Source organism: Bos mutus, chromosome 21 (genome assembly GCF_027580195.1).
Source record: "Bos mutus isolate GX-2022 chromosome 21, NWIPB_WYAK_1.1, whole genome shotgun sequence".
NCBI classification, from domain to species: Eukaryota; Metazoa; Chordata; class Mammalia; order Artiodactyla; family Bovidae; genus Bos; species Bos mutus.
The window spans coordinates 19,744,510-19,988,821 of record NC_091637.1 but is presented as its reverse complement, the minus strand read 5'-3'; the positions used below and the strand labels follow the sequence as shown (position 1 = coordinate 19,988,821).

The window sequence follows — 244,312 nt, the reverse complement described above, 5'->3', positions numbered from 1 at the left end:
AAAGTAGCCAGTGAAAGCATGAAAGAGTATAAGAACTGGAAGGTCCTCCACATGCCTGCAGTGACCTGATGAGGAAACCGAAGCCCAGGGTGTCATGTTGAGGGTCACAAAGCTAGAACCAAGTCTCTTCTCCTTTTTAGAATTTTTACTGGAGTATAGGTGATTTACAGTGTTGTGTTAGCTTCAGGTGTGAATCAGCCGTGTGTACACTCACCAAGTTGTTTTTCTTGTTTGCTTTATGGCCCATTGCATTGCTACGGCACAGCCACATGTCCTGGATTTCCTGGGATACTCTGAATGTCTTGCCTGCCAGAAACCAGTGATTTCCCCCAAACCATTGACTGGTCTGGAGACTCCAGCAGTGGAAATTCCAGCCTCATCCCTTGCACTGCCTCTAAAAAATGACATAGAACTTGAGCCTGGTCTGTGGTGTGGAACACTTGATCCCTTTGGATGAGCCACAGTAATTGTTCATTAGCTACTTGAGGTTGCCTGTAAATCAACCTTTCTGGCCTGGTATCAGCAAAGCCATAAACTTTAATAATAAGGAAATCCTTATTGGCCTTTTTTCGGAGAGGGACACAGATATTGCTGCTGAGAGACGTCAGTTGTGTAAAGGGGCTAGGTTTGAATTTGGGGGTCCTTGGCCCTGCGTGTCTCACACTGAGGATTTCCTAAAGTGGTATAGAACACTGGGTTTTCAGTGCTCACGCCACTAATAAAACTCATATTCTTCCATCATTCAATTTCTAAGTGCCAGGCCAGTTCTAGGCCCCCAAAGATAGAGAGAAAAGAGGCTCTGGCCCCTGCAGCTGTCTCTGCTGTGTCTAATGCTCAGGTTGCATCTGGCAGCCTGAATGTGGAGACTGGAGTCAGTGACTTTGTGTTGCATGGAGTATTTAGCAGACAGTAACTCGTCTCCCAAGCCCAGCTGACTCTACTGTGCCCTGCTGTCCCTGCTCCAAACAGCCTGTCTTCAAGCTTCTATCTCAAAAATACCATAGGCCGGGTAGCTTAAAGAACGATGTCTCACAGTTCCACAGGCTAGTCATGGTCAAGGTGCTGGCAGATTTGGTGCCTAGTGTGGACCAACTTCTTGTTTCCCAGAAGGCCATATCCTTGCTCTGTCCTCACATGTTGAAGAGAAAGCCCTGGGCTCCATCCCCGTATAAAGGCACCATACTGACCGTCGGGGTGCCCCCTCATGATGTCACCCAAACCTAATTACCTCTCAAAGGCTCTGTCTCCAGATACTTGCACATAGAGAACTGAATGTCAGCATATGAATCTGGGGGAGGACAGTGAGATGGATGGCATCACCAACTCGATGGACATGAGTTTGAGCAAACTCCAGGAGACGAAGGACAGGGAAGCCTGGCGTGCTGCAGTCCATGGGGTCACAAAGAGACATGACTCAGCGGCCGAACACCACCACCAAGCATTCAGTCCACGCAGCGTACCTAATGACCCCCTGTTCTGCTACGCCTGGTCATGGCCCTGTGCTTGTCACATTGAGAACTGTTAGGATATCTTGAATCTTCTCAAGTCCTTGTTACTCAGGCCTCTGCCACTTACAGAGCCAGCCTTTTGTCCCCACCACCTCCAGCTCCATGGAGCCAGTCCAGGGAAGCCCTCTAGGGCCCCAGCTTCACCAGAGAAGAAAGCAAGAGAGTTAGGCTGAAACCAGGGTGCTGGCTAAATCCTGTCTTGTGGACCAGTATTTTGTAGGGGATGTCAGTGTGGTCTGTGGGTTTCCAGATAGGATGCAGCAGTGATTGGTGACCTAAGATAAAAATCAGGAGAGATTGATAGCCAGGAGACAGCCTCTTAGGGATGGGCAAGACCCTGGGAAGAGGATGTTGGCTGCTAGCAAACATCCTGGCCGTCAGCTTCCCAAGTCTCCTCCCTGCCACCAGAAGGGTGTCCATCTCACTGTGGTCATTGTGAGCCTGGTGCCACAGGCTAACAAACAGCTGACCTTGAGATTAAGTTGATGCCGGCCGGGGAGCACTGGGGATCCTACATCTGCGGTGCTGGCAGCAGTTAGCAGATGGACAGGCCTCCTTTAAGAAACAGTTCATGGAAGTGATTACTGTTTCCGAAAAGATTCTTTCCTATTTCAGTACATTCATGTGGTCCAAAAAATAAGGAAAGGCTTTGAGCCAAACTCCCACTCAGTTCCCCCAAACCACTGAGCACCTCCCACCCCAATCCCTGGTAGCGACAAGTGTTTCCAATTTAAAAGATGAGGAAACAAAAGCCCCTGCAGTTTTATTACCAAAACAGAGTGTACTTTCCTGAGTTCTGTTCCCTTTGACCTTGGTGGTTGACCCCAGCCCTCTACCCCCAGCCATCCTCTGTAGTGAGGCAGGGCCTCCTAGCCCACCCCGTTTTCCACGGGACTCTGATGTCCTGTGTGTTAGAGCTGTTCGTTTTCACCTCCCCTACTAGAATGTACGCCCCTCAAAGGTGGGCTCTTGTCTCTCCTGCTGAGTTCTGTGTCCCAGCTGCTATGAACAGTGTGCGTGGTATGTATCAGTAAATAACTATGGAATGAGTGAGCGGTTGAGACCAATGGTCATCATTCTACCAGTCGTTCATAGCTTCTGCTCCCGAGGGCCCCATGCTCAGTCAGCGTTTTGGGTAATGGCATTGGGAACCGCCGGTAGAGAGGGACCAGGTAATGGAGAGGAGAGTTGAGATAGGAGCTGCTTCAAGTCAAGGGAGGACTCTCGGTGGGAAGGACCCTTGCGAGACGCCAAGGAGTGGAGACTGAGAAGAGATGGCCTCTCTTGGTCCTGCCGTTGCCCCCACCAGGTTCCCTCAGGGAAGTGAATGAGGGAACTGGAAGGGGTGGTTAGCCTGGTGGGGCGGGTCTAGACCACAAGGTGGTCCTGACAGCGTGGGTCACAATCCATCTCTGTGACGTACAGAGCCTTCTTTGGAAGGTCAGCATCTGCATCCATAAAGGGATGCCGATAACTCCTGCCTCTGGAGGTGTTTGAGGGTTAACTGAGGATTGATGAAGACTACGGAAGAGTCGGTAAACACAGGCTGCTGTCACCGCTGGGGCTTTTGCAGAGGGAATGGGAACTGAAGTAGATGCAGTTAGCTAGGAGAGGTTTGGTGGTGCTGGGATGCAGAGACCAAAGTCCATGGTGCTCGAGTCCTGGCAGAAGCTCTCAAAGGTGGGGCCACAGATGGCTGCTGGGGACAGAACCTGATGGCCTGTCCCCCCTGCCCTCGCAGTGCCCCCCATGGACTGTAGCACGCCAGGCTCCTCTGTCCATGGGATTCTCCAGGCAGGAATACAGGTGTAGGTTGCTTTTCCCTTCATCAGGGGATTGTCCCAACCCAGGGATTGAACCCAGGTCTCCTGCACTGCAGGCAAATTCTTTACCGTCTGTGCCACCAGGAAAACCCACATCTAGAGGCCACCACTGGATAAAGTAGGGGTAGGGGAAGCAGTGGAATCTGGAAAGTGAAGCTTCCCTTACAATGAGGGGTTTGAAGGCACCAGAGAACAAATGTGTGATTGGTGGGACCAGAAGTGCGGGGGACACAGCCTGGAACTCACGCCCCCCCAGAGTCAGGGCCATGGAGAGACCCCGAAGGCACAGTGGCAGGAGTTGGCACTTGGCCAGGACTGGGATGAGGCCCTCTGACCGTTCGGGCCTGGCCAAGAGTTGGGGTCCTAGAGGAACTTCATGCTTCCCATGAGACATGGGAGCTTTGGCCTTTCTCAGGAGCTAACCTGAGAAGGCAATGGCAACCCACTCCAGTATTCTTGCTTGGCAAATCCCATGGACAGAGGAGCCTGGTAGGCTGCAGTCCATGGGGTTGCTAAGAGTCGGACACGACTGAGTGTCTTTACTTTCATTTTTCACTTTCACGTATTGGAGAAGGCAATGGCAACCCACTCCAGTGTTCTTGCCTGGAGAATCCCAGGGACGGGGGAGCCTGATGGGCTGTCATCTCTGGGGTTGCACAGAGTCGGACACTACTGAAGTCACTTAGCAGCAGCAGCAACCTGACTTTTTTTTTCAACACTGATATCAGCCTGGCCTCCTGAGAGCACCTAGGATGGGGCCACACCTCTAAGAGGGCAGATTGAAGGTTATCTCCTGTATTGGTGATAACAAATGCCTTTGACAGACCCAGGGAGTAAAGGCACAGCTGACATAATCTGGAGAAGGAAATGGCAACCCACTCCAGTATTCTTGCCTGGAAAATCCATGGATGGAGGAGCCTGGTAGGCTACAGTCCATGGGGTCACAAACAGTCGGACACGACTGAGTGACTTCACTGGCATAAGAAGAGGAGGTACTGGTCAATTTGTATTTTATTCATTTTTTTGGTAAGAGTTCGGCTTTTTATATCAAACATGTTACAAAAGAGGTTTAGTCAAAAGCCCAAAGCCCATGTCATGATCAGACTCCTCAGGCCCCTCTTTCTCAGCTGTCTTCTCAGATGTTGGGGGCAGCAGGAACTCCTGCAGCTGCAGCCCCAGGGACTGGGCAAGCTCACCAACCCCTGCCCTGCACATGAGGTTCAGAGTGTCGACACTGGCCAGAGCCTTGGCAAACCATCCTGGCCAGAAAGGGTCAATGTTTACACCAGCCGCTTAATGAGGGCATTGCTCCTCCATGACCATCACCTCATTGTGCAGGGTGAGGGCCGAGTTAGATACAGGCGAGCTTCAAGATGGAGGCCACGATACAAGCAAACGTGAGGCAGGCACTGCTGGGCAGGTGCTGGGTACTGGGTGAAGTGAGGGCCTCACTGCAGCATGACCCAAGCTTCCTCCGAGGGACTCCGCACCTTAGTGGCAGCTGAGAAAGGGAGCCAGGTAAGTTTCTCAAGGACGGGATCCACGGACTCTTCAGGCTCAGATGATATTCAAAATATCTACCAACTATTTAGAAATATGGTAACAATAACCCTGTGTACAAGACAGCAAAAGAGACACTGATGTATAGAACAGTCTTATGGACTCTGTGGGAGAGGGAGAGGGTGGGAAGATTTGGGAGAATGGCATTGAAACATGTAAAACATCATGTATGAAACGAGTTGCCAGTCCAGGTTCGATGCACAATACTGGATGCTTGGGGCTGGTGCACTGGGACGACCCAGAGGGATGGTATGGGGAGGGAGGAGGGAGGAGGGTTCAGGATGGGGAACACATGTATACCTGTGGTGGATTCATTTTGATATTTAGCAAAACTAATACAATTATGTAAAGTTTAAAAATAAAATAAAAATTTTAAAAAAAAGTTAAAACTAGAGGAAAAAAGAAATAATTCATGACATATTCATATTAATGGCACACTACAGAAAAGTTTAATGAATGTATTCCATTATTATATATATAATTATACACAATTCATAAATACGAGTCACATATATACTCATAATTATATGTAATTATGGATAAATTTCCAAAACATAATATGAGTGTTGAATGAAATGAAAATTGCAAGACATGTATGTTATTATATCATGTATATAAATAAAACATCTAACATAAAAAAAAAAAATATCTACCAACTAGGCCTGGCTCAGGCACTGACAAGTGGAGCTACCAGACCAGGGCTTGGCGATGCTACTGGTGGTCCATGATGCTTCTGCCTCTCCTGTGGCAACAGAGAGGAGCAGCTCCATCCTCTGCTGGCCTGCGTGGGGCCTGGTTGTTGCAGTTGTGGCTTGGTGACTCAGTGTGCCTCTTCCTGCTTGGGTCCTGAGGTGGGAGGGACAAAGAACCTTCTCATACCCCATCCCTCAACCCTTATGAACTGGCAGTGAAACTGGAGGTCAGGAGATAGCTGCAAGCCAGAGCACCCATTGCAGAAGGTCACTGCCTTGGCCCTGGGCAACCTGGGAGTGAAGTTTTCCTCTAGCCACCCAGACCCGAGCACTTGACATTGGGCCCCCTTTCCAAGCCTCCAAGTGGCTCCTCAGCTGGCCATAGACCTCACTAATCTCACTCTGGCTGGCAGGCAGAGGGTAGCTGCACACCATAGATGGCAACATGCGTGGCCTGGGAGGTAAGCCTTTCTTGCTAGGAAAGAGCTTATTCAAACTGAGGCAAGGTAGGATTTGATCCGCTGAGTGCTGAGCCAGCTTTTCTGGAACTTCTTTTGTGTGTCCAGCAGGTACAGCTGCTCCACCGGGAAGTGGCTCCCACTCAGATGCTGGCCCGGGCACTTCTGGGTGTTTTCTGTTGAAATTCCCTCTTTTTTTCTTTTTTTGCTGAGTTCCCCCAGCCTCTACCTGCCTCTTTTCCACCAACTGGCCCCCTGCCTGGACTCTAGGAAGTGTCAACCAACCCATCCATTGTTTAAAGTACACGATGACATTACAAGATTAGAAGGAATCCCTGGGGCCAAGGTCTGTGCCAAACTAGCAAGTGATACGGTAATACCACCTGGCATTGCAAGTTACTTGGCACAGGTTGGCAGCCCATGGCAGCAGACTCTCCCTGTCAGGCCCCTCCCTGAGCCACAGTGCTCAGGGTGACAATCGTTTCCTTTCAAGTCACCCATTCCAGCCCAGCCCCACCCCGTTGAGCTGCTCTGGGTTCCTGTGGTCCCAGAGGCCTCAGAGTCCAGGCCAGGGCAGGCTTTGGTCCTGGCCATCCCCTCTGCCTGTCTTCAGGCCTTCCTCACTCCCTCACTTCAGGAGAGTCTTTGCACAAATGTTGCTCTCAGACCTTCCCTGCTCTCCTTCCCTGTTTCTCACGGTGCTTGTCAAACTGACATCATCATGTCTGTAACGTCAAACTCTTTTTTTTTGAACTGTTTTTTCCTGCTATTTTTGCTGTGCCTACCACAGCACCTGACCCACTTTTGCTGCCAGTTAAATGATTGTTCGTGAGTGAATGAATGAACACCTCTGTTTCTCTCTCAACATGCATGGAGAGAGAGAGCTCCACACTCACTCCAGGCTTGGGGGCTCTGTGGGAGGGAGTCTTGGGGCCTGGTTTCTTGATTCCCCATGTGAGCCTGAATGTGTCATTTAGTGCCTGCTTCTTCCCTGATAGTTGGTAAAGAATCTACCTGCAATGCAGGAGACCCCGGTTCGATTCCTAGGTCGGGAAGATCCACTGGAGAAGGAATAGGCTACCCACTCCAGTGTTCTTGGACTTCCCTTGTGGCTCAACTGGTAAAGAATCCGCTTGCAATGCGGGAGACCTGGGTTCAGTCCCTGGGTTGGAAAGACCCCCTGGAGAAGGGAAAGACTACCCACTCCAGTATTCTAGCCTGGAGAATTCAGGGTCACAAAGAGTCGGACACAACTTGAGCAACTTTCACTTTCTTCCTAGTTGTAAGAATAGTGTATGAGAACACCCTTATCATGGAGATGTAAAGAAAGCCCCGAATGGAAGGTAAACTGGGTTTGAATCCTGGATTCACCACTTGCCAGCTGTGGCCTTGGGCAACATACCTAACCTCTCTCTGCTTCAGTTTCCTCATCTGTGAAACAGGATTAAAACAGCTTCCTTGAATCAGTCAAAGTTCTTGATTGCAAACAATAGAACTGACCCAGAAGCTTACTAAAGGGTTATTGAGGAGGCTCAGCAGGAGGATGGAAAGCCTAAAACAGCTGACCAGGTCACAAGGAAGACTATGCTCGGGAGTATGCCACCAGCATCGCCAGCACTGGCCCTGGGGCTGCAGACCCTGCTGGCCTTCCTTGAAGAGACAGACTCCTAGCAGTACCTTTGATTGGTGGATCAGAGGCACTGCTCTGCTCCACCACTCTGCTCCACCTGGTCAGCAAGTAGAGGGGCTGGCCCAGCATCACACAGTGGGGAGCTCGCTGAGCTATCGGGGAAGAGACGCCACTGCCCACCACATTACATGCAGAGGGTTGTCCTAGGGATTAGCAGTTAATCCAGAACCCTGTACACAGCTGGTGGGAAACTGGTGGAGTCCACTGGAATTAGTGCATGCTTATCCTATGACTCACTGATGCCAAGCGAGTGTGCATGTCCTCTGGAAGACAGGGACAAAAAACATTAATAGCAGTGCTATGCATAATCACCAAAAACTGGGTATAGCCAGATGCCCATCAAAAAGGGAATACATGGGCCCTTCCTGGCAGTCCAGTGGTTAAGACTCCACACTTCCAACACAGGGAGCACAAGTTCCATCCCTTGTCAAGGAATTAAGATCACACATGCATCATGGCCAAAAAACCAAAACATAAAAAAACGGAAGCAGTATTGCAACAAATTCAATAGAGATTTAAAAAGTGGTCCACATTAAAAAAAAAAAATTTAAAAAGGGAATACATGAATAAATAAGTACCCTGGAATACTACAAAACCACAAGAAAGAACTACAACTACGTATAACAATGTGGAGATATCTAAGAAACACAACGCCAGGCATAAAAAGCCAGGCCGAAAACCATGTAGGTTGTATGGGTTCATTTATTGCCACTTCAAACACAGGCAAAATGGTTTTAGAAGCTAGGACAGTGGGTGTCGGTCTAGAAAGACAGAGAAGAAGGGGCTGGGGTGGGGTTCCTGATGCTGAGAATGCTCATTTTCTTCAACTGGGTGCTGGTTTCACAGTGTATTCTTTGTGAAGCTTCACTGAAGTTCCTCATTTATGATTTTTTTTTTTTTCTCTAGGCTTGATATACTTCTGTTTAAAAAATAACATACAGGGCTTCCCTGGTGGCTCAGTGGTAGAGTCCACATGCTAATGCAGGAGATATGGGTTAGATCCCCAATGCAGGAGGATTCCACATGCTGAAGAGCAACTAAACCCATGTGCAACTACTGAGGCTGTGCTCTAGAGCCTGGGATCTGTAACTACTGAACTCACACACCCTAGAGCCCATGGTATGAAGAGAAGCCATGGCAATGAGAAATCAGTGCACTGCAATTAGAGTAGACCCTGATCCCTGAAATGAGAGGGGAAAAAAGTCCACACTGCAACAAAGACCCAACACAACCAAAAAATAATATTATTAAAAATGGTGTTAGAAAGTGTTCTGGTTTCATTCTTTTACAAGTGGTTGACCAGTTTTCCCAGCACCACTTGTTAAAGAGATTGTCTTTTTTCCATTGTACATTCTTGCCTCCTTTGTCAAAGATAAGGTGTCCATAGGTGTGTGGATTTGTGGATTTATCTCTGGATTTATCCATTGATCTATATTTCTTTCTTTGTGCCAGTACCATACTGTCTTGATGACTGCAGCTTTGTAGTATAGCCTGAAGTCAGGCAGGTTGATTCCTCCAGGTCCATTCTTCTTTCTCAAGATTGCTTATCTATTCGAGGTTTTTTGTATTTTCATACAAATTGTGAAATTGTTTGTTCTAGTTCTGTGAAAAATACTGTTGGTAGCTTGATAGGGATTGCATTAAATCTATAGATTGCTTTAAGTAGTATACTCATTTTCACTATATTGATTCTTCAAATCCATGAACATGGTATATTTCTCCATCTATTTGTGTCCTCTTTGATTTCTTTCATCAGTGTTTTATAGTTTTCTACATATAGGTCTTTTGTTTCTTTAGGCAGATTTATTCCTAAGTATTTTATTCTTTTCGTTGCAGTGGTGAATGGGATTGTTACCTTAATTTCTCTTTCTATTTTCTCATTGTTAGTGTATAGGAATGCAAGGGATTTCTGTGTGTTAATTTTGTATCCTGCAACTTTACTATATTCATTGATTAGCTCTAGTAATTTTCTGGTGGAGTCTTTAGGGTTTTCTATGTAGAGGATCATGTCATCTGCAAACAGTGAGAGTTTTACTTCTTCTTTTCCAATCTCTAACACCATACACAAAAATAAACTCAAAATGGATTAAAGATCTAAATGTAAGACCAGAAACTATAAAACTCCTAGAGGAAAACATAGATAAAACACTCTCTGACATAAATCACAGCAGGATCCTCTATGACCCACCTCCCAGAGTAATGGAAATAAAAGCAAAAATAAACAAATGGGACCTAATTAAACTTAAAAGCTTTTGCACAATGAAGGAAACTATAAGCAAGGTGAAAAGACAGCCTTCAGAATGGGAGAAAATAATAGCAAATGAAGCAACTGACAAAGAATTAATTTCAAAAATATACAAGCAACTCCTGCAGCTCAATTCCAGAAAAATAAATGACCCAATCATAAAATGGGCCAAAGAACTAAACAGACATTTATCCAAAGAAGACATACAGATGGCTAACAAACACATGAAAAGATGCTCAACATCACTCATTATCAGAGAAATGCAAATCAAAACCACTATGAGGTACCATTTCACGCCACTCAGCTCAGAATGGCTGCTACCCAAAAGTCTACAAACAGTAAATGCTGGAGAGGGTGTGGAGAAAAGGGAACCCTCTTACACTGTTGGTGGGAATGCAAACTAGTACAGCCACTATGGAGAACAGTGTGGAGATTCCTTAAAAAACTGGAAATAGAACTGCCATATGACCCAGCAATCCCACTGCTGGGCATACACACTGAGGAAACCAGAAGGGAAAGAGACACGTGTACCCCAATGTTCATCGCAGCACTGTTTATAATAGCCAGGACATGGAAGCAACCTAGATGTCCATCAGCAGACAAATGGATAAGAAAGCTGTGATACATATACACAATGGAGTATCACTCAACCATTAAAAAGAATGCATTTGAATTAGTTCTAGTGAGGTGGATCAAACTGGAGCCTATTATACAGAGTGAAGTAAGCCAGAAAGAAAAACACCAATGCAGTATACTAATGCATATATATGGAATTTAGAAAGATGGTGTAACGATGACCCTATATGCGAGATAACAAAAGAGACACAAATGTAAAGAACAGTGTTTTGGACTCTGTGGGAGAAGGCAAGGGTGGGATGATTTGAGAGAATAGCATTGAAACATGTATATTATCATATGTGAAACAGATCACCAGTCCAGGTTTGATGCATGAGACAAGGTGCTCAGGCCTGGTGCGCTGGGATGACCCTGAGGAATGGGATGGGGAAGGAGGTGGGAGGGGTGTTCAGGATGGGGAACACATGTACACCCATGGCTGATTCATGTGAATGTTTGGAAAAACCCACTACAATATTGTAATTAGCCTCCAATTAAAATAAATAAAATTTTTAAAATGGTAACATACAGGTTTAAAAAAAAAAGAATTTGTCCCCAGGAAGCACTGAGGATAGTGCCCATGGTATGAGCTGAATAAATGTTAGGTCATTGTTGTTAGCATCGTCCTAGTCACCAGTTGGTCTTTCTCCCACCTACCACACCGTCCTCTAGACTAGAAGAGACCCCTGTGTTTTCAACTCTCAAATCCATCTGTAGACAGAGCTGGTGCCACAAGTTTAGGGGTTTTGAGCTCATTTGTAGGTGGTGGGTAAAGACCTCCTGGATCAGTGCCACCCAGTCACTCATCGGGGAATCAGCCACTTCGTGCAGAGGCCGGGAGGCCAGAGAGAGTGAGAACTGGGCACACCAAGGGCCTGCAGGTAGCTGAGGACAGGAGTGGAGCTGAGATCTGGGTGGTGATGGAGAGCTGGGGCCTCAGAGGCGGGGAATAGGTTGGAGGTCATCCTGAGGACAGCAGGAAACCTGGGAGGGAGTGGGTGCGTGTGTGCGCATGTGTGTGTGTGCGTGTGTTGGGCACGGGGGAGGTTTATGTGTCCCGTTTTGCTCTGGCTTCAGTGAGGAGAATGAATAAATGAAAAAGGAGACCTGATCACAAAGAGCAGAGGGCAAGAGGGAGGGATTATGAAAGGGCATGAGAAAACTCTTGAAGTGACAGATATGTTTATTATATTAATTGTGGAGATGGTTACATGAAAGTACATGTGTTGCAACTTATGGACTTCTGTTATTATTATTATTGACTGGGCCACGTGGCATGTGGGATCTTAGTTCCCTGTTCAGTTCAGTTCAGTCTCTCAGTCGTGTCCTACTCTTTGCGACCCATGAATTTCAGCACACCAGGCCTCCCTGTCCATCACCAACTCCCGGAGTTCACTCAGACTCACGTCCATCGAGTCAGTGATGCCATCCAGCCATCTCATCCTCTGTCATCCCCTTCTCCTCCTGCCCCCAGTCCCTCCCAGCATCAGAGTCTTTTCCAATGAGTCAACTCTTCGCATGAGGTGGCCAAAGTACTGGAGTTTCAGCTTTAGCATCATTTCTTCCAAAGAAATCCCAGGGCTGATCTCCTTCAGAATGGACTGGTTGGATCTCCTTGCAGTCCAAAGGACTCTCAAGAGTCTTCTCCAACACCACAGTTCAAAAGCATCAATTCTTCGGTGCTCAGCCTCCTTCACAGTCCAACCCTCACATCCATACATGACCACTGGAAAAACCATAGCCTTGACTAGACAGACCTTTGTTGACAGTAATGTCTCTGCTTTTTAATATGCTATCTAGGTTGGTCATAACTTTCCTTCCAAGGAGTAAGCGTCTTTTAATTTCATGGCTGCAGTCACCATCTGCAGTGATTTTGGAACCCCCCAAAATAAAGTCTGACACTGTTTCCACTGTTTCCCCATCTAATTCCCATGAAGTGATGGGACCGGATGCCATGATCTTAGTTTTCTGAATGTTAAGCTTTCAGCCAGCTTTTTCACTCTCCTCTTTCACTTTCATCAAGAGACTTTTTAGTTCCTCTTCACTTTTTGCCATAAGGGTGGTGTCATCTGCATATCTGAGGTTATTGATATTTCTCCTGGCAATCTTGATTCCAGCTTGTGCTTCCTCTGGCCCAGCGTTTCTCATGATGTACTCTGCATATAAGTTAAATAAGCAGGCTGACAATATCCTGCCTTGATGTACTCCTTTTCCTATTTGGAACCAGTTCTGTTATTCCATGTCCAGTTCTAACTGTTGCTTCCTGACCTGTATACAGGTTTCTCAAGAGGCAGGTCAGGTGGTCTGGGATTCCCATCTCTTTCAGAATTTTCCACAGTTTATTGTGATCCACACAGTCAAAGGCTTTGGTGTAGTCAATAAAGCAGAAATAGATGTTTTTCTGGAACTCTCTTGCTTTTTCGATGATCCAGCAGATCTTGGCAATTTGATCTCTGGTTCCTCTGCCTTTTCTAAAACCAGCTTGAACATCTGGTAGTTCACGGTTCGCATATTGCTGAAGCCTGGCTTGGAGAATTTTGAGCATAACTTTACTAGTGTGTGAGATGAGTGCAATTGTGCGGTAGTTTGAGCATTGTTTGGCATTGCCTTCCTTTGGGATTGGAATGAAAACTGACCTTTTCCAGTCCTGTGGTCACTACTGAGTTTTCCAAATGTGCTGGCATGTTGAGTGCAGCACTTTCACAGCATCATCTTTCAGGATTTGAAATAGCTCAACTGGAATTCCATCACCTCCACTAGCTTTGTTCGTAGCGATGCTTTCTAAGGCCCACTTGACTTCACATTCCAAGATGTCTGGCTCTAGGTGAGTGATCACACTATTGTGATTATCTGGGTCGTGAAGATCTTTTTTTGTACAGTTCTTCTGTGTATTCTTGCCACCTCTTCTTAATACCTTCTGCTTCTGGTAGGTCCATACCATTTCTGTCCTTTATTGAGCCCATCTTTGCATGAAATGTCAGAGATCTCTAGTCTTTCCCATTCTGTTGCTTTCCTCTATTTCTTTGCACTGATCACTGAGGAAGGCTTTCTTATCTCTCCTTGCTATTCTTTCGGCCTCTGCATTCAGATGCTTATATCTTTCCTTTTCTCCTTTGCTTTTTGCTTCTCTTCTTTTCACAGCTATTTGTAAGGCCTCCTCAGACAGCCATTTTGCTTTTTTGCATTACTTTTTCTTGGGAATGGTCTTGATCCCTGTCTCCTGTACAATGTCATGAACCTCCGTCCATAGTTCATCAGGCACTCTATCTATCAGATCTAGTCCCTTAAATCTATTTGTCACTTCCACTGTATAATTGTAAGGGATTTGATTTAGGTCATACCTGAATGGTCTAGTGGTTTTCCCTACTTTCTTCAACTTATCTGAATTTGGCAATAAGGAGTTCATGATCTAAGCCACAGTCGGCTCCCAGTCTTGTTTTTGCTGACTGTATAGAGCTTCTCCATCTTTGGCTGCAAAGAATATAATCAGTCTGATTTTGGTGTTGACCACCTGGTGATATCATGTGTAGAGTCTTCTCTTGCTTTGTTGGAAGAGGGTGTTTGCTATAACCAGTGCATTTTCTTGGCAAAACTCTATTAGCCTTTGCCCTGCTTCATTCCATATTCCAAGGCCAAATTTGCCTGTTACCCCTGTTTCCCCCTATAATGAAAAGGACATCTTTTTTGGGTGTTAGTTCTAAAAGGTCTTGTAGGTCTTCAGAGAACCGTTCAGCTTCTTCAGCATTACTGGTTGGGGCATAGATTTGGATTACTGTGGTATTGAATGGTTTTAGTTCCCTGTAGGGATCAAATCCACACTCTGCACTGGAAGAGTGGACTCTTAAGCACCGGCCCACCAGGGAAGTCCAGAACCTGCAGATTTTATACATAGTTTGTTGTATGGCAGGTATACCTCAATGAACTGTTTTTAAGGAAAATCCAACTCTGCTAGACTAGAATTCTAATAAAATTCTTATCCTTATTTTACAGATGAGGAAAATGAGCCTCTTTGGGATTAAATTACTTGCTGAGGGTCGCTCAGCTCTTAAAGGCTGGATCCAGAGTGTGAATAGACCAGGTGTGCCCGAATTCAAAACCTGTGCCTTTTAATCCCAAAGGAGTCTGAGTGGCAGGCCAAGGGGCCAGGAGTGAGAGCCCCCAGGTCTGAATACAGCCCACCTATGGAACCCCAGAGCCAGCCCCTGCTTAAATAGAGTTCCCCAAGAGCCCCCCTCAGTGGGGAGGTAGGCAGACGCCCAGCCCCACAGTTTTCAGAGCAGCCTCACGTCTCCTGGGAGAGTGGGCACAACATGGCAATGGCGGGTTCTGGAGCTGACTGGTACCCCTTGGGAGGGCTGACTTAAAATTTCAGGAATTTCACAAATCAGTTGCTAAGCATAGCCATTATTTTTTCCCCATAAATCAGAATGTAAACCAGACATACAGAACAATCCACATAACCCCAAACAAGTTTTAATTTTCCTCTGCTAAAAGTTATTACCCAGGAGGTATTTAATAAGCATTTGTTGAATTGAAAAATAGAGAAATTTTAAAACTCTGAATTTTAGTAATTTTTGACTTACTCACTTACTGGACCAAAAAAAAAAAAAAAAAAGGAGAAGGAAAAAAGGCTAGTAGAGAAGAGTATCTTCAGATAGGCCTCTATCATTTCCACTTTGATGCTCTCTGGTTATCATCAAGACAACCAGAGTAACCTAGGGCTGCTTCAGCAGAAATGTCAGCTCCCAGTGACTACTTGATACTTTGGTGACCTAATGGTCCTCAGTCCATTCAACACGGGAATTCTGCCATAGAATTCCCACAGTCTGAAGAGAGAAAGAATATTAGAAGTTTGCTACAGAGTTAAAGTAAATTAAAGGAAAGCAAAGAAGTGTTTGTGCGACCAAACAGCCAAAGGAATTCTTTAGAGTCAGTATTTCCAGATAGCAGGAAAACATAGCCATGATCAAAAATTAAATTATATATGTTTACGATTAACTCAAATATGTAAAATACAAAGGTCATAATACTCAAAACTCGTGACCTCCTAATTATGTTCCCAGTTCTTTTTTTTTTTTTTTCCCCATAGTTTGGAAATCTGTAGTAAAGATGGAAGGGTCTGGGTTGTAACAGATGATAAATATGGCTGTAGAGGGAGTGACTGGATGAAATACTTGCCCAGGTTGGAGTCCCTAGACATGACAGCAGCAGTGATGGGAAGCCAGTATTAGCTGCCAGTATTAGCTGCCTGTGTTCCCACTTCTGTGTGTGATTGGCTACGTGGTGGCTCACCCTGCCTGTGCCCCCCGGTTCATATCCCCCAGCATGCCCAGCGTCTTGGATCAGCTGAACATCATCAATGGCATCCTCTTCATTCTTCTCCAGTGAGGCCCCACTTGGACATCAGCCTGTACTTTCTTGGACTTTTTAAACTATACTAGTTGGCATGGCTCGGATTGAGAAGTATATCCTGTGGGAAGGAGTTTCTCGTGAATCCTTCCAGAAATACTCTGCATAATTGGGCAAACACAGATCTGTAATCTTTTTCCCCTTAAGGCACAAAATTGTAGCAAACCATGCATGTAGATATTATTCTCCTGCACTGAATCTGCCTTGGCGATCATTTCATGTCAGTATGTAAAGAGCTAGTGTAAAGAACTCGCCTGCCAATGCAGGAGATGTAAGAGACATGGGTTCGATCCCTGGGTGAGGAAGATCCCCGGAAGAAGGGAATGGCAACCCACTCCAACATTCTTGCCTGGAGAATTCCATGGACAGAGGAGGCTGGCGGGCTACAGTCCATGGGGTTGCAAAGAGTTAGACACAACTGAAGTGACTTAGCACACATGTGTGTGATTAGCTACATTTTATTTAGCACTTCTCTGTTATGTTCCCACTTCTGACCAGTATTCATGCTCTTTCAGTTCTGTGCACCATCATGTCTATTAGGTAGAGACCATCTCTTCCCAACTCCTCTTCCTGTGGTAGCTTGAATTTGGACAGGAGGGATTAGTTACACCCTAGAGATGGGAAGGGGCTTCCCTTGTGGCTCAGCTGGTAAAGAATCTGCCTGCAATGCAAGAGACCTGGGTTCAGTCCCTGGGTTGGCAAGATCCCCTGGAGAAGGAAAAGGCTACACACTCCAGTATTCTGGCCTGGAGAATTCCATGGACTGTGTAGAGATGGGAAGAAGCTGCTGCTGCTGCTGCTAAGTCACTTCAGTCGTGTCTGACTCTGTGCAACCCCGTAGACAGCAGCCCACCAGGCTCCCCTGTCCCTGGGATTCTCCAGGCAAGAACACTGGAGTGGGTTGCCATTTCCTTCTCCAATGCATGAAAGTGAAAAGTGAAAGTGAAGTTGCTCAGTTGTATCCGACTCTTAGCGACCCCATGGACTGCAGCCTACCAGGCTCCTCCATCCACGGGATTTTCCAGGCAAGAGTACTGGGGAAGAAGCTAAATCAACACAAACCCTTCAAGCTCCCCACATCCCCCTCACCTGTGGAATGTTAAACATTTAATCATCACATCACTAAGCCCTAGGGTCTTGGGCAGGAGGCTCAGGTCTGGGGTTGAAGGGAGAGGCAAGCCCAGACAGAGGCTGGAAGCCCTGGGCTGCCTGTAAAGAGAGCCCAGCCGCCTGACCTTTCGTGTATTTCCTCACTTAATCTCACCACAACCCCAAGAGGTAAAGTGCTATTACTGCCTGCAGAGAAGTTTCTTGCCCAACTAATAAGTGTCATGTCTAGTCAAAACTACAGTTTTTCCAGTAGTCATGTACGGATGTGAGAGTTGGACCATAAGGAGAGTTGAATGCTGAAGAATTGATGCTTTCGAACTATGGTGCTGGAGAAGACTCTTAAGAGTCCCTTGGACTGCAAGGAGATCAAACCAGTCAATCCTAAAGGAAAGTAGTCCTGACTATTCATTTGAAGGACTGATGCTGAAGCTGAAGCTCTAATACTTTGGCCACCTGATATGAAGAGCTGATTCATTGGTGCTGGAAAAGATTGAGAGCAGGAGGAGAAGGGGGCAACAGAGGATGAGATGGTTGGGTGGCATCATAAACTCAATGGACATGAGTTTAAGCAAACTCTGGGAGACAGAAAAGGACAGGGAAGCCTGGCATGCTGCATCCGTGGGGTTGCAAAGATTCAGAAATGATTGAGTGACTGAACAACAATAAGTGTCACAGCCCAGTTACAAAGCCTAATCCTCAGCTGTCGCTGTCCACACAGCCCACCCCCTGCAAGCATCAGTGCTGGACGCAGGGTCTGGGCTGACCCTTTCCTGAAACCTCCAGCTAGGTGTAGGCAGGAGCCTGGTGGAGGCTCCTGTGACCTCTAAGCCCATGGCCCACTTCTCCTGTGGATAGCCTGTCTTGGGGGCCGTGTTTTGTGCAGATCTAAGTACCAGGGAGAGGACAGACCCGTTTCCCATGACTAAGGCCAAGGTCAGGTTGACTTCTTTCAGAAACAGCTTGGGCCTCGATGTGGGGGTGGGTGGGGCAGGGCCTTGTGGTGGAGGCCCCACAGCCTCCTGAGGGCGCTGAAGAGGAGAAATTCCAGAATGCTGAAGCCTGAGGGGCCTCTCAGATCCTCCTCTTCACGTGTGAGGAAAGTGAAGACTTGGGACTGGAAAGGTCCCTGGGGCTGAGAAGGGGCTGACTGTCCAGTGTCTGGGGCTTCAGAGAAGGAAGTTCAAGAGAAGGTCTCAGGCTGCCAGAGCAAGAGGAGGAAGCCCTGGGTGGCTAGACAGGTTGGAGCAGGTCTCCCAGGGGCCGTGAAGGTTATGGGTGGGAAGGATGCCTGCGACTTTCCCTCTCGTGCTGGGTGTGTGTGGGAGTGGGGAGGGAGGCTGTGGTGCAGGGCTGGGGGTGAGCAGTGGGTGAGCCTCAGGTGAACTGCGTGGGGAGTGGACGGGGGCTGGACTGGAAGAGGCTGGGGGCAGGGCTGAGGGAGGCCTCAGGACACTGCTGAGTCTACTGGGTTCAAAGATGTCCCCGCAAGAGATATGTCCAAGCTCCAATGTCTGGAACCTGTTCAGATCAGATCAGATCAGTTGCTCAGTCGTGTCCGACTCTTTGCGAACCCATGAATCGCAGAACGCCAGGCCTCCCTGTCCATCACCAACCCCCGGAGTTCACTCAGACTCATGTCCACCGAGTCAGTGATGCCATCCAGCCATCTCATCCTCTGGCGTCCCCTTCTCCTCCCGCCCCCAATCCCTCCCAGCATCAGAGTCTTTTCCAATGAGTCAAGTCTTCGCGTGAGGTGGCCAAAGTACTGGGAACCTGTTAATGTGACCTTATTTGGAAAAAAGGGGATGTGATGTAATTATATGGGCTTCCCTCATGGTTCAGATGGTAAAGAATCTGTCTGCAGTACAGGAGATGCCGGTTCGATCCCTGGGTCAGGAAGATCCCTTGGAGTAGGAAATGGCAACCCACTCCAGTATTCCTGCCTGGAGAATTCCGTGGACAGAGGAGCCTGGCGGGCTGTGTTCCATAGGGTCGAGAAGAGGCAGACTTGACTGAAGCAACTTAGTACACATGACGTAATTAAGTTAGTTATTTACATGAGATTATTTTGGATTATTCAGATGAGCCCTAAATCCAATGACAAGTGTCCTTATAGGAGATAAGCAGAGTTGAGGGCCTTGTGAGCCCAGGCAGAGACTGGAGTGAGGCAACCACAGGCCATAGACCGCCTGGAAGCACCAGAGGCTGGACAAGCCACTGAAGCACCCCTCCCGAGCCTTCGGAGGGGGCACTGCTGCCGCTGCGATTTCAGGCTGGTTGCTCTCCAGATCTGTGAGTAATACATTACTGTTGTTTCCAGCCACCCAGTTTGTGGAGATTTGTTACAGAAGCCCTAGGAAACCATCAGTGCAGGGTGAAAACGGGCAGTTCCAGAGGTTCACCCACTGCACAGGGAAAGGAGACTCACAGATCGGCAGGTGGAAGGCGGTGGGTTCAGGCTGGGGGCGAGGAAGGGAGGCCTGCAGAAGGGGACGGATGGAAAAGACTGAGGGTGGGAAGCGGGCAGAAGCTTGGTGCTCTCAGAGTGGACGGGAGAGGAGGGAACTCAGGAAAAAGGCACTTTCAGGAGATGGAAGGGCCTGAAAAGAGATGCGAGCGGGCTGGCCGAGAGGGCAGAAGGGGAAACCCCCCTGGAGCTGAGCGTCTCTAGAGGAGGAGGCTGACGTGCCCAAAGGAGAGGCACGGCCAGAGGAGGCATGGGCCACGCCAAGTGGGCCAAAGACGAGCCCTGCACAGACATCACCACGGGGTGAGTCGTTACTGAGGCCTCCCGTGGGCCGGACGTCAGTAAACACCACGCACAGCTTTCCTTGAGTAACTCTCACAACAGCTCTACGAGAGGCTTTTCCCATTTTACAGACAAGGAAGGTAAAGGTCAGGGTTAAGTAAGCACCCAAGATAGTTGCCCAGCTTATGTCAGACCCTGACTGGAAGCCATGTATCTGCCCGTAAAGCTGACCTCCTTGGGAGCACTCTGCCCTGCCCTGGGGTGGCTTCTGGGGGCAGCCTGTGGCCAGGATGTGGAGGATGGGGATGCAGAGGGAGCCCTAAGCTGGGAGCCTGCCTCCCTGCCCTCCTGGGCCTCCCTCCCTCTCATCCCTGCCTCAGGGACCTCTGTGCCTCCCCCTAGGTTCCCAGTCCATCCTGTCCCTTCCACGCCTGGGACCCCGCTGGGCTCCACAACAACAACAGGCTCTTTTCCACTTCCGGTCTTGCCCAGACAGTCTGCTCCAAAAGCTGCTCTTTGTCCCCCCGCCTCTTTTTTTCCAAAAAATGTGTTTTTAATCAATTTTATAATAAAACCCAAACTGAATTCTTGCAAACAACAGAAACAAGAAATAATAAAAGAAAAAAAATTCTCAGCTCCAAGAAGTGCTGACTCCAGCACCATTCTCCCCAGCCCAAGCTACACTCTGGTTCCCTTCCCTCTCACCCCCAAAACCCAACCTCCTCCAACCCCAGCCTCCAACCTATCCATAGTTGGAAAAACCCAAAGGAACTTTTTGGCCAACCCAATACTTTGTTTAAATGGCACTCTATGGACACTCTGGCCTTTTTTTTTTGTAACAATGAATTCTGCAATAAACTTCCTCCTCCACATCTTTTACGTTCTGGTTGTTTTTCCCCTGGGTTTGAGATAAATTCTGCCAAAGCAGAGTCACTGGGTCAAAGGGGATATGCATGTGAATTGTTAGTTTGATTCTTTGCCACCTCCATGTACTGAAGCACACCAGGCTCCTCTGTCCTCTATCTCCCAGAGGTTGCACAAATTCATGTCTGTTAAGTTGGTGATGCTATCTAACCATCTCATCTTCTGCTACCCATTTCTCCTTTTGCTATCAATCTTCCCCGGCATCAGGGTCTTTTCCAATGAGTTTTTTTTTTTTTGCATTAGGTGGCCAAATTGTGAATAGGTCTTGGCCATTTTGCTCTCTCAGATGGTCAGAGCATTTCCGAAGAGCTCCAGAAGGGTATGAAAATGTGAGTTCCCCACACCCTGGCCAACTCTAGATGCTATCGATAATCTAAACCTTCGCCAGTATCATGGGCAAAAAATGACATCTCACTGTTTTGAAATTGTATTTCCTGGATACAACTAAGGTAGATCAGCTTTTCATATGACAGCTGGCCTTTTTTATTTCCTCTTCAGTGAGTTTTGCCAGTTTTCAACTGTGGTGTCTTTGTTTTTAAAGATCAACTTGTAGGAACTTTTTTGAACATTATTGACATGAATTCTTTGTTGTATTTGTTGCAAATATTATAGTCCAGTGTAACAATTGTCTTTTACCATACAAGTTTGTATATACTTGAATTATTTTTAACTCTATTACAAGATATAATGATGATATAATGAACTCTCAGTGTAGCTACTTTTAAGCTCCAGTAGTGATTAAGATAAAGGTAATAGATTTTCCCCAGTATGAAGTTTTCCTGTTGACATTGCTTGTGGTGGTTTTTGCATTGCAGAGATTTTTTTTGCTTCTGTGGAGTCAAATTCCTGTCTTTCCTTTTGTGGCTTCTAAGCTTTATATAATATATACTTAGAAAAGTCTTCTACTCCACAATTATTAATAAAACAGCTTCTTCTAGTTCTTCTAAAACATGATTTATTATTTTGTAAAAGGTGGCATAGTATTTTTTTTCACATGGAGAACCATAATTTATTTAATCAATCCTCAACTACTGAACATTATTTCTGTTTTCCCCCTCTTCTTTTTTCCTGGCTGCACCTCTCCTGGGTCGGTGGGGTGGGAATCTTTCCCAAACCGGAATTAAACCTGCGCCCCCTGTGGTGGAAGTGTGGAGTTTTAACCACTGGACAGCCAGGGAAGTCCTCGCCTATTTTATATTTTTACTTATTTTTGCCTGCCTCAGGTCTTAAGTTGCTGTGCACAGGCTCTCAAGTTGTGGCACGAAAGCTTAGTTGCCCCAAGGCATGTGGGATCTAGTTCCCAGACCAGGGATGGAACCGGAGTTGTCCCCTGCATTGGAAGGTGGATTCTTAATCACTAGACCACTAGGGAAGTGAGTGAGTGAGTGGTTGCTCAGTCGTGTCTGACTCTTTGCAACCCCGTGGACTGTGGCCCACCAGACTCCTCCGTCCATGGGATTCTCCAGGTAAGAATACTGGCGTGGGTTGCCATTTCCTTCTCCAGGGGATCTTCCCAACCCAGGGATTGAACCCAGGTCTCCCTCATTGCAGTCAGACGCTTTAACCTCTGAGCCACCAGGGAAGACCACTGCGGAAGTCCCACCCCTATTTTAAATCATGTTGTATTGAGCCACCAGCCCTGACTTTCCTCACCTCACCTGGATTATTTCAAAGCAAACCCCAAACATCAAATCATTTCATTCATAAACATAAAAGTTGAAACATTTCTATATCATAAAATCTATTAATCCTCTGCTCTTCCTGTCTTATACTTCTAATTTTCTTTATATTTTGAATAGCCAGCTTATTCATGTGGTTCAACATTGAAAAGGACCCAAGGACATATTGAAACCTTTGTTCCCACCCTGTCCTTTAGGGGCTCAGGGCCCACCTGCAAGACAATCTAAAGAGCCATCGTATACATTATGTGAAAATGAATCATGTGCTGTTCCCCTTTTAGGATACAATTGATAAACTACTTGAACAATAGTCTGCACCCAGCTTTCATTAGTTAACAACACGTCTTTTTGTTTTCTTTTTAAAGATGGCATGCCATATTTAATTGGTAGCATTGTTACTTTCATCAGAGAAGGCAATGGCACCCCACTCCAGTACTTTTGCCTGGAGAATCCCATGGACGGAGGAGCCTGGTAGGCTGCAGTCCATGGGGTCGAGAAGAGTCGGACACGACTGAGCGACTTCACTTTCACTTTTCACTTTCATGCATTGGAGAAGGAAATGGCAACCCACTCCAGTGTTCTTGCCTGGAGAATCCCAGGGACAGGGAAGCCTGGTGGGCTGCCGTCTCTGGGGTCCCACAGAGTCGGACACGACTGAAGTGACTTAGCAGCAGCAGCAGCACTGTTACTTTCATAAGGGAGAGACATAATGTTACATAAAATAATTGTGTGTCTTACAATCTAGACTATCTTAGAATCAATTGAATAGCATATATTTCTTCCCTCCTTCCCTTTTATTTTTCTTCATATATATATATATACACACTCAAGCAGTAGCCACAGGACTGGAAAAGGTCAGTTTTCATTCCAATCCCAAAGAAAGGCAATACCAAAGAATGCTCAAACTACTGCACAATTGCACTCATCTCATATGCTAGTAAAGTAATGCTCAAAATTCTCCAAGCCAGGCTTCAGCAATATGCGAACCGTGAACTTCCTGATGTTCAAGCTGTTTTTAGAAAAGGAAGAGAAACCAGAGATCAAATTGCCAACATCCGCTGGATCATTGAAAAAGCAAGAGAGTTCCAGAAAAACATCTATTTCTGCTTTATTGACTATGCCAAAGCCTTTGACTGTGTGGATCACAATAAACTGTGGAAAATTCTGAAAGAGATGGAAATACCAGACCACCTGACCTGCCTCTTGAGAAACCTATATGCAGGTCAGGAAGCAACAGTTAGAACTGGACATGGAACAACAGACTGGTTCCAAATAGGAAAAGGAGTACGTCAAGGCTGTATATTGTCACCCTGCTTATTTAACTTACATGCAGAGTACATCATGAGAAATGCTGGACTGGAAGAAACACAAGCTGGAATCAAGATTGCCAGGAGAAATACCAATAACCTCAGATATGCAAATGACACCACCCTTATGGCAGAAAGTGAAGAGGAATTCAAAAGCCTCTTGATGAAAGTGAAAGTGGAGAGTGAAAAAGTTGGCTTAAAGCTCAACATTCAGAAAACGAAGTTCATGGCATCCGGTCCCACCACTTCATGGGAAATAGATGGGGAAACAGTGGAAACAGTGTCAGACTTTATTTTTCTGGGTTCCAAAATCACTACAGATGGTGACTGCAGCCATGAAATTAAAAGACTCTTACTCCCTGGAAGGAAAGTTATGACCAACCTGGACAGCATATTCAAAAGCAGAGACATTACTTTGCCAACAAAGGTTTGTCTAGTCAAGGCTATGGTTTTTCCTGTGGTCACGTATGGATGTGAGAGTTGGACTGTGAAGGAGGCTGAGCGCCGAAGAATTGATGCTTTTGAACTGTGGTATTGGAGAAGACTCTTGAGAGTCCCTTGGACTGCAAGGAGATCCAACCAGTCCATTCTGAAGGAGATCAGCCCTGGGATTTCTTTGGAAGGAATGATGCTAAAGCTGAAACTCCAGTACTTTGGCCACCTCATGCGAAGAGTTGACTCATTGGAAAAGACTCTGATGCTGGGAGGGATTGGGGGCAGGAGGAGAAGGGGACGAGAGAGGATGAGATGGCTGGATGGCATCACTGACTCAATAGACATGAGTTTGGTGAACTCGGGGAGTTGGTGATGGACAGGGAGGCCTGGCGTGCTGCGATTCATAGGGTCGCAAAGAGTCGGACATGACTGAGCGACTGATCTGATCTAATCTGATATATATGTATATGTATATTTTATTGAGTTGCTTCCCTGATGGCTCAGACAGTACAAGCTGCCTGCCTTGCAGGAGACCCAGGTTCAATCCCTGGGTCAGGAAGATCCCCTGGAGAAAGGAATGGCAAAACTCTAATATTCTTGCCTAGAGAATTCCATGGACAGAGGAGCCTAGCAGGCTACAGTTAATGGGGTCACAAAGAGTCAGACGTGACTGAGCAATTAATACTCACACACTCACAGTTGACTTACAACGTTTCAGGTGCACAGCAAGGTAATTCAGTTATACATACACACATATACTATTTGTGAGATTATTTTCCATTATAGGTGATTACAAGATGTTGACTACAGTTCCCTGTGCTATACAGTAAACCTCTGTTGCTCTTAACAACATGCCTTGAATTTGGTTCTGTAGATAGCATCCTAGTTCTTTCTTATATGTAGGTATTACTTTCTGTTACATATAGCTACATATTACATTTCATTACATATAGCTATATAGTACATTTCATTGCAAGGACTTACAAGAAGAATTCAATTAGCCCATCTCTACTGGTGGAGTTGAGGTCCTTCCCAGCTACAGTCACTGCTGCAGTGAAAAGCCTTATACAGTCCCCATGTTGCTTGTGTGTGAGCATATCTGTAGGATTCGTTTCCAGGAGTGGAAGTGCTGAGTCAAAGGGGACCTGTGTTTAGATGTTGAATAAATATTACCAAATTGCCTCTATCGAGTTGAGTCAGTTTACACATAAGCCAGCAGTGCCGAGGTGTGGCTGTGTCTGTGTGTGGGTGCTTGTTCTCTTCCTACTCTTGCCAATATATGGTGTTTCCAAGCTTTATGCTTGCTGTTCTGATAAGTGTAGAATAGTATCTTTGGAGGTAATCTTTACTTTTTATTTAGTTATTTATTTTTTTAACCATGCCACAAGATATGTGGGATCTTAGTTCCCTGACCAGGGATTGAACCCTTGCTCCCTGCAGTGGAAGCCCTGGAGGCCTAACCACTGGACCACCACTGAATTCCCCTGGAGATACTCTTTTTAATGAGTTATTGAGCATCTCTTTACATCTTTAAGGGCCCATTGAAATTTTCCCCTTTCCATTACCATTAACTGTTTCTTTATATTCTTTGCCTATTTTCCTCCATTTGAGTCATTGATGGTTCATTTAAAAAGGATTTGTGGGAGACTTCTCTGGTGTTCCGGTGACTAAGACTCCTTGTTCCAAATGCAGGGGGCTGGGGCTCCATCCCTGGTCAGGGAATTAGATCTTGTATGCAACAACTAAGAGATCCCAGGTGTCACATAAGATCCAGCACAGCCAGATAAATTCATTAAATAATTTTTTTTAACCACTAAAAAAATTATTTGTGGGGGCTCTTCACATATTAGAGAAATCTACCCTTTGCCTATGTTATGAGTTGCAGTTTTCCCCTCAGGTTTCAAGTTTTCCTTGGACTTTGCTTGTGGTGGTTTTTTGCAGAAAAAAAATTTTTTTGGTAGTCAAATTTATCAATCTTTTCTTTTGAGGCTTCAGGTTTTGCATAATATTATAAAGGACTTCCCTACTCCAGGATTAAAAAAAAATTCTCCCATGGTTTCATTCAGTAGTTATAAAATATGATTTGTTTTTCATGATGGGATAATATTTCATCATATGGGAAGACCATAATTTACTCAACTGATCACCAATAGCTGAATATTTGGGCTATTTCTGATTTTTTCTGAACTATAAATAAAGCTGCAGTAAAATACTTTTCCATAAATATTCTATTACACTAGGCTAAATTCCTGAAAGTGACCTTCATTTCCATCCCCAAACTGCCCTCCAGAAAGTCAGGCTGCCCTTCTGCCATAGTGGCTTCTGTACTGCTCTCAAAATGCTCACAGAGCCTTCAGTCAGAGAGGCAAGGACCCAGGATGGAAGATGCTCTCCATATGGCCTCATTGAGTCTTTCTTTGGCTTGTCAGCCACAGAGAAGATTATGTCAAACATGCTAGAGGAGGAGCTCAGGCATCATTAGACTGGAAGGAGAGGAGGAAACCCCAGAGTAGCAGCAAGAAGGACTTCCCTTGTGATCCAGGCGCTAAGACTCCACGCTTCCAATGTAGTGGGCCCACGGTTCAATCCCTGGTCAGGTAACTAGATCCCACATGCTGCAACTATAAAGATCTGATCTCTTTGACTTCCCTGGTGGCTCAGTGGTAAAGATTCTGCCCGCCAGTGCAGGAGACATGGGTTCAATCCCTGATCCAAGAGGATCCCACAAGCCTTGGAGCAACTAAGTCCGTGTAACCACAATTACTGAGCCTGTGCTCTAGAGCCTGGGAGCCACAGCTACTGAGCCCATCCATTGCAACTACTGAAGCATGCACGCCCTAGAGCTTTTGCTCTGCAATGAAGAGAAGCCACAGCAATGAGAAGCCCGAGCACCACAACTATAGAGTAGCCCCCGCTTGCTGCAACAGGAGAAAAGCCCATGCAGCAACAAAGACCCAGCACAACCAAAACTAAAGATAAATAAATAAAATTAAATATATAAAAAATATATTTATATATAAATATGTATATAATTATATACACACACACACACACACACACACAAAAGATCTGATCCCACATGCTGCAACTAAGATGTGGTACAGCCAAAAAAAAAAAAAAAAGCTGCTAGAGTCTTACTCAGAGCAGACTTATTATTTTACATACAATTCTATTCTCCAATAAACCTGTGATTCTGTTTTAAGACCACAGAAACAAATTAGAAAGGGGAAGCGAGGCTGCTACTTACAGCATCCTAGCCCACTGTGCCGTTTCTAAAGGAAGAGCAAGTGCAAGTGAGTCAAAAAGCAACCACTTTGGGCCATGCGGTGCAGGGCTAAACTCCCACAGATTCAGGTAATGGATGAGGAAGTCGATTAGATTGGGCGGTCTCTAAATCTGCTTGTAAATCTGAGATTCTGGAAGGTGTCTTGAACTTTGTGGTTGCCCCCTCCGCAAAAACGCCCTGGTCCTAATTCCTGTATTTTCTGAATATGCTTTGCTATGTGGCAAAGAGGAATTAAAACCGCAGATGAAATTAAAATGGGGTAATCAGCTAACCTTAAAATAGGGAGAAACCTTGGATTATTGGAGTGGACAAAATGTAATCACAAGGAGCCTCTAGAGTAGATGCAGGAGGGGAAAAAAAGGATTGATGTCAGAGTGATACAACGACAGAAAGACTGGATGGGCCACTGCTGACTTTGAAAATGGTAGGGGGCCACAAGCCAAGGAATGCAGATACCCAGAAGAGGTTCTGTAGAACATCCAGAAGGAAACCCTGTGGACACCCTTGAATATACATAGCCTGATGAGATCCATTTTGGACTTCACTTACAAAACTAAAATAAGAAGCGCGTTGTTTTAAATTTGTGTTAATTTGTTACAACACCCATAAAGAAAAAGTGCAAATATCATCTGATACTGCCCAGTAAAAAGATGCCCAGGGAAGAGGAGTGCCTTGGCCCTGGACGCTCAGCCTCTAAGGAAGCAGCATACCCTGACTCTGGTCTGGCTTTTTTCTTTTTTGCTAGGTCCTGCAGCTTCTCTTCCTTCCTAATGATGAGCCCCCGGTATCACGAATGTTAAATTGTGTGCTGCAGAGATTCAGTTATCTGGAACGGCCATCTCCATGGGGATGCCCGGTTTGTTTTTTCAATGAGTGGGGCTCCCCCTCCCCTCGCCCCAATTCGAAGGGTGGGCCTCTGTGCCCTTCCCCCAGGGGCAGATGCTGTCCAGATGTGGGCGGGGGCGGGGCCCTGGGGCTGCGGCCACGGCGGGACTGTTTGGGGAGCAGGGGAGGGGCAGTGGTTGTGGAAGCTGGAGACCTGGGGAACCAAAGAGCAATTCCAGGGCCGGCGGGCGGGCCGTCGCTGGAGCAGCTCCCCTCGGGGTGCTTCGAGGAGGCTGCGGGCAGGCAGGGGAGGAGTCCCGGCGGAGCTGCGGGCCGGCAGGGGTTAACCCGGGAGTAGTGGTCGGGTCAGGTTACTTCCCTTTAAAAAGAAGGGGAAAGGAGGAGTCAGGCCCTGGTGGGCAGTGTCTGTGGCTGGTCCGGGTCGTCCATCGGGGGAGGAGGCTCGCAGCCGGCCAGGGTCGGGCGCCTGGCAGCCTCAGGCAAGTCGAGCGGGGTGCAGAGGGGACCGGGTGCGCGGAGGGGCCGCGGGGCGCAGCCGGGCTGAGGCAGGGACCTCGATGCAAGCGCGCTCAAGACTCCGACGTCCCTGCCGACAACCCCTTCCCAGACCGGCACACTGAGGTCCAAGGCGAGCGAAGGAGAGAGACCCCTCTAGGATCGCGCCGCCAGGATGGTCCCGCAGCGGGCCTGTCAACCGGTCGGGGAGCGGGAGGTCCCACCCTGGAGAGGTGGCTCCCAGGGTGGCGAGCGCGGCTGCTGGCGCCTCTGGGGGTGGACCGACGGAGAGACACCACTGGTGCAGCGGACTCAGCCCTGCTGGGGTCCCGGGCCAGGTGGGGTGGGGACAAAGCGTGGTGGCGAGCGTGGTGACTGGTGGTGACTGTGAGACTCAACCGCTCAGACTCGCAGTGGCTGGGGCGGAGCCAAAGATGCGCGAGGTCCTGGCTAAGGCTTGGGGGTCTGTCTACAGAGCCCCCAGAGCGGGAGCGGGGCCGGGGTCAAGACTCCAGCAGGAGATCCCCTTAGCTAGCCTTGGACGTCTTGCTTCCCTCCAGAGCCCTCCACCCGACTACTATTTTAAAGGGAATTCCTATTTTTAGTGAAAGTTGCTCAGTCGATGTCCGACTCTTTGCGACCTCATGGACTATACAGTCTGTGGAATTCTCCAGGCCAGAATATACTGGAGCAGGTAGACTTTCCCTTGTCCAGGGGGTCTTCCAAACCCTGGGATCGAACCCAGGTCTCCTGCATTGCAGGCAGATTCTTTATCAGCTAACCCACTCCCCTGCTCCTTACAACACCACCACTGGGATGAGGGTTTTCCTGATGTGGGAACAGAGTGCTTGCTCCAGCCCTACCCCGAAGCCGAGATGATCAGTGTTCCTACTGCTATAGGCATTTGCTCTGGTGAGGGGCTTCCAAGTAGAGCCAGTAGGGTCCTAACCCTGCACCTCCCCACCCCTCCAGCAGTGCGGTGAGTGGGGGTGCCCAGGTGGGTCATGCCTTGGGTTTTGTGACTTGAATCCTCCTCCTCCTCCCTTCATCCCAGCTCAGGGCAAAGTGCTAGTTACTGGAATCAGTGGGACAGTCAGGCAGTGTGGCTGGCTGGTCAGAGTGCAGTTCTCAGTCAGACCTGAGGTCTGAAGCTGGCTTAGTCCCTGAGTCTCTCAATGACCTGGACATCTCTGGGCCCTGCTTTGCTGCTGCTGCTGCTGCTGCTAAATCATTTTAGTTGTGTCCGACTCTGCGCGACCCCATAGACGGCAGCCCACCAGGCTCCCCCATCCCTGGGATTCTCTAGGCAAGAATACTGGAGTGGGTTGCCATTTCCTTCTCCAATGCATGAAAGTGAAAAGTCAAAGTGAAGCCACTCAGTCGTTTCAGTCGTGTCCGACTCTGTGCGACCCCATGGCCTGCAGCCTACCAGGCTCCTCCATCCATGGGATTTCCCAGGCAAGAGTACTGGAGTGGGGTGCCATTGCCTTCTCCAGAGCCCTGCTTTATTCACCTGTAAAAGAGGAGTGTGGGCTTTCCCAGGTGGAGCTAGTGATAAAGAATCTGTCTGCCAATGCAGGAGACAGCAAGAGACAAGAGTTTGATCCCTGGGTCAGGAAGATCCCCTGGAGTAGGTAATGGTAACCCACTCCAGTATTCTTGCCTGGAGAATTCCACAAAGGAGCCTGGAGGGCTACAGAACATGGAGTCGCAAAGACTCGGACACTACTGAATGACGCAGCACACACAGGCACACACACATACAAACACACACAGTGTGTCTGAAAGAGGAGTCTTGGAGCAGATGGGCCTTCCAGTTGACTGTGATTGAAGAGTTGGCTGCAGACATGTGAGGTGGGGGAGGGGAACAATGGGGGTGCAGCCAAGAGGAAGTGGGAATGGGCCTCGGATCTGCCAAAGACCCCCTCCCCACACACTGGGGGCAGGGGAGGTGGGGAAAGCAGGGTGACTTGCCCAACTCTGGCAGAAGGCTGGCATCCTCCCCTAGCCCACCTCCCTAAAGAGCCCTAGAGTCTAAGCCTAGACTATGAGTGAAAGGAAGCTTAACCCAGAGAGCTGCTGCCACTTCACAGATGGAGAAACAGGCTCAGCTGTGTGAGGCAGCCCAGCGCCTGCCCCGTGATTCCCCCCCAGAGTCTGCTAGAGAGTGGGGCATCAGCTCCCAACTTCCACCACCCTTAGGCCAAGTTTTCCAGCCCCTTTGCTTCAGGAGTTTTATTGCTAAGCTTTCTTTCTGAGAAGAAAGGTTGGGGTCCCCAAGTGGGAAGGCAGCAGTCTCCCCAGTATTGGAGTTGGGCCTAGTTCCTGGGCCTCTGCCTTTGATGGAAGACCAGGACCCCACGCTGGGGACTCTTTCAGAATCTGGGAAGGACGGTATGGATGGCGCGCCAGCCGCTCACATGGAGCCCCCTGAGAGCCTTCCTTCACACAGGCCACCAGCCATCACCTCCAGCCTGGGCCCAGGCCTAGGTGTCTGTCATCAGAGGCGCGGCCGTGTTTCTCAGCTGCACCTGGAGGCTTACCAGGGTCCCCCACAGCGGCCTGAGTCTGGGAGCACTGCCCTCCCCTTCTGATAAGAAGTTCCACTTCCTAGAGCCCCCGCAGCTCCCGGTCCTGGTCTAGGGCCAGGGAGTTGCTGGCCCCCTTGTAGAGCCCCCAAGCTGACTTCACCAGATTCCCAGTCTCCTTGCAGCAGCCACTCCCGCCATGTCCCTTAGAGTCCCTATAAAATTCAGAAGAAGGGACACACAGTTCCCCTAAAAGATGATCAGATCTTTCTTCCTGCCTGGCCTTCTTTAAATTGCTGTCCTGTGCTGTTACCTCCTGAGGTCTCTTGAAAGATGTATGTCTCCTCCTGAGGTCTTTTAACCCTCTGGGGCACTGCACAGTAGGAAATGTAGGGGCTGTATGAGAGGATGCTTTCGGGAGGCGTGTATAATCCAGCAATAGAATCTGCCACAACTGTCTGTGTGACCTTGGGCAAGTCACTTAACTTTGTGCTGTGGTTTCCTCAAGAGCCAGTGGTGGTGATTATCCTGATGGTGATTGTCTGAGTTCGGTCACACAGAAGGCAATTTTCCAGGCAGGATCTGCAGCCCAGAAAGGCCCTTCCAAGGCTGGTGTCCTTCCACCCACTCCCCACAGTCCCCATCTCTCCTTTGCTCCTGAGTGCCTTGGATTGGCTTCCAGAGGTCAAAACAGGAGCTGACTTCCTATGGGGGCTTTCTGCGGTTCTCACAGGATGGACAAGGTCCAAAGCTCCCAGAGGAAGCACCCTGGGGGGCTGGCCTGGGCCCAGGCTCCTGCAGCTGTGGGTGGAGACCTCAGAAGCCTGGGAGAAAGCCAGGAGCCTCAGGGGCCAGAAAGTGCCGGCCCTGGGGCCCCAGCCTCATTCCCGCTCTTCACTGTCTGCTCCTTCAGAGCAGACAGATGCCTTCGGTTTTTCCATTGCTCCCAGCCTGCCCAGCCCTGCAGCTAAAGGCGGGGGAGGTGCTGAGTAAGCCTGAGCAGCAGCTTACCCCCAGGGCCTGGTAGTCTGGGAGGGAGCCTGGGCTGCATAGTTGCCAGACTTCTGGTCCTGGGTTTCCCCACCACAGTCCCTCCCAGGCTCCTGGTGTTTTCATGTTTGAATAGAAAGTAACTTGCACTCCCAAACCTGAGATAAAGCTTTTCTCCTATATGAGTGGCTATGCCTCAAATATTCTCTAACATGAGCATTGTTAGCCTTTTTTTTTTTTTTTTTTTAATTTATAACTTTTGTTCTCTGGACCAAAGCATAATCAGGTTAGAAATATATAAACCCACAGGTATAAAGGCAGCTTTGGTTGAGACAGGGGCTGGGGACTCAGCTTCTTCCCCATCCAGAGATAAATAGTAAAAGGAATGCACACATCTGCTCATTGGCAGAAAGCTTCCATTCCAAAGACCCTTTGCACATGTCGCCTCCCCAGAATCCTACGGGGTGGAGCAGTGATTCCCAAAGTGAGCGCAGCCGAACAAGATGATTTTGTTGGCTATCTAGATGAAAAATTTTCATTTATTTATTCATTTTTAATAATTCTATTTATCTTTGGCTGTGCTGGGTCTTCGTTGCTGTGTGGACTTTTCTCTAGTTGCAGCAAGTGGGGGCTACTCTCTAGTCGCAGTTTGTGAGCTTCTCATTGCGGTGGCTCCTCTTGTTGTGGAGAACCGGCTCTAGGACACAAGGGCTTCAGGAGCTGCAGCGCCTGGGCCCTAGAGCACAGCTCAGTAGTTGTGGCATGGGGGCTTAGATGCTCTGTGGCATGTGGGAGTCTTCCCAGATCAGGGATCAAACCTGTGTTTCTTGCATTTGGCAAGTGGATTCTTTACCACTGACCCACCGGGAAAGCCCCTTTATTTATTTTTTAATTTTTATTTTATAATTCATTTTCCTTTTTCAAAGCAACCTCATCCGTGGTACTTTGTTACGATGGCCTGAGCTGACTAGTACATCAACTTTATTTTTATTTATTTCTTTTAGTATTTATTTGGCTTTGCCGGGTCCCAGCTGTGGCACACGGATCTTCAGTCTTTGTTGCGCCATGTGAGGTCTTCAGTTATGGCCTGCGAACTCTTAGTTGCAGCATACGGGCTCTAGTTCCCCGACCAGGAATGCAATCCAGGCGCCCTACACTGGGAGCATGGAGTCTTAGCCACTAGACCAGCAGGGAAGTCCCGAATTGTCTTATTGTTGCATCTGTTCCATGAGCATGTGTTACCTGTCTGCTGTGTACCAGGTGCTTGCCTGGTGTAGAGGATTCTACCCTCATGGCACTGAGTCTTGGGGGTGCTGCGAGGGCTTCCCTGGAGTAGCATCACTGAAGTGAGCTTCCTGGATGAGTGGGTGGCAGGTGAGGGAAAGACACAAGCTTTCCAGGCCCAAAGAGCAGCTTGGGGTGGGAGTGAAGGGTGGAGGAGGGAAGAGATGATGGGCTCGAGAAACCAAAAGAGGCCAGTGGGGCAGAACAACAGGGGGCAAAGGCTTGAGATGAGACCAGAGACTCACTGGAGGCTAGATCATACTGGACCTATAGGCCATTGCAAGGAGTGTGGACCTTGTCATTCATTCAGCCAACACTGGGCTTCTCCCCTGTGCTAGGCATGGCGCAGTCTACAAGTCATGGCTCCCTTGAGGTGCCTCGGTCTAGTGAGAAGCTTTTGAACAACATAGATGGCCTTTTCTTAAGTTCTGTGACAGAAGTGTGAGCCAGAGGCCAGGGAAACATCAGGGGAGAGGAGCTGCCTCTGCTTGAGAAGGCAGTGACATTTGACCTGGGTTTTGAAGGATGAATAGGAGTTTGACAGGAAAGAGAGGAAAGGCATTCTCAGCAGTGAAAGCAGGCACAGAGATATGAAAAAGTCCAGGGAGTTTGGGAGAAATGCCAACAACTGCAGTCATGCTGGGCACCGGAAAGAGGAGACGCCAGAAGGTCAAGTCCACAGATTTTCAGGCTTGAGCCAGAGGTGAGCTTTCGTCCTCTAAGCAGTGAGGGGAGGGACACCAGGTGCAAGCAGGAGAGGAAGATCTCTCTGCCAGGTTGTGTGGGCAGGTTGGGTGACAGGAGAGGAGAGCGAGGTTATTGCTACCCAGTGGGCTGTGGCCGTGGCCATGCGTGGGCTGTGGTGGGGGCTGGGAGAGAGATCTCTTTTTAATATCAAAGAAGGTGGGGGCTGTGGAGCTTGCCCCTCTCTGTGTCCCCAGACCGGGCCGGCACAATGCCCAGAAAAGGGACCTCTCATTCCAGGGCAATAGGCTGCCTGCTGCGCCAACTTTGAAGACCAGAGGCCCTTTCCAAAACAGTAAGGATTCCAGCCAGCTGGGCCCATGGGCTGTGTCCAAAGCAAACAGGAAAAGGCCATGGTGGGCCAGGCAGGGCCTCTTTCTTTGTTTGGAGTCGGGAACAGGCCAAGCAGGCTTGTGTGTCTCTCTGCTGCAAAGGTGGGAGCAAGCTGCAGGCCCTACAGAGTAAAACTTGTTGTGAGGGGAATACATGGCCCCTGGGTGCCAGCCTTCAAGGGCACAAGAAAGATGGATTTTCTTGGCAAATTCTAGCCCTGATGGAGTGAGACGGGGAGCACACACTTCTCTCTCTCGATCATCCTTAGGGGCCTCTGTTCCCTTGGTCACAGTGACCAAGCTGGAGCCCTCCCCCGGGGACTTGGTTTCCCCACTCTTGCTCCTTGGTCATCAGCCCAGGCCTAATAGGGGTGGCTGCAGGTCACTGCAATGGAAAGTCCACACTGCCCAGACCAGGGCCCCGGGGGCATGTCTCCAGAGAGAAGGAGGGAAGTGCTGACTGCTCAGAGCACCTCGAGCCCAAACATGGGCACCCGGGATTCCCCTGAAGACTCTATCCTGTACTCAGACCCAGGCCAAATGACAGGTGGCAGTCATTCAGTCTCCCAGGGATGCCTGGATGAATTAACCTATGAATATATTCAATCCACTCACACATTTGTTTACCAAGTCTCCAGGCAAGCTCAGGGATGGCCAGCCCAAGCCAGGGCAGGGAGTGGCAGAGGAGCAAGGTCCTCAAGGAGCTGATGAAGAAGGCAGACTCAAGCCCTGAGATGCATCTGGCCCGAGCAAGAGTCTTGCCTGTATGCCATGGTTGGAGAAGGGCTCAGAGAAGGAGCAGACCATTCTCCCAGGGCAAGGTGGGAGTGGAGGCAGGGGTGGAGATGGGCTACAGAGACTCCAATAAGGAGTGACTCCTGAGTAGAATCACTCATTCATCCATGCACCAGTCCCTGCCTGTGTGCATTCACTTCAGTTCAGTTTAGTTGAGTCGGTGATGCCATCCAGCCGTCTCATCCTCTACAGTCCCCTTCTCCTCCCGCCTAAAATCTTTCCCAGCATCAGGGTCTTTTCCAATGAGTCAGTTCTTTACATCAGGTGGCCAACGTATTGGAGTTTCAGTTTCAGCATCAGTCCTTCCAGTGAACACCCAGGACTGATCTCCTTCAGAATGGACTGGTTGGATCTCCTTGCAGTCCAAGGGACTCTCAGGAGTCTTCTCCAACACCACAGTTCAAAAGCAACAATTCTTTGGTGCTCAGCTTTCTTTATAGTCCAACTCTCACATCCATACATGACTACTGGAAAAACCATAGCCTTGACTGGACGGACCTTTGTTGGCAAAGTAATGTCTCTGCTTTTTAATATACTGTCTAGGTTGGTCATAACTTTTCTTCCAAGGAATAAGCGTCTTTTAAGTTCACGGCTGCAGTCACGATCTACAGTGATTTTGGAGGCCCCCCCAAAATAAAGTCTGTCACGGTTTCCACTGTTTCCCCATCTATTTGCCATGAAGTGATGGGACCAGATGCCATGATCTTAGTTTTCTGAATGCTGAGCTTTAAGCCAACTTTTTCACTCTCTTCTTTCACTTTCATTAAGAGGCTCTTAAGTTATTCTTTGCTTTCTGCCATAAGGGTGGTGTCATCTGCATATCTGAGGTTATTGATATTTCTCCCGGCAATCTTGATTCCAGCTTGTGTTTCTTCCAGTCCAGCGTGTCTCATGATGTACTCTGCATAAAAGTTAAATAAGCAGGGTGACAATATGTAGCCTTGACATACTCCTTTCCTGATTTGGAACCAGTCTGTTCCATGTTCAGTTCTAACTGTTGCTTACTGACCTGCACACAAATTTCTCAAGAGTCAGGTCAGGTGGTCTGGTATTCCCATCTCTTTCAGAATTTTCCATAGTTTGTGGTGATCCACCCAGTCAAAGGCTTTGGCATAGTCGATAAAGCAGAAATAGATGTTTTTCTGGAACTCTCTTGCTTTTTCCATGATCCAACAGATGTTGGCAATTTGATCTCTGGTTGCTCTGCCTTTTCTAAAACCAGCTTGAACATCTGGAAGTTCACGGTTCACATACTGTTGAAGCCTGGCTTGGAGAATTTTGAGTATTACTTTGCTAGTGTGTGAGATGAGTGCAATTGTGTGGTAGTTTGAACATTCTTTTGCATTGCCTTTCTTTGGGATTGGAATGAAACTGACCTTTTCCAGTCCTGTGGCCACTGCTGAGTTTTCCAAATTTGCTGGCATGTTGAGTGCAGCACTTTCACAGCATCATCTTTCAGGATTTGAAATAGCTCAACTGGAATTCCATCACCTCCACTAGCTTTGTTTGTAGTGATGCTTCCTAAGGCCCACTCGACTTCACATTCCAGGATGTCTGGCTCTAGGTGAGTGATCATACCATCGTGATTATCTTTGTCATGAAGATCTTTTTTATACGGTTCTTCTGTGTATTCTTGCTACCTCTTCTTAATATCTTTTGCTTCTGTTAGGTCCATACCATTTCTGTCCTTTATTGAGCCCATCTTTGCATGAAATGTCCCCTTGGTATCTCTAATTTTCTTGAAGAAATATCTAGTCTTTCCTATTTTATTGTTTTCCTCTATTTCTTTGCACTGATCACTGAGGAAGGCTTTCTTATCTCTCCTTGCTATTCTTTGGAACTCTGAATTCAAATGGGTTTATCTTCCCTTTTCTCCTTTGCTTTTCTCTTTTCTTTTCACAGCTATTTGTAAGGCCTTCTCAGACAGCCATTTTGCTTTTTTGCATTTCTTTTTCTTGTGGATGGTCTTGATCCCTGTCTCCTGTACAATGTCACGAACCTCCGTCCATAGTTCTTTAGGCACTCTGTCTATCATATCTAATCCCTTGAATCTATTTCTCACTTCTACTGTATAATCGTAAGGGATTTGATTTAGGTTATACCTGAATGGTCTAGTGGTTTTCCCTACTTTCTTCAGTTTAAGTCTGAATTTGGCAATAAGGAGTTCATGATCTGGGCCACAGTCAGCTCTCAGTCTTGTTTTTGCTGACTGAATAAACCTTCTCCATCTTTGGATGCAAAGAATGTAATCAATCTGACTTTGGTATTGACCATCTGGTGATGTCCATGTGTAGAGTCTTCTCTGGTGTTGTTGGAAGAGGGTGTTTGCTATGACCAGTACGTTCCCTTGGCAAAACTCCGTTAGCCTGTGATCTGCTTTGTTTTGTACTCCAGGGCCAAATTTGCCTGTTACCCCAGGTGTTTCTTGACTTCCCACTTTTGCATTCTCTAGTCCCCTATAATGAAAAGGATATCTTTTGGGGGTGTTAATTCTAGAAGGTCTTGTAGGTCTTCATAGAACCATTCAACTTCAGCTTCTTCAGCATTACTGGTCAGGGCATAGACTTGGATTACCGTGATATTGAATGGTTTACCTTGGAAACAAAGAGAGATCATTCTGTCATTTTTGAGATTGCATCCAAGTATTGCATTTTGGACTTTTTTGTTGACTATGATGGCTACTCTATTTCTTCTAAGGGATTCTTGCCCACAGTAGTAGATATCATCTGAGTTAAATGGTCATCTAGTAGTAGATGGTCATCTGAGTTAAATTTGCCCATTTCAGTCTATTTTAGTTTGCTGATTCCTAAAATGTTGACATTCACCCTTGCCATCTCCTGTTTGACCACTTCCAATTTGCTTTGATTCATGGCCCTAACATTCCAGATTCCTATGCAATATTGCTCTTTGCAGCATCGGACTTTGCTTCTATCACCAGTCACATCCACAACTGGGTGTTGTCTTTGCTTTGGCTTTGTCTCTTCATTCTTTCTGGAGTTATTTCTCCACTGATTTCCAGTAGCATATTGGGCACCTACCGACCTGGGGAGTTCATCTTTAAGTGTTCTATCTTTTTGCCTTTTCATACCATTCAGGGGGTTCTTAAGGCATTCACTTAACAAATATTTATTGAAGACATCCCTGGTGGTCCAGTGGTGAAGAATCCACCTGCCAATGCAGGGTACATGGGTTTGGTCCCTGGTTTGGAAATATCCCACATGCCATGGAGCAACTAAGCCCATGTGCTGTGACTACTTAGCCCACGGTCTAGAGCCCGTGCTCCACAATGAGAGAAGCCAACTAGAGAGCAGCTCCTTCTCCCTGCAGCTAGAGAAAGCCTGCCTGCAGCAATGAAGACCCAGGGCAGCCAAAAATAAATAAATAAAAAATTAAAACTATACATTAAAAAAAAACCCCAAATATGTGTTGAGTGACTACTACATGCCTGATACCATCAGTGAGCAGAAGCAGCCATGGACTGCTCTCATGGGGGTCTGTTGGTGGTGGGGGTAGGGGAAGCACTCAGGTCATCACCACACAGATCAAATGGAAAACTATGCCAAATTATAGGGCTTTGAAGAGAGGTTTGTGGTTCTCAGGAGCTTGACCTGGTCAGGGAGGCCAGGACATCTTCTCTGAGAAAGACTTGAAGAATAAATAAGGAGTAACCAGAGCAAGAGTAGGAGGAAGATGATCCAAGCAGAGAGAGTTTCACGTGCAAAGGTCCTGTGGTAGATGGCCTGGATGAAGGCCAGACTGGCTAGAGTTCCACAGCAGAGAGGAGTGTGGTAAGAATGAGGTCAGGCAGTCAGCCAGCTGACAGCACTTGACTTGCCGGTATCAGAAGATTTGGTCTGAATTCCGAGAGCAAAAGGTTACTTGTAAGCAATGGTGCAAAATGATTCAACTTATGTAGCAAACTGGTTTTATTCTTGTTGTTGTTGAGTCAACAAGTCGTGTCTGACTCTTGGCAACCCCATGGACTGCAGCACACGAGGCTTCCCTGTCCTTCACTATCTCCCAGAGCTTACTCAAACTCATGTGCATTGAGTCAGGGATGCCATCCAATCATCTTATCCTTTGTCATTCCCTTCTCCTTCTGCTTTCAATCTTTCCTGGCATTAGGGTCTTTTCCAGTGAGCTGGCTCTTTGCATCAGGTGGCCAAAGTACTGGAGCTTCAGCTTCAGCATCAGTCCTTCCAATGAATATTCAGGGTTTGAGGAGCCCAAATGTTAGCAAGGAGTCCATGAGGGTCTAGAAGTGCCCACATAAACAGTGAGAATGGCTTTGACTCAGGACATGGTGAGACTGGGGGGCAGGGTGAGTTGAATGTTGGGGTGAGGATCAGGCAGTGTTGAAGTCTGAGAAACTGGGCTGGTGGATGGGAGGGGTGACAATGAACTTCGTATTCCTGTAAGAACATATTATATTGAGTATGATAAGTAATATCTTCATTTTTCCCAGGGATAGAATGGTTGACTTCTGGGGAAAAAGAACAAAGGACTTTCAGGTTCTACTATAATGCGTGTGCTCAGTCACTCAGTTATGTCCGAGTGACTCCTCAGACTTTGTGACTCCTCAGACTGCAGCCCGCCAGGCTCCTCTGTCCATGGGATTTCCCAGGCAGGAATACTGGAGTGGGTTGCCATTTCCTCCTCCAAGGGGTCTTCCTGACCCAGGGTTTGAACTCATGTCTCTTGCATCTCCTGCATTGGCAGGAGGATTCTTTACCACTGAGCCACCTGGGAAGCCCTCTACTATAGTAGATGGTGTTTAATATGTTTTCTCATTAAATCTGTTCAACAAACCTGAGAAATAAATTCTAACATGTGTGTATGAAGAAAGGGGTCTCAGAAAGGTAAAATTACCTGCCCAAGGTCATGGCTGGGAAAAGGTTAAGCCTCCACCAGCCTCCTCTCTTTAAAAAAAAAAAAAAAAAGGCAAAACAACTTCATTTCATTCCACTCAGTGTGCTGATAATTGAGGGGAAAGTTTTTGGCAAGAAGGGAAAGGGAGGGGACCTGGAAGAACTCCTTGCTCTGGAACAATGCAAGGGAGGCTGGGGCCATGGCTCTGGGGTGCCCCGGGCCCCCGTCCAACCACAGGGGTGACTAACTTGCTCTTGACCCGAGCCGGAAGCCGATTCTCCCTTTCTCTCTACCTCCCACCTCCTGCCCCGGGGAAGTCCTCCTAATCTCCTGGATCTAACCTCCATCCTCTTGTTTCTGTGCTACTGTCTCAGCTCACAGGTGCATCCAAGCCACCTGGCTGCTACCTCTCCCCGCTGGCTGCCTGCCTGCCCTTCAGCCCTTGGTGGGGCTCCCAGGCGGCCTGTAACTGGATACCAGACACTGCTTCGTCCCTTCAGGCACCCCCCCCCGCCTCTGAGCCGCACTCCACGCACCCTGTTTCTGGATCTGCTCTTGGAAACCTGGATAGAGCGTGTTTCCACTCAGCCCAGTGACCTTCGCCTGTCTGAGCCCTGGTTAATTTTTGCCCAGTCTTTGCAGGCTCTGGGGCCCCACCCCTTCGGGGATATAAGCCTGGTCTGAGGCTGCCCTGTTCCCTGCCCGTTCCTGAGCCTCCCCGAGCTCCCTCCCCATTCTCACCATGGCCAAAGGATTCTACATTTCCAAGGCCCTGGGCATCCTGGCCATTCTCCTGGGTGTGGCGGCCGTGGCCACCATCATCGCTCTGTCTGTGGTGTACGCCCAGGAGAAGAACAAGAATGCCGAGCGTGGCACCGCGGCCCCCACGAGCCCCACAGGCCCGACAACCACCTCGGCCACCACCTTGGACCAGAGCAAGCCATGGAACCGATACCGCCTCCCCACGACCCTCTTGCCCGACTCCTATAGGGTGACGCTGAGGCCCTACCTCACTCCCAACAATAACGGCCTGTATATCTTCACGGGCTCAAGCACTGTCCGCTTCACCTGCAAGGAGCCCACGGACGTCATCATCATCCACAGCAAGAAGCTCAACTACACCCAGCACAGTGGGCACTTGGCGGTCCTGAGGGGTGTGGGGGACACCCAGGCCCCCGAAATCGACAGGACTGAGCTGGTGTTGCTCACAGAGTACCTGGTGGTCCACCTCAAGAGCTCCCTGGAAGCAGGCAAGACGTATGAGATGGAGACCACCTTTCAGGGGGAGCTGGCGGACGACCTGGCGGGCTTCTACCGCAGCGAGTACATGGACGGCAACGTCAAAAAGTGAGTCAGGTGGGCCTGCCGGGTGGGGGCAGGTCCTAGACGCCGAGGCAGAGTGGGATCCTGGGGGCCAAGGAAGGGCTTGGATTCGGGGCCTTTGAATGTTCCAAAGCCCTTGGCTGGCCCGTTGCTCCATCCAAAGTTCCCAAGACAATCCGCCGTTTCCCTGAGCCCCACCCCACTCAATCGGCAGTCAGGGATAAACAATGAAAGCCACCTTGGACAGATAAGAGAATAGGCTCTGAGGAGAGAAATGTGCCAGTGTCTCCCGGCTAATACAGGATGGGGGCAGCCAGGACTTTGACCCTGAGTCCAGAAGGAGCTCTGATCGCCCATGTCAGCTGGCCTGTCGGCCTCGAGGTGGCCTGGGAGAGGAAAGGGGGGGTGGGGGTAAGGGAACAGGGATGAGGCCTGGCAGCATCTGTGAGCCCGCCCCCCTGCACATCCAGCCACAGTCTGCAGCCCCCACCCTGCACACCCTGCGGGCACAGACACTCTGTGGGCACACCCTCTAACCCCCTGCTCTGGGCAGGGTCCTGGCCACCACACAGATGCAGTCAACAGATGCCCGGAAGTCCTTCCCCTGCTTTGACGAGCCCGCCATGAAGGCCACATTTAACATCACCCTCATCCACCCCAAGGAACTCACAGCCCTGTCCAACATGCCACCCAAAGGTGAGCAGGTCTGGCTGAGGCCTCACAGCCTGGGCCTGGGAAAGCAGACCCTCCCCGCCAGGGCTGGGGCGCAGGGGAAGGGGAGGAGGCACACCTCCACAAGCCTGCATGCTCCCTGCCCAGGTCCCAGTGTCCCGTTTGATGGAGATTCCAACTGGAGTGTCACTGAGTTTGAAACCACGCCGGTAATGTCCACGTACCTCCTGGCCTACATCGTGAGCGAGTTCACGAGTGTGGAGTCAGTGGCTCCCAATGATGTCCAGGTATGAGGCCCAAGCTCACCTCACCTTCCCCAGGGTTGGTCCTGGCCTGGGAGACATTCCTGTTTATCCTCATCCTGGTCCCAGCCCCTAGGCAGTGTGTGAACCCCAGCTCTGAGTCATCTTGGGCAGCTGTCTTTAGTTCTCTGAGCCTCAGTCTCTGCATCTGAAAAGTGGGATCCTCCTCATTAACGGGGGCTTCCCCAGTGGCTCAGCGGTAAAGAATCTGCCTGCACTGCAGGAGCCACAGGAGGCACAGGTTCAGTCCCTAGGTAAGGAAGATCCCCTGGAGAAGGAAATGGCAACCCGATCCAGTACTCTTGCCTGGAGAATCCCCATGGACAGAGGAGCCTGGCGGGCTACAGTCCATGGGGTTGCAGAGAGTCAGACATGACGGAAGCAAATTAGCATGCACGCACCCCTCATGAAGGGAGTTCCCGATTCCTGGGTGCCAGACAGAGAGTGGCCATGGCTCATTCCCCGCAGGCCCCTCCCTACGACTCCAAGAGAGACACCTCCCAGTCCACACACTCCGGGCTGACCAAGCTTCCCAGTTTAACCTGGTTGGTCACCAGCCTGCCAGACTCTGGGACTGGCCCACCTGCACGGGACCCAGGAAGAACCCCTGACCTCTCCTATCCTCTTTGCAGATCCGGATCTGGGCTCGGCCAAAAGCAACTGCAGACAACCATGGCCTTTACGCCCTGAATGTGACAGGTCCCATCCTGAACTTCTTTGCCAATCATTACAATACAGCCTACCCACTCCCCAAATCTGGTGAGTGAGGGGCCTCATGTTGGGGGAAAGTGAATGGGTCTCCCTCCTCATTCCCGGAGGCCATCCTGCCAACTGCCTGGCCTCCCCAGACCAGATTGCCCTGCCCGACTTCAACGCCGGTGCCATGGAGAACTGGGGGCTGGTGACCTACCGGGAGAACGCGCTGCTCTATGACCCTCAGTCTTCCTCCAGCAGCAACAAAGAGCGAGTAGTCACTGTGATTGCTCATGAGCTGGCCCACCAGGTATCCTCCCATCATGGGGAGTGCAGACCAAGAACATGGGGGGCTCCGGGAGGAGATGGCACAAGTCATGGCTCTGTCCTCAGAAGCTGAGAAGGGAGGGGGGATTCCACCTGGCCAGGGGGTTTGGGGAGGAGTCAGGATGAAGTCGGTAAAGCCTCCAGCTCAAGCTGGCATGTGGGGAGCACTCGGCGAAGGGTAGCCCTGAACATCGTTAGTGACCGCGAGGTCCGAGTGATTTGCTGGGCTGACCCCTCTCCCCTACAGTGGTTTGGGAACCTGGTGACCCTGGCCTGGTGGAATGACCTGTGGCTGAACGAGGGCTTTGCCTCCTATGTGGAGTACCTGGGAGCTGACTATGCAGAGCCCACCTGGAATCTGGTGAGCCCCCTGCCTGGGGACCACTGGGGTCTGGGATGGGGGATGACCTGGGTCACCCCCTCCGAGGCCAGTCCCCTGATTGGCTGTTGGGGGTTTGCAGAAAGACCTCATGGTGCCGAATGACGTGTACCGTGTGATGGCCGTGGACGCGCTGGTCACCTCTCACCCACTGACCACCCCTGCCGACGAGGTCAACACCCCTGCCCAGATCAGCGAGATGTTCGATACCATCTCCTACAGCAAGGTGCTGCCCAGTCCCCATGCTGGTCCTTAGACAGTCGGAGGGTGGGTGGGGAGGGCAGTGGGAGTTCAGCCCCCCAGGGCTCGGGGAGCACCCACCCAGCCCGATGGGAACACAGGGTCCCTCAGCTGGGTCAACACAGCCTCCTGAGCTCCCTCCCCTCCACAGGGAGCCTCGGTCATCCGGATGCTCTCGAATTTCCTGACTGAGGACCTGTTCAAGAAGGGCCTGGCGGTGAGGATCCTTGGCCAGTCACGGGTGGGGGGTGTCTCCTCTGAGCCCTGGCCTCACGGAGGCTGTGGCGAGCCTGGGGCCACAGCTCAGCCCTCACCGAGCTCTGTCTTTCTGCAGTCCTACTTGCAGACCTTTGCCTATCAGAACACCACCTACCTGAACCTGTGGGAGCACCTGCAGATGGTCAGTACCAACCAGCCCTCCTGAAGATGTTCTGTGGGGGTCCTGAGATGCTGAAAGCCCCAGGGCCGGCAGCACCCCCGTGGGAGCGAAGGTGCCCAGCTCCCCTGCTTACCCCACACCCCAGGCAGGACATCTGGAGCCTGGCCTGCTTACTGGCTGCTCCTCTCTAAAGTGGGTGCAGCGATGACTCCTTGAAGGAGGTGTAGCCAGAGCTTGGGTCATGAGCCTGGCAGGTGGCCCCCCACTGGCACCTTGCACTATAGTGAAGTCTATGAGGGGAGCCGGGGAGCACCCTCCTCTGAGTGTTGAGGAAACGGGCTCTCACGTTTCCCAAGACCAAGCCGTCATCTCCCTGGAATTTTGGAGCCAGTCATTCACCAGCTCAGCGCTCCTGGCTGCCCTGTGCCCCACCCAGCCCCTCTCAGGCACCACTTTGCACACACTAGCACCCTCAGCACGCTCTCTGACCCTCCCATCCAGCCCCACCTCACATTCCTGTCCACTTAGACCCCGAGGGGCCCTGTCTGGGGCAGACCCTCTGACCACTCCCACCCTCCCGCCTGGCCCTCCCCGCCTCTCCTGAGGCTGGCGTCTGCACCCTCTCCATCACCCTCCATCATCTCCCACCCCTTCTCTGTGGCCCTGGTCAGCCTGGCTGACCCCTCCATGTGCCCACACGCCATGACCAGCCTGACCTGGGAGGGAAGACACCAGGCCTTGTCACAGCATCACAGGTGGGCTCCTGGGTCCTCCTGGCTGATCTCCAGCCCAACATCCCTCTGTTGTGAGCCTGGTCCCCACCCCCACCGCCCCCAGCCTCAGTCCCTCTCCTCTGCTTCCACTGTCTGCCTTGCCCGACCTCAGCTTCCCATTCCTTTCCTCCTCCACACCAACACCCCTTCAAGCTGCATCTCCCCCTCCCTCTCCCCCAAACCCCCTCTCTCTGCATCCCCCAGAGATCCTCTCTCTCTCAGCTTGCACCTTCTGATAGCATCTTCTGCCCTCTATCTATGCTCTTCTTAGTTTTTTATTTTCTCCGTTATTAACAAATGTGGTTGTTTTTTTTGTTATTATGAAAGCAATAGGCACATGTGAGAAAAGATTTAAGACAATAACAACCATCCTAAGCCCATCCCCAGACCCCCATCCGCATGTGTTTCCTTCACATCGCCCACAGCCCTCTGCTTCTCTCTGCCTGTGACTTGGGGACACTGGTTTTCCTTTATCTCTGTCTCCTCCTCTTGCCTGTCTTCCCAGATTTGTTCAGGCTGAGCCATGGGGCATCCTGGGTGCCCCGCCCTGACACACACCCACCTCAGGCTTGATCACAGAATGTGGGGTTTGGGGGGAGCATGCAGATTTCCTTAACACAGAATGAACCAGAGGCTGGAAAGCTCTTGGCTCGTCCAGCGCTGGGCAGCTGAGAGGAGGGCGAGGCAGTCTGGGAGCCCAGCCACAACCTCACGGCCCAGTGCTCCTCCACTACCTCCCAGCAAAGTGGCACCCTAAGAAGAGGGCAGGGGTGCAGGGGAGAATGGGGGGGGGAGGGTGGCCATCCACTCATGGCTGCACCATCGCCCTCTGCCCAAGGCTGTGGACAATCAGTCGTCCATCAGGCTGTCAGACACCGTGAGTGCCATCATGGACCGCTGGACCCTACAGATGGGCTTCCCTGTCATCACCGTGGATACTAACACAGGGACCATCTCCCAGAAGCACTTCCTCCTTGATCCCAACTCCACCGTCACCCGCCCCTCACAGTTCAAGTGAGCAGATGGGGTCCCAGAGACAGGCGTCCCAGGGAGGTTCTTAGGGGTGGTTGCCATGAGGTCCTCTGACCATAGCAGGGCCTGGCCCACTGTGGCCCCTGCCAGAGTGGTGGGTGTCAGTCCAGCTCCTGGGCCAGGAGGAGGGAGGCGTTTAGTGCCAGAGTCAGGCAGAAACTGGGAGCCTGGGCAGGACTGTTTTTCACTGGCAGTGGCCAAGAGCTGCCATTTCTCAGCCCTGGCCTCTGGGATTTCTTGTTGCAGCTATCTGTGGATTGTTCCCATCTCATCCATCAGAAATGGCCAGCCGCAAGAACACTACTGGCTTCGGGGCGAAGAGAGAAGTAATCCGGCCCTCCCCTAGGGGACAGTAACCCCCAGGCCATCCTGCCAGCTCCTGGCCCTGTTCTGGGGTTTTGGCAGCCCTCATCCTTGGGGGTGTCTGTCATCCTTTCATTCAACAAATGGAGCCAGCTTCTTTGGTTCTAATTTCTACTCGGTTGCTGCCCAGCTGTGTGACCCCAGTCAAGTTACCATCTGTCATTGGTCTCCATTTCCCCATCTGTAAAATGGGGACAACATCTACCCCCATTGAGTTGTATGACAATTAAGGGAGAGGATTCCCATGAAATGTTCACAACAGTGCCTGGCGCGCAGAATGTGCGGTCCTGCTCAGCCAGGCACCGAGGGAACCAAGGTCAGGGCAGGCCATCCCCTGCCTAAGCCAAGGCTGCAGATGAGGGAAGGGAGACAAGCCATTCGCACTTTCTGGAGCTGTGCTGAGTGCTCTATCAGAGGCGTTTATGGCCTCTGGGGCAGGTGGGCAGAGGTCAGAGAATAAGGAGGCTTTCACTTCATGGAGAGGTGAAGAAAGGCTTCCTGGAGGAGGTGAATTGAGTCAGAGGACTAGCAGGTGTTCACCGGGCTGATGGCAGCAGAGAGACGCCGTCCAGGCAGAGTCAATAGCAAGTGCGAGGCTTGAGGTAGGAGAGAACATGGGGACTGAGCTTGGCTGAGACAGAGGAGCAGTCCCTGCCAGCTGCAGGAGACAATGTCCTCGGGCCAGGAGGAGCCAAAGTGATTGAGTCTGATCTGCAGGTATGGAAGGAGCCCCTCCGGCTGCCTGCCGGGAGGAAGGCTGGAGGTAGACCTGAGAGGAGGGGGCGTGGAGCCCCCAGGAAGAGATAAGCAGCGCTGGGAGGCTAACTGTATGGGAGGCGCTTCCTGGGTGTGATGGAAAGATGGGAGGAGGAGGGTCTGGAGACTGAGCAGCGGCCTGGGAAGCTGAGTCTGAGCTGGAGGGGGTGTTGCTGATGGAGTTGTCCCAGTGGGTGTCACTGGCCTGGCCACTGAGGTTCACAGATGGCAATTGGTCTGTCCAAGGTCACCCGCCTGAGTTTGTCCGGGCAGTCCCACCCTTCTTCTCCGCCCCTCACCTTGGTGTGGGCCCAGCGGCCTGAGGGCCAGCTGCTGCCAGGCTGCTCAGGAGGCGGTTCTGCCAAGGCCTGGGGACGGGAGGACCCAGGTCAGGTCAGCCCAGGGCCTTCTGAGCAGCCTCTCCCAGCTCTGGTCTCTCCCCACAGACCAGAATGAACTCTTCAAAGCCGCAGCAGACGACTGGGTCCTGCTGAACATCAACGTGACGGGCTATTACCAGGTGAACTACGACGAGAACAACTGGAAGAAGGTTCAGAATCAGCTGATGTCAAGGCGGGAGGTGGGTGCCTGCCGGCCCATGCTGTCCCCTGCCCAAGGCCCAGTCCCAGGATGGCAGCCCAGACTGCAGGGCCTGCCCCATGGCCCGCCCAAGGTCACATGCTCTGTTGCCCCTTCTAGAACATCCCTGTCATCAACCGGGCACAGGTCATCTACGACAGCTTCAACCTGGCCAGGTGAGTGCCCGCCCTTCTCCCTCGGGCCCCTCAGCTCAGCCACAGAAGCCCGGTGACTTGGCAAGTGTGACTCCATAGTGAGAGCCCTGCTCCCTCATGTGGTCCTCATCGTGTGCCAGGAATGGGGTGCGGGCTTCCTGTGCTTCGGGACGCCCCTCCCTTGGCCCCAGACAGTATCACCATTCAGCCCAGAGTTTCCAGAGAAGAATCAGAGTCTCAGAGTTTAAGCATCTTACCTGAGGTCACACAGTAACTCATGACAGCCAGATACAGATCTGTCCAACTCTGGAACTCCAGTGTGCTCCACCACACCCAGATTTTTCAGAGGGCTACCTATGGGTCAGGCTTCTGAGGTGGTGCTAGTAGTAAAGAACCCACCTGCCATGCAGGAAACTTAAGAGACTTGGGTTCGATACCTGGCTCAGGAATATCCCCGGGAGGAGGGCATTGCCTAGGGAATCCCATGGACAGAGGAGCCTGGCAGGCTACAGTCCATTGGCTCGCACAGAGTTGAACACAACTGAAGCGACTAAGCACGCATGCGTGCCCCTGTCTCTCTCTTTAGTCACTCAGTCGTGTCCGACTCTTGTAACCCCATGGGCTATAGCCCGCCGGACTCCTCTGTCCATGGGATTCTCCAGGCAAGAATACTGGAGTGGATTGCTGTTTACTTCTCCAGGGGATCTTCCCAACCCAGGGATCGAACCAATGTCTCCTGCACTGCAGGCAGATTCTTTACCCTTTACCGACTGAGCTAGGGGAGTCAGGCTAAAAAACCTGGGAAGGACATGACAGGAGAGAGGCAGGCATAGATAAACAGAGATTTATTGAGCAGCTGCTGTGTGTGTAAGCACCGGCAGATGCTAAGTTCTGTGATGTCACCCATAGACATGGACATTTATGAACAGATGGCCTGAGAAGGTGGAGGGAGGAAATCTCAGAGGGCCAAGCAAATGAGAAAAGAGGTGGGCAGAGCAGAGAGCAAAGGCCTCTTGTCTTTTTGAATCTCAGATCTGTCTCTTAAGGTCTGTGTGGTCTTCGGCAAGGCATGTCACCTCTCTGAGCCTCAGTTTCCTCATCTGTAAGATGGGGATAATGAGCAAGGGAATGTGACTGGCAGTGGGTGCGCATCTCCTCCCTCTCCCCCCAGTTCCACTCCACCCGAGGTGAAGGCTACAGCTGGTCCATTTGGGCCTCTGGGACCTCAGGCTCTAGGAGGGGGCTGGGACTCCCACAGAGAGCCCGGGCTGGGTGGGGGTGCTTACTTGAGCCCCTCTATCTGTCCCCAGTGCCCACATGGTCCCTGTCACCCTGGCGCTGAACAACACCCTCTTCCTGAAAAATGAGAGGGAGTACATGCCCTGGCAAGCTGCCGTGAGCAGCCTGAACTACTTCAAGCTCATGTTCGACCGCACAGAGGTCTATGGCCCCATGCAGGTACGTCTCGAGGGGCATGCCAGCGTCCAGTTCCCCAGTGCCTAAAATGACGCCACGAGGCAGTGAGTAGAAATATTGCCTGGAGTGGTGAAGCGCCGCACCCGGTCCTTGGTGGTGGTGAGAGAGCAGGAGGGATGGAAGGGTGAAGGGAGCAGGGACTGAGAAGGTGAGCAAGTTGGGCATGGCAAGAAACGGAAAGACTTCTAGCAAAGTTTGCTAAATCTGGAAGTTAGCACTATCAGAAGGCAACAGAAAAAGCCACAGTACAGGAAGGGGATGGGATTGGGGGCAAAGCCTTCAGCCTGTTGTGTGGCCTCTGGCAATCCTCTTCAGCCCAAAAGAATCCTCTGTGAAAAGAGCGGGCCTCTGCTTGCCTAGCAGATGTTAACAGTTTGGAAGCTTGAGGGGGAGGTAGAGGGAGGGGATGGGGGGTTGGGGGTGGGATCAGAGGCAGAGGCGAACTGCTTGCTCTGTATCCATAACTGAATGCAGAGGGATGTTCACTGCAGTGTGGTTTATAAAAGACAAGAAAACCAAAAACACTTAAATGTCCAACAGTTGGGGATTGGTTAAGTAAGCTAGAATATCCATTTGATGGAATATTATGTAGTCATTGGGCTTCCCTGGTGGCTCAGTGATAAAGAATGCTCCTATAATGCGAGAGATGCAGGTTCCATCCCTGGGTCAGGAAGATCCCCAGGAAAGGGAATGGCAATCCACTTCTGTATTCTTTTTTTTCCATTTATTTATTTATTTATTTTAATTGGAGGATAATTTTCTTTACAATATTGTGATGTTTTTTGCCATACATCAATATGAGTCGGCCTTAGGCATACACCAAAGGATTCTCCAGTATTCTTGCTTGGAGAATTCCATGGACAGAGGAGCCTGGCGGGCTACAGTCCACGGGGTCTCAAAGAATAGGACAAGACTGAGCAACTAACACTTTCTTAACACTTTGGGGTGGTTAGTATTTTCTGCTTATGCTTTACGGAGTTTTCTAAGTTCCCCACAGTAAAGGCAGAATACTTACAATCGGGCGGTGGGGGATGGTAGGCCCTAAAACAATATTAGGAAATAGTGACTCTTGGACATGGACCGTCAGAACTGGTGGAGGCTTTGAGGAGAAAGAACCTCAGATCAGTCATCTGAGACCTGGGTTAGTGCCACCCCTTGGAGTGCTATCTGGCCTTGGGTTACTCCCTTAGCCTCTGGCCTCTTGCTTCTGTAACCATTAACCCTTGCTACGCTTGCTCACTCACGTCAGAGGCTCCGTGGGGCTCCAGGTGGGTCAGTCTTGAGTCTCCTCTTTGATTTTTTTTTTAATATTTATTCACTTACTTACTTACTTGGTTGTGCCAGGTCTTAGTTTTTAGTATATATTTACTTACTTACTCACTTATTTGGCTGTGTTGGGTCTTGGCTGCAGCACACGGGATCTTCGTTGCACCATGGTGGATTTTCCCTTGTGGCACTGGGCTTAATTGCCCCAAGGCATGCAGGATCTTAATTCCCTGGCCAGGGATCCAACCCGAGCCCCCTGCATTGTGAGGCAAATTCTTAATCACTGGATCAGGGAAGCCCCATGAGTCTCCTCTTTGAAGCTGTTCATGTTCTCTTTCCCTAGAATTACCTCAAGAACCAGGTTGAACCCATCTTCCTATATTTTGAAAATCTCACCAAAAACTGGACTGAGATCCCGGAAAACCTGATGGACCAGTGAGTATGACCTGTCTTGGGTCTTGGCCCAGACACCCTGACCTGGGAAGTCCAGAGCAAGTTCCCACAGCATCCTCCTCCGAACTTCCCAATTCCTGGCTAGACCAGGGCCACCAGTCAGGGAGGAAACCGCCCCCTCCCTGACCCCACCCAGGAGTGGGGGGCCCTGCCCCAAGGCTCCATGTGGCCTGTGAACCCGTCTGGCCTCTTTGTGTGAAGGACCAAACTGAACCTCCCTAGTCCCTTCACTGGCATGGTCATGCAGATTCTAGGTGTTAAAGGTGGGGCTGGGGTCTGTGCCAGCCCTCCCTGGGCTGCACAAGGCAAGAAGCAAAGCACCCAAAGGGTAGGTGGGCTGTGGCCTTAGAGCCCCACACCTGCTGCCCTACCTGGAGTTACATGCCAGCAGGTGGGCTACAGTCCACAGGATCGCTAAGAGTCAGACACAAAGAGTCAGACACGACTGAAGTGACTGAGCGTAAGTACGAGCACAGGGAGAGTCTTTGCTGGAGCCAGGGCCAGGCATGCTGACAGAATGTCATCACCCCTGGTGCAGATACAGCGAGATTAACGCCATCAGCACCGCCTGCTCCAATGGGTTGCCTAAGTGTGAGGAGCTGGCCAAAACACTTTTCAACCAGTGGATGAACAACCCTAACGTTAACCCGTGAGTGTGTCCCCTGCTTGTTCCCTGATCTTTATCTGTCCCTCAAGCTCACAGCCCTGTCCTCATCGGACCCTCGTCCCCCACCCTCTTGCTGCTTCTCCACCTCTGACACCCCCAACTCCATGCCAGGATCGACCCCAACCTGCGGTCCACCATCTACTGCAACGCCATCGCCCAGGGTGGCCAGGCAGAGTGGGACTTTGCTTGGGATCAGTTACAACAAGCAGAGCTGGTTAATGAAGCTGACAAACTCCGCTCAGCGCTGGCCTGCACCAACCACGTCTGGCTCCTGAACAGGTGAGGACCAGAGCTGGATGGGGCTGGATGAGTTCCCCTCCCACCAGAGACCAGGGTCCCAACGTGGGGGATAAAGAACCAGCCAGCCATCCACACTATCCTTCGTGGGATCCTTCCTAGCCCGTGCAGTAGGCCAGTGTGTTTCCCATTTTACAGATGAGGACACAGAGGCTCAGAGAAGCAAAACAACTCACCCGAAGTCCAGAAGCTTTACTAAGTAAAAAAAAAAAAGCAACAACCAAGATTTGAGTCTGGATCTGGGTCCACATCCTGTGCTTTTAACTGCTGCATTTCTCCTGGCCTTTACCTCTCTCTCAAGGGTCTTGGCACTGGCTTCCCTGGTGGCTCAGTGGTAAAGAATCCACCTGTGATGCAGGACACCTGGATTCAATCCCTGGATCAGGAAGATCCCCTGGAGGAGGAAATGGCAAACCACTCCAGTATTCTTGCCTGGGAAATCCCATGGACAGAGGAGCCTGGTGGGCTACAGTCCATGGGGTCGCAAAAGAGTCAGACACGACTTAGCGACTAAACAACAACAAGAGTCCTGCTGCAGATGGACTTGAGTCCTGGACATCCAGCTGGGCACCCCCAAACCCTTGGATGAGGGCTCCTGGCTCCCACTGTGTGCCTCATTGCCATCTCCTGGACTTCAGTAAAGAAGAGCCACCCTCAATGTCAAAGACAGGAGTGGCCACTCTACCTGATATAGGAATCACCCCTTCCTTCCTTCATTCATCACTAGATATTTATCAGACACCTGGTCTATGCCAAGTATGACACCTGGCATAGCCAGTGACCCTGCTTAGGGGACTCAGGGTCCCATCTATAAGAGGGAGGTAGGACCAAGGAGGCTTCAGCCCGCAGCATTCTGAAGGGATGTTGAGAAGATGCAGGAGAGGAATGCAGGAAAGGACGAAGGATGAGTGTGTGGGGGGTGGGGGCAAGCAGGGTCCTTTTACTCACTGCACAGCATGCTGAAGGGATATTGAGAGGATGCAGGGGAGGATGCAGGATGAGTGTGTGTGGGGGTGGGGGGTGGATAGGCTCCTTTCACTCACCGCACATCATGCTGACCTCACAGGTACCTGAGTTACACCCTGAACCCCGACCTCATCCGGAAGCAGGACGCCACCTCCACCATTACCAGCATTGCCAGCAATGTCATCGGGCAGTCTCTGGCCTGGGACTTCATCCGGAGCAACTGGAAGAAACTCTTTGAGGAGTGAGTCTGCCAAGAGTGTGTTAGGGGAAGCGCCCACCAAGGCTGGGTCCCCTAGGGGTAGGAGTGGGTCCCCTGTGTGCACCAGACCCCGCAGGCTCAGGAGTAGAGAGCAGACACTGCATTGGAGTGGTCCAAAGAGAACCCAGGGGCTTCCCCGGTGGTCCAGGGTTCAGACTCTGTGCTTCCAATGAAGGGGGCTCAGGTTCAATCCCTGGTCAGGGAACTAAGGTTCCACATGCCTCGCAGTGCACCCCCCCCGCAAAAAAAAATGCCACGAAAAACAGACAAAACAGAAAACCAGATGAATCCAGCTTGAGGTCTGTAGGGGCAGGAATTGAAAGACAAGGCGGTGGGGTACGGCTGTGCCTTTTCCCACTTGGGGGAAGAAAGTCTACCTGGAGGGAGTGTTCTCTGAAGAGATGGGAACAAGGACATGCGGCCAAGCCTGGGTTTAGGTCCCTGGTGGTGTCTCCTTGGGCGTGTCACTGCCTTGCATCTATGAGACGGGGATGGTCACAGTGTGTCGCCTGCCAGTCACTGGACATTGCTTCCCCGCCCTGCTCATGGCTCCTCTCTCTCCTCCCGTCCTGCAGTTATGGTGGTGGTTCCTTTTCCTTCTCCAACCTCATCCAGGGTGTGACCCGAAGATTCTCCACTGAGTTTGAGCTCCAGCAGGTAAGAAGCCTGGGACCCTGGGGCTCATGCCCCAGAGGCCCACCCCCAGTCTCAGGGGGCAGCCGCCACTCAGCTCCCACCGAAAGGCAGGGGGTGTTCATAAGGCAGTGGGGCTCCATGTGGTCAGGCCTTCTTCATGTACAGAGGAAGCTGGGTATCCAGACTTCTTAAATGTCACAGTTCAATCGCAGTTATTCATCTTGGAATTTTTTATTAGCAAAAGGTAAAGAGAGTAATATAATGAACCTCCAGGTACCCATTATTCAGATTGAATAATTATCAACTTTTGCCGACACTTTTTTTTTAGGGGAAGACAGTTTTCAAGCAAATCACTGATATTATATAATTTCACTTATAAACACTTTAGTCATATCTAAAATAAAGAAAAATTTTAAAACATAATCCATCATTAGCAAACCCAAGAAAACGAACAATTCCTTACTATCATCCTATACCCAGGCCATTTTCAAATTCTCTCTTTTTTTTTTTTTGGCCATGCCTTGGCAGCTGGCAGGATCTTAGTTCTCCAACCAGGGATTGAACCCATGGCCCCTGCTTTAATTAAGAGCGCAGAGTCTTAACCATTGGACTGTCAGGGAAGTCCCTTTTACACATTTTTGAGTCAATCTCTGTTTTCACTTCTCTTGAATGTATTCCTAGGAGTGGAATTGCTAGGTCATTTGATAACTATGTTTTTTGAGAAAACACCAAAATGTTTTCTAAAGCAACTGCATCAGTTTACATTCCCATCAGCAATGTATGAAGGTTCCAATTTCTTTATGTTTTGGGGAAAATTGTTATTTTCCTTTTTTGTTTTAAAAAAAGTTTTACATCCCGTAAAGTGTATCTCATGGTTCTGAGTTTCATTTCTCTGATGACTCATGATGTTGAGCATCTTTTCATGTGCTTTTTGGCCATTTGTATATCTTCTTTGGAGAAATATATTCAAATCCTTCATTCAGTTTTTCATTAGTGTATTTGCCTTTTTATTGTGAGTTATAAAAGCTCTTTATATATTCTAGATACCAGGCCCTTATTAGACACATGATTTGCAAGTATTTTCTCCGATTTTGTGAAATTGTCCTTTCGCTCTCTTTACAATGTCTTTGACACACAGGAGTTTTTTATTTTGATGAAGTCTAACTTACTACTTTTCTTCTGTTGCTTGTGCTTTATGCGTCATATATAAGAAACAATTACCAACCTGAAGTTCCATCTATGCTTCTTACTAAGATTCTTCTCATCTTAGCTCTTACATTTAGGAGTGATCAGTTTGACTTGATTTTTGTGTATGGTGTAAGGCAGAGGTCCAACTTCACTCTTTTGCATGTGGCTATCCAGTTGTCCCAGTCCCATTTATTTAAAGGACTATTCTTTTTTGTAATATTAGTCATTAAAAAAAATTGTCATTGGAGTACAGTTGACTTACAATGTTGTCTTAGTTTCAGGTGTACAGCAGAGTGAATCAGTTATACATTTACATATATTCATTCTTTTTCAGATTCTTTTCTCATACAGGTTATCACAGAATATTGAGTGGTGTTCTCTGTGTTATATAGTACTGGTTATCTAGCTTATATATAGTGGTAAATTCTAAGTTCCTGATTTATCTCTCTCCACCCCCCATGTTTCCCCTTTGGTAACCATACATTTGTTTTCCATATCTGTAAGTCTTTTTCTGTTTTATAAATAAGTTCCTTTATATCATTTTAAAAATTAGATTCCACATATAAGTGATAATATATATTTGTCTTTGTTTGTCTGATTTACTTCACTTATTATGATAATCCCTAGGTCCATCCATATTGCTGCAAATGGCATTATTTTGTTCTTTTTTATGGCTGAGTAATATTCCATTATATACATGGACCATGTCTTCTTTAACCATTCCTCTGTTGATAAAATGACTGTTCTTTCACCTATTGAATGATCTTGACACCAGAAAATCAATTGACTATAAACGTTAGGGTCTATTTCTGGACTCTCAATTTTATTTCACTAATCTGTTTATATTTAGGTTAACACAGTGTTGTCTTAATTATCATAGATTTGTAGTGAGTTTTGAAATTTGGGTTGTAAGCCCTCCAACTTTGTTCTTTTTCAAAGTCATTTCACTATTCTGAGTCTTTGCATTTCTTTATGAATTTCTTTACGAATCAGCTTGCCAATTTCTGCAAAAAAAGGATAGTTGAAATTTAGATAGGGATTGCACTGAATCTGTGGATCAATTTGGGGAGCATTTCCATGTTAGTAATATTAAATCTACCAATTCATTAACACAGATTTATTTAAGTCTTTTTTCCCCTTTTATTTAGGTCTTAATTTTTCTCAACAATATTTTGTAGTTTTCCACATACCAGTCTTGCACTTCTTTTGTCAAATTTATTCCTAAGTATTTTATTCTTTTTGATGCTATGGTTAATGGAACTGTTTTCTTAATTTCATTTTCAGATTTTTCACAGCTAGTGTATAGAAATACAATTAATTTTTGTATATTGATCTTGTATCCTGCAAACTTGTTGAACTCAAGTTTTAATAGTTTTAAAAAAAAATAGTTTTTTCCCTTTCAATTCCTTGGGGTTTTCTGCGTATAAAATTGGGTCATCTGTAAATAGAGATAGTTTACTTCTTCCTTTCTGGATGCTTTTAATTTCATTTTTCTTGCCTAATTGCCATTGCTACAACCTCCAGTACTAATACATATTTTAATCTTTAAAAAAAAAAAAACAACACTTATTTGCTCAAGCAGTCAGGTCATGTGTGCTATAGAAATGGCCACATTTTGAATTTGGCTGCTTGCTCCCTTTTGGTGCCTGTTTAATTTGTCCTTCTCTCCTCCCTTGATTGGATTAAGATTGTATTTCAATTAAAAAGAGAGGATCAGCTCAATGAAGAACCTCACAATGAAGTCCACATACACATAGGAGCCTGGTTGGCCCTTGGGGCTGTCATTTTTGGCCTCTGCCAGTGAGAGGGAAGGACTCCCTACGCCCGGGGGCTCTAACATGGCCGGGAGGGGTAGAGGACCTGGTAGCCCTCTCGGGGATGTTAGAGACTCAGCCTGAGGCTCAAAAGCATCCTTTTCCTGGCAGCTGGAGGAGTTCAAGGAGAACAACATGGACGTCGGCTTCGGCTCAGGAACACGGGCTCTGGAGCAAGCCCTGGAGAAGACTAAAGCCAACATCAACTGGGTGAAGGAGAACAAGGAGGTGGTGCTAAACTGGTTCAAAGACCACAGCTAAACAGTCTCTGGTCCTTACATTCACCTGGTCCCTATGTGAGACGCCCACGTGCCTCTGTCCCAGGGACCCATGGCAGGGCCCTTGTTTCTGAAGCCTGAGGCACCAGCGTCCTCCCCTTGGGGACAGAGTCTCTGGCCCATGTTCACTCCACTCTTCCCAGGGGACCACTCCAGTTTCTGATGCCCAGACTGTCCAAGTGCCTCCCAGCTCCTGCCCCTCATGCCAATGGCACCCCAGGCTTGGCATGGCTCCTGTCACCCAAGGCTCTGGGTCTGATCTCAGGGAGTCCAGCTCCAGGGTCAGATGAGAAGCCCTCAGTGGATGATGGATGGCCTTGGGGGGCTGCCCTGTGCCGTCTCCTATCCTCCCCTAAAGACCCTGGAACTGAAAAGTCTACAGAGCACCAGATCTGTATATTTTTTTCTAAGATAAAATGTAAATAAAAGATTTCTAGATGAGCTTCCAGACTCATTACTGAACTTGAGCAGAATGGGTCTGCACACAGGCCAAGGGCATGTCCGGCCACCTTGCCAGGATCCCAGGGTGACATATCAGTTTTTTTAAATTAATTTTTACAATTTTGGCTGCACTGGGTCTTTGTTGTGGCACACGGGCTTTCTCTAGTGGTAGCATGCAGGCTCTCTAGTTGCTCTGTATGTAGGATCTTAGTTCCCCAAGCAGAGATCAACCCTGTGTTCCCTGCATTGGAAAGTGGATTTTTAACCACTGGACTATCAGGGAAATCCTTCAATTTTTAAACTGGTTGTTTTCAAGAGTAGCCTACAGAATAAGACAGGTGCCCACCAGATCACCTAGGGCAGCCAATGATCAGGGCCAACTCCGAGGAGAAGGTCTGGGATCAAGAGGGCTCCTCGGACCACACTGGCCTTGGTGGAAATGTCTTGCCAAAGGAGGTCCAGCTGAGTGCCCAAGGCTGCTGAGGGCAGGGGGGGGGGGGGCCAGGGAGGCATAGAGGGTAGGAACATACAGCCCAGGCACCTCAGGGGTCACCTTCAGTTGCCATCACCTGTGAGCTGCTCCAGGCAGTGTTTCTCCACCCCTAGGCTTTGGTTTCCTCATCTGCGTATAAAGACATTTTATATCATAGGGTTGGCTTCCCAGGTGGCGCAGTGGTAAAGAATCCGCCTGTCAATGCAGGAGATACGGATTCAATCTCTGGGTTGGGCAGATGCCCTGGAGAAGGAAATGGCAACCCACTCCAGTATTCTTGCCTGGAGAATTTCATGGATAGAGGATCCTGGTGGGCTACAGTCCATGGGGTCACAAAGAATCAGAATGATTGAGAGACTGAGCATGCATTCATGCATGTCATACGGTTGGTGTGTGGATCTAAGGAAAGTCACGTACTTAGGGCACAGTCTGACACTTAAGAAGAGCTGTCTCCTGCTCAAGGCCCCGTTGGTCCTTTTCCCTCCTAGCCTCTTATAAGAAGCTCGTGCCAGCAGGCCCGGGTCCACGAAGGCTCCCCTGAGCTCCGTTGCCTTCCGCATATCAAAGGGTGGGGTGGGGCCAGGGGGCGGGGCCAGCCTTGGTTGTGGGTCCCTCCACCAACCAGGAGGCTCCCCTCAGCCCAGCCCCTCTGGACCAGCCCTTCCTGTCGCCAGGGCTCAGTGGCTGCGGCTGGCACTTGACCTTCTGGGGTCCCCGCTGGAGAAGGGACCAGACCTGCCATCTAGGGTCCCTGGGGGAGAGCTGGCCCCCGGGTAGAATAGTCAGCAGGGACTGTAGTCTCCGAGCCTGGCACTCGGCTAAGCGTTTATGCGCATTATCTCATTTGGTTCTCAACAGGGAGATAAGGACCATCTTTATCTCGGTTTTGAGATAAGGAAACTGTGGAGCAGGAATATTAAAGACTCAGGCTCTAATGCGGAGGCTGTTTGCTATGATCAGTGCGTTCTCTTGATAAAACTCTATTAGCCTTTGCCCTGCTTCATTCCGTACTCCAAGGCCTAATTTGCCTGTTACCCCAGGTGTTTCTTGACTTCCTACTTTTGCATTCCAGTCCCCTATAATGAAAAGGACATCTTTTTTGGGTGTTAGTTCTAAAAGGTCTTGTAGGTCTTCATAGAACCTTTCAACTTCAGCTTCTTCAGCATTACTGGTTGGGGCATAGACTTGGATTACTGTGATATTGAATGGCTTGCCTTGGAAACGAACAGAGATCATTCTGTTGTTTTTGAGATTGCATCCAAGTACTGCATTTCAGACTCTTTTGTTGACCATGATGGCTACTCTAGTTCTTCTAAGAGATTCCTGCCCACAGTAGTAGATATAATGGTCATCTGAGTTAAATTCACCCATTCCAGTCCATTTTAGTTCGCTGATTCCTAGAATGTCGACGTGCACTGTTGCCATCTCCTGTTTGACCACTTCCATTTGCCTTGATTCATGGACCTGACATTCCAGGTTCCTATCCAATACTGCTCATTACAGCATCGGACCTTGCTTCTATCACCAGTCACATCCACAACTGGGTATTGTTTTTGCTTTGGCTCCATCCCTTCATTCTTTCTGGAGTTATTTCTCCACTGATCTCCAGTAGCATATTGGGCACCTACTGACCTGGGGAGTTCCTCTTTCACTATCCTATCATTTTGCCTTTTCATACTGTTCATGGGGTTCTCAAGGCAAGAGTACTGAAGTGGTTTGCCATTTCCTTCTCCAGTGACCACATTCTGTCAGACCGCTCCACCATGACCCGCCCGTCTTGGGTGGCCCCACATGGCATGGCTTAGTTTCATTGAGTTAGACAAGGCTGTGGTCCTTGTGATTAGATTGACGAGTTTTCTGTGATTATGGTTTCAGCGTGTCTGCCCTCTGATACCCTCTTGCAACACCTACCATCTTGCTTGGGTTTCTTACCTTGGACATGGGGTATCTCTTCACAGCTGCTCCAGCAAAACACAGCTGCTGCTCCTTAACTTGGACGAGGGGTATCTAATGTGGAAGCGATCCTCCATTTGGGGATGTGGTAGTTACCTGCTCGTCACCTGACCGCTCACAGCACTGGCGTTCACAACACCTGTGTGGCTGGAGGAACTATGTCCGGAGGGACAGGCAGAGCCAGAGACCTGTTTGCAGGTGGTAGGCAGAACAGGAGGTGACTAGAAGTCCAGTTGCTGTCTCAGTCCAGAGCTTTGTCTACAGGTGGATCCACCTCTCCTAGCCAGTGGGTGATGGCAAGTCCTTAAGATGAGCCAGAAGCAGCAGGGGGTGGTGCCCTCTCTCAACTCCCCACTCTCCAGGAGACTCCTCAGGAGGCATGTCCTCTGCACTGCAGGGTCACTGAAAGGCCTAGGAGAGGTACTCAGCAAATGTTCTGTCTCCTGTGGATGGTGCCTGGGTCCCCAGGAAGGTATGGGTAGGCCAGTCATCCCAGAGAGGAGACCAGCCTCCCCTGCAAGGCACTTCGTAGAGGTGCAGCCAAGAACAGCCCTGCCTGGGATGGAGCCATAAATGGAGGCAAGGGGCTGATGATCCTAAGAGGCAGGGCTGAGCCTGCACTCCCAAAGGGTAAGGACAGGGGTGGAGGGTTGACCTAACCCCCCTGGACCCTGCTTCCCCAACTCCAGCAGCAACTAGGAAGTGTCCCAGGCAATTCCAGCTGGGGTGACAGCAGACTTTTGCCTCTGTCTTTGTATCTCCCACAGGAACATCTCTTGAGGGGAGTTGGGAGAACAGGGTTACCAACTTCTAGAAGACACTCAGCTCTGGCTGCTGCTGGTGGGAGCTCCACTCCAGCCCCTGACAATGTCATTAGTGACTGGGCCAGGAAGTACTTCTCTCTGTCCCTATAAAGACTATGCCCAGATAGGTGGGAGCCAAAGGAAGGAGACGGGCAGTTATTCAGCTCCACCTTCTGTGCAGGTGCTGTGAGACTGTGTAGCCAAGACCTTGGGTCTTCTCAAGAAGGAAAGAGCACTGGACAGGGAGTCAGGGGCTTGAAGTTCCAACCCAGCTGAAGGGCTGGATAGAGTTCTCCTCTCTCTGGACCTGTTTTCATAAAAATGAAAGAGCAAAAAATATCCATTGCTCCTGGACCTGCGTGGGCCTCAGCCCCAGGTTCCGGCTTGATGCACTGAATCACACTCTCAGGGTGGGACCCTGGAACCAGATGACTCAACCTGTTATCAGGTGAGGGGACCACTGGACTGGAGCATCTCTGGGGTCACGTAACCCTATTCAGGTATTCCGTATTGAGCTTTTGTTGTTGTTCAGTTGCTAAGTTGTGTCCAACTCTTTGTGACCCCATGGACTGTAGCTCGCCAGGCTCCTCTGTCCATGGGATTCTCTAGGTAAGAATACTAGAGTGCGTTGCCATTTACTTTTCTAAGGGATATTCCCAACCCAGGGACCACAGCTTCTGCATTGATAAGCAGATTCTTTCCCACTGAGCCACCTGGGAAGCACTGAGCAATTACCATGCGCCAAGCCTAAGAACCCTGAGGGGTAGGGTTTATAACTGTCTCCACAGCTGAGGAGGCAGAGGCTCAGGGAGGTTTTGGAGCTTGCCCACGGTTAAACAGTTAAGAGTTGAATGAATGTGCACCCAGGGCAGTGGCATCCTGTGTCCATCTCCTTGCTGTATGCAACCTCGGCTGAGGTTTCCTCCTCCTCTGAGGGGGCTGGCAGCTCCTACAGAGGGCCCTGGGGTAAGAAACAGAACCCACTGCTGAAAGGTTGGGGGACTGGTCACCTAAACCAGTTCCTCTTTTGAGATGGGAAAGCTGAGGCACAGAGGAGTGACTTGCCTGGGGTCAAAGGGCGTATCAGCAGACAGCGGGTCAGATGGGAGGCCCTGCGTGTGGGAACCCACGCTCTGGTCTTCCTCCTGCCCCCTCTCTCGCACTGCACCATTAGAACGGCCCCCAGCCTGGCTCCATTACCATGAGGCTGCCACAAAGACCAAGGGAGGCTCTGATTAGGCTGTCTCATGGCAGCCCCAGTGAAATAATACACGATGCTGAGAAAGATTTAAGGCAAAAGGAGAAGGGGGTGGCAGAGCATGGGATGGTTGGATGGCAACATTCAGTGGACATGAATCTGAGCAAATTCCGGGAGACGGCGAAGGACAGGGAACCTGGCATGCTGTAGCCCATGGAGCTGCAAAGAGCTGGACACAACTGAGCGACTGAACAACAGCACATGGAGCCACGCACAAGCACCTTTTGGGAAACAATGTCACTAACTGTGAAAGAGCCCTGGGGGTCAGCAGGAATGCACCCAGGAGAATGGGAAAGGGCCGCGGTAGTGGGGTTGAGGCAAAGGGACAGGCCCAAGCGTTAACCCAGCTTGCCCTGCGGGCCAGGTGGAGCCCCTGCAGGATAATAACTGTCAAATTGGCAATTGAGGGCCTACATCAACCTCAGTAGGCCTGGATTCCCGGTGGGGAAAAGCAGCATGACTTACTTGTTCCTTGCCCTACGGAAATATTTCTCCTTTTCCAGAAGCAATAAAAACCCAGTGGACAGAGGAAAAACAGACCAAACCAATTTTTTTTTTTTTTATGAAGTACAAAATCTAAGCATATAGATTTCTTCTCACTCCCACCCCACCCACCCCCCACCCCCAGTCCACTCCCCTACCAGTCCCAGCCTGGCCAGCCACTGTGGTCAAGTAACCACCATCTTACTGCCACTCAGGCTGTGCCCTGCAGAGCACTGGACATTCTAGGGGATGTCGAGGAGTGGAGGGACTGCCCCAGCCCCGACTTCAGCCAGGGAGGTGACCTGGCTTTAAACACTGCTTCTATGAAAGACATCACTTGGAAAAGGGATCCTTGATAAAAGAAAGCCTGAATACTACTGAAGTAGCCGATGAGGTGGGCAGCCTACACTACAGACCTGATTCCTGGCTGAAAAGGGGGGTGGCCTTTACTATTGGCAGCCAAGGCCATTAGTAGAACATGCCCAGGTGCGTCTCCGCCAAATCTTCTTGCCAAAATTCAGGGCAGCCGCTGAGCGGAAGGCCTGAGTTCTGGGGAGGGCTTTCATCACTGAGCTGGAGGGCAGGGCCTGGTCCCTGGTCCTCCGAGTTGGGCAGCACCTCTGCAGTGTGGCTCCAGCATCCCCACTGGGTCTGAGGCTGGAGTTGCTGGCAGGCTGGGCGGGGCAAGAGAGGAGGGGTTTCTGGCAACAGACAGGACTCCGGAGACACAGAGATACCCTGAGGGAGAGAAGAGCAGCAGGTTAGTGGGCCACTGCCTCAGGCCCTGAAATCCCGAACCTGAAGGTTGCCCATAGTGTGGCTGGCAGCTGCTGAACGGCCCCCGGGCCATAGATGCACTGAAGCAGTGGTTAAGGGTACAGGCTCTGGAGATACACTGCTGCTGCTAAGTCACTTCAGTCGGCTCCGACTCTGTGCGACCCCACAGACGGCAGCCCACCAGGCTCCCCCGTCCCTGGGATTCTCCAGGCAAGAACACTGGAGTGGGTTGCCATTTCCTTCTCCAATGCATGAAAGTGAAAAGTGAAAGTGAAGTCGCTCAGTCGTGTCCAACTCTTAGCGACCCCATGGACTGCAGCCTACCAGGCTCCTCCGTCCATGGGATTTTCCAGGGAAGAGTACTGGAGTGGGGTGCCATTGCATTCTCCAGGAGATACACTGTCAGGGTTCAAATCCCAGCTCAGCTTCTCACTAGCTGTGAGAACTCGTGCATAACCTCTTTTAGTCTCAGTTTTTTCCTCTAAAAAAAGGTGATGATGACAACAAAACCCACTTCATAGGGTTGCTGGAGGGCTGATGAGTTAATACACATTAAGTACTAAGAATGGGGTTGGGCACACAGTAAGCATTCAGTAAATCTCCTTTATCAATATGCTCTTTTATGAAAGCTTGAGGAAAACATGAAGGTCATCAGTTCCAAGCCCATCTACTTAGGAAGCCCCTCCCCCTGGGGCAGCCAGGCCTCCCCTCCATTCTCACTGCCCCCCACCTCCCGGCAATACGGAGCACCAGGAGGGAATTTCCTGAAGGCCCCTGCTACCTTCCACCCTGTAGTCTGAAAGCAAGTCTTAAGATTCCCGCCTCGTCCACATGGCTGTGAAGGCGTTTAGGTAGAGGTGGGGGTGGACTTAACTTTCCAGGGCCCCACCCGTCTCCCCAAGGAGGTTAGGGTCCTCTTCATCCCTCCGCTTCAGCTTCTCTCCATCCCTAATCAGGATTAGGTAATCCGGGATCTAAAAGGCATGAGATTCTCGGGAGACCAGAGTTTACTCACCCCCTCCGTTTCCAATCGAAGCCTGGGGACCACTCCGAGGGAAGTGGCAAGAGCCTGAGCGCGCACCTGGTACACTGCAGCCAGCTCCAGAGACGCGGGGGGCGATGTCCAGGGGGTGGGCTGGTTCCGGGGCTCTGGGGGTGTCTGCATTCCACAACAGGCTTGAGGAGACGTCCAAAGGGCCGCATCAGGGGCTCTTCCTTGAGAGAGCTGCGGGGGAGACTGCATCCCGGGGCAGTAAGGGGGTGTCAGCCAGGGTCCCATGTCGGGGACCCTGCTCCCCAGGCGCTCGGGGGCCGCTAGGGCCTCGGGGCAAACGGGCGGGGACCTGCAGGACACCGCGGCACCGGCAGCCGAGCCGGAGCAGCAGCATCCTTGCCTCTGCGCCTCCGCGGGGCCGCCGTCGGGGCACAGCGCGCAGCCCCGAGGGGGCGCCGCGTCACTGCGCTGCAGGCGCCGGCGCTGCAGGCTGTCCTCGCTGAGGCCCAGCACGGCCGACAGGTGTCCGATATAGCGGATGGCCAAGCGCAGCGTCTCGATCTTGGTCAGGCTCTGGCCGGCGGGCGCCACGGATGGAGGCAGAAAGCGGCGCAGCTCTTGGAGGGCGCGGGCGAGCGTGCGCATGCGCAGCTTCTCGCGCTCGCTGGCGCTCTGCCGCTGCCCGCCTGCAGGCCGGGTGCGCGCTCGGCTGGGCGCCGTCGAGGCGGCTTCTGCGGCGCCGCGGGCTGCGGGCGCGGGCTGCGAGGGCCTGCGGGCGCGGTCGCAGGGGCATGAGCCCGACGAGTCCGAGGAGGAGGAGGCCGGGGACGTGGAATCCGAGTGGCCAACCCAGCCCCAGCCCTGAGGGAAGATCCAGTGGTCTTGGCCGAGGAGGCTCTGCAGAGGAGGGGACTGGGCCATGGCCGGGGCTGACTGCGGGCTCCTCGAGGCAGGCCGGGCCGGCCACCTCCAGGACTGAGCTTTTATTCAGACCGAAGGTGCGAGGTGGACCCCCGCCAGGTTGCGGAGAGGTGTCAAAACCCACAGAGCCCAGGGAAGGTCTGGGCAGGGGGGCCCTGGGAAAGCGGGCCCATTTGCGGAGGTGTGGATTCTGACTCCTCTGGGGGGTTCTAATGGAGGTCCCTGCTGCCGGGGGAAGTGTGGGAGGAACAATTCGCATCTGGATGGAGCCGCGAAGCTTCTCACCGTGTTCCCACCCACCCCGCCTCGTCCACTGCTCCGGTGTGTGCCCGGACCCTGACAGTGGTGGGCAGTGGCACCGTCTGGGGGCGGCCAGGCAGTCCCTCAATGACTCATGGACCCCTGCAAAGAGTGGCCGCCTCCCTCATCACCACCCTCCGGGAGGCTGTGCCCAGTAACTCCTACCCAAGTGCCTAAAATTGTGCGGGGTAAGGCGTCAAGACAAACGCTGCGGGACTTGCTCACAGTGATGGCGGGAGAGGGGGTTAAGGAGAGGAGCCGAGGTACAGGCGGACCCTAGGGTTCCCATAACCTGCACTTGCTACTTCGCCGAGTGATACCGAGGTCATCTCACTGTCCACAGTTTCTTTCCCTGAAAAATAGGACAGAGCCAGCAGCCCGGAGAAGAGACATGGAGTGTAGTGGGTGATGAAAATGAGGGAGGGTGGGCCCCCAGGCAGGCCTGAATCAGATCCTCCTTATTTGCTGTGTGACCTTGGGGAGTTCATTTAACTCCTCTGAGGCTCATCCTCATGACAATAATAACATAAAATACCTACCACCTAGGATGATTGCTGGTGCTAAATGGAACCGTCTATGGGACCACTTAGTAGAAGCCTGGCAAGTGGGCTAAATGTTTGCTACCATCATTTTCTAAAGAAAGTATCAATATTTATGTCTCAAGATGCTTGTGGGCATTAATCATTTAATTCATATTTGTTTAGCAACTAGTGAATGTCAGGCATGCCAGAGTGAACAAGATAGTTGTCTCTGCTCTCGTGGAATTTCAGTCTTACGGGGAGATATGTCAACATATAATTAGCAGCTCCACTGCTAGCTCGCTGTGTGTCCTTGGGCAGCTCTGAGCCTGAGCTCTTAAAACGGGAGTAATAATTATAGTATCTGCTCACAGGACTATTTTTACAGTCTTATAGTATAACCTTTGACCCAGTAAAGTTTAAAAGTGCCCACTCCTCAGCAATAATTGCAGTTTAAAGGAGGCGTCAGTGTTCTTCATATCTTCAGAGAAAAGGCTGAAATCCAAAGCTAAAGGCCAAGTGAGGAGCAGGAATGGTTGAGGTCTGGCCACAGAGGCAGAGAGGTCACAGCTGGGCCTTGAACCATGATTAGAACCTGCGTAGGGAGAGAGGCAGACAGGTAGAGAGCATTCTGAATATGGAAGCTGCATAAGCAGAGGCCTGGCAGGGGGACTTCCCAACGTGCTTCCGTGTGCCAAGATGATGTGAAGAGCACAAGCCTACCTTGACTGGGGCTAGGCTAAGAAGGTGGATTTTACTCCTAAGGCAAGGGCAGAAGTGTGAGCAGAAGTGTGACAAAAAAAAAACAAAACTCAGCATTCAGTAACTAAAAGTTAACGATGTTTCAAGAGTAGGTTAACCCGCACCAGCCTAAAGTTATAAATGGCCTTGTGGTATTTTTGAGACTGTTTAAAAATTAACTTTTAGTTACACTAATTATATAACAGTACGTTCTCTTTATAAGAAATGGAAACATAGAGCTGGAGTTCCTGTAATGGCTCCCCAGGGGTCATGTGTCCTTCCAGGCTTGGTCCCTGTGCTCTCCCAGAAACATTTGTATCCTTAGAAAGCACGTGGTATAAATGAGATAACATTATGGCAAGTTGTCTGTAATTTGCTTTTTCTCATTCAGCAGTGTATCTGAGAGCCTTCCATGTCAGGACCTGTTTAGCTGATGCATAGTCATCTGTTTAAATCTTACTGTGTAATTTTAACTGGAAAAAAAAAATAATGGTAGGAGGTGCAGATGAACCTTCAATGATGAAATTATATCACTTTCTCCTCAGAACTTAATTCTTTAAATATTGGAGAAAATATGTCCAAGTTACTACTCTATGATGAAATAATAACTGACATCGAATAAGACTGGTCAGGGCACCTGTTTTTAGTTTACTATAAATAATAAGGGCACATATTTAATTTGTCCATCACACAAAAAGAAGGTGGAATCAATCAACAATGGCCTTGATTTCAAACAGGAAAGAAGCAATTATGTAATATTTAATGATTTAAAAGGGTTTAAACCAAGGTTAAAAAAAATAATAATCCTGGGTACCTCCCTGGTGGTCCAGTGGTTATGACCCCTTGTTTCCAAGGCAGGGGGCATGAGTTCAATCCCTGGTTGAGGAGCTAAGATCTCACATGCTGCATGGCACAGCCAAATAATTTTAAAAATAATAATCCTTTTTTCTAAGGGGAGGGAGACTTAGAAAATAGTCAATCCTACCTACACTTTTAAGGATTGTGGATGTCCTGGAATGTGAAGTCAAGTGGGCCTTAGAAAGCATCACTAGGAACAAAGCTAGTGGAGGTGATAGAATTCCAGTTGAGCTTTTCCAAATCCTGAAAGATGATGCTGTGAAAGTGCTGCACTTAATATGCCAGCAAATTTGGAAAACTCAGCAGTGGCAAAGGTCAGTGGAAAAGGTCAGTTTTCATTCCAATCTCAAAGAAAGGCAATGCCAAAGAATGCTCAAACTACCGCACAGTTGCACTCATCTCACACACTAGTAAAGTAATGCTCAAAATTCTCCAAGCCAGGCCTCAGCAATATGTGAACTGTGAACTTGCTGATGTTCAAGCTGGTTTTAGAAAAGGCAGAGGAACCAGAGATCAAATTGCCAAGATCTGCTGGATCATCGAAAAAGCAAGAGAGTTCCAGAAAAACATCTATTTCTGCTTTATTGACTATACCAAAGCCTTTGACTGTGTGGATCACAATAAACTGTGGAAAATTCTGAAAGAGATGGGAATACCAGACCACCTGACCGCCTCTTGAGAAACCTATATGCAGGTCAGGAAGCAACAGTTAGAACTGGACACGGAACAACAGACTGGTTCCAAATAGGAAAAGGAGTCTGTCAAGGTTGTATATTGTCAGCCTGCTTATTTAACTTACATGCAGAGTACATCATGAGAAACGCTGGACTGGAAGAAACACGAGCTGGAATCAAGACTGCCGGGAGAAATATCAATAACCTCAGATATGCAGATGACACCACCCTTATGGCAGAAAGTGAAGAGCAACTCAAAAGCCTCTTGATGAAAGTGAAAGTGGAGAGTGAAAAAGTTGGCTTAAAGCTCAACATTCAGAAAACAAAGATCATGGCATCCGGTCCCATCACTTCATGGGAAATAGATGGGGAAACAGGGGAAACAGTGTCACACTTTATTTTTGGGGGCTCCAAAATCACTGCAGATGGTGACTGCAGCCATGAAATTAAAAGACGCTTACTCCTTGGAAGGAAAGTTATGTCCAACCTAGATAGCATATTGGAAAGCAGAGATATTACTTTGCCAACAAAGGTCCGTCTAGTCAAGGCTATGGTTTTTCCTGTGGTCGTGTATGGATGTGAGAATTGGACTGTGAAGAAGGCTGAGCACCGAAGAATTGATGCTTTTGAACTGTGGTGTTGGAGAAGACTCTTGAGAGTCCCTTGGACTGCAAGGAGATCCAACCAGTCCATTCTGAAGGAGATCAGCCCTGGGATTTCTTTGGAAGGAATGATGCTAAAGCTGAAACTCCAGTACTTCGGCCACCTCATGCAAAGAGTTGACTCGTTGGAAAAGACTCTGATGCTGGGAGGGATTGGGGGCAGGAGGAGAAGGGGACGAGAGAGAATGAGATAGCTGGATGGCATCACTGACTCAATGGATGTGAGTCTGAGTGAACTCCGGGAGTTAGTGATGGACAGGGAAGCCTGGCGTTGCTGCAATTCATGTGGTCACAGAGTCGGACGCGACTGAACGACTGAATTGAACTGACACTTTTAAGGATTAAAATAATGGCAAATCATTATTTATCCAAGGCTGCACAATACTTTAAAGATCTTGACATATACTATAGGAAATTTATGTAGATGTAACTCACAGTTATAAACAGGATTCATCAGGTTTCATGTATATTGATCTGGATTCTGGAGTGTCAAATTGAGGTGCTGTTGGTATTGAGTGCTCCAACTCACCTCTTTTCACTGCAATATAGTATTCATAGCATGCTCACACCATAGTCAGTCTCTCTTTAATGCACCTTTGGCGTGTTTTTAGTTTTTGCCAAAGAGTGCTGCTTTGTGCACAGGCAACTAGGTATGGAGTAGTGGAGTGGCCTTGTGATTCCCAGGAGGGAACAAGCCGGAGAGATCTCCTGTGAAAGCACTTGGTGAATTAGGGGAATTCACCATTGGCGGAGCCCTGCGTACTGTCCTTTCCTCTCTAGGATAGCCTGGCTTCCTTCTGTCTTAGTTTGGGTTAGTCCTAGAGCCCAGGCCTCAGGCTGACTGTGGGATGGCAGAGCACAAGTTCTGGGAGGTGAGGCCCTGGAGCTGGTCTGTTGTGGCCCCTGGCTCTTCGCTGGGCCCCTCAGCCAGGCTCCGGGAGCCCAGGGGCACACTGCTGGCCCCACTCAGCATTGGGAGGCAGTGTGGTTTAATGATTAGGAGCCTGGACTATAGAATCAGATAGACCTGGGTTTAGAGTCCAGGCTTCATCCTTTCTCAGCAGTCAGAACTTGAGCAACTTAACCTCAGTTTTCTTGTCTATTAAGTGGGGATTCTCATTTCCAGGGCAATTGTTAGTGCAAAAGCAAGATAACGCATGTCTGGGGACTTTCCTAGAGATCCAGTGGTTAGGACACTGTGCTTCCAACATCACAGGCATGGGTTCAGTCCCTGGTCGGGGAAGTAGGATCCAGCATGCCACCCGGTGTGGCCAAAAAATAAATAAAAAATAATAAACTTGTTTAAAAAATAAATCTATTCAGTCACTCAGTCGTGTCTGACTCTTTGTGATCCCCTGGACTGCAGGGTACCAGGCTTTCCTGTCCTTCACCATCTCCCAGAGTTTGCTCAAATTCATATCCTTTGAGTCAGCAAGGCCGTCCAACCATCTCATCCTCTGCCGTCCCCTTCTCCTCTTGCCCTCAATCTTTCCCAGCATCAGGGTCTTTTCCAATGAGTCAGCTCTTCGCATGGGGTAGCCAGAGTATTGAAGCTTCAGCTTAAGCATCAGTCCTTCCAATGAATACTCAGGACTGTTTTCCTTTAGGATTGACTGGTTTGATCTCCTTGCAGTCCAAGAGACTCTCAAGAGTCTTCTCCAACACTACACTTCAAAAGCATCAATTCTTCGACACTCAGCCTTCTTTATGGTCCAACTCACGTCTGTAAATGACTACTGGGAAAACCATAGCTTCGGTTATACGGACCTTTGTGGGCAAAGCGATGCCTCTGCTTTTTAATATGCTGTCCAGTACTCTTGCCTGGAAAATCCCATGGACGGAGGAGCCTGCTAGGCTACAGTCCATGGGGTCGCAAAGAGTCAGACACGACTGAGCAACTTCACTTCCCTTCACTAGGTTTGTCATAGCTTTTCTTCCAAGGAATCACTGTCTTTTAATTCCATGGCTGCAATCACTGTCTGCAGTGATTTTGGAGCCCAAGAAAATAGTCTCTCACTGTTTTCATTTTTTCCCCATCTATTTGCCGTGAAGTGACGGGACTCCTTAAAAGGAAAAGATAATGTATGTCATCACCACCATGTCATAGAGCCTTTGTTTATAAGTCTTTCTTATAGCAAGTTCGGGGCAGCAGAATGAAGTGGGTTAAGGACAAGATTGCATTGTGGTAAGACGGCTGACAGCTTCATCCGTGACCCCAGAAGATGGTTCCTTCCTCCCTCACTCTAGCACCAGGCCTTGGGCATCCTGCCCTAACCCCGTCCTCCAACTTCAGCCTGTCTCCATGGACCCAGCATGGGGTTTGTCCTCAGCAGGGCACTCCAGCTCCTGGCCCGTGGCAGGGCTCACCAGTGCTCCAGGGCGGAGGCAATGGAAGAGTTCTAGCTGTTGGAGCTGGAGTTGGAGCTTGGTTGGAGCCAACCAAGGCCAGAAAGCGGAGAATCTGAATCAGCTTCTCCTGGTGGACTGGGTCCTGGCCCAGGTGCTTTTCCCACTTGCTCTCTGGCCCCGAGACTCAAGCATTCCTCCTCGTGTGCTTGAAGCAGCCCCAGGTGCTGCATGAACAAGTGAGGTCTGGCCCCCATCCCCCAGGGGCTTCCAGCTGGGCAGTCTCCATTTCTCATTCATTTGACTTGCCTGGTGAAAGGAGGGACATCTATGGCTGTGTGCTGTTAGATAAGGTGATTAACTTTTGAGCCTCAGCATGATAGTGACACCAGTTTCACCCCCTTCCTTCCTGTGATAGGAGGAGGTGGTCTCTAGATCAGGGAACCATGGTCAGTAGAATGTTCACTAGTGTGGCAGACTCTTCTGGTTGTCCACACAGTGTCTGTTATTGCCTCTATTCTTCTTTCTTCTTTAATAACAGGGCTCTGTATTACGGAACGTGATGTGCCCAACTGAAAACTACATTTCCTAGCCTCACTCGCAGATGGAATCATCAATGAAATGTTAGGAGAAATATTGTATGGGGTTTCTAGGAAAGCTTTTTAAAGCAGAGAGGTACACTCCTCTGACTCTTACTCTCTTATATTGTCATCCTGGAAAACTTAAGTGATGGCTGGAGCTTCAGCAGCTTTTTTGTGACCCTCAAGCAATCTCAAGGACAAAAGTCACATCTAAGGAAAGCCTTCCTCAGTGATCAGTGCAAAGAAATAGAGGAAAACAATAGAATGGGGAAAGCTAGAGATGTCTTCAAGAAAATTAGAGCTACCAAGGGAACATTTCATGCAAAGATGGACACAATAAAGGACAGAAATCGTATGGACCTAACAGAAGCAGAAGATATTAAGAGGAGGTGGCAAGAATACACAGAAGAATTATATAAAAAAGATTGTCATGACCCAGATAACCACGATGGTGTGATCACTCACCTAGAGTCAGACATCCTGGAATTCGAAATCAAGTGGGCCTTAGGAAACATCACCATGAGCAAAGCTAGTGGAGGTGATGGAATTCCAGTTGAGCTATTTCAAATCCTAAAAGATGATGCTGTGGAAGTGCTGCACCCAATATGCCAGCAAATTTGGAAAACTCAGCAGTGGCAAAGGTCAGTGGAAAAGGTCAGTTTTCATTCCAATCCCAAAGAAAGGCAATGCCAAAGAATGCTCAAACTACTGCACAATTGCACTCATCTTACACGCTAAAGTAATGCTCAAAATTCTCCAAGCCAGGCTTCAGCAATATGTGAACTGTGAACTTCCAGATATTCAAGCTGGTTTTAGAAAAGGCAGAGGAACCAGAGATCAAATTGCCAACATCTGTTGGATCATCAAAAAAGCAAGAGAGTTCCAGAAAAACATCTACTTCTGCTTTACTGACTACACCAAAGCCTTTAACTGTGTGGATCACAACAAACTGTGGGAAATTCTTCATGAGATGGGAATACCAGACCACCTGACTTGCCTCCTAAGAAATCTGTATGCAGGTCAAGAAGCAACAATTAGAACTGGACATGGAACAACAGACTGGTTCCAAATCAAGAAAGGAGTAAGTCAAGGCTACATATTGTCACCCTGCTTATTTAACATATGCAGAGTGCATCATGCAAAATGCTGGGCTGGATGAAGCACAAGCTGGAATCAAGATTGCTAGGAAAAATATCAGTAACCTTAGATATGCAGATGACACCATCATGTCTAGAAGAAGAACTAAAGAGCCTCTTGATGAAAGTGAAAGAGGAGAGTGAAAAAGTTAGCTCAAAACTCAACATTCAGAAAACTAAGATCATGGTATCCAGTCCCATCACTTCATGGCAAATACATAGGGAAACAATGGAAACAGTGACAGACTTTTTTTTTTTTTTTTGGCTCCAAAATCACTGCAGATGGTGACTGCAGCTATGAAATTAAAAGACATTTGCTCCTTGGAAGGAAAGTTATGACCAACCTAGATAGCATATTCAAAAGCAGAGACATTACTTTGCCAACAAAGGTCCATCTAGTCCAGGCTATGGTTTTTCCAGTAGTCATGTATGGATGTGAGAGTTGGACTATAAAGAAAGCTGAGAGTCAAAGAATTGATGCTTTTGGAGTGTGGTGTTGAAGACCCTTGAGATTCCCTTGGACTGCAAGGAGATCCAACCAGTCCATCCTAAAGGAAATCTGTCCCGAATATTCATTGGAAGGACTGATGCTGAAGCTGAAACTCTAATACTTGGGCCACCTGATGCAAAGAACTGAGTCATTTGAAGAGACCTTGATGCTGGGAAAGATAAAGGTAGGAGGGGATGACAATTCAAAGATTGAAGAAGGGGATGACAGAGGATGAGATGGTTGGATGGCATCACCGACTCAATGGACGTGAGTTTGAGTAAGCTCTGGGAGTTGGTGATGGACAGGGAAGCCTGGCGTGCTGCAGTCCATGGGGGTCACAAAGAGTCGGAGACGCCTGAGCGACTGAAACTGAACTGAAAGAGATTCTGTTAGGCTGGAATGACTCATGAGATCTAATTACTAATAAGGTAGAATCAACAGAGCCCTGTGTACCCTCCTTCTAAGTTCAGGGTCAGGAGGCATCGTGTAACCAGCAGCAACTGTGGAACAGGCATGGTGGTCATTGCCTTCCAGGCACCAAGGGTATGAAAAATGTGATTCCGTTCCCGTTTTCAAGAAAAAGGGGATCTTTAATCAAGGAGACTTAGATGGTTAGATAGCATCGCGAACTCAATGGACATGAATCTGAGCAAACTCTGGGAGATAGTGAAGGAAAGGGAAGGGAAGGGAAGCCTGGCATGCGGCTGTCCATAGGGTCACAAAGGTCAGATATGACTTAGTGACTGAACAACGACAACAGATCAAGGAGGCAGTGGGCTCTTATTGCCTGTGTGGGGTAAGTGGCCAAACCTGGGGGCCACAGTTTATGAGGGCATGGGACAAACCTGGCTTAGGGGAGGGGGTTAGTGAGGGGACATGACGCTGGCTCACCAGAGAAATAGCTGAAGGACTCAGGAATGTTTCATGCAAAAAGGAAAAGACACAGGAATGTGAGCGTCGTCTCCAGGTGCTGGGGAAATACTCCAGGGAGAGTCTGAAGGAGATCACAGGGGCTGTCTTGTGGGGGAGTGAGTGGCCTATTCCTGGAGGTAATCAAGAAGAGGCCAGATGAAGGCACTTCCCTGGTGGTCCAGTGGCTAAAACTCTATGCTCCCAAAGCAGGGGGCGCAGGTTCAATCTCTGGTCGGGGAAGTAGATCCCATATGATGCAACTAAGAGTTCACATACCACAGCTGAAGACCCTGTGTGCCGCAACTAAGACCTGGTGCAGCCAAATAAGTAAATTATATATGTGTGTGCGTGTGCGTGTGTGTATTCTTAAAGAGGCTGGAAGAGTACACATAGGAGCTGGAGGGGATGGCTGCTGCTGCTTCTGCCAACACTGACCTAAAGTACCATAAAACGAGGTGCTTGGACCTGATGATCCCTGAGGACCTTTGAGAGCTGAGGGCAAGAATCAGCAGCTGTCCCCTCAGGACCCTGGGCAGTCTCGGCCTGGGAGCCACGGGAGACCTGGCTTCAGGACACCTTGGGCGGGGGGAGGGCAGAATGAGGCCTCACAAGCGTTTCAGCACTTGTGACACTCCTGCCCCTGCGCTTCTCTGTGCCTGCGGCTTGGGCTCAGCTGGGCCTGCTCTCGGGCCGGAACCACAAGGCCCTGAGTCAGCTTCGCTCACTTGTGTAGCACCAGTCAGCTGGGCACAGAGGGGCGGGCCACGCCCCGTCAATACTCAGATTATGAGTGTTAGTCGTTCAGTCGTGTCTGACTCTTTGTGACCCCACTGACTGCAGCCTGCCAGGCTCCTCCGTGCAGGCGATTCTCCAGGCAAGAATACTGGAGTGGGTTCCCATGCCCTCCTCCAGGTGATCTTCCTGACCCAGGGATCGAACCTGCGTCTCTTATGTCTGCTGCATTGGCAGGCGGGTTCCTTACCACTAGCGGCACCTGAGGCCCCTGTCCATCATCCCCTGATTGATGCCCCAGACCCCGGTCAGAGGAGAAGTGCAGAGAGGCCCAGGTTGGAGTCAGAGTGTGCTTTTAGCTCCGGTCCTGCGAGGGAGGGCAGGCCGTTCCTCTGGTCAGCCTGTGCTCGCTCAGTGGCTCAGCGCAGACCTCAGCGTTTCTTTAACCCCAGCCCTGCTCCCAGAAGTTCTCCACCTGCTCCTTCCTCCTGGGCAGGCGGTGCAGGGCCCTGGGGAACAGGCCTGGGTCCTGGAGCTGGTTGCAGGGCTGGCCTCTGCCCCACAGGTCTTCTTTCCTCCTGCGTCCCTTCCCGGCCCCGGGGTGGTTGGGTGGTGGGAACGTGGGGGTGTGGGGCAGGGAGACGGGCCACTGGGGGCTGCAGGGCCGCCGTGTGGTATTCTCATTACCAGCCAGCGCGAGGGCCAGCCCAGCCTCCCCCTTGGCCACGGTGGCTGCCTTCACACCTCCTGTTGCCTGTTGACACAAGGCCGCCTCCTCCAGGGCAGAAGGTGTCGACTTGGGAACCAGGGTGTGCAGGGGCCTCCAAAACAGCCCGGCAGCAGGTCCCCTTAGAAACCCCAGAAAGCACTTCAGGGTAGGGGCGGGAGGCTGCAGGCCCCCCTTGTGGGAGGCTCAGGGTAAAGGCAGAGCCTGTGTCCCTGTGTTGGTGGGGGTGGTGCGGTGATACCCACGGGCCTGCATGTGCCCCTTGCTCACTCCAGGAGCCCTGAGTATCCAGCCCAGAACCCTGGACACTCTCCTCCCGTGGCTCCAGGGATGGGCGTGTGACTCTGGGCATAGCCAGGGAAGCCCAATGACCAGGCCCTGCCAGGCAGAGCACCATCAGTGTCACTGGGGGTGCCCAGAGGCTGACAGCCATCTGGGAAGGGCATGGAGCAGCCCTGGGCACTGTACTCACCCTGACTGGGCCTCAGACGGGCCCGGCTCTGAGCACTTCCACACCCCACGGTGCCCAGCATTGCCCACATAAGTCTGTTCAGCGCTCAAACCCCAGGCCTGACAGCCTGCTATTCCCTGTCTTGCTGAGTGGGGAAATTGGGCCCAGAGAGGCCCCTTCCTTTGCTTTAGGGCCCCCCAGAACCAGAATTCAAACCCATAAAGGCCATGCACACCCCCATGAGGAAACATCATTTCTGACCAGGGGGCTGAGACTCGGGGTGGCGGGGGTTGGGGGAGGTGGTGGAGTCTCTGCTGCTCTCTGGGAGCTGAGAGTTGGAGGAGGAGAAAGACAAGTTGGCTCCAAGAGTCTGTGGGGGCCTGATGTGCTGGGAGGCCATGGGCGACAGAGAGGTGCTACCTGGCCAGGTGATCAGGGCAGGTCCTGGGAGGAAGGGAGGGCCCTGAAATTGTGGATTTTCTCCAAGTTGGGGTGGGGTCTTCCTGGCTGAGGGGAAAGGTGTGAGCCTGTCTGGAAGCAGGGACTCAGGGGTAATTGGGGCGATGCCAAGCCGTCTGGAGCCCTGGGACAGAGGTGGGGAGGGTGGGAGGGTGTGGACAAGAAAGTGGGAGCCGGGTGGGGTTGGAAAGTCCTGCTGAGTGAGGAGTTTGGACTCTTGAGGAGGCAGTGAGATCCCACAGAAATTCTGAGGAGGGGGAGGTGTTGGAAGGTAAAGAGATGGAGGTAGGAAACAGGAGACTGCGGTCACATCAGGGCAAAGGCTGTCTAAATAGGGTACAGGCAGGGGCCCTGGGAGTGGGCCAAGGATACCATAGGAGGTAATGTGGGAAAAGATGGATGGGGGTGCATGGGAGAGGCTGGGGCCACAGGCATCCAGGGAGTGCCCAGCAGGCTGAGGGCAGGGAGGTGCACGCCATGTTCTTCCTCCAACAAGAAGGGTAGGCCAAGGAGGCTGGTGTGGGAGGGCCTGCAGAGGCCCCAGGGTGGCCTGGTCCAGCTCCTGGGGCAACAAGTCTCAGCAGAGACAGCTCAAGCCTAGGGCCAGCCACGCCTGGGCTCAGTGCCCACCTTTTAGCCTCAGTCTCCTCATCTATGAAGTGGGTGTCCTTGCTGGGAGGAGTAGATATAGCATCATATGTTCATCATGGGGGACTCCAAGAGTATTGCCTGCCTGTCCTGCTGGAGAGGAGAGGCCATCTGTGGTCTTACAGCTCTTGGGAGGGACAAAGCGGGAGAAGGAGAGGCACTAACTTCTTCAGGCTCTGCAAGGGGAGAGCCAGCCGCCCCAGCCTGATTACCGAAAGCCTTAGGGGGGCCCGGGTCCACCATCTCTGCTACCGGAGTGCAAACAACAGAGGCAAGCGGGTTGCAAAGTCTTTTCTTCCTTCCCTCCCTTCCTTTTCTTTCTTTTCTAATTTATCAAACCAATAATAATCATTACACAGAAGTAAGACTTGGGCTTCTCTGGTGGCTCAGTGGTAAAGAACTTGCCTGCCAATTCAGGAGGCGAGGGTTCAATCCCTGGGTCAGGAAGGTCCCCTGGAGAAGGAAATGGCAACCCAGTCCAGTATTCTTGCCTGGAGAATCCCATGGAAAGAGGAGCCTGGTGGGCTACAGTCCATGGGGTCTCAAAGAGTCAGACATGACTTAGCTACTAAACATCAAGAAAGTATAGACAATCAAAATGAAGGGAATTTTAAAGCCCCCACTTCCATCCACCCAGAGAGGACCAGGGTCACACTTAGTCTATATCTCTGCATCCTAACCTTTTCTAAGCAACCCTACAAACACAGAACATGGAGATGGAAGCATTAAGGGAGCATACTGAGTTCTTTGGGCTTCCCAAGTAGCACAGTGGTAAAGAACCCACCTGCCAATGCAGGAGACCCAAGAGATGTGGGTTCAATCCCTGGGTGGGAAGATCCCCTGGAGTAGGAAATGGCAACTCACTCCAGGATTCTTGCCTGGAGAATTCCATGGACAGAGGAGCCTGGCAGCCTATAGTCCATGGGGTCACATAGAGTTGGACACAACTGAGCACATACACGTACTGAGTTCTTTTGCCCATTGTTTTTGAAGCTTCTGGTAATAGATATTCTCTCTTTTAAAACAGCTTTATTGAGATGTAATTCACATGCCATACATTCACCTGTTTAAACTGGTAGAATTCAGTAGTTTCTGTATATTACATTTAAAATTCCTTTAAATTGCAGTAAATATATTTGGTATAACATAAGATTTGCCATCTTAACCATTGTTAAGTATGCAGTTTGGTGGCATTAATTGCGCTCAGTGGCATTAATTGCATTTGCAATGTTGTTCAACCATCACCATTTCTATTTCCAAAACTTTTTCATCATCTCAAGCAGAAACTGAACCCATTAAGCAAAAACTCCCCTTTCCCACCAGCCCCTCAGCCCCTGGTCACCTCTCATCTGCTTCCTGTCTCTATAAATTTATCTGTTTTAGGTATCTCGTGTAAGTATAACCATACAGTATTGTCCTTTGGTGTGTCTGGCTTATTTCACAATGTCATCAAGGTTCATCCGCAGGGTAGCACGTGCCCAAGCTTCATTCCTTCTTACGGTCAAATAACAGCCCATTTTACGTTCATACCACATTTTGTTCACTCATCACTTGATAGACATTTGGGCTATTTCCACCTTTCAGGTGTTATGAACAATGCTGTTATGAACGTTGGCAGACAAACATCTATTTTAGCCTCTGCTTTCAGTTCCTTTGGCTGTATAAAGTGTATGTTGTTTTGTGACCAACTTCTCTCGCTAATGTATTCATAACTCTCAAAAAAATTGGAGTATAATTGCTTTACTATGTTGTGTTAGTTTCTGCGGTACAACGAAGTGAGTAGGCACATATATACAGATACCCCTCCCTCGTGGGCCGCCCTCCCGCCCCCTCATCCCACCCATCCAGGCCATCACAGAGCACTGAGCTGGGCTTCCTGTGCTACACAGTGTATGAATAACCTTTTCCAGATCACTAGATTTCTTTCTGCAATGAGATTTTAAAGTACTCCCTGGTGTGACAGTAACTGTTTAGGTGACACATTTTCTAGTATATACGGAGATGCCTCGAAATTTTGCACATAGGTATATATCCGTATACCTATGCTTTTAAACTATGGAGAAGGCGATGGCACCCCGCTCCAGTACTCTTGCCTGGAAAATCCCATGAATGAAGGAGCCTAGGGGCTGCAGTCCATGGGGTCTCGAAGAGTCAGACACGACTGAGCGACTTCACTTTCACTTTTCACTTGCATGCATCGGAGAAGGAAATGGCAACCCACTCCAGTGTTCTTGCCTGGAGAATCCCAGGGACGGGGGAGCCTGGTGGGCTGCCGTCTATGGGGTGGCACAGAGTCGGACACAACTGAAGTGACTTAGCAGCAGCATACTTTTAAACTGCACATGTCACCTGTGAATGCAAACTCCTTGTAAAAATTTTAAACCTTGTAGATATGATTAACATCTCTTTATATCAGCCCTCAGAACCCAGCCCTGCCCCACCCGCACACCAGATAAGTCCTAGATCTTAGCCTTGGTGAGTATGCATTTATGCACACACATGCTGTGGATCCTTACAAAATGCACAGCAGGGGTTTGGTTTTTAGATTTTTGTTCTTTTTTGCTTTTGCTTATATCAATCAAGTCACACGGAAGGGGTTTTTCTGAGGTTTGGATCTGTCAGGAGCAAGGCTTCACTTGCACCTTTAATCTTTTCTTATCAGGATGAATTCCCCATCAGGGAAATCGCTGGGCAAAGGGCATGCTGAGGCTGTTCTGAAGCCTGAGGCTAGCCTTGGGGAGGGCCAGCGGGGTGGGGGCAGAGGCGGGGGTTGTCAAGGCCAACCTGGTTGTGGGAGGCAAGCAGCAGGTGTCAGCACTCCTGGGGGCCTCCGCCAGATGGGCCGCCCATGCTGGGTGCTGACTGTGCACTCCCAGGGCCTGGGGTGAGGCATGATCTCCAAGGGTGAAGAAACTTCCTGGGCTCTGCCGAGGGCTAGACTTGGCTTTCTCTTGGTGGGTTTATCCTACCCTCAGTAGGCCCATAATCAGTACTGACCATGTAAGACCCTTCTTCTGTTTATAATCTGGTCAATTTAAGCCCTGGATTCCCACGTGGTGCTAGCAGTAGAGATGCAAGGGCTATCCCTGGGTTGGGAAGATCCCCTGGAGGAGGGCCTGGCAACCCACTCCAGTATTCTTGCCTTAAAAATCCCATGGATTGAGGAGTTTGGAGGGCTACAGTCCATAGGGTTGCAAAGAGACCTGACTGAAGCGACTTGGCATGCATGCATGCAACTTAAGCTTTATCCTTGCCCCCTACATGTTTTCCACTCTGTTCAGGGCTGTTTCCCAGTCTCTGACAAAGGATCCTATGCTCAGAAGCTCTTCACTTCCCCAGACCCTACCCAGACATTCCAGCCCACTCCCAGGAGCCCCCATTCTGCTCTATATTAGGTCTGAAGTTAGATACCCCAGGAGAAGGGAGGTGATGTGCTCCTTCCCCAGCCCTTGGGAAGGACAGCCTGGAGCTGACTGAGGCCCGGAGCCACCCAGTGACTTGGCTGGAGCCTCGCCATTGTCCTGGCTCCTCACTGTTCTGTTCAGTCAGCCAGGGCAGGCATGGGGTTAGAAGAAGCCAGAAACCTGTGTATCCTGCCCGGAGGAAGCACCATCCTGTGCCTTCTGCAGATACTGGTGCTGGATGTGCCCAAAGTTGGCCGCTGAGTTCGGCCTGTAAATCCTTAGGGGGAGCTGGCGAGCCTAGAGTTTTGGTCAGCTCATGGTCTGATTGCTTTCAACCTCTGCTTCCAGGGGTATGTAGGGAAGGGAGGGAGACCTGAGCCCGTCTGCCTTCTTTTCATTCCTCTGGGTTCCATCTTGCTTTACCTTTCTGCACACAGGTGTATGTTTTTCCCAGTGGACAGATAAGCTAATTGGGGTCCAGAGAGAACAAATGGACTGTCTGGGGTCACATAGCCCATCACACTGGCACGAAGTCAGCCTCACCCATTTCTTAAGCCAGCCTCAGCGTCTCTGACATATCTGCTTAGCTTCCAGTGCCCACCACCTCCACCCAGCACTGGCCCTGGCCCCAGAAAAATAAATAAAGTCCTCTGACAATGGCAGGAGGTCCGCCCAGCCCAGATCCCAAGATCCCAGGTAGCTAGGCAGCGCCCTCTGCTGTCTGTGGCTGGGAATGCAAGGACACTGGACACCCAGGGGCAGCTCTCTGGCCTGAGACCATGTTTTGCAACCAAGGCATGCAGTCTCCCAGGACATCTCAGCAGGTAGTTGGGAGTCCTTGCTCCATTTTACAGCTATACTGACTGAGGGGCCGTGTGACAAGTTTCCCTGTATTCACATGTCTGCATCTTTGCTTTGGGCTGGTTCAGCTACTTATGTCACCCTTTTCATGCCTGATTTCCCCATGTTTCACTATAAGGCTCAGACCCTTCTCCACTTACCCAGATGAAGTGAAGAAGCATAGATGTGACACCTCTAAGGGGAGAGACACGATCTACTTTCCCTGCCTTCTCGGCCTGGCCCGGCTCCCAGAACTGGCACTTCCTCCCCAGCCTTACCAGGAATCTGACAGATCTCTCTCCTTTCTTCCCACCCCCTCCCTCCTCATCACCCCTCTGCCTCCTTCCTGTGACTTTCACTGGCTGTGCATTCCAGCTGATCCATGACCAAGATAATCAGATTATCATGGGTCCAGAATAATCTATTCCATATGGCTTGCCAAGCCAGTGGCTCCGGGAGCTAAAGGTGTGAGGGGAGGGTGGTGATCTCAGTTGGAAGGGGCTTCCTGGGAGCCTTGGGGGCCTTCACTGGGAGCTGATGGGGAAGGAGGGAGGTGGAGGGGAAGCTGGGAGCCTTCCTGCTGGGCCCTCTGATGGCTCTGGGCTCCAGGAGGCTGCAGCCCCACCTCCAACACAAGCACGGCCTCATCTGTCCATGACACAGTGGAGTGTAGGCTCCATGGTGGAGGCTGGGCACTCCCCATGCCTCTTCCACTCTCCGGATTGGAAGGGGCTCACTGTAGCGCACGGCTTCTCAAAAGTGGCTGAGCTTCACCATTCTCAGGACATTTCACTTTACATACCCGGAATCTCCTCCAGGGATTCTGGCTCAAACAGGTCCAGGGTGGATCTGGAAATGCTTTACATTTTTAACATGTCAACAGATCCAGGTGACTTGTAGTGAGGTTTCAGGGGGCCTTGAGGACGAGGGGGCATCGCCCCCTCTTCCTGCACCCTCACTCTTGAGGCAGCCCTGCAGGAGGAAAGGAGCCACTGGAGGTTTCCAGAGGAGACGGGGGAGCTGGTGGGAGGACAGGACACTCGCTTTGGTCCCAAACAGCACCAGACGGACCCCCGCTCTGCGCCTCCTGGCCATGTGACATAGGACCACCCCCTGCGCCTCCATTTCCTTAACTACCAGGTGAAGCAGTGACATCCACATCACAGCACGCTTGTGAGCTGGGATCCGGCGGAGGCCAGGCCCCAAGTGACAGCAGGGACACGCATGAGGCGCTGCTGGAAGTATGGTCTGTGCAGGATGATTTGATACCCTTGCAACATCAGCACAGCAGGTATGATTCATGGGAGAGGTGGAGACTGAGTTATCCAAGTGACACAGGTGGTACGTGGCAGAAGAGGGATTCGATTCTAAGCGAGGGGTGTCCTAAGCTGCCTGAAGATGGGGCTTCATGAACAACAATCACTCTCCTTGAAAGGGCCTTTCTCTCAGACCGGTGCCGAGGTGTGGCGGGAAGATCCCCGGCAGCAGGGAACACCCAAATTAGGAGCCTCCCAGGAGGTGTCCCTGCTGATGCTAAACAGGCTGGCGGTAAGAGAGCCGCTTCCTTCTCCTGGGGCCTCTGGCTCCGGCGGGGTCGGGATTAGGGGCTGCGAGGGGAAGACTGACATTGCACCTTTGATTAGCACTCTCCTGTCAGTGGGGCTGGCTGGGGAAATGAGGGCACTGAGGCTGGGAGGTGGGAGGGGGCAGCGCCCAGGATCCAGGGTCGACCTGAGGCAGCCGGCTGGCTCCTAGAAGGAAGGCTGAGACCCAGGCCCCAGCCCAAGGGGGTGCTGCCCTCTCCTGCCTGCCCCCACCCTGGCCGAGGACCCCCTGAACTCTCACCTCCGCTCAGTGGGGCTGCCCCAAGGCCTCATTTCCCAGCCTTACACGTTGGCAGGCGAAGGCAGGCTCGGGCCGGGGGAGCAGGAGCCACTGGTTCTGGCACTTGTCAAAACACAGGCCCCAGAGGTGTGAAGGCCTTAGCCCAGCGGGAGGGCGTGTGGGCCCTGCTGCCCGGAGAACTCATTAACTGGGGCAGCTCCCTAATGAACCCACCGGAGGGGCTGGCAATAAGAAGATCAAAGGTGCGAGAGGCATGGGGGCCCCGGGGAAGAGGGAGGCTAGCTGATGGGAGCCCGGAGAGCCCAGGCTCCAGCTTGGGGGTCCCTCCTTCGTCCCTGCTTGGCTTCGTCAGGCCCATAGCCTTGCACACACTGGGCCTTGAGGGGTCACAGGAGAGGGAGGGATTCCAGCTGGCACCTCCAATTTGTCAGCCTTGGAGCTGAAGATGGAAAGACTGGAGTTGGGGGCAGAACCCTCCCAACCACCCCGCCTCTCTCATGCCGTTTTATTGTGAGTTCTTGGCCTCCATGGACACCCATGAATCCTTTTAACCCTCTCTCAACCCTGACACCAGAGATCTTCCCATCACATGCCATGCATGGTGTCCGTCTCTTGCTCCATAGCTTTCAGTGGTTCCCACGTAAGTGAGCAATTAACGTTAACTGTTGGCTCTCAGATTTGAGCATCCTCAGGGGCCAGAGCTGTGTTTTTAGGATCAACAGCCTACCTCCCATGCACATATGGCCCTTTGTTTAAAGAATGTCTAGTTGATTTTGTACTTAACAAAAATTTACTTTAAGAGCATTGTTGCCCACAAACCAGTCATGGTGGTTTCCCCTGAACTAGGAATTGGAGACCTCAGAGGCATAAGAGTAAAGAAATTTGATATGCCCTCTGTACTCATTCAACTTTTAATCACGTGCATATATTAGATTTTCAAATAAATAATAATATAACAATACAAGAAAAGGGTGGCTGATTTTCTAGGAGCTTTTGGTCATTCTGAAAGTGAAAGTATTAGGCACTCAATCGTGTCTGATTCTGTGTGACCCCATGGACTATAGCCCACTTGGCTCCTATATCCATGGGATCTCCAGGCAAGAATACTGGATCGGGTAGCCATTCCCTTTTCTAGGATATCTTCCCAACCCAGGGATCAAACCCTGGGTCTCCTGCATTGCAAGTGGATTCTTTACCGTCTGAGCCACCAGGGAAGCCTGGTCATTCTTAGTTTTCTCAGTTATCAGCTACAAAGTGGAAATCAGAATTGTATGGGAATTGGAGGAATTTGTTGACATTCAAAGGTTGGCAACAGCATGCCCAGAGCCCCCTGGAATCCCATCCCTCCTGCCTGACCAGCTTTGACTTTGCACCTCCTCGTACTTGAATGTACAACCTGTTTCCACTGTTCGTTAGCTCCAGTCAAGTGTGATTAAAGGGGGGTCTAATGCCAGATTCTTGGCTTGGATCTAGAACTCCATCCATTGTCCAGGATCCAGACAGGGCAGACCATATTGACAGCTGCATGCCTGGGAGGGTCCTTGTAGGCCAGGCTCTCCTAGGGAGCCAATGGGCCCTGAGGCATGTGTCCATGGGATGGACTCTAGCCCTTCTCTCCAGGGGTGGGTTGGCACTGTCTCTCCTATATGTGATCATGGGCATAAGCATCTGGGGCTGCTGAGACAGACTGCAGAGTAGGGGGTAAAGAGAGGCCAAGGGCAGTAGACGAGAAAGGAGACAAGGGGAGAGGGGTGGTAGTGAGCAAAGATGCTCAGGAAGAAGGTACCAAGTCACTTGGCTTTCTTTGCTACAAACCAGCTCACCCATGAGTCTCACAGAACTGGAAGCCTGGGGGACGCAAGACAGCAGACCTCTGAAAGAAACCCTAGACACCACTTCTTTGGAAGACATGAGACCAAACTCCAAACACTTTACAGTTCAGCTGGAGAGCAGACCTCCATGCATGAAGGAGCTATTGTGACAACACGTAAACTCAGACCCAAAGGGTCAGGCAGGCGATTGCAGACACTCTGAGCTTTTCCATGTGGACAATCATGTTGTCCATAAATGGAGACAGTTTTATTTCTTCCTTTCCAATCCATATGCCTTTTATTTCTCTTTCCTTATTCCAAAGGTGAGACCCCCACCTCCCAACATTGACAAGGTGTGGGTAGAAGCCAACATCCTCGCCTTGCTCTGAGTATTGAAGGAAATCTTTCAGTCTTTCCCTATTTAGTATGCTGTGAGCTGTAGGTTCCCTGAGGATGCCTTTCATCAGACTGAGAAAGTTCTCCTTTAGCCTAAATTTGCTGAGAATTTTTATCATGATGGGGTGTTTGTTTGTTGTTGTTGTTGTTTTTTGCCATGCTGTGGCTTGTGGGATCTTATTTCCTGACCAGGGATAGAACCTGGGGCCCCTGCAAGAGCGCTGAGTCCTAACCACTGGACCACCAGGGAATTACTCTGAATTTTCTGAAGTGCTTTTTCTGTGTCATTGTCACTCACATTTCATTAGCAAAGCCCGTTATTCCTGCCCCAAAGTGGTGGGATACCAGCTAAAGGCCAGAGGTGGCAGCTGTGGCAACAGGCCAATCCCTTGACCCTGCCAGGCTGAGGGTGTCCTGGAGGGCAGCAGGGCTCCTCTCCTCCAGCTCAGATGGTTCACCAGCCTGCCCAGATTCTGCCAGCTTTCTGGATTTACCCCGGATAGCTTCGTCTCTCCCACTCACCACCACCAGGGAAGGGTACCCCCAGGACCAGTCTGCCCTGGAGGAGGAACATGGAGTCAGGGCCCCACGCCCTCCTGGCCTCTACAGGAGTCCAGGGACCTGCTGCCACAGCATGCCTGTGTTAGTCACTCAGTCGTGTCCGACTCTTTGCGACCCCGTGGACTGTATGAACCTGCCAGGCTCCTCTGTCCATGGACTTCTCCAGGAAAGAATACTGGAGTGGGTTGCCGTTTCCTTCTCCCCCATTATACAAACTGGAAACGAAGGTTCAAGAAAACTTTTTTTTTAAGCATTTATTTAATTCTGGCTTGCTGCATCTTGGTTGCTGCGTGGGCTCTTCTCTAGTTGCGGGTAAGCGAGGGCTACTCTTTGGTTGTGGTGCATGGGCTTCTCATTGCGGTGGCTTCTCTTGTTGCAGAGCTCCGGCTCTAGGGTGCGCGGGGGCTTCAGAAGTTGCCGCTCCTGGGCTCTATCTAGGGCACAGGCTCAATAAATGTGGTGCACTGAGCTTAGTTACTCCGAGGTGTGTGGGATCTTCCTGGACCAGGGATCGAATCCATGTCTCCTGCATTGGCAGGAAGATTCTTTACCACTGAGCCACCAGGAAAACCCTCAATAAAACAAGAATTTGCATAAGGTTTCCGACAGGTGAAGGCAGCCCCAAACCTAAGTACCAGAATTTGCAGTTCCCTGACCTGGCTTCCCTTAGCCTGCTGAGCTGGTCCAACACCCTGGACAGCGCCTGCCACTGGCACAAGCAGAAGGCCGGAGTGTCCGGGTCAGGTGTCCATGCGAGGGCCCAGGTGGGGCCAACCTGGCGCAGCCAACAGGCCGACACCTTCGTCCCCCGCAACCCCCACCCCGACGTTGGTTCAAAGGGTCAAGCCCCGCCCCCGATAGGCCCCCGAGCCCCCTTTGAAGTGCTGATGCGGCCTGGAAGAGGCCACTTCACACTTCGGGGCTCGGGGATAAAGCGGTCGCCGGCCGCCAGCCCCCAGACACGCCGCCGCTGCCATGGCCCAGCCCCTGTGCCCTCCGCTCTCTGAGTCCTGGATGCTCACGGCAGGCTGGGGCCCAGCTCAGCCGCCGCCGGCCGCCGACGCGGACTGCGGTTGCTCCCCCGCTTCGTCCCCGGACTCCTGGGGCAGCGTCCCGGCCTGCAGCCCCGTGCCGAGCCCCGGGAGCCCGGCCACCCGCGTCGCCCTCCGCGCCCGGGCAGCTGGGAGGCGAGGCGCGCGGGTAGGCCGCCTGGGCGCCGGGCAGCGGCAGAGCGCCAGCGAGCGCGAGAAGCTGCGCATGCGCACGCTCGCCCGCGCCCTCCACGAGCTGCGCCGCTTCCTGCCTCCGTCTGTGGCGCCCGCCGGCCAGAGCCTGACCAAGATCGAGACGCTGCGCCTGGCCATCCGCTACATCGGACACCTGTCGGCCGTGCTGGGCCTCAGCGAGGATAGCCTGCAGCACCGGCGCCGGCAACGCGGCGACGCGGCGCCCCCTCGGGGCTGCGCGCTGTGCCCCGACGGCGGCCCCGCGGAGGCGCAGACGCGAGGCTGCTGCTCCGGCTCGGCCGCCGGCGCCGCGGTGTCCTGGGGGTCCCCGCCCGCCTGCTCCGGAGCCCTGGCAGCTCCCGAGCTGCGCGACCCTCCGGTGCTATACGACCGCGGGGCGGCGTGCCCGCAAGGACCGGCGATGGAGCCGAGCCCCTCATCCCCGGTTAGTATCGCCCTCCTTCGCGCGGAACTCCCTCCCGGCTCAGCGCCGTCGTGGGGTGGCACTACCTGCCGTCTCATATCCCCACCTCACACTCCGGGGATCAGCCCCCCGTGGGGCTCCCCCACCGGCGGCCCGGCCTCGCCTGCTCGCTCTCTGGAGCGACACGGTTGGCGTGCGCAGGGCGCCTGAGCGGCGAGGGAAGGGAGGGGGACACTGGGGACCCCCCTGAGAGCGGAGCTCGCGAGCGCTGACACCCAGGCTCGGCGGCCTCACGCTGAGGACCACGCTGTCCCCTGTCTCCTCCAGCTCTTTCCCGGCGACGTACTGGCCTTGCTGGAGACCTCGATGCCCCTCTTGCCCCTGGAGTGGCCGCCGGCCTGAGAAGTTGAAGTGACGGCGGACATCTGGCGCCCAGTTCTGTGAGCACCGACGCCTTTTTGGCCTCCGCGCCTTCGAAGCGGTCCCTCTCCAGACTCCCTTTCCTGAAAGAGGGCACCGAAGATACCGGCATGGGCATCGCTGGAAGTGAGAGCCGGTCCCCACCTAGGACGGACTTCCGCAACCCCTCCCGCGATGGAGGGGCTCAGAGGGTAGACACTTGGGAGACAGGCAGGAGCTCTGCCTAGTATGTATTTATTTATTTGTGAATAAACTCTGTGCTGGTGTCAGTTGGCAAGTTCTTCCTCCACAGGGTCACAAAGCTTCCCTCCCCTCCTCCAAAGGACGTCAGGGATTTGGGAGTCCCCGAAGCACACAGCCTCAGACCCCTTCCTCCTTGCCCCCAGCCCAGTCTTAGCACCCGGTTATTCCCGATGGGCCCACCTGAAGGGGGCGGGGCTTCATTTGAGGAAAGCGGCCGCAAGCTGAGTCTCTCCACCTTTTCTTTGAACCTGGATAAAACCAAGTATCTCTGTAGAAAATGCGTTTCCATTAGTGCATACTTACTGTGCACCGGGTCTTTACACATTTTATTCCTAAGTAGTTATTTTGCAGAAGGATAAACCAAGGATCAGCACTCAAACCCAGGTATGACTTCCAGAATCTGAGCTCTCGGCCCTGGTTGGGTTTTGCCTGCTCCGCTCTTTCTAGGGTCTGACAGGAAGCCAGCTCCGAGGGCTCACTGCATGTGTCTACTGCCCTTGTGCTGGAGCATCAAGGCCTGGACCCTGGCATTCTCCCATCTCCCTTCACTCTGGTTTCTCTCCCATGTTTAGGGACATAACACAGGTGGATCAGTCCCAGTTTTAAATAGCTGTGACCTCCCAGAGGCCTGGCTCAGGCAAGATGAGAGGTCCATCGATTGTATCCAGATCCACAGAACTGACCTGGACCTAGGCTTGGATTCAGATTAGGGAAATGCTGTATGCGGGAAGGGGAAACCTGGGTTCAGTCAGGGGGTCTGGTGAGCAGTCAAGCCTGGGGGTTGGTGAGGTGCGGTAAGGGGTCTCTCAGCCATCTATGAATGCTTCCCCCCTGCCCCCCTCAAGCATCTTTGAAATACTAACCTTGGCATTTTAAAAAATACCTTTATTGAGATATAATTTATACCATGAAATGCATTCTTTTCAAGTACATAATTCAATGGTTTTAGTATATTCATAGTTAGGTAACCATCACCACTGTCTTATTTTGGGTCATTTTTACTACCCCTCAAAAGAGACCCTGTAACCATTTAGCAGTGATTCCCTGTTACTCCACCCCCTTTTCTCCACCCCAGCCCACTCATCTGCTTTCTTCTAGCTCTACAGATTTGCCTATTCTGGACTTTCATATGAATGAAAGCGTATTTTCTCGTGTATCAGTACTTCATTTATATTTATTGCTCAGTAATATTCCATTGCATGGGTGTAGCACAGTTTATGTATTTATAGGTTGATATTGATTTGTTTTGAAACTACTTCAGAGATCATTCCCAATGCTCTGGCCCAGGCCAGGAGGGGCAGTAACTCGGAGTGGGCTGGGGGTCACAGTGTGTAATTCAGGAGTCCTGGCGCACCCTGGCCAGCATTTGGTTGTAGAAAGTGGGATCCAAAAGCGGAGGCCCCGCAGGGGGCGGGACCTCACACCTTCACTGATCCGCCCCTTGCCCGCGCCTCCGCCCCAACTCTCTCTTCCCTCCCAGGGCCCTAAGGAGCTGAGCGGGAAGTCTTCTCCAGGACCCTGCCCAGTTTAGAAAAATCTATTTGCATGGTAAAGGCCCCGTGGTTTAGGACGGGGAATTAAAGTTATTAGCAAGTCTTTTCATAGATAAGTGGGGCTCATCGGCCAGCCCCCTCCCCTGGGGTGCGCCTCCCCTCGCTCTCCGAGCCTAGGAGCGGCCCACTGTTTATTAGCACCTGGGTGTGAATTTCCATTAACACGTCCCCGCTAATAAGAGGGCTGGAGATGGGAAGGGGCGCCTCCCACCCCTCCCGCGCCTCACCCCCTTCCTGGGGGGCACCCACCGGGAGGAGGGCCGAAAGCGGCTCCCAGGTAGGTGAGCCCTGGGCGAGGGCGCGCTGTCAGTTCTCTGCTAACCTGTTGAGCTAAGCCGTTAGCGGGGCCGTGTGGAGGATGGGAAGTTGAGGACGATCAGGGGCCGCGTTGAGACTGGGCCCCGGGTGTGACTCTGGGGCCGGTGTGCTTCACCGCGGGCGCATCGCCTTTGCGACAGCTGAGCAGGGACAGAGGGTGCTGGGTGGCACGTCCCCTCACCGTGGGGGGCTGGTCCGGAGCGGGCTGCGCGCAGGCCTGCTGGAAGTGGGGTGGGGGTGGGCGTGGGCGTGGTGGGGAGGGCGGAGGATGGCATCAGCGGCTGATCCTGCCCGGCTCTGGTCGCTGCTGGCCGCCTTCGCAGCCCCCAGGGGTCAGAACCGTCATGGTGGAGAAGCACATATATACGGAGCAACCGGACGAGCCGGGGCTGTGTTTAAGGCTTTACATTCACCAACTGGGGGCGCTTCCCTGGCTGGCCAGTAGTTAAGACTCCAGGCTTCCAATGCGGGTCCCATCCGGGGTCAGGAACCAAGATAGAATTCCACATGCCCTGAGGAAAGGTCAAAAGGTTAAAGGAGAATGCTATTTATATATATATTGCTAAAAAATAAAATGTTAAAGAAAATAAATTCAACAACTAATTTCAAGTCATTTAAACCTCAGATGCACAGGTGAGGTGGGCAGGTGGTGGGGCACCTGTAGCTCTTTTACAGATGAGGACACTGGAGCTCAGAAAAAGAACAAGGAGATTTTCACAAAGCTAGTATACCTGGTTCAAGAAGGTGATGGCACCCCACTCCAGTACTCTTGCCTGGAAAATCCCATGGATGGAGGAGCCTGGTAGGCTGCAGTCCATGTGTTTGCTAGAGTTGGACACGACTGAGCGACTTCACTTTCACTTTTCACTTTCATGCATTGGAGAAGGAAATGGCAACCCACTCCAGTGTTCTTGCCTGGAGAATCCCAGGGACGGGGCAGCCTGGTGGGCTGCCGTCTGTGGGGTCGCACAGAGTCGGACACGACTGAAGCGACTTAGCAGCAGCAGCAGCAGTATACCTGGTTGGGGCTTCCCAGGTGGTGCAGTGATGAATCCACCGGCCAAGGCAGGAGATGCAAGAGACACGGGCCGGGAAAAATCCCCTGGAGAAGGACATGGCAACCCACTCCAGTATCTTTGCCTGGAGAATCCCATGGACAGAGGAGCCTGGCAGGGTATAGTCCATGGGGTCTCAAAAAGTCGGACACGACTGAACGACTAAACAACGACAAAGTATACCTGTTTATTGGGTGGCGACATTGGTGAGCGGTACTCAACAGTTCTGGTCTTTGCTGTAGCCCGTCAAGCAAGTAGTATGTGTGTGTGTTGAGGGGTCTGAAATACAGCTCCTAAAGCACATGGGCCACCGGTGCCATCACCGGCAGGGACCTGCCGCTGCCTGCTGACCACATGTATTGCTCCTGTGAGAGAGGCGTATTTTGTAGATGCTGATGCTGGACGGGTCAGTGTTTTCAGGAGGGGCAGCTAAGCGATCAGTTGACACTGAAGACATTGCTTCAAGGACACACCACATGGGTCACCAGATGAACCCAGGGCTGGAGGGGAGGGCTGGTGGTCTGTATCAGCAGAGGGCAGACTGTCCCAGGAGCCGGGCTGGAAAGCTGGGCTCAAACTTGGTCAAGTGGGTGGTGTGCCTGGTTGGAGGGCCATGCTGTGCTAAATGAACCAGCCCATCTGAGGGGCAGGGCACATGGATGCCCCAGGATTCTGAAACACCCCCGCTTGGAAAACCAGGCTGGCCCAGGGCTCAGGAGGGAAGCCAATCCTAACTGCAAGGCCCGGATTGTCCCAGGGTGAGGCCAGGCCCACTTTGTCCACCCTCCTCCTCCCCCCCCTCCCCATCCAGGTACAAACCCTGCCTTTGCACAACCCTGAGGGTGAGTGCCTCCTAAACTCTGTGCCCTGGACACTCACCTGCGTCCTAATGCTCCCCAAGAAAACCCAGTGTTCTTGGTGCTTCTCAGGGGCCCTCTCTCCCAGAGGGCAGGGACCTCTTTGGGGGCCACTGGCACAGCCCCAGTAGGGCACCAGCTCCATGGGAGTGGGGCTAGAGCCCTGGATTCCCCAGCCTTGTGCCACCTGAGCCTCTTCTGCCCACCTTCTGGTACTTTGCCAGCCCTGGTTCCCTCTCCCTTATCCCTCTGTGGGTCCAGTATGTAAGGTTCCCTGTGAATGCCCCAACCCCCATTGCTCTCCCCACCCACACTAGGAAGTGAAGAGGTGCCTGGTGTTGGCAGCATGTGACTTTGGAAAGGGTGGACAGGGCACCTCCATTGTCTTGGCCTGCTCAGCACCCCTCCTACTCTTGTCCCTTGCAGCCTGTCATTTTCTTTTCTCCAGACAGCTCTCCCTTCCTTAGTTTGGGTAGCCGTGACCTCCATGCCCCTCTAGGGATGGGCACGTGTGCAAGTTTAAATGGTCATCACAGTGAGTGGTTCAGGGACGTGACCACATACAGGTCAGTGAGGAGCAGGCTCAGGACTTTGCTGGAACCACTGAAAAAGGGACAGTCACCGTGGGTGCTGTTAGTGGTCTTTTTGCCACCCAAGCAGAAGGGCCTACCTAAAAAGGGAATCAAAACTGGGGGGTGGGGACTTCCCTGGAGGTCCAGTAGCTAAGACGCTATGCTCCCAATGCAGAGGACCCAGGTTCAATCCCTGGTCAGGGAACTAGATCCTGCATGCTGAAACTAAGACCTGGTGTAGCCAAATAAGTAAATAAAGAAAAATAGATACTAAAACAAAACAAAAATAAACAACTTGACCTGGGGCCAACCACATGGAAAGCATTATGTCTAGACTTTTACACTCCATGAGCCAACAAATTCTCCTTGTGGCTGAAGTTAGTTTGAGTTGGGTTTCTGACTTTTGCTACTGAAAAAGTCCACCAGCATTTGATAAGGTTGTTCCAAGTCTTGACTGCAGTCTCAATTTCCCTCTTTGTTAGATGGGGATAATCATACTTATATTTCACAAAGTGACTTAAGGTTTTTATCTAAAATACAGAGACCCTGGTAGATGCCCTGTAAATGTCAGTTCCCCGTCACATTTAGGTGGCATGTAAAGCCGAGACGATCATCCTAAATTTTCCTTCCTCATCCCAGAGAGACCTGCCAGCCACCATGCCTACTGTGTAGAGGAAAAGGATACTGTAGAGCATTCTGTTTTTGTTTTTGTTTTTCCTGCTGTGTTTTCATTCTCATGGTGAGGACGGCGAGGGGCAGAGTGTCTTGGGTGGGGATCTCTTCATCCAGGGGGCATTCAACTAGTCAGGTGTCATGTAACCTGCCATGAGGCAGGTGTCATGCCAACAAAGACTGTGTATGACTCGGGGGAGAAAGTGGATAGGGACACAGAAACAGTTCAGTTCGGTCACTTAGTTGTGTCCGACTCTGCGACTACAGCACGCCAGGCCTCCCTGTCCATCACCAACTCCCCGAGTTTGCTCAAACTCATGTCCATTGAGTCAGTGATGCCATCCAACCATGTCATCCTCTGTTGTCCCCTTCCCCTCCCATCTTCAAACTTTTCCAGCATCAGGGGCTTTTCAAATGAGTTCTTCACATCAGGTGGCCAAAGTATTGGAGTTTCAGCTTCAACACCAGTCCTTCCAATGAATATTCAGGACTGATTTCCTTTAGGATTGACTGGTTAGATCTCCTTGCAGTCCAAGGGACTCTAAGAGTCTTCTCCAACCCCACAGTTAAAAAGCATCAATTCTTTGGCGCTCAACTTTTTTTATACTCCAACTCTCACATCCATACATGAATACTGGAAAAACCATAGCCTTGACTAGACAGACCTTTGTTGACAAAGTAATGTCTCTGCTTTTTAATATGCTGTCTAGGTATGGTCACAAACCATGCAAGCATTCAGTCTTGGGAGAGGCTGGGCGCACTAACCACCTGCAGTTCTCAAAGGCACCACACGGTGTCCTCAGAGAGGCAGGCGTAAGCTTTGAGCGGCAGGGGACTGACTCCACCCAATTTTCCTGGGAAGGGCAGTTTCTAGAAAAGAAAAAGGTACCTCTGTGCCTCCCTCCTGGGCCCCCAGCCCCAAGTCTCCTCTAGGGTTCCCAGGCAGCAGTGGCAAAATTCCTGCATGCCCCCACTTTGCCTCTCACACCTGTGTGACCTCAGGCAGGCAGTCAACCTACTCTGAGCCCCAGCCTCTCCAGAGTGATTCCACAACAAGTGGGCCAAGAGAAAAGGGGGCCACACAGAGCCCGGTGGACTGGGTGTCTTGCTTATTTGAGCAGAGTGGCTCCTGCTCTGTTTGTGGGCCTATGAGGCAAACGGTCCTCACCAGGCCTGGGACTCTGGCTGACCTCATTGCCTGGGCCCTGCTGGGGGTCTGGACTGAGTGGGAATGAAGGATACATACCACAGCAGCTTTGGAGCCTGGAAACAATATCTCTGTTTATTCAGGTGACATCTGCTCTCCTGAGCATTCTGACAAGTGGCTTACAGGTTGAAGGCCCCCCCACCCCCAAATCATGTGTCTCCCCTTGCTGGCTTGCAGAGGTCCCAGACTTCAAGCCAGGCCCCTGAAGCCTACTGAGCTTCAGCCCTTTGTCTTGTCTCTTGATCTCAGAGCGTTCCGGGGCAAAGCCTGCCTGCTGCCAAGCTCTTCAGAGCCTAGGGCCGCAGCCCGGTCACTTCTTAAGGTCCTCTTTTTGGAGAAGCAAGGAATACCTCCGAAGCCGGGTCCAGTGCTCTTCCTCTTTCACCTTGTACTTTGCCAGGTTCTGAATACTGTGGGACAGGCCATTGATGAGGGGAACTTGCTTTGTACCACATCCCCCCCATTCTCTATTCCCCCCACCCAACCCCCCACCCAGGGCTCCTAGGTCCCCAGGGCAGACCCTGACCACCCTGGGCTGATATGAGAAACTCCCCAAATGACACATCTGCTTCCTGTCTGTGTTCTCAGGACTCAGCCTGGTGCACAGAAGGTACCTGAATCAGCTTTGCAGAAGGAATAATACGCGTGATGGAAGGTGAATTTATGAACTAAAAGTCTATTTGCAGGACCAACATTAAATACATCCGAATGCCACTAGTTACGTGGAACATCTCATGAGCACGTACTAGTGACCAGCACTGGGGGAAGCGTTGGCAAGATCAAAGTGACTAAAACAGTTGCCCTCTCCCCCACCACAGTTTAGTGAGGTGATCAGTCACTAAGTCATATCCGACTCTTTGCGACCCCATGGACTGTAGCCCGCCAGACTCGTCTGTCCATGGAATTTCCCAGGCAAGAATATTGGAATGGGTTGCCATTTCCTATTCCAGGGGATCTTCCTGATCCAGGGATCAAACTCTTGTCTCTTGCTGTCTCCTGCATTGGCAGGCAGATTCTTTACCACTAGCACCACCTGGGAAGCCCAGTTTAGTGAGGTGACAAGAGGAAAAGAACATTTGTAACAGGAGGCATTTAAAAGCAATAGAATAAAACTAGAGAAGAGCACTTCCTGCCTGGGGAATGCCCCCAGAGAATAGGATTTCTGAGTTGAGTCTTTAAAAAAAAAAATAAATGCACAGTCAGTGTGGCAGAATCAGAGAAGCCCAGGGTCACCCTTCAGGCTGCATGCAGACCTGGCCATGGGGAGCAGGCAGAAGAGAGGTGGCCTTCCTTCTGGGGAGGGGTGCGGGCTGCTGCCAGCTTTCTACCTCGGGCGCCTGAGTAAGCGGACAACGTTTAAAAGCTTAGAGCAAGTGGGAAGAGGGACACTTCTGGGGGAAAGACAAGGACCACAGGTTTGGGTATGTTCTGCGGCTCTGCCAGTCAGACAGCCACACCGAGATGTCTGGTACTCAGTGCATTAAAGCATTTTTTTTTTTAATGTAAGTAACCTATGCTTTGCTTAAAAAAAAAATCAAAGGATTCAAAAGTGGGTATACAATTAAAAGTAAACCTCCTTCTCACCTCAGACCCTTATTTTCTGTTCCCGAAGAAACTGTAATGAATGGCTCCTTGTAAATCCTTGAAAACCGTTCAGACACACAAGTGCAGGCATGCATATTATCTCTCCTTTTAAACTTAAAAGGAAGGGTGCAACACACTGCCTGCCTTTCTCACTGAAAATGTATCCTGGCGGTTGCTTCCTGGCAACACTCAGATCTGCCTCTTTCTCTTTCCCTATTGACGACCCTTGGAGTTTCCAGTCCCCGTGTGTGGGGTGTGTGTGGGAGTCCGTGGGCAGGGGACAGGCAGAGGGTGTGCAGGCCTTGGCCCCTCGCAGCTCGTGTGCAGACCCAGCTCCTTCACTTAGAAGCTGGTGACCCTGGACCGGCGAGTTGACCTCTGCCAGCCTTAGCTTCCTGGCTGTAGGGGATAAAGTTAACCCTAGTAAGAAACAAGATGTGCCTCAAAGTACTGAGCATAGTACCTGGTACACTGCAGGTGCTCAGGAAAGGTTAATTCATTTTTTAAAATTGAAGACTAGTTGATTTACAATGTTGTGTGAATTACTGCTGAGCAGCAAAGTGATTCAGTTACATACCACCTGTCAGCAAAGCCTGGGGGACGGAGGGGGAAACATCCCACTCCACAACTTCTGTTTGGCTAAACAGGCAACCAAAATTACTCCTAACCAAAGACAAATCAGGCAAAATGATTTACAACGTATTAACAAAGAACTCTTTAAAATCAAAAGAAAATGAGGACTTCCTTGGTGGCCCAGGGGCTAAGACTTCCCGCACCAAGTGCAGGGGGCCCGTGTTCGATCCCTGGTCAGAGAACCAGATCCCACGTGCCGCAGTTAAGACCTGGCAGAGCCATATACATAAATAAATTAAAAAGAACTCAGCCATGAGAAAGAAAGCCAGATCAATTTACAGAAGGAGACAGAGAAACATAGAATAGATATAACATAAAGATGCTCAACCTCCTTAATTTCCAAATTGAAAGAGTTATGAACTATGAGTTTTGTACCTCATTTCTTGGCCAGTCTGGGGAGGGGCTAAGGACGCAGGGTGAATCTGCCCTTTCAGACGTACCTCCCCTGTAACTCTGAAAGCCCACCTCCAATTCATCCCACAGAAATACTAGGAAAAACTCACAAAAATGACTGTGGGAGGATGTTGGCTGGGAAATGGGGCCAGAGTGACCCCCGTGGTGGAGTCTGCTGTGGGCTGGGGCGCAGATGGGGGAAGAGGGCTCAGGAGTGGGGTGTAGTCACTGGGAGTGTGGCTCTGGGCGGAGGAGGAATAGGCGGCTCAGAACTGGGAAGGCGCTGGCTTGTTTCCTAACTTGGGAATGCAGTGGGGACACATGCCTGTGATTAAGACCCTGGAGGGAAGAGGTCACCGACCCGATGGACAGGAAGGTCTGGGTGCCTGGGGGAGGAGATAGCCGTGGGTATAAGCAGGAGGCCACTTTCTCTGAATCAGGAGGGAGACAGGGAGTGAGGGTGGGGGTGACCTGGGTGAGAGGGCAGCCAAGGTCCTGGGTGCTCTGGGAAGTGAGAGGCAAGTTTATCCACCAAGGGCACCGCAGAGGTGTGGGGAGCACGTGGAAGCTGGGCGGGTGGCTCTCATGGCACCAGTGCCCTTCCCTTTGGCTGAGCACCGGCACTCAGCAGTGAGGAAGGACCCGGGAGGATGCCTGCCCCTCTGAGGCTAGGTACTGACTGTCCCTGGGGACAGCCCTCCCTGGACCTCCAGACACCCTCCCTCCACCATCAGGCAAAGAAAGGGTTTTCCTTCCCCATGATGTCATAACAAATATGACTGCAGTCTATTGTTTTGAAGCCATGTGTGTGCATCCAACTTCCAAAAAGATGGGCTGTCCATCTGCAAAGTGGGAGAGCAGATGGAACATCTGTAAAGCCTCAGGCAAGACCTCTGAATTCCAGTAGCCTTACAGCCTGCACATGTGGGGTCTATGGGTCTATAAATAATTTTCCAGAAGTTTGTCCCTCTATTTCTCGAGAAAAGCAGAACTTCCCTGGTGGTGCAGTAGTTAAGAGTTTGCCTGCCAATGCAGGGGACACGGATTCAATCCCTGGCCTGGGGAGATTCCACATGCCGCGGGGCAGCTAAAGCCCATGTGCCACAGCTACTGAAGCCTGTGTGCCCTGGAGGCTAGCACTGCAGCTGGAGAGAAGCCCCTACTCGCTACAACTAAAGAAAGCCTGAGTACAGCAACAAAGACCCAGCACAGCCAAAGTAAAACAAATATATTAATTAATCAATTAATAATAATAAAAGAAAGGCAAAGGAAGGTTAGGACAGGCCCACAATTTCCCTCCTAGGGACAGTGAAGACGGGGCAGTGGGAGTATTCTTCCTCCACCCTAAAGGGAAATCTCATCTGGGGTCCACATGGGATCTGCCCAACCCTTCGCCAAGCCGGTGTGTGCCCTGTGGACATGAGACTGTTGGGTCAGCCCAGAAGCCCACCTTCTGCTTGGCTACAGGGAATAAAGGGGGCATGGAAGGAAGAAAGAGGGGTGAGGAGTTGTTTCTAGCAGCTTCCTGTGTCCTAAAATTTCTGTCTTGTGATCAAAAGTCTGACCCAGCCGAGACGGCAGACCTGCCATCAGGGAGTGGAACCAGATGGGAATGGTGCCCTGGAGGCCCAGGAGGAATGGGACAGAAGCCAGGCCTGTGGAGGGGGGGTGGCGTACTGGGTGCTAACTGGCCTTCTTCCCAAGTCCAAAAGGCATGCTTCAGTTTCACACTGGCTATTTATAAAAGTCCCAAGTGCACATTTTGCAAAAACACTTTGGACAGACTGTCTTAAGTTTGAACTCTGAGTCTATTGCCGCATAGATCCATTGCCTTAAAGTTTCACCTAGTTTTAGGGCCAAGGGAAACTGTTTCAGTCACAAGGAGTAAACAGAGACCAAAAAAATGATTAAAATCCTTGGACATATTTATGTCCAAGAAAATGAGAATAAAATGTTAATGACAGAATCTAGGTTATGAGAATATAAATGCTTACCGACTTTTTTTCGGAACTGAGGTCTATTTAACATAATAAAGTATTGGAGGCAGGATACTCTTTGGAAAAGTCCCAGACGTCAGACCTCAGAGCAAGCAGAATGGGGAAAGTGGAGGCGTTAGTCGCTCAGTCATGTCTGACTCTTTGCGACCCTATGGATGTAGCCTGTCAGGCTCCTCTGTCCATGGGATTTTTCAGGCAAGGGTACTGGAGTGGGTTTGCCATTCCCTTCTTCAGGGGACCTTCCCAACCCAGGGATCGAACCTGGGTCTCCTGCACTGCAGGCAGATTCTTTACTGTCTGAGCCACCAGGGAGCAGGAAATGCCTTGACTAAATCAGTGTTTCCTAATTTATCTCTGGGACCTCGAGGGAAATGATTGAATCCTGTGATCAGGCCCAAGTAAATGTCCCTTCAAGCTGAGCTGCCCCAACCACACCATGCAACCCCTCCTGGCTCCTGCTGGGTCCTTGGACCGAGGGAGCACCTCCCTGAGCTTTTCCCTTCCCCAAGCTCCCACTGCTCTTTCAGCCCTGAGCCCTGCACCTGGCCCCTCAGCCCCCCACCTGGTCAGCCATGCTGACTCCAGCCCACTTCCCAGCAGAAGGTTTCCTGGGAGGCAGGCCCTTCCACCCCACCCGGCTTCTGCAGTTGCTCCTGGGGAGGGGCTGGGGTGTGGGACCTAGGAGCTAAGATGTGTTGATAAAGGAAGAGACACGGTTGGGAAGGGGAGATAGAGGAACGCCTTCTATACCCGATGGGGGCCAGGATGGGTCTCTGGAGACTGGAGGGGGTCAGGGCAGAAGGGACTGCCTTCTTAAGAGAGCAGACCCAGCCATGGAGGAGTGGGGAAGGATATTATAGACACCCTTCCCATGGAAATTTATGTACATAGACATTAAAAACCAGAGCAACAAGGAAGTTTTTCTTAAAAAGTCATTAAGTTGTATTCTGGAGTGACATAAAGCCAGATGAAAAAAGTGAACATGATCTCAACATAGTAAAAATGCTAATGATAAAATCTTAAGGAAATTTACTGATGCATTAATGGCAGCACTGGGATCTGGGGGTGATATTAATTTAAATAATAATTAAATTATTATTTAATTTAATAAATAAATTAAATTTTCTTTATTGTCCTGTTTCCCAAATTTCTATAAGTGCATATATATATATATATATATATATATATATAAAAGCTTAGAAGACTGAGCACTGAAGAATTGATGCTTTCAAACTGTGGTGCTGGAGAAGACTCTGGAGAGTTCCTTGGACTACAAGGAGATCCAACCAGTCAATCCTAAAGGAAATCAGCCCTGAATATTCATTGGAAGGACTGATGCTGAAGCTGAAGCGTCAATACTTTGGCCACCTGATGCAAAGAACTGACTCACTGGAAAAGAATCTGATGCTGGGAAAGATTGAGGCCAGAAGGCGAAGGGGGCAACAGAGGATGAGATGGCATCACCAACTCAATGGACATGAGTTTGAACAAACTCTGGGAGATGGTGAAGGCAGGGAAGCCTGTGTGCTGCAGTCCAAGGGGTTGCAAAGAGTCAGACACGACTGAGCATCTGAACAACATAAAACTGAGAAATAACGAGTAACATTTTTTCAGTGGGTAATTACTCTGTTATGGTAGTAGCGCTACATGAGAAGCAAACTTATCAGGCTAAGCAGGGTTAGTTAAGCGATGTCTGAGTGGTAATGTCCACCTGCGCCCTGACTGAGGGAGGAAATGGTCAGGGGCTAAGGCATCCTGAGTTGCTCAGGTCCTCGGCTGTCAGGCAGGAGGTGAGCTGCCCGGAGCTGGAGCCACTGGCCTCTGGTCCCTTCCCACTGGGAGGGCAGTCAGTTGGCTTTTGGGTGAAGTAGGAAGGCACACCCTTCCTAGGCTAGTGAAAGAAGGGAGTTAGAGAGGACAGAAAGGGGAACATGCTCATTAAACAACTTCTCTGAGCCTTATCAAGCAAGAGCACCAGGAAGCTCCACAGCATGACTCTCAACCCAGGAGAATGGCCCCACTACAGCCATGACCTGACCTCATTCTCTCGACTTTTTTTAAGCCATTGTTTGAAATTTTCCAAAAACATCCGTATGTTGGGTAGAAAAGTTGCAAATAGGAAAAATACAAAGAAAAAACATCACACATGCTTCATTATCCAATATAATGTTGTGGATGGATTAGAAGAGACCCCAGCTGGACTTCTCCAGAGATCCAGTGGTTAAGAATCTGCCTGCCAACGCAGGGGACACAGATTTGATCCCTGGTCAGGGGAGATTCCACATGCCTCAGAGCAACTAAGCCCGCGGGCTTCAACTACTGAGCACTCACTCTAGAGCCCGGGATTGCAGCTACTGAAGCCCATGCGCTTGGAGCCTGGGCTCCACCGTGAGAGAAGCCACGGCAATGAAACACCCTCATACCGCAACTAGAGAAAGTCCCGTGTGTAGCAATGAAGACCCAGAGCAGCCAAACATAAATAAGTAAATAAATGAAATTAAAAAAAGAGAGACCCTGCTTTCTCAGAATGGACTGAGTACCATTAATGATGCTTTTATAGCAGGAAGGAACACAAGCAGAGTCCCCTTGGGGCTGGGGGTTACAGACAGGGAAAGAGGAGAGGTGTATCACGTAATTGTTTATATGGATGATGGAGAAAGGAAAGGGGGCTCAGACAAGGGGCTGGCAAACATTTTCTCTACAAGGCCAGCTAGGAAATGATTTAGGCTTTGTGGGTCAGAGCGTCTCTGCTGCAGCTGCTCAGCGCCTCTGTAACTCTTACATACGCAGATGAGACATAAAGCGGTGGGTGTGGTGTCTTCCGGTGAAACTCTATTCACAAAAACAGGCAGTAGGCCAAATTTGGCTGTAGTTTGCCAACCCCTGTCTTAGATGACTGTGTCTGATAATCCAAATATACTTAAAAAAAAAAAGAATTGAAAAAGCAACAAGAAAAAGACAGCCTTGACAGGAAGAAAACACCAACTTGAAGCCTTTCTTTTCTACCGGCCTGAATTCTTTCCTCCTTTTCTTCCAACCTGAGTGGGATTTAAATGCCGAAAAGGATTTTATGATCAAGCAAACCACTTATTCCATGGTCCAGAGACTACCCTGGTACAGAGACCCAGAACTTCACCTCTTTTGGAAGAATTTCTCGCATCTCTCCTCCAGGGGCAGCGCCTGGGCAAATGTTGGGTGGGCCAATATGCTAGCTTGAGGAATGGTGCAGTTTCTTGAGAAGTTTTTTAGGAGTGGGTAGTCCTCAAAATTAAAATAGAAAATAGAATTTGGGATGTCTTCTGCTTTGCTGGCAGATCCAATTTCATCTGGATGGTCTCCTGGGATGAAACAGGAATGTGGTGTTCTGTTCTAGTGATTACCTTTTCTGTGTGCCTTGCGGTCAGGGTGGGTGCGAGGGGGCTGCTCTCTGCTTACAAAGCCTGGATCACTGGGTTTGGGCTAAGAGGGGATCACTTGATCTGGAGGAGCAGGAGTCCAGAAGGGAGACTTGCCCAGCATTTTATCTAAGCGCCAGTGAGGACTGAGCGGCAGTGTCCTGGCCTGCGGGGGCTGGGATGAGGAGTGGGGAGGAGACTGGACAGGGTCACCCTGTGCTCTATGCAAGGACTGAGAGAGTTGGAGGTGGTCAGCAGGCCACAGGTCTGGGCGGCAGCCCTCACGGGCCCCCTCCGTACCTCGGAGCAGGAAACACGGGTGGTGTAAAGACACGACAAACACTGGGTTCCAGGGGGCTGCCAGGGAGTAGGATCTGGGGAGAGCAAAGGAGCAGACAATCTGCGACTTGGCCACGTCCATGAGGAACACAGAGCCATCTCTGGAAAAGGTCAGCACCTGGGGAGCAAAGAGATGGTGAGTGGGGACTTCTCCAGTCTGTCACTCATCCCAGTGTGAAATAAGAAAACCAGCTAGAAATAAAAACAAAGGGGGAATTTATTCACCCTTGGGCACCCAGCCTCTGGATCCAGCTGGAGCTGTTCGGCGGGCAGCAGGAAAGCGGTGTCTGCTCCTGTGGAGCTGCCGGCAGCAGCGGTAAAGAAGCCGCCTGCCGGGGCTCACCTGTCTTCCCCACTGAACTGGGAGCTCCACGAGGGCAAGGGCTTTCTCCTCCCAATCTGTGCCCAGCACACAACAGGCCTTCAGCAGAGATTTTTGGGAAGGAATAATGAACACATTCACTAAAGAAGAATGAGGGGCCTGAGGAACCTACCATGCCAGGTAAGGCTTGGACCGGGGCCACGGCACAGATGGCTTCATCCAGGTACTTCACTGGCCTGTATTAAACACACACAGACATCCAGACTGTGGGAGCTTTCAAGTTTTGCCGTCCTCTCCTAGGCATATACCTATATCCAATACAGACAAGTTCTTCTCTAGAAGCATCAGGATGTATGTCAGAGATGTTCACAGGAGCAAAAACTGGGAACCGTCTAAATATCCATTGCTAGGAGAGTGCTTAGGTAATTGTGTTACATTATATGATGGGATACTATATAGCAATGAAAATAAAAGAGCTGGAGCTGCACACAACATGTACCATTCTCCTGAACAATACTGCAAAGCAAGTCACAGAATAAATGGCAGTAGAAAACAAATGGGAGAATACACAGAATATGATCCCATTAGCAAGTTCCCTAAAATATGCACAGCTGGAGTGTATATGGCTTGGAGATACAGTCGTATGAATGTGGTTAATTCTTGAAGGAAAACAAAGAGATGATGAATTTAGGAAAACAGTGTGGTATATTTTTTTTTGAAAAAAAAATTAGACATAATATTTAGCAGTAACTCCCATTTTAAAAAAGGTGGAGTCTATTATACAGAGTGAAGTAAGTCAGAAAGAGAAAAACAAATATTGTATATTAATGCATATATATGGAATTAAAAAGATGGTCTGGTGAACCTATTTACAGGGCAGCAATGGAGACACAAAGAGAACAGACTTGTGACACAGGCTGGGGCAGGAGAGGGCGGGAGAATGGAGAGGTTTGCATGGACACATATACACTAGCGTATGTAAAATAGATAGCCACTGGGAGTTTGCTGTATGACTCAGGGAACTCAAACCGAGGCTCTTTGACAACCTAGAGGGGTGGGATGGAATGGGAGGTGGGAGGGAGGCTCAAGAGGGAGGGGACATATGTATACCTATGGCTGATCCACGTTGACGTATGGCAGAAACCAATACAATACTGTAATTATCCTTCAATTAAAAATAAATAAATCAAGGGGAAAAATGTGGAGTCTGCTTTTCCACTGCTTAAATGTGGGCACGGCCAGATGACATACTGTGTCCAGTGTAACACAAGCAGTGCACAGGGCTTGGAAAACATCAGTGAGCCTTGATGGCGGCTGGGAGCCCTGAGGTTTACTGAGGAGCCTGGGACAGCCTGCAGGAGAGGCTGCAAGGAGGAGTGCCTTGGCCACCAGCTGCCAGCTGCCTGTATGTGAGTAAGGCCCGCTAGTCGGCCCCTCACCCATGGGCATCTGTGAGAGTCAAGGCAAGCCCAGAGCAGGGATTGTCCAACTGAGCCCAGCCCCAAGTGCTGACCTACAGCATCAGAGGTTAAGTGGTGACTGTTTCCTTAAGTCACTAAATTGTGGAGTGGTTTGTTATATGCAGCAATAGATAATTAAAATCAACCCTGAATATTCATTGGAAGGACTGATGCTGAGGCCGAAGCTCCAATACTTTGGCCACCTAATGTGAAAAGCTGACTCACTGGAAAAGACCCTGATGCTGGAAAAGATTGAGGGCAGGAGGAGAAGGGGACAACAGAAGATGAGACGGTTGGATGGCATCATGGACTCAATGGACATGACTTTGAGCAAACTCTGAGAGATGGTGAAGGACAGAGAAGCCTGGTACGCTGCAGTCCGTGGGGTTGTAGAGAGTTAGACACAATTTAGTGACTGAACAACAACCACTTTTGAAGTGGAGGAGAGAAGGATGTGATCCAGGAGAGGCACACAGAGAGCCTTAACTGAATTGGAGATGATCTATTTCTTAAGCTTGGTGATGGGGACAGTGGAGTTCCCACCCCCGCCCCATATGTATGCTAAATACACACCCTCACACATACTATACAGGTTATTTGCATGCATAAAATATTTCACAATTTAAAAGAGGCCTTTGAAGAAACTGACTACAAACAATATTTTGGCAAAAACAACCCTCTTCTTGGTCACATGGGATAGGAAAGATGTCATTTGTGCCAACACACAATTTATATACATAGAACTCATATATATATCTCCACACGTATGCTGCTTCTGCTGCTAAGTTGCTTCAGTCATGTCCAACTGTGTGCGACCCAATAGACGGCAGCCCACCAGGCTCCCCCATCCCTGAGATTCTCCAGGCAAGAACACTGGAGTGGGCTGCCATTTCCTTCTCCAATGCATGAAAGTGAAAAGTGAAAGTGAAGTTGCTCAGTCGTGTCCGACTCTTAGCGACTCCATGGACTGCAGCCCACCACGCTCCTCCGCCCATGGGATTTTCCAGGCAAGAATACTGGAGTGGGTTGCTACTGTCTTCTCTGAATGTATGCTGCTGCTGCTAAGTCACTTCAGTCGTGTCCGACTCTGTGCAACCCCATAGGCAGCAGCCCACTAGGCTCCTCTGTCCCTGGGATTCTCCAGACAAGAATACTGGAGTGGGTTGCCATTTCCTTCTCCACTCTGAATGTATAGGGTTGGCCAAAAAGTTCATTTGGGTTTTTCCATAAAATACAGAAAATAAACCCAAACGAACTTTTCAGCCAACCCAATAAAAGACGTTAGTAATTCTGAAAAGCTCACTGAGACAGTGATGACCAGAGGGAAAGTGAACTCTAGTCTGAGAGGTTGTTTCAGTTTCTTACTATTAAACAGGGCGGTATGTCTGGCAGATCATGTACCCCGCCCTCCCCTCAACCACCCACCTCTCCACCAGCAGACTGATGGTGGAGTTCTGGATCCCCGAGGCCGTCACCAGATGGAGAGACGCGTCTGTACACAGCACCACGCATTTCATGTGGCATTTCACTGAGCCCTCCGGATACACATTCTGTCCTTTGTGGACTAGGAAGTATTTCAGGAAGTGGATGCTTTGGCAGAAGCACTTTTCAGGAAGAGCAACAACTCCAAGAATGAGTCCTGGAGGAAGGGAGGGCACGAGTAGGTCAGGCAAGGGGCAGAGGGAGGCAGCCGTGGGCGCGAGGTCTGTGACCAGCGAGTGTGTGAGGGACAGGAGGCAAAACCAAGCACTGAGGGGCTTCCCTGGTGGTCCAGTGGCTCAGAACCCACCTTTCAGGGCAGGGGATGTCGGGATTGATCCCTGGTTGGGGAACTAAGATCCCACAGCCCGCGGGGCAACTAAGCGCGCGCGCGCCACAACTAGAGAAGCCTGTGTGCTGCAGTAAAGACCCAGAAGAACCAGAAGAAAAACCAAACAAAACCCAGGCAGCGAGCAACCTTCGAAGTGAAGGCAGCCTGTCCACTAGGCTGTCAGTGTTTTAACTAACATTTCCTACAGAAAGGAATTCATAGCCAACGCCCACGGGGAGAAGGGAGCCCCCTTCAGGAGGAACCCCTCTAAGTATGTGGAAGAACCAAACCCAAGGAAGGGGACAAATCAGCACTGGAGCGGAAGGGAGGAAGTGTTAACCCGGCCAGGTCAGGGTGTGTAACGGCGGCGCAGAGGTGGAGGGCGGGGCGGGGCGGGGCTTACCTTGCGCCAGGTCCCAGAGCGAGAGCACGCCGTCCTCGCAGGCCAGCACCAGGTAGGAAGAGCAGGGACTGAGCTGAGATACCACGATGGGCGCGGCGCACGGCCACACGCCCTCGGGGTCTAGAGGGGAGATGCCACTCACCAGGCCGCCCCCGGACCCCCGCTCCCACCCATCACCGCCACCCGGACAACCTGAGACCCAGACTGGTCTGCCTGTCTGGACTCACCATCTCTCTCCTCTATGTGCCATGCTGTCTCCTTCCTCAGGATAATATAACAAGTTATATGATTATTATACTACAGTTAACAGGGATTGGGGCTTCCCTGGTGGGTCAGTGGTAAGGAATCCACCTGCCAAGCAGGAGACATGGGTTTGATCCCTGCATTGGAAAGATTCCCTGGAGAAGGAAATGGCAATCCACCTCTGTATTCTCCTGCAGAATCCCATGGACAGAGGAGCCTGGAGGGCTACAGTCCATGGGATTGCAAAAGAGTACCACAGGACTGAGCGACTGAGCATGAGTAGGAACACTGAGTGAGGACTTACTAGGTGCTAAGCACCAGAGCGGGCACTTTATGGGCTTCATTTCATTTAATTCTCACAGGGATCCTATGAGGTGGGTCCTATTAGAACCCGCATTTTACAGATGAGCAGAATGAGGCAGAGAAACAAGCGAATTGCCCAAAGTCACAAGAGCCAGTCAGTACAGAAGTGGAGATTAGAAGCCAGGTTTCCTGGGAGAGGGATGGAAGGAAAGAAATTCTTCCTTTGTGAGTTTTTAAACATTACTTCTGAGTATAACTCTGGACAGCATAGTGTTAGCTCAAGGAATTCACACAGAGTGAATTTGTTCGTGGAACTGCCTCCCTGAGTTTGTCAAAAACAAACCACCACCACTCATATTTCTTAAGTGCCTTTCAACTTCAAAAGAGCCTTCACGTAGAGAAACTGGATTTTGCTATTCACGACTAATGCGTGGAGTACATAAGGATGGTGTAACTGAGTGGTTTTCTGCTTTGGAGGAGAAAACAGGGGATTGGGGCATCAAGTGACTGGCCTGAAACCACACTGATTGCAGACATGTGCTGGAACCAAGCCCCCCCTTTTTTTACCTTCATTGCCTAAGGAGCCCTGTAAACCAGACGGGGCTCTGTCCCCATGGACATCATCTTTAAGAAACACGACAGTTCAGAGACACAGCCTTGGGGTCACACCACAGCTAGCAAGCCACCCACTCTGTCTGCACAGCTCTGGTCCCCTAAAAGCCACGCAACTGTCAGTCATGTGCTCTTGGCTAAGCTGAAGAAGGACACGAGAGCCCTGAGCTTAGGTGACTCCCATCCCGGCAGTAAAGTACCAACTTTATCCTTCAGCGTCCGGTTAAGTGAATAGAAGAAGAAGTTGTGATGATCGGTCCAGTGTACACCAAGGACACAGGCTAGCCCTGGGAAAGAAGAGAGGAAAGGGGCGTCACGGAAGGAGTCTGGGTGGACTTTGATTTGGGTGGAGGGGTTTGCCCAGGAGGAGGTCAGTTTGAAATGGTTTGTGCCAATGGGCAGCACCCAACTGAGGGGTGAGCTACCAGCTGAGGGGCTGGGCACCCCCAGGAGGGCTGCTCCTGGAGCCAACTCATCTTCCTGTACAGGGAGGATGGTCACTACTACCCATTGGCTGCTTTCACATCTTCTAGATAAATTCCTGTCCGCTAGGCTGTCAGTGTTCTAACTAACATTTTCTACAGAAAGGAATTCATATCCAGAGAGGTGGACCATAAAAAAGGCTGAGTGCCAAAGAATTGATGCTGGAGAAGACTCATGGGAGTTCCTTGGACTGCAAGGAGATCAAACCAGTCAATCCTAAAGGAAATCAACCCTGAATATTCATTGGAAGGACTGATGCGAAAGCTGAAGCTCCAAACTTTGGCCACCTGATGTGAAGAACCAATCATTGGAAAAGATCCTGATGCTGGGAAAGGTTGAGGGCAGGATAAGGGGGTGACAGAGGATGAGATGGTTGGATGGCATCATTGACTTAATGGATGTGAGTTTGAGCAAACTCCGGGAGACGGTGAAGGACAGGGAAGCCTGGCATGCTGCAGTTCATAGGGTTGCAAATAGGCGGACATGACTGAAAAGTCTGAACAACAAAAATCCGGAAGCAGCCTGGCGGGATGTGTGCACACCATCCTCTGTGGCAGCTCACACCCTGAAGACGGTGCCAGCGTCCATCATCAAGGAATCTGGTCTCAGGGGTCACAGGTGCAACTAGAAACCGTTAAGCTGCAGCTGGCAACCCACTTTCCACCTCATTCCCTCCCAGCAGGCAGGGTGTGCTGAGCAGAGCTTCTCTAGGAGGGCTTGCTGGGCATTCCCCCAGATGACCACCTGCTTCACCTTCCTTTACCTGGGGATCTCTTGACTCCCGCGGGCATTGGGATTACGCGACTGGGAAGGAGGAAGTAGAACGTAGCCATACTGGGAAAGAAAGAGACACTGGTCAGAGCCGTGGTGGACTCCTTGGCAAAGAGAAGTACTGTCAGCATCTTGGTATTAAGACCAGAAGTGAGTAGTTCAGAAGGACCTTCCAGGGCGTTCAGGGCCATGAAGCAAATTATATTCTATGTGCTGGTCCTGGTGTGTGTGGGCCCTTGGAGTTTAGTGAGGGTTAACAGGCAGAGTGGTGTGAGTTACGCCCATGCCAGGAAGAGCACCCAGTATGGGCAGAGCCATTCCTGTCCTGGAGGAGGACCCCTTCACGATCAGACTTCGGTGAAGTACGTAAATGTTCCTATCCCGGGTGTACTAAGTTAGTACTTTTTTTTTTTTTAGTTTCTGTTAGGGCCTAGCTAGCCCTGGGACATTGTGTAAAGTGACAAAATTCAGGTCCACATGATGGCAAGATGAGAGGTTTCACTCCTCATGTGAAGCAAGAACATTTCTGAGACCTGCAATAGTTGTGAGGAGAGCTGGCTGCTGTACCTGCTCCACCAGATACTTCAAGGACTCAGGCTCAGGTTTTACAATCACTGAGGCCTACCTGTTCACTGAAATTAGAAAGTAGCGTGTTTTAAGAATTACACATTAATATATTACATTTAGAAAGACTGGATGGAAGTGGAGGAAAATGTTATTAGTGGTCAGTTTTCCTCTCTAGGATCATCTGTGTTGTCTAGATAATCAGGAAAACAAAATTTTTTTAAGGAGATGCTATCATACAAAAAAATTATAAAATAGGGAGTCCCTGGTGGTCTAGTGGTTAGGATTTGGCGCTTTCACTGCCATGATCTGGGTTCAAGCCCTGGTCAGGGAACTGAGATCCTGTAAGTAGTACTGCATGGCCCCCCACCCCCCCACAAAAAAAACTCTAAAACTCTACTTTTCATCTCCATAGATGCCTATTCCTTCTTTTAAATCTGTGTTATCATCCTTTGTTCTAATTATATTTAAACAACCCATCCAACTTTTCAAAAGATTTTGCTCAAGTTCTCAGAGAAGTCACCCAAACCATCAAGAGCTTTGAGACTCTGAATTAATTCAGGACTTTGGGTTGATTTCTGCCTGTACTCACGGAGGAGAAGCTCCCAGGGAGGGGTTGTTCTGGCCTCACCCCCGCACCCCTGACCTCCAGGCTCACCTGATTGGCTCAGGCTCCCATTCCCCATCCAGGAACTTCTTGTAGGTGGCTCTTAAGATTGCCTCCCGCTTCTCCCACTGGCTCGCCTTGATGTAGTGATTCTGCCCAGAGCCCAGCCCGCGGCAGCCCGCTATCTTTGCAAAGGCTTCCAGGGGGCTCTTAAATGTGGTACCTAGGTTGAAAATATCCCAGCATGGGTTAAACCATCTGATGTCCTCCTTCCTGTTTCTCCCTCCTCCTCTATGCTTCCCAGTTTCCTGCAGAATCCCTCTTCCTCAGAAGTCTGTTCTTGCTCTGCCCAGGTGATCAGCCTTCTCCCTGGCCTCCCTCCTACTGGCTCACGGAGCACAGGTGAAGGGCAGCTGCCCTCCCTCCTCCCACTCCTCCATCTCCATCCTGCTGTCGTTTCCTGTTTCCAGACTACAGAATCTCCAGAGGCCAGGGAAATGTTCACAATGTCACTAGAGACCTTAGATCACCATTGCTGTCTCTCCAGCCCAGCAAGGCCCCAAACCTTCCAGTCACTCGCACTATGCAGCTGTGGCTGAGGACCCTCAATACACAATCCAAGCCTCCTCTGGGAGGCTTACACTGATCCAACTGCCTTCCTTTAGAAATTCTCCTTTCTCTGCCAATCATTTTTATCATTCTCCTTCCCAATAACCTTTCATTTCCTTCTTTCTCATCTGCTCCTAAGTCCACAGTGGGGACTTCCCAGGTGGCTCAAGTGGTAAAGAATCCACCTGCCAATGCAGGAGCCATGGGTTCGATCCCTGGGTTGGGAAAATTCCCTGGAGGAGGAAATGACAACCCACTCCAGTATTCTTTCCTGGGAAATCTTCTGGACAGAGGAGCCTGGTGGGCTACAGTCCATGGGGTTACAAAGAGTCAAACATGACTGAGCAACTGAGCATGCACACCCACAGTAAACCTAGGCAATCTATTTTCTGGGCATGAACCGTAATTTTCAGAACTCTTACTCTTTGGAAGGTGCCCAGGAGGTCCCACAGGGCCCCAAGTCCCTTTCTCCAGAGGCAACCATTGTTATCAGTTTCTTGTACAACTTTCTAGAAACAGACCCCTTCTAGATGGCAGCAAGTGTGTGTTAGTTGCTCAGTTGTGTCCAACTCTTTTGCGACCTCCTGGACTGTAGCCCACCAAACTCTTCTGTCCATGGGATTCTCCAGGCAAGAATACTGGAGTGGGTTGCCATTTCCTTCTCCAAGGAATCTTCCTGACCCAGGGAATCAAATCCAGGTCTCCTGCACTGCAGTTAGACTCTTTACTGTCTGAGCCTTCAGAGAAGCCCCAGATGGCAGCATATTACTACATTATATAATGTATATAGTATAGTATATATTATTATATGTATTACATGTACATTTGTATGTATTTTCTAAAACAAATGTTCAGTTCAGTTCAGTTGCTCAGTCGTGTCCGACTCTTTGCAACCCCATGAATCGCAGCACGCCAGGCCTCCCTGTCCATCACCAACTCCCGGAGTTCACTCAGACTCACGTCCATCGAGTCAGTGATGCCATCCAGCCATCTCATCCTCTGTCGTCCCCTTCTCCTCCTGCCCCCAGTCCCTCCCAGCATCAGAGTCTTTTCCAATGAGTCAACTCTTCGCACGAGGTGGCCAAAGTACTGGAGTTTCAGCTTTAGCATCAGTCCTTCCAAAGAAATCCCAGGGCTGATCTCCTTCAGAATGGACTGGTTGGATCTCCTTGCAGTCCAAGGGACTCTCAAGAGTCTTCTCCAACACCACAGTTCAAAAGCATCAATTCTTCGGCGCTCAGCCTTCTTCACAGTCCAACTCTCACATCCATACATGACCACAGGAAAAACCATAGTCTTGACTAGATGGACCTTTGCGGGCAAAGTATGTCTCTGTTTTTGAATATGCTATCTAGGTTGGTCATAACTTTCCTTCCAAGGAGTAAGCGTCTTTTAATTTCATGGCTGCAGTCACAATCTGCAGTGATTTTGGAGCCCCCAAAAATAAAGTCTGACACTGTTTCCACTGTTTCCCTGTCTATTTCCCATGAAGTGATGGGACCAGATGCCATGATCTTAGTTTTCTGAATGTTGAGCTTTAAGCCAACTTTTTCACTCTCCACTTTCACTTTCATCAAGAGGCTTTTTAGTTCCTCTTCACTTTCTGCCATAAGGGTGGTGCCCTCTGCATATCTGAGCTTATTGATATTTCTGCTGGCAGTCTTCATTCCAGCTTGTGCTTCTTCCAGTCCAGCGTTTCTCATGATGTACTCTGCATATAAGTTAAATAAGCAGGGTGACAATATACAGCCTTGACGTACTCCTTTTCCTATTTGGAACCAGTCTGTTGTTCCATGTCCAGCTCTAACTGTTGCTTCCTGACCTGCATATAGGTTTCTCAAGAGGCAGGTCAGGTGGTCTGGTATTCCCATCTCTTTCAGAATTTTCCACAGTTTATTGTGATCCACACAGTCAAAGGCTTTGGCATAGTCAATAAAGCAGAAATAGATGTTTCTCTGGAACTCTCTTGCTTTTTCCATGATCCAGCAGATGTTGGCCATTTGATCTCTGGTTCCTCTGCCTTTTCTAAAACCAGCTTGAACATCAGGAAGTTCACAGTTCACGTACTGCTGAAGCCTGGCTTGGAGAATTTTGAGCATTACTTTGCTAGTGTGTGAGATGAGTGCAACTGTGCAGTAGTTTGAGCATTCTTTGGCACTGCCTTTCTTTGGGATTGGAATGAAAACTGACCTTTTCCAGTCCTGTTACCATATATTAACTAGCAGTTCTTGAAATGTGGTCCCAGATCATCAGAGTTAGAAATGAAACAGAAATGCTGTGGGTCAGTTCAGTTCAGTCACTCAGTCATGTCTGACTCTTTGCGACCCCATGAATCGCAGCACGCCAGGCCTCTCTGTCCATCACCAACTCCCAGAGTCTACCCAAACCCATGTCCATTGAGTTGGTGATGCCATCCAACCATCTCATCCTCTGTCATCCCCCTCTCCTCCTGCCCTCAAACTTTCCCAGCATCAGGGTCTTTTCAAATGAGTCAGCTCTTAGCATAAGGTGGCCAAAGTATTGGAGTTTCAGCTTCAACATCAGTCCTTCCAGTGATCTGCTTTAGGATGGACTGGTTGGATCTCCTTACAGTCCAAGGGACTCTCAAGAGTCTTCTCCAACACTAACGTTCAAAAGCATCAATTCTTTGGGGTTCAGCTTTCTTTATAGTCCAACTCTGACATCTATACATTACTACTGGAAAAACCATAGCCTTGACTAGATGGACCTTTGTGGACAAAGTAATGTCTCTGCTTTTAATATGTTGTCTAGGTTGGTCATAACTTTCCTTCCAAGGAGTAAGTGTCTTTTAATTTCATGGCTGCAATCACCATCTGCAGGGCCCAGCAATTTGGGTTTTTATAAATCCTCCAAATGAGTCTGATCCAGCTAAAGTTTGAGAATTGCTGTCATACCCTGCACGTCTGGCATTTTGTTTTTTGGTTTGTTTTGCATTTTGATTTGATGACATATCTTGGGAGATCTCTTTATTTCAGTACTATAGATCTTCTTGTTTGTTGCTTATTTGCATTTATTAAACCCTTTCCTTGTTGTGAACTATAACACATTCAGAAAGGAGCATAAAAATGTATCTTTTCCTTTAAATACATCTTAATAAATTATGCTAAAGAAAACATCTGTCTCTCCTAAGGTCAAGAAACAGATTATCACATCTCCCTGCTAAAAGCTTCCCAAGGGCCCTGCTCCGGTCATATGCTATGCTATGCTATGCTAAGTCACTTCAGTCATGTCCAACTCTGTGTGACCCCATAGACGGAAGCCTACCAGGCTCCCCTGTCCCTGGGATTCTCCAGGCAAGAACACTGGAGTGGGTTGCCATTTCCTTCTCCAATGCATGAAAGTGAAAAGTGAAAGTGAAGTCTCTCAGTCGTGTCTGACTCTTAGTGACCCCATGGACTGCAGCCTACTAGGCTCCTCCATCCATGGGATTTTCCAGGCAAGAATACTGGAGTGGGGTGCCATTGCCTTCTCCGGCTCCGGTCATAACCTCCTGAGAAAAGCAGCAGCCATTCTCTTGGCTTTTAGGTAATCACTTCATGACATTTATGTTACTTTTATGCTACCTAAATATGCATCTAAACACCACAGCTTTGTTTTGCCTGGTTTTTGAGCTGTACACAGTGGAATTGTACAGTGTCAATTCTATATGTGCCCTCTTTTGCTTAATATTGTGAGATTTATCCATTTTGTTGTGTATATTTGTGGTTTTTCCTTTTCATTGCTGTATAGTATTCCATTGGGTGAAAAATATATACATATATTAAGGTTTATTTACATGTTCTTTTGTTGATGGATTTTCAGTTGTTTCATGGTTTGTGGTTATTGGAAATCATGCCATTATTATTATTCCTGTACATTCTTCCTGAAATACCTTTACTTTCAAGCTAATCAGGTATACATCTAGAAGCAGGGTGACTAACTCATTCTGGTTTGTCTAGCAGTTTCCTAGTTTTAGCACCAAAAGCCCCATGTCCAGGGAAATCCCTTAGTCCCAGACAAACTGATAACGGTTGGTTACCCAGTGTAAATGCTGGGTCAGAGAATGTAACTTTTCTTTAACACTAACACTAAATTGTTTTCCAGGGTGGTTGTACTGATTTTCATTGCTATCTATGTATGGGAGGTTTGATTGTTTCACATCCTCACCAACTTGGTATGATCAATATCTTTTATTTATTTATTTTAAAACAATATCATCATTGTTTTATATTAGCAGCATTATTCCTTACTCCTTTTGTTAGAAAAACACCCTGCAGTGTGTGTGCAGATCTGTGTATAATCAATATCTTTTAATTTTAGCCATTCTGGTAGGTGTTAAGTGGTATCTCATTATGGTTTGGTTTTTTTTCTCATTATGGTTTTAATTTGCCTTTCCCTGATAACTAACTATGCTGAACATCTTTTCATATGTTTATTGGCCATTTGAATAATCTCTTACCTATTTTATACCAAATTACCTGTCGTTTTCCTAACAATCTGTGGGAATTCTTAATAGAGTCTAGATATGGACCATTCATAAGTCTTGTGTGTTTTGAAAATGCCTTCTCCCAATACATAATTTGCCCATTCATGCTGTTAATGATGTACTTGGATGATTAGAAGTCTTTAATTTTAATATAGTCAGACTTACCAACTTTTCTTATAAATAAGTACTTTTTGTCTTTGGTCTAAAAAGTCTTTCCCTACCCAAAGGTCATAAAGATATTGCCTTATATTATTTTCTAAAAGTTTTATTGCTTTGTCTTTCATATTAACTTTTATGATTCATCTGGAATTTAATTTTGTATATCATGTGAGGCAGGGGCCATATGGACAACCAGCACCACTTACTGAAGTGACCATTTACCGCTCCATAGCACCACCTTCAGCAGATATCAAGGGTCCATTTCGGCCTAACTCTGTCCTGTCTTCTCAGTCCTGTGTTTTTTCATCTAATCTTTAAATCTACTATATTCTATCAACTATTTCTATATTTTATATATATCTTTCCATCTATTATTCACTCATCTCTTTTTCTACCTTGTTTTAATTATTGTGACTTTGTAATAAATCTTGATGGAGAAATCATATCACCATGTTCTTCTATGAGAGTGAATTGTCTATTCTTGGTCTTTTGCATTTGTCTCTTTGTTTTTAATGGCTGCAAAGTACTCGGAGTGTACCAGATTTACCTCACTAGTCTTATGCCTCTATAAATAGCACTGCAGTAAACACCCTTGTAGGTATATCTCTAAGGTCATGTGTGAATATTGAGAGGATAGATTGTATGTCCTCTGTCTAAAGTGTGGACTTACCCTCTGGTCCTCTTAGCCAACTCCCACTTAATTCTTAAAACCTTCTCAAATGTTCCTTCTTCTGAAAGAGCCTCTGCCTATTCCCTAGGCAGAGTTAGTTACTCCTTCCTCTATGTTTGTCTGGTCCTGGATGGCCCCCACTGCTGCACCTAATTGAATCCTACTGTGATGGTTTCCTTTTTCACCTGCAGCTTCTGGAGCATGGGAGATGTGTCTGACTCATTTTTGTGCCTGGTGCATTATCGGCCCTCAGCAAATACTGGTGAATGAAGTAACACAGGAATGTAGGAATGCATGAACCCCACCAGCACTAGGGGAAAGGTGTCTCCTGATGTCCCAATTCTTTTAGTTAATTATATCCTTGTAACATTTATATTTTTAATCTTTAGTCCCAGAGCCTATGACTTGTAAATCAGATATTGCTGCTAATAAATGAAAAATGTGGAGAAAGAGAAAGGAAAAACTAAGAAATCAATGGCAAAAGGAAAGACAGTATTCATGGACTTATACGTACCTGTAATTGGTTTGGGTGGTTTGATTTTCATTATTTGAACTGGAAGACTCAACTTAACATCTCCTCTAAAAGAAATGTTCATATCCTACAATAAGGAAAAAGCACAGATAATAAGCCAACAAAGGAGATAAAACAGGATCGTTAGAAACACTCATTTCAAAAGAAGGTGAAAAAAGAAAAAAAAAAAAGAAAAACAGGCAGGAAAAATAGAAACTAAACAGCAAAGTGGTAGATTTAGACATAAATACAGCAAAAATCACTTTAAATATAATGGCATAAATGGCCTAAACACCCCAGTTAAAAGGTAGAGTTTGACAGATTAGATTAAAAAGGCAAGACCTAATGATATGCTATCAAAAAGAAACTTATCTTAAATATAAGGATTTTTAAAAGTATATAAAAAGTATATCTTATAAACTAATCAAAAGAAAGCTGAGGTGGCTATATTAATATCTGACAATATAGATTTCTGAGCAAAAAATGTTACCAGAGATCAAAGGGTCATTGAATAAAGATAAAATGGTCAATTCTCAAGGGGACATAAAATTCTAAATGTTTCTTGCACCTAATAACAGGGCTTCAAAATACATGAAGCAAAAATTCTTAGTGTGAAAGCAGAAATAAATCTATAATCTCATAGATTTCAACAGTCTTCCCTCAATAACTGATAGGATAAGCAGACAGAAAATCAGTAAGAATATAGAGGGGAAAGCAGTAAGGATATAGAAGACTTGAATAACTTGGACCAATGACAACCGACTGCATGTTCTTTTCAAGTGCACATAGAATACTTAACAGAATTAACCATATTTGGGGCATAAAACAAGTCTTAATAAATTTGAAAGGTTTCAAATTATATGAAGTATGTTCTCTGATCACAACAGAATTCAGTTAGAAACCAGAAAAAAAAAAGAAAGATATCTAGAACATCTCAAGTATTTGGACACTAAATAACATGCTTCAAAAAATAATCCACTGGTTTCAAAAAAGAAGTTAAAAAATGCAAATTAGGAAGTATTTTCAAAAATGAAAACATAAAATATCAAAATTCGAAGGAAGCAACTAAAGCATTAGTTAGATGCAAGTTTATAGCACTAAATCGGAGAAGGCGATGGCACCCCACTCCAGTACTCTTGTCTGGAAAATCCCATGGATGGAGGAGCCTGGTAGGCTGCAGTCCATGGGGTCCCTAAGAGTCGGACACGACTGAGCGACTTCACTTTCACTTTTCACTTTCATGCATTGGAGAAGGAAAGGGCAACCCACTCCAGTGTTCTTGCCTGGAAAATCCCAGGGATGGGGGAGCCTGTTGGGCTGCCGTCTATGGGGTCACACAGAGTCAGACACGACTGAAGCAACGCAGCAGCAGCAGCAGCACTAAATGCCTATATTATGCTGTGAAGTTCCTAAGGTCTCAGTTCAGTTCCTCAATTGTGTCTGACTCTTTGCGACCCCATGAATCGCAGCACGCCAGGCCTCCCTGTCTATCTCCAACTCCCGGAATTCACCCAAACTCATGTGCATTGAGTTGGTGATGCCATCCAGCCATCTCATCCTCTGTCATCCCCTTCTCCTCCTGCCCCCAATCCCTCCCAGCATCAGGGTCTTTTCCAATGAGTCAACTCTTCGAATGAGGTGGCCAAAGTACTGGAGTTTCAGCCTCAGCATCAGTCCTTCCAGTGAACACCCAGGGCTGGTCTCCTTTAGGATGGACTGGTTGGATCTCCTTGCAGTCCAAGGGACTCTCAAGAGTCTTCTCCAGTACCACAGTTCAAAAGGATCAATCCTTTGGCGCTCAGCTTTCTTCACAGTCCAACTCTCACATCCATACATGACCACTGGAAAAACCATGGCCTTGACTAGATGGACCTTTGTTGGCAAAGTAATGTCTCTGCTTTTGAATATGCTATCTAGGTTGGTCATAACTTTCCTTCCAAGGAGTAAGCGTCTTTTAATTTCATGGCTGCAGTCACCATCTGCAGTGATTTTGGAGTCCCCAAAAATAAAGTCTGACACTGTTTCCACTGTTTCCCCATCTATTTCCCATGAAGTGATGGGACCAGATGCCATGATCTTCATTTTCTGAATGTTGAGCTTTAAGCCAACTTTTTCACTCTCCTCTTTCACTTTCATCAAGAGGCTTTTTAGTTCCTCTTCACTTTCTGCCATAAGGGTGGTGTCATCTGCATGTCTGAGATTATTGATATTTCTCCCAGCAATCTTGATTCCAGCTGTGCTTCTTCCAGTCCAGCGTTTCTCATGATGTACTCTGCATAGAAGTTAAATAAGCAGGGTGACAATATACAGCCTTGACGTACTCCTTTTCCTATTTGGAACCAGTCTGTTGTTCCATGTCCAGTTCTAACTGTTGCTTCCCGACCTGCATATAGGTTTCTCAAGAGGCTGATGCTTGATACAGGCACACAAATATTTTAATGGAACAGGATCAAAAGTGTAGAAATATACATAGGAATGGTACTTGTGTTGCAATTGCTATTTTAAAAAGACAGATCAACGTGGATCTCTTCCTTGTTCCATTCACAGAAAAAACTACCACGTGTATAAAAGAGTGAAATGTGCAAAAAAAAAAAAAAAAACCAAAAACAAATACACTACGAAGTATTAGAAGAAAGCACAGGAGAATTTATTTATAATCTTGAGATAGAGATAACCTTCTTAAGTGCAATGGCTGTAAAGAAAAGGTTAAAAATTCTGACTATAACAGAATCTAAAATATCTTTACAACAGAAAAGCACATAAAGTAAAAAAGGGAAACAACAGATTGGAAGAAAATATGTAATTGGCAAAAAATTCACAGGCAATTCACAGAAGACAAAACCTCAATAGCCAATAAAAATAGGAGATTAATGAAAATTAACATGAGACAATATTTTGTTTCATCAATTTGCACAAAAATTAATAATATCAAGGTTAACCAGGCTGTGGAGAAATTGATTGAATGTAAATTGTCATGTCATTTTTGGATCTATTTAATCTATTTAATAGGATCTATATTAAAACTAAAATTGCACACATCCTTCAGAAGCACTCAGGTACACAAAGAAGAGTTTACAAAGATTTTCACTCGTTATATAAAAGCCACAAATTAGGAAAACCTTCAATAACACCAATGAATGAACAACCAAATAAACTACGGTACATCTTTAGTAGGAATAGAACAGAGGAAAAGAACAAGGTAGGTTTGTCTGACATTGCAAAACTTTGCCAATAAGTTGATTAGTATAAAAATGCAAGTTCATAAGAAAATCTGTATAGTATGATGCCACTTATATAGAAGAAAATTCCCATAAAATGAAAGTATATTTTTCAAAATAAACTGATATTTGAATCAAACTGTATACTAAAGGCCTATAGAAAACACACACCAAGCTAATAATGGTGATGATCTCTGGAGAGGGCTGCTGAGTCTGCATTACTTGGTTCTTCCCAAAGTGATGTGTTCACATAGCATTTGTATAATTTGAGACAAAACGTAATTTTAAAAGGGATAAAGGAAAGGCCTCTGGAGAGAGACTTCCATTTGGAAGTTCACCATTTCTCTTCTGATAGGCTTGAATCCCAAGAGCTAAGCCTCTGGAAAGCATGGTGTGCTCTTTGCCTCAGAGGCAGAGTCAGGAAGCTCCAGGGAACCCTGTCTGTGCTCTGCCGTATCCCAATACAAACGTGACCTCCAACACCAAAGTAGAACAGAAAACCCCAAACGTGAGTTTGGTGGATTGGGCTGCTTACATTGGCAGAGGCAAGCTGGATTCTATGGGGCCTGAAGTATATATGGTTTAGGGGTCTCTGTAAGAAAGAGAATACAGAGTGCCAATGACCATCTAATACAACTCAGTTCGGGGGCTATTGTGACAGAGGGGAAGTTTGAGTGAGAAGAGATGGTGGTGGTCTTAAGTGATTATGGTTAAAACATGTTACTTTTTCCAATTTTACAAAAGTCTGTGGCCATGTGAAAACACTGGCAGGGCCCCTGTCTCAGGGAAACCCACCCCTGAACAAATGACTTGGGTCAGTTCTCCTCAAGAATGAGGCACAAGATCAAATCACAGAGAATCTGAAAACAGTGCCCTGGTAAGAATATTTTATTAATATATTTGACATTTAAGGTACCTTTAAAATCAAAATAAAAATTTCTAACATTCAAGTTAAATCTCTTTGGAGATATTCTTTAAAGTTTCTTACCGTATCTAAACTATCTGCAGTCACAGAATCAGGAGTGTTCTGGGGAGAAAAATGAGAAATTAATTCATGATGGGTTTGGTATATGCTCCCCTTCTTCCTTTAATTTTTCGCATTGCTCCTTCTTCCCCTCAATCACTCTTGTGAGATGTGAACTCATCCCCATAGACATGGAGGGCCAGTATTTGTGCGGTCCTCTGGCCTGTAGGATTTTAATACATGATACCCATTCTCTAGGATCTTAAAACCTATTTGGGGAAACAAGAAATCATCAATGACGTTAAGAGAGAATATGAGTGAAAGGGAGGGGGTCAGCTAGGAGACTATTACAAAAATCTAAGTTAAAGTGAATATTTCTGATTGACAAAATTTATCAGTGATGTTGACAATTATTATTTATAAGTAACTCTAAATATAATTCATAGTACAAAAGCTACCACTGTAACTGGCATAAGTTGATTGCTTCTCAGTGTATAGAAACAGTGAATTATGGTGACAAATCACCCCCATTCCAAGGTGCTTTTCCCACTTGGATAATAAATTAATCCCTCAAAAAATGTATCTGTTGGGCACTGAGTAGGATGCCATGGGGATGGTGACAAAAAGAAGCAGAAGGTACAACAACCTAGAAATTTACCATCTAGTTAGGAGAAAAGAACCGCTACTGCTGCTGCTAAGTCGCTTCAGTCGTGTCCGACTCTGTGCGACCCCATAGACGGCAGCCCACTAGGCTCCTCTGTCCCTGGGATTCTCCAGGCAAAAACACTGGAGTGGGTTGCCATTTCCTTCTCCAATGCATGAAAGTGAAAGTGAAAGTGAAGTCGCTCAGTCGTGTCTGACTCTTAGCGACCCCATGGACTGCAGCCTACCAGGCTCCTCCGTCCATGGGATTTTCCAGGCAAGAGTACTGGAGTGGGGTGCCATTGCACAATAGGATGGTATATGAGAAGTGTCAAAGAGAGGTACAAAGAATAGATTCTGTAAGAGTTTAGAGGAGGAATGTCTCTGGGCCAGTAACTCTCCAAGAGATACAAAAAATCACACCTTGCTACAAAGACATTCACTGGAGAAAAAGGGCATTTATTCAAAGCCACTCAATGTACTTGGCATTGAATGTGAGTCTCAATCTTGGTCTCGTAGATTAATTTCACTAACACTTTATAGCACATAGCACAATATGTTTTAAAGGCATCCTCAACTGATATTTGTTGTCATTGATTAAAAAAAATAATAACTACACTTTGGGAATTCCCTGGTGGTCCAGTGGTTAGGACTGTGCACTTCCACTGGGGAGGGCATGGATTCAATCCCTGGTTGGGGAGCTCAGGTCCTACATGCCACACACAATACAGCCAATATATATAATAACTGCACATCAGATAGATGAGAAAATTGTCTTAAAATCTTTTTTGTTTAAATATTGTATTTTGAAGAGATGGCATGAGTCCCAGGGATCACATATAATTAAACTGAAATAGATTTCTACCTACCTTCTAAGAATAATATGAAGAATACATATATTCCCATATATTTAGAACAACTCCTTTATACCATAATCTGGAGAGTGTAGTGGAGAGTGTAGTGGAGAGACATGGAAGGATTATTTCAGCCCAGGAGGGGAAAAAATATATCTATTAGTCAGAGTCAAAAAAAAACAAAACACTCTCCCAGAGAAATGCCTGGGAGTGGTCTTGGTAGAGAGGCAACTCCCAGAGGAGAGAGATACCATGTTCCACCATTTAAGACCCCTCGGCTTTTTAACCATCTTATTTTAACCAAAGCAAACTGACTTAAGAGACACAGGCCAGGGTACCTCTTGTCCTGTCTTACAGCCTCCAGACAGGCTCCTTCATCTTGAAATTGCAAGAAGGAGGTGCGCTAGATGTGGGCAGGGAGGAACATATCAGTTGAAGACAGGTGTTACCTACCAATTGCAGCTGCTGTCTGATTTTCTTCTTTGTATTTACGGCAAGTTGGGGGTACTGCACTTCCTTGACCCAAGACTCCTTGGGCAGCTTATACACATCCAGCCAAATGTCCCCAGCTCCTGCATTGGGAAACCGAGGAACCGTTGAGCAACCGCAAACAGGCAATGAGTTTCCTCAGAGAAACGGCCCATCTCAGAACCACTGGCACAGAGGCAACTTTGACAAACGGAAGGAGATGTGATTCTGTAGCGGTTGTTGCCAGTCCTCACTCACAGAGAGCCCTGAACTCCTCTCCCCAGGCCGCTGCCTCTAACTGGAGATGGGCTTCTCACCCTCACAGCACCAATGTAACAGTTTTAACCTGACTGTCCACGCTGCCTGGTCCCCACGCTTTCTAGGTTCCAAATGATAAATTCCACTGACGTTTTGTGTTACAGCTGTTCCCACCTGGGGAGGAAAGTGGCATATACAGAAGCAGTAACCGAGAGGGGTATGGCTGACAACGGGCTAGAATCGAACTCTGAGAGATGCCTCAGGAGAATTCTTCTGACCAATATTTGAGGAGATGACAACCCATGGGGTGGCTGTGAGCACTTTATCTTGTCAAAGAAACATGCTCAGCTTCTGTACTGAATACCTGCCAACCCAGGAAAAGTTACTTTCCTAGAATGGGATTCTGGCTAAATGTTTCCTTAAAAAAGTAATCATATAGACATCTTGTTTTCAGACTTTTGGACTCCAGAGCTGTTGGGGAGTACATGTCTGTAATTTTAAGCCAGCTAGTTTGTGGTACTTTGCTATAACAGCCCTAACAAACTACTACAGATAGTATAAAAGTTTCCTTTGGTGCATAAAGCATTACAAAATAGGTATCTTTCTCCAGCACCTAACATCTGAGGGACCTGGGGCAAGAATCTAAATAGAGGCCGAGACGCCAAATGTCTAATTATTTAAAAGTTAAAAGTCAAGCTAATAATCATTTGGATAAAATATATTCTATTACCACAGGAATAATTGCAACAAGCAAGATCCAATGTTGAATGCTAAAACTGGTGGGCAAAACTTTAATGACAAACAGGATATTTGCATAATCTCCAAGTATCTCCCCCTAAATGTTTATCAGTCACTGTGGAGGTTTCAACATAGGTCTCAAAATTCTCTGATCATCCTACATCCAGAAAATGGTGTTTACATTCTCTCCCCTTCCAGTGTGGTCTGGACCTAGAGCATGGAAGGGGGAAAACAGTCGCTCAACCGTGGAGAAAGCTGGCAGATCACTTTAAGTGATCAGGGTTAACACCAGCAGTGGTGCTATCACATACCCCCCAATATAATTCAATGAAAAGAGCATTTCACCTCTGTGAGATCTTCCTCCAAATCCTTAACCCCAGTTTGAATCATGAGGAAAAATTCAAACTGAAAATCAGGGCCATTGCACAAAATACCTGACTGGTAACTCCTCAAACATGTCGAGGTCATGAAAGACAAGGTAAGACCAAGACATCACACATATAGGTACAGTGTGAAAAGATGATGACCGAATGCAATATGATATCCTGGATTGTACCTTGGAGCCAAAAAAAAAAAAAAGTATCTAGGAAAAACTGGCAAAATCTGAAAAAAATAATCTGTAGTTTATTGTATTATACCAACGTTATTTGCTTAATTTTGACAAATGTACCATGGTTATATTAAATGTTGGTATTAGGGACACTGGGTGAAGGATATAAGGGAACTCAGTCATATCTTTGCAACTCTTCTGTAAATTATTTCTAAATAAAAGGGTTGGAGGGCTTCCCTTGGCTCAGTGATAAAGAATCTGCCTGCCAATGCAAGGGACACGAGTTTGATCCCTGGTCTGGGAAGATCCCACGTGGTAAGGAGCAACTAAGCCCCTGTGGTAAGAAGCACCACACCACTGAGCCTGCACTCCAGAGCCTGGGAGCTGCAGCTACCGAGCCCACATCCTGCAACTGCCGAGGCCAGCACATCCTAGAGTCCGTGCTCAGCAACAAGAGAACCCACCACAGTAAGAAGACCACGCACTGCAACTAGAGGGTAGGCCCTGCTCTTCAAAACTATGGAAAAGCACACGCAGTAGCAAAACCCCAGCACATCCAAAAATAAATAAATAAAATTATTTTTAAAAGTAAAATGTTTTTTGGGGAAAGTGATTATCTGGAAGATACTGGAACTCTGAAGAGCCTTTGGTCAGTCTTACCTTGTAGGAGCAAGGCTGCAAAGTTCCCTCCTTTAGAAATTTCCATCTTTATACAGGTGGTTTGCTTGCTGGCATCCTCCTAAAAAGAAGAGAGAAGCTGATAGAATAAGTTCAGCCTGATGATAGAGGAGAGTGTATTTCAGGGCCTTTTGTAGTTCACATCAGGAAAAAAAAAATCCTTCTAAAGATTGAGGCATAAAAAGATGCCTCAAATTGCTTCAGACTTTCCATTTTTGTATAGGAATTGGACAAGATTGCATGTAAAGCAGTAGAACTCAATTTTCCATCTAAAGAATTTTGGACTTATTTCCTGGTTTCATAAATACTCCTGATCATTTGCAGTGATTTCATACTATCTGATCTCCTGCTCAGGTTGCAAACCCTCAGACCTATGATTAGCTCTTTTCAAAATGTGTTGAAAAGAGTTCTACATGACAATGAAAACTCTGGTCAGTTGCTTGAAAAAAAGGCTCTGTCTAGGCTATAGTACTGCCATAGTCTGATTTGGCTCATAAACAACATCTATTTCTCACGATCCAAGGTTTCCAAGGATTTCTGGCAGATTCAGTGTCTGCTAAGACCTAGCTTCCTGGCTCATGGACCGCCTGCCACCTCTGTGTCATGTGGTGGAAGGGTTGAGGGAGCTCTCTTGGGCGGTAATTCCACTCATGAGAACTCTGCCCTCATGACCTAATCGCCTCCCACACTGGGGATCAGAATTTCAACATGAATTTTAGAGGCACAAAAATATTCAGTCCATATCGAGTGGAGACTGAATGGAACCCTAGTATGAAACCTGCTTGAATTTTCAGCAAGGTGAAAAAGACTCAATGTATACAGATGTGCTGTACCTTTCAGGAGCTCTAAGACTAGCAAAATTAGGTGCCTAGAAGAATTAGGCTAGTAAGCCCCCTAAGTTATTTAAGGAGAGGGAGTTTTAAACATTTAGTTTTTCTTTCACTTTCTTGTTTAAAAATGGAAGTATATTTGATGTACAATATGAAAGTGAAATCTGAAACTGAAGTCGCTTAGTCGTGTCCGACTCTGTGTGACCCCATAGACGGAAGCCCACCAAGCTCCCCCGTCCCCGGGATTCTCCAGGTAAGAATACTGGAGTGGGTTGCCATTTCCTTCTCCAATGCATGAAAGTGAAAAGTGAAAGGGAAGTCACTCACTCGTGTCCGACTCTTTGCGACCCCATGGACAGTAGCCTACCAGGCTCTGCAACCCATGGGATTTTCCAGGCAAGAATACTGGAGTGGGCTGCCATTTCCTTCTCCAGGGGATCTTCCCAACCCAGGGATCGAACCCAGGTCTCCTGTGTTGCAGACAGATGCTTTACCATCTGAACTACTAGGGAAGCCCGATGTACAGTATAGTGATTCACAATTTTTAAAGTGTACATTCCATTTATAGTTATTATAAAATATTGGCTATATTCCCCATATTGTTCAAAATATCCTTGTAGCTCATTTTACACATAATAGTTTGTATCTCTTAATTCCGTAATCCTATATTACTCCTCTCTACTTCTCCATACCCCTTGTAAGTACTAGTTTCTTCTCTATATCTGTCTGTTTCTTGGTTTTTTCTTTTTTGTCATATTAGCTAGTTTGCTATATTTTTTAGATTCCACATAAAAGTGATATCATACAATATTTGTCTTTTTTCACTTAGCCTCAGTTCAGTCGCTCAGTCCTGTCTGACTCTTTGCAACCCCACGAATCGCAGCACACCAGGCCTCCCTGTCCATCACCAACTCCTGGAGTTCACTCAAACTCATGTCCATCGAGTCAGTGATGCCTTCCAGCCATCTCATCCTCTGTCGTCCCCTTCTCCTCCTGCCCCCGATCCCTCCCATCATCAGAGTCTTTTCCAATGAGTCAACTCTTCGCATGAGGTGGCCAAAGTACTGGAGTTTCAGCTTTAGCATCATTCCTTCCAAAGAAACCCCAGGACTGATCTCCTTCAGAATGGACTGGTTGGATCTCCTTGCAGTCCAAGGGACTCTCAAGAGTCTTCTCCAACACCACAGTTCAAAAGCATCAATTCTTTGGCGCTCAGCCTTCTTCACAGTCCAACTCTTACATCCATACATGACCACTGGAAAAACCATGGCCTTGACTAGACGGACCTTTGTGGGCAAAGTAATGTCTCTGCCTTTGAATATGCTATCTAGGTTGGTCATAACTTTCCTTCCAAGGAGTAAGTGTCTTTTAATTTCATGGCTGCAATCACCATCTGCAATGATTTTGGAGCCCCAAAACATAAAGTCTGACACTGTTTCCACTGTTTCCCCATCTATTTCCCATGAAGGGATGGGACCAGATGCCATGATCTTAGTTTTCTGAATGTTGAGCTTTAAGCCAACGTTTTCACTATCCTCTTTCACTTTCATCAAGAGGCTTTTTAGTTGCTCTTCACTTTCTGCCATAAGGGTGGTGTTATCTGCATATCTGAGGTTATTGATATTTCTCCCAGCAATCTTGATTCCAGTTTGTGCTTCTTCCAGCCCAGCGTTTCTCATGATGTACTCCACATGTAAGTTAAATAAGCAGAGTGACAATATACAGCCTTGACGTACTCCTTTTCCTATTTGGAACCAGTCTGTTGTTCCATGTCCAGCTCTAACTGTTGCTTCCTGACCTGCATATAGGTTTCTCAAGAGGCAGGTCAGGTGGTCTGGTATTCCCATCTCTTTCAGAATTTTCCACAGTCTATTGTGATCCACACAGTCAAAGGTTTTGGCATAGTCAATAAAGCAGAAATAGATGTTTCTCTGGAACTCTCTTGCTTTTTCCACGATCCAGCGGATGTTGGCCATTTGATCTCTGGTTCCTCTGCCTTTTCTAAAACCAGCTTGAACATCAGGAAGTTCACGGTTCACATATTGCTGAAGCCTGGCCTGGAGAATTTTGAGCATTACTTTGCTAGCGTGTGAGATGAGTGCAATTGTGCAGTAGTTTGAGCATTCTTTGGCATTGCCTTTCTTTGGGATTGCAATGAAAACTGACCTTTTCCAGTCCTGTGGCCACTGCTGAGTTTTCCAAATTTGCTGGCATATTGAGTGCAGCACTTTCACAGCATCGTCTTTCAGGATTTGAAATAGCTCAACTGGAATTCCATCACCTCCACTAGCTTTGTTCATAGTGATGCTTTCTAAGGCCCACTTGACTTCACATTCCAAGATGTCTGGCTCTAGGTGAGTGATCACAGCATCGTGATTATCTGGGTCGTGAAGATCTTTTTTGTACAGTTCTTCTGTGTATTCTTGCCACCTCTTCTTAATATCTTCTGCTTCTGTTAAGTCCATACCATTTCTGTCCTTTATTGAGCCCATCTTTGCATGAAATGTTCCCTTGGTATCTCTAATTTTCTTGGAGAGATCTCTAGTCTTTCCCTTTCTGTTGTTTTCCTCTATTTCTTTGCATTGATCGCTGAGGAAGGCTTTCTTATCTCTCCTTGCTATTCTTTGGAACTCTGCATTCAGACGCTTATATCTTTCCTTTTCTCCTTTGCTTTTTGCTTCTCTTCTTTTCACAGCTATTTGTAAGGCTTCCCCAGACAGCCATTTTGCTTTTTTGCATTTCTTTTCCATGGGGATGGTCTTGATCCCTGTCTCCTGTACAATGTTTAGGAGACAATCCCTGTCTCCTAAACGCTATTGGTGTGTTGTAATTCACTAACATTATTTTGTGTATAATGTCCCTGTCAAGTTTAGATATCACAGTTCTGCTGGTCACAGTTCTGAAATGAGTTGATGAGTATTCCTTGTATCTTTTTTTAAAGAGATTTCTTTTTACATAAATTTAAAAACAGTTTTCCCTGGTGGTTCAGATGGTAAAGTGTCTGCCTGCAATGTGAGAGACCTGGGTTCGATCCCTAGGTCAGGAATATCCCCTGGAGAAGGAAATGGCAACCCACTCCAGTACTCTTGTCTGGAAAATTCCATGGATGGAGGAGCCTGGTAGGCTACAGTCCATGGGATCACAAAGAGTCGGACATGACTCAGCAACTTCACAAAGGCACAGATATTAAAGGTACAACTTGATGAGCTTGGACATATTTAAATGATGAGTTTGGACATTTTATATTAAAGGGTCACTAGTCAGGGGGGCAGTGGGGTTTCTCGGAGCTCTCTGGGGTCCACTCTGCCCCTAATACTGATTAAACTCTTATGCTATGCTATGCTAAGTCGCTTCAGTAGTGTCCGACTCTGTGCGACCCCATAGACAGTAGCCTACCAGGCTCCCCCATCCCTGGGATTCTCCAGGCAAGAACAGTGGAGTGGGTTGCCATTTCCTTCTCCAATGCATGAAAGTGAAAAGTGAAAATGAAGTCGCTCAGTCGTGTCCAACTCTTAGCGACCCCATGGACTGTAGCCTACCAGGCTCCTCCATCCATGGGATTCTCCAGGCAAGAGTACTGGAGAGGGGTGCCATTGTCTTCTCCGATTAAACTCTTATAACATCTTTTAATTATCTATTTTGACTGTGCTGGGTCTGCATTGCTATGCACGGGCTTTATCCAGCTGGGCAAGCGGGGGTTACCCTGTTGCAGAGCGTGGGCTTCTCATTGTGGTGGCTTCCTTTGTTGCGGAACATGGGCTGTAGTGCCTCAGTCATTGCGGTAGTTGCTCGTGGGCTCCCGAGCTCCAGCTCAGTGGTTGTGGTGCATGGGCTTAGCTGCTCCGCGGCATATGGGATCTTCCCAGACGAGGGAGCTAACCTGTGTCCCCTGGCAGGCAGATTCCAATCTACTGTACCACCAAGGAAGTCCCCAACAGCATCTTTTGATGAGCATAAGTTTTAAATTCGTTTTATTAGGGATATGATAATAACATAATAAACTGTGCATATTTAAACTGTACAGTTTGATTAGTTTAGACATATATAGATCCCTTGAAACCAGCACCACAATCAAGATAAGGAACATATCCATTCTTCCCGCCCCTTTGTAAGCCTTCCTTCCACCCCTCTCCCAACCTACCCAGGCAAAAACTGGCATTCCCTGTCCCTAGATTAGTTTTGTATCTTCTTGAATTTTATAGAAATGGAATCATACAGTATATATGTATTCTTTTTTGTCAGACTTCTTTCACTCAGCCTAATTATTCTGAGATGTAGCCATGTTGTTATATGTATTCCTTTTTACTGCTGAGCAGTATGTGCCAAGATCGATTTAGCCATTTACCTGTTGATGGGTGCGGAGTGGTTTCTGGTTTCTGGCTACGACCAAGAAAGCTGCTAGGAATGTCCATGTACAAATCTTCATATGGAAATATACTTTCATTTCTCCCAGGCAAATATCTGGGAGTGGAATGGCCGCATCATATGGCGGGTGTACGTTTAACGTCTTTTTTAAAAATAATTGCCAAAGTGGTTGTGGTACTAGTCCTCACCGCCAGCAGTGTATGAGAGTCCCGGCTGTTTCATAGTCTGCTAACACTTGGTATGGTCTGTCTTTTCAATTTTAGGCATTCTAGTACACATGCAGGGACAGATCATGATTTTAATTTGTATTTTCTCTAATGACTAATGGTAGTGAACATCTTATTTATCTTCTATATATTCTTTGGTGAACTGTCTTTTTTTTTTTTTTTTCAAGATATTTGCTCATTTTAAAAACCTGTGTTGTTTTTCTTATTTTTGAGTTTGAGAGTTCTTTATATCTTCTAGATACAAGTCTTTTATCAGATATGTGATTTGCAATTATTTGCTCCTAGTCTATAACTTGCCTTTGTATTCTTTTAACAGTGTCTTTTGTAGAACAGAAGGTTTTAGTTTTGATGAAGTCTGACTTATCAGTTTTTTTTTTCTTGTATGAAATACAATTTCGGTATTGTAGTTTAAAAACATAAATACAGTATACTAATGCATATATATGGAATTTAGAAAGATGGTAACAATAACCCTGTGTACGAGACAGCAAAAGAGACACTGATGTATAGAACAGTCTTATGGACTCTGTTGCAGAGGGAGAGGGTGGGAAGATTTGGGAGAATGACATTGAAACATGTAAAATATCATGTAAGAAACGAGTTGCCAGTCCAGGTTCGATGCACGATACTGGACGCTTGGGGCTAGTGCACTGGGACGACCCAGAGGGATGGTATGGGGAGGGAGGAGGGAGGAGGGTTCAGGATGGGGAACACATGGATACCTGTGGCAGATTCATTTTGATATTTGGCAAAACTAATACAATTATGTAAAGTTTAAAAATAAAATAAAATCAAAAAAAAAATCTTTGCCTAACAAAGATCACAAAGACTTGCTCCTGTTTTCTTCTAGAGGTTTTATAGTTTTTGAGTTTTCATATAGCTCAAATGATCCATTTTGAGTTAATTTTTGCATATCACATGAGGCCTGAGAGATTCCTAATAGCTCGGTTGGTAAAAAATCTGCCTGCAATGCAAGAGACCCCAGTTCAATTCCTGGGTTGGGAAGATCCAATGGAGAAAGGATAGGCTACCCACTCCAGTATTCTTGGGCTTCCCTGGTAGCTCAGCTGGTAAAGAATCTGCCCACAATTCGGGAGACCTGGGTTTGATTCCTGGGTTGGGAAGATCCCCTGGATAAGGGAACAGCTACCCACTCTAGTATTCTGGCCTGGAGAATTCCATGGACTGTGTAGTCCATGGGGTCACAAAGAGTCGGATGCAACTGAGAGACTTTCATTCACTCACATGAGGCATGAGAAGTTTCTTTGATGAAGTCCCATTTCAGTTTTTTTCTCTTACAATTAGTGCCTTTTATGTCCTAAGAAATCTTTGCTTGCCCCAAGGTTGCAAAAACCATTTCCTGTATTTTTTTTAAAAAGGATAATGTCTTTGCCCTTTAAAGTTAAGTCTATAATTCATCTCTAATTTTTATGTATGATGTGATGTAGGGTTGAGCTTCATTCCTTCCCCCAATATGTTTATCCAGCATTCCAGCATCATTCCAGCATCCCCCACACAAACTGAATTGCTTTGGGCTCATCAGTAATATTTTTTATAAAATAAACTGCAATTAAAAATATAATCTTAGCAATACCTCCTCCTTTTTAGGTTTGTTAATTTAAAAAACACTTTCAGAAACCTACAGCATGCAGGCAAGGTACTAGGAATAAGAAATATATGGGTCCATGTCCTGTGCTCTCGAGGAACTTACCTCCAGGAGAAGAAACAGTCATAAACAAATAAGTATGGAGGGTGGAGAAACACTGTGATAGAAATCCTGTCCTATATGGTTGTGACACAGGAGGGAAAGGTCAACTTCTCTTGGGAAAGTAGCTCAGAGAGGAGGATGTCTGAGCTGGTCTTGAGGAATGAGAGCAATTTACGAGGCACACATAGTAGGCAGGAAAACAAGGAGAGCTTTCTAGGCGGAGGGGAAGAGTATGGATAAGAGAACAGGATGTGAAGCAGCCTGGAAAATTTAGGGACTTGTTAGTAGTTATTAGGGCTTCCCTGGTGGCTCAATGGTAAAGAATCCACCTGCCAATGCAGGAGACATTGGTTTGATGCCTGGGTTGGGAAGATCCTCTGAAGAAGGAAATGGCTATCCACTGCAGTATTCTTGCCTGGACAATTCCATGGACAGAGGAGCCTGGTGGGTTATAGTCCATGGGGTTGCAAAAGAGTCAGACACAACATAGCAACTCAACAACAACAAAGTCGTTAAGAGATACATTGATCTGGTGCTCAATTTGGACTGGAATTCCTTAGCAATTTTCTTCTCTTGACAAGAGGGTAAATAAATTCAAGGCATTCAGTATGTACTCTGATGGTGAGGGAGCTTTCAGTTGGATATTCTGGAGGAAGCTCCCTGGCCAGGGAGGTCTCTACTTCTCTCTACTCTAGGATAGCTGTCATTGCCTCCATGTTAAAAGTAAACTTGATTTGCTACAGCTTTTGGCCCAGCTATCAATGAAAGAACAGGAGCTTACCAATTCATTGATGGCTTTGATGAGGTAAAGACCATCCTTATAAAAATAAAACAGTCGAACAATACCTGAAACAGAAAAATAAGGAAGATTGAGAGACAGACAAGTGAGCTGAAGACAAATTGGAATTTTATATATTTGACTTTCTGAAATATCATAAGCTCGTGCATTATTAGGATTCCTCCCTAGCCCCTCCACTGCCTGTGATCATCTTGGTTTCCTGGCCTTCTTCCACCCCTCACTTGAAATGTTCAAGCTATTTTCGCTCTTAGGTCATCTCTAGCTACACTGGCCCTACCTTCTTATTTTAGAATCTGTTTGTAAGCACTTCAGCTACACTGATCCACTCCTTGATTTCTGCCCACCTGTTTTAGCACATCACCCCAGCGTTTCACACTGTCACCCAATCACTTCCTATGGCAGCGGTGGTTTAGTTGCTAAGTCCTGTCTGGCTCTTGCGACCCCATGGACTGTAGCCCACCAGGCTCCTCTGTCGATGGGATTTTCCAGGCAAGACTACTGGAGTGAGTTGCATTTCCTTCTCCAGGGGATCTTCCAGACCCAGGAATCAAACCCGGGTCTCCTGCATTGCAGGCAGATTCTTTACTGACTGAGCTACGAGAGAAGCCCTCACTTCCTGTGAGTGTTCATTATTCCACTTGCGAGTGTATGGATTCTCTGAGGGAAAGGATAGTTTCTTCCTCTTCTATGTGCCTCATCTCTCAAACCCCAGCAAGCTCCCCATGAAGTTAATTTTGTCAATTCAGTAAGTAATTCAGTCATTCTAATTCCCGTTTAACCTAAGGGTTCTAGTATATGATCATCACCCACAAACTTCAAAAAAACACCACTTTCTTGAGGTGCTTCCCAGACACTCATAACCTACCTCTATTGCCATAATACAGACTTTGAAGAGGCACCTGGCCCGCTGTGGGTAAAAGTCTAACTCAACCCAATAAATATTCATGGATATCTGCTCCAAGACCGCAAAGGCTCGAAGGACAACCAAGGCAGTCTCCGCCTTCCCGTTTATCACATTCAGAATCACAGAGACATGAAACCAACTGGATATAATGCAGTGTGATAAATGCAATCCTATCGTCAGACCAAACTCCTCCTGAATATCAACATTCCTACTCCAGGTGCCTCAAACATGTACATGTGCAAATGGAAGCTTTCAACTCACAGTCCCCTGGAACCTTACTCTCCTATAACTGCTTTTCAAGGAATGGTATCATCTTCTACCCCATTATCTAAAGGCAGAAAGGAGTCATTTTTCTTCATACCCACCACTCCCCAACTCCACACATATGTTCCGTCTCTCACCAAGTTTTTCCATCATATTTTCCTTTTCATTTCTTAAGCTTTTTGTTTTGAACTAATTTTAGACATATAGAAAAACTGCAAAAATACTACAGAGCATTCCCTTATACCCCTCACCTCACTTCCCCTAGTGTTAACATCTTACAGAACCATAGTGCACTTTTCATTTAAACCGCTCCTGCCTTAGTTCAGACCTTCATAATTTCTCTCTTCAATGGATGCACTAGCTCTTCCTGGTCTCCCTACCTTTCCATTTGGGTTTTTCAAACTCCTATCTGGGTGCTCTTCCTAAAACATCAATGGCATCAGGTCATTCTCCTACAGAAAGAGTATCCTCCAGGACACTGTCCATAGTTCTCTGCACAAAGGTTCCTCTGCCTGGTTCATCCTCAGGCTGAGTGGGGAAAGCAAGCCTCATGTATGTGAGCAGCAGGACTGCTGAGTGCTGGAAAGGGTGTGGACTCTGGGGCTACACTGCCTGGTTCAAATCCTGCCTGTGCCACTTTCTCTGTTGTTATTTAGTGGCTAAGTCATGTCTGACTCTTTGCAAACCCATGGACTGTAGCCTGCCAGGCTCCTCTGTCCATGGAATTCTCCAGGCAAGAATACTGGAGTGGGTTGCCATTTCCTCCTCCAGGGGATCTTCCCAACTCAGGGATCAAACCCACATCTCCTATATTGGCAGGCAGATTCTCTACCACTGAGTCACCCAGGAAGCCCGCTTTCTGCATTACCTCTTCTGAAAAACGAGAATAATAAACTATACCTATCTCCTAGGCTATTGTGAGGGTGAAATGGACCAACCTATGTGAAACGTTAGAACAGTGCCTGGCACACCACACTGTCCTGCAGATGTTGGCTGCTACTACATGACCAGGGAGAACTCTCCATGTCTGGTCCCTCCCATGCCTGGAAAGAAGATTAAACTGAACAACAGTCTACAGGTACCTGTAAATTAGGCTAAAAAGGAAAGAGAGAAACATGTACCCATTTCATCCACAGGAGCAATAAGTATTTCACTCCCCAAATCTGTGGCCCAGATGGAAATGACATCAACCTTAAGTTTCTCCCAAACATATAATTGTTTAGCGTTATGCAGATTATAGATGGAGAATCCTTTGCTTCCTCCAATAAACACATAGTCTTGGGAAACATCCATGCAGTTTGGCATTGTGTTGAGCTGGAAAAAGCAAAACAAAGAGAAAAGGAACAGTTTTCAGTTACTGCCATCTGAAAGTAATATGAGCTAACTTTTCTTTTTTTGGCAGCAGTGTGCAGCTTGTAGGATTCTCAGTTCTCCAGCCAGGATGGAACTTCTGCCCCCTGCAAGGGGAGTGTGGAGCCTTAACCACTGGACCACTAGGGAAGTCCTGAGTTAACTCTTCAAAAAGGGATGCAGGTCCTTCCTAGTTATGGTATCCCACCCAAATGCAGTGCCCATCTAAATATCTTGCCCAGATATCAAGAAAGTCATAGTATTCTACATTTAGGGGAAAGGGGCAAGAGAAAGCAAGGAAGTTGAGAAGAAATGCTCGTTCACAACACCAAGCGTGGCCACAGCCCTGCGATAAGTGGACCAGTGGCCCCATTCCCTGTACTTTGTTCTTCTAGAACACTGTGGAAAGAGTTGTAGCTGACACCTGGGCAGATTCTCAACCACCAAGCAAGACAGCGATTGATACACTCCAAAAGATTTTCAAATAACAATAGGATGTAAAAGGTAGATGTGCATAATCTTCAGTTAACCAGAACACCCATTTACCCAGGCAATGACTGCTGCTGCTGCTAAGTCACTTCAGTCGTGTCCGACTCTGTATGACCCCATAGATGGCAGCCCACCAGGCTCCCTCATCCCTGGGATTCTCCAGGCAAGAACATTGGAGTGGGTTGCCATTTCCTTCTCCAATGCATGAAAGTGAAAAGTCAAAGTGAAGTCGCTCAGTTGTGTCTGACTCTTCGCGACCCCATGGACTGCAGCCCACCAGGCTCCTCCATCCATGGGATTTTCCAGGCAAGAGTACTGGAGTGGGGTGCCATCGCCTTCTCCGCAGGCAATGACTAGATCCGTTTTAATCAGCATCAGCATGCCTGTAATCTTTCCAACATGCACCTGTCCTACAGGTAAATGAAGATTCCTGGCAGGAATTCCTTTCCAGGAGCAGGTGTTTTCATTTATTACCTTAACACTCAGTTGAGGAGACTTCCCTGGTGGTTCAGTGGTTAAGACTCTGCCTTGAAATTCAGGGGACACGGGTTCGATCCCTGGTCAGAGAGAGAGCCCACATGCCCCAGTTAGTGAGCCCATGTGCTCTTGAGCCCCTGTGCTATAACAAAAGAACCCACATGACAAAATGAAGATCCCACGTGGTGCAACTGAGACCCAACACAGCCAAATAAATAAATAATTAATAAAATAAATGTTAAAACCACCACTCAGTTGAGAAACAAGGCCACCTTGGCAGCTGCTCCATACCTTACTTTCTCTAAGTGGATGGTAGATGGTGGGTGGGGTCCGGCAGAGCTCAGCTTTCTTTGAGGTGTCCCTCGCCTCAATAATTTCCCATGAACGGTCAAACAGTGAGTTCACCATCTTGTTGATCATTCGATATGGCTGGGGTAGGGAATCTTGCTCTTGATCTGGATCCTTGAAGACCCAATCATCTTCATCGTCCTTAGACCAGTCCTTCTCTGTCGGGGACGGCACCTCCAGTGTCCCCTTTCGGGTAAAGATGGGGAGCTTCATCTTCTGACTTCGACTTCCTTTGGGACTTGCCATCACAGAAGATAGCATTGGAAATGTCTATGAAATTCTGAAAAGCTGGTCAAAGAAGTAAGCCAAGGTACTTAGAGATAAAAGGGGGAAGTTATCAGAAGACAGCACATCATCCTCCTTAGAGTATTAGGTTATGGGCACTATTTATTCTAGAGCCTGGCACCTTCCTCATTACCACATCATTAATATATGCTCTTCATTTTAATAAGGATATCAGCAGAGACAGGTTTTGACTATTCATATCTTTCAGGCCACCCCAAGATGACATGTGCTATGATGAAAGGAAAGGAGTTTGACTTCTTGCTGCCTTTCTTCACCTCCTGATAAGAGAGTGGCTTTCTGTCCCAAATTGAATACACCCTTTCTCTGCAACTTATGCCTTCTCCTGGCTCTTCCATCTCTGCAAATGGCTGTGCTGAAGCCAGCTGGGTAGGGGGCCATGATTCTCTGCTTGTTTTCCTTTCACCTCCAGTCAGGTACAGTGCAAACACTTCCATTCCTTGCTGTCAAGTTTACTCCTTCCTCTCTATTCCCCCTGCTGCCATCCAGCTCTGTAGGCACAGTGCCCAGAGCCTATGAGATTTCTCAAGGGCTTACAGAAATATCTGAGACCTGAAAAGAAATGGACTAAAAAAGAAAATCCCACAAAATCAAAATAAATACTTATGAAAACACTGACAGCATATCAACTCCACTGTGTGTACATAATATCTAAGTCTATAAGAAAAGAACAAGTAATCTGTATTTTATAAAACTCAAAACTGTACACTTATAAGAAGGTTTTCAAATGTTACAGTTAATAAAAGGCATTTAATGTGGAACACGGGGTACATTTTAAGATGTTTAATAGGTAGTGGAGTAGGGTCTTGCACTGTTGGAGTGCCTTGGGGCCCTGGAAGCCTTATAAAGGCCCTGGTACCATCATCTTTTCTCTCGTGTGAGAGTACATCTGTGATATTTCCGTGCAAAGTGAGAAGAGACTATCTGGGTCTGAGTCTGAAAGGAAAGAACCATCTGAAATCATCAGTAGGAACACTAAACTGAGCTCACACAGGGCTAGGAATAATGCCTGTTTCCACCAGCAAGAACAGAAAACCTCATTATTTACAAACATCAGGTAGAGTACTCAGGAGAATCTAGCCAAGTAGTGGGAAAAATTAATCCTATTCAAATACTGTTCTGGTATTGCCCAACGAAACTTGGAAGTCAGAAGATCAAACTTAATGAAGTAACTTGACTACAAATATTTATAGAACAAATATTTATAGGAATACAAATATGAAACCAAGCCCAGATAAAACTAAGTTCCCTTACTGAGTTTGTGATTAATCTCTCTACCTAAAACTTTACTCCCTTGCCTCTCTCCTTTGACTTCACTCCATTTCTTCTGCCCTCTGACCTCAATCCTGAACACCAGTCAACCAGAATCAGATGACTAAGATTGCAGTTGCCAATAACATCGTAAATGTACTAAGATTGCTGTTATAGACATCATCATTAACGTACAAACTCAGGTTGTTTATCTAGGGCAAGATTAAGCTCTTAGATCCCCAAGTCACGGACTACCTGGCCAGAGAATCACGAACTGGGTCATCCATAGCTCCCACAACTATGACTAAGACATGTCACAGAAATGTCACAAGACAACAATAATCCCAATTTCTTTTCCACTTTGAAATATCCCTAACCCAAAACCAAGAAGGAGTGGATCCAAGACTCATTTCCCACTCCCTTGCTTGGTGCCCTGCAATAAACCCTTCAGTTCAGTTCAGTCGCTCCGTCGTGTCCGACTCTTTGAGACCCCATAAATCGCAGCACGCCAGGCCTCCCTGTCCATCACCAATTCCTGGAGTTCATTCAGACTCATGTCCATCGAGTCAGTGATGCCATCCAGCCATCTCATCCTCTGTCGTCCCCTTCTCCTCCTGCCCCCAGTCCCTCCCAGCATCAGAGTCTTTTCCAATGAGTCAACTCTTTGCATGAGGTGGCCAAAGTACTGGAGTTTCAGCTTTAGCATCATTCCTTCCAAAGAAATCCCGGGGCTGATCTCCTTCAGAATGGACTGGCTGGATCTCCTTGCAGTCCAAGGGACTCTCAAGAGTCTTCTCCAACACCACAGTTCAAAAGCATCAATTCTTCAGCGCTCAGCCTTCTTCACAGTCCAACTCTCACATCCATACATGACCACCGGAAAAACCATAGCCTTGACTAGACGGACCTTTGTTGGCAAAGTTGTCTCTGCTTTTCTTTGCTGTAAACACTTGCTGTCAAAATTTGGCTTTCTGTGTCATGGACACATGAGCCCTTGCTCAGTTACAAAAATAATCAGCATCCAATGGAGTAAAATTCACAATGTCTAAGATCCAATTAAAAAATGACTGTGGTATATCTACATTATGGGATACTACTGCTGCTGCTGCTGCTAAGTCGCTTCAGTCGTGTCCAACTCTGTGTGAACCCATAGATGGCAGCCCACCAGGCTCCCCCGTCCCTGGGATTCTCCAGGCAAGAACACTGGTTGCCATTTCCTTCTCCAATGTATGAAAGTGAAAAGTGAAACTGAAGTCACTCAGTCGTGTCCAACTCTTCACAACCCCATGGACTGCAGCCTACAGGCTCCTCCGCCCATGAGATTTTCCAAGCAAGAGTACTGGAGTGGGGTGCCATCACCTTCTCTGTTACGGGATACTGCTGCTGCTGCTGCTAAGTCACTTCAGTCGTGTCCGACTCTGTGCGACCCCATAGACGGCAGCCCACCAGGTTCCCCCGTCCCTGGGATTCTCCAGGCAAGAACACTGGAGTGGGTTGCCATTTCCTTCTCCAATGCATTACTACTCAGTAATAAAAATCAAAAAACTACTGATAAACACAAAAACATGGATGAACCTCAAAGGCAATATGCTGAATGAAAGAAACCAGTCTAAAAACCTATGTGCAGTGACTCCATCTATAAGGCATTCTTGAAAATCAAAACGAATAATGGGGATCAGAACAGTAGTTGTCAGGAGTTATAGGTGGGGGGTGATGTTATTTTAAAAAGAAGAGCATGAAGGAATTTTGGGGATAGTGAGACTCTTTCATTCAGATTGTAAAGAGCTCTGCAGAGACAATATGATTATCTATAGAGAAAACCTGATTATCTATGGAGAAAAGCTGATGGAATCTTCTAAAAAAAAAATTTTACAAGAGCTAATAAAGTTAGCAAGGTTGCAGAATAAAAGTTCAATATACAAAAATCTACTCTATTTCTATATAATGACAACAAACAATCAAAAATTAAAATTAAAAATGCTATTGTTAATAGTATAAAAATATGAAATACTTAGGGTTAAATCTGACAAAAGATGTACAAGACCTGTGCCCTGACAGCTATAAAATACCACTGAGTGTGTATGTGTTAGTCACTCAGTCATGTCTGACTCTTTGTGACCCCATGGACTGTAGCCAGCCCAGCTCCTCTATTCATGGAGTTCTGCAGGTAAGAATACTGGAGTGGGTAACCATTCTCTTCTCTAGGGGACTTTCCTGACCCAGGGATCGAACCCAGGTCTCCTGCATTGCAGGCAGATTCTTAACTGTCTGAGCCGCCAGGGAAGCCCATAAAATATCACTGAAAGAAGACCTAAATAAATGGAGAGAGACAGATCTTATTCATGGGCTGGAAGACAATGTTTTTAGGGTGTCGATTCTCCCCAAATTGATTTATAAAAAATTAAAATAATCCCTATGATAATCCCTGTTGGCATTATTTTTTAGAAATTAAGAAGTTGATGTTACATTTCATATGGAAATGCAAAGTATCTAGAATAGCCAAAATTACTTAGAAAAAGAAAGAATTAGAAAATTAACATTACCTACTTCAAGACTTAAAAAGCCACAGTAATCAAGGCAGTATGATATTGGCACTTAAAAAAAAAGACAAAAAGACAACAAATAACAAGTGTTGGTGAGGATGTGCAGAAAAGGGAACCCTCATACACTGCTGGTGGGACTATAAATTAGTGAAGTCATTACAGAAAATAGTATGGAAGTTCCTCAAAAAAATAAAAGTAGAATTACCACTGTTGTTGTTTTTCGGTTGCTAAGTCGAGTCTGACTCTGCAGCACCACAGACTGCAGAACTACACAGAAAAGGTCTTAATGACCTGGATAAACAGGATGGTGAGGTCACTCACGCAGAGCCAGACATCCTGGAAGTCAAGTGGGTCTTAGGAAGCATTACTAGGAACAAAGCTAGTGGAGGTGATGCAATTCTAGCTGAGCTACTTAAAATCCTGAAAGACGATGCTGTTAAAGTGCTGCACTCAATATGTCTGCAGATTTTGAAAACTCAACAGTGGCCACAGGACTGGAAAAGGTCAGTTTTCGGTCCAGTCCCAAAGAACTAACATATGATCCAGCAATTCCACTTTGGGGCATTTTTCCAAAGAAAACAAACAAACAAAAAAAACTATTTTGAAAAGATATGTGTATCCCTAGGTTCATTGCAGCATAATTCACAATAGCCAAAATATGGAAGCAACCTAAGCATCCTATCGATAGATGAATGGAAAAAGAAGACGTGATATAGATAATGGAATATTATTCAGCTGTAAAAAAGAATAAAACCTTGCATTTGCAACAACATGAATAGACCTAGGGGCTTCTCTGGTAGCTCAGTCAGTAAAGAATCTGCCTGCAGTGCAGGAGACTCGGGTTCAATCCCTGGGTCAGGAAGATACCCTGGAGAAGGAAATGGCAACCCACTCTAGGATCCTTGCCTGGAAAATCCCATGGACAGAGGAGCCTGGTGGGTTGTAGTCCATGGGGTCGCAAAGAGTTGGGCACGACTGAGTGACTAACACTAGACCTAAAGTGAACTATGCTAAGTGAAATAAGTCAGACAAGAAAGACAAGTACCATATGATTTCACTTATATATGGAATCTAAAAAAATAATACAGGGACTTCCCTGGTGATTCAGGGGCTAAAACTTCATGCTCCCAATGCAGGGGGCCTAGGTTTGATCCCTGGTCAGGGAACTAGAGCCCAGATGCCACAACTAAGAGTTCACACTCTGCAGCTAAGACCTGGTGCAGCCAAACAAATTAAATTAAAAATACTTAAAAAAATACAAATGAACAAACAAAACAAAATAGTCACAGATACAGAAAACAAACAGGTGGCTGCCAGAAGCAGTAGGGGATAGAGAGATATGTAAAATAGGTCAGGGAGATGGAGAGGTACAAAAAAAAAAGACAAATATATCAATGAAACTAGAGAAGACAGAATTAGATTCACACAAATATGGACAGTTTATTTTTGACAAAGATAATTCAGTGAAGAAAGTACAATTCTTTCAATAAATAATGTTGCCTCGGTTAAATATCCATATGGGGAAAAAAGAACTCTGATCCATACCTTGCACTATATACAAAAATTAATTCAAAGTAGTTGTTGTTTAGTCACTAAGTCGTGTCCGACTCTTTTGCAACTCCAAGGACTATAGCCTGCCAGGTTCCTCTGTCCATTGGATTTCCCAGGCAAGAATTCAAAGTAGACCATAGGCCTAAATGTAAAACTATAAAACTTCTAGAAGAAAACATAGGGAAAAACCTATGCAATCTTCAGTTAAACAAAGATTTCTTAGCTATGACATTAAAGCACACACTCCATAAGAACAAACTGATAATTTATACCTTTCAAAAACAAACTTATGCTCCTCAAAAGACATTTAAGAAAATAAAAGGTAGCCCAAAGACTAGGAGAAAATATTTGTAGGCAAAATGTTTGTATTCAAAATATTTTGAAAATTCTTAAAACTCAATAATAAGAAAATGATACATTTTTTTCAAATGGGCAAAAGATTTGCATCGACACTTAACAAAAGAAGATATACAGATGGAAAACAGGCATATTAAAGATGTTCTTCATGGTTAATCATTAGGGAAATGCAAATTATAATTACAGTGAGACAGTACTACCCATGTATTAGAATGCCTGAAGTTAGAAAGATAGACATAACAAATGTTGTTGAAGATGAGGAAAACTGGAACTCTTCCAGTGGTTGCTGGGAAAGTAAAACACTACAGTCTAGAAAACAGTTTAGCATTTTCTTAAAAAGTTAAATTTACATCTAGCACAATATCCATTCATTCTACTCCTAGGTGTGAAATAAGGGAACTGAAATCATATGTCCATACACAGACTTGTAAATGAACATTCATTACAGTTTCACTTCCGGGAGTCTCAAACTGAAAGCGACCTAAATGTTTATCAACAGGTGAACAGACAAACTCCTACACATTCACATCCCATTCGCATCAGTGGGAACACGGAATAGTAGAGCCTCTTTGGAAAACAGCTTGGCAGTTTCTTACAAAGTTGAAAACACACTAACAGGATTTAGCAATGCCATCTCTACATCTGTATGCAAGAAAAATTAAAGTGTTTCATATGAAAATCTGTACTAAATATTTATAGCAGCTCTATTTATAACTGCCTCCAACTGGAAACAATGCAAATGTACTTCAGTGGATAAAGAGACAATAAACTATAGCACATCCATACAATGGAATACTACTCAGTGATTAAAAATTTACAAACTACTGATATAGACAACATGGGTGAAACTCAAATGCATTATGCTAAGTGAAAGAAATCAAATAGAAAAGCTACATACTGGACTTTTTTGGTCCAGAGATTAACACTCTGCACTTCCAATGCAGGGGCATGGGTTTGGTCCTTGATTTTGGATGTACCACACACTTCACAGTGTGGCCTTAAAAAAAAAAAAATAAAGGCTACATACTGAATGATTCAATTTATGATACTGTGGAAAAGGCAGAATTGTAGGTATAGCAAAACAAACTATACAAATCTGTGTTTAGCAGCACTCTATGCTCATCTCTATCATCTGACATATCACTGCGCTGTACTTTCCTCTTTTCTTGTATCCCTCATTAACTCTATTGCCATAGGCCTAGAGCTTAGCACAGTGGGTGGTACAGTTCAGTTGCTTCGGGGCCAGGTTCTCACATCCTGCCCAGCTGTCATCCCTGAGGAAGCCAGGCATCCAAGGCAACTAGCTCTCAGGCTCCTCAGGCCGCCCAAATGGGGAAGCCAGGTCTCATAGACTGTGAGCCAGACAGATGGCCACTGCTAGAGGGTCACAGAGACAGGGAAGGGGGAGAGGTTCACTGCTCCTCCTTGGGCCAGTGCTAGTGGAGGGCCTTAGTGAGGGCTCTGGAGCCCTCAGGACACAGTCCCCAATCTGTTCCCTGGGCCTTCCAGCTCACCCACTAGCACAAGGTGGTAAGCTGGAGGGCCTCCAAGAGAAAGCCTGAATCTGCCTCTTACCTCACTCTCCACCTGATGACCACCACACCACCAACCCCTGACTCAATCTCTTCTCCAATGGTCCCTCTTGACAGTTACCAGTGGGCAGGGCCCACTGCAGTGCTGACCAATAGCTGGGCAGGAACACTAATTGTGGCTCATTGACAGTTGGTTGCTTGTGGGCAAGGCCCACTGAGGCACCGACCAATGGCTGAGCAAGACCTGTTGCCTAATAACAGGGTACAGAGTAAATGAGGCACAGCAATTGGGAAATAAGTGCCTCAAGGCTGTATATTGTTACCCTGCTTATTTAACTTATATGCAGAGTACATCATGCGAAATGCCTGGCTGGATGAAGCACAAGTTGGAATCAAGATTGCGGGAGAAATATCAATAACCTCGGATATGCAGATGACACCACCCTTATGGCAGAAAGTGAAGAATTAAAGAGCCTCTTGATGAAAGTGAAAGAGGAGCGTGAAAAAGCTGGCTTAAAACTCAACATTCACGGCATCTGGTCCCATCACTTCATGGGAAATAGATTGGAGAAACAATGGAAACAGTGAGAAACTTTATTTTCTTAGGCTCCAAAATCACTGAGGATGGTGACTGTAGCCATGAAATTAAGGACTGCAGGTCCTTGGAAGAAAAGCTATGACCAACCTAGACAGCATATTAAAAAGCAGGGACATTATTTTGCCAACAAAATCCGTCTAGTCAAAGCTATGGTTTTTCCAGTAGTCATGTATGGATGTGAGAGCTGGACCATAAAGAAAGCTGAGCACCAAAGAATTGATGCTTTTGAACTGTGGTGTTGGAGAAGACTCTTGGAGTCCCTTGGACTGCAAGGAGATCCAACCAGTCCATTCTGAAGGAGATCAGTCCTGAATATTCATTGGAAGGACTGATGCTGAAGCTGAAACTCTAATACTTTGGCCACCAGATGTGAAGAACTGACTCATTGGAAAAGACCCTGATGCTGGGAAAGATTGAAGGCCAGAGGAGAAAGGGATGACAGAGAATGAGATGGTTGGATGGGATCACTGACTTGATGGCCATGAGGTTGAACAAGCTCCAGGAGTTGGTGATGGACAGGGAAGCCTGGTGTGCTGCAGTCCATGGTGTCACAAAGCTTTGGACATGACTGTGCGACTGAACTGAGCTGAACTGAAGGGCTGTGCTCATCCTGCTCTGTTACAGCTGGTAAAGAACTAGAGATCAGCTTTCTCCACAGTGCCATATTCTAGCTGGGTTTCCAGGTACTCCAAGGAGTCCAAGAATCCTGAATGTGAAACTGGTCTTCTAGATCATTATGATGGTATGTTGTCAAGGTAGGAGAAAAGAACATGTCTTATACAACAATTGTTACCTTGATTTAAAATTTAAATATTTAAACATGGTTTGTGGGGCTCTATTTGTACTTTTACCCAGGGCCTACAAATGTGAGGGGCAGACCTGATCATGGGAATAAAGTTTAAAAAAATTGACGCCCTTACTTTGTGACAATAAGTGAGTAGTAAGTCGCTCAGTCGTGTCCAGCTCTTTGTGACCCCATGGACTATACAGTCCACGGAATTCTCCAGGCCAGAATACTGGAGTGGGTAGCTGTTCCCTTCTCCAAGGGATCTTCCCAACCCAGGGATTGAACCCAGGTCTCCTGCATTGCAGGCAGATTCTTTACCAGTTGAACCACAAGGGAAGTCCAAGAATACTGGAGAATTCTATAAAATTATTGTTTATGGAAGAGTGGGGCTTCATGTCTTCAAGCCTCAAAAAGGAAAGTTCAGTGGTGTAGTTTTATTGTAATCTCTTTTAGCCCCCACTTCCTTCATATTAACCCTTTTTCAGAATTCCCTCAAGGAGCAATCTTCTTTCAGTGTTCATTCAATAATCCTAACAGAAAATTCTCTCACTCTACCTAGCTCTCATGCTAAAATACACCCCATGAATTGGCTTATCTCTGCTCTAACCATTTTCTTCCCCAGATCTGGAACTGGTGTTGCTCAAGGGAAAACAGAGATACAGAGCTGGGAAATGATTAGGCACCTCAGTCCCCAAGCAAAAAGTTCAGGGAAACCTCCATTCGGGACTCCGCTGTGGAGGTCCCTGGGTACCCGGGATCTGCGGGGAGGCGCAGGGCGTCCTAGGGACGCCTGAGGTTGAGGAGACAGGTCCCCTCAGATCCCCCGCTCGGAGATCCTAGAGATAGAGGGGAGTCCTGGCACATGTGAGGAGCCGCGGCACCCGGATCAGAAGCCGATATTTCTCTCACCTGGACCAGCAGCGTGGCGTCGCCGTAGTAACCACAACTTCCGGTCCCAACCGGACGTCCACTAAGTCCTCTTTGGAAGGGGTACACGCCCCCGTGGGGGCGGGGAGACTTGGTCCCTCGGGTGTGGAGAGACTGACGCTCCCGCGGGGAATAGTTGGCCGCCCCTGAGGACTAGTGACAGAGCCTGGTGTGACGCGTGTCCTTGGGCTGGGTGCCATGGACGCCTTCATCCGCTTCACCAACCAGACCCAGGGCCGGGACCGACTCTTCAGGTGAGTTAGGTGCCCGCGGCCTCTACCCCTTCCCGGGTGTCCTCACTCGGGTCGACGGTTCCCAGTTCTCCACACCCGGAGAGGGCGGTAGTAGCCCAGTGGACGAAATCGGGAAAGCCGCTTCCGGCTCCCGGCGGTAGCGTGGCCCGGGAGCCCCTCCTCACCCCAACTTCAATGAGGTTGGGCCGAACACATTTCCCTTCCCGTCCGGTCCCGCGCCTCCAGGCCGCCGGCTGCGGTAAACCAGCCGACGAACCCTCCTCTCCTGACCCCAGGAAGAGTGGGTTTTCTCCGCTCAATATTCCTCCAAGGAATTATTTCAGACAAACTCGGGGTTGACATCTGAGCACTTGTTAGTATCTTGAAAAGCTCCATGAAATACTTATGGGGAGGAACTGTGTTTGTCATCCGTATCTCAGCGAGATACCGCCTGTGAAATAGTTTTGTGAACCGTAAAATGCAGTGTGGAGAGCCTCAGAACTGACCACCCTTCCGAGGTACACGCCGTGCTGCTGAAAATATTAGAGCTTGTGGCTTTAATATTAGCTCCTAACGTTTCTTTTAGGGATTTGGTTGAGTCGTGCTTAATAAAAAGAAATTAGTCACAATTGCAGTTTTATTTAACAGGTTTTTCTTCTTCTGAGTGTACAATGCTGATACATACAGATGAATAGTAACCCCAACAATTATGAGACTTTTGGAACCGGGCTTTATGCCAGATGTTTTCTCAGTGTTACAACTAACACTCAGTGTTACAACCCACTTTCTCAGTGTTACAACCCACTTAACTGTCAACACAACCCTATTAGGTTAAATTCTTGAAATCATTCCCATTTCACAGAAATGGGGAAACTGAAGCAGAAGGAGTTTAATAGGGACTAAGTGACTGAACTGAGAAAACCACACAGTTGACTTCAGAACCCAGTTCTTTAACCATCAAGCCATACTATCTTTCTAACTAATTTGGTAGATTTTCAAAATGGTCACATTATGTACAAACTTCATTAAAACAGAAGCCTCCAGTTCCAGTGTGCTTAGAATATACTCTGCAAATTTTATCAGTGAGGTTGGTTAATAAATAATTGCTTAGTATATACTTATTATATGTACTTAGCATATACTTATCTCAAGATCTGAGATTTCTAGTATTCATTTCCTAATCCTCTTGGTGGTCTACAGCTTTTGTGAATACACTGGCATTCAGAAAATAATGTCTTGTTTTTGGACGTATTCCTATTATTAGGCCAGATCTGAGAAAAAGGGATTCATTGACCTGACCAACTTGAGCCCTTTAGCCAGGAAACATTCAAGAGAAAGAGAGATTGTTTCTTATTACTTCAGGCATAGTAACACATTCAACATTTTTATTGAGAATAATATTTATAGCACAAGGGGATTCAGATGCAGTTACAGGAGAGTAGGAAACAGGCATCTACCTACTTTATTTACTAGAAGCCAGATGCATTTAGATGTTTGGTTATATGATATAAAATATTTCATTTGTTATGTTTCTGTCAGTAAGGCATTGCTCTTTGTACTCACAACAGTAATCATTTTATTGAATATTTAGTAGTATTAAACAGGAGTCTGTATTTTATATAAGATGCTAATTAGTTTGAAAGACAAATCTATACTTATTTACGTGTTGGTCTGTATTTGGTTCTTTTATAAAAAGTTAAACAGTATGCCAGCAGTGGACTTTTCATTGGTTCTGGTTTGAGTATGTGACCTGTCACATCAAGTATTTGGTAAAAATTTCCTTTTAGAAACCTGAAAATCTTTTAGAAATTTACACTGGAGAAAATAAAGAATATGGATCTTTGCAGACTTAACGTGAGGTAGACTTTTCTGCAGTTTACTCTTTTGATTATATCCATTTGTCTGTGCCAGCAACGGGCGTTCTGAGAAACTGTTCACTCTATTTTTGCAGATTTCTCTTTCATTACCTTTGTGTTTCATTTTCATCACATGTTCTACCCTTTGGCCCTGTGAAATGAGTGTTGCAGAATTTTGCTCTTGTGAGAGCTGCTGCATGAGAAATTGTTTTGGAAACTTTGTTTTCGGCAAGACATGTTTCTCTTTCCCTTACTTCACGAATCACATTTTATTTGGCTTGTAAATCATTCTCCTCATTTTTCTTTTCCATTTCAGAGCCACTCAGTACACATGCATGTTGCTTAGATATTTGTTAGAGCCTAAAGCTGACAATGAGAAGGTTGTAATGAAGCTCAAGAAACTGGAATCCAGTGTGAGCACTGGCCGTAAATGTAAGTACCCTGTCCCTTGAGGGACAGTGGCTCCTGGTTTAGAATCCTCAGACCTTGTAATTCACAAAAATACTTCCTAGGTCATGAATTTCTAGTCAGTCAAGCTTACTGATGAAGATCACTAGTAGGGCTGCCCTCGTGGAATGATAGGCCTTAAAGACGGAATATTTTGCTGCAGACGGTTCACAAACACTCTCCTCTGTTCACATTTGGTGCAGCGTCTTGTCTTTCTGCTTCATCGTAACCAGTGGGACATACAGTGTGTTAGTTCACCTTGAGTTCTTAGAATCACAAAATGTTCTGGCAATCTCCAACATGAACTTCTGGCTCCTGGGAGCCCTGAGAGAATACAGTAGCTATATCCTTGACCCCCTTCCCTTTTCCCTTTTCTTGAGGGATTGCTAGAGGAAATGGATGGATACTTTTTCTTAAGTCATTTGTGGGGTTGTTTTCATGTAAAAGGCAAAAAAGCAGTCAGTGTTTTGTACTCATTTAATTCATTTTGAGTATCTGCTTCATGTAGGTATAGTTCTGAGCTTTATGGAAGAACTAAAATCACATGGTCTAATGATATAAGATTTAGTACCAAATATGTTGGTTGAGAAAAAGAAAGGTGTTTTGAGGAGGTGGAACTTGAGGTGTGGCGAGAGAGAGAAGGATTAGGAGAGCATTCTTGAAGGGTAGTTTCGTCTAGTGAAGGCTCAGGACTGCTCTGATTAAACCATTGTGTTGGAAGATCAATGAGGAAACTAGTTTGATGAGCAGAAGACTTACTTTGTCACGCAGAGGGATGGGAAGGAGCTCTTCTGGGTGGACTGGAAAGCCAAGATTAGAAGTTCTCCCTCTTCGGAATGTTGGGGCTCAAAGGCCCTTTAAAAATCACTGGTCTTTGAAGTTTAGAAAAGACTTACCCAAGGTCACTAAGCTACTTAGTGCAACAGCTAGAACTGGAAACCTGGATTATTCATTACATATTTTGTGTTATTTTTGATAAAACAATACCAAACATTTTTCTGAGCTCAGGATAGCTACTTCTGAGAATTTACTGAGTCTAAGATATATTCATGTATGGAAAATACTTCTTTTGTATCCTCCATAATGTTTCAGATTGTAATATATACAAATATTTATTGATTGGTGCATCACTGATCGAGTTATGTGCTCTGATAAAGGAAATGCCCTGGCAATGGTTGATTTAATTGAAGTAGGCGTCACATATGACAGTATTATTAGTTGTGCTACCCACTAAATCCTGTTATCTCTACTTTGGCTTTTTGACAGTAGGGAGCCGTAGGGGCTTTGGACCAGAGAAATTGCAGGATGATATTTTGTTAAGTCACTAAGTTGTGTCCAACTGTTTGTAACCTCATGGACTATGGCCCTCAAGGCTCCTCTGTCCATGGGGTTTCCCAGGCAAGAATACTGGCATAAGTTGCCATTTCCTTCTCCAGGGGATCTTCCCAATCCAGGGATTAAACCCATGTCTCCTGAACTGGCAGGTGGATTCTTTACTGCTGAGCCACCAAGGAAAGTGTTTTTTTAAAAAGCAGTCTTTTAACTGCAAGTCTTTTAACTGGAAAGTAAAGTGTAAGGCTGGAGAAGGCAATGGCACCCCACTCCGTTATCTTGCCTGGAGAATCCCATGGATGGAGGAGCCTGGTAGGCTACAGTCCACGGGGTCGATAAGAGTTGGACACAACTGAGCGACTTCACTTTCACTTTTCACTTTCATGCATTGGAGAAGGAAATGGCAACCCACTCCAGTGTTCTTGCCTGGAGGATCCCGGGGACGGGGGAGCCTGGTGGGCTGCCGTCTCTGGGGTCGCACAGAGTCAGACACGACTGACGCGACTTAGCAGCAGCAGCAGCAGCAAAATGTAAGGCATCAGACTCTCCAAAAGAATGTTGTATTCTGGAGTTCATGTTACCGCAGTACCTTCCTTCTAAAGAAGTATAGCTGGTAATATGCAAATTGTAACAACCCACACTTACGATTGACCTGGCCTAAAGTATGTTGTCATTTGTTAATGTGGTCATTCAAATGGAGGCAATAAGTTTAAAGGGTCACTTTTTTTTGCCTTCCAGGATCATCTTAGGTGTCCTTAACCTACTGTAAAGTGCTTTTCCTTTCCTGAGCAAAGACTGAGCCACAGATGCCAGTCAGTTGTTAAAGAAAGCAGTGCTGACCTCTCACCCTGATACAGGGCTTCTGCCTGTAAAATCCTGTTACATCTGATTAAATAACTGTTAATTCTTGTGGGTTCTTCTTGCAGGGTTCAGACTAGGCAATGTGGTGCATGCTCTCCAGGCGACACAGCAGAGCGTTCGTGCCACTGACCTGGTGCCCCGCATATGCCTAACATTAGCCAGCTTGAACCGTGTGATTTATTTCATCTGTGACACCGTCCTCTTCGTGAGGAGTACAGGGCTCGCCTCTGGTGTTAACAAAGAGAAATGGCGAAGGTGGGCTGCCCGCTATTACTACTATTCTCTTCTGCTGAGCCTGGTCAGAGATCTGTACGAAGTCTCCCTGCAGATGAAACAGGTTGCACACGACAGGGCAAAGAGGGAGAAGTCACCATCCCAGGATACCCTCGGGTACAGTGTGGCTGACGAGGAGACAGAGTGGCTCCAGTCCCTTCTTCTTCTCTTATTCCACTCTCTGAAGAGGCATCCTCCCTTGTTTCTGGACACAGTGAAGAACTTCTGTGACATCCTGAACCCCTTGGACCAGTTGGGGATCTATAAGTCCAATCCTGGCATCATAGGCCTCGGAGGCCTCGTGTCCTCTGTAGCAGGCATCATCACTGTGGCGTATCCGCAGATGAAACTGAAGACCCAGTGACATGGTTTCAGGCTGAAGACAAGTATCTGCTTTGAAGACAAGCTGTAAGTGAGATGGACATCTGCACTAGGCACAGCCGTGTCATACTGTGCTTGAGGACTTATTCACATGAACATTTAGTGACTGTGACATGAACAGAGGTGGGGCCAAGGATGGTGAAGGGGAGAGCTTGAAGGTTTATGTTTTCTAGAATGCAGGAGTGACTTCTAAATTTCTGTGTATTTTTCCTTCATCTCACATTTATTGAGCATCTCTTATGTGCATATTAGGAGCTCAGTGTTTGCTAAGTGAATAAAAATTGAAAGAGAAAAATTGAAAAGATCTAAACTAACAAGTGGACACTAATATATAGTGACTGCAATTCGGGAGACCTGGGTTTGACCCCTGGGTAGGGACGATCCCTGGAGAAGGGCATGGTAACCCACTCCAGTATTCTTGCCTAGAGAATCCCATGGACAGAGGAGCCTGGTGGGCTACAGTCCATGGGGTCGCACAGAGTTGGACATGACTGAGTCCGTGTGCCTGGCTACTTTTGCAGAACTCCAGTAGGTCTGATGCACAGCCCCCTCTCAGATCTAGTAGAGGCCCCTGATCCGGTCACTTATCCCACTTCCTCCATAGCTGTCAGTGCCAGGATGGAGCAGAGCTGGCCTTCTAGCCTCTTAACTTACCTTTCACGTCGCTGCACTCCTGTCCTTCCTCTGTCCAGGAGTAAAATCAGAAATGCATCAGGTGTCTTTATGGTTTAAATTGTGTCTTTAGGTAATGCACTGAGGAAAAACAAATAAAAAGCAGATAGAAAGGACATGAAGTAAAAATAATGTGGAAAGTCACAGCTGGTGCCTGTCGGTCAGCTTGTGACGGATGAGGAGATTGAGGTTAAAACTGAGGACAGGGACTTCCCTAGTGGTCCATGGCTGGGACTCTGTGCTCCCAATGCAGGGAGCCCAGGGTTCAATTCCTGGTCGGGGAACTAGATCCCACATGCTGCAATTTAAGATCCTCCATGCCACAACTAAGACCTAGCACAGCCAAAAAACAAAACTGAGGCCAGACCTCGTTTCTCTGACTCCCAATCCAGTGGTCTTTTCATGTGTCACTGTCTTCCTGATTGGGTAGAAGTGTGAGACTCTCCAGAATCCCGTACAAAAAGCATTTTTTTTTTTAAAGAACATTTGTTGGCCAGTGGTTTATATTCTGTTCTACAGATATCTAGATCCACCAACTGGATTGTTTTATTTAAAGCCATATAACAGTATGGGCATTTATACATCAATTTTCATTGAAATTTATGAAGTTAAGAAACTTCATGAATACTATAAAGTAGAAGGATCATAACATTCTGTAAGTCAGACTTCATATTTGTGGAGTGGTTGGGAAAAGTGGAAAAGGGCAGTGAGCTATGAGTGAAGAAGACACCAGAATACTGAGTGGATGCCACTTGCTCATGCAGGGTGCTGGGTTCTTTCTTATGATTGTGGATCCTCTTAATTTGAGGCAAGTGAGGTAGAGAAATAGGGTAGCATCAGATAAGAGGCCAGGGTCAGCCTTACCAGTAAAGCCATCACATTTATCTGAAGAGCAATGAGAAACGTACACTCAGTAAATTTTCCATAAATGTGATTGAGATTCTTAAAAAATAGATTCAGGTACTTGGCTGTCTGAGTAACCAATCAAGATACAGGATTTGACAAAGAACATTTTGGGAATTTGAGGAGAAATGAAAACTGCTAGATCGGGGCAAATAAAAAATATTAACTATACTTTGTCCATATCTTCTACTGTAATAAATTATGTCTAATAAATCTGTAGACAGAATTTACGCATGTATCTGTGAATGTGTTCTGGGAATGGACAAGAGTTAAAGGTGGTCCTAAGATAAGCAGTCTACACAGTCGATAGAGTGAGTTCTGGTAAAATAAGCTCTTGGCTGGAAGGTCCAAGTGCAGGAGAAGGATGAAGAAAGATTTAAATATAGAACATCCTGGTTGAAAGAGACCTCTAAGACAATCTTGTCCAGACTGCTGAGGGTCCCATATATTATCCCCGTCAGTGGTGTTTTCTTCTGCCTGGAAAAGCTTGACTCTAATGGCATTTTAACAGTGTGTCCATCTTGGTAGTTTTGTCCTCTGCAAGTTAGAGTGGGTGATGGGGAGCTTGGGAAAAGCCACCTCTTCTAGAATTTGTGAAAACCTTAATGGTACCTCCATCCCTGTGCACTTTTCTCCTTTCTAACTAACCATCCCCACCTTCAATCCACCATATTCATTCAGGAGGGATTCTGAAAACCAAAGATATTTTTTTTCTCCTCAAGTTTTACTGAGATATAATTGACACAGTACTGTATAAGGTGTACAGCATAATGATTTGACTTACATACATCAGGAAATGATTACCACAGTAAGCTTAGTAAATATCCATCATCTCATATAGATACAAAATTAAAGAAATAAAAAAAATTTTTCCTTACATTTAGAACCCTTAGGGTTTACTCACTAAAGAACTTCCATAAATAACATACAACAGTATTAATTATATTTATCATGTTGTGCATACATCCCTAGTACTTATTTGTTTTATAACTGGAAGTTTGTACTTTTTGACTGCCTTCTTCCAGTTACCCCTCTCCCCATCTCCTGCCTCTGATAACCACAAATCTGATTTCTTTTTTCTATGAGTTTGGTTTTGAAGTAAAAGTGACCTACAGCACAGTCTTATTTCCTGGTACAGAACATAGTAATTTGATATTTCTACACATTTCAAAATGATCACCACAATAAATCTAGTTATCTGTCACCAGACAAAGGTATTATATATTTATTGATTAAATTTTCCACATTGTACATTCCATACCTGTGACACATTTATTTTATAACTGTAAGAAGTTTGTTAATCTCCCTCACCTATTTGCTCTTTTACCCCATACCCTTACATCAAATGGTAAGTATTCTTAATAACTGTATTTCTGTTTTTTCTTTTTTAAAAAATTGAAGTATAGCTGGTTTACAATAATGTTAGTTTCAGGCGTACAACAAAGTGAATCAGTGATACATATGTATTTTTTAGATTATTTTCCATTATAGGTTATTATAAGATATTGAATATAGTTCCCTGTGCTATACAAAAAATCCTTATTTATGTGTTTTATGTATAGTAGTTTGTTAATCCCATACTCCTAATTTATCCCTACCCCTGTTCCCCTTTGCTAACAATTAGTTTGATTTCTATGTCTGTGAGTCTGTTTCTCTTTTGTATATAAATTCGTTTGTATTATTTTTTAGATTCCATATGTGCGTGCGTGCTAAGTCACTTCAATCATGTCCGACTTTGGACTCTATGGACTGTAGCCTGCCAGGCTCCTCTGTCCAAGGGATTCTTCAGGCAAGAATACGGAGTGGGTTGCTGTGCCCTCCAGGGGATCCTCTCAACCCAGGGATTGAACCCACATCATTTATGTCTCCTGTATTAGCAGGCAGGTTCTTTACCACTAAGTGATACCGTATAATATTTGTCCAAAGACATTTCTTAGATGTATAGACCAGCACATTCACAGCTGAACATTGTTGCCTAGAATTTGTTGAATTTCAACAACAAATGTTTGAGTGCCATGCTTAGATCTGGGATCCATTTGTATACCGGATGACCAGGGTCCCTGTGCTCACGGGGTAGTTGGACAGGGTTGGGGGCAGGACATATAGGGATGGGGAATAAAGGGAATAACTACGTCCTTCAAGCTGCTGCTGGAAAGTGGACTCTTCCCATGGGACTCTGTTAGACCCTTTTCACCACTTCTCACTTCTCACCCACATCCTGGATGCCCAGCTGACACGGCCAAAGAGCCAGCTTTGTCAACAGAGCTTTCAGCCACAGAGCCCTGTACTCCCTCTGGCCCAAAGCCATGACTTCAAAGTCTTAACACTGCCCTTTGGCCCAGGTTGCTCTCTTGACACATAGATAATTTGACCTGAACATTGAAGTGAGGTGAAGGCAGAGGCCACTTCTTTAGGTACTTCCCTTTCTCTCTATTGCTGCCTTATATTTTCAAAGCCCAGGTTGGATCAATAAGTATTAAATGTATCACATATTTTAAACGTTTTAGTAATTTTTATTGGAATGTAGTTGCTTTGCAATGCTGTATTTGTTTCTTGCTGTACAGCAAAGTGAATCAGTTATACATATACATATATCCACTCATTTTTAGATTTTCTTTCTATTTAGATCACCACAGAGCACTGAGTTCCCTGTGCTAAACTGTAGGCTCTCATTATTTACTTATTTTATACATTGTATCAATTATAAATATATGTCAGTCCCAATCTCCCAACTCATTTTACCCCCTCCCTCTTTGATAACCATAAGTTTCTTCTCTACATTTGTGACTCTATACATATTTTTGCTTTGCAGGCAAGTTCATCTCTACTATTTTTCTAGATTCCACATATAAATGATATTATACAATGTTTTTCTCTTTCTGACATAACTCTACTTTGTATGATAGCCTCTAGGTCTACCTACATCTCTGCAAATGTCATTTCTTTTATGGCTGTGTAATATTCCATTATATATATATGTACCACATCTTTTTTATCCTTTCCTCTCTCTATGTCCTTTTACCTTGCTTTTGTGTCCTGGCTACTGTAAATAGTCCTTCAGTGAACAGGGTGTGTGAATTCTTTAGAATTATGGTTTTCTCTAGATATATGCTTAGGAGTGGGGCTTCTGGGTCATATGGTAGTTCTATTTTTAGTTTTTTAAGGAACCTCCATACTGTTCTCCATAATTATTATACAGTTTACATTCCCACTGACAGTACAAGAGGGTTCCCTTTTCTCCACACTCTCTCCAGCGTTTCTTGTTTATAGCCTGTTTGATGATGGCCATTCTAACTGATGTGAGGTGATATCTCATTGTAGTTTTGATTTGCATTTCTCTAATAATTAGCAATGTTGAGAATATTTTCAGATGTTTGTTGGCCATTTCTATATCTTCTTTAGAGAAATGTCTATTTAGGTCTTCCACCTGTTTTTTGATTGGGTTATTTGTTTGTTTTTGATATTGAGCTGCATGAGCTATTTGTGTGTTTTGGAGATTAATCCCTTGTTAGTTGCTTCATTTACAAATATTTTCTCCCATTCTGAGAGTTGTCATTTCGTTTTGTTTAGGGTTTGCTTTGCTGTGCAAAAGCTTTTAAGCTTAGGTCCCATTTTTTAATTTTTGTTTTTATTTTCATTATTCTAAGCAGTGGATAGAAAGAGATCTTGCTGTGATTTATATCAGAGAATGTTCTGCATATATTTTCCTCTAAGAGTTTTATAGTACCTAGCCTTACATTTAGGTCTTTAATCTATTTTGTTTTTGTGTATGGTGTTAGGGAATGTTCTGATTTCATTTTTGTACATGTAACTGTCCAGTTTTTGCAGTACCACTTATTGAAGAGACTATCTTTTCTTCACTGTATATTCTTGCCTCCCTTGTCATAGAAAATGCTCAAAATTCTCCAAGCCAGGCTTCAACAGTATGTGAACCATGAACTTCCAGATGTTCAAGCTGGATTTAGAAAAGGCAGAGGAACCAGAGATCAAATTGCCAACATCCATTGGAACATTGAAAAAGCAAGAGAGTTCCAGAAAAACATCTGCCTCATTGACTATACCTTTGACTGTGTGGATCACAACAAACTGTGGAAAATTCTTCAAGAGATGGGAATACCAGACCACCTGGTCTGCCTCCTGAGAAATCTGTATGCAGGTCAAGAAGCAACAGTTAGAACTAGATATGGAACAACAGACTGGCTCCAAATAGGGAAAGGAGTATCTCAAGGCTGTATATTGTCACCCTGCTTATTTAACTTATATGCAGAGTACATCATGAGAAACGCTGGACTGGAAGAAGCACAAACTGGAATCAAGATTGCCGGGAGAAATATCAATAACCTCAGATATGCAGATTACACCACCATTATGGCAGAAAGTGAAGAGCAACTAAAGAGCCTCTTGATGAAAGAGGAGACTGAAAAAGTTGGCTTAAAACTCAACATTCAGAAAAAGATCATGGCATCTGGTCCCATCACTTCATGGCAAATAGATGTGTAAACAGTAAGAGACTATATTTTTTTTATTTTTTTGATCCAAAATCACTGCAGATGGTGACTGCAGCCATAAAATTAAGACACTTGCTCCTTGGAAGAAAAGTTATGACCAACCTAGACAGCATATTAAAAAGCAGAGGCATTACTTTGCCAACAAAGGTCCATCTAGTCAAAGGTATGGTTTTCCCAGTAGTCATGTATGGATGTGAGAGTTGGACTTTAAAAAGAAAGCTGAGTGCCAAAGAATTGATGCTTTTGAACTGTGGTGTTGGAGAAGACTCTTGAGAGTCCCTTGAACTGCAAGGAGATCCAACCAGTCCATCCTAAAGGAAATCAGTCCTGAATATTTGTTGGAAGACTGATGCTGAAGCTGAAACTCCAATATTTTGGCCACCTGATGCAAAGAATGGAGTCATTTGAAAACAGCTTGATGCTGGGAAAAATTGAAGGCAGGAGGAGAGGGGATGACAGAGGATGAGATGGTTGGATGGCATCACTGACTCAATGGACATGAGTTTGAGTAAACTCCAGGACTTGGTGATGTACAGGGAGGCCTGACATGCTTCAGTCCATGGGGCTGCAAAGAGTTGGACATGACTGAGCAACTGAACTGAACTGAGGTGGTCATAGGTGCAGGTACATGGGTTTATTGCTGGACTTCTATCTTGTTTCCTGATCTGATCTATATTTCTGGTGTTGTGCCTGTACCATACTGTTCTGATTACTGTAACTTTTCAGTATAGTCTGAAGTCAGGGTGCCTCATTCCTGCAGCTCTGTTCTTCTTTCTCAACATTGCTTTTACTATTCAGGGTCTTCTGTGTTTCCATACAAAGTGTAAAATGTTTTGTTCTAATTCTGTGAAAAATGCCCTTGGTAATCTGATCGGGATAGCACTGAATTTGTAGATTGCTTTGGGTAGTATAGTAATTTTCACAATATTGATTCTGTCAATCCAAGAACATGGTATAGCTTTCCATTTGTGTCATCTTTTATTTTTTTCATCAGTATCCTATAGTTTTGCCTCCTTGGGTATTTTATTTATTTTTTGATGTGATGGTAAATGAGATTGTTTCTGTAATCTATAATTCTGGTCTTTCATTGTTAGTATATAGAATTGCAAGAAATGTTTATGTATTAATTTTGTATCTTTCAACTTTACCAGATTCACTGATGAGCTCTAGTAGTTTTCTGGCAGCATCTTTAGGATTTCTTAGGTATCGTATCAGTTTTACTTCTTTTCCAATTTGGATTCCTTTTGTTTGGAATCTTTTGGATTCCTTTTGTTTCTTTTTCTTCTCTGATAGCCATAGCTAGAACTTCCAAAACTGTGTTGAATAAAAGTGTCTAGAGTGGACATCCTTATCTTGTTCCTTACCTTAGAGGAAATACTTTCACCTTTTCACCATTGAGTTTGACGTTAGCTGTAGGTGTGTCATATGTTTATTATGTGTCGTATCCTTTATTATGTTGAGGTAGGTTCCTTCTAGGCCCACTTTCTGAAGAGTTTTTATCATAAATAGGTGGTATCACATATTTATTATTCTTTTTGGAGACTCCATTTGACTCTTTCCTCCCCTTCCTGACTTCTAGTTTCCTGCCTTATCATATCCTAGACATACAATTGATTACAGAGGATCTATTACACATCTCCATTCCTCTCCACTTGCTGCCTCTTTCTCTGATTGCCCACAGTATACAGCTTAGCAGAGAGCCAACAGTAGGTACGATTTTGCAAAATATAAGGGAAATAAGTTTTGTCCTATTACCTATGTTAATTAAAAAGCCCTTCTTAGATAATCTGAAAACTATGGCTTATATCACAACCCTCCATCATCTCTGAAGCCAGAAACTAGCACTTGGGGTCCTGTCTGATTCATTACTAAGGACAGGAGGAGAGGTGATCAGTGGCTGTCTGGATGCTGTTGATCAGTAACTGAATCTTGGTCAACATTGTCTTTTCCAGACTTGACAAAATCCAGTTGGCTTTCTCACTGCATATTCTGGTGGCATCTTAAATCAGGCAGAGTTCAATAAACTTTCTGGAAATCTGGGATTTACAGAGATTGAAATAACTCCATTAAAGCCTAGATTGTCAAGGAATCTACCCCAGCTCTGGTTCTCTTCTTCACTGAGAGTAATTTATCTTCATAATCAAAAGACTAACACGTTCAGGTAAACTGTATTCCTGTGTGGGTTTAAATCTTACTGTTCAAAAGTCATTCTTGATAGTAAAAAATAAGGATGAGGGAAATGGATTGAAAACCATTCCACAGGACCCTCTATGGAAAAGGAGTCAAAGATTATAAAACTTTAGAGGTTATGAGTTTAATGACATATAACCCAACATCTTCTTTCTGGAAAACAGCTTTTTTGAGAAGTGAGGGTCAGAAATGGGTCACAGAGCAGATATTTCATTGCTCAGGAATAATAACTCCTCTGAGTCTGGTTTTCCCTCAGCCCTGCTCTCTACCCCCTAGTTGGCTAAATCTCCTTACAGAAGTCAGGATATGCCCAGGGGACCCTGGGTCAAATAACCATGACAACAGGCTGACCAGACGTTCTCTTCCTCTCTGCCCTCCTCTAGCTGGAAAGTGTTAATAGCTTTGCTCAAGAGCAATTGGATTTGTTTCCTCCGGACGAGACATTCGGCAGCCTGGGCTCTGTGGCACTGAGACAACATCAGCTGGAGTGAGTGTGGGGCTTCGAGACGACCTTACCTGGTTGGTTTCTGAGAAGTAAAAAAGTTGAGGGTGAGGGTCTTCTGGGAATTTTACTGAGGATGAAGAGGCCTGCAGGGAAACCCCTGAGGGAGAGGTTATTGAGGGTGAATGACCAAGAATGTAAATACTCTGCAGCCACTGGCTTTTCCAGACCACAACTGAAATGGCTGGTTTTACAAATGGCTACTTTCTTATCTGGCTGAGCAGAGGAAAGACTGGCTGCTATGCTTGATTAAAAAGAGAGAAATTAATGCAGAACTTTTTATTTAAAAAAAAAAAAAAAAGACTAAACCTGAAACTCATTCTTTTAGTCTCTTGGACCCTCATCTAAGAGCTCCTAAACTTCATCTAAAACCTCTTATCTCTTAGAAGCTACTTTCATTTTTTGTTTCTTACCCTGAATACTTATAAGAAACTTTGGTCTCGACAAGTAGACTGCCAGGTCTCATCCTTGTAGGACTCTAAGGACTAGCCACTTGTCTGTGACATTCATCCTCCAAATGCCTTCTCTTCAGGGAACTTGAAGTCTGGGTCCCCTTGATGTCCTTGACGGATAGGGACTGACCCTGTGGATCTCAGGCTGAGGACTTTCTCATGGACCTAAAACCTTCTGCTTTGCAGCTTGAAGAGCTCCAATGGCAGTCAACAAGGGCCCCACCTTGCTGGATGGAGACCTCCCTGTAAGTAACTTGGGCTTATATGAAGCAGTAGACAACTCTGGGGGAGGGAGGAGCTGGGAGGAAGGGCTCAGGGGGCTTAGAGCAAAATATGTCTAGGTTATATTCATAATTCATTGAGCATTACATCTTCATTATTCTTGCTTTTGCAGAAGGCTGTTAGAGAATCTGAAGGGTGGCGGGGAGGGAGGAATGATGCCTATTAAAAACTGAGCACCTTGGAGAAAAAATTGGCTGGTGGGGGACAAGGAGAGGAAGGGAACTACTGTTTTCTAAAGCCTGGCACAGAAGTCCATGCTTTGTCCATCCAGGCAAAACTAAATTCTCAGGACTGAGACTGCATTCTGTAACTCCAGAGCCATCTTGGATATGTTAGTCTATGTAAATGGCACCTCTTGGAGCTACACAGCACACGTTATGTATGTGAGAAGGGATTACAGGGGCAGTGTGTCCAGTACTGTTTGTCTAGTCTGGTCTTCAGTATGACTCAGAGAGGTTTAACATGTTTAGGTGTATTGATGCCTCCTGGCAAGGCCTCTACAACTTAGGCACAGTTCAAATAATGAAACTGAAAAATTGTGAGCCTAAATAATATCCATCTTGTCCCGAGTTAGGCTTTAACTAACCTTTGCACTAGGAATCGCCATGTGTTGTATTTGATCATAGAACACAGAGAGGCATAAAATGGTCACGTGCATAATTAAGCCATCCTAACACATGGTAGTGTATTTCCATCCCAGGACCTCTCTTCCTCTTTGGCTTTGCCTAAATCAGTTCCCGAAAGCTTTGTCCAAAATGTTAAAGAAAATTTTTCTTGTTTACAGTCATAACCTTTTTCTAGTTCAAATTGTCAAACTCATCTGCAAGACCAAAACCTGAAATATTGTAGCCTACGGTCTGGTGTACATGCAAGTCTCCTACAAACAGAAGAAGCTAGGTCCTCCCCTCTGGAGAAAAACTATGTAGCAGTGCAAATTCAAAACTACAAAAAGAACCTGAACATCTGAGCCAGACTTGGGATGTTTATGTGGAGAATTCCTGATATTCCTAAGAATAGACAGAAAATACAATACCCTTCACTAGCCCCAGCAACCGAATCCCATGGACATACTGCCTTCTCCTCGCCCATCCTTTCACCAATCTTATGTTATTTTGAAGCAAATCACAAACTTGCCACTTCAGGCCTGAGTTGGAAGCCTGGCTCTGCCACTTACTAGCTGTGTGTTGTTGGGTAAGTCACTTCATATCGCTGAGTCTTTGTCTCCTCACTGGCAAAGTGCCGGTGACAGTGCTGACCTCAGAGGGTTGCTGTTAGAGTTACTTGAGGTTATGTTACCGAAGCACCTCAATCAGTGCCTGGAGCATAATGTCACTGAGTAAATATTGTCTGTCTCTGCAAAATTAAAATCTGCATTTTTTTCACTCAAAGACCACTTTTTAAATTTTAACCAAAATTCCTAGGTGATCCAAAGTTTAATTATGTGCCTGCTGCCAAAGTTAGAATGCCTTAATAAGAGCCCAGCATCCCAGTAATGAGAGATGATGGTCTCACTGGACCCCACACATTCAGATCACACCTGGAATGCTGTCTTTAAGCTTGAGTGCTATAAAGGCTATGTCAAAATGTAGTGTGTGCAGAGGATGGAATTAGTAGATCAGGGCACTGAGTCGTTTATAAGCTAAGTTAGGAACTAGAGCTGTTTAGAATACAGAAGGAACTGCTAAAGGCAGAGATGCTTATCTTCAAGTGCGTGAAAGGCCAGCCAATGAATGATGAAATAGATGTGCTCCACATTATTCCACAGGGCATCGGGTGGAGCAGTGGGTGGAGGTGGATTCCAGTTCAGCCACGCTGTCCAACGAGGGGCATAGGCCACTCTACGAGGAGTGAGATCCATTCGAGGAGAATTCCAAATGCAAGACTCCCAGAGGGATATGGGAAGCACTCTTGCTTCAGAGGCCCCTGGAGGCCTAGGATTCTATCATTCTGTTCAGTTGGCCAGGTCTAAACACCTTAGGTGCAGCCCTGTCACCTATTAGCTAACATGACTGTGCAGGCTTTAGGTGAGGCCCTGGAAATACATTGGTGAGAGTCTCCTGGGATGGAGCCAAGTACACAGGTGACCAGCACAAGCGCAGCACCATGTGTGAGTCCGGACACATCCCTGGGAGGGAGATGGTGACTTCTGATATGAGGGAGAGTCAGGAAGTTTCTCAGAAGAAACGATGCTCAAGCTGTGTCTTCTGCCAGACAGAAAGGGCTGTGGGAGGGAAGGGGAGCACCCAAGGCAGTGGGACCAGCACTGGAGGCAGGGAGGTGTGTCCCAGAAAGACCCAAAAGATGTTCAGGTGAAGCTCCCAATCCACGGTGGACTAAAGCTCTAGACAGGTGCACCGGCACACTCACTCCTGGCCATGAAGTTCAAGTTGAGTGGCTAAAGGGTGGGGTGGCCCCTGGAGGATGGAGACTGCCTCAGGAGCTTTCCAGATCCAGGACTGTGACCAGGAGAGCGCGGCCACCCGGCTCTTATGTTTCCTGTGAGGCCTGTAGAGGCCTCTCTATTCTGGATTCCTCCTGAGTCATCTGGACCCAGGCCAGCCCCAGTGAGCACCGAGGCTCTGAGACCGCCTCCCCAGGAGGTAGGAGAAGGAGTTGGGCTGATTTCTTTCGCTGCTTTCCTTCCATGCCAGGAGCAGGAGAATGTGCTGCAGCGGGTCCTGCAGCTGCCGGTGGTGAGCGGCACCTGTGAGTGCTTCCAGAAGACCTACGCCAGCACCAAGGAAGCCCACCCCCTGGTGGCCTCTGTATGCAATGCCTACGAGAAGGGCGTGCAGGGCGCCAGCAGCCTGGCGGCCTGGAGCATGGAGCCCGTGGTCCGCAGGCTGTCCACCCAGTGTGAGTCCTCGTGGCACTCGGAGGCTGACTGCCTGCCAGTCTTTTACCTGTCTGCCAGTCTGTCTGATACCAGCTTGTCTGTTTGCCTTTTTGTTTGTATCTGACTACCTTCCTAACTCTCTACATCCCATTACATAGTTGTTTTATTTATAGATACAGATGCTTTAGATGTAGATATATGACACTAATGGTAAAGAGACTGCCTGCCAATACAGGAGACGCAGGTTCAGTCCCTCGGTCTGGAAGATCCCCTGGAGGAGGGCATGGCAACCCACTCCAGTATTCTTGCCTGGAGAATCCCATGGCCAGAGGAGCCATGGGGTCCATGGGGTCGCAAAGAGTCGGACACGACTGAACAGACCTAGTGTGCAAGTACGTTACTAAGTGAGAGATGAGAGATAGATATAGACATAGGTCTCATCTCATCTATAATGCCTCATCTCTGATCCAGTTGGCATTTTCCTAGGATGATAATTGGCAGGAGAAGGGTGGACAGAGTTATGGGGTGGGCAGTGGGGGATGTGGGGCATACGGCAGACCAGACACACGGTTTAGCTCCAGATCCAGCAGCAGCAGAAACTGGCAGAGTCTGGCACAGAGCCAGTGGGCAGGAGGGCTGGCCTGGCAGGACTGGGGGAGTAGAGGGAGAGGGGAAGCCCTCTGGGTCCTGCAGCTGATGCTATGGGCCCCATAACAGGCAGCAGCAGAAGAGAGCTGCCAGCCGGGGCCCTGAAGGTGGAGGACAGCTTACCAGGCCTGCCCCTGTTCAATTTGTTCTGCCTCATTTGAAAATATGGTCTCCCTGGCACAGCTCTTGACAGGACTGAGGGAAATTCCAGAAGTCTAGGACCTTCCACCATCCTGAAGAGAGTTATGGGTACCTGTGGATTTGGCATAGCAAATAGGAGAGGACAGATACAAAGAAGACCTGGGCCTGGGCCCACCTCCCTGCCTGAAAGCTCCTTAAGTAATCTCCCTGGGTCTCATTTGGCCCAATATCAGAAGTCAGCTGAGTCATCTGGGCTCTCTCTGCTGCTTGAGAATTTTGTGAAAACCTAAGATATCTGGAGAAAGAATATGTGAAAGAGAAGACGTAGGTATCCTTTGAAACTGTGATCTCCATGATCATGGGCGCAGAGCTGACGTCCTCAGTAGCCCCTGGGCCATGTCTTCCAAGAGCATTGGCATCCTCTGTCACTTGCCCCTTTCTCTTCCCTGTGACCCTCTTCCCACTGTTGACCATCTCACTCCTCAAGGTTAAAACAAAGGGTCACGGACCATCTGGCACTCTAGACCAGCCTGTCATCTCTGGACCTAAGCGGTGCCAGGCCAGCTCCCAGCAAGGTCTTCCCTTAAGGCCTGACTGCCTTTCCTGCCCCGCTGCCACTTCTGCTTTCCCCTGTTGTGTTCACCCAGCGCTCACCCAGACGGGGGTCATAGGAGGTCAAGAGACCAAGATCCGTTGGCGATTCCCATAGGTTCTGTCACTTCCTCCTGACAACCCTGCACTTGACAAACAAGGAACTTGAGGCTCAGCCAGGTTGTGACCTGCCTGAAGTCACACCGCAGATGCAGGCGCCGAGCTCTGAGAGCAGGTCTGCATGACTGCAGAGCTACCCAGAAGGGAGACATCCCGGTCTCAAGGAGTCACAGTGGATGGGGGCCAATGGTGGCAGAGGGCCTTGGGCTGCCCGGCGCTTTGGAGGTGGCAGGGCTGGGGATTTTGAGGGCTCCAAGGTGCCTTCCTCAGCACAGAGGCCCCTGCTAGGTCCTCACAGTGAAGGCAGGGCTCACCCCACCACGGCCTTTTGCTTCCAGTCGTAGCTGCCAACGAGCTGGCCTGCCGAGGCCTGGACCACCTGGAGGAAAAGATCCCCGCCCTCCAGTATCCTCCTGAAAAGGTGAGCCCTTCCCCTCTTCTCCGCACGTCCACCTTCTGTTGTCACTGCCTCTCAGTGGAAGAACAGGCATGAGCCCATGATGCAGGATGGCATGGCATATGCCTTCCCAGGCTGGTGGCCACTGCCTGCCCCTAAAACTGCATAACCGGCTTCTTCCTCTCCCTGTGGGACCAGATGAAGGCAGGCTTTCTGAAACCAGCAGGCACAGCCCAGAGGCAGACTCTGGACAGGAGCTTGGGGTGGGGGCCACTGCTTCTGATCCCCCCTCTATGAGATACCCCATGGGCCTACATCATACCATTTGGTGACTGCGGCTGCTGCTATGTCGCTTCAGTCATGTCTGACTCTGTGTAACCCCATAGACAGCAGCCCAACAGGCTCCCCCATCCCTGGGATTCTCCAGACAAGAGGACTGGAGTGGGGTGCCATCGCCTTCTCCCATTTGGTGACTACAGATGCCTAAGATCATGGGTCACACTCAACCAGATCTCAGGATTGCAGTCCCATGTCTTCACAATCCAACACCTTATGAACCATGAGACTGAAAAAGTCGTTTCACCTGGATACCTATTCATTGGGTATTTGCTGTGTAAGGGCCAGGTCTGGTGCTTTAGGGGAATACATTTCACTCTCAGACCTCATCCATCTCACTGATAAAGTACCACTCATCTCACATTTACTGAGTGAGCCCTATCCTATGCCAGGAGTCATGACACGTGATTTATAGAGTCCTCTCCTTTAATCCTCTTTCCCCCTGGTGGCTCAGACGGTAAAGAATCTGCCTGTAATACAGGAGACCCAGGTTTGATCCCTGGGTCGGCAAGACCCCCTGGAGGAGGGAATGGCACCCCACCCCAGTGTTCCTGCCTGGTGGATCCCACGGACAGAGGAGCCTGGCAGGCTACAGTCCATGGGGTCACAAAGAATCGGACACAACCGAGCAACTAACACTTTCAACCTTCTGGGATGGGGTGGTATCCCCATTTGACAGAGAAAACTAGTGACTTCCTCCTGACCACACAGCCTGAAGTGGAGGACACAGGAGAGCAGGGCTGTTCAGCTCTGAGGCCTTGCTCTTCACTTATTTTTCTAGATAAAGGGCAATGCCTTTGTCATAAAGAAGCTCCCAAGTCAAAGGAGTTGTTGTTCAGTAGCTCAATTGTGTCTGACTCTTTGAGACCCATGGACTGCAGCACACCAGGCTTCCCTGTCTTCACTTTCTCCTGGAGTTTTCTCAAACTCATGTCCATGAGTTTGGCATGAGTCATTGATGCCATCCAACCATCTCATCCTCTGTCGTCCCCTTCTCCTCCTGCCTTCAATCTTTCCCAGCATCAGGGTCTTTTCCAATGAGTTGGTTCTTTGCATCAGGTGGCCAAAGTAGTGGAGCTTTAGCGTCAGCACCTGTCCTTGCAAGGAATATTCAGGAACCCAAGGAACAGTATTAAAAAGCAAAAAGTCAAAGGAGAGAAAGACATTACTTTAGTGCAGAACCTGTGTGAAGGCCAGCCACATCCGTACGATCACCTAAGCACAGATGGGAATGTAAGAAGTGCTCTGAGGACAGAAGAGACTGTGGAGGAGGTGCATGGAGGAGATGAGGACAAGTGTTATCAAGAAGGTGGTCACTGGGGGTGATTCTTGAAGGATGATTAGCATCTCAACAGGCAGAAATGGGGTGCAGAGAAGCCAGGAGATCTAAGTGGTTGGCGCAGAAAGGACTGGAGCCCTTTCCCTTTAAAGTTCAGCTTAATCAAGGTGCCCCAATACTGGCGCCAGTCCCCTGGGCCTTTAAATGAGACTTTCCTGAAGCGGGATGTAGGCCCTGCCAGAGCCTCATGCCTGACTCCCCATCCTTGCTTTCACCAGATTGCCTCTGAGCTGAAGGACACCATCTCCACCCGCCTTCGCAGCGCCAGGAACAGCATCAGCGTGCCCATTGCCAGCACTTCAGACAAAATCCTAGGGGCCGCTCTGGCGGCTGTGAGCTCGCCTGGGGGATGGCGAGAGACACTGCCGAGTATGCTGCCAACACCCGAGCCGGCCGGCTGGCCTCTGGAGGGGCCGACTTGGCCTTGGGTGGTGTCGAGAAGATGGTAGAGTTCCTCCTCCCTCCAGCCAACGAAGAGTCAGGTATCTGCCATTGTGGGGGTTGCTGGAAAGGGAGATCCCGCCCCACCCTTGTCCTGCTGCTTGTGGATTAGGAAGAGGCAGCCAGGGCTCATCTAGCCAGTGCTCTCCCTGGTGGCTCAGAGGTTAAAGAATCTGCCTGCAATGCAGGAGACACAGGTTCTATTCCTGGGTTGGGAAGATCCCCTGGAGGAGGGCATGGCAACCCACGACAGTATTCTTGCTTGGAGAATCCCATGTACAGAGGAGCCTGGCTGGGTATACTCCTTAGGGTCACAAAGAGTCGGACACGACCGAAGCGACTGAGCACACAGCCACTGCTGTGGAGCAAGGAAGGCCCAGCAAGATTTCCAGAGGGCTCCATTTTCATTTGGCCCCTCTCCCCATTTTTAAGTGGAGAAAGTGACTTCCCCAAATCTCCAGTGAGCTTGTGTTGGAGTAGGGTGATCCCTTTCCAACTCTAGACACAACCCAGCTTTGTCCAGCCCCTCTCTGATCTGCTTTCCTCTCCTTCCCGCCCCCACCTGCAACTCCCACCTAGCCGCTGCCCCAGGACTCCAGGATGCCCAGAAACCTCCCAAGGCCAAGCCGAGCCTCGTGAGCAGGGTTGGGGCCCTGGCCAACACTCTCTCTAGACACACCTTCCAGACCACAGCCCGGGCACTGAAACAGGGCCATGCCTTGGCCATGTGGATCCCAGGTGTGGCACCTCTGGTGAGTATCTGCCCTGAGTTGCCATGGCCTGGGAACCCTGTGGACCTCCTGGTCCCTCCCATCCCCTATCCAACTTCACCTCCTGTCCTGAGAACCTCCTGTCTTCCAGCCAGGAGTCGGGGGTAGAACATTAGGTCTAAGGATAAGAGACCTTAGAAGGGGTGGAGGGCTAACCCTCTAGGATGCAAGGGAAGAAGAGGGCAGGCCTGCTTGTTAGGGTCATCCTGCCCCGCCCTTCTGTCTCTCCCACTCTCCCTCTAGGTTCTACTCTATCCCCAACCTTCTTGGGAGAAAGCAGAGACCTCCCCCCACCCATCTTCTCTGTAGGCATTTGGGAGTGTCACCCCTGAATAAGCAAGGTGCAAGGCACCAAACCCCTCCTCTGGGGCAGAGAGCCCCAGCTGGGCCATATCCCTGACTGCCCCCAGGCTTCTGGTTTCCCTTCTAGAGGCTTCTAATTGGCATCCCACTGCACCTCTGATAGAGTTGTCTTTTCTAGCCCCAGATAGGGCTTATTCCCCCCAACACCACACACTCTGTGTATTTTAGCAGGGATAGCCTGGATTTTTCTCATAGGAACTTTAATAAGAAACTAAGCCCCCTGCCCCCACTAAAAAAGGAAATAAAAATGTTACAGCATAAAGGTCAGTATACCAGATAACCACTTTTCAGCCATCATGAGGGTGGCACTTTTAAAAGCACTGTCAAACCTGGCTCATTCATTCAAGCAAATGTTTGCTGAGAGCCCACCACATGCCTGGTCCTGTAGGGAACTACAGTCCCCTGCACTGGGGGTCACTTCCCCACGGGGGCTAGGCTAACTCCTGCGCCCTAGCCTAGCCCATAGCGGATGGAGGCCACTCTATGGCGCAACCTCAGATACCACCATTTACATAGAAAATAATGGTGTCCCCTAAGGTTGTATAACAAGGAGACTCTGTTTGTGGGGCCCCCTAGGGGTTTGAAATGAGCTGGGCTGTGCCTCAGCGGACACCTGCCCACCAGCCCAGGTCCGTTTCCTCCCATGGGACCCTCTGGCCCACTTGATTTTTTTCACTTTTTAAAGAACGACAAGGAGTACCTCTGAAAGCTAAACATACACATTACCTATGACTCAGCAACTCTACCCAACAGAGAGGAGAGCTTATATCCCCCAAAGACATGTTGGAAATGTTACTATCAGCTTTATCCTTAGCTAAGAAATGGGAACAACACAAATGTCCATCAGCGGTAGAATAGGTAAATTTTGGTATATTTATTCAGTGGAGTGTGACACAGAAATGAAGAAGGAGAAACTACTCAGTAATGTGGGTGAATCTTACAACATAACCATTGAACAAAAGCTATGCATGAAAGAAAACACGTGTGAGCCCATTCACAAATGGGCAGAATTAATGCTTGGTGATAGAGGCCAGTATGTGGTCCCCTTAGCCAGTACTGACTGGGTGAGGGGCACAGAGTTTTCTGGGGTATTGAAAATGGTCTCTGTCTTGATCTGTGCTGGTCACACTTGCATGTGTTTCTAAAAATTCCCAGAGCTGTACACTAAAGCCGTGAGCACCTCAGTGGGTGTAAGTTATCAGTCCATAAAAAGTTGGAACAGTCCGCTGGGGCCAGGACCTGCTTGCCTCTCCCTACCCTGACCCTGGGGATGCCGGGCTTTGCCTGCTGGGGCTGCCTGGCCTCTGGCAGGGGCGGTTAAGCCAGCGGACCGCCGCCTTCCCGCCCTCAGAGCAGCCTGGCCCAGTGGGGCACGTCGGCGGCCATGCAGGTGGTGTCGCGGCGGCGGAGCGAGGTGCGGGTGCCCTGGCTGCACAGCCTCACGGCCACCCAGGAGGAGGACCACGAGGAGCACACGGACACTGAGGGGGAGGAGACCGGGGAGGAGGAGGACTCAGAGACCGAGGAGAGCAAGCTCAGCGAGGTGAGGGGAGAGTGCCAGCCGAGGGGGCCCCCTGAGGGGGTGAGGAGCAGAGGCACAGGGTGACAGAAGGGTCTCTGCCCCCAGGCCCAGGGACGTGCACGTGGGTGCAGCACTCTTCCCGCCACCCCTGAGCACCCAGCGAATAGTTCTCTCAGCAGATCCTCACAACAACCCCATAAAATAGGACAGAGACTGTCATCCCCATTTTGCAGATGAAGAAACTGAGGTTCAGAGCACAGAAGTGACCTGCCCAAGAGCCAGGCCTATAGTTTCTTTTTTTTTTCCGATTTAGTGTCCAGATTCTTTTGCCTCTAGCTCCGGGGCTGGTGAGGAGGGGACGGGTCAGGGGAGTTGCTGTGGAGGCACTGACCCTGCTCTGGTCACCAGGGGGCAGCCTTGCCAGGCTCACAGGGCCTCCTGGGCAGCGTGGCACACACCCTGCAGAAGGCCCTCCAGAGCACCGTCTCAGTCGTGATGTGGGCACCGGCGGCTGTGCTGGGCACGGCGGGGAGGATGCTGCACCTCACGCCAGCCCAGGCCACCTCCTCAACCAAGGGCAGGGCCATGTCCCTGTCCGACGCCCTGAAGGGTGTTACTGACAACGTGGTGGACACAGTGGTGAACTACGTGCCGGTGAGCGCCCCCCACCCTTCTGGCTAATGCCCACCCCACCAAAAAAGCAGATTAGACTGAAGGGGCGACAGCGGCTCTCCCTTACACAGTCTCTGATCCTCGGTGCCCCAAAAACATTCTGACATACTGTGGCTTTAACTGGGGGCCTTTGCAGCCCCTAGAATATAGAGACTGGTGGCCTTGGCCTGATACCTTCCCCCGCATCCATCCTTCCTACCTGCTGCTGGAAAGGTCACCAGTCATCCATCTGGGGCCCCCACTGGATCAGCCCTCACCCCTCAGCTCCCAACCGAGGGGCCTGGCAGGTTTGCATGCTGCTCCCTGGGGAAGTGTTGGAGGGAGGCTTCCAGGACCCCTTGGGGGGTGGGCTGTGTTCCAGGGGACAGAAGCTGCCCCCATCCCAATTCCAATACCTGTTCCCAGCAGGAAAACCCCAGGGGGTGTCTACTATCACTTTGGGGGTCCCTGGGTCCCTTCCCAGAGCAAGTTAACAGGTCATGCAGGCACTAGAGAGCAGGTCAGAGCAGGAGGCCCCTTCAAGCTAAGGGTGAGAGGGCTGGGAGGGTAGGGGTGGGGAATTACTAGTCACTCATTCTCACCAAGAGACTTAAACAGGGGTCTTGGCAGAGAGCTCCCTTCACTTTGGACCCAAAATGGAGCCAGATGTGGGTGCTCTGACCCAGGCAGGGACTGTCTTAGCTGTCCTTAGCTCACGGAATTGGGCCAAGGAAGAGTCAGGAAAGCCCCTGACCTCCCACTGAGGGACCTCTGAGGGGGACCCCAGGGTCCGGAAACTAGAGGGTGGCTGCGTGCCTTGCCTTGTGGGTCCGCACTTGCAGGCCCGGCAGGGGTGGCCGTCCTCAGCAGGTTCCCCTGCATCTTCCATCCCCGTCCCACCCCAGCCTGTGCTCTCCGGATCGCGCGTGACCGCCGGGCCGCAGACAAGGCGGCGGTGGGAGGTGCAGGGACAAGGGCCAAGCCGAGGGCCCTAACGTGGCTGCCGGGCCCTCAGCTCCCCAGGCTGTCGCTGATGGAACCCGAGAGCGAATTCCGGGACATCGACAACCCTCCAGCCGAGGCCGAGCGCCGGGAGGCGGAACGCAGAGGGTCCGGGGCACCGCCCGCTTGCCCAGAGCCCGCCCCGCGCCCTGCGCCTCCCCGCGGCAGCCTGCGGAGCGCTCGGGGCCTGGGCGCGGAGGAACGCGTGGACGCAACCGCCTTGCCGCGCGCCGCCTTCCCGGCCGTGCCCCGCGAGAAGCCCACGCGCCGGGTCAGCGACAGCTTCTTCCGGCCCAGCGTCATGGAGCCCATCCTGGGCCGAGCGCAGTACAGCCAGCTGCGCAAGAAGAGCTGAGCCGCCTACCTACCGCCCTCCCGGCCCGGCGCTTTTCCCCCACCCCGGGCCGGGCCGCTGTCGCGAGCAGACAGACAGAACCTACGAAGAAGTGAGCGTTGGCTTCCTCAAAGTAGTCCCGTTGGGTCCCGAGCCTCCTTCCAAGGATGCTGCCAAGGCACACATCTTTTGAGCATCCTCTTTGGGCTTAGCTATCAGAACCCATTTTTGAGAAACATCAGAGTAGCAGTCTGCTTTGATTCTAGGCCTTGGTTTTTTTATTTTTTTTTTTTACCACAAGATTAATTGCCTAACTTATCTCTCACTTCTTTCACCAAATTTGTGGCCCGCTGACATTGAACTGTTTCCAATATTTATATCCATCCTCTGTAGACAAATATTTGCTACCAGCGAGTAACGTGTCACCACGCCAAGGGTTCAAGCAGGCGATCCTGACACATGTTCAAGCCCCGAATGCAGAGATTCCTGTGAGTACACAGGCTCTCAGCTGACTCCTTTGAAGGGAACAGCTTGCGTAAGTCGCTTCAGTCGTGTCTGACTCTTCGGGACCCCATAGTCTGTAGCCCGCTAGGCTCCTCTGTCCATGTGATTCTCCAGGCAAGAATACTGGAGTGGGTTGCCATGCCCTCTCCTCCAGGGGAATCTTCCGGACCCAGGATTGAACCAGTGTCCCTTATGTCTCCTGCATTGGCAAGCGGGTTCTTTACCACTAGTGCCACCTGGGATACATATTAGCATCATTTTCTGAGAACCCTGCCCTCTTCACAGGCTGAGTCCTCGCCTGCGCTCTGTAGCGCCACCTTTCTGTTCCCGGCTACATTGCCATTTGCACCGTTCCAGTTTTACACCTAAGTTCACTCTTTCTTCCACGTTTTGAGTGCTGGCGCCCCCAGTCCTAGGAGACAATAGAGAACGTTAGTTATATAAACAATATATATATAGAATCCATGGGGCGTCCCTTGGTGGCTCAGCGATAAGGAATCCACCTGCAATGCAGGAGATACAGGTTTGGTCCTTGGTTGGGAAATCCCTTAGAGTAGGAAATGGCAACCCACTCCAGTATTCTTGCTTGGGAATCCCTTAGACAGAGGAGCCTGGTGGGCTACAGTCCATGGGGTCGCAAACAGTCAGACATGACTGAGGGACTGAACAACAACAGCATAGACCCTATAGCCACAGTTCATTCCAAACCCATTTTTGAAAATGTTAACATTTGGTACCTTTAGAAATGCATACATATAATTTAAAATTCAAACATTGCAAAAGGGTGTGTGCTTTCCTCCCTGCATTCCCTGGTTCCCCTTTCCCAGAGCAGTCTTGGCAGCAGTCTTGTGTACCCTTTCCACTACAGACTGAGGGCGCACAAGCACACATGTGCACCCTCCCCACTCTTCATACAAGCTGTGGGTGTTATACTCACTGCTTTTTCACTCAGCAGTACATCTTAGAAGTATTTTGTAAGCAGTATCATAAATCCTCCTTGCTGTTTTTAACAGCCACATAGTAAGTGCTTCATAATATAGACATGCTATATTTGATTAAACCAGTTCCTTAATCATGAACTTTTCTGTTATTTCCAGTTGTTTTTTTTTTTTTTTGCTCCCAGGAACAGGGCTGCAATAAATATATTTATACAACAATGTTTCATGTAGATGTGTGCCTATATCTATAGGGTACATTTATAACTCAAAACCATGACATGTTGAGTGAAAGCACATTCACTTAAAGATATTGATAGGTGGTACAGTGGATAAGAATCTGCCTGCCAACGCAGGGGACATGGGTTCGATTTCCGGTGCGGGAAGATCCCACATGCCGTGGGATGTGGGCCATGTGTGTGGCACATGGACTTAGTCCAACAAGTCCATGTGCCACAATTACTGAGCTCGTGCCCTAAACCCCTGCCGCCCAAGTGCTGCGACTACTGAAGCCTGTGCCCCTAGAGCCCCTGCTTCACAACAAGAGAAGCCACCACAGTGAGGACCCCAAGCACTCAAGAAAGAGTAGCCCCCTCACCGCAACTAGAGAAAGCCTGTGCGGCAAAAGACCCAAAACAACCAAAAATAAATAAATTCTCAATAAGAGAAAATACTGATAGATAATGCCAAATAGCTTTCCAAACTTAACTCGGTTTTCCTTGTTATTGTCATCTGCACCTGCACAGGTAATTCTGATATTTCTGTCCATCCTTTTTGACATCTGTATACACGCGCTCATCCCCTCACCCATGAGTGCCCTCTTGGCCTCCACTCTGTCACACACCTAGAGTCCAGCTCCCTGACTCTCCCTGACACTGACTCTAGACCCTGGCAGATCTTTGGTGTAATGAGTCATTGGCCTTGATCCATGGTTTTGGAACCTGGGGATGTCCAGAATGAGAAAAGGGGAGTGTTGATGGACATACACAGGTGGACATGGTCAGAACCTTGAATTAGCTTTGGGATCAAGCTCACCCACCTCAACCCCCACCTCACCCTCTCCCCCTACCTCACGCTCACAATCCACACCACACTCAGCAGTTTCCTGGGTCCAGCCTAGCTCTGGCAGGGCCCCCATGGGCAGCTTTTGGAGACCTGGCCTCAGGCCTGGTGGTATAAATAGAAACACCCAGTTATCCTGGGCATCACCTGCCTGCGCCGCCTTCTTCCTGGAGTTCCGGAATCCACACTCCTAACTGTCTGTTCCTCCATAGCCCTGGGGCCCCTCCTGCCAGGACAGCCATAGAAGTCAACACACCCACTGGCCAGACCCAGACCCCTCACCCTGTCCTGGATCCCAACCAGGGTGCTGGGAACCAGCATATGGCACAGGCCCAGGAGGTAAACAACTTGTCCCCAAAATTCTGGTTTTATCATTAAACTGATAGCAAAGTGCTCTGAGCCTGGCCCTCAGTCTTTCTGATTACTTTCTGGTGAGAAATAAGAAATGAAGCATCTCCTCTAAATGACAGAAATTTGCTTCGTTGGCTCCAGGCTGGATTGTGGGGCTTTTCTCCTTAGAGACATCAGTTTGGCTGGCCTTCCTGCTCATGTGGGTGTGACGGCTCACCCACATTCTGGACCTCAGGAGGACCTCCCCCTCACGCTGGGATGCCAAGGTCCCTCTCCAGAGAAATACATTGTTCCCTCTCTTCTGTTGCAGCTCACAAAATGCACCTCCAACTGAATCACAGTTTTGGAGATGGAAAAACAGCCGTTACACTTAATAACATACCTTTATCATGCTTTTTTTTTGTCTGTGTTGGGTCTTCCTTGTGGCTCTCGGGCTTCTCATTGCAGTGGTGTCTCTTGCTGCAGAGCACAGGCTCTAGGGCGCACGTGCTTAGTTGCTTCCCAGCATGTGGGATCTTCCCAGACCAGAGATCGAATGCATGTGCATCGAACGCAGGCAGAGGATTCTTAACCACTGGACTACCAGGGAAGTCCTACAACTTGGGTTTTAATGTTCATTGTATTAAGCATGCTGCTGCTGCTGCTAAGTCGCTTCAGTCGTGTCCGACTCTGTGAGACCCCATAGACGGCAGCCCACCAGGCTCCCCCGTCCCTGGGATTCTCCAGGCAAGAACACTGGAGTGGGTTGCGTTACCTTCTCCAATGCATGAAAGTGAAAAGTCAAAGTGAAGTCGCTCAGTCGTGTCCGACTCCTAGCGACCCCATGGACTGCAGCCCACTAGGCCCCTCCGTACATGGGATTTTCCAGGCAAGAGTACTGGAGTGGGTTGCCATTGCCTTTTCCTAAACATTGAAACTTGGTGGTATATTGGAGAAGACAAGAGTCAAATATGGCTTGAGTGATGGGGTGGATGGTGTGGGGCATGCTGGAAGAGATGTCTGAGGGCAGTGTCCTGGACAGCTCCTGCTCAGGAATGTGCAGGATGAGCCCCCTCTGCAGGAATTCCACTGACTTTTCACCCACAGAATTGCCTCCCCAACTGCAGAGGCTGGCTAAGAACTCTGTGGCAACCCCACCTCCCACTAGCCTCTTCTAGGGCCAGTTGTCCAGCCAGGAACCCAAGGCTGGGTGGCAGTGTGGTCCACCAGTGGATCCCATGCCCATTCCAAACTGGGCACTTATGAGCCAGAACTGTGGGGCCAGGATTTCTCAGGCCGTCCTGCTCTCTGCCCAGCTTGCTAGAAGGCCTGAACAGGAGCTCCCCAGTGCTTTCATCCATCCACCCTAGGTCACCCTAGCTCTGGGGCAGAGAAGGGGCCCAGCGATGACTTCCTGGTGTGAGTGCCCAAGGAGCAGCCAGGGCCTCTGCCACACCATCCCACTCCCGAATATCTCAGAGGGGATAAGTCCTTCTCGGCTTTAGAAGAGGTAGCGAAATCAGACGAAAACAAGGCTGGAGGCTTCCTGGGCTCTAGGAAGGGAGAGCTTTGCTGAGCTTTGACGGGGCGTGGGGAGGGCTGCGATAGAAAGGAAGGGGGAATGTCTCTGCACCTGAATGAACAATCGAACTACAGTAGTTGATTTTTAGTTAGTGTTAGTCGCTTAGTCGTGTCCGATTCTTTGCGACCCCATTATCTGTAACCCGCCAGGCTCCTCTGTCCACGGGATTTCCTAGGCAAGAATACTGGAGTGGGTTGCCATTTCCTTCTGCAGGAATTGATTTTTAGGCTACTGTTAACCGGAGTCTCAGGGTTAGCAAATGCTCGTGGAACGAAACTGTCTCCTAGTTAGTATTCATTTACCACTTGTTACAACTTGCATCATAAACCTGGATGCTCCGCTCCACCAGCTGGTGGGTTTTTCCAGCTCGGAAAATTCGGGCGGCCTTGTTGGTTGCTGTGTCCCCAGCTTTCAGCGAGTAGATACTATCAGCGCGCAGCGCTCGCGATTCGGGGCGGTGCTGGGGGTCGCGGGGCCGGTGGTCCAGCCGTTCAGCCCAGGCCACGCCCAATTCCCCGCCCCTCCGCCCCCCGCTCCGCCCAGTCTGCGGACAGACTCCCCGGCGCCGCGCAGCCCGCGCCTCCGCCCCGGAGCTCCCAGGCGGGAGGAGTTGCGGATGAGGGGCGGGATGTTTTGGTGGGCGGGGGTCCCAGTGACGGCATCCGACCGCGCCGCGCTGGGGCTCAGAGCCTCAGTGCCCCGCAGGGGGACGACGCGCGCACCCTAGCAGGTGGGTGTGGGCCGGGGAGGGGTGGAGGTGGGTGGGAGGGAGGGGGCGTGCGCTCGTCCCTTCCCTGTGCAGGCCTGGGTTGGGTGGCACTGGGCGTCGGCACCCTGGGGACCCTTGACCGAGCACGAGGACCACTCCCTCCCTCCCCATCTTTGCTAACGTCCTCCAGGCCCCTCCGAGTGGACCGGAGACTCCCCTTCCTTAAGTCGGGGCCTGAGGCCGGCATTCCGGGCCTGGCCAGGAGGAGCGAGCACCCACGCTGCGAGAGTCGGGTTCGCCTTTGTAATCACTTTTCCCACTTTCCCGGAGCTCCTGTCCTGTGCCCGGCGCCTCCGACTCCGGAACCCCCGATGTGGGCCGGGCGCCTTCGGTGCGCAGAGCACTGGGCCCCGAGTCCGGGCGCGGAGAAGCCGGGACCGCGGGGCTGGAAAAGCTGTGACTGAGGGATGCTCGAAGGCGCCTGTAGTATTGCGTGGCAGTTACCGCTGCGGCCCCAGGGCCGGACACCCAGCTGGGACTGATGATTGAACGACCGAGCGAACGATTACAGGTGCTGAGAGAAGTAGTGAAAAATAAAGAGCTGTGACCCTCGGGGTGGGGGCGAGGAGTGGGGATGGGGAAAGTTCCCTGGATGTAAACTACTCATCAGCTACTCAGCGTCGGACCTTGTGCTGGGTGCTGGAGATACACCGTGAAGGAGACAGGCGGGCCTCTGCCTCCCAGCCCCCAGTTTGGGAGGTGAGGGGAGACCAGTGGATAATCCGGCTTTTGCAAGGCAAGGGAGTGGTCAGTGGCTGATGGGAGAACTAAAGCGGTGGGTGTGGGTGGATGAGTGGTGGGTGCCACAGAGCAGACGCCCCTCTTTGGAGGGGAGGGCGCTCCCTGGAGGTGGCCCTAGTAACAGCTGAGTGTGCTGCAGGCAGAGAAAGGTGAGGAAATGTGGGGTCTTAGGGGGTAAGTCATCAAGGTAGGCAGGGTCCATTAAAAGTTTTTCCTGTTAAGGTTTTGAATCTAGAGCATTAGGGAGCACCTTTTGCCTCTTTTGGGGGCAGTTTAAGCAGGAGAGTGGTGTGGTCACATTTGCATTTTTGAAAGATGCCCCTGGTTGTCACATAGGAAGGTGCAGGGAGGCTGAAGCCAGTGAAGAGGTTGGTAAATACTCTGCCCAGTGGGCGGGATCCGGGCTTGGGTAATAGGATGGAGAGAAGCGGATATACTTGATATTTAGGAGATGGAATTGGCAGTATCTGGTGGTGGGGGCTTGGCCTCAAAGGATGTGCTGACTCTCTTTAAGATGGGGGAGCGGGGAATGTGAGGTGACAAAGGCAGTCAGTTCAGTCACTCACTCGTGTCTGACTCTTTGCAACCCCATGGACTGCAGCACACCAGCCTTCCCTGTCCTTCACTAACTCCCAAAACTTACTCAAACTCACATCCATTGAGTCAGTGATGCCATCCAACCATCTCATCCTCTGTCGTCCCCTTCTCCTCCTGCCTTCAATCTTTCCCAGCATCAGGGTCTTTTCAAATGAGTCAGTTCTTTGCATCAGATGGCCAAAGTATTGGAGTTTCAGCTTCAGCATCAGTGCTTCCAATGAATATTCAGGACTGATTTCCTTTAGGATTGACTGGTTGGGTCTCCCTGCAGTCCAAGGGACTCTCAAGTCTTCTCCAACACTACAGTTCAAAAGCATCAATTCTTTGGCACTCAGTTTTTTTTATAGTCCAACTCTTACATCCATACATGACCACTGGAAAAACCATAGCTTTGACTAGGCAGAGCTTTGTTGGCAAAGTAATATCTCTGCTTTTTAATACGCTGTCTAGGTTGGTCATAGCTTTTCTTCCAAGGAGCAAGTGTCTTTTAATTTCATGGCTACAGTCACCATCTGCAGTGATTTTGGATCCCAAGAAAATAACTTCTCTCACTGTTTCCACTGTTTCCCCATCTATTTGCCATGAGGTGATGGGACCGGATGCCATGATCTTAGTTTTCTGAATGCTGAGTTTTACGAAGGCAGAGAGTATGGGTGGGTGTTGGGAAAAGAGATCCTTGTACAGTGCTGCTTGTGTGTGTGTCTTCCAGGAGATGGGGTCCCAGCAAGAACACAGATGCCTTTGGGTGTCGAGTGGAGGAGTTAGGGCCTCATTTTGTCAGTGATGGGAGCCGTGAAATGCTACCGTGTAGGATTCTGTTGTGGCTCTTGCAGCATCTGGGCATCAGGTTGGGGCACAGAGGATGTTTTGAATTTTGACCACTTCCCTTTTAATCCCTCCAAGGTCAGGAGCTGCAGGAACTGGCTCCAGGTCACCTGCAAGGTGAGTCCAGGTGCTGATGGCCGGGGCCTCTTCCTCTCTCCACAGGGCCGGGAGCAGCAGTCTCTCAACATGGGGCTGGAGGCCCAGAGGTTGCCAGGGGCCGAGGAGGCCCCCGTGAGGGTGGCCCTTCGAGTGCGCCCACTCCTGCGCAAGGAGCTGCTGCACGGGCACCAGAGCTGCCTGACGGTGGAGCCGGGGCGCAGCCGGGTCACCCTGGGCCGAGACCGCCACTTTGGCTTCCACGTGGTGCTGGATGAGGAGGCCGGGCAGGAGGCTGTGTACCAGGCTTGTGTACAGCCCCTTCTCGAGGCTTTCTTTGAAGGCTTCAATGTCACCGTCTTTGCCTACGGTCAGACGGGCTCCGGGAAGACGTACACCATGGGGGAGGCCAGTGTGGGTGAGTGACCTGGCTTGAGACCCCCTGCCTTCATTGAGGGGCCTCAGACATCTCCTGAATTTCTGCCTCTGCCATTTCCTGTTGAAGATGAGGAGGCTGGAGGGGGGTGGGCGGGTTTCCTAACTCCATCTGCAGGCCAGGGTAGGATCAGCTGTGTCACTGGGCTGGGTCGGGCAGGAAGAAGAGTCCTCCGAGGTGAGTGGCCCTCTCAAGTCCATAGAGATGGGATCATACTGTCTGGTTCTGGAGACCTCACTGGGAGGAAGGGCATGGGAAGTTGTCTTGTCTCTAGAGGTTGTCAGGATCGTTGTCAAGGGTCAGGATGGCTGGAAGGGAGACTGTCCTGGAAGAGACATGCTCCAGGGGCTGCATAGCAGGGAAGCGGGCTGGTTCCATGAGGCTCTGGAACAGAGTTTTGCAAGAGATGCTTTGGGCCAATTGAAGGCATTGCCCACTTCTAAGGACCATGATTTGAAAAGTGTACATGTTTGTTGTAGAAAATTAGGGAAATACAGAAAAGCACATCCACAAAAGAAAACTTATTTGATAACTGCCTTTCCCTGGTAGCTTAGATGGTAAAGAATCTGCCTGTAATGCAGGAGACCCAGGTTTGATCCCTGGGTTGAGAAGATCCCCTGGAGAAGGGGATAGCTACCCACTCCAGTATTCTTGCCTGGAGAATTCCATGGACAGTGGAGCCTGGTGGGCTGCAGTCTGCAGGGTCACAAAGAGCGACACAACTGAGGGACTAACACTTCCACACTTTCTGATAATTGCCTTTCACTCACCCTGTTAGCATTCAGTTTTTCCTGGTGAAAATTTTTATACTTAAAAAAATATGGTACCAATGTACCATTCTTTTGTATCCTGTTTTATTTTCTTAACAGTATATTAATATCATGAACATTTCTCTATATCACTAATTATTATTCAAGCAAAAACTTTAATGGCTGCTTAGCGTGCCATTGTGAATATAAGGTAATTTATTTAATCAGACCCCTTCTTGGATGTTGCAATGGACACTGAGGGTGTTTTGTTGTTTTTTAAGTTAAGAGGAAGAGTATGTTCTGAACATCCTTTTATTACTTCCTTGGCATAAATTTAGGGGCTTCTTTAGATAACTGAGCATAGACTATGATAATGAGTCCCCAGGAGTCATCAAACAAAGGTTATCTGACTGTCTGGCAGGGATGTAGTGGAGATGCTTACACCATGAAAGTGGTTGGTTGAACCTTGAGAGGTTGCTTCCAACTCTGAAATTCTGCCTGAGCACCCTGGAGCCTGGCCTGGCTGCCCAGCTTGTAAGGCTTCTGCCTCTACCTTCTCCACACTGGAGCCCCATCCGCCAGCTTCTGGCAGGAGCCTCTGGGCCTCGTGGGCGCTATGCCCAGCTGAAAGCACCATGGCAGGTGGCCCTGCGGTGTCTCCCCAGCCTCCCTTCACGAGGACGAGCAGGGCATCATCCCACGGGCCATGGCCGAGGCCTTCAAGCTGATTGATGAGAATGACCTGTTGGACTGTCTGGTGCACGTGTCCTACCTGGAAGTGTACAAGGAGGAGTTCCGAGACCTGCTGGAGGTGGGCACCGCCAGCCGGGACATCCAGCTCCGGGAGGACGATCGTGGGAATGTTGGTAAGAGACTCCTGGGTCCTCTGGTTGGGAGTGGGGAACCTGGCTTGGGGAGGCTTCACCTGCTTAGGGTGGATACCCTGTCTGGAGGAGGGGTAACTCCTAACTAGGAAACTCAAGCTCTGGGAAGTTTTGCTTTCATTTCCCTGTCTCTGCTGAGTTCAGTACACACTGGTGTACCCAGAGTGAGTTCAGTACACACTGGTGTACCCAGAGTGAGAGTCACTGAGGTGGGCACGGGAGAAGCTGAAAAAAGTGAAAGTGTTAGTTGCTAAGTCATGTCCAACACTTTGCAACCCCATGGACTGTAGCCCGCCAGGCTCCTCTGTCCATGGGATTCTCCAGGCAAGAATACTGGGGTGGGTTTGCTGTGTCTTCCTCCAGGGGATCTTCCCAACCCAGGGATTGAACCCTGGTCTCCTGCACTGAAGGCAGATTCTTTACCAGCTGAGCTACCAGGGAAGCTGGAGCCCCTTAAATCCCCAAGCAGGATGGGCAGGACCCCCTGGGCATGCCGAAGGGGCCCCTGAATCAGGAAGAGCTTAGAGGACCAGTCCTGCTCAGCCTGCCCTCCTGGCTGATCAGCCTCAGGCTGCCCTGCCTTGGACTCACAGCCTTTTGTGCCCACAGTGCTGTGTGGGGTGAAGGAAGTGGACGTGGAGGGCCTGGACGAGGTGCTGAGCCTCCTGGAGATGGGCAATGCAGCGCGGCACACGGGAGCCACACACCTCAACCGCCTCTCCAGCCGCTCCCACACCATCTTCACCGTGACCCTGGAGCAGCGGGGTCGCGCCCCCAGCCGCCTGCCCCGACCTGCGGCCGGCCAGCTGCTTGTCTCCAAGTTCCACTTTGTGGACTTGGCGGGCTCGGAGAGGGTGCTCAAGACAGGCAGCACAGGCGAGCGACTCAAGGAGAGCATCCAGATCAACAGCAGCCTCTTGGCGCTAGGCAACGTCATCAGTGCTCTGGGTGATCCCCAGCGCCGGGGCAGCCACATCCCTTACCGGGACTCCAAGATCACCCGGTGAGCTGCCGCTGCTGCTGGCCCAGGGGAAAGAGGCCCCGTGAGCCCCTTAGTCTGTCCTGGCTCCTGTCTGGCCTCTCTGGCTGGGGTGAGGAGATAAGAGATGGGTCCCCCTCTGATTTCTGGGGCACAATCTACACGTGGTTGAAGTCTTGGGCCCACAGGGAGTCACACAGAGATTCAAACCCTCTTTGGGGTCTGAACCTCTGGCTCTGGCACTTTGGGGCCCTTGACGCATCTCCCTGGCTCCCTCAGGATCCTCAAAGACTCCCTGGGCGGGAACGCCAAGACGATGATGATCGCCTGCATCAGCCCTTCCTCCTCCGACTTTGACGAGACCCTCAACACCCTCAACTACGCCAGCCGCGCCCAGAATATTCGAAACCGCGCCACTGTCAACTGGCGGCCCGAGGCTGAGCGGGGGCCGGAGGAGGCCGTGGCCAGCGCCGGGGCCGCCTAGGCATCGGTCGGAAACACGCATCATCCACCGGGGCCGTCGCGCCCCGGGCCCTGCCGCCGCCTCCGCCGCGGCCACTGCCCGCCTGGGCGCCGAGTGCGCGCGTTACCGAGCCCGCACCGACGCCGCCTACAGCCTCCTACGCGAGCTGCAGGCCGAGCCAGGGCTGCCCGGCGCCACCGCCCGCAAGGTGCGCGACTGGCTGTGCGCCGTCGAGGGCGAGCGCAGCGCCCTGAGCTCCGCCTCCGGGCCCGACAGCGGCATCGAGAGCGCCTCTGCCGAGGAGCAGGCCACCCAGGGACCCGGCGGGCGAAAGGTGACCAGGGGCCGGGGGTGGCCTGGGGTGGGCGGGGTGGGGGAGGTGAGGAAGAAGGTTTTCCATACAGGGATTCAGAGGCATTTCTGCTGATGACCTTGATGTATCCTCAGGGTTTCCATCTGTTAAATAAAGATAACAGGAGTATCTACCTCCTCGGGATGTAAGGACTGAGGGTGTCATAAGTGCTGGTGAAAGTTAGTTCTTAATAATTGTGGTGGTGATATTACTGGTAATGAAAATATGATTAATGACAAGAGATAGCCCAATGGCTTGTGGAGGGGACTGCAGGCCATGTGGGGTCTGGACCCCTTCCCCATTGCAGGCAGGCTTTGGAGCAGAGTAGCAAGCAGGGCCGGCGGGGTGACTCAGGGACAAGCAGGCTCGTCCTTACTGTTCCCCTGAAGCTGCTCTCCTTGCCCCCCTAGGAAGATGAGGGGCCGCTGCAGCTGCTGGCCCTGCAGAGCCAGGTGGCCCGGCTGGAAGAGGAGAACCGAGACTTTCTGGCTGCGCTGGAGGACGCCATGGAGCAGTACAAACTTCAGGTGGGGCGCCCCCTGCCACAGTGGTGGTGGGGAGGGGAGACTAATGACGGGAGGCGAAGCAGCTGTGTCGGAGTGGGTTCTGGCAGGATGGGTAGAGGTGTGAGCAGAAGTGCGGAGGAAAGGAACGGATTGGCGCAAGTGGGTGTGCGAAGGCGGGTTGGAATTGGGACTGAAGGGGCAGCCCCATGAGACTCCTGAGCCCTGCTTTTCCTTTTGTGCAAAGATAACCAGGTCAGCGTAGCTCCTGGCGCCCCCTGGTGGCAGTGAGTGGCATGAATATGGAGGGAATGATAGATGGGGCAGGGTCGGTTCAGGCAGGCAGTCTGTCCGATTCTTTGCGACCCCATGGACTGCAGCACACCAGGCCTCCCTGTCTATCACCAACTCTCGGAGCCTGCTCAAACTCACGTCCATCGAGTCGGTGATGTGGCGGGTGGGAGAGTTTAAACCTGAGCTAATGCACTGTGTATTCCAGAGGGACACCAAGAGGTGGTCAGAGGCATTTGGCCCTCCATTTTAACACAGAGAGGGCAGGGTGGTCTCAGACGTGTTCTTCATTTTCCTGCACTTCTGCCTGTCAGCACCCCGGCTCCCTACCTCTCTCTCATCCACGTCTCCCATCAGCACCTGGACCATGTCTTGCAGAGTGACCGTCTTCGTGAGCAGCAGGAGGAGATGGCAGAGCTGCGACTGCGGCTGGAGCTGGTGCGGCCAGGCTGGGGGGCCCCAGGGATCTTGCAGGGCTTGCCTCCAGGGTCTTTTGTGCCCCGGCCTCACACAGCCCCCCTGGGAGGTGCCCACACCCATGTGCTGGGCATGGTTCCCCCCGCCTGCATTCCTGGAGATGAAGTTGGCCCTGAGAGCCGGGGAGAGGTGAGACGGTGGCAAGGCTCGGTGTCTGCTGGTTGACCTGGGCAGGCTCAGGCAGGGGAGGGGCAATCCTGGGGAATGTGTCACTCATCTCGTGCTTTCACGGGACCAGCTATGAAATGCCCCTTTCTGGTGTTCCTGGAGGAATGGCCCAAATTTGGGTAGGGCCTCTCAGAAGGATCTGGTGCCATGGAGCATCCTTGGAGTAGTTGGAGATTGCTTGGAGTGAGGATTACGGAGAGGGTTCTGGCTTCCAGTATGGAATGGAATGCTTGCCTACCTCCAGGGATGGGGAGCTCATCACCTCTGGAGTCACCTCCCCACACACACACCATCTTTGGATGCCTTCCTCTGCAAGTTCAGTTTTCCATGAGCTCTGATCTCCTTGCACTTGGTCTCTTGTTTCTAGTTCTGTCACTTGGGGCCTTTTGGACAAGGGCTGCTCCTGTATCTGCCTGAAACTTCTGGGTCATCTGAGCTCTAAAGGGCAGAGGGACTGAGGGGTGGGAGGATGTGGGTTTGGAAGAAGCCTGTTACGGACCCTCCACCCCCTACTCTGGTGGGGCGTTGTTGGTGAGATAAGACTTGCTGCAGATGACTTATATACACGGTGGAAAGGGGAGGTTGTCCCCTGAGGAGTGCTAGTTCAGCTGTCGGGGCTGGAGCAGGGTGGGGGTGGTGGGGGTCAAGAGAACAGGAGGAATAGAGGAAGGAACAAGGGAGGAGGGGAGAAGTTTATGTTCCAATTTGAGATTGGAAAGGCCTCTCAGATATCATTGGAGCTAGATCTTGAAGGTAAGGTCTGGCTTGAAGAGCACGCAAAGCGGGCTGAAGACTGGGTGGGGGAAGTGGCTGATGGAGAAGGCCCTGGGAGCCTGTCCTGAAACCTGGGCATTCCCCAGCAGATGAAAAATGGCAGGGAGGCTGGAGCCAAGTTTCTGACAGAGGGAGACAGGCCGGGAAGTGGCTCTTCAGATGCATCAGAGGAAGAGGAAGAGGAGGAGGAGAAGGAGGGGCTGCCCCGACAGAGCCTGTACCCACGAAGGTGAGTGGGACCCATGGCCCACCTGACAAGGACCAGCTCAGGGCCTCAGCTGGGCAAGAGGGGGATCCCACTGTAGTCTCAGGGTGCCCTTGCCTCCATTGGCCTGGCCAGCCTTTGGGGAAAGCAGGCAGGGGCTGTGGGCTCTGAATCAAGCATTCTCACTGGGGTGGGTGTGCTGAGGGACGGACCCGGCCTCCTGGTTCTCGGCCTCCAAGGTGGCCCTCGGCACCCTGCACCCTCTCAGCTCAGCCGCTGGCCTCTGAGTTGTACCAGATGGACATCCTGGGGTCAAGGTGACCCTGGGGTGATGGAAGGCCTGGGGTTCTCTCTTCCCCTTTGGGCCTGGGAGGAGGCTGGGCTGGGGCAGGGCTGGGGAGGGGTACAGACTCCCCTTCTGCCCTCCAGGAATGGGATCAGCAAGTGGAACCAGAGGATGGGGGCCTGCCCAGAGAGTCCACTCAACAGGAAGGGCCCAGAGCTTCGCCTGGAGGAGCTGGGTGCAGCTATCCCGGGACCCAGAGGTGAGCTGGGTGGGGCGCAGAGAGGGTCCCAACCCCTTTACCCACTCATGGTCCTGGACTGGCCATCCTGGAGAGTCCACATACCATCTCTGGCTGCCCCTGGCCAGGGCAGTCCTCCCCTTCCCTCCGTTCCTCCCACCCCTGCTTCCCCTACTATCTGTCGCGGCAGCCGCCCTGACCGTCAGCCTGTTACAGTGGTTGGTGGGAGCAAGGCCCTGGCTCAGCCCCGCCAGGCCCCCGCGGCCATGGCCTCTGAGTGGCGACTGGCCCAAGCCCAGCAGAAGATCCGTGAGCTGGCCATCAACATCCGCATGAAGGAGGAGCTCATTGGCGAGCTGGTGCGCACAGGTGAGGGAGGAGCTTTGAGCCGGGCCTCCCACCTGAGGGTGGGTGGTTAGGAGCAGGGTCCAGATGTTTGCCCACTCAGCTTCTTCCAGATGGGTGACCTTGAGCAGGTAGGATAACCACTGTGTGCTCTGAAATGGAGAGAGTAACTGCACCTGTTTCTTAGGTGGTTGGAATGAGTTAATTCAGGTAAAATGCTTAGACTGGTTTTCAGGAAGCTTCTTACTGTTACTAATCAGTTGCCTGCTGTGTGTCAGACGCTGCACGGGGCAAAAGCGGTCCTGGGGAGCAAACAGCGTCCCCCAGTCATAGTAGTACGGCTGCTGCTGGTGACACAGGCAAGTGAGCAGGGGATGGTTCTAGGTGGTGACTGGTCAAGCTTTTTAATTTTGATAGCTATGACTTTATTATAAAATGTATTGGGAACAATTGCAGACAGACACATGAGAGTCCCTACATACCCATCATTCAGATTTAGCATTTCCAAGCTTGGCCCAATTTGCATCAACTCTCCCTTTTTTCTTTGCTGAAATTTTTTGTTTCTAACTTCTTGGCTGTGCCAGATCTTTGCTTGCAACTTGCAGACTCATTAATAGCTGTGGCATGCTGGATCTGGTTCCCTGACCAGGGACTGAACCTGGGCCCCTGAATTGGGAGCACGGAGTCTTAGCCATTGGACCACCAGGGAAGTCCTTTTTTGCTGAAATATTCTGAGGCAAATCCAAGACTTCATGTCATTTCATTCCTGCACCTTTCAGTATGCCTCTTTTTGGATATTTTAACCAAAATGCCATTAGCATATCTAACTAAACTGATGCCCTCACAGTGCTCCGAACAGAAGCAGTTCTTCAACAGTGTCTGTGTGCAGCTCTGGGCTTGTCCACACATTTGCTCATTGCTAAGTCATGTCAGTCGTGTCTGACTCTGTGCAACCCCATAGACGGCAGCCCACCAGGCTCCCCCATCCCTGGGATTCTCCAGGCAAGAACACTGGAGTGGGTTGCCATTTCCTTCTCCAGTGCATGATAGTGAAAAGGGAAAGTGAAGTCACTCAGTCGTGTCCGACACTTCGCGACCCCATGGACTGTAGCCCACCAGGCTCCTCCGTCCATGGGATTTTCCAGGCAAGAGTACTGGAGTGGGGGTCTCTGCAATCTCCCTTCGCTCACCTTTTCAGTCATCCCGTAGAATGTTCCAGATCCCAGATATTCTGGGTTTGTCTGTTAGCTTCCTTGTGGCGTCATTTAGCTTGTCCCTTTGACCTGTCTCCTACAAATGAAAGTTAGTTCTAGAGGCTTAGTTGTATGGTGGCTCAAGTTACATATTGATTTTAGCATGTGTTAGATAACAGGAAAACTAGTTAACCCGTATTTTCTCTGGGTCACTGCTATGGAAAAGGCTATTATAAAAAATAAGTCAAATTAAAGAAAAGTAGTAAATGGTCACAGTACTGGAGGGTAGTCATTGTGAAATCCTTGTAAGTGCTGGGGGCTGACAGAGGTCTGGGAAAGCCACGGGGGAGGAGCTGCGATGCTTCAGGGAGGGGTCTCCGGTGCTGAGTACACCCCGGTTCTTCCAGGGAAGGCTGCCCAGGCCTTGAACCGTCAGCACAGCCAGCGCATCCAGGAGCTGGAGCGGGAGGCGGAGCGGGTGCGGGCAGAGCTGAGCGAGGGCCAGAGGCAGCTGCGGGAGCTCGAGGGCAGGGAGCCCCAGGACGCTGGTGAGCGCTCGCAGCTCCAGGAGTTCCGCAAGAGGGTTGCTGCCGCTCAGAACCAAGTGCAGGTCAGTGTCAGAACCCCAGGCGTGGTGGCTGCAGCCTCCCAGGCTGGGGTCCTGGGATCAAGACCTGTGTGAGCCCCAGAGCCCACGCCCACTGTGGAACCAGGGGGTGCTCCAGCCCCAGCTGTTGGTGCGAACGCCCTCCTGGCCTTCCAGAGTGAGGCTGGTATTAGGTAGGAGCTGGCAGTGCTGGAGATCTTTGAACACAGCAGAGGCAGAGGCGGGGAGGTGGGCCGTGCCTGAAGACCACCTTGGGAGACCAGCGAGGATGAGGGAAGGGTACGGGAAGGAAGCGGCCCTCCCTCCTGTGGCCCTCCCCTCCCTCCGTAAGTCTGCCCTTGCAGCTGTCTGTCCATCCATCCCTGCAGCCCATCATCCCTCTGTCCATCCACCCACCAGTCCAGGTGTCTGATCCATGCAGTTATCCTTTTACCAGTTGAGTGACTATTTATGTGCCTGTTCATTTGTCTTCTATTTCTGTTTATCGATCCTTGCATTGTTTGTTCGTCCTGTTTTTTACTTTAAAAAAATTTTTTTTAATTTATTTGGCTGCACTGGGTCTTAGTTGCAGCATGCGGGATCTTTAGGTGTCGCACAGAATCCTTTTAGTTGTAGGCATGTGGGATCTAGTTCCCTTGATCAGGGATCAAACCCAGGCCCCCTGCTTTGGGAGCTCAGAGTCTTAGCCATGGACCACCAGGGAAGTCCCCTGTTTTTTACCTTTATATGATCGCATCATCTGTCTGTCCACCCACCCTTCCATCCACTCATCTTTGCACCTGTCCCTCCACTGCAGTAGAGTGATTAAGAGCGAAGGTTCAGGAGCCTTGACTGCTTGCGTTTGAATCCCAGCTCTGCCATTTACTAGCTGTGGGTCCTGGGTCAAGTTTCCTAACCTCTCTGCACCTCAGTTTCCTAATCTGTTAAGTAGGAAACCTCTGAAGTCGTTTTGTAGGGTTCTAAGGATCACTTAATATACTGAGAGCACTTGGTGTGCTGTGTAGTATGCAGTAAATGTCACAGTATTTTGACATTTTTATAATTTGCTATTTTTATTAGTCTGTTGTCCATTGGCCTGTCTTCCCTTTTGTCTGTCCCTCTTCATCGTCCTTCCGTCCTGCCCGTCCTTGTTGAGTGCCAGGCGCCATGCCCGGCTTTTGGCAGCTGCCATGAGCAGCCCAGCGGAAGCTGTGTTGGTCCAGGTACTGAAGGAGAAGAAGCAGGCGACGGAGCGGCTGGCATCACTGTCGGCGCAGAGTGAGAAGCGGCTGCAGGAGCTGGAGAGGAACGTGCAGCTCATGCGGCAGCAGCAGGGGCAGCTGCAGCGGCGGCTTCGCGAGGAGACAGAGCAGAAGCGCCGCCTGGAGACGGAGATGAACAAGCGGCAGCACCGTGTCAAGGTTGGGTGCTTGGCTGGCGGGGTGGCTGCGTCCCAGCCAGGAGGCGAGGGGAGCGCGTACCGCCACGCGACCGTAAAAGGCTGGTCACGTGGCCTCCCTGAGTCTGTTTCTTCACTTGAAAGTGAGAGTTACAGGAAACTCAGGGCTAGGGTGAGAATTCAGTGAGATGAACCAGATAAGGGGTCCAGCAATCTTGTGTTTGTGAGGCTGGGGGGTGCTGGGCAGGGTTGTCTTGGGAGCGGGAAGGCACTCCTGTGGGCTTTGGGGATTACGGGCTGTGGGAGGACACTGGTACCCCACAGCGCCCTGCCAACCGGACTCACCCTGAACTTCGTGCCCAGGAGCTGGAGCTGAAGCACGAGCAGCAGCAGAAGATCCTGAAGATCAAGACAGAAGAGATCGCGGCATTTCAGAGGAAGCGGCGCAGCGGAAGCAACGGCTCTGTGGTCAGCCTGGAGCAGCAGCAGGTGGGGTCTGGGCTGAACCACACCCCTGGGGCACCCGTAGCCAGTTGCTAGAGTGCCCTGCGGGGTCAGCCAGTGGGCACACCATTCTCCCCCCCTGAGCTGGGTGGCCATCCACACCACCTACGTGGCCAGAGGGGAGAGCTGAGTTCCTGCCCACCTCCCCCGCTGTCCCTCAGAAGATTGAGGAGCAGAAGAAGTGGCTGGACCAGGAAATGGAGAAGGTCCTGCAGCAGCGGCGGGCACTGGAGGAGCTGGGGGAGGAGCTCCACAAGCGGGAGGCCATCCTGGCCAAGAAGGAGGCCCTGATGCAGGAGAAGACGGGGCTGGAGAGCAAGCGGCTTCGGTCCAGCCAGGTGAGATCCTGCCGGGTGAGATCCTGCCGGGTGAGGCCCAGCCAGGTGAGATCCTACCAGGTGAGGCCCAGCCGGGTGAGGCCTGGCCGGGTGAGATGCCATCAGATAAGGTCCTTCCAAGTGAGATGTCTCCAGCTGGCAATGCTGCCGGGTGAGCTCTGGACGGATGAGGCTCTTCTCAGTGGTGCCCCTGCCGTGTGAGTTCCAGCCACGCCACTGTCCTTGTGGGCTCTACCCTGAGCATCTTCAGAGTGTCTGTGATCCGGGCTCTGATGTGTGGGTAGAAGAGCCTCTCCAGGTATCTGCCCCCAGCGCATTGTACCTCATTAGCCACCTGCTCTGCAGGCAGAACGAGGAGCCACAGGTGTAGAGGTGGTTTGGCCAGAGAGAAAGAGCCTTCACTCGGGTTGGAGGCAGTTGCACCAGGCCCCACCCACCCAGCTCCACTTGGCTTCGTTGCTCCCTCTTGAGTAGGGAGTTTCGCAGCCAAATTTCCTCCTCTTAGATGGAACCACAGCGTTGCCCTGAGGATTAGAGAAGGGGTACGTCACTTCACACAGAGCCCAGAGCTGTCCCAGGAGCCGGTGCTTGGGCTAGATGCCCACAGGGTTCCAGACCATCTTCTGCTGTCATGGAGTCCTAGAGGGTTTCAGCTGGATTTTCTGGAAGTCCCTTGGCCATTAGAACCCTCACTTCCTTCCACATTAGGTTCCCGAAGGGCCTCTGGGGTTTGGCCACTAACCCCACCTCCTTCCCATCACCAGCTGGAGTCAGGTCATCTCAGTGACAAGCCACCACCATCCTCTCTGCCTTTGCCCATGTTGCCCCTCTTGTCCTTAGTGTCTCTGTATCCTCCTTCCGGGCCGTCTCTGGGGGCCCCTCTTCAGAGGCTCGGGTCCCCTAGGCCCCCACTCCCCAGCTTGTACAGAATTGAGAGTCAGGCCTCCTGCTGGACAGCACGCCTCCTTAGCCTCCATGGCAGGGCTGGCCTGTTCCTGTGGCCCCTGGGAGGGTGGGGCCTGCCCCTTTCCTCATCACCGGCGGTGCTGCCCCCAGGCCCTCAACGAGGACATTGTGCGAGTATCCAGCCGGCTGGAGCACCTGGAGAAGGAGCTGTCCGAGAAGAGCGGGCAGCTGCGGCAGGGCAGCGCCCAGAGCCAGCAGCAGATCCGTGGGGAGATTGACGCGCTGCGCCAGGAGAAGGACTCGCTGCTGAAACAGCGGCTGGAGATCGACAGCAAGCTGAGGCAGGGCAGCCTGCTGTCGCCTGAGGTGCGCCCTGCGAGCCGGCCCGGCTGTCTGCTCCCCTCTGCCCCTGGCCCCGACTCTCCGCTGGGTGCAGGCCTCCCTGCTTCGGGACACACATCCCTCCCAGGTGTCAGCCCCACAGAAGGCGCAGGACTAGCCCTCCCACCGCTGGTCCAGCCCCTGGGCCTGGGACACACAGCTGGGCCTCGCTGCCCTCGGTTGCCCCAGCTGGAGTCGGGACTCGTCCTGTGTCCTGTATCACGTTGACCTCAGGCATATAGCGTGCTCACACCTCTCAACTCCCAACATGGGACGCGAGTCAGGACCATGTCAGCATACCTCACAGCCACATAGGTTTGCCCTCCTGCCAGCAGAGAGAGCTTTTGTTAGAGAAACGGACCCCCGGGGACCTACCTGGCAGTCTAGTGGTTAAGACTGTGCTTCCACTGCAGGGGGCATAGATTTGATCCCTGGTTGGGGAACTAAGATCCCACATGTTGCATGGTGCAGCCAAAAAGTTAAAATTTAAAAGAAGGGGAAATGGACCCCAGCAGACCCTGGGTGCCTCTGCAGCCCTGCCACGCCTTCCCTTCAGAGCAGGGTCTCCCAAGCACAGGTCACTCCAGAGGCTGTGAGCTTCAGAGAGCAGCCTCCTAGCGGAGCCCTGGCCTCCCTGACCCCCGAACCGAGGCTCAGATGGACGTGCCTCTGCTCCTGCTGCAGCGGGCGGGGGTGCCTCTGGCTCTGAGGACAAGCGGGCACATAAAGGCTGGGTTGTGGCTGCGTGTGGCCATTACGACTCTGCCCAGGACCTCGGTGTTCAGGGGGCAGGTGACCCATGGAGTGGGTAGCCCGTGCCCCCCTCCACCCATCCCCGTGTCCCTGCAGGAGGAGCGGACACTGTTCCAGCTGGATGAGGCCATTGAGGCCCTGGATGCCGCCATCGAGTACAAGAACGAGGCCATCACGTGCCGCCAGCGAGTGCTGCGGGCCTCAGCCTCCTTGCTGTCCCAGTGCGAGATGAACCTCATGGCCAAGCTCAGCTACCTCTCGTCCTCGGAGACCCGAGCCCTTCTCTGCAAGTACTTCGACAAAGTGGGTCCTGGAGCTTGCAGACCCCCGCCTTCACGGGGGTGGGGGGAGGTGGACGGCGCGGGCGGTGAGCTGGCCACACGCCTGCTGCCCCTGCGTGAACAGTCCCGGGTGAAGGGAGCCGGCACTGGGGGCTGAGCCTGGCTGTTGGGGACAGGTGGTGACACTCCGCGAGGAGCAGCACCAGCAGCAGGTGGCCTTCTCGGAGCTCGAGTTGCAGCTGGAGGAGCAGCAGAGGCTGGTGTACTGGCTGGAGGCGGCCCTGGAGCGGCAGCGCCTGGAGATGGACCGCCAGCTGACCCTGCAGCAGAGGGGACATGAGCAGCACGTGCAGCTGCTGCTGCAGCAGAGCCGAGGTGGGGCCCGGGCCCACCACGGGGGCTGCCGCCTGCCCTGTAGCCCCTCACCACCTCCTCCTGCCTTTTTTTCTCCAGACCATCTTGGCGAAGGGCTGGCAGACAGCAGGAGGCAGTACGAGACCAGAATCCAAGCTCTGGAGAAGGAGCTGGGCCGCCACGTGCGGCTGAACCAGGAGCTGAAGCAGAAGCTCAGTAGCCTGAGTGCTGCCAGCCAGAGCAGGGGTAATTGCTGCGTGCTGTCACCAGGCCGGCCGGGGCTCAGCCCTGACGTCAGGTCTTCTTTGTTCTGGGCAGAGTTTAGAAACCACTCTGCCTTCAGCTCTTGGGTCATCCCATATGTTGTTGATTGCATGGGGGTGTTGGAAGAAGGCTAGGGCTTCAGGAAGGGGTAGCTGGCTACCTCCATTTCTGACAAGGATGTTGTTATTGCCAGTGATGGGTGGGGAGAAGAGGACCCCGTGCCTGGAGAACAGACAAGCCCCTGGAAGCGAGGATGAGCTCTACCCAGCGCCTGAGCCTCTCTGGCAGCCCACCGGCACGGAGGGTGCCCCCCGCCCACGGGAGGAGATGCGGGACTTGGTCCACGCCCCGTTACCGTTGACATGGAAACGCTCGAGCCTGTGCAGTGAGGAGCAGGGCTCTCCTGAGGAGCTGCGGCAGCGGGATGCCGCTGAGCTCCCAGTGGGGCGGGTGCTGCCTGTGGGTGAGGCGGGTCTGGCCTGGAACCTCGGGCCCTTGGCCAAGCCCCGGCGGGAACTGCGGAGGGTCAGCCCAGGGATGATCGACGTCAGGAAAAACCCCCTGTAGGCACACCTGGGAGATTTGGGGCCTGCCCAAAGGTGTGGTGTTGACGCTCCCTTCTGTGAAGGAGTCCTTACCTCAAGCTCTAAATCAGGTCCTGATCTTTCTTGTTAGAGTCAACAAATTCGGGCTATGGACCAGAACTGGACTTGAATCACTTGTTTAAAAAAGGTGCAGATTTCTACCAGTCACTGCCTTTAGGATGTGGTACCCAGTTGCCATGTTTTGGCTTTTTTTTTAATATAATTTTTAAAATTTTATAGTTGATTTATAGCATTGTTAGTTTCAGATGTGAAGCAGAATGTTTATGCACATGGATATGTCCACTCTTTTTCTGATTCTTTTCTCAGACAGCTTACTACAGATTTTTGAGTAGAGTTCTTTGAGCTATACAGTAGGTCCTTGTTGGTTATCTATTTTATATATAGTAGTGTGTACATGTTAATCCCAAACTCCTAATTTATCCCTTCTGTTCCCTTCCCCCTTTGGTAACCATAAGTTTGTTTTCAGAGTCTATGAGTTTGTTTCTGTTCTGTAAATAAGTTCATCTGTATTTTTTTTAGAGTCCACATATAAGTGATAGCATATATTTGTCTGTCTGATTTACTTCACTTAGTATGATAATCTCTAGGTCTGTGTTGCTGCAAATGGCATTCATTTTTTATAGCTGAGTAATATTCCAGTGTGTATATGTACCATGTCTTGTACGTTTCTCTGCTGATGGAAATTTAGATGGCTTCCATGTCTTAGCTAGTGTAAATAGTGCTGCAGTGAACACTGGAATGCATGTATTTATCTTTTCAAATTATAGTTTTCTCCAGATATATGCCTAGGGGTAGGACTGCTGGATCATATGGTAGTTCTATTTTTAGTTTAAGGGACCTCCATACTGTTCTCCATAATGGTTGTACCAGCTTACATTCCCACTGACAGTGCAAGAGGCTTCCCTTTTCTCCACACCCTCGCCAACATTCACTGTTTGCAGACTTTCTGATGATGGCCATTCTGACTGGTGTGGGGCGATGCCTTATAATTTTGATTTGCATTTCTGTAATACTTAGCGATGTTGAACATCTTTTCGTGTTTTCTGGCCACCTGTATGTCTTCTTTGGAGAAATGTCTATTTAGTTTTTCTGCCCATTTTTTGATTGGGTTGTCTTTTTTTTTAATGCGGAGCTACATGAGCTATTTGTGTATTTTGAAAATTAAGCCCTTGTCAGTTGCTTCATTTACAAATATTTTCTCCCATTCTGTGGGTTGTCTTTGTTTATGGTCTCCTTTGCTGTGCAAAAGTTTTTAAGCTTAATTAGGTTAGGTACCATTTATTTTTATCATCCTGGGCGGTGCATCTAAAAAGATACTGCTGTGATCTATGTCGAAGAATGTGCTGCCTGTGCTTTCCTCTAAGAGTTTTATAAAACGTAGGCAATCACCTTGACTGTTCTGCCTATCTCCACCTCACTTGGTTGTTCTTCTGCGGTTTTATCTTCTTGTTCCTTCATCTGGAACTATTTCTGTGCCATATCCTCTTGTCTAATTTTGTGTGTTTGTGGTCTCCATTCAGGCTGCAGGATTGCATTTGGTATCTGCCCCCTGGTGGATGAGGCTGGTGTAAGAGGCTTGTGCAGGCTTCCCATGGGAGGGACTGGTGCCTGCCCACTGGTGGGTGGAGAGGGGTTGTCCCTCTGGCTCAGGACTGTCGAGGGGTGTTTGTAGGCAGCTTCTGGCTCCTATTTTGGCAGCCTGTGTGCTGATGGGAGGCACTGTTTCTACCCTGTTGGTTTGGCCTGAGGCGTGCCAGCACTGGAGCCGGCAGGCTGTCGGGTGGGGCCAGGTCTTGGTGCAAAAGCAGTGACCTCTCCAGAACTCACACCAATGAGTATTTTCTGAGGTGTCTGCCACCTGTGTCCTTGTCCCCATGGTGAGCCACAGCCAATTCCTGCCTCCCCAGGAGACCCTCCAAGACCTGCACGTAGGTCTGGTTCTGGCTCTAATGGAGTCACTGCTCTGCCCCGGGCACCAGTGCTCATGAAACCTTGTGTGTGCCCTCAAGAGTGGAGTCTGTCTCCCCCAGTCCTGTGGAGCTCCTGCACTCAAGCCAAATGCTCTCGGGCTCCTCCCCCTGATGCCAGACCCCCAGGCTGGGAGCCTAACGTGGGCTCAGAACTCAGTCCTGTGGGAGAACCTGAGCAGGTGTGGCATTTGATTACATCGTGAAAGCGGCCCTCCTCCTGTCTTGTGGTTCTTCTTGGTCTTTGGGTGTAGAGCATCTTTGTTGATGGCTGTTCAGCAGTTGTGATTTTTTTTTTTTTTTTTAAACTTTACAATATTGTATTAGTTTTGCCAAATATCGAAATGAATCCGCCACAGGTATACCTGTGTTCCCCATCCTGATCCCTCCTCCCTCCTCCCTCCCCATACCCTCCCTCTGGGTCGTCCCAGTGCACCAGCCCCAAGCATCCAGTATCGTGCATCGAACCTGGACTGGCGACTTGTTTCATACATGATATTATACATGTTTCAATGCCATTCTCCCAAATCTCCCCACCCTCTCCCTCTCCCACAGAGTCCATAAGACTGATCTATACATCAGTGTCTCTTTTGCTGTCTCGTACACCAGGTTATTGTTACCATCTTTCTAAATTCCATATATATGCGTTAGTATACTGTATTGGTGTTTTTCTTTCTGGCTTACTTCACTCTGTATAATAGGTTCCAGTTTCATCCATCTCATTAGAACTGATTCAAATGTATTCTTTTTAATGGCTGAGTAATACTCCATTGTGTATATGTACCACAGCTTTCTTATCCATTCATCTGCTGATGGGCATCTAGGTTGCTTCCATGTCCTGGCTATGTGAGAGGAGATGAGCTCAAGTCCTTCTACTCCACCGTCCTGTCTCTCTCTGCCACCTTTTGGCTTGAGTTTCAGAAAACCATTTTATAATAAATGAAAATAATCTCTGGAGGGAAAAAACAATGGGTTTTATTTATAAGATCATAGTAGGACTCAGATCTGGAAACACAACAGGCTTGAAAACTTTTCAGAGACCGTGAGATGGTTCTGAATCAGCTGTTAGCCAAGGCCCTGGCCTAGACTTGACAGCCAGCTGGGCTGCAGGGTAAGGTGAGTTTCCCTGTGAAGGACAGGAACCGTGCTGGGGACTGGCCAGCTCCCAGGGCCGACCTTGAGATATGGCTGCTCTGGAAACCACTAGAGCTGGACCATGGTCATATTTAACCTCAGGCTGGAATGTTACACAGAAATGCACCAAATGCTAAGGATGATTTTATTGTTACACAGGGAATGCAAACCTTTATTCTACCCCGTAACACAGCCTTGTTTTGTGTACACTGCTTCCAAGTGCTGCCTCTGTCTTAGGGTCCTAGCCTTATAGCAACTGGAGGGACCAACGTAGGGGTCCTTCTCCCATTTCACAAGTGACACAGAGTGCTCTGAACTTGCCATGGTCATTGTTGATGTGGGGCTGGAATGGGATCCTGCCTTACAGTTCCTTGTCTGATTCTGGACACCCAGGCTGCCACTGAGTTATACTACCAGCTATACCACCTCACTTGGAGAAGGCAATGGCACCCCACTCCAGTACTCTTGCCTGGAAAATCCCATGGATGGAGGAGCCTGGTAGGCTGCAGTCCATGGGGTCACTAAGAGTCAGACACGACTAAGTGACTTCACTTTGACTTTTCACTTTCATGCATTGGAGAAGGAAATGGCAACCCACTCCAGTATTCTTGCCTAGAGAATCCCAGGGACGGGGGAGCCTGATGGGCTGCCGTCTACGGGGTCGGACACGATTGAAGCAACTTAGCAGCAGCATACCACCTCACTAAGGCCAGGCAGGCGTGGTGGATTAGGGCTGGGCTTGGGGGTGGATGGATTCCAGAGAAGGGATTTGAAAACTTGAAGGCATTCTACTGGGACTCTGAGAGCTGATCCTGGTAAAAGAGGCTTGGGACCAGGCCCCAGTTTCCTTCTGCCCGTGGGGACCTGACTGGCCTCACCTTCATGTTTTAAATTTCCTCAGTTTCATTAAGCCCTGGTTATTCCTATTTCTGTGCAGCAAGCTGAGGGTTACATATGAGAAGTGGACTGGCAGGGCCCTGGCTCAGATGGACCGGGTTTCTGGGCATGTGACTAAGAATGCGTTTATTCTACACATCTGGAATTCCGTGTGTTTCCAGAGAAAACTGCTCTCAGAGCACTTTTGTGAGGAAGTGTAGTGGCTCCGGGCAAAGTCGGTAGTGTTTAGTTATACGTCCCCCAGATGGTTCTAACTAGCTGAGTAGCTTCTTCCGTGAATAAGATCTGCCGATAGGGCGTCTCCTGGAGAATGCTCGGCTGAAAGGAGAGTCTTCTGCCGTGGGGGAAAATACATCCACATCCTCATCTAGAAAAAGGTGGAAAGACTTAGCATGCAGGACATAACGGAGAACACAACAGAGGAAAGTGGGCTTCACCTGCAGAGAGTTACGCGTGGAGATGGACTTAAGAAAGCCAGCACTGCTTGTAGGCGCGCTCATCCCGTGGAAGCATTCATTACCCACACTGTTTATCAGGCCCTCTACTCTTACTGTAAGCACTGAGCAAACGGCAACTAGTAACTGAAAATGCAGAAAACCTGTGGCGCTTCAGTTTTCTGCACCTTCTTTTTTGTCTCAGATTGTGGGGGTTTTGCTATTTCGCATGATTTATATCATGGTCTTGAGGGAGGAGAACCATTGAAGGCCCCCGCCTCCTGCACCCGCCTCAACAATTCTAGCTACGTGGTGCAGTTAACAGGTTCAATCCCATTCTTCCCAGGTGGGGTCAAGGGGAATCCTAGAGTCTGAAGGGTGATTATAATAGCCAGGCCTTTTTCAGACCAAATGGACAGAAACCCAGGGGTGTAACCTCTGAGGAGAAACGGCTGGCTGGCTCCACACACACCACCTGCCACTTGGGCCGCTCGCCCCTCCAACCTCAGGGACCCAGACGAGCAGTAAGTGGTTGTGTGCCCACTTCTGTCACTGTCTTCAAGAAGCTCAAGCAATCTGGTAGGATTTTGAGGGTTTTTCTTTTTTGGTGGTGGTGGTTCCAAAGCACATAAGTTCTAAAGTGGTACTTCTCTGGGAGCCCATGACAAGGCGGGGGATAAAACCACCCTAACTCTACGACCCCTCCGAGATTCAACTGCCTGAAAACCCCGGAGGTAACTTGAGATCAAGCTAACCAAAGGACAGAAATTAGATCCTGGTGATGTCTCTAGGACCTCCAACAAATTACCTCTGGCGTCTTTACGCTGAGAGGAGGGTGTCTTCCCCTGGAACAGCAGTGGAGAGTGGGTCAGCGCCTGCAGCCCACTGGCAGAGAGGCAGCTCCGCACAGCACAGCCGGGAGGCGGGGTGGCACCTGGAGCAATGGCATGGTCAGCGCAGCCCACGGCCCTGACAAGGAAGCCCAAGCCTTCCCCCGGTGTCCCCTCGGTCACACCACGCCCACACGGCCCAACATGGCAAACTCACCTGGGACGAACACCTCGTCGTCCGCCGCGGAGGGCAACTGGCGAATGCTTGTGCTTGGAGACCGCTCTTCTGAGTCTCCCTGCTGATCGCAGGCCCTCTTCACTTGTTGTTCAGCCTCCTCCTTAGCAGAGAGGCATCTCTTCCTAGATCCCAACCCAAACTGTCCCCAGGAGAAGGCCTCCTCAGCCTTGGGCACGCTGTCCCTGGGAGGCGACTGGTCTGGCAGCTGACACACACCCTCTAGCTCAAAATCCCCCAGGATGGGGGGCCTGCCAATGCCAAGTTCCAGGCCTCGCTCCTTGCCCTCCGGCTCCAGTGGCGACACTCCCCCGGGAAGGTCGGAACTGACCTCGCTCCTCCCAGCAGAGGGGCCGAGGCTGCAGTCCACCGCCCTCTTTCTGCGGGGCCAGTCTTTAATTGTGTCAGGAGTCGTCTTCCCACTGTGCTTGGGGGATGGGGTCCAAGGAACCCCAACTTCTGTCTGGAAAGGAGAGGGGGTACCGCAGGGGCAGTGGGTGGGGGTGCATGACTGGCAGATATAGGTCTGTCCCCCACTCTTGCCAGGGGTGCTGTGCGAGGGGCGAAGGCAGGGGGCCGACAGGCAGGTGGCTTCGGGTTTGCCTGAGGACTTGCTGGCCCTGGGCACACTGGGACCCGGGAGGGAGCTCTCCTCCCTTGGCGGGGGCTCAACTTCTGGCAAAGAGCTGGAGTCTATCTTTTTAATTCGGAGCTTGGGGAGGCCAGAAGCTTGCATCTCCAGCTCAACCTCATAGGTCTGCGGGCTGGCAGGGGCTCCGCAGGGCCAGGGGGCTGCCTGCTGATCCTCTAGTTGCGTGGCCGCCTGGCACTGCTTCATGTCTGCCGTGCAGTGTGGGTCGTAGGGGGGCATCAGGGGAGAGTGGGGTCCAGAGGAAGGAGAGGTGGGAAGAATCCTGGGGTCACACGGAGACGGCTTCTCACACGTACCCATCCTTAACCCCTCACCTCCATCCAGGGGTGAAATGCTGCTTTTTAAGTTATCATGGCCATGGTGCTCAGCTTCATCCAGGAGAGTGAGACAGTCCGAGTCTGTTGCAATAAGCAAAGGAGAGGACGTATGCCAGTCACCCCCAAAGCCAGTTCCAGGGTAAGCTGGAAGTTCAGGCGAAGCTGGAGAAGAGAGGGTCGCTGCCTTCTGGTTCTTTCCAGTGTCTGTGATGGCAGCTGGGTTGTCAGTTATGGCAACCCTCAGAGCAGCCAAGCTGTCAGGCTGGCCCTCCAGGAAGTCTTGTTCTGTTTCTGAGGTCTTGTTATGCCGTTTCCCATGTTTGGAAGGGGGCGGAGGGGGCCAGAGGTCAGACGGAGCTACCTGTGAGGCACTGGGGGGCGTCAAGGGAGCAGAACAGGAGGGAGGTGTGGTGACACTGGGTGATCTCTGGACTTCTTGCCAGCCGCCTTGTCCAGAGGACAGAGATGCTATGGGAAATTCCCCAAGTGAACTCTCCTTGGAAATACCACATGAAAGAGAGGTAACGGCTCTTTTTGGAAAAGTCAGAGCTGCGTTCCCTGGTCTCTCTGGGGTTTTGACAGCTTTGTTACTCCACAGCTGCGGCAGCTTCTCTGCCCGGGGTGCTCCAGAGCCCTGGGGGAGCTGGTGTTTCTGACTTGGAGATGTGCCCTTGGAAGCGGCTTGTCTCTGGAGCCCCGAGGCTGCTGTCCTGGGAGGTGCTCGAGCAGAGGATCTGTTAGGGGTCAGACACTCAGTTCTGGTCGGGGCAGTTGATGAAACCAGGGCTGCTGGACAGGAGGTGCTTTCCGGACTGGAGTCCACCAAGTGTGGCCAAGAAGAATTCTGCAAAAATCTGGGGGGCTGACCACCTTGTCTCTGGGGAGTTCTCCGGACCTTTTCAAGAGAAGAGGCACCTTCTGCCAGGGAGTGTCCTTTCCGAGGGGTGACTTTTGGTTGCGATGGTGAATCCCAGCCATGTGGAGATAAGTCTTTCAAGAATTCCTTAAAAATGACCTGTTTGGCAGGGGTCATTTCCGCAGGGGATTTCTGCAGCCTTTCCGGGGTGCGCAGTGGAGTCTGTGGTGTCCGAGGGACCTTTCTTGGTGTGGCTTTACAAGAGCTTGGGGACTTCCAGTAACTCTTCTCAGGCGTCTGTAAAGAAAGATGCTTATTTCAGTGCTCTGAACATCATAACCTATAGTCTCGGAAATGTTTTAATGATCTCTAAGAAGATTAAAAAGTCCAGTGGGAGGTTTCTTATCATCAGCCAAAGGAATGATAAATTGGATTTCATACAGGACACGTTTCCACTTCCAAAACATGACCCAGATTTTACTTGTCAGCTTTCTAGCACTAAGCACTGTATCCAAGCTTCATTTCTTCTAAGACAAATTGTTTTAACAATTTGCACACTACAGTGAAAATATGCTTTGCCTCTGTATCACTCCACTCACTACTCACAGCTGTCTTTTCCTGATCTTTGCCTGAAGTAACCTTTAGGAGCCACGTCAGCTGCTATTCACCTGTCACTTGTCACCACATGTCGATCCTGTCACCCATGTTAGAAACCTGGTAGTCATCCTGGACTCCCTCCCTCTCCACATGCCTTCAACAGGTGGTTTTAAGTACCTGATATGCGTCAGGCAAAATGTGTGCAGAAGGCCGGGGTGGGGGAGGAGGAGGAGATGAAACATGGACCCTATGGATACACAGCAATAAAGATAACACCTCAGAGAGGAACCTTCCCAACAAAAAAACTTCCCTTCTTGCAAAAATTGCAGTTAATTCCAACAGGTAAGGAAGTCTGACAACTATTGTTCAATCTTATTATCTCAAGAGTCCTGGTCCAGTTGGCATTTCATGTAGGGTATAGACAGATGAGGGGAAGATCCCCGGGAGGAGGAAATGGCAACCCACTCCAGTATTCTTGCCTGGAGAATCCCATGGACAGAGGAGCCTGGTGGGCTACAGTCAATAGGGTCGCAAAGAGACATGACTGAAGCAACTCAGCACACAGATGGATGATAATACACGGGCTGATGTACTGACGGGGCATGCACGGGACAATACGGGAGCACAGAAGGGCAGGCAACGGACAGTGAGCCAGGTCTTAAAAGAATGGGTGTCGGCAGGTGAAGACAAGGTGGACAGTGCGGGAGAGGAACCTTGAGGCACACACAGCCGTATGAGCAAAGGCACGAAAGTGAAAAACAGCAGCTCTGTGCATCCTGAGGCGGCTGGGAAGGTGGAGTGTGAAGCAGAGATGGGTGAGCAGGCGTCAGAGTGCCTGTCCAGGGAGGAGACGGAACACGGTCCTATGGACCCTTCCCCACAGCTTCCTGTGTCCCCCCAATCCCCTAAGCGGTTTTGGGGCAGAGTCTGTAGAGCTTCCAGCACAGTGAGGTAGTCAGAGGAGCACCCAATGGGGTCACAGAGGTCCCACCAACCTCTGGGGGTGGGATGGATTTGAGAGGCAAGAGGCTATGGAAGTGTTGCAGGCAGAAGTGAACTCGGGTAGGAACTGAAGGGATGGAGAGGAGGGAATGGGTATCAGATAGGCTGTCGATAAAATGGGCAGAATGGATGGATTAGCCAGGCCTGAGGAGAGGAGTCCAGGATGACTACCAGGTTTCTAACATGGGTGACAGGATCGAGTGGGCAATCAAACAGGTGAGAATGCTACTGCTCATTTCAGACAGATATAGACCTGGTGTCCAGTATAAATGGAGATGAACCCAAGAGGTAGGTGAGATCTACCCGCTCAGTCCAGCTGCTACCTTAAGTGCCCATGTACCCAATAGTCGTTCATCAAGTCAGCCTCAACCACCTCAGATCTCTATTACTATCTTCTCTTCCTTACTGGCCTCAGTGGCTTTCCTTGCCCATGTCTACATGTTCCCCAAACTATACTATTTTAAACATCATAGTAATTTTATACCTGATAGGCTGTAGGTGTTGCAGAACCCACAGTGTTTCCTGAAGGCCTTTTAATCCGTGCTGAGCCCTTCTCTGAGGGACTGATCATCTCAGACATTGCTCCGAATAGAAGTCTCTTGGGAGACCGAATACTTTGGACTGGAGAGTTTTCTCTTTGGTCTGCAAGTCAAAAACAGTGACAATATTTAATTCTTTCTCAATTCCTGCCCTCTCACCCCCTACCCAATACTCATAAAACAGCCAGTCTATATAAGAAAGATGACGATTTGGGAGCAAATGGGGGGAAATCCCACCTAATTATGACAGCAGTCGTAACAAGTGCTGCTTTATTGCATTGTGAGACTGCATTATCAAGCCCAGTCTCTACGTTAGGAGGTGTGGGCAACGGAAATAATTTGAAAAGACAAGTATAAAAGATAGATCTGATAAGCCAAGTTCACAATGGATAAAAGAATGAAGGTCATACAGTACCTTCAACCTGGGGATACCTTCCCATAGTATCTGAATGTATGTATGGAGGAAATTACAGGTCATTTCTTCTTGAATGAATGGAAGTACCTACAAGGATAGTGTGGACAGCCAGCCATAGGAAGCCAAAGGGGTGATTCTGATAATGGTGGCCGTGGTCACCTGTTCATCTGGTCATCACTTTGAACCTCAAATATTTATACTGTAAGTCCCCTGCATACAAAAGAGTTCTGTTCTGAGAGCGCATTCGTTAAGTCCAACTTGTTCATAAGTCCAAAGTCAGCCGAGGTACCCAGCTAACACAATTGGCTATGTAGTACTGTATTATAATTGGTTTGTGGTATTTTTCACACAGAAATTAAAATATTCTTAGCCTTGGAGTACAGTACCTTGCAAAGTACAGTACAACAGCTGGCAGCAAGCAACAACTGCCAGCTACATCACCACTGTTTTTATGCTTGCTTCCAGACATCCTGGGCTTGAAATAAAGACACTGTACTATTACACCCTGTACAGTGCTGTAAAGTACATACACATACAGCCACTTGTAGAGGATGCAGCACGTGACGACGTATACCAGACACGTGAACTTACATGACTAGACATTCTAACGCGTGTTAGCATCTTTGAAAGCTCACAATCTGAAGGTTCATACATAGGCAACTTACTGTACCTGACCTGTTTCTCCAATATCAAATTTCATTCTTTTCCCACCAAGCTTGTGTGGACCTCTGAAGACAGGCAGGGAAAGTGTGTTACCTGACTTCATTTGCTGGAATGAGTGAACCCTTTGTATACTTCGAGACTTTGGCTGAGACACAGAGTAGAAGGAAGCAGAGTTTGTCCTGCTGAACGCCAACTGCTTGATTCGAGGACTTCGTCTCAAACTCACCACTGTAAGACCAGAATCAGTTAGTACCAAGAAGAAATGCAAGCTCGGTGTTTCCCCTATGAGATGGGTAAGAACTATGTGACACCATGCACAAGAGGGGCTTCCCTGGCGCCTCAGTCGGTAAAGAGTCCGCCTGCAATGCAGGAGACCTGGGTTCCGTCCCTGGGTCGGGAAGATCCTGGAGAAAGGAATAGCTACCCACTCCAGTATTCTTGCCTGAAGAATTCCATGGACAGAGACGCCTGGTGGGCCACAGTCTGTGGGACTGCAGAGAGTCGGACGTGACTGAGTGACTAACACTTTCATGTACAAGATGGAAAACTTGGTTTCCAACAAGCTCTTGGTTTTGAGATCTTTGAAGTGTGACAAAGCTAAGAGGGCTATGATATGTGGCCCCAGCAAACTTCCCCCCCAAAAAAACAAAAAACCCGACCCCTGCAGACTGTAACCTGCATAAGTATTATGAACTGCCACCCTGAAGCATTATGTAGAGTGATAAAAAAGGTTTGTAGAGTGTGACTTTCATTAAAAAGTTTTAAATCACGGTTTTCATACTTATGTTACATATATTTGTATAGAAACAACACCTGTAAGAGTATTATTAAAGCTAAACATTAGAGTATTTCTGATTTGTGGGGTTACCAAATGTTAATTTTTTGGCTTCCCTATGTTTTCTAATTTTTCTACAATAAACTACTTGATTTAAAAAACAATGTTTTTGGAAACCCCTCCTTCATGTACACTTTAAAAATAAGCCAAGGTTTGTTTGTTTGTTTTTAAATTTTTGGCTGAGCTGGGTCTTTGCTGCTTCATGAGCTTTTCTCCAGTTGCAGCACGCGGGGGCCACTCTAGTTGCGCTGCCCAGGCTTCTCTTGTGGTTCCCGGGCTCTAGAGCACAGGCTCGTAGCTGTGGCACATGGCTTAGCTGCTCCGCAGCATGTGGGATCTTCCCCATCAGGGACAGAAGCCATGTCTCCTGCGGTAAACATCCTTTACCACTGAGCCACCAAGGAAGCCCCACAGTACCATATATTAACATAGTAGTTTAGCGTTCACTCTGAATCCCATTTCTATTATGTAAACATATTTCTTCTCCAGAAACTCTCAGTACACTCTGTGTAACAGATCATTCACCAATTAACATGTACTGATACACACTGTGGGCCCAGAGCTGTCATAATGGATATGCTGAGCAAGGATACAAGTCCAGAAAAGTTGTCATAGAAAGTAGAGAAAACACAAAAGCCCAGAACCCCCAAACAAAACAAAAGTAGGTAATACCATCTTCTCCTTTCTCTGGGGACTCTTCAACAACGTCAATATCAGGACCAGGATCAGAGGACCTTGAGGAACAGCGGGTACAAGGACTAGTCAGCATCACTCATAAATAATGCACATCACAGACCTACAGGTTCTCACCTCACAAGATAACAAAGACCACAAATGGTCTTGATGACATCACTGTAGGCAGGCACTCTCAGACATTACTGTCAAGAGTGAAAGGCTAAAACTTTTTTTGTGAAAGCAGTTTGACAAAGTTAAATTTGTATACCGTTTGATCCACAAATTTCACTTCTTACAATTTACCCTGTAGATAAATGAGCACAAGTGTGTAAAATCCACACACAAATAATGTCCAGATGTAGCCTTGACAAGGAGGAGTAGATGTACTTCTCCCTATTCTTGCTCTCATGTACAGTTAAGAACCCTGGGTGTTACATACAGAGCAAGCAGAAGGCTCTCAAAGGTGGAGAGAAGACTCAGGACCTCAGGACCTGAAGAGACATAGGGCAGTGAGCTCTGGGAGTTTCTGTTTTGCTTCATAGATCTTGGATCAGGTGCTCAACAAGCTGACAACCCCAATACACCAAGAGGTGCAGACAGAAACTGCCCTGAGCAAAGTTAGTTCTCTTTAGACAAAGAACCAGGAAAGGGGCAGCCAAGTAAGACAGAAACATTCAGCAAAAGCTGCCCTACTCAAACCAATTGCCATGGAAAACTGTGGCCTCACCACACCCCTGAACAGGCCTAGCTGGGATCATCCCAGGCCTGGCAGTGAGACTTCCTCCTTCCCCAGGTCAACACATGAATAGATTTTAAAATTAGGCAATATCCATTCAATAGAATACTACTCAGCAATAATATGGAACGAACTATTGATATATACAACAACACAGATAAATCTCAAAATAATTATGCCAAATGAAAGAGGCTGGACACCAGAGTGCATTCTGTATGGTTCTCCAGCCCTCACAGAATTTTCAGAATGCTCTTTGGTAATAGGCAATGTGGTTGAGACTGGGTCACAAATGTCATGAGAAGGTAAGCATGGCCCATAAGATGAGGAGGGCTGTGTGGGAGCATGAAGAAGCTAGACAAGGAAGTCGCTCACCTGCCCTTGATCTGTCTATGAAGCAGCCTTCCGGAGATTTGCTTGTGTACTGGTGTCTCGGCCACACTCTTGGTCAGCAGCTTGCGATAACCTAAAATGTAAATAGGATAAATTTCACATAATCTTACCAAGCAGAAACAGCAAGGCAATGGAAGCAATTTGAACTTAAATACGGTTTAACACTTAGCCAGAGTGGCTCTTAATGGACTCGTGGACCAAGGTCTAACCATAAGATTTGACTTAATAAGACATTACAGTTTATCAGCACTATTAGAGTTTAACAATAAATAATCCAATATAAAATATAATGAAAATAATGATCCTGAAAAATAAGTTCTTATTAGGGCTAATACTTCTGTCCACCTAGTTAGTTGGTGGTTCTTTTATTTATGATTAAATTATTGCATTTATGATTAAGGCATGTGAAAATGCTGATATGTCATGCAATGTTAAGATATTTAATACAAAGATAAATCTAATTTATGCTCTGGTATAAATTTTCTCAATAGCATAAGACAGACAAGTTACCATGGGAGGACTGGTTTTAAGGGAGATAAAAATGACTAGGAAGAGGACTGATGCCAGCAGGAATGTGGGGTAAAAAACTCCCCCATAAAAGGAATGAGAACACTGACCAAAAGTGAACTCAATTGCTCCAGAACTCTGGAAATTAACCAGTTTGGAGTAATCCAAGGAGTAGTTATTCAACAAAAACAGCTGTATCTCCTTAAGAATAGCAAGCCCTGCACAACTTTAACTTCCCTGGCCCCGACCTCCTCTCCCTGGCCCCGCAGCAGCCTTGAGAACCAACAGCCCAGCGGCCCCTGGATGAACAAATGGTGTCTAAGCTCCTCCACAGCCCCATTCCCAGATAACAGTCTATTTGGCCTATCTGGTAGTTCCCTGGAGAATCGCACTCACTTGGCCTGTCTCTATTTGACCTGACTCAGAACTTGTCCAATGCAAACAACTTTTTCCCAGGGAGCCATTTACTAAAAACAATCAGCAGCAACTGTAAACATCAGCTGCCTGAGGTGGTGATCTTGGGGCAGACAAGATAACCAAGAGTCTGGATGTGAAAACTGGGGAATGAGACATCCACAAGGGACTCTGCTAACTTCTGACACACTCGGGGAACCTGCAAGTCCGTGTGCGGTAGGGCTGTGTGCACGCCCAGGATGGACCCAAGAAGGGCCCTGCATGTGTGCTCAGGCGTGTCCAACTCCCTGTGACCCCATGGACTGCAGCCCTCAGGCCCCCCTGTCCATGGAATTCTCCAGGCAAGAATACTGAAGTGGGTTCCCATTTCCTCTTGGCTGTCACCTTTGGCTGACCCCAAGGCTCTAGAAAACAGCAAGAGTTGTAAACTGTCTGGCTGAGTATTGAAGACGTGAGCCAATGCACACATAGGGCCCCTCAGCAAAAGCTGGGAAACTTACTAGTTCCAAGCGTGGAAGGAAATCTCTGTCCAACCCTTAGCTGACCACTAAGCTAACCAAGCAGAGATTTTAGTGGCTACACATGACAGAATACAGACTTGAAAGAACTAGTTCAGTAAACAAACAAGAGTAAAAACAAACTCTGCCCTGGAGCTGTGGCAATCTGATCGTCAGTGCTGACTCAATATTTAACATGTCCAGTTGTCAACAAAAAATATAAGATAAGAAATAAGAAAGTATGGCCCATAAACATGGCGGGGAAGGGGGGGGTGCGGGGGGGGGGCATGTGGGAAACCCATTCAATAGAAAGCATTCCTAAAGAAGTTCAGACATGGATTCATTAGCACAAGACTTTAAATCAGCTATCTGCAATATGTTCAAAGAACTAAAAAGGAAAAATAATATCTAAAGAACTAAAGGAATGTACGAGCCTGATGACTTGCCAAGTACAGAATATCAATAGAGATGTCATTAAAAAGAACCAAGTAGAAATTCTAAAATCGAAAAGTACACTATCTAAAATAAAAGACTCATTTAGAGGGGCCTAGAAGTTGATATGAGGTGGCAAAAGAATCAAAGGTGAAGATAGGTAATTGAGATTATCCAGTCTGCGGGACAGAAAGAGAAACGAACAGTCTTAGACAGCCATCGGACACAATCCAGCGTAATAACATAAGACATAGTGGGAGTCCAGAGAAAGAGGGGAGAAAGAGGTGGAAAACTTTGAAGAAATACTGGTTGAAAACTTCTGATGTCTGATCAAAGACATTCCATAGCCAAGTAGCTCAATAAACCTAAGTAGGATAAAGACAGAGATCCGCACCAGACAAATCACAATCAAATCATCAGAAGTCAAAGGGGAAGACAGACTCTTGAAAGAATCAAGAAAGCAGCGATCCATCATGTACAAGCAGTCCTTGCTAAGATTAACAGCTGACTTCTCCTCAGAAACACAGGATGACAAAAATGTGGGGTGATGAAAGGCACAGGGCTGAAAGAAAAAGACTTAATCAGGAATTCTATTCTATTCTAACATCTTATAGAAAAAAACGAATGGACTTTTTGGCCCACCCAACATACCCTGTAAGGGAATCCCTGATGGCTCAGCAGTAAAGAATCTGCCTGCAACACAGGAAACACGGATTTGATATCTGGATCAGGAAGATCCCCTGGAGAAGGAAATGGCAACCCACTCAAGTATTCTTACATGGAGAATCCCACGGACAGAGGAGCCTGGAGGGCTACAGTCCATGGGTTGGTTGCAAGAGTCAGACACGACTTAGGGACTAAACCACCATCACCACCAATAAATCCTGTAAACTATTACTCAAACATGAAGGAGAACATCCTCCCCACCCTCAAAGATACACCCAAAAAACAACACTGAGAGAATCTGACACTGGCAGACCAGCCCTACAAGTACTATCCATACTAGAGGGAGTCCTCTAGGCTGAAAGGAAAGGGCACTAGAGAGCAGCATGAGTCCACATGAAGAATTAAAGAGCACTGGTAAAGGCAATCATACAAGTAAATGCCAACAACAGAATAAAAGTACTGTTAATTCTGTATCTTTCTCCTTTGAGTTTAAAGACAAAGCAAGGATTATAAATGTGCTGATGGGCATACAATGTATCAAGATGTAATTTGTATGATGAGCTAGCACACAGAAGGGGATAGAAAATAGTTATACAGAGGAGCAAAGTTTTTGTTGCACTCCTGAAATTAAGTTGATATCAACCTTGACTGGATAAATTAAGAAATTAATTGCAACATCCATGGAAAGGGACACCATACAAAACAGTGAAGTAGGAAGCTCTAGGGTTTGGTCCCTCCCCTAAAACAACCAGTAAACTAGGAAAAAAATGATCAGAGTAAACTATTTTGGAACTTCTGCAACCTGACTGGCACTAATGACAACCAGGAAAGAGCCCAATGAAGGGAGACCCTGATATTTAGTAAGGGAATGACGTGCCCAGAACAGCTACCAGCCCTTTTTCCTCAGCCCTGCCGCAGCTGTGGGGCAGTGGCCCACGTCCTGGGAGCAGCTGGCGAGTGGTAGAGCAGACAGTGGGGACCCTGTCTTCTAACTCTGGGTTATAAGGTTCAGTCAGCGTGCTTGGAGAGTGGAGCCCTGTGGGGCCTGAGCAGACATCTGCCCTGATTTCTGCCCTCGGGCGCCAGCAGCTTTCCCCCACTGCATCCAACAGGTGACTTATAGGGACAGGAACACCTTTTTGTCTGTCCCTTTTTGGAGCCAGACATTTAAGGAAATCTTTCTCAGGTTACCAGCTAATCACAGAGACAACAGAACAGAAACTTCAGTGACCACACAAGAGGGAGTACATGCTTTGTAAAAATAGCTGGGAAGGCACAAATGAACAGGTTCTCAATAAGCAAAGATCAGTGATGTCACAGGAGTGCGAGAGTCTTACCTCCAGAGTCAAAAGACCACAATATTCAGAATACCTAACTCTCAACAAAGAACTACAAAGCATACAAATAGACAGGAAAGTGTGTCAAGGAAGAAAAGAATTTGACAGAAAGTACCCTTGAGAAATCCCAGACACTGGAATCACTGGTTAAAAATGTTAAATGAGCTCAAGGAAAAAAAACGAACACAGAACTGAAAGAAATAAGGAAAACAACGGATAAACACAGTGAGAATATCAATAACGTAACAGAAATTATAAAAAGGAACCAAACAGAAACTTCAGAGCTGAAAAGCACAATAACTGGAAAAGTTCACTAGAGGGGTTCAACCTCAGATTTGAGCAGGCAGAAGAATCAATAAACTTGAAGCTAAAGACAACCAAAATTCTCCAATCTGAGCAGAACAAAAAAAAGGACTAGATGGCTTCATTGATGAATTCTATCTAACATTAAAACAAGAATTAACACCCTAACACCTAAGCAACTAAGACAACTCAAGGAGGAAAGAACAGTCTTTTCAACGCACGAGGCTGGTACAGCTGGATAACCAGAGGCAAAAGAATGACACTGTACTCACCTCACACAATACACAAAAACTAACTGGAAATGAGTCAAAGACCTAATTTAAGACTTCAAGCCATAAAACTTGGGTTGAATAATGGATTTTTAGACATGCCACCGAAAGCACAAATAACAACAAAAACGTGTTAAACTGGATAGGATCAAAACTAAAAACACTTTATATATCAAAGGACACTATCAAGAATACAAAAAGCAAACCCAACAAATTGGGGTAAAAATATTTGCAAATCACACATCTGATAAGAGATTAGTATCTAGACTATCACATAAAGAACTTTTACAACTCATAGTAAAAAGACACAATCCAATTTCAGTTCCGTTCAGTCGCTCAGTCTCATCCGACTCTTTGTGATCTCACAGACTGCAGGATGCCAGGCTTCCCTACCCAACACCAACTCCCAGAGCTTGCTCAGACTCATGTCCATTGAGTCAGTGATGCCATCCAACCATCTCATCTTCTGTCGTCCCTTTCGCCTCCCGCCTTCAATCTTTCCCAGCATCAGGGGCTTTTCCAATGAGTCCGTTCTTCGCATCAGGTGGCCAAAGTGTTGGAGTTTCAGCACCAGCATCAGTCCTTCCGATTGAATATTCAGGACTGATTTCCTTTAGAGTAGACTGGTTGGATCTCCTTGCAGTCCAAGGCACTCTCAAGAGTCTTCTCCAACACCACAGTTCAAAAGTATCAATTCTTCAGTGCTCAGCTTTCTTTATAGTCCAACTCTCACATCCATACATGACTACTGGAAAAACCATAGCTTTAACTAGACGGACCTTTGTTGGCAAAGTAATGTCTCTGCTTTTTAATATGCTGTCTAGGTTGGTCATAGCTTTTCCTTCAAGGAGCAAGTGCGTTTTTTAATTTCATGGCTGCAGTAACCATCTGCAGTCATTTTGGAACCCAAAAGATAGTCTCACTGTTTCCATTGTTTCCCCATCTATTTGCCATCAAGTGATGAGACCGGATGCCATGATCTTAGTTTTCTGAATGTTGAGTTTTAACTCCCCAGGTTGGTAGGTGCCTAGTATGCTACTGGAGATTAGTGGAGAAATAACTCCAAAAAAAATGAAGAGACAGAGCCAAAGCAAGAACACCACCCATTTGTGGATGTGACTGGTGACGGAAGTAAAGTCTGATGCTATAAAAAGCAATATTGCATAGGAACCTGGAATGTTAGGTCCATGAATCAAGACAAATTGGAAGTGGTCAAACAGGAGACGGCAAGAGTGAATATCGACATTTTAGGAATCAGTGAATTAAAATGGACTAGAATGGGTGAATTTAACTCAGATGACCATTTTACCTACTACTGTGGGCAAGAATCCCTTAGAAGAAATGGAGTAGCCATCACAGTCAACAAGAGTCTGAAATGCAGTACTTGGATGCAATCTCAAAAACGACAGAATGATCTCTGTTCGTTTCCAAGGCAAACCATTCAATATCACAATAGTCCAAGTCTATGCCCCAACCAGTAATGCTGAAGAAGCTGAAGTTGAACGGTTCTATGAAGACCTTCAAGACCTCCTAGAACTAACACTCAGAAAAGATGTCCTTTTCATTATAGAGGACTGGAAAGCAACCCAATTTAAAAACGGGCAAAGATTTCTCCAAAGAAGCTATACAGGACTTCCCTGGCTGCCCATTGGTTAAGAATCTGTGTTGTCACTGCACTAGACGCAGGTCTGATCCCTGGTCAGGAAACGAAGATCCTGCATGCCATGCAGTGGTGAGACCAAAAGAAAAAAAAGAGGCTATACAAGTAGCCAGTGAGCACAAGAAAAGAAGGTTAATAACATTAGTCATCAAGGGAATGCAATTCATAATCACAATTACACACCACTTTACACCCACTGGATGAGTAGAATCAAAGAGGGACAATGGACGGCAGTGGTAAGGATGTGGAGAAATCAAAACCCTCACACATGGTTAGTGGGAATATAGCCACTTTGGAAAACAGTTTGGTAATTACTCAAAAGTTAAACAGAGTTGTTATGTGGCCCAGCAAATTTCATTTCTAGGCATATGCCTGAGAATAAACAACATGTCTACACACAATCTTGTACATGAATGTTTACAGTAGCATCACTCACAATAGCCAAAGGTAGAAACAACTTAAATGACCACCAAATGATGAATGGATTAGTAAAATGGAGCTTATCCATACAATGGTATATTATTGCCAATAGAAAGAAATGAAATACTGAGACACACTACACCATGTATAAACCTTGAAAACATTATGCTAAAATAAAAGAAGCCAGTTACAAAGACCATATGATTCTTCTTATAATACTCGTAAGAAATCTATAAAAATATAAAGCAGACTGGTAGTTGCCTATAGCTGGAAGGATTGGGAGAAACGGAGAGTGACTAGTTAGTAATGGGTTCAGGGTTTCTTTCAGGAATGATGAAAATGTTCTGGAATGTGTCATGATGTGGACAACTTTGTGAACATACCGAAACCACTAAATGTTGATTTTATGATACATGAATTACCTCAATTACAACAAAGAAGCAACAACAACAAAAATAAACACATCGAAAGATTAGAAAACAGCTAGTCACCATCTTTCATTCCTGTTTAAGTGGTTTTATAAAATAGGTATTTGTTGTCTTTCAGAAGAGAGGAATGAGAAAAATAACAGGAATGATTCTTCATCTAAGCTTGGAGGGAGAGACAACCCAAGTGGAAAATTAACTGACGGTAACCACAGAGGAGAGGAAAACATGGGATTAATGAGCTCCTGCAACACACAGCCTGGAGACTGGCCTGAGGTCGAGAACCCCTTCTCTTGGTTGCCCTGCATGCGGTACCTTTGGTCCTCTTAAAGCTGTCATGTTTATACTCCAGACCTTCCACAGCTGACACTGAATGGCTTCTGGGCAACCCCTTCTTCACAGATCTCTTTGAAGGAGAAATCATCTCCTGGTTGAAGAGATTTCTTCGAACTTTGGTTACTTCTGAAAGCATTAAAAAAAGAAAAAGTCAAACATCATCATTAATAAATGCCACACATGAGAAAAGGAAGATATCTAAAACAGAGAATCTGCTTGAGGAAACTATTTTACAGACTGACTGCTATTATATATTTACATTTAGTAATAGGATTTCCTTAAATAGTACACTCACATGGTATATCAAAACTATTTACTCTTATAAATTTAATTTAAACCCAACGTTCTGGGAATACACAGAAGGCCCACATCACTTAAATTAGAAAAGATTTCTTTTTTCTTTTTTTGAGTATTTTACTAGTTTACTGGGTAACAGTAGCCCCACCCTATCCAGGGTTTCACTTTCCAAGGTTTTAGTTATCCACAGCCAATTACGGACTGAAAATATCAAATGAAAAATCCTAGAAATTAACAATTCATAAGGATTAAAGTTGTGTGCCTTTCTGAATAGCATGATAAAATCTCATGCCATTCTGCTCTGTCCCACTCAAAACATAAATCATTCCATTAGTCACCGAGTAGCCATCTGGGTTATCAGATCAACTATCGCAATATATAGCAGTGCTGTGTTCAGGTAACCCTTATTTCACCCAAATATCTCTTGAGCCCCAAAGCACAAAGTAGTGATGCTGGCAATTGGCATATGCCAAAATGAAGTTGCAAAATGCTTTCTTTAAATGAAAAGTTTCTCCACTTAAGGAAAGAAAAAAAAATTATATGCTGAGGTTGCTATGATTTATGATTAAGAATGAATCATCTGTGAAATGGTGAAGGAAAAATTCACACTAGTTTTACTGTCACATCTCAAACTGCAAAAATTATGCATTAAAGTGTTTAGTTAGGATTGAAGAGGCATTAAACCTGTACAAGATATTTTGAGAGCAAGAGACCAAATGCATGTTAACTTTTGTTATGACTATTCTATTTTATAAGGTATTAATTCCTACCGTGCCTAATTTATAAGTTAAATTTTATCCTAGGCATGTACGTGTCGCATGCTAAGTTGCTTCAGTTATGTCCAGTTCTTTGTGACCCCATGGACTGTAGCCCACTAGGCTCCTCTGTCTATGGGATTCTCCAGGCAAGAATACTAGAGTGGGTTGCCATGCCCTCCTCCAGGGGATCTTCCTGACCCAGGGATCAAACCCACATCTCTCATGTCTCCTACATTGGCAGGCAAGTTCTTTACCACTGGTGCCACCTGGAAAGCTCCATGTATGTATAGGAAAAAACATATATAGGGTTTGGTACTATCTGAAGTTTCAGGTGTCCACTGTGGATACTGGAATGTATCCCCTGTGGTTAAGGGGGAACTGTGTGTGTGTGTGTGTGTTAGTTGCTCAGTTTTGTCTGACTCTTTGCGACCCCATGGACTGTAGCCCACCAGGCTTCACTATCTGGAATTCTCCAGGCATGATACTAGAGTGGGTTGCAATGCCCTTCTCCAGAGGATCTTCCTGACCCAGGGATCAAACCTGGGTCTCCTGCATTGCAGGCAGATTCTTTACTGTCTGAGCCATCAGGGTGGACAAGGGGGAACTACTATATCTGAAATCCTCTTCCTAACTCCAGAGCATAAGAGTTGCAACCACCTAAACTCAAAGTTAGTAAAAAAAGCTTAAGAGTCAGGAAATACTTGACAAGGCAAGTGGGATGGCATCTTAAACTTAAGCAAGACGTCCTAGTGGATTATACCCAAAAATTCACTCAGGGTAAAAAAAAGTCTAAGACCAGGTTTCCCTGGTGGCTCAGCAGTAAAAAAATCCACCTGCCAATGTAGGAGACACAGGTTTGATACCTCATCTGGGAAGATCCCACATGAGGCAGAGCAAATAAAACACTGTGCCTCAACTATTGAGTCTGTGCTCTAGAGCCTGCGAGCTGCAACGACTGAAGCTCAAGTGCCTTCTAGAGCCCGTGCTCCACAAGAGAAGCCACCGGAATGAGAAGCCTGCACACCGCAGCTAGACAGTAGACGCTGCTCGCCACAACTAGAGGAAGCCGTGCACAGCGACGAAGATGTGGCACAGCCAAAAATGAAAATAAATTAAATTATCTTAAAAAAAATTTCTAAAGGCAAGTCATTTAAATAAAAATCAAATAAACCGGGATTCACAAACTGGGAGAAGCCTCTTTGTTTACCCATCACCAAAATATACATTAAGATTATCAATAATACACAAAGTTTCCAAAAGTGTTTCTCTCTCTCCATTATGAAAGCCTCTGTGACCTGCCTTAGGCTGTTCTATGAAATTAATCTGTGATCTGACAGCCAAATTTGATCTGTTACTCTCTGTTTTCCCCAAGTTTTGGAAAAGTTTAATATCGATAGAAAATTTCAAAAGGAATACAATAAACAGAATCATCACTAAAATTTATCAACTGTGGACATTCGTTTTCCTCCTCATCCTCTCTACGTTTATACAATTGCCCATCCCAAAACGCTGCAGGGTGACCTGCAGACATCACAACTCTGGAGTTTCCTGTGCTTCAGCAGGTATCTCCAAAGAACAAGGGCACACTACCTATCCCACCCTCTCTCATCACTCAGCAACATCCTTCACAGCTTTTCTGCCCTAAATTTAAGCAGGGGTCGTGTGGTGCATGAATGTCACACCTAAACTCCTTTTATCTAAACTAGTTCTGCTGCCTCTTTTCTTTTTGGGCTTTCATGTGAATGGCATTTAAAAATATATGTATATTTCAGCCAGTTATTTTACAAAATGCAGTATTTTGAGACCATGTGAACATCTTAGTCTCCTAGCACACAGACATGTTTCATTAGCTGATAATTATACCAAACTATGTATTATATATACTGCAACATGTAGTTGCAACATGCAACTACAAAGCTATATACTTATATACACTATAAAACTATACATACTACATGCAGCTGCTTAAATATATGTAATCAAAATAAACTTGTCATTGGCTGTAACAAGGAAACAAAAGCATACCTTGTACTGTGTCTTTCACTGGGAGAGGAGGCTGCTGCTGAAGGGTAGGGTGAGAATTCTCCTGAAAGATGAGAAAATCCAATAAGAAAACTTCAATAGGTACTCATTTAAAAGAATAGGAATTCCACACAAAAAAACCCCCCTTTGATCCTTGCAATTTCACTTGTAGGAATCTGTAACAGAAACAGTTGTAAAATGGACAAAAACAGGGTCTGGGAATATACACAACAAACTGCCATCGGTGACTACTTCCGAAGAATGGATGGTGAAGAAGTACTAACATTTAACTTCATATAATTTCTATTTTTTTAAAAATTGCATTTATTTTATATTTCGGCTGCATGGCAGATGGGATCTTACCCATCTGACCAGGGGTTGAATTTGCAACCCCTGTGGTGGAACTTTGGGGTCTGAACAACCGGACCACCAGGCAAGTCCCTAATTTCAATTTTTAAACAATGTTTCTGTAGACCTTTTATAACTAAAATATAAGGGAAACTCCATTAGAGGATGGGTATACTCTGAGGAACGTCTCCATATAAAACTGCTATTTGGGGACTTCTCTGGTGGTCCAGTGGTTAAGACAACTCCTCGCCTCCACTGCAGGGGGCTTGGGCTCCATCCCTGGTCAGGGAATTAACTAAGATCCCACATGCCATGTGGTGTTGCCAAATAACAAAAAAAAATTCTTGCTATTTATTTGCTATTACAGTAGAGGATTCAAGTACCCAAAATCAAATGGCATCTAAATGAGAGAACTGTTTTTAAAGATTTTCTTGTTTTTTTTCAAGTATGCCACTGTAATCACCGAAGAAGGAAAGTCATAGTAGAGCAAAAACTTAACAAATGATACTCTTTAACCAAAATCAAATCCTGATCATATAAACCTGGTCTTAAAGAAATACACTTTCTAGGCCAATCTGAAACACACGTTTTCAGAAAGGAGACCTATCATATAGAATCTTCTGACAGAGATGTTCTGACACTTTGGACTTCACACTCTCCAAACAAAATCTAAGATTTGAATCTTATTCACTTATATGTATTAAGGTATACTAAGAAAGTGAACAGACTTCCTTGGTGGTAAAAAACCCGTCTGCCAAATGCAGGAGACGCCGGTTTAATCCTTGGGTCGGGAAGATCCCTTGGAGGAAAAAATGGCAACGCAGTCCAGTATTCTTGCCTGGGAAAATCCCATGGACAGAGAAGCATGGAGGGCTATAGTTCATGGCATCGCAATAGAGTCAGACATGAATTTTTAGCGCCTAAACAACAAAAAAGTGAACACCATTAACTCTTCAAAAGAAACCCCACCTCCTATTCTGAAGCGCAGCTATAAATCTCAAACAAACCACTATTGTAATGATTAATGCTTGAAAGCTAGTTCTAGAATTCTAACTTTTCTCATAGTTCATGCAGTTCAAAAGTTTCAATGCATTCTTTGTCTCTCTCCTCTTAGACATTAATTCTATTTAGTAAATAAGACTCCAGCTGGATTATTTTTTTGGTAACCAACAAGTCCTAAATCTACTGACAGAGAAAAATAATTACCACCTGGCTTCATATGTTTTTCTTTTTAATTTGTTATTGAAGTAACACATATTCACTGAAAAGTACTTTCTGGTACACAAAGTCCTAATATGATTGCATATTACTTTTTCAATGGCCTCTTTGCTTATGTTAGTTATCATTTCATGAGTTTTCTTAACCACGTTTAAGATTTTTAGTTAACTTATCCCTAACTTTTACTAGTGTTTTTTTTCTCCCTTTAATATTACCTCACTTTTGGGAAAAACAATTAATCTTAAACAAATTTATATGTCTTTACTCCTTAGACCACGGTTGTGGACCACACATTCATAAAAATACCTTAGTTCTGTATCCACTAACATTCATTTCTTAAAAGTGAAGATACTGCCTTTCATTCTTATTTATTGCATCAATTCATGCCCAAAGGAACAACTCTGGCATAGCACCACTTTCTATCTCCTGGAAATGACTTACATTTTTGGTAGCTCTCTTGGCAACTTTGGGAATTTCAATTTGTCGCAGATTTTGTGAAACCTCTGCAATGCTTTTATGTCTGATTGCATTTTTCCTTTTAAAAATAGAAAGAAACAGTCAATATACACTCAATACAGGTGACAACTAGTTAGATTAGAATGGAACTAGAGTTTAAAATAAAACATTTAAATAAAAGTCAATTATCTTAAGGGTGGTCTGAACTTACAGCAAAACAAGTCAACCCCAGATTTCTAAAAGTAACAACTACAAATTTAAGTAGTTAAGAACAGTGAATAGCTTCATGGAAAATAAAAAGCTAAAACCCTAAGCTTATCTCATGGAAGGCTCCTAGTTCTTAAAGACCTCACATGGACAGTCAAGAGAAGACTATGGCTACACATATATATTACACTGCATGTTCCCAAGATAATATAAAGCGCGTCAGATGCTCCTTGTTAAGAACTCTTAATAATTGGCTTCTGTGATTCAGACATAAAGGCAACTATTAATTCAATAAATTATAGACAAAGACAACTGGACTTTGGGCTTAAACGTGTCCTATGCCAAGATGGTAACAGTGCAAGAAAATTCCTTTAAATCCTTGCACTCCTACCTTCTCTTCTTAGCTGATCTAGTACGAAGCTCCTCCAGCTGGTCAGATTCAGTGCCACCAGGCAATGATCTATGAGCGTTTGACGGAAGAGGCACAGAAAGGGGTGATTTGCTCTCCTGGGTCATGGAGTCATCGCTGAAAAAATCTGCAGGAAGGACACCAGCCAGCTTCTGAGGAATCACAAATCCTAGGCTGTCATAAAGACTTCCCAGTATCTTTGGGATTGAGTCAATATACCTGTGGAAAAGGTTGGTTAAATGTGGAACAGTCAGTCACCATTCCACCGTCTCTAATGCCTTCCTCACCTAGGATGAGAAACAGTCCTTACAATCCTACAGCTCTGAGACAATACTTATATAGTACTTGGTAAAGTAATGTAAATTTTAAATTAGTCATCAAACTTACAATTCCAAAATTCCTTCCAGAAACTTTGCTAGGTATGCTGAATCTTCAGTTAAACACAGCATGCGCAGCAAATCTGTCACCTGAAGATTTTAGAAAATTACCACATGGCCTCTTCAGGGCAGCTGAAACAATCTGTATACAGCATGTCCCAGTGGCACTAAGCAGTATACTTGCCTCACCCACTACTTGCTCCAGATCCTCTACACGTTCATGTACTGAAGGGCACTGCAGACACAGCTCCAAACGAAGAAACACCTGAAGCTGGCACCTTGAGAGAAAAAAAACACTCGGTCATATCTACTTTGAGTGTCACCTAACTAAAATGAAAATTCCTTCATTATGTAGAGATCTGTTTATAGAAGAAACAACCAAAAAATAGAAGAGCCATGGCTTTCTAAATGGCGATAGGGTTACTAGGTAAATAGGTGATGCAGACTGCACGTGGTGGTGGTGGTGGTTTGGTCGCTCAGTCGTGTCCGACTCTTTGCGACCCAATGGATCGTAGCCCTCCAGGCTTCTCTGTCCATGAGATTCTCCAGGCAAGAATACTAGAGTGGGTTGCCATTTCCTTCTCCAAGACTGCACATGAGAACATTACAAAGAATCAGCCACAAAAGCCTCTTCAAGCAATAGGCAATCTATTTTAAACTGATACTTTCTCAGCCATAGAAAAAAAAAAATGCTATTTGCAGCAACATGAATGGACTGAGAGATTATCACACTAAGTGAAGTCAGGAAAAGAAAAACAAATATCCCATAATCACTCATATATGTAGAAACTGAAAGATGACACAAAATGAACTTACCTATGAAAAAGACTCACAAATATAGAAAACTTATGGTTACCAAAGGAGAAAGGAGGTGGGGAAGGGATAATTTGAGAGTTTGGGATTAGCAGATACAAACTATTATGTATAGATAAACAATCATGTCCTAGTGTGTAGCACAGGGAACTATACTCAATATCCTATAATAAAAAGAATTTTTTAAAAATTTAAAAAATATTAAAATCAATACAAGCAAATCTTGAGAGCTGTTTTTGGAGTAATTGTTTAAAAGAAAAGGTAGTTAATTACTCTCTGACTTTGCCTTCTTTATCCAGTTTTCCTACGTTCTGTCGAAGACTTTTGCTAGTTTTCAAGAAGTTGTTTCTTACTTGATACAGGCAGTTCATCTGAAAATATAAAATTATTACATAGGAGAATATTAGTATTAATGCTTATCATTATTTCTAATTTTCACACAATTTTATAATGCCCTAAGAAGGGAAGAACATGTTCTTTCTTTCATTTGAGTGAAAAATAGTATACTATTCTTCTTTTATATATTTTAAAAGAACATTTTTTTTAAATGTTGAAAGCATTTGAGAGCAAGTGGGCATGGATACAGAAAGTCTGCAGGTTTGAACTTCCATAAGAGAAAGATTTCATTAAGTAGTGACTGAGAAGTCTAAGCAAAATACATCAATATTTTAAAGAAATGTTCCAGGTGACTCTAAAGTGGTCAGGGTTAACAGCTACTGGTTTAATTCATGCAGCTAACATGCAGCTCAGATGAGGACAAAGCTTCCATTTGAAGAGAAGTGCATATAATTATTCCTAGTTGGCCCCTTTCCTTGATTTTTGCCTTCCCAGTAGACCATGTCCACCTTCCAAGACCTAGAACTGACTGGACTCACCATTCTCCCTCATCATTTCTAAAATGTACACTGCAAAGAGACATTTTCCAAGACACATGAGCCAGACCCAACAACAAGTAACCAACAGAGTTATGACAAACGACAACCTCCAGACTGGCTTCCTCTAATTCCTTGGTTCCCTTGGACTTTAAGAACGCTTTAATGTTTGAGATGGTGCTCCGAGCACATGAATACAGCATGGTGTCTCCTGCAGCCACAGTCTTTTGGTAATTTTCGTGTATGTGAGATAGTAGCTCTTCCTCAGTTTTAAAATCTGTGGGGGGAAAAAAGTGAAACTGATCACCAGATCCAATGGAAGGCGTTGTCTTTTATTTAAGCCAGTGGTTGTCAACCGGGAGGTTTTGCTGCTTAGGGAACATCTGGTTCTGTCTGGGCTGCCGTGACTGGTGGGGAGAGTAAGGATACCACTGGCATCTCATGGGTGGAGGCCAGGGATGCTGTTAAACATCTTATGGTTCACAGAGGATTATCCGGTCCAAAATGTCAAAAATGCAGAGGCTGAAGTAGTACAGAGATAGTGATTAATTTTAAGGGTTTGCACATCAAGTGTACATGTTATAAATTCAAAGATAACCAGTAACAAAGAAGAAATAAACTATACTACTTCCAAACCCATTGAAGATTATCCTTGTCCCACTGAATTGTTGGGGCACTGTTGTGCTAGTCTATTTATGGAAAAAAGATCTAGTTCAGAAATTATGATAATGCCACATTGCCTTGCATTACAATTAATTTGCTTTCCCATCTGCATTCCAGTATACCATAATAGCTCACAACGGATGTTCTATCTCACTCAAACTGACCATCATCTATGATCCAGTATTTCACAGGGGAAAAAATTGTTTAGAGAAGCAGAAAACTTTTATCCCAGAATTTTCAAAAGAACTCAGAGGTGACATCATGCAATTATTGCCCAAAGTTCTTCTGCTCAACTTTGAAAAACCCCAATAGTCCAACCCTAGATTATTCACAAAACTTTTCCCTTTCTCTTCATTCACAAATATATAAAACTTATTTAACCACTTGTCCTATGGCCAGGCCACAGACCTCCTTTGCGACTTTGCTTATACTAATCCTTCATTGGGCACACACTTCTTTTTTGTTTTTGCCTTCTAATCTCTGCTTATTCCTCAAAGTCTAACTTGGGCTCTACTGGCTTTTTAAAAGCCTTCTCAACCTGTTCTTCCCTACAATGACCTTTCCTTTCTCAACTCCTAGTATGTCTTTAATTCTAAAATGAACAAGTATTTTCAGTTGCAGACTCTTGGTTCTTATATTCATTTTACCAATTCATTGTGTAGAGAGATGTGTGTATGTATACACACACACACATATATATATTCATTATTATTTGTAACTGGATCATAAATCTAAGGAGAGGAAATTATTTACTCCCCATAACACACTTGTGGACATGTAGCAGATATCTAATAAATGTTCATTAAGTGAAGGATATGATTACAGCTTAAAAATATGAGCGTATGGAAGAGTAAACATGAGTGTAGGCATCAAAATCCAATGGAATTAAGGAATACCTTTAGGTTTAGAACTTCTCAGTGTTCTTCCTCTGTTTTCCAGTCTATCTGCTGTTCTCCCATTGGCTGTCTTTTGGATCCCTTTCTCCCCAGCTGTGTCTGGACTGCCATCTGGATGTAATTTCTGAGCCTTTACATTCAGTCTTGCAACATTCAGCATCTTTAAGGAACGGCACATGGTATTCATCTTCTTCCTCACTGGAGTGCGAGGGACACCTCCTATCAAAACAACATCATGGGAAGAAAAGTAAAATAACTTTTACTTCCGTGGGATCAAGAACTACTTTAATTCAGATTAAATATTCTGCAAAAGAATACTGAGATGAAGTATATCCCTTCAGAATGATCTGAATTGGGTAATTCTTGCTACCAATAGGGTGGAAAGCGCTCTTTTAACTGAAGTTTAGGAGCTAAATATCTCAACATAATTGGATGATTTTTACCTCTAATGCCAAACAGACAAGAGACAAAATGCCAAACAGACTCATTTTGGTGTTACCCAATAGTCACAGAGTTGCAATGAAACTCTTGAAAGGCAATCCAGCAGTCTACACCCAGAGCTCGCTTTTCCTCACTTTTTGATACAGTAACTTGTTCATGGAAATGTATACCAAGGAAATCACTCAGAGGATAAATCACATACATGATATACACTATAGTATTTACCATGGTAAAACCTGAAAACAATCTACATGTTCAGCAACATAAGGAATTTGCCAATTTTTTAAGCAATGAGATAGAACAGTAACTAAAAAAAAACCAAAGGAACAGACGAGCAAGTATCTATACACAGCACACAAAGTTGCCATTTAAATTTCTGTTACAACTAAAACCAAAAATGGTTTAGTCATTAAGAAGGTAGGAAGGATTGTGGGTGACTTTTAAAATCACTGTTGTACTAATGTAATTATTTTCAGATGTGAAATAGAAGAACTTGACCTTTATTCAGTTACCATTTCAACTTCATTTTAGGGAATATCAATCTTTTAAAACATACAGTGTTGGGACCTGCCTGGTGGTCCAGTGGCTAAGACTTGGCACTCCCAATGCAGGGGGCCCGTGTTCCATCCCTGGTCAGGGAATTAGATCCCACATGCCACAACTAAGAGCCGGCTTAGACAAATAAATAATATTTACAACATACAGTGTCAAAAAAGACTGTAAGAAATTGCCTATCTACATGCTTACGTTTCTTTCTGCTGTCTTCCTGACTGGATACACTGTATTCTTCACGAGACTTTCTCTGGTAGAGCTCAGAGAGGCCGCGTGTCAAGTCACTCTCAGTTTTGGAAGGCTCCTCCTTAGCAGATGAGGTAGCCTGTAGTAACCTGTGAGTAAGTCAAGATGTCAAGCATAAAGGTGACATTCTGATTTTCCAAAATGCTTTAAAGACAAAGCGACAACAATATTCGAAAGCTACTCAAAAGAGGTCCCCACAAGGAAAAATGTCCCTCTTATCATTTATGATTTGAGTAAATTCAGGGACAGAAGTTACCTGCTCACAAAACCATTAATGTATTAGGGCATCCAGTATTGACTTTATACACACACACACACACACACACACAATTTATTTATTTATTTTTGACTGTGCTGGGTCCTCCTTGTTGCATGGTTCTTTTCTACTTGTGGTAGGCAGGCTTCTCACTGCGGTGGCTTCTCTTGCTGTGAAGCACAGGCTCTAGGCGCTTGGGCTTTCTGTGGCTGCGGCACACAGGCTCAGTGGTTGCAGCTCCCAGGCTCTAGAGCACAGGCTCAGTAGCTGTGGGCACACGGGCTTAGCTGCTCCATGGCATATGGGATCTTCCCCAACCAGGGATCAAACCCGTGTTTCCTGCATTGGCAGGTGGATTCTTTACCACTGAGCCACCTGGGAAGCCCCAATATTGACTTTCATTAATAAGATTCTTCATATCCTAGGGTTCATGTCTAATTATGGCAACTATTTCACTCACTTCTGGGCTTCCATAGTCTTTACCCAGTGTCCATACATTAAAGTACACAATGATGTAATACCGTGTAGTGAGTATCAGAGTAACTTTTGAATAAGTCTTTCACACTCTAGTAAACTAATTTGGGACTGATGAGCAGGGAAGGAAGTAGAGCAGGGGAGATTAGCTATTAACTGCTTTACCACCAAGAGCTAAATTACAGTCACTAAGGAAATAATGAAAATAGCACAACTTTCAAAATGCATAATTTCTATTTCATTATCTTCTATTATCTGATATCATCTGATCTAAAAGTAGGAGAAAGTTATGATGACATTAGTTGAATTAGTTCATACAAGCAGTAGATCTGAAAAAGCCTAATTCTCCCTAAGTGTGTTGGTATTTCCTTAATAGTGAGAAAGGTTTGCTTTTTTCTCCCTGTTAATTTACCAGAGCTTCAGATTATTTTTTAAATGAAGATCAATCATGACAGACACAGAGAAAGCCTAACCCAATTTCTTCCCATTCCTTTCTCCCAGAGGTACCCAAGTCTATGACTAGGTTTTTATTTATTTTCATTATTGCTTTTTAAATTTTTGGTGTGCTCTCGACTTCGTGTCTCATCTAACTAGTTTTTACTTCTTCTTCAGAAGATGCTTTAAGTCTGTAAATTTTCCTTTACGTATAAATTTAGCTGCATCACACCAGTTTCTTTTTTATTGAGATTTAATACTAAATATTTTCTGACATCTATGAGAGTATTTTATTTTTGTAATTAACCTTTTCTAAATTTTTAATTCTGATAAAATACACGACATAAACTTATCATCTTCATCACTTTTAATCACCACCTAGATCACTGGTATTAAGGATATTCCTAATGTGCTACCATCAACTCCATCCAGCTCCAGAATTCACCTTGTAAAACTCAAACTCTGTACCTGGTAAACAACATTCTCCATTTGTAACTAGTTTTTAAAACTACTGGACTATACTCAGGCAATGTGGCTTGTTATAAACAACAACAAACTCACATGCAGACAACTGAGAGATGGTTTTGATTATCAAAACCCAGAGAAATAAATAAGTTTTACCAGAATGACTCCATCAAACTTGAACTGGCTCCACTGAGGTTAGAGCAAGGAAACCACTTCTCCACAATAGCCGAAGTCCAGGGAGCACTGCGGCCAAGCTCCTGCTGGGCCCATTCTGGGACAGGCAGGTCTACAGAAACGAGCAGAGATGGAACAGAAGAGGCATTAGAAGAAAGCAGAGACTCCCAAGCACTTGCTCCTCCTCTCAACTGACTGCGTTCTTCCAGAGGAATTCCAAAGCAGCAGTATTAATGACGTTCCTTCAACTGCACAACCAATTCCAACAGGCCTTTGTTGTCTATGATCAGTGTGCAAACACAGGCTTCCTCACTGTTCCTCAAACACTGGACACACAAGCCTCAGCACTGACTTTTGCCACTATTACCTCCTTCACAGCCTTTGCTCACATATCACTTTTTCAACAGGGCCTGTTTGAAACTGTAACTCTCCCATCCCTTACAACTCCCCATTCCTTTTTCTCTGCTCTATTACTACAGCACTTAACTCTTTAAAACACACTACATAAATTTCCCTATTGAGTTTCCTGCCTTGTCTCCCCTGACTAGGTAAGCTTCACGACAACAGAGACCTTTATTTTGTTCTCTGATGTTCTCCTAGCAGCCGGAACAGAGCCTGACATGCAGGCACTCAACAAATATCTACTGAGTAAATATGAATGGAAGAAATATCAAATTGATTCTATTTATATCTATTTGGCATAAATAAGGTTTGTACCCTATTAGTAACAATGCAATAAAGTAGAAGGTAGACAGAACCCTAAGATTTACATGCACTTTATTAAACATATTAAAAACTAGGTTTCCTCTTATACTTTCAATTTCAAAAAGGTTTTACAGAGCCGTTGGCCTCCTCAGAAGCTTCAGGATTTCTATAAATGATTTAAAACTGCCAGAAATACTGTAGCTACTTTTACCTGTTCTATAACGGATACTAAGTTCTACTAAGAGCATACTGAAAAAAAGGTTATGATGCTAGAAACGATGGTAAACCACTGACCTGGAGTAGGCCAGTTACTGGTTCAGAAGCTTACCTGAGGTAGCAGGAACTTCAAGAGAACTGTCAATCTGTTTGAGTACACCATCCACAACTTCAGAAAAAAGGGCAGCTGAGTCCTGGGGGCTCTCTGCCACAACCGTCTGGAGAAGATGTCTTTGAGACTCAGTCTCCCTGGTGCAGAACAAGGTGAGAACTGTAGCACCGACGGAGAAGGGAGAAATAACTCCAGTGATGGGGGGCCAGCCTTCGCCAGGGTCCACATTGGCAACCTACACGAGAAGTTCTAATTAGTTGAGAACACCGTTAACATGTGTCTAAAGAAGCATGTGGTTTAGTAAAAGGATGACTGTGTCATCCAATGATTAACATAAAGGAGAAAACTGAAAGGGACTTGGGGGATACTGGTGCTGGAGCTGAACTTACTGATCCTATAATCCCAATCCCTCAATTGACAGACAAAAACCTAAGTCACCAGAAGTATATACTAAGCACTTACTATGTACTTACTGCAACTCACAGAAGCCTCATAACCACTGACATAAAAATGATTACTGGGATTTCCCTGGTGGTCTAGTGGTTAAGGCTCCAAGCCTCTACTACAGGCGGCCTGGGTTCCATTCCCGGGCGGGGAATTAAGATCCCACATGCTGCACAGTGTGGTCCAAAAAAAAAAAAAAACACTAATCCCCATTTTATAGAGGAGGAATTGAGGTTAAAGAATAAGCAACCTGCTTAAGGTCACCCAGTTAATAAAAGGCAGAAGCCAAGCGTGTTTGAATTCAAAATTCATGCTCTTAAACAGGAATCAGTTCTATCACTTGAGGGGATTTATTCAGATCATATGGTGGGCAACCGAGCTGAGACCTAATCCAGGTCACCTGACTCTGACCCCAGTGCTCTGTCGGAGTACACAACTCTTAGAACAACACCCATCCAAACGACTACCCAGTTTTCCTCTGGAATGTTTCACAATGGAATGCAGAAGATAGCAACCTTCTGAGCTTACAAAGGCAAAAGATGAAGTAAAGTAAGGAATTTGCTAGAGTTAAAAAATTCCATCACTTTTCTATCAAATCTGGGTATACATGAATTCTGCTTCAGAAGACATTAATAAGTTCGTATAACTACTGGACACTATTATATTTAATTTTACAATGTAGAGTTTTTTAAAAAATGAATTTATTATGTAAAAGTACTAAATACATAATACAATGTATTAAAAACAATGAGAAACCACCTATCATTTCACTTCCCTAATGTAATTATTCCATCTGGCCCACCACCTTTTCCCTATGTGAATATAATTTAGTTTAATTGGATTCAAGGTTACATGCAGTTCTATATGCTATTTCTTTAATAATAAGCACTATCATGACTCTATATTACTTGCAAAAACAGCACCTGTTTCATTGAGACTGTATTATGTAGGGGGCTCCCTGGCATTTTACAAATGCACTTATTTCACTTTACCCGTGTTATTAGACCAGAATAACTTACCACCTGGAAGATACCTACCAGATGTAACTCTTCAGCAGTCAGCCTGTTTACCAGGTGCTGAAATAACATCCTCTGAGTTGATCTGTCTCCATCTGGACTTTGCAGCATCCAGCTATCGGTGCCCAAAGTTCCACTTGTTGGGAGGGACCACTGGGTCACTGTGCCTTTTAGAAAAATTCTGACTGGTTTCTGAAAATGTCTCTGATGCATGGCCAAGGGCTCTAGTGTGACTGTCCATGTTTCCTGAAGCTCTTTGCCTGTGAGGAATATAGGATATTGAAATTCTAATAAAAGAAGTAGCTCCTAAAAAGAGATGCAAGGTTAATAAGAAAAAAATTACACTGCCAGCTGAGGTACCAGTATTATCACTTAGTTTACACTTCAACCCCCACTCTATCATCAACAGGCTATCATAGTAAATTCTATAAGGAAAAGCTGTATGTGACAGGAATTATAAGGGTGTGATTAATGTCAGAACTCAATAATTATGACTTAGAAATAAGTATTCAAGCAATACACACACAGGAAATCTGCTGCTTTTTAAATCCATAAAATACAGCACATCCTATCTTATGAGGTTAAATTCTAAAGACCATGTAAGACAAACCTGCTTAAATAATACTCTTGAAATTTCCTTAAATTGCCCATCATGTAAAATACAGTTTATTTATATCTCTATATAATATTGCTTGAATATACAATGATTCAGAAATTATGATTCACTATATGGCAAATCATATGATAAAGCAAATTTATGAAGATTCCTGTATGCTGGCTCTTTATGGTAATAAACACCATTTTCTACTTCAACTGACTAATTTGTTATGTCTTCTTAGTCAATCATTGATTTTCTAGGGTCTTCAATGTATCAATCTCATCTATAGGACAGTGAAACCTTACCACTCATTCGCTTCGGCACCTGACAACTCTGCAAAAAGTTGGAAAACCCTTTAAAGTCACTCAGTTGTCCTTTCTGCATGGGCTTACAGTGTACCAGACTTCAGTCCTTTCCTGTGGTATCTCTGATTTGGCTTAGACATCTTTTAATTACAAGCATTAACGGAGGGCCTAGGCTGCTAGAAATTCTAAATTCTAAAGAATTCATCGGCCTGCCTTGAAGAAATGAATGACACCAGACCAACCACTCCATCCCCACACTACCCCTGCCCCAAACAGTATTTGCTTACCTTCGACAGGGAAAAATAATGTTCCTTCTATCCGTGGAAATGAGGCTTCATACTCAGGAGAATTATAGAGCAAACAGTTTAAAGTGGAATCAGTTGGCAGAGTTGAAATCCATGAAGAGAGGTGAGGTTTACTTGACAGCTTTCTTTCACCACTGAGCAGTGTTTCCCCAGCTTTGGTAAAATCCTGGCTGAAACTTTCAAATGGCAAGATGGTGCCTCCCACATGGTAGAGCAGTTCACATACTGTCCAGTAGCCAAGGTGGTCTGGGGATTCCCAGAGCTAAAATGAAAATTACAAAGAATGTTGGGTTATTGTAAATTAGGTATTCATTGTGGTGTTGGAGAAGACTCTTGAGAGTCCCTTGGACAGCAAGGAGATCAAACCAATTTCCTAAAGGAAATCAGCCCTGAATATTCATTGGAAGGACTGATGCTGCAGTGGAAACTCCAATACTTTGGTCATCTGATGGAAAGAGCCGACTCATTGGAAAAAAACCCTGATGCTGAGAAAGATTGGAGGCAGGAGAAGGGGATGAAAGAGGATGAGATGGTTGGATGGCATCACCAACTCAATGGATGTGAGTTTGAGCAAACTCTGGGAGATGGTAGAGGACAGGGAAGCCTGGCGTGCTGCAGTCTATGGGGTCACAAAGAGTCAGACACGACTGAGCAACTGAACAACAAAAGGCATTCATAAAAGTAAGGGAAATCAGGAGAAAGTAGATATGTACATTAAAGGATCAAATTATATAATTCATGCATTGGTTGAACCAAACATAAATAATGGCCAGCATCCCATTACCATGGCTTCCTTCGTGGCTCAGACAGTAAAGAATCTGCCTGCAATGCAGGAGACACAAGTTTGCTCCCTGGGTCAGGAAGATCCCCTGGAGAAAGAAATGGCAACCCACTCCAGTATTCTTGGCTGGAGAATCCCATGGACAGAGGAGCCTGGCGGGCTATAGTCCATGGGAGTCGCAAAGAGTTAGACACATCTGAGCAACTAACACACACACATCCCATTAGTACACAGCCCAGGAATAAATGCAGTATATGCTATGCTATGCTAAGTCACTTCAGTTGTGTCCGACTCTGTGTGACCACATAGACGGCAGCCCACCAGGCTCCCCAGTCCCTGGGATTCTCCAGGCAAGAACACTGGAGTGGGTTGCCATTTCCTTCTCCAATGCATGAAAGTGAAAAGTGAAAGTGAAGTCACTCAGTCGTGTACGACTCTCAGCAACCCCATGGACTGCAGCCTACCAGGCTCCTCCGTCCATGGCATTTTCCAGGCAAGAGTACTAGAGTGGGGTGCCATTGCCAATAGGCCTTTAAGAAAGCACCTATTCAGTGAAAACAGCACTTCAAGTTCTATCTTCTGTCAAGGAACAGAAGTGATGCAAATCACTAGGGACAAATCATAAAATGTTAGAAGAAATACAAAACCATTACACATTAATAAAAGAGAACAATCATGTCTTCCACCACACAACCACAGCCAGGTGTCACCAGAGTGAGGCAGGAGCATCTCCCTTAGAGGGTTACCACCCACAGGTCTGCGTGGAGAACAAACAGGTCTTCTCAGTCCTATCTTTAGTGTTTTCACTTAAGCCTGGGACTCTTACTGTAGCCTACAGAGTCTGTACTCTGCCTCCAATCTTTCCTCCTCTAAGTATTCTAAAAACTACATACTCAATCATGCTACTTCTGTGAAGACTCATACAGGCTTCCCACTGCCCTACTGTAATGGTGATAGAGCCCTTTAAACCCAGCTCTAAACAACTTTTGCAAAGACACTATCCTTCCCTCACTCGTTCCTACGTCCCAGGCACACTGAACCATTTGCTGTTTCCTGAACATGCCATATTTTATAACGTTTCCATGTTTTCGCTGGTTCTGTTTGCTGTGTCTTCCCCTTCCATTTTCACCAACTGGATACTCATTATAATTCACTATCTAGCTCAAACCCTGCTGTCCCCGTAAAAGCATTCCTTACTCCATCACACATAGCTGACTCTTCATCCAACTTTCTTTTAACAAACTTTTATTGAGCCACCATACGTGCCACTGAGCCCGGCTAGGACCTGGGACCCTTTATTGGAGTGAGTGCACCTGGACAGACGAATTCAGAGAAATTATGAGGGACTAAAAGGAGCTGTATGCAGCCAGGGCAACTCTGAACAATATGATACAAAAAGGCCACAGATCAACTGCCATTTCTGAGGTGTTGAGAGCAAAAGCAGGGTACTGAGCATGATCCTGTACACAGCACCACCTGGGGGGGGAGGGGGACAGTCCACCCAAGCTATACCTCCACCCAACCCACCCATCTGCTCCACGGCACCCCATGTAAGAAACCAGATCCCTGCCTGTCTCCTAAGGGCACCTGTTTCTTGTTCTTGCTCCCTCAAGCAGTACAAGTCCCAGCAAAACCTAGACTGAATCTTTCATCTAGCCTCTCACCAATTTCTGTTGATTACAGAGTCCAAGGACCCAAGTCGATAAAACCATGAATTAGCAAAACATAGTCCCTATCTTTGTTGATTTTAAAGCCAAGCGTGGGGTGAGTAAAACAGCAATAACATGTAAAATTTAACTCAGAACCACAATATACTGTACAATATTCAGGCACTATGGGGTTTCTCAGGTGGCAAGAATCCGCTGCCTGCCAATGCAGGACATGCAGGTTCAATCCCTGGGTCAGGAAGATCCCCGGGAGGAGGAAATGGCAACCCACTCCAGTATTCTTGCCTAGAGAATCCCATGGACAGAGGAGGCTGGCAGGCTACAGTTCATGGGATCACAAAGAGTCAGACACAACTTAGCACACATTGTTACATGAAGGAGCACCTCCCCTAGAATACATTGATCATGCTGGTTTGCCTACTTCACAGATGAGCTAACAACTGTAAACCATAAATTGCTATGTGAATGTGAAAAATTAAAACCAGAAGGGCCTTCCAGGTCATCTCCACATTTTTGATTATATCAAAGTTCAAAGAGGGGCATAAGGGTGCCCAGGTTCACAGCAAGGCAACGACACTCCAGTCCAAGAACCCAGGACTCTCCTGACAGCGCTCTTAACGTAGGGGTCATGGCCCTGATGGACTTGGACGAATCGATTGAACAGTTTAGGAACAGTAGTTAAAGGAAAAAAGCCATGAAAGAAAATTATCAGAGCACAACAGAACACATCATGTACGGTGAAGATAAGCAATGTACTGCAAATGTTTTGCTCTGGTTGTGCCTGTCACTTTGGAAAACGCTGCCATAGACTAATCAATTGTTATTTAATGTTACCACCAAGGCAGCCACACCCTTGCTCATTGGCTAAGGGGGAGAGTGGTAAGCTAATTCAGGTATCATAGATTCTGATTAGGATTTTCTGCCCAAGGGAAACAAAAAATGTGTTGAAACTGTTTCAGCCAGAAGACCAGGAAAAAAATTTTTTCTTAGCAAATTAAAACTTTCTTAGTAAGGAAAACTTTAAAAAGGAGCTGAGAAGGACATTAGCTTTGGTTAAAAATACATGTACATGGGGCCTTCCCTATGGTACAGTGGGTAAGACTCCACACTTCCAGAGCAGAGAGCCTAGGTTTGATCCTTGGTCAGGGAACTAGATCCCACAGGCCACAGCTAAGAGTTTGCATGTCACAACCAAGACCACAAGCAGTCAAATAGAGAAATACTAAAAATATACACATAAATGTACATGACTTTCATCAAGAGGCTTTTTAGTTCCTCTTCACTTTCTGCCATAAGGGTGGTGTCATCTGCATATCTGAGGTTATTGATATTTCTCCCGGTACTCTTGATTCCAGCTTGTGCTTCTTCCAGTCCAGCGTTTCTCATGATGTACTCTGCATAGAAGTTAAATAAGCAGGCTGACAATATACAGCCTTGACGTACTTCTTTTTCTATTTGGAACCAGTCTGTTGTTCCATGTCAGTTCTAACTGTTGCTTCCTGACCTGCATATAGGTTTCTCAAGAGGCAGGTCAGGTGGTCTGGTATGCCTATCTCTTTCAAAATTTCCCATAGTTTATTGTGATCCAGTCAAAGGCTTTGGCATAGTCAATAAAACAGAAATAGATGTTTTTCTGGAACTCTCTTGCTTTTTCTATGATCCAGCGGATGTTGGCAATTTGATCTCTGGTTCCTCTGCCTTTTCTAAAACCAGCTTGAACATCTGGAAGTTCATGGTTCACGTATTGCTGAAGCCTGGCTTGGAGAAGTTTGAGCATTACTTTACTAGCGTGTGAGATGAGTGCAATTGTGGGATAGTTTGAGCATTCTTTGGCATTGCCTTTCTTTGGGAGTGGAATGAAAACTGACCTTTTCCAGTCCTGTGGCCACTGCTGACTTTTCCAAATTTGCTGGCATACTGAGTGCAGCACTTTCACAGCATCATCTTTCAGGATTTGAAATAGCTCAACTGGAATTCCATCACCTCCATTAGCTTTGTTCGCAGTGATGCTTTCTAAGACCCACTTGACTTCACATTCCAGGATGTCTGGCTCTAGGTCAGTGATCACACCATTGTGATTATCTGAGTTGTGAAGATCTTTTTTGTACAGTTCTTCTGTGTATTCTTGCCACCTCTTAATATCTTCTGCTTCTGTTAGGTCCATACCATTTCTGTCCTTTATTGAGCCCATCTTTGCATGAAATGTTCCCTTGGTATCTCTAATTTTCTTGAGGAGACCTCTTGTCTCTCCCATTCTGTTGTTTTCCTCTATTTCTTTGCATTGATCACTGAGGAAGGTTTTCTTATGTCTTCTTGCTATTCTTTGGAACTCTGCATTCAAATGGGAATATCTTTTTCTTTTCTCCTTTGCTTTTCACTTCTCTTCTTTTCATAGCTATTTGTAAGGTCTCCTTACACAGCCATTTTGCTTTTTTGCATTTCTTTTCCATAGGGATGGTCTTGATCCTTGTCTCCTGTACAATGTCACAAACCTCCGTCCATAGTTCATCAGGCACTCTATTAGATCTAGTCCCTTAAGTCTATTTCTCACTTCCACTATATAATCATAAGGGATTTGATTTAGGTCATACCTGAATGATGAAAGTGAAAGAGGAGAGTGAAAAAGTTGGCTTAAAGCTCAACATTCAGAAAACTAAGATCATGGCATCTGGTCCCATCGCTTCATGGCATATAGATGGGGAAACAGGGTAAACAGTGGAAACAGTGTCGGCCTTTATTTTTGGGGGCTCCAAAATCACATGGTGACTGCAGCCATGAAATTAAAAGACGTTTAGCCTTGGAAGGCAAGTTATGACCAACCTAGAGAGCATACTCAAAAGCATACTCAAAAGCAGAGACATTACTTTGCCAACAAAGGTCCATCTAGTTAAGGCTATGGTTTTTCTGGTGGTCATGTATAGATGTAAGAGTTAGACTGTGAAGAAAGCTGAGCACCGAAGAATTGATGCTTTTGAACTGTGGTGTTGGAGAAGACTCTTGAGAGTCCCTTGGACTGCAAGGAGATCCAACCAGTCCATGCTAAAGGAGATCAGTCCTGGGTGTTCATTGGAAGGACTGATGCTGGTGCTGAAACTCCAATACTTTGGCCACCTCATGCGAAGAGCTGACTCATTGGAAAAGACCCTGATGCTGGGAGGGATTGGGGGCAGGAGGAGACAGAGGATGAGATGGCTGGATGGCATCACCGACTCGATGGACGCTGAGTTTGAGTGAACTCTGGGAGTTGGTGATGAACAGGGAGGCCTGGCATACTGCAGTTCATGGGGTCACAAATAGTCGGACACGACTGAGTGACTGAACTGAACTGATGTACGTGACTAAAAAAAAACCACCAGTATACATATAGAATATAGCAATGTTTTTATTCTTATGCATATTATGGACTAAGTAATAGACAAGTCCTAGTGGCAGTTTCAAATTTAGGAATTTATAAATCTGCACAAGACTATAAGCTCCAAGACTGCAGGGACTACATCTGTCTGGTTCCCAAATGGTGCACTCAGTATTCAGCATATCAGCATATGGTGGTGATATGGTTTAGCCACTGAGTTGTATCCAACTCTTCTGACCCTGTGGACTGTAGCCCGCCAGGCTCCTGTGTCCAGCATGGTATGCACTGAGTAAATCAGAAGCATAAGGTTGAAAATGTGAGAAGGGCCTCTCATGCTCCCTTCTAACTGATGTCTTTGTGGATTCCCTTCTGCCTGAGTCTGTTTCTCCCAGTTCTACTTCCCAGACTGTAAACTCCACAAGGCAGGCCCTGGAATTTCTCTTCTTTCTACTCTCATTGTGAGAGCTCCCCAAGGACAGAATGCAAGTCTCCCTTTCACCTTTGCAGTATGGCAAAGCAGAGGCTTCTGAATACGAAAAATTAGATCTACACTAGAAAAAAATTTCCAGAAAAGCTTAAGATTGTTTGATGGGCTTTTTCTCACAGGAAACAACATAACAAATGGAGGAAGGCTCAGAGAAGATCCACCTCTGCAGGTGATGGAATGTGAAACCTGGGAAAATATTTAAATAGACACTGTCAACCTACTTATTTTAATATCATTCTGAAAAAAAAAAAAAAAATCTTCAAGCCCTTTCTGCTAAGACTTCTTTCTAGCCAACATCTGATATAATACAATTTCAGAATACAGATTCTCTGATGTGATTGAGTATCAATTATCCCAAATCGAGCACTAATTCGTTGTGTACTGTGTCCAACACCTAATTCGCTGTCTTCACCAACACTTTTAGGATTCCATCTTCTCCATCAATGTTTACCACCCCCTTAAACATTTTTGCCTTTTTCTTTTCTTTGACAAGTCACTGCTGGCTTATTTGGCATTTGCTACATCTTTCTTGGGCTTTATATGTAAAAGTAATTCGGAAATTTTAACCCAGTATATCATTATTTGTCTTAAGTATCTCATTTCCCATTTGCAGCCTTGCACTTCTACCTCAGAGACATGTTTCCAATAGATGCAATCACATCTTTCATCTGGTTAAGCCACTTTCCCTATCAGAACAAAATCTGAATTTATTACCTTGGCCCTACAGAGAGGCCTCTGCTACCTTCTAACTTCCTCTACTCTGGTGCTTGCCCCTTGCCTAGCAGTTTCAGCATACCCAGTTTCTAAAACAAAAGAGGCTCGTTTTCCACTCAGATCTTTACACTGGAATGTTCTCTTTGCCAGGAATGTTTGTTCCCAACATCACATTCCTCCTCCTTCACCATTCCATTCTCTGTTCAAAAAGGTCTTCCCTGACTACTAACCTATGTACCACTGCCTCCAGCTTCTACCTCCTCTGCCCCACCCTCAGCCTCTTACTCAGCTTTATTCTCGAGCATAATTTGAAATCCTATCACTCACTTGCTCATCTGTTAACCTTCCCTGTGTAATATTTCTTCCCCCAGAAGGTAAACTCCACCTGGCTGACCACCACCTGCCCAGCAGCTAAAACAATGTAGTGGGTACACAATGTAGTGACTCCTCAAATTAAATTATTAACTGACAATGTAAAGTGATCAGAAGAAAATAATGGACATATAAATATATACTTATCACAGCACTTAACTACAGCAGGGGATCCACTGCCTCACCAAAAATTCAAATTAGCCATTTAGGACTGTAAGTAGGTAAGAATTTGTTCATTTGGCCAACAAATATTTCCTCAACACCTCTAACACAGGAGACAAGAGAGAGATGTGTGGCTGCCTCTGAGGTTATTTTTAAACTTGATGGAAGGTGGGTGACTGCACACCTGGAACATATAATGGAGAAAGGGTAAGTGCCACAAAAGTGTTTGGCAATTCAGAAGTTGAGATTGAGTAAGCTGCCATGTGGCAAAGGCCCTAAAGAATGAAAAACTGAAACTGTTAGTCACTCAGTCCTGTCCAACTTTTTGACACCCCATAGACAGTAGGCAATGGCACCCCACTCCAGTACTCTTGCCTGGAAAATCCCATGGACGGAGGAGCCTGGTCCAGGGCTGCAGTCCATAGGGTCGCTAAGAGTCAGACACGACTGAGAGACTTCACTTTCACTTTTCACTTTCACGCATTGGAGAAGGAAATGGCAACCCACTCCAGTGTTCTTGCCTGGAGAATCCCAGGGACGGGGCAGCCTAGTGGGCTTCCGTCTATGGGGTCGCACAGAGTCGGACACGACTGAAGCGACGCAGCAGCAGCAGACAGTAGCCCACCAGGCTCCTCTGTCCATCGGATTCTCCAGGCAAAAATACTGAAGTCGGTTACTATTTCCTTCTCCAGGGGATCTTCCAGACCCGATGGAACCTGGGTCTTTAAACTGGCACAAAAGAGCAGTGGCATTTCAAGTGACTAAGACAGTACAAGCTGTGACGATCTGTTGGGCAACTAGATTATGTTTCAGACAGGCTGGAACATGAGTCATGTGTAGAAAAAAATGAAGTCTGGAAAGACAGATAGGACCTAAATAGTGAAGGTCCTCAAATGAGTTGACTCAGTAGGTATTCAGGGCCTACCTATCCCGGTGTGATGACTGTAGGGATGTGCTGTGACTCCAGGACTTTCCTTCGGAAGGGACACCTGTTGGTCATGTTAGTCTCCTTCTGGGTCCAGGGGCTGCTCGGCAGACACTTGCCAAGTTCTGGTTCATTAGAACCAGTGCACCGTTTAATCTTACCTTTGGCCATTCGGTGGTATCCACCCAGTAGAGGGTGATTTTTCGAGTTCTCATGACTTCCTGGACTTTCCTGGGCAGCAACTTCTCCATCACCTGCTTAGGAGTAGGCGGCAGGCGCTGGGCCTGGGCCTCGGAACCGGACACGAACTGCAGCAGCTCCCTCTGCGAGTGCGGACAGGGGGCCAGGAGGAAGACGGCGTTGACAAAGCCCCCGAGCGCAGACTCGGCCTCCCTGGCCTCGCCCTCCACGTCCAGCAGTCTTCTCCCGCTATTACGCAGAATCGGCTTGGTGGGCGACGTGATCTCGGGCCGGTCCCACTGATAGTCTAGCAGCGTCTCCATGAGCGCGCTGTGAGTGTGGCTGGCCCTGGGCGCCGGGCCGGGCAGGTGGGCGCCCTGGGCGCCATCCCCGAGCCGGGCCTCCAGCTCCTCCTCAAAGTCCTCCCAGGAGCGGACCCCCAGCTCTCGGAAGTCAGAGACGCGGGAAGGCCGGCTCCGCGCCCCCTGAGAGTCAAAGAATCTGAAGGCCCAGCGGACCCTGGCCAGGCCGAACCGGCAACTCAGGTAAGTGAGAAGGCGCAGGGCAGCTCGCCGGACCAGGCTCTCACCAGCGACGCCTCCCGCGGTGTCCAGCAGCAGCATTACGTTGTGGCAGCAGGCCATGTCTCCCGCCCCACTGCCTCAGGGTTCGAGACCGGACCTGCGCCGCTTTCTCCTAGGCCCTTGCTTCAGGGAACCAGCGCCATCCTCCGCTTCCCTCAGGGACTCTGGTCGAAAAGCTCCCGCGCTCTCCAAGGGCCGCTGGCATTGGTGGAGCTAACTCCCAAACTCAGCTCCAATTGGTCGCTTGCCTTACGCAAGTTACGTGAGTAACTTTCATCCTTGGCGTTGATTGGAAGAGCGATGGAGAAGACCTGGGCTTGCTTGGTGGAGGGCGGGACTGTGGGCGGGACGCTTTGTTCCGGGAAAAACTTAACGTTCATTGGCCTGAGCCTCCGTTTTAAAATTTAAAGAGGTGGTGCCTGCGGCCTGTCTTTAGGTTTCCGTTTTCTGGAGGACTGTGCTTGTGCGGGCGGAGAAGGCGATGGCACCCCACTCTAGTACTCTTGCCTGGAAAATCCCATGGATGGAGGAGTCTGGTAGGCTGAAGTCCATGGGGTCGCTAAGAGTCGGATACGACTGAGCGACTTCACTTTCACTTTTCACTTTCATGCATTGGAGAAGGAAATGGCAACCCACTCCAGTGTTCTTGCCTGGAGAATCCCAGGGACGGGGGAGCCTGGTGGACTGCCGTCTATGGCGTTGCACAGAGTCGGACACGACTGAAGCGACTTAGCAGCAGCAGCAGTACTTGTGCGGGAGGTATTTACTAAGACCTTGAAAATAGTAGGGGAAGAGAATTTGGGGTAGTTTGAATTGAACTGATTTGTAAGCCACCCTAAACTTTCTATGGAGTGGGATCTGAAGACGAAGACAAGCTTTCTCTAAGAAAAAAATATTAGAAATTATAAGTTCAGTCTCTTTGCCCTAGTTTCTAGGCGTTTCTGTTGAAGAAGGTAATTGAAGATTGGGATAAAAGTTTAACTTGAGGAAAAAAAAGGAAACGGCTTGAGTGATTAAATAAGTTATGGTACACTTCCAAGGGGGAACATCGTGCAAATTTTAATGTTTTTATACGTAGTGTTAAATGAAAAAAAGACCGCAAAACCACACATGCAATGAGATCCCAAAATTTTCTGTCTACCTGCATATATATTTTTAAACTGTTAATACTGTGTAGGGAAAATTTAAGTGTATCTGGTAATAAGATGGTGATGGTTTTAAAGGTTTGTTTTGGCTTTTTTTGTTGCATTTTCCAAGTTTTCTACAGTTCTATATTTTTTTTATTTTGCCTTTACATTCGAGGAGAATATTTTTTTTAATATATTTATTTTAAATTGAAGGATAATTGCTTCACAATACTGTGTTGGTTTCTGCCATACATCAACATGAATTGGCCATAGGTATACATATGTCCCTTCTCAGGGAGAATATTCTTGATGAAAAGGATCCTTCTGTTGCAAATAGAAGAATCCTCAATTGTAGAAAAAGTTGTGGCTCTAGATCCTAGAGATTCCTATTATTGGTTCTAACAGCAGAGGAGAATCTAAACTTTCTAGCTGGAACTGGGCTACCTTAAATATTCTTCCAATCCTGAGATTCTCTGAGCCAATTGTCTCAAGAAAGACCATTAAAGATGCTTTGTAGATTTATTCCCTGACATTTCCTAATCCATCGACTGTCAAAGCAACAAACATTTTTTTAGTGTTAATTTGTCAAGTGAAAGTCAGTCAGTCCTGTCTGACTCTTTGGGACCCGATGGACTGTAGACTGTCAGGCTCCTCTGTCCATGGAATTCTCCAGGCAAGAATACTGGAGTGGGTAGCCAAATGCTTCTCCAGAGGATCTTGCTTACTAAAAACACGCACACCTGTTCATCATTCATTCAATAAATAATCATTACAGGGAACAAAAGAGCTAACTGTCCTTGCCCTGAGAAGCTTACATTCCAGTAGGGAGAGCCAAAGAAGGAAGTAACATATATGTTGCTGCTGCTGCTGCTAAGTCGCTTCAGTCGTGTCCGATGTTAGGTGATGATAAAAGCTTTGGAGTAGAATTAGGTGGAAGAAGTAACATAGAGTAGGTAGGAGTATGCAGTTTCAAATAGGGCAGTCAGGGAAGCCACTTGGACACAAAGGGAGAGAGGCCCTGTGAACATCTGGGAGCAGAGGGTTTCAGGAAGAGGGAAGAGCAGGTGCAAAAATCCTAGGACAGGATTTTGCTCCCTATTCACCAAGCTAATTTCTAAAGAGTTATTATTAGACTCTTGCTTTGACAAATAGAGGAAACTG

General features: G+C 47.8%; 8 protein-coding genes and 1 non-coding gene across 17 annotated transcripts; 6 read left to right on the top strand and 3 right to left on the bottom strand.

Moving 5' to 3' along the window:
• The first annotated feature begins 28,655 nt into the window (after positions 1 to 28,655).
• ANPEP (alanyl aminopeptidase, membrane) lies at positions 28,656 to 58,087 on the top strand. Its single transcript, XM_005895148.3, has 21 exons — positions 28,656 to 28,815; positions 40,748 to 41,720; positions 42,250 to 42,392; positions 42,516 to 42,655; positions 43,303 to 43,429; positions 43,519 to 43,673; positions 43,938 to 44,051; positions 44,152 to 44,295; positions 44,461 to 44,526; positions 44,644 to 44,709; positions 46,300 to 46,475; positions 46,740 to 46,819; positions 48,059 to 48,192; positions 48,312 to 48,367; positions 49,657 to 49,804; positions 51,432 to 51,523; positions 52,080 to 52,190; positions 52,320 to 52,487; positions 53,572 to 53,712; positions 54,306 to 54,387; positions 57,480 to 58,087. The coding sequence occupies exons 2-21, from the start codon at positions 41,116 to 41,118 to the stop codon at positions 57,627 to 57,629; spliced, it is 2,898 nt and encodes a 965-aa protein (XP_005895210.2). The 5' UTR covers positions 28,656 to 28,815; positions 40,748 to 41,115; the 3' UTR covers positions 57,630 to 58,087.
• A 5,147-nt stretch (positions 58,088 to 63,234) lies between these two features.
• MESP2 (mesoderm posterior bHLH transcription factor 2) lies at positions 63,235 to 65,769 on the bottom strand. The gene is made up of 2 exons (XM_070358189.1): positions 64,936 to 65,769; positions 63,235 to 63,815 (listed from the first exon to the last, which is right to left on the bottom strand). Exons 1-2 carry the CDS (start codon positions 65,767 to 65,769, stop codon positions 63,546 to 63,548), a joined length of 1,104 nt encoding a protein of 367 aa, XP_070214290.1. The 3' UTR covers positions 63,235 to 63,545.
• Positions 65,770 to 87,836: 22,067 nt separating this feature from the next.
• On the top strand, positions 87,837 to 89,357 carry MESP1 (mesoderm posterior bHLH transcription factor 1). The gene is made up of 2 exons (XM_005895172.3): positions 87,837 to 88,532; positions 88,839 to 89,357. The coding sequence occupies exons 1-2, from the start codon at positions 87,837 to 87,839 to the stop codon at positions 88,911 to 88,913; spliced, it is 771 nt and encodes a 256-aa protein (XP_005895234.2). The 3' UTR covers positions 88,914 to 89,357.
• A 6,110-nt stretch (positions 89,358 to 95,467) lies between these two features.
• Positions 95,468 to 147,859, bottom strand: WDR93 (WD repeat domain 93). Of its 6 annotated transcripts, XM_070358259.1 has the most exons (18): positions 147,725 to 147,859; positions 137,837 to 138,181; positions 136,351 to 136,543; positions 134,044 to 134,108; positions 126,115 to 126,193; positions 123,894 to 124,012; positions 121,969 to 122,007; positions 117,766 to 117,850; positions 111,379 to 111,550; positions 110,149 to 110,219; positions 109,103 to 109,189; positions 107,745 to 107,864; positions 106,957 to 107,170; positions 104,244 to 104,307; positions 103,711 to 103,867; positions 103,152 to 103,353; positions 100,013 to 100,097; positions 95,468 to 95,818 (listed from the first exon to the last, which is right to left on the bottom strand). In XM_070358259.1, exons 2-17 carry the CDS (start codon positions 138,152 to 138,154, stop codon positions 100,040 to 100,042), a joined length of 2,043 nt encoding a protein of 680 aa, XP_070214360.1. In that variant the 5' UTR covers positions 138,155 to 138,181; positions 147,725 to 147,859; the 3' UTR covers positions 95,468 to 95,818; positions 100,013 to 100,039. The 6 variants fall into 6 exon arrangements, with proteins under 6 accessions (XP_070214360.1, XP_005895208.3, XP_070214361.1 ...); XM_005895146.3 differs by lacking the exon at positions 100,013 to 100,097; XM_070358257.1 differs by lacking the exons at positions 95,468 to 95,818; positions 100,013 to 100,097 and adding an exon at positions 100,120 to 103,053.
• Positions 110,983 to 111,054, top strand: TRNAE-UUC (transfer RNA glutamic acid (anticodon UUC)). The gene has a single exon. It is a non-coding gene; the product is annotated as a tRNA-Glu (tRNA).
• PEX11A (peroxisomal biogenesis factor 11 alpha) lies at positions 147,857 to 161,293 on the top strand. 4 transcript variants are annotated; one of them, XM_070358264.1, is made up of 4 exons: positions 147,858 to 147,996; positions 150,148 to 150,263; positions 152,537 to 153,152; positions 161,161 to 161,293. In XM_070358264.1, the coding sequence occupies exons 1-3, from the start codon at positions 147,941 to 147,943 to the stop codon at positions 153,106 to 153,108; spliced, it is 744 nt and encodes a 247-aa protein (XP_070214365.1). In that variant the 5' UTR covers positions 147,858 to 147,940; the 3' UTR covers positions 153,109 to 153,152; positions 161,161 to 161,293. The 4 variants fall into 4 exon arrangements, with proteins under 4 accessions (XP_014333541.2, XP_070214365.1, XP_070214366.1 ...); XM_070358265.1 differs by lacking the exon at positions 161,161 to 161,293 and adding an exon at positions 156,390 to 156,524; XM_005895144.3 differs by lacking the exon at positions 161,161 to 161,293 and having other exon boundaries at positions 152,537 to 154,926.
• A 482-nt stretch (positions 161,294 to 161,775) lies between these two features.
• On the top strand, positions 161,776 to 175,789 carry PLIN1 (perilipin 1). Its single transcript, XM_070358263.1, is given in 10 exon segments — positions 161,776 to 161,885; positions 162,539 to 162,597; positions 165,286 to 165,490; positions 167,309 to 167,391; positions 169,261 to 169,366; positions 169,369 to 169,524; positions 170,063 to 170,235; positions 171,968 to 172,159; positions 172,547 to 172,792; positions 173,805 to 175,789. Coding segments are annotated over 9 exon segments (1,548 nt in total). The 5' UTR covers positions 161,776 to 161,885; positions 162,539 to 162,552; the 3' UTR covers positions 174,147 to 175,789.
• Positions 175,790 to 179,124: 3,335 nt separating this feature from the next.
• On the top strand, positions 179,125 to 200,513 carry KIF7 (kinesin family member 7). Its single transcript, XM_070358256.1, is given in 21 exon segments — positions 179,125 to 179,268; positions 179,438 to 179,818; positions 181,633 to 181,984; positions 183,417 to 183,617; positions 184,245 to 184,638; positions 184,894 to 185,085; positions 185,087 to 185,411; positions 185,840 to 185,956; positions 186,602 to 186,829; positions 187,729 to 187,871; positions 188,277 to 188,392; positions 188,588 to 188,740; positions 190,317 to 190,519; positions 191,719 to 191,916; positions 192,258 to 192,383; positions 192,560 to 192,736; positions 193,793 to 194,008; positions 194,873 to 195,079; positions 195,234 to 195,432; positions 195,511 to 195,657; positions 195,869 to 200,513. Coding segments are annotated over 20 exon segments (4,098 nt in total). The 5' UTR covers positions 179,125 to 179,268; positions 179,438 to 179,788; the 3' UTR covers positions 196,243 to 200,513.
• Positions 199,934 to 242,186, bottom strand: TICRR (TOPBP1 interacting checkpoint and replication regulator). Its single transcript, XM_070358255.1, has 22 exons — positions 241,422 to 242,186; positions 232,783 to 233,062; positions 231,614 to 231,852; positions 230,133 to 230,367; positions 229,082 to 229,211; positions 227,245 to 227,384; positions 226,057 to 226,275; positions 224,608 to 224,774; positions 223,899 to 223,996; positions 222,997 to 223,090; positions 222,823 to 222,902; positions 222,418 to 222,654; positions 221,805 to 221,898; positions 219,801 to 219,861; positions 216,700 to 216,846; positions 209,437 to 209,527; positions 208,326 to 208,387; positions 206,912 to 207,046; positions 205,686 to 205,843; positions 201,760 to 203,899; positions 201,521 to 201,646; positions 199,934 to 200,645 (listed from the first exon to the last, which is right to left on the bottom strand). Exons 1-22 carry the CDS (start codon positions 242,082 to 242,084, stop codon positions 200,533 to 200,535), a joined length of 5,709 nt encoding a protein of 1,902 aa, XP_070214356.1. The 5' UTR covers positions 242,085 to 242,186; the 3' UTR covers positions 199,934 to 200,532.
• Positions 242,187 to 244,312: the final 2,126 nt, after the last annotated feature.

Coding starts and splice junctions, on each gene's coding strand:
- ANPEP (XM_005895148.3), top strand. CDS start 41,116: ATGGCCAAAGGATTCTACATTTCCAAGGCCCTGGGCATCCTGGCCATT. Junction 43,674..43,937: donor CTCATGAGCTGGCCCACCAG/GTATCCTCCCAT, acceptor TCTCCCCTACAG/TGGTTTGGGAACCTGGTGAC. Junction 46,476..46,739: donor ACCCGCCCCTCACAGTTCAA/GTGAGCAGATGG, acceptor TTCTTGTTGCAG/CTATCTGTGGATTGTTCCCA.
- MESP2 (XM_070358189.1), bottom strand. CDS start 65,769: ATGGCCCAGTCCCCTCCTCTGCAGAGCCTCCTCGGCCAAGACCACTGG. Junction 63,816..64,935: donor AGCTGGCTGCAGTGTACCAG/GTGCGCGCTCAG, acceptor TCTCTCCCTCAG/GGTATCTCTGTGTCTCCGGA.
- MESP1 (XM_005895172.3), top strand. CDS start 87,837: ATGGCCCAGCCCCTGTGCCCTCCGCTCTCTGAGTCCTGGATGCTCACG. Junction 88,533..88,838: donor AGCCGAGCCCCTCATCCCCG/GTTAGTATCGCC, acceptor TGTCTCCTCCAG/CTCTTTCCCGGCGACGTACT.
- WDR93 (XM_070358257.1), bottom strand. CDS start 138,154: ATGCTATCTTCTGTGATGGCAAGTCCCAAAGGAAGTCGAAGTCAGAAG. Junction 126,194..134,043: donor TCAAAGCCATCAATGAATTG/GTAAGCTCCTGT, acceptor TCTTCTTTTTAG/GAGGATGCCAGCAAGCAAAC. Junction 104,308..106,956: donor ATCAGTCTGCTGGTGGAGAG/GTGGGTGGTTGA, acceptor TGTTTAATACAG/GCCAGTGAAGTACCTGGATG.
- PEX11A (XM_070358264.1), top strand. CDS start 147,941: ATGGACGCCTTCATCCGCTTCACCAACCAGACCCAGGGCCGGGACCGA. Junction 147,997..150,147: donor GGCCGGGACCGACTCTTCAG/GTGAGTTAGGTG, acceptor TTTCCATTTCAG/AGCCACTCAGTACACATGCA. Junction 150,264..152,536: donor TGTGAGCACTGGCCGTAAAT/GTAAGTACCCTG, acceptor TTCTTCTTGCAG/GGTTCAGACTAGGCAATGTG.
- TICRR (XM_070358255.1), bottom strand. CDS start 242,084: ATGGCCTGCTGCCACAACGTAATGCTGCTGCTGGACACCGCGGGAGGC. Junction 230,368..231,613: donor CTGCTGAAGAGTTACATCTG/GTAGGTATCTTC, acceptor CTTCTCGTGTAG/GTTGCCAATGTGGACCCTGG. Junction 223,091..223,898: donor AAAGAAGGCAAAGTCAGAGA/GTAATTAACTAC, acceptor TTTTCTCTCAAG/GTGCCAGCTTCAGGTGTTTC.